The sequence below is a fragment of the Pan troglodytes genome, chromosome 8 (genome assembly GCF_028858775.2).
Source record: "Pan troglodytes isolate AG18354 chromosome 8, NHGRI_mPanTro3-v2.0_pri, whole genome shotgun sequence".
NCBI lineage: Eukaryota > Metazoa > Chordata > Mammalia > Primates > Hominidae > Pan > Pan troglodytes.
Window position 1 is genome coordinate 80,749,156 of NC_072406.2, and position 254,022 is coordinate 81,003,177.

General features: G+C 42.6%; 2 protein-coding genes, 1 non-coding gene and 1 pseudogene across 22 annotated transcripts; all 4 read left to right on the plus strand.

The window, feature by feature from the left end:
- The first annotated feature begins 20,074 nt into the window (after positions 1 to 20,074).
- On the plus strand, positions 20,075 to 153,422 carry TET1 (tet methylcytosine dioxygenase 1). Of its 10 annotated transcripts, XM_016918437.4 has the most exons (13): positions 20,075 to 20,522; positions 32,002 to 34,037; positions 60,678 to 60,731; positions 103,832 to 106,139; positions 110,976 to 111,066; positions 111,631 to 111,724; positions 126,200 to 126,411; positions 132,016 to 132,166; positions 132,522 to 132,608; positions 140,474 to 140,563; positions 141,916 to 142,053; positions 145,283 to 145,634; positions 149,741 to 153,422. In XM_016918437.4, the coding sequence occupies exons 2-13, from the start codon at positions 32,124 to 32,126 to the stop codon at positions 150,745 to 150,747; spliced, it is 6,498 nt and encodes a 2,165-aa protein (XP_016773926.4). In that variant the 5' UTR covers positions 20,075 to 20,522; positions 32,002 to 32,123; the 3' UTR covers positions 150,748 to 153,422. The 10 variants fall into 10 exon arrangements, with proteins under 10 accessions (XP_016773926.4, XP_016773927.4, XP_054516169.1 ...); XM_016918438.4 differs by lacking the exon at positions 132,522 to 132,608; XM_054660194.2 differs by lacking the exons at positions 20,075 to 20,522; positions 32,002 to 34,037 and adding an exon at positions 59,749 to 60,146.
- LOC112204565 (small ribosomal subunit protein eS1-like) lies at positions 133,094 to 135,262 on the plus strand (annotated as a pseudogene).
- Positions 153,423 to 179,338: 25,916 nt separating the features above from the next.
- Positions 179,339 to 253,797, plus strand: CCAR1 (cell division cycle and apoptosis regulator 1). 11 transcript variants are annotated; one of them, XM_001168607.7, is made up of 25 exons: positions 179,396 to 179,558; positions 180,731 to 180,852; positions 195,152 to 195,324; positions 196,115 to 196,159; positions 198,898 to 198,930; positions 200,626 to 200,819; positions 205,504 to 205,618; positions 205,717 to 205,909; positions 210,992 to 211,121; positions 211,375 to 211,536; positions 215,681 to 215,906; positions 216,543 to 216,656; positions 217,199 to 217,365; positions 218,102 to 218,312; positions 219,122 to 219,205; positions 222,927 to 223,112; positions 227,823 to 228,014; positions 233,163 to 233,402; positions 234,944 to 235,055; positions 247,555 to 247,637; positions 247,966 to 248,112; positions 249,344 to 249,464; positions 249,555 to 249,740; positions 251,124 to 251,329; positions 252,624 to 253,797. In XM_001168607.7, exons 2-25 carry the CDS (start codon positions 180,780 to 180,782, stop codon positions 252,681 to 252,683), a joined length of 3,453 nt encoding a protein of 1,150 aa, XP_001168607.2. In that variant the 5' UTR covers positions 179,396 to 179,558; positions 180,731 to 180,779; the 3' UTR covers positions 252,684 to 253,797. The 11 variants fall into 11 exon arrangements, with proteins under 11 accessions (XP_063636777.1, XP_001168607.2, XP_063636775.1 ...); XM_063780705.1 differs by having other exon boundaries at positions 179,396 to 179,432; XM_009458585.5 differs by having other exon boundaries at positions 179,432 to 179,564.
- LOC112204684 (small nucleolar RNA SNORD98) lies at positions 217,001 to 217,067 on the plus strand. Its single transcript, XR_002938352.1, has one exon. It is a non-coding gene; the product is annotated as a small nucleolar RNA SNORD98 (small nucleolar RNA).
- Positions 253,798 to 254,022: the final 225 nt, after the last annotated feature.

Consider the following 254,022-nt stretch of genomic DNA (forward strand, 5'->3'; position numbering starts at 1 on the left):
CCAGGAGGAGAGCCACTGGGAGAAAGAAAGGGTAGAGAAACACACTTCAGAAAGAGGTTCATTTCTCCTTCTGTAGGGCAGAGCACCAGGAGGAACAGAAGACTGTGAGTGGAAATATAAATGTTTAGTAGATACTTGGTGGGGGAGTTCTTCTCCATCAAGTGGAATTACTATGGTAGTTTCATCTCATTAGTGAGGACATAGGCAGCCTAAGGATTATGGGCTGGGGGTGCATACCAAACATGTTGCCCAAGGGACAAAAGTGCCAGTATTATGTGTAAGACTACAGGAGTAGCAAAAGACCATGTCGGATGGCTGACCAAGGTTCCCTTTAAAAGAAGCCTTGTTCCAATGTATTGGCATGTGGAGCATTTTGGCCCAGACTCCAAAAGGATCAATGCAGACCACTTACACTGGCCAGGAAATCCCTTGCTCTTCGGCAAGAAAGGCCCTGTTCAACCCGGGGGAAGTTGCCAGTCCAACCCTCATTCAAGTGTCTCCTCCCGTTGCCGGGCACGGTGGCTCACACCTGTAATCCCAGCACTTTGGGAGGCCGAGGCGGGTGGATCACCTGAGGTTGGGAGTTCAAGACCAGCCTGACCAACATAGAGAAACCCCGTCTCTACTAAGAATACAAAATTAGTCGGGGTGGTGGCGCATACCTGTAATCCCAGCTACTCAGGAGGCTGAGGCAGGAGAATCGTTTGAACCCAGGAGGCAGAGGTTGCAGTGAGCCAAGATCACGCCATTGCACTCTAGCCTGGGCAACAAGAGCAAAACTCCGTCACAAAAAAAAAAAAAAAAAGTGTCTCCTTCCTGGATCAAGGTACTGGGGAGTCCTAAATAGCATTTGCTGTTGGCCTGTTATCAGCACTGGTAGACATGCATCTGGTCAGACTTTTTTTTTTTTTTTTTGAGACAGAGTCTCGCTCTGTCACCCAGGCTGGAGTGCAGTGGCGCAATCTCAGCTCACTGCAACCTCCGCCTCCCGGGTTCAAGCGATTCTCCTGCCTCAGCCTCTCGAGTAGCTGGGACTGCAGGTGTGCACCACCACACCCAGCTAATTTTTCTATTTATAGTACAGACAGGGTTTCACCATGTTGGCCAGGATGGTCTTGATCTCTTGACGTCGTGATCTGCCTGCCTTGGCCTCCCAAAGTGCTGGGATTACAGGGATGAGCCACCACGCCCCACCCAGACTTTCTTTATAAGTGTGATCAATAGACCCTCCCCAGTGGTGGTACTGAGTCCATGGTATGGTGCCAGCACAGAATGTATTTCAACCAAATTAAGATTACTTTGTTTCTTTTTTTTGGAAACAGGGTCTTGTTCTGTGGCCCAGGCTGGAGTGCAGTGGTGCCATCATAGCTAACTGCAGCCTAGACCTCCTGGGTTCAAGTGATGCTCCTGCCTCAGCCTCACAAGTAGCTGGGTCTCCAGTTGCATGCCACCACCATGCCCATCTTGCTCACTCTCTCTCTTTTTTTTTTTTTTTTTTTTTTGGAAGAGACAGCATTGCACTATGTTGCCCGGCAGGCTGGTCTCCAATTCCTGGCTTCAAACAATTTTCCCACCTTGGCCTCCCAAAGCATTGGGATTACAGATATGAACCACCACCCCTGGCCCAAATTAAGGTTTCTTTTATTTTTTTTAAGATGTTGCCTCCCTCTACCGCCCAGGCTGGAGTGCAGTGGCATGATCTCGATTCACTGCAACCTCCACCTCCCAATTTCAAGCAGTTCTCCTGCCTCAGCCTCCTGAGTAGCTGGGATTACAGGCGCACACTACCACGCCCAGGTAATTTTTCTATTTTTTAATAGAGATGGGGTTTCACTATGTTGGCCAGGCTGGTCTCAAACTTCTGACCTCAAGTTATCCGCCTGCCTTGGCCTCCCAAAGTGCTGGGATTACAGGTGTAAGCCACCTTACCTGGCCCTAATTAAGGTTTCTAATTAAGGCCAAATTAAGGTTTGCCTGAAGCAAAACCTCCCACCCATGCAATGTTCTGGATTGCAAAAATATTCACTGTGTGTCTTCAAATTGCCATTTTTTGTTTAAATAAACCTTGCCACTTGGGGATTATATGGCAAATGAAATCTCTGGTCTATATCCCTTTCAAGTGCCCAATCTTGGACATCATGCCCAGTAAAATGTGTGCCTATGTCACTACAAATGCATCAAGAGTATCCATACGCGACACTGAGTTGTTCCAAGCCCTTAATGGTGGCTATTTGGTTTGCCCTTTTACAAGGGAAGGCCTGTAACCATCCTGTGACGGTGTCTTCATGTTAGTATGTACTTTTATCCCAAGCTTACTGGCAGGGGTCCATTGTAGTCTATCTGCCAGCCTCTCACAGGAGTGGCTGTCTCATATATGTGTCTAGATCTATGTGGGATGCAGCCGGGGCACAGGTGGGAGCAAACTGAACAGTGTGTTACTGCTACTGCTAAATCTGCATAGCAGAGGGGCAATCCTGCTCCCTTTCCTGTTCGCCAGCCCACTCATACACTGTGATGCCCACTGTATTTATGTGCCAATCAGCTAGCTCAGAGAATTGCAAGGGAGCCAGGGTTCTAATTTTTGCCAGGGTACCAGCCTCCATGATACAGGGGTGGGGGGTGGGGGTTGAATCTGACCAATGTGCTGAAACATGATACACAATTAGGTTTGCAGTGAGTTCTTATAGCTTTTCCCAAATAACTTTCCACATGGCAGCTCCCCACAGTATGTGCCAGTCATCCCAACCCACTGGGCAAGCCAAGTTATAAGGTCCCTTTTTTTTTTTTTTTTTTTAACTGAGACAGGGTCCTGCTCTGTTGCCCAGGCTAGCGTCCACTGGCACAATAATGTCTCACTGCAGCCTCAACCTCCTGGGCTCAAGCAATCCTCCTGCCTCAGTCTCCCTAGTAGCTGGGACTACAGGTATGCATCACAATACTGAGCCAAATTTTTTTTTTTTTTTTTTTTTGAGACGGAGTCTTGCTCTGTCACCAGGCTGTAGGCTGGAGTACAGTGGCGCCATCTTGGCTCGCTGCAGCCTCCACCTCCCGGGTTCACACCATTCTCCTGCCTCAGCCTCCCGAGTAGCTGGGACTATAGGTGCCTGCCACAATGCCCGGCTGATTTTTATATTTTTAGTAGAGACGGGGTTTCACTATGTTGGTCAGGCTGGTCTCGAACTCCTGACCTGTTGATCCACCTGCCTTAGCCTCCCAAAGTGCTGGAATTACAGGCGTGATCCACCGCACGTGGCCAACACCGAGCCAATTTTTTATTTTTTTGTAGAGACGAGGGCCTCACTATGTTGCCCAGGCTGGTCTCAATCTCCTGAGCTCAAACGATCTTGGCCTCACAAAGTGCTGGGATTATAGACATGAACCACCACTCCTGGCAAAGATCATTGAATACTGCCCAACTATTTGCATGGAGAACTATATATAGGCCATGGCTCATGGGTACAAACCAATTGTGCAGCTCAGAGTTCTGCCTGTTGACTGCTTTGCTGCATTCCCTTCTCAAACCGTAAGGTATCTGCCTGCGTATGGGCAGCTGCAGCTACTATGTGTCCATCCATACAGGTTACCTCTGCTCAACCCATCTGAGTACCAAATGTTTTCAAGAATGAGGGTCATGCCTCCATGTACACACTCTGCAGTAGGGGCAGCACTGGTCTCATAATGTACTGGCCTTAAGATAGCATGCACGGCTGGGCACAGTGGCTCACGCCTGTAATCCCAGCACTTTGGGAGGCCAAGGTGGACGGATCACCTGAGGTTGGGAGTTTGAGACCAGCCTGACCAACATGGTGAAACCCCGTCTCTACCAAAAAAACACAATTAGCTGGCCGTGGTGGCACATGCCTGTAATCCCAGCTACTCGGGAGGCTGAGGCAGGAGAATCACTTGAACCTGGGAGACAGAGGTTGCAGTGAGCCAAGATCTTACCATTGCACTCCAGCCTGGGCAACAAGAGCGAAACTCCATCTCCAAAAAAAAAAAAAGATAGCATGCAATTCATCTCTGAAGAGACTCATGGAGAGGGCACTACGTTATTGCAGGTATGCACGCCACTTTTGTAAAGTGGAGGCCTGGGCAATAGCTGAGGCAGTCCTGGCAAACAACGCTTCCATCCAGCCTCTGAGAAGGAAACCCGTTTTGTTTTTTTGTTTTGTTTTGTTTTGTTTTTTGTTTTGTTTTGTTTTGTTTTTTTGAGACAAGGTCTTGCTCTGTCACCTAGGCTGGAGGGCAGTGGCACCATCAAAGCTCTCTGCAGCCCGGAACTCAGAGCCTCGAGTGATCCTTCCCCTTTGGCCTCCCAAAGTGCTGGTATTACAGGTTTGAGCTGCCATGCCTGGCAAGGAGACTCGGCCTTACTGTTATTGGCAAAGCAGCAGTTTTGAGTTCCACTTGCTATAAGACCTTGTACATCCCCCAGGATCTGTTGTTCAAGTGGGGAATAGTGGGTTTCAGCACTGTTGGTCCAGAGTTGTGACCAAAATCCTAGAGGAACTGCTTTCCCATGTTGGACTTGCCAGAGGGCCCAACTGGTCCCCTCAGCATTTATGGTCACATCTAAAGACATCACTATCCAGGAGAAGGGGAACCTAAGGCTTTTACCTGAACCACTAGCATTTCAGGCTTCTCAAATGTTTCCTCTTGTTTTCTATACCAGCACTAACTAGATCCCTTCTTTACTTGTCAGTATAGGGGATACAAACATTGAGCTAAATGTAGAATGATGCCTGCTAGTATCCCAGAAGACTGAGGAAACTTTGTAACTGTTTACCTGTTTTAGGCATGGAAAATTTTTATATTTTGCCAATGAATGTGCCTGGGATAAGGTGTGTCTTACCCGATCAAGTGACCCTCTAAAAACTTTACAGATGGTCCTGGCCCTTGTATCTTTTGCAAGTTGATGACCCATCCTCTGGATTGGAGAAGGGTGCACAAGTGTCAAGCTGTTGCTGTAACACTGACAAATCTTCAGAGGTTAGCATAATATTACCAACATAACGAAGCCATATGACAGCAAGTGGTGGTGGACATAGAGTCAAACCTCTAACAATCATACCATGACAAATAGTGAGTCTGTGTAAATAACCCTGGGGCAACACTTGGAATGTCCACCTCAGCTATCCCAAGTAAAAGCAAATTGGCCAGACATGGTGGCTCATGCCTGTAATCCCAGCACTTTGGGAGGCCAAAGGCTGGAGGATCACTTGAGGTCAGCATTTTGAGACCAGGCTGGCCAACATGGTGAAACCCTGTCTCTACTACAAATACAAAAATTAGCTGGGCATGGTGGCGCACACCTGTAATCCCAGCTACACAGGAGGCTGAAGCAGGAGAATCACTTGAACACGGGAGGTGGAGCTTACAGGGAGCTGAGATCACGCCACTGCACTTTACCATGGGCCACAAAGGGAGACTCTGTCTCAAAAACCAAAAACAAAAACAGCCAGGCTTCAGTGGTTCACACCTGTAATCCAAGCACTTTGAGAAGCCGAGGCGGGTGGATCAGCTGAGGTCAGGAGTTCCAGAACAGCCTGGCCAGCATGGTGAAACCCCATCTTTAAAAATACAAGCATTAGCTGGGTGTGGTGGCACCTGCGTGTAGTCCCAGCTACTCAGGAGGCTGAGACAGGAAAATTACTTGAACCCGGGAGGTGGAGGTTTCAGTGAGCTAAGATCAAGCCACTGTACTCCAGCCTGGGCGACAGAGTGAGACTCTGTCTCAAAACAAAACAAACAACAACAACAAAAAAAACCCCAGCAAATTGGTCCTGCAAGTCAGGATGCAAAGGGATGCTAAAGAAGACATTAATGGCGGGGTGTGGTGGCTCACGCCTGTAATCCCAGCACTTTGGGAGGCCGAAGTGAGCAGATCACCTGAGGTCAGCAGTTCAAGACCAGCCTGGCCAACATCATGAAACCCTGTCTCTACTAAAAATACAAAAAATTAGCCGGGCATGGTGGCAGCGCCTGTAATCCCAGCTACTCAGGAGGCTGAGGCAGGAGAATTGCTTGAACCCAGGAGGTAGAGGTTGCAGTGAGCCGAGATCGCGCCATTGCACTCCAGGTTGGGCAACAAGAGCGAAACTCTGTCTCACAAAAAAAAAAGAAGAAGAAGAAGAAGATATTAGCAGCTGGACACGCTGGCTCATGCCTGTAATCCCAGCACTTTGGGAAGCCAAGGCAGGCGGATCACCTGAGGTCAGGAGTTTGAAACCAGCCTGACCAACATGGAGAAACCCTGTCTTTACTAAAAATACAAAATTAGCCAGGCGTGGTGGCACATGCCTGTAATCCCAGCTATTCGGGAGGCTGAGGCAGGAGAATCGCTTGAACCCGTGAGGAAGAGGTTGTGGTGAGCCAAGATCATGCCCTTGTACTCCAGCCTGTGCAACAGGAGTGAAACTCCGTCTCAAAGAAAAAAAAAAAAAGACATTAGCGAAATCTAACATGACATAGGTTTAGTTGCATTCTGCACCTGTGTCCACTAAAGTCAAGGTTCTCTATGTGTTTCTTGGCATCTAATAGATTGTGAGCTCCACATGGGACCTATGCCCCCTACTGCTTGTGGGTGAAGGTGACCTTGGCCCCATCCCTGGTCTTCAGGCTGAAGAGGAGTCCACCTTTGGAATCTTTGAAATGCAGAGTTTAGGATTTTCTTTTCTTTCTTTTCTTTTCTTTTTTTTTTTTTTTTTTTTGAGGCGGAGTCTCACTCTGTCGCCCAGGCTGCAGTGCAGTGGCACAATCTTGGCTCACTGCAACCTCTGCCTCCCGGGTTCAAGCGATTCTCCTGGCTCAGCCTCCCAAGTAACTGAGACCACAGGCCCATGCCACCACGCCCGGCTAAATTTTGTATTTTTAGTAGAGACGGGGTTTTACTGTGTTAGCCAAGATGGGCTTTTTTGTTTGTTTGTTTTTGTTTTTGAGACAGAGTCTCACTCTGTTGCCCAGGTTGGAGTGCAGTGGCATGACCTCGGCTCACCGCAGCCTCCACCTCCTAGGTTCAGGCAATTCTCCTGCCTCAGCCTCCCAAGTAGCTGGGACCACACGTGCATGCCACCACGCTGAGTTGATTTTTTTGTATTTATAGTAAAGCCAGGGTTTCATCATGTTGGCCAGGGTGGTCTTGAGCTCCTAACCTCAGGTGATTTGCCCGCCTCGACCTCCCAAAGTGCTGGAATTACAGGCATGAACTACTGTGACCAACCGAGTTTAGGGTTTTTTACATGGAGTTTCTTTTGTTACTTTCCCCTTTCCTGGTGGGGCACTAGGGAGGGGCCTAACTTGTTGGTCAAGAGTCAGGTCTTCCCAAAGGCCCACCAATACTGCATTTGGCTGTGGATCTATTTTCTCTTTTTCTTTTTTCTTTTTTTGTCTTTTCTTTGTCTCACTCTGTGGCCTAGGCTGGAGTGCAGTGGCCTGATCTCAGCTCACTGCAATCTCTGCCGCCCAGTTTCAAGCTATTCTCCTGCCTCAGCCTCCCAAGTAGCTGGGATTACAGGTGCCTGCCACGGTGCCCAGCTAATTTTTGTAATTTTAGTACAGATGGGGTTTCACCATCTTGGCCAGGCTGGTTGAACTCCTGACCTCATGATCCACCTGCTTCGGCCTCCCAAAGTGATGGAATTACAGGCATGCGCCACCGTGCCCAGCCTACTTTCTCTTTTTCTATCTTGGGTGAAATCAGATCATACCACATTTGTTTCCTGGTAATCCTAATTAGGCTTTTTTGGCTTCCCTTTTTGGTCTAGCAGACTTGGTTTTTAAATTTAATTTAATTTTATTTAATTTTATTTTCTAGTAACCAATCTGACTTTCTCTCTTCCTTGTTCTGTCTCTCCAAGATTAGCTATGGTTTATCCCACATTATATATATCTTGTCCCATAAGAGGGCTCAAGAGGAATATGAGAAGGCCATGCTACTCTTGGGAAGCATTCTGTAACAATTTGCTTTTCATACCTGTGGTAAGCACAGTCTTTTCTGGTCCTTCAAATTGTCAGGGCCGGACCCAGTGGCTGACTGGGCAAGGTGGTTCATGCCTGTAATCCCAGCACTTTGGGAAGCAGAGGCAGGCGGATCACTTGAGGTCAGGAGTTTGGGACCAGCCTGGCCAACATGGTGAAACTCCATCTCCACTAAAAGTACAAAAATTAGCGGGGCATGGTGGTGGGCACCTGTAATCCCAGCTACTTGTGAGACTGAGGCAGGAGAATTGCTTGAACCAGGGAGGCAGAGGCTGCAGTGAGATGAGATCGCGCCACTGCACTCCAGCCTGGGTGACAGAGTGAGCCTCCATCTCAAAAAAAACAAAAACAAAACCAAAAAAAACACAGAAAACTGGCCAGGCACGGTGGCTTATGCATGTAATCCCAACACCTTGGAGGCTAAGGTAGGGGCATCCCTTGAGGGCAGGTGTTCAAGACTGACCTAGGCAACATATTGAGATCCCACCTCTGCAAAAAAAAAAAACTTGGGCATGGTGGCGTGTGCTTGTAGTCCCGGCTACTTGGGAGGCTGAGTAGGAGGGGATGGCTTGAGCCCATGAGTTCCAGACTGCCGTGAACTAAGATTGCACCACTGCACTCCAGCTTGGTTGACAGAGCAAGACCCTGCCTCAAATAAAATAAAATGAAATGAAAAAGGGACAAGTTTTGGTCAAGTCTTTTTCTACAACCCACCAAATCTATATATTAAATATCCAACACCACAGATGGGCATGGTGACTCATGCCTTTAATCCCAGCACTTTGGCAGGCTGAGTCAGGAGGGTTGCTTGAGTCCAGGAGTTTGAGACCAATCTGAGCAACATAGTGAGATCCATGACCAGCCTGGCCAAGCTGGTGAAACCCTGTCTCTACTAAAAATACAAAAATTAGCTGGGCGTGATGGCACGTACCTGTATCCCCATTACTGGGGAGGCTGAGGCAGGAGGATCGCTTGAACCTGGGAGGTGGAGGTTACAGTGAGCCAAGATATCGACAGTGAGCCGAGATATCGACATTGCACTCTAGCCTGGGCGACACAGTAAGACTCCATCTCAAAAAGAAAAAAAAAGACAATCCCATGCAAGGTATGCAATTTGGTGAGTAACTGGAGTAGAATGTGTGAGCATTGCAATGAGAGAGATATAGGAATGTTGCAGAAGCAGCTCAGAGATCCATAAGGCTATGGAGCTCCTAATTCTGCCTCAGTAATTATAAAAGGTTTCACAGACTAGGAGCTCTGTGAGCTGGGTTTTGAGGAATAAGGACAAGTTTGCCAGGTTGATAAAAATGAAAATTAGTCTGGGCACCGTGGCTCATGCCTGTAGTGCTAGCAAATTTGGGAGGCTGAGGCTGACAGATTGCCTGAGCTCAGGAGTTCGACCAGCCTGGGCAACATGGTGAAACCATGTCTGTACTAAAAATACAAAAAATAGGCTGGGCGCTGTGGCTCATGCTGTAATCCCAGCTCTTTGGGAAGCCGAGGTGGGTGGATCATGAGGTCAGGAGTTCAAGACCAGCCTGGCCAACATGGTGAAACCTCGTCTCAACTAAAAACACAAAAATTAGCTGGGTACAGTGGTACGTGCCTGTAATCCTAGCTACTCAGGAGGCTGAGGCAGGAGAATCCCGGGAGGTGGAGGTTTCCGTGAGCTGAGATTGCATCACTGCATTCCAGCCTGGGCGACAAAGCAAGACTCTGTCTCAAAAAAGAAGAAGAAGAAGAAGAAGGCTGGGCGTGGTGGCTCACGCCTGTAATCCCAGTGCTTTGGGAGGCCAAGGCAGGTGGATCAAGAGGTCAGGAGTTCGAAATTAGCCTGACCAACATGTTGAAACCCCATCTCTACTAAAAATACAAAAATTAGCCAGGCATGGTGGCGCATGCCTGTAATCCCAGCTACTCAGGAGGATGAGGCAGGAGAATCACTTGAACCTGGGAGGTGGAAGTTGCAGTGAGCCAAGATCGCACCACTGCACTCCAGTGTGGGCAACAGAGCGAGAGTCTGTCTCAAAAAAAAAAAAAAGAAAAGAAAAGAAAAGAAAATTAGATAAGAGAAGAAGAGGCAGGAGGAAGAAGAACATTCTAGGCAGATCTGCATCTGTCCCTCTGTCCCAACATTTCCATCATCTCCATTCACAAAGCCTGAGAAAATGTTAGGAGAAACTCATGAGGTAACTAAGATAGCTTTTATTAAGATAACTAATTTTTTTTTTTTTTTAGACAGGGTCTTGCTCTGTCTCCCAGGCTGGAGTGCGGTACCACGATCTTAGCTCACTGCAACCTCTGCCTCCTGGGTTCAAGCGATTCTCCTGCCTCAGACTACCAAGTAGCTGGGATTACAAGCTCCTGTCACCATACCCAGCTACTTTTGTATTTTTAGTAGAGACAGGGTTTCACCATGTTGGCCAGGCTGGTCTAGAACCCCTGTCCTTATGTGATCCATCCACTTTGACCTCCCAAAGTGCTGGAATTTCAGGTGTGAGCCATTGCTTGTCCACTCATTCAGTCATTTTTAGTGTCTGAATAGGCATGTATGGAGGTTATGACATACAACATAAATGAAGCGTCAGAGGGGAGGAAGTCTCAGCATCACTCAGGTGAAAATGAATGGAAAATAGAGCAGGAACGCAAAACATGGCTTCAGAGGTTAGTGGTAACACCAGAGCTACAAACCAGGGCTGGAAATTCAGCTTCAGAAGTCTTCTGAGACCAGGAGTCTTGAAGGGCTTGCAGTACCAGGAAGTCTCCAAAGGAGGGAGCAGGAAGAGAGAGAAGATGGTGAAGGCAATTTGGACATGTGGGTGGCCTATTAGCTGCCACAGAGATCCAGGGAGGAGGCATTTTTAAACAAAGGAGAATGAAGATGTGTAGTGACTATAGCCTTAGGAGAGTGCATCAGTGAACTCAGGAATAAATGGGTATTGTAGAAAAAAGAAGCAGCAAATAGAAATTCTTGGCCAGTCATAGTGGCTTCATGGCTGTAAATCCCAGCACTTTGGGAGTCTGAGGTGGAAGGATCACTTGGGGCTGGGAGTTCATAACCAGCCTGGGCAACAGAGCAAGATCCCATCTCTAAAAAAAAAAAAATTTCTTTGAGATAGAGTCTGGCTCTGTCTCCCAGGCTAGAGTGCAATAGCGTGATCTCAGCTCATGGCAACCTCTGCCTCCCGGGTTCAGGCGATTCTCCTGCCTCAGCCTTCTGAGTAGCTGGGATTACAGGCATGCGCCACCATGCCTGGCTAATTTTTGTATTTTTAGTAGAGATGGGTTTTTGCCATATTGACTAGGATGGTCTTGAACCCCTGCCCTCAAGTGATCTGCCCACCTAGGCCTTCCAAAGTGCTGGGATTACAGGCATGAGCCACCATGCCCAGCCAAAACAATTTTTTTTTTTTAATTAGCCTTGCCTGGCTCGGCACAGTGGCTCACACCTGTAATCCCAGCTCTTTGGGAGGCCAAGGTGGGCAGAACACGAGGTCAGAAGTTCAAGACCAGCCTGGCCAATATGGTGAAACCCCATCTCTTTTTTTTTCTTTTTTTTGAGAATGATTCTCACTCTTTTTGCCCAGGCTGGAGTGTAGTGGTACAATCTTGGCTCACTACAACCTCCGCCTCCTGGTTTCAAGTGATTCTCCTGCCTCAGCCTCCAGAGTAGCTGGTGGGTGGAGTGGGGGAGCTACAGGCGCCCCCCACCATACCTGGCTAGTTTTTATATTTTTAGTAGAGACGGGGTTTCACCATGTTGGCCAGGCTCGTCTTGAACTCCTGACCTCGTGATCTGCCTGCTTCGGCCTCCCAAAGTGTTGGGATTACAGGTGTGAGCCACCTCGCCGTGCCGAAACCCTGTCTCTACTAAAAAGTACAAACATTAGGCTGGGCATTAGCCTTGCCTGTAGTCCTAGCTACACGGGAAGCTGAGGCAGGGGGATCGCTTGAAACTGGGAGGGAGGCTGAGGCTGCAATAAGCTGTGATCATACCAGTGCACCCCAGCCTGGGCTACAAAAGAGACCCTGTGTCAAAAAGAGAGAAAGGAAGGGGAGGCGTGGGGAGATGAGGGAAAGGGAGAGATTCTCAGGGAAAGAAATAAGAAAGCAAGGCCAAGCAAAGGGACCACCTGGTCATGGTAAACACAAAAGACCTATAAACAGCAGAGGAGAAGGAATTAATGAAGAGGAGACAGTGCTGTTGCTAGAAAGACAGGGGCTCATTAATGGAGTAAGAGGTGCTTAGATAAGTAACATGGAAGCTATGGGCTCAAGGATACAAGCTAAAGGGCAGGCACATAACATAGACAAGAAACTTCAAGTAAGAAAAGAAATTGCACGCTGAGGAAAGGAAAGAAAGGTAAGAAATCTCTGTCGTCTGAGCTACCGTGCCCGGCCACACCCAGCTATTTTTTTGTATTTTTAGTAGAGATGGGGTTTCACTATGTTGGCCAGGCTGGTCTCCAGCTCCTGACCTCATGATCCGCCCGCCTCGGCCTCCCAAAGTGCTGGGATTACAGGCCTGAGCCACCGTGCCCAGCCGAAACTATTGCTTTTTAGCAATTTTTATTTATTTTATTTAAAATTTATTTTATTTTTTAATAAAATAAAATAAGTATTTTAAAACCTATTGCTGGCTGGGCACAATGGTTCACGCCTGTAATCCCAGCACTTTGGGAGGCAGAGGCAGGTGAATCACGAAGTCAGGGGTTTGAGACCAGCCTGTCCAAGATAGTGAAACCCCTTGTCTACTAAAAACTACAAAAAAAAATTAGCCAGGTGTGGTGGCAGGCGCCTGTAATCCCAGCTACTCGGGAGGCTGAAGCAGGAGAACCCTTGAACCAGGGTGGCAGACGTTGCAGTGAGCCGAGATCACGCCACTGCACTCCATCCTGGGCAACAGAGTGAGACTCCATCTCAAAAAACAAAAAAAATTGTTTATTTCTTGAATTTTCCATGGAATCTTATCAGACCACTGACGACCTCTGATAAGGAGTGGACTACTGTGATATGAAATACATTTAGTCTGAGTCCCCAGCTCCTGTCACACAGCTCCTAAAACCGTAGGAATTTCCTGAGTGCTAGGAATGTCTTAGTTATTCACAACAAATCCCTTCATCACGCCAGAGTTTATGCTAAAGAAGTGATTTAGGGTGGGGCCCCAAGGTAGCCTTAGGCTGGGGCTGCTCAACGGGTGATTAGTGGATTGGAAAGGCAGAGGGGGTGGGGGAGGGAGGGGTTCAGGAGATGATGCTCTATAGAAACTTTTGAACAAGGAGTTGCTGAACACTTCGAGTTGCTGGGAGGTCAGTGTGCACAGTCAAGGTACGGAAGCTTTGTGACACCTCCTTCCACAGTCATGCCCTTTGCATATCTTCTTGGAGTGATCATTTGTGTCCTTCATAATACATTGGTTAACATAAGTAGAGCATTTCCCCTGAGTTCTGTGAGCCATCCTAGCAAATTATCACAGCCGAGGAGGGGGGTTGTGGGACCCCCGATTTATAGTCAGTCAGAAGCACAGGTCACTGTCTGGGACATGTAATTGGTGTCTCAAAATGGCGGCAGTCTTGTGGGACTAAGCCCCTATCTGTGGGCTTCAGATAGCGTCAGAATTGAATGGAGTTAGAGGACACCCAGTTGGCATCTGCTGGAGAATTTTGGTGTGTGTGTGTGTGAAAACCCCCATAAATCTGATAAATATTCTGAGCTGCATTCAGTGTGAGTAGGGAGAAAAAACTTTTTTCCCTTAATTTGTGACCAATAAATGCCAATTCTTGAACACCTGCTCAGTGCAAGTTCTCTCCTCTGGTAGTTCTCTGGTCATTCCCTTGGGTCCTTTCTTTTTTTTTTTTTTTTTGAGATGGAGTTTTACTCTGTTGCCCAGGCTGGAGTGCAATGGCGTGATCTCGGCTCACTGCAACCTCCGCCTCCCGGACTCAAGCGATTCTCCTGCCTCAGCCTCCCGAATAGCTAGAATTATAGGCATCCACCACCACGCCTGAGTAATATTTTGTATTTTTAGTAGAGACGGGGTTTCACCATATTGGCCCGGCTGGTCTTGAACTCCTGACCTCAGGTGATCCACCCGCCTCGGCCTCCCAGAGTGCTGGGATTATAGGCATGAGCCGCCACGGCTGGCCTCTTTTTTTCTTTTTTAAGAATTATTTTAATTTATTTTATTTTTTTGGCAGACTCATGCTCTGTCACCCAGTCTGGAGCACACTGATGCAGTCATAGCTCACTGCAGCCTTCACCTCCTGGGCTCAAGCAATCCTCCTGCCTCAGCCTTCTGGGTAGCTGGGACTATAGGTGTAAGCCACAGTGCCCAGCCTCCTTGAGTTTTTTCTACTTGAAATTTTTCTTTCTCCTTTGAATTCCTCGCCCAACTGACAGCATTAGATCTTCACAAATGCTACTGCTGGCTTCTGCTGCTACAAGATGTATCTTGCCCAGCTTCCCCGCTATCCCCCAGGACCATGCAGAGTGTGCTGTCCCAGATCACCAAGGGACAACTGACTCTTTACTACCTGCTATTATATCAACTATCTATCTATTGAACTTACGTTTTATATTTATTTATTTACTTATTTTGAGATGGAGTTTCGCTCTGTCGCCCAGGCGGGAGTGCAGTGGTGTGATCATGGCCCACTTCAACCTTCACCTCCCGGGTTCAAGCAATTCTCCTGCCTCAGCCTCCTGAGTACCTGGGATTACAGGCGCCTGCCACCACGCCCGGCTAATTTTTGTATTTTTGGTAGAGATGGGGTTTCACTTTGTTGGTCAAGCTGGCCTCAAACTCCTGACCTTGTGGCCAGGCGCTGTGGCTCACGCCTGTAATCCTAGCACTTTGGGAGGCTGAGGTGGGCGGATTGCCTGAGCTCCGGGGTTTGAGACCAGCCTCGACAACATGGTGAAACCCCGTCTCTACTAAAATACAAAAAAAATTAGCTGGGCGTGGCGATGTGCGCCTGTAGTCCCAGCTACGCGTGAGGCTGACGCAGGAGAACTGCTTGAACCTGGGAGGCGGAGATTGCAGTGAGCTGAGATCACGCCACTGCACTCAAGCCTGGGCGACTGAGGGAGATTCCATCTCAAAACAAAACAAACTCCTGACCTCATGATCCACCCGCCTCAGCCTCCTAAAGTGCTAGGATTACAGGCGTGAGCCACCGCGCCCAGCCTATTTTATTTTTTATTTTATTATTTATTTACTGAGTTAGGGTCTTGCTATGTTGCTTAGGCTGGTCTCAAACTCCTCACACATCAGCATCCTAAGCAGCTGGTCCCACAGGCATGGGCCACCTAACCCAAATTAATTTATCTATCTATCTATCTATCTATCTATCTATCTATCTAATCAGACCCTGATCTCCATATAGGAAATAATGAGTTTGTCTTCCTTAGTTACTATATAATTTATACTACCAGGATTGTATAAAATTCCTAACACTTAGTATTGCCAAATTTTAAAATTTTGTCCAATGGAGATTATATTCTTTCTTTCTTTCTTTTTTTTTGAGGCGGAGTCTTGCTCTGTCGCCCAGGCTGGAGTGCAGTGACGCGATCTCACCTCACTGCAAGCTCCGCCTCCCGGGTTCACGCCATTCTCCTGCCTCAGCCTTCCGAGCAGCTGGGACTACAAGCGCCCGCCACCACGCCCGGCTACTTTTTTTTTGTATTTTTAGTGGAGACGGGGTTTCACCGTGTTAGCCAGGATGGTCTCGATCTCCTGACATCGTGATCTGCCCACCTGGGCCTCCCAAAGTGCTGGGATTACAGGCGTGAGCCACCGTGCCCGGCCAACCTGGCTAATTTTTGTATTTTTAGTAGAGACAGGGTTTCACCTTCTTGGCCAGGCTTGTCTTGAACTCCTGACCTCATGATCCGCCTTGGCCTCCGAAAGTGCTGGGATTACAGGCGTGAGCCACCATGCCTGGCAGAGTTTATATTCTTTAGGAAAGACTCTCTGTGTGTATATGTGTGTTTGAGGAGGTTATGCTATATTGTATATATAATTTCCACCTCTGCCAGGTCACTAACCAAGATAATTTGGTAAGCAGAGTAGCTAAGATGTTTTAGAGATAGAGCAATAGTAAAATGAGAAATAACTGTAGAGGGAACTTGAGTTAGGTTTGGATGAGTTAGATAAGTGCAGTTCCTATACCCTTATGACATAATTTTCATACCTCTTTTTAAAAGAGGTGACTGGAAAAAAGACATTCTTGCTGTTACTTGGGGAAGAAAATGGGGTAAGTTAGTTATAAGGATAGTGGAAAATTGCCTAAACATTTATTCTTTGTTATTGAGGTCTGGAAAGAATTGCACTTTATTTTCTTCTCCCTGAGTAGTCACCTCATGTTATTGTTTAATTTCCCATGACTTGTTAAACCTTTTAGACTTTATGGAAACATCTGGCCCCTTTCCTGACAGATGAACCCGATCAGGTTGCTGGGTGCCAAGGTGGTTTTTAATATCATCTACATGCTGATGACTCTCAATTTGTTTCTTCAAGATAACTCTCCTTCCCAAACTCGAAATTGTCCCAGACTTGGCCAGTGGGAGGGACCTGTCCTTTTTTGATGGACATTTAGATGGTTTCCAGTTTTTCACCATTGTGAAACATAATGAAAATATTTTATTGACACAGACTCAATTCAGCCCTCAGAGCCTTTGCACTTGCTTTTTCCTAAGCCTGCAATCTTCTTCCAGCTTCCTCCCTTACTTTTTTCAGTCTACTCAATGTGGTCTTCCTTGATTGCTGAATTCAAAATTACAATTCTGGTCAGGGGCAGTGGCTCATGCCTGTAATCACAGCTACTTGGGAGGCTGAGATACAAGAATTGCTTGAACTTGGGAGGAAGGTTGCAGTGGGACAAGATTGCACTACTGCACTCCAGCCTGGGCAACTGAGTGAGACTCCCTCTCAAAAACAAACAGGCCGGGCGCGTTGGCTCTCTGGGAGGCCGAGGCAGGTGGATCACCTGAGGTCAAGAGTTCAAGACCAGCCTGACCAACAAGGTGAAACCCCATCTCTGCTAAAAAAAACACAAATTAGCCACATGTGGTGGTGCATGCCTTTAGTCCCAGCTATTCAGGAGGCTAAAGCAGAATTGCTTGAACCTGGGAGGCGAAGGTTGCAGTGAGCCGAGATCGGGCCACTGCACTCCAGCCTGGGCGACGGAGCAAGACTCCATCTCAAAAAAAAAAAACCCAAAAAACAAAACACACACACACACACAATTATTTTAGAAGCACACATGCACTTAGAATCCTTTTAGAAGCACTCATTGGGTTTTTTGTTTGTTTGTTTGTTTTGAGACAGGGTCTTGATCTTTCCTCCAGGCTGACATGCAAGTCATACAATCTTGGCTCACTGCAACCGCCTCCCAGACTCAGGTGATTCTCCCATCTCAGCTTCCCGAGTAGCTGGGAAAACAGGTATGCACCACCATGCCTGGCTAATTTTTATATTTTTAGTAGAGATTTCACTATGTTGCCCAGGCTGGTCTCGATCTCCTGGGTTCAATGATCCTCCCCCCTCTGCCTCCCTAAGTGATGAAATTACAGGCATGAGCCACTGAGCCCTGTGTATTGTGTGTGTGTGTGTGTGTGTGTGTGTGTTTTTGAGATGGAGTCTTGCTCTGTCACCAGGCTGTAGGCTGGAGTGCAGTGGTGCCATCTCGGCTCACTGCAACCTCTGCCTCCCGGGTTCAAGCGATTCTCCTGCCTCAGCCTCCCGAATAGCTGAGACTGCAGGTGCGCGTCACCACTCCCAGCTAATTTTTGTATTTTTAGTAGAGACTGGGTTTCAACATGTTGGTCAGGATGGTCTTGATCTCTTGACCTTGATCTGCCTGGCTTGGCCTCCCAAAGTGCTGGGATTACAGGTGTAAGCCACTGTGCCCGGCTATTGTTTTTTTTTAATTGCAATCTTCCCCAGCATTTCCCATCCCCTTCCCTGCCTTTTCCCCCCACTTTATCCCGGTGCTATCACTATCTGATACACTATATATTCTGCTCATTTATTTTCTTTATTTTCTGTGCCCCGACTCCTACAACACGATGGAATGCAAGCTCTACAAGGACGGAGGTTTCCTTTTGCTCACTTTTGTTTCCCCAAGTTTGGAACTGTGTCTGGCACTAAGTAGGGACTCAAGGGGAATGAGTGTTACCATGGACATCATTCTATGTAGTTGTATGATTTTCCTATTTCAATACATTTTAAAGTTAATCCAGTTAATTGACAAAAGCCAGGATATTTCTATTTTATGATAGTCCTTTTCCTTTTGTTCTTCATGAAAATTAGATTATGTTGGATTTTTCCTTTTCCTTTTTTTGGGGGCAGGGAGATGGGTCTTGCTGTGGTTGCCCAGGATGGCCTCAAACTCTTGGGCTCAAGCAATCCTCTTGCCTCAGTCTCCCGAGTAGCTGGGATGGTGCGCACTATTATGCCCACCTGAAAGTCAGGATTTTTTTTAAGACAGTGTCTTGCCCTGTCACTCAGGCTGGAGTGCAGTGGCTTTACCAAAGCTCACTGCAACCTGAAACTCCTGGGCTCAAACAGTCCTCCTGCCCCAGCCTCTCAAAGTGTTAGGATTACAGGTGTGTGCCCAGCCTTGAAAATCAAGTTTTATAAGTCAAACTCTCCCTGCATTCCTTTCTTTTTATCTAGGTAGAATGTTTCTAACAAGATTTTAACAAGTAACCTTTTGAAGCATTGACTCAGAAGGGTCAATTTTTGTCCATAAGATTTATTTCACGGAAGGCAGCTATGCTAACCCCTATACCATCAACGGGTCATATAAGATTTATTTCAGGCCTGGTGTGGTGGCTCACATGTATAATCCCAGCACTTTGGGAGGCCAAGGCAGGCAGATCACCTGAGGTCAGGAGTTCGAGACCAGCCTGACCAACAAGGTGAAACCCCATCTCTTCCAAAATAATAATAATAATAATAACATAGCTGGGTGTGGTGGCGCACACCTGTAAGCCGAACTACTCAGGAGGCTGAGGCAGGAGAATTGCTTGAACCCAGGAGCAGAGGTTGCAGTAAGCCGATATCATGCCATTGCACTCCAGCCTGGGCAACAAGAGCGAAACTCCGTCTCAAAAAAAAATTTATTTCAAATGCCACATTTCTGATTTTATTCAGCCAAGGTACTTTGATTGTGCCATTGAAAACACGAGTGCAGTCATCAGTTTGCTCTGCCAGCCTGGAATCTCTGTTCCTTCTGTGTAGGAGGCAAATTTTATTCATCCTTGTATGCCTACATTGTAGTGCAAGAATACATTTGTATGAATCAATCAGTGAGGAAGGTTAAAAGTTTAGGAATCTTTCCCAGAACAGCCCGGTTATGCTTATGTGTATAAGAATAAAATCTAAGTGCAGAATGGGGGTAGAATGGTGTGAAATGCAATGAGGGACTGAATCCTTTCTCTTCACTTGAAGTTTGACCTGGAAGGAATGAAGTTTCCATGAACAGCATTTTCCTTACCACGGTGACCCCATTAAAATCCTGGATTCCCTTGTCTGTGTCATGACTGCTGGAAGAAGCAATAGCTATCAAACATTTAGAGAAAAATTCAGATGCCCTAGTCAGTCTTAATTCTGGCGTAATGCCACTGGTTATTCCTCCTAATTCGGAAAACTTAGCTCTTCCTGCCCTTTCATTTCTTCATTCATAAAGTGAATACGACTGAGGTCCAGGGCCAAATAACTAACAGAAATATTATGATGAACTTTGCAGACATCCAGCCCAGAGTCAGGGAACACAGCCCTCATCTGGTTTCTCTCTTTGGTGTTGAGGGCGGTTTTCCGTTGCTGGCGACCTAGACATTGCTCAATGGTGTCATCTCTGACCTGGCACCTTCTTCATACATTTATAAACATGCAATTTAGAGATCCTAAAAACTTTTTCTAGAGCTCCCCTGGGAAAAAATTTAATGACAAAATCTTGACACCTCTCTACGTCTTCGGAGACAGAGAAGTTGAGAGAGGTGGAGAACGAGGGGGAGGGGGAGGGGGTCGAGAGGGAGTCGAGGAGGGATTCCAGCTCCAGTTTGGGTAAATCCAGCTCGCGTTTTGTCTCTCGCTCAACTGTGCAGGGTCCAGCGAAGGCAGAGCCCCAGCTTCACTCCCTGAGGTCTGTCCTGGGGAGACACTGCTGCTCCGGGGGGCTGACCTGGCGGGGAGTGGCCGCGCAGTCTGCTCGGGCGCCGCTTTGTGCGCGCAGCCGCTGGCCCCTCTACTCCCGGGTCTGCCCCCCGGGACACCCCTCTGCCTCGCCCAAGTCATGCAGCCCTACCTGCCTTTCCACTGTGGACCTTTGGGAACCGACTCCTCACCTCGGGGGCTCGGGCCTTGACTGTGCTGGGAGCCGGTAGGCGTCCTCCGCGACCCGCCCGCGCCCCTCGCGCCCGCCGGGGCCCCGGGCTCCAAAGTTGTGGGGACCGGCGCGAGTTGGAAAGTTTGCCCGAGGGCTGGTGCAGGCTTGGAGCTGGGGGCCGTGCGCTGCCCTGGGAGTGTGACCCGGCCAGCGGTGAGTTGGGGCCGGGGCAGAGGGCAGGGGTGCGGGGATCGAGGACTCCGACGCCGAGGCCCGAGGGGGGTCCGGGAGGCGGCGCTCTGCGCGGGCTGGATGTGGCCGGGGCTCTGCGTCCTTGGCTCTCCCGCGGCCGCAGGGGTGGGCTCGTTCCCCGCCTCGACCCCCCACCCCGGGACGCTCGGGGCGCTTTTGTTGCCGGAGATAAACAATGCCCCCGGCCGGAGGTATCGGCCACCCGCCCCGGAGGCCCCGCCACAGCGCCGGGTTGGGGGCAGCGGGGGCGCCTGGGGCTCTGACCCCGGGCTGCAGTGGAAGCGGGGCTGGGGGAGGGCAAGTGTGGCGTGGGGGAGATGGCTGAATATGCCAGCGGTTGGTTCCCTGGCCGCTTCGGGGAGTTGGAGGTCGGGGCGCCTCGGGGTGAGGAGAGGCTAGAGTCTGTGCAAGTTGTGAGTGGGGAGTCCGGGCTGTCCCGTGCTCAAGCGTACCCCCTAAACAAGTTTTCTCCCTCCCCCCAAATATATATGAGAGACAGGTTGGTAGGGAAACGCTTTGGCGCCTGTCTCCCCGAGAGTTTTGGGACGGCAGCTCCAGGGATGAAACGTTTGGAGTGGAGGCAGTGGTGCAGTCTTGCTAGGAGTTGGCTGGGAGTTGTAAGGATCAGGGAAGAAGGGAATAGGGAGTAGAGTGTGTTCTGTCAAAATGGCATTTAAGAAACTCATTTATGAGTACCACTGGGTCGCTGAACGCGCTGGCCTTGCGATCCCATCAGTCCCCGTCTGGCGGGATCCCGGAGCGGGCCCCGAGGGTGGGAGGTGCGCGGAGCTGGGTGCTGGGGCTGGTCGTGCAGCACGTGAGGGGCCTGGTCCTCGCCCTCGGGCGAGGAGGCGGCCGCACAACCTACCGCCCCCAGAGAAAAAATGCTCTCCTCTCTCTCTGTGCTTCCCTCCCTCCCTCTCCCCCGCTCCGGTCCCCCCTCGCTCGCCCCAGGCTCTTGAATATATATATATATATATTCTACTAGAAGTGGTCTGGAAGGGACTGGCCGACGCTGGTAATCTTTCCACGTGAACGAGAAACCCACGCTGGGCATTTCTGATCCACTAAAAACTAAAGTGTTTCCAAAAGAACACTTAAAGCTTCAGCCTCGGAGTCTTTCCCGCGCCCCCAACTCGTCCCTCTCCCAAATTAACCAACCTTTCTGCATACGTCTCTTAGGGTGCCTCTTCCCCTCCGTCCCGGTTCCACTCCTGGGCACTAAACGAGCTGCACAATAAGTCCTAGTAATGACTGGTTTTTGAAGAAATGTTTGAAAAGTGCTGCAAGACCTTGGAGCGAGAACAGGATTAGGTACACAGCCCTGGGCCGGCCGGGTGAGCCGCGCGCGCCACTGCAAGAGCGGCGCTGTATAGCAGCAGCCCCAGGTCTCCCCTGGACCTGAGTGTGCTCGGCGTCCCCACCCCCAATATAAAGTAAAATAAAAGCAATGGTTTAATTAGGCCTCAGAATACGAAAAATATGGAAAAGGCGCTTCTTAACCAGTAAGGGCAACAGTTATTTGGAGCACACTAGGAATTTACGACTACAATTAAACCAGGGGCAGGGGTACGCGTAGATAGGTACGGAAATAAGGAGATTGGTGTGAGTTAATAATCGAAAGACTTAGGTGAATCAAACCAAGAATCAAAAGACTTAGGTGGCTTTTGGTGTGTTTCCGATTTTATCGGTATTGATCATAAGGGTCCCCCTTTTCCCCAATTAAGGGATTTTAATTAGTTTGTCAGTCTGTCTTTAAAGCTAAGTTGTGGTTTCAATTAAATTTCAGAATCAAGATATACGGGAAATGGCAGACAGTGTCCTTTTCTCTTTGCAAAGATGAGGAGTCCAGGCTTACAACTCTGGGACTGCCACTTTCCATTTTAATAAGAGTTAACTATCGCTCTCCGGGCTGGTCTCCCAGAATGGATGAGTGGGAGGGTTGGGTCTCCACTGTCCCTGCCCTTTGTTTCTCTTCCTTCTCCCATCTGATTTGTCTCCCCTCCCCCACCTTCTGAGCGTCCGTATCTTTCCTGCACACTTGATTTCCCCTATCCCCTTGGTCTTTTAGTTTTCGGCCTTTTGATCCCAGTTGCCTTTTTATGTTCTAGCTTTATTACTATAGATGTCGAACCCCTTCCTCAGTTTTTACTATAAGTAATTTTTGCCCTTCCTCAGTTTTTTACTATAAATTTCTTCCCCTTCTTTCGTTTTTGGCCTTTTTTGTTTTCTTTTTGGGCATTTTCTTCCTTCTCTTGCTTTTTCTTCTACTTCCTCCTGTTGTGTGTTATGTCTTTCTTGTCTTCGGAAGGACAGTTCTATGTCCATTCTAACGTCTCCCTTCCCTTTTCTTGGCCCTTTTTCCCCCTTTTTTCCCCCTTCCTCTCTGCAGGGCAGAGGGGTGTTTTACATATGGAAGGAGCCATTGACTAAATGTGCTGGCATTCTAGTGAGTTTCCCTGAACAGCTTTTACATGTGCCGAGGGCTCTTACACTTCCTGTGGTAGAAAGCTATCTAGGAACAGCAAGCAGTTGCCTGCCTGCTCTTCCTTTCGAGGTAGAAATTAGTTGCTGGAGGAAACTGAGCCAGGTGCTGCCTTTTTAAAAAAATGTTTTAAATCTTGTTTTTCTCTGCCAAGTGCAAGAGCCTTTAAGTTCTGTAGAGCTGAATGGAGGGACTATGAAATCAGTCTCTTGCAACTAGCTCTATGTATGCAAATACCACGTTTTTGGCCACTGCTGGTAGTGGGAAGAATTGAAATATGACTTTAATTTAACATGCAGGCTGGATTGTTACATCAGTTAAGCATTTTTGCCCAGAGGATTTTGGGGGAATCCAGAAAAAGGACGGATATAGTTGGGAAGAGGATCTTTCTGACATGTTGCTGTCAATACTGGCTTTTTTGTTTGTTTTTTGAGACGGAGTCTCGCTCTGTCTCCCAGGCTAGAGTGCAGTGGCATGATCTTGGCTTACTACAACCTCTGCCTCCGGGGTTCAAGCAGTTCTCCTGCCTCAGCCTCCCAAGTAGCTGGGATTACAGGCGTGTGCCACCACACCTGGCTAATTTTTGTATTTTTAGTAGAGATGGGGTTTTACTATGTTGGCCAGGCTGGTCTCAAACTCCTGACCTGAGGTGATCTGCCTGCCTCGGCCTCCCAAAATGCTTAGATTACAAGCAAGAACCACCGCACCAGCCAGTTCTTTGCAGAAAACCCTTACACTTTAAGAAGCCAGCTTTTCATTCTCTAAGCAAGGTAATTATTTTTAAAATTTAGTTGGGTTATTATCTCCTAGCCTATAATTTTGGATTGCATACTCTGTAGTTCCCTTGTCATAAAGACATTTTAGGGGGGAAAATGTTCTATTGTTTTCTTTTTTTTTTTTTTCAGAGTCTCACTCTGTTGCCCAGGCTGGAGTGTAGTGGTGTGATCTCCGCTCACTGCAACCTTCATCTCCTGGGTTCAAGTGATTCTCCTTCCTCAGCTTCCCCAGTAGCTAGGATTACGGGCATGCGCTACCATGCCCGGCTAATTTTTGTATTTTTGGTAGAGATGGGGATTCACCATGTTGGCCAGGCTTGTTTCGAACTCCTGACCTCAAGTGATCCACCTGCCTCAGCTTCCCAAAGTGCTGGGATTATAGGTGTGAGCCACCACGCCTGGCCAAAAATTATTCTGTTGTTGTTTAGGGCGTCTTGGTGCTCTCTGGTGAAAAGATCTGTTGATTGAGTAATGTTTTACATCCCAGAAATGGTTTTTTGTTTTTCCCTTCCATGACAGTAAGAACTCACAGGATGGTGTCCATTAATTGCACATGATTCCCTTCTTGGCCAATGATATATGCTTAATAACAGGGTCTCCAGTCTTATTTTCTTCTCATATCATGTTATCATGTAGCTATCTCTGCAGCACTTTCACTGACTCTTGAAGACATTCCAGGTTAGAATAAAAGTAACTTTCTCATGCCTGTAATCCCAGTGTTTTGGGAGGCTGAGGCAGGAGGATCACTTGAGGCTAGGAGTTCAAGACCAGTCTGGGCAACATAGTGAGATCACCCTTGATCCTCATCTCTACAAAAAATAAAAAGAACTTAGCCAGGCATGGTGGCCTGAGCTTGTAATTCCCGCTACCGGGGTGGCTGAGATGGGAGGATCACTTGAGTCTAGGAGTTTAAGGCTATAGTTAGCGATGATCACAGCACTGCACTCCAGCCTGGGCAACAGAGCAAGACCTGTCTCAAAAAAACAAAACAAACCTGATATTGAGAAACATTGAAATATCAGTTTTTATCAGAAATGAAAAATGGAAGTAGAATTAGGGAAGAGTGTACACGGGAGAGATTTGACTGCTGGAAATATTTTAGTTCATCTGAGTGGTAGGATCTGAGTATTTATTTGAAAATACACATTTTTTCTGGACATGGTGGCCCACACCTGTAGTCCTAGCACTTTAAGAGGCTCAGGAGGGCAGATGACTTGAAGCTAGGAGTTTGAGAGTGGCCTGGGCAGCATAGTGAGACTACCCTGTCTTTACAAAAGAAAGAAAAAATTAGCCTGGTGTGGTGGCACGTGCCTGTAGTGCCAGCTACTTGGGAAGCTGAGGTGGGAGGATCACTTAAGCCCAGGAGGTCAAGGCTACAGTGAGCCTTGATATACCTGAGCGACAGAGCAAGACCCTGTTTAAAAAAAAAAAAATATATATATATATATATATATATGCACACAGACACACACACATTTTTGTATGATTTGAATAATCTATGACAGAAGCACTAAAAATGGAAGCAGAGCATTTAATAATGTTTACAAAAAAGAAATTAATTTCTGGAGGTCTTTGAGGTAATTCCATATTTAAATGTGGACCTATTTAATGGAGTGGACTACATTCTCTTCCCCCTGCCTCCACAAATTTCAGGATAAGCTTACTGCCCCTACTCCGTGAGTTCGGCTCTTGGGACAACTTAGTTTGTCACAAAAGAAGTTTATGTTTCAATAGTGGAGCCATGAGTGATAAAAATCAGGGTCTTGTGGGAGTCCTTATTTTGTTTCTGGTTGTCTCTGTTTCTTTGGCTGGGTGGCACCCAGTGGTTTTCTCCCCTGCAGTTGGGTTTTTCAGGGGTCATTGGCCTCTTTCATGATCTCATAAAAAGGCTGTTACCATTTAAAGAGGCCACATCTTCGCAATCCATGTTGTTCATACCTTTTCTATTTCCTTGACAGGCTGTTTTTTAGGAGATAGGGTTTGAATGATAAAGATTATCTTAATTACAAGTCTGAATTTCTAAAGCACTTCAATTTAAAAATATGAAAGAATATAGGAGAGACAGAAATCAATTTGTAAACCACTTTCAAAGCAGATCCCATGACACCCTCTGGCATACCCAGATTACTTGCCTACATATATGAATTTTAATTTTTGTGGCTGATTTGCAATGACTAGATTATATACTCCTAATAATTTTTTAGCAGTATAATCTTGATAAAAGAGAGAAAGCATGCTTTTAATGATATCGTTGAATTTCAAGAGATTAAAATGAATTGCTTTTTGTAATGAAAATGCATCCTGATGAAGGTATTTGTTGACTTTTTGGAAATTGGAATTGGAATGTCTTGTTTTCTGAAAATCTTGTACAAAAAGCAGTGGTCTTTGGAGAAAATATCTTTCAGTTTCTCACAGCCAAAGACTGAATTACTGCAAGCCAAAACTTTTTTTTTTTTTTGGAAGAAGGGGAAAGCAGTAAGCTTAGATGCCAAGAATTCAAGTGAAGTATTCTCTGGCCTAGTGTTTGTATTTAGTACAGATTTATCAAAATGTTATTTTTTGTGTATTTGATGTTATCACTAATGTCTATTTTAAAAGTCTTAAAGACACATTACATTGACTAAATGTAGTGTGCTCTGGGAATTCTTGTGTGTATAACCTACGTAGTGTGTAAGGTGGGAACAGAACCAAAAGGAGATCTTGTTCTGGAGAATATAGCAAACTCTGGGTTAAACTGGTTCCATAATAATGATAACTACCACTTATTTTCTCTCTCTTTTTTTTTTTTTTTTTTGGATTTTAGAGTTGCAAACAGGCTTTTTTTTTTTTAGCTCCTATTTATGAAACACCTATCATGCGCCAGCCCTGTGCTAAGCCTTTACACATATTATTTCATTTTATTCTCATGATAACCCAATGAGGTCAATACTATTAGGTTTACTTTTGTATTAAACATGAAGAAACATAGGTATAAAGATACCAAGAAACTTGTCACAATCTACTAATATTTATGAACTGAAAACTGAACCCAGGTCAGCCTACTTCCAATGTCCATCTTTTTACTCTGCTACCCATGTCCCCTGACACTCAAACCACAGATACCACAAGATGAAACCAGTGCCACTAGTTTTTTCCTGTGGGAGCCCATTGAAACCTCAAAACTACCTCATTTTAGATGAAGGAACATGGACTCAGTTAAGTAGTTCTCTGAAGGACACAGAGCTGGCGATCACAGATTCAAACCCAGGACTTTTTGGTGTGAGATCATCTATAGACATGAAACTAAACAGTGGGTCCTAGGATTACCTAGGTCAGATCAGTAATTTTTAAACAGATTGAACCCGGGAGGGTTCAAGTGATTCTCCTGCCTCAGCCTCCCAAGTAGCTGGGATTACAGGCATATACCACCACGCCCGGCTAATTTTGTATTTTTAGTAGAGACGGGATTTCTCCATGTTGGTCACGCTGGTCTCGAACTCCCGACCTCAGGTGATCCACCCATCTCCGCCTCCAATAGTGCTGGGATTACAGGCATGAGCCACTGTGCTTGGCCAGGTTTATTTTTTTTTAATCTATTTTTAATTTTTCTCAGACATTGGGAGGCTGAGGCGGGTAGATCACCTGAGGTCAGGAATTGGAGACCAGCCTGCTCAACATGCCAAGATCGTGCCATTGAACTCCAGCCTGGGCAATAAGAGTGAAACTCCATCTTAAAAATTAAAAAAAAAAAATCATAGAATCAAGACTGTGACAACAGAAAATTAAGACTAGTTGTCATTTGAGACCATTCGTGAGAACACATGGTTCTCACAATGAGAACAAATGGTTACCAACAACCATTTTCCTACACCATGAGATGGAGTTCCTACACCATGAGATGGAGGCTGGAGTGCAATGGCGCGATCTTGGCTCACCGCAACTTCCGTCTCCCAGGTTCAAGCGATTCTCCTGCCTCAGCCTCCTGAGTAGGTGGGATTACAGGCATGCACCACCATGCCTGACTAATTTTGTATTTTTAGTAGAGACAGAATTTCTCCATGTTGGTCAAGCTGCTCTCGAACTCCCAACCTCAGGTGATCCACCCACCTTGGCCTCCCAAAGTACTGGGATTACAGGCGTGAGCCACTGCACTGCGCCCAGCCTTTGGGATTACAGGTGTGAGCCACCGCGCCCAGTCTTTTTTTTTTTTTGAGATGGCATTTCACTCTTGTCACCCAGGCTGGAGTGCAATGGTGCGATCTTGGCTCCCTGCAACCTCCACCTCTCTGGTTCAAGCGATTCTCATGCCTCAGCCTCCCGAGTAGCTGGGATTACAGGCGCCCACCACCACGCCCAGCTACTTTTTGTATTTTTAGTAGAGACAGGGTTTCACCATGTTGGCCAGGCTGGTCTCGAACTCCTGACCTCAGGTGATCTGTCCACCTCAGGTGATCTGTGCACCTCAGCCTCCCAAAGTGCTGGGATTACAGGTGTGAGCCACAGTGCCAGGCCGATTCTGTGATCTTGAGAGAGACTGTTGATATCCTACTATAGTGAGCTTTGCTTTTGCTTAGAGCTTCATCTTATTTTGGGTCTGGGTAGGCAATCTGAAAAGACCCGGGTCAAAACCCAGAGTCAAGTGGCGAGACTCCATCTCCACAAAAATTAAATATTTAGACTGGCGTGGTGGCACATGCCTGTGGTCCCAGCTATTCGGGCAGCTGAGGTGGGAGGATTGCTTGAACCCAGGAGGTTGAGGCTGTAGTGAGCTGAGTTAGCACTACTGCACTCCAGTCCAGGTGACAGAGTGAGACCCTGTCTCAAAAAAAAAAGAAAAAGAAAAAGACTTGTGGGATCTTGTAGAAGGGATTTTAGAACCAGCAGTCTTTGGATTGAGTCAGGAGAAAGAAAAGAGGGACATTTCTGGGTTTGGGCAGTGTCCACCACAATGCCTTCCTTAGACATAAGCAGGTACTCAACAGATGTATTGGACCTGTGAGTCTTATTTGTAACCTAATTTGTCAATACTGTCTCCTGAGATTTTATGCTGTTTTGGTGTGCATGTGAAAAGCTCAAAATTTGTGGATTGTTAATTGGAATGTGGTAGGAATACTGTTGGATCTCCAGGCAGGAGAGTTTCTTTTTTTTTTTTTTTTTTTTTTTTTGAGATGGAGTCTAGCTCTGTCACCCACAGGCTGGAGTGCAGTGGTGCAATCTTGGCTCACTGCAAGCTCTGCCTCCCGGGTTCACGCCATTCTCCTGCCTCAGCTTCCCAAGTAGTTGGGACTACAGGTGCCCGCCACCAGGCCCGGCTAATATTTTTTGTATTTTTAGTAGAGATGGGGTTTCAGCGTGTTAGCCAGGATGGTCTCGATCTCCTGACCTCGTGATCCGCCCACCTCGGCCTCCCAAAGTGCTGGGATTACAGGCGTGAATCACCACGCCTGGCCAGTTTCTTACCTTATATGAGCCTCTTCTTCCTCTGATCTAAACAGCTTTACTGTCAAACAGATGATACTTCTCCCAGTATAGGGATATGCTCAGGAAAGAGATAATTTTTAAAGTATCCAAATTTGTAAAGATTGGGATTTAAGCTTTAAAACACATATAATGGCTAGGCATGCTGGTTCACACCCGTAATCTCCGCACTTTGGGAGGCGGGGAGGATTGCTTGGGGCCAGGAGTTCAAGGTTACAGTGAGGTATGATCATGTCACTGCACTGCAGCCTGGGCAACAGGGAGACCTGTTTCAAAAAAATAATAATAATAAATAAATTAATTAAAAATGCATGAAACTACAAGGGGTGTGGTTTCTAATGTAGAGAAAACCCCATGCTTACCTTATTTGAGGAACTTCATCAACTTAAATCATTTGTTGTAGCAATTAAAGAAGCTTTATAGTGAATCTAAGGTTTAAAGGATACTTTAGTATTTTTTCCTTTTTAAAATAATTTCAACTCTTTTAGGTTCAGGGGGTACATGTGCAGGTTTGTTACATGGGAATATTGTGTGGTACTGTGGTTTGGGGTGCAATTGGTCCTGTCACCCAGGTAGTGAACATAGTACCCAAAAGTTTTTCTTTTTTTTTTCTTTTTTTTGAGATGGAGTCTTGCTCTGTCACCTAGGCTGGAGTGCCATGGTGCGATCTTAGCTCACTGCAACCTCTGCCTCCCTGGTTCAAGTGATTCTCCTGCCTCAGCCTCCGGAGTAGCTGGGATTACAGGCACCTGCCACCATGCCCAGCTAATTTTTGTATTTTTGGTAGAGACGGGGTTTCACCATGTTGGCCAGGCTGGTCTCAAACTCCTGACCTCAGGTGATCCACCTGCCTCGGCCTCCCAAAGTGCTGGGATTACAGGCATTAGCCACCACGCCCAGCCAGTACCGGATAGTTTTTCAACCCTTGTCTCCATCCCTCCCTCCTTCTCTAGTAGTCTCCAGTGTCTATTATGGCCATCTTTATGTCCATGAGTACCTGATAAGTGAGAACATCAGATATTTGGTTTTCTGTCCCTGCATTAATTCACTTGGGATACTTTAGTACTTTCTGTGTTGATTATATTTTTCTTTTGCAGTAAACAATTCTCAGTTCCATGATTTTAATTATTTTTAATTTTTTTTTTGAGACGGAGTCTTCCTCTGTCACCCAGGCTGGAGTGCAGTGGCGTGATCTTGGCTCACTTCAAGCTGCGCCTCCTGGGTTCACGCCATTCTCCTGCCTCAGCCTCCTGAGTAGCTGGGACTACGGGCACCCGCCGCCACGCCCAGCTAATTTTTTTTTGTATTTTTAGTAAAGACGGGGTTTCACCGTGTTAGGCAGGATGGTCTCGATCTCCTGACCTCCTGATCTGCCTGCCTCAGGCTTCCAAAGTGCTGGGATTACAGGTGTGAACCACCGCGCCTGGCCTAATTATTTTTAAATTTTTGTCATTTTCTATTTTTGTTATTTTATTTTATTTATTTTATTTTATTATTATTTTTCTGAGATGGAGTCTCACTGTGTCACCCAGGCTGGAGTGCAATGGTGCAATCTCAGCTCACTGCAACCTCCGTCTCCTGGGTTCAAGAGATTCTCCTGCCTTAGCCTCCTGAGTAGGTGGGATTATAGGCGCCTGCCACCACGTCTGGCTAATTCTTGTATTTTCGTAGAGACAGGGTTTTGACACGTTGGCCAGGCTGGTCTCGAACTTCTGATCTCAGGTGACCCACCCACCTCGGCCTCCCAAAGTGCTGGGATTACAGGCATGAGCCACCACGCCCAGCCCTGTTATTTTATTTTATTTCATTTTATTTTTTGAGATGGAGTCTCACTCTGTCACCCAGGCTGGAGTGCAATGGCGCAATCTCGGCTCACCGCAACCTCCGCCTCCTGGGTTCAAGTGATTCTCCTGCTTCAGCCTCCTGAGTAGTTGAGATTATAGGTGTGCACCACCACACTCAGCTAATTTTTTTTTTTTTTTTTTTTTTTTGGCCAGGCTAGTCTGAAACTCCTGACCACCTCAGCCTCCCAAAGTGCTAGGATTACAGGCGTGAGCCACTGCGCCCGGCAATTTTTGTATTTTTAGTAGAGATGGGGTTTCACCATGTTGGCCAGGCTGGTCTCAAACTCCTGACCTCATGATCCACCTGCCTTGGCCTCCCAAAGTGCTGGGATTACAGGCATGAGCCACCGTGCCTGGCCACTGTTTTTATGAGTTGAAGTCTGCCTATGTAGCCCAAGCTGGTCTTGAACTCCTGGCCTCAAGTCATCTTCCTGCCTCAGTCTCCTAAAATGCTGGGATCACAGGCATGAAACACTGCTCCTGGTCCTTACTTTTAACTGGCCAGGCACGCTGGTTCACACCTGTAATCCCAGCACTAGGGGAGGCCAAGGTGGGTGGATGGCTTGAGCCCAGTTAGAGACCAGCCAGGGCAACATGGCAAAAACATGTCTCTACAAAAAATACAAAAATTAGCCAGGTGTGATGGTGTGAGCCTGCAGTCCTAGCTACTTGGGGGGCTGAAGTGGGAAGATTGCTTGAGCCTGGGTAGGTCCAGGCTGTGCTGAGCTGTGATCATGCCTCTGCACTCCAGCCTGGGCAACAGAATGAGACCCTGTCTCAAAAAAATAAAATAAAACAATTAGTAGTGAATATTCTATTTCAAATAGGGGAATGCATAGGAAAAAGACTCACTTCAGTGTATTCTGTTGTTATTTCAGACCAAAACCTTGTGTGACTGAGCTGAAGAGCAGTGCATCCAGATTCTCCTCAGAAGTGAGACTTTCCAAAGGACCAATGACTCTGTTTCCTGTGCCCTTTCATTTTTTCCTACTCTGTAGCTATGTCTCGATCCCGCCATGCAAGGCCTTCCAGATTAGTCAGGAAGGAAGATGTAAACAAAAAAAAGAAAAACAGCCAACTACGAAAGACAACCAAGGGAGCCAACAAAAATGTGGCATCAGTCAAGACTTTAAGCCCTGGAAAATTAAAGCAATTAATTCAAGAAAGAGATGTTAAGAAAAAAACAGAACCTAAACCACCCATGCCAGTCAGAAGCCTTCTGACAAGAGCTGGAGCAGCACGCATGAATTTGGATAGGACTGAGGTTCTTTTTCAGAACCCAGAGTCCTTAACCTGCAATGGGTTTACAATGGCGCTACGAAGCACCTCTCTTAGCAGGCGACTCTCCCAACCCCCACTGGTCGTAGCCAAATCCAAAAAGGTTCCACTTTCTAAGGGTTCAGAAAAGCAACATGATTGTGATTATAAGATACTCCCTGATTTGGGAGTAAAGCACTCAGAAAATGATTCGGTTCCAATGCAAGACACCCAAGTCCTTCCTGATATAGAGACTCTAATTGGTGTACAAAATCCCTCTTTACTTAAAGGTAAGAGCCAAGAGACAACTCAGTTTTGGTCCCAAAGAGTTGAGGATTCCAAGATCAATATCCCTACCCACAGTGGCCCTGCAGCTGAGATCCTTCCTGGGCCACTGGAAGGGACACGCTGTGGTGAAGGACTATTCTCTGAAGAGACATTGAATGATACCAGTGGTTCCCCAAAAATGTTTGCTCAGGACACAGTGTGTGCTCCTTTTCCCCAAAGAGCAACCCCCAAAGTTACCTCTCAAGGAAACCCCAGCATTCAGTTAGAAGAGTTGGGTTCACGAGTAGAATCTCTTAAGTTATCTGATTCTTACCTGGATCCCATTAAAAGTGAACATGATTGCTACCCCACCTCCAGTCTTAATAAGGTTATACCTGACTTGAACCTTAGAAACTGCTTGGCTCTTGGTGGGTCTACGTCTCCTACCTCTGTAATAAAATTCCTCTTGGCAGGCTCAAAACAAGCGACCCTTGGTGCTAAACCAGATCATCAAGAGGCCTTCGAAGCTACTGCAAATCAACAGGAAGTTTCTGATACCACCTCTTTCCTAGGACAGGCCTTTGGTGCTATCCCACATCAATGGGAACTTCCTGGTGCTGACCCAGTTCATGGTGAGGCCCTGGGTGAGACCCCAGATCTACCAGAGATTCCTGGTGCTATTCCAGTCCAAGGAGAGGTCTTTGGTACTATTTTAGACCAACAAGAAACTCTTGGTATGAGTGGGAGTGTTGTCCCAGACTTGCCTGTCGTCCTTCCTGTTCCTCCAAATCCAATTGCTACCTTTAATGCTCCTTCCAAATGGCCTGAGCCCCAAAGCACTGTCTCATATGGACTTGCAGTCCAGGGTGCTATACAGATTTTGCCTTTGGGCTCAGGACACACTCCTCAATCATCATCAAACTCAGAGAAAAATTCATTACCTCCAGTAATGGCTATAAGCAATGTAGAAAATGAGAAGCAGGTTCATATAAGCTTCCTGCCAGCTAACACTCAGGGGTTCCCATTAGCCCCTGAGAGAGGACTCTTCCATGCTTCACTGGGTGTAGCCCAACTCTCTCAGGCTGGTCCTAGCAAATCAGACAGAGGGAGCTCCCAGGTCAGTGTAACCAGCACAGTTCATGTTGTCAACACCACAGTGGTGACTATGCCAGTGCCAATGGTCAGTACCTCCTCTTCTTCCTATACCACTTTGCTACCGACTTTGGAAAAGAAGAAAAGAAAGCGATGTGGGGTCTGTGAACCCTGCCAGCAGAAGACCAACTGTGGTGAATGTACTTACTGCAAGAACAGAAAGAACAGCCATCAGATCTGTAAGAAAAGAAAATGTGAGGAGCTGAAAAAGAAACCATCTGTTGTTGTGCCTCTGGAGGTAAGCAAACAGTCAAGGGGCTGGGAGACAGCTGACACTTGGTATAGTGATCTATATGCAGAGACACTTCTAGTGTCTCTAGTGTCTCTATGTAATAGTGAATTGCTTCACTATTACATATTTTTACTTTGGTACAATGTTACTTTAAGTTACCCATAAAAGAATTCCTGGACCTACCTGAAGTATGTCTTGTGCAGTGATGCCTTAGCTAGCTTATTTTTAGAATTTGTCCCAGAAAACTAGAACATACAGTTTTTTTCTCATTACAGGATTTGATGGAAACGTAGAGAAATTGTATGAAATGTGGTTTTGCAGAGATTTCCCCTATGCCTCTTTTGGCTAGTTGCATGTCTTTTTTGGCAGTCACAGATTTAAAAATTAAGAGTGGAACAAATTCATTAACTCCATAGCAGCCTGAAAAACCAGAGGAATTAAACATCTTTCCTTTTGAAAGAACACAGTTGCATCCCTAATCTTGAAACTTTGTTTTGGAGACATAGCAATAATACAGCTTTTGTCTCAACTTTTGGTGAGTGATTTCTACCTGCTCTACCAACCTCATAGGGTTGTTGGGATTAAAGGAAAATGGCTTGTAAACTCCAAAGTGATACACAAACATTAGTTCTTATTATAGTTTATGAACCTAAGGTAGTTAAAGGATCTGTTGATTTAGAATTTATTTAAAAACTTTTAGGGAGCTTGGTTAAAACCCAGTATTGCTTTTTCGGCCTTTTGAAACACCTGTCAAATATGATGTTTTGTGATTTTTAGATCATGCATTAAAGTTATGTTTATTACATCTACTATGAATGCAGGTATGATAGAATAGATGGACTTAGAAGTATTGTAGGCCTGGTGTGGTGGCTTACGCCTGTAATCCCAACACTTTGAAAGGCCGAGGCGGGCAGATCACCTGAGGTCAGGAGTTTGGGACGAGCCTGGCTGACGTGGTGAAACCCCATCTCTACTAAAAACACAAAAATTAGCTGGGCGTGGTGGCGGGTGCCTGTAATCCCAGCTACTCTGGAGGCTGAGGCAGGAAAATCACTTGAACCCAGGAGGCAGAGGTTACAGTGAGCCAAGATTGCGCCATTGCATTCCAGCCTAGGCCACAAGAGCGAAACTCTGTCTCAAAAATAAATAAATAAATAAATAAATAAATAAAGTATTGTGGTTGGGCATGGTGGTTTACACCTGTAATCCCAGGGCTTTGGGAGGCCAAGGTGGCGGATCACTTGAGGTCAGGAGTTCGAGACCAACATGGGGTGAAACCCCATCTCTACTAAAAATACAAAATTAGCCGGGCATAGTGGGGCACACTGGTAGTCCCAGCTACTCAGGAGGCTGAGGCAGTAGAATCGCTTGAACCCGGGAGGCGGAGGTTTCAGTGAGACGTCATCGTGCCACTGCACTACAGCCTGGACAACAAGAGTGAAACTCCATCTCAAATAAATAAATAAATAAATAAATAAATAAATAGGCCGGGCGCGGTGGCTCACACCTGTAATCCCAGTACTTTGGGAGGCCGAGGCGGGCCGATCACAAGGTCAGGAGATCGAGACCATCCTGGCTAACACGGTGAAACCCCATCTCTACTAAAAATACAAAAATTAGCCGGGCGTGACAGCATGCGCCTGCAGTCCCAGCTGCTGGGGAGGCTGAGGCAGGAGAATGGCGTGAACCCGGGAGGCGGAGCTTGCAGTGAGCCGAGATTGTGCCACTGCACTCCAGCCTGGGTGACAGAGTGAGACTCCATCTCAAAAAAAAAAAAAAAAATTAAATAAATAAATAAATGAATAAATAAAAGTGTTGTGAGGCTGGTCATGGTGGCTCACACCTGTAATCTCAGAACTTTGGGAGGCTGAGGTGGACAGATCACTTGAGGAGTTCGAGACCAGCCTGGCCAACCTGGCAAAACCCCATCTCTACTAACAATACAAAAATTAGCCAGGAGTGGTGGCGCATGCCTGTAGTCCGAGCTACTTTGGAGGCTAAGGCACAAGAATCACTTGAACCTGGGAAGCAGAAGTTGCAGCGAGTGGAGGTTGCGCCACTGCACTCCAGCAAGGGCAACAGAGAGACCCTGTCTCAAAAAAAAAAAAAGGTATTGTGAGGTTTAGGCCAGGCATGGTGGCTCATGTCTGTAATCTCAGCACTTTGGGAGGGCTCAGGCAGGTGGACTGCTTGAGCCTAGGAGGTCGAAATCAGCCTGGGCAACATAGCAAGACCTCATCTCTACTAAAGATACAAAACTAACTGGGTGTGATGGCACGCTCCTGTAGTCCCAACTACTTGGGAGGCTGCAGTGAGAGGATCGCCTGATCCTGGGAAGTCAAGGCTGCAGTGAACAGTGATGGTGCCACTGCATTCCAGCCTGGTTGACAGCAATGAGACCCTGTCTCAACAAAAAAAAAATAAAAATAAAAAGTACTGTGAACTTAAAATTCAGGAAACTGTTTCTATTTCTTTTTTTGTTTTTCATTTTTTTTTCTGAGACAGAGTCTCACTCTGTCACCCAGGCTGAAGTACAGTGGCATGATCTCGGCTCCCAAGTTCAAGCAACTTCTCCCTCCCAAGTTCAAGTGATTCTCTCTTGCTTCAACCTCCCGCATAGCTGGGATTACAGGCACCCACCACCATACCTGGCTAATTTTTGTATTTTTTTTTTGAGAGAGTCTCACTCTGTTGCTCAGGCTGGAGTGCAGTGGCGCGATCTCGGCTCACTGCAAGCTCCGCCTCCTGGGTTCACGCCATTCTCCTGCCTCAGCCTCCTGAGTAGCTGTGACTACAGGCGCCCGCCACCGCGCCCGGCTAATTTTTTTTGTATTTTTAGTAGAGACAGGGTTTCACCGTGTTAGCCAGGATGGTCCCGATCTCCTGACCTCATGATCCACCCGCCTTGGCCTCCCAAAGTGCTGGGATTACAGGTGTGAGCCACCGTGCCCAGCCTTAATTTTTGTATTTTTAATAGAGACAGGGTTTTGCCATGTTTGCCAGGCTGGTCTCCATCTCCTGACCTCAGATGATCTGCCTGAGTTGGCCTCCCAAAGTGCTGGGATTACAGGCGTGAGCCACCGTGCCTGGCCTTCTATTTCATTCTTGACTTAAATTATCAGTTTAAAAATGCTGATTTTGGCTGCTTGTGGCACTTCGAGAGGCTGAGGGGAGAGGATTACTTGAGGCCGGGAGTTTGAGACCAACATAAGCAACATAGCAAGACCTCATCAAAAAACAAAAAGCAAACAAACAAACAAAATCGTAGCTGGGCCGGGTGCATTGGCTCACTCCTAGAATCCCAGAACTTTGGGAGGCCAAGGCAGGCAGATCACCTGAGGTCAGGAGTTTGAGACCAGCCTGGCCAACATGGTGAAACCCTGTCTCTACTAAAAATACAAAAAATAGCAGAGCATGGTGGTGCCCACCTGTTAATCCCAGCTACTCCGGAGGCTAAGGCAGGAGAATCGCTTGAACCTGGAGGGGGGCGTTGCAGTGAGCCAAGATCGCATAATTGCACTCCAGCATGGGCGACAGAGCAAGACACTGTCTCAAAAAACAAGAAACAAAAAAACATAGCTGGGTTTGTTGGCATGCACCTGTATTCCCAGTTACATGAGAGGCTGAGGTGGGAGGATAGCTTGAGCCCAAGAGTTCAAGGCTGCAGTTAGCTATGATGGCACCATTGCATACCAGCTTCAGTGACAGAGCCTGACCCTGTCTCAATAAATAAATAAATAACACTGATTTTTTATTTGTCTGAGCCACTGCAAATGAGAAATCAGACATTTAATAAATCATGTATTGATGGGCATTTAAAGTGTTTCTAAAATACTTTGTTGTTAAAAATCTTACTGAGCCTGTAATCCCAGCACTTTGAGAGAGGCCAAGGTATGCTGGGCGCGGTGGCTGGCAAGAGGATTGCTTGAGCCCAAGACTTTGAGATAAATAAACTGGGCAACATAGCGACATACACCTCTACACCAAAATTTTATTTTATTTTATTTTATTTATTTATTTTTGAGACAAAGTCTCGCTCTGTCACCCAGGCCGGAGTGCAGTAGCGTGATCTCAGCTCACTGCAACCTCCACCTCCCGGGTTCAAGCAATTCTCCTGCCTCAGCCTGCCGAGTAGCTGGAATTACAGGCACCTGCCACCATGCCCGGCTAATTTTTGTATTTTTAGTAGAGACGAGGTTTCACCACGTTGGCCAGCCTGGTCATGAACTCCTGACTCAGGTGATCTGCCTGCCTCGGCCTCACAAAGTGCTGCGATTACTGCGCGTGGCTAATTTTTGATTCTTTATAATATTTTAATTCTTTTTTTAAAGCCCCAACCATGGCAAGGACAGATTTTGAAGTTTTTAACGAGTCCTGATAAGAATTTTTACATTTAGCTGGGATTGGACAAAGCCACCCATTCAGACATTTTTAGGAGCAAAATGGAAAAAGATCTTATTTGATGCTGAGTGACGGATACACATGGGGGACAAAGGGGATGCTTTTGCTTTGAATAGTGTTGCTAATTGCCAATTTCTGGTCTAACTTGGGGTGCTGGGATTGTAGGCATGAGTCACCATGCCCAGCCCCAAAATTTAAAAAAAAGAAAAAATTTGCCGGGCGTGGTGGCTCATGCCTGTGGTCCCAGCTACTTGGGATGCTGAGGTGGGAAGATTGCGTGAACCTGTGAAGCTGAGGTTGCAGTGAGCTATGATCGCGCCACTGCACTCCAGCCTGGGTGACATAGCAAGACCCTGTCTGAAAAAAAATAATAACTACCTTACTGAAATGTATAATCTTTTACTCAATCAAGTCACGTCACACATGTGGGAATAGATAAAATGTGGCCAGTTACTGATGGTTTACAAAGTAACATTTAGCAATATCTCTAGTAGAGAGACCTCCCTTGTAAGTTACTGGTTTGTAGCATTGCCAAATGACATCATTGTAAAAAACACTGTATCTCTAATGGATATGAACACATTTGTTCTATTCTTTCTCAAACCTGCTCTTTCTCTTGCATTACATGTTTGGTTCAGTGCCATAACAAATGATTACCCAAAATAGAATATTCAGTATCCTCGCCTCCTTTGCTCATCCATCCAAATTCTCTTGTTCTACAAGTTCTGAGCGCTACCACCTCTCCATTTTCTTGGCCACTGCTATAGTGAGGCCTTTATTTCTTCATCAGGATAACTTCAGTGCTATCTTTACTATCAACAAGTATTGCACTTCTCCTAGGCTATGCACTGGAAATCCAATCATGAGCATTCTAGCCACCAGGGAAATCAAGAAGCTGAATAACAAGCTCCCCTTAGGGTAGTTCAAGTTTTCCTTCTGAAAAACATGATTCTCCTATCTAACTACATGTAGTGTTCTGTTTATGTGATATATTTCACTCAAAATAAAAGAAATAGAGCAAAACTTTCAGGGCCTTCGAATGATTAGATGAAGCCTAGATTCATTAGCAGGGAATACAGCACCTTTAAGATTTTTGCAAAACCCACTTCTGTCTTGTTTGCCTTCATGTATCTTCACCTTCTACTTGCTGCAGCAGTATACGACTGCATACATTTCCCCAGTGCATACTCTTGCCTCAGTCTCCAGGCCCAAGTGATGCCCTTCTTCCTTTCTCTCTCTTCTTTTTTTGAGACAGACTCTCACTCCTTCCTTCTTCTTTTTTTTTTTTCAGATAGAGTTTCACTCTTGTTGCCCAGGCTGGAGTGCAGTGGTGCAATCTCAGCTCACTGGAACCTCTGCCTCCCAGATTCAAGTCATTCTCCTGCCTCAGCCTACCTAGTAGCTGGGATTACAGGTGCACACCACCACGCCCAGCTAATTTTGTATTTTTAATAGAGATGGGGTTTCTCCATGTTGGTCAGGCTGGTCTCAAACTCCTCTCCTCAGGTGATCCACCCCCCTTGGCCTCCCAAAGTGCTGGGATTATAGGCATGAGCCACTGTGCCCGGCCGAGTCTCACTCTTTCACCTGGCCTATTTTATTATTAATTTTTATCTTATTTTTCAGTATGAACCAATGCATTTTTATTACATTCAATTTTTTTTTTTTTTTTTTTTTTTTTTTTGAGACAGAGTCTTGCTCTGTCACCCAGGTTGGAGTGAGGTGGCATGGTCATGGCTCACTGCAGCCCTGACCTCCGGGCTCAAGTCATTCACCCACCTCAGCCTCCCAGTAGCTGGTACTACAGGCACATGTCTGGCCAACTTAAAAATCTTTTGTAGAAGGCCGGGCACCGTGGCTCATGCCTGTAATCCTAGCACTTCGGGAGGCCAAGGAAGGTAGATCACTTGAGGTCAGGAGTTCAAGACCAGCCTGGCCACATGGTGAAAACCCATCTCTACCAAAAATTCAAAAAAAATTAGGCGGGTGTGGTGGTGCATGCCTATAATCTCAGCTATTTGGGAGGCTGAGGCAGGAGAATGGCGTGAACCCAGGAGACGGAGGTTGGGGTGAGCCAAGATCGCACCATTGCACTCCAGCCTGGGCAACAAGAGCGAAACTCCATCTCAAAAAAAAAAAAAATATATATATATATATGGCGTGATGGTGGCCCACACTTGTAATCCCAACTACTCAGGAGGCTGAGGTGGCAGATTGCTTGAGCCTGGAAGGTTGAGGCTGCAGTGAGCTTTGATCTCTCCACCGCACTCTAGCCTTGGTGGCAGTGAGACTGTGTCTCAGAAAATATGTGTAAATTCTGAAGGAGTCTCTGAATTTATTCTCGTTTGAAGGTTGCCTGTAAGAAATAAAATATATTTAGCCCCTAAAGCCACGTACCATTTCTCAGAATGTTGACTGCTAACTCCTCGGATAAGTGAAAACAACCTTAGACTTTATTAAGTCATAGATTACATTGTAGTCTCCCATTCTTCAATTGTATGACAGTGTGTTATGTAATCTTCTGAGAGGTGTCTTTTGGTCATGGAAAAAAACTTAATTTGTCATCTGTCAAGCCTAATTCAGCTTACTCTTCTTGATGTTCAGAATTACAGATAATTAAAACTGCTAGCTTTGTCACTCTCAGTCATCTAGGAATTTGCTTTCGGTTAGGGGTTTTCCTTCTATGTGTTTGTAATTTTGAAAATACTATAAATAGGGTAGTGCATTTTGAAACATATGCACTACCCTATTTATTGAACAGTGAGAGATTGTTACAAAAAAGGAACGGGGGACTGTAGAGCTATTCGCAGACATTAGAGAGTAGGTGCTTTGGCTAAGCTACACTTTCACAAGTAATTTTTAGTATGTGTGAAAGCCAAAGAAAACAAAATTGGCCACGGGGACTGGCACATGCCTGTAACCCCACCACTTTAGGAGGCCGTGGCAGGCAGATTGCTTGAGCCCTGGCATTGGAGACCAGCCCAGGCAACATGGTGAAACCCCGTTTCTCCAAAAGAATACAAAAATATTAGCTGCGCATGGTGGCATGTGCCTATAGTCCCAGCTTCTCGGGAGGCTGAGGCAGGAGGATAGCTTGAGCTCAGGAGGTGGAGGCTGTAGTGAGCTTAGATCACACTACAGCCTGGGCGACAGAGTGAGACCGTGTCCCAAAAAAAAAAAAAAGGAAAGCAATCTAAAGTCGTGGACTATATCCCTGAAGATAGGGTCTTCATATATCTCTAGCCAGGTGATTTTGGTGTAGTATCATGCATTTAATTAACTTTCATTGAATGACTGGACAATTAGTTTACAAGTTTAGTCAAACTGAAATAATCTCTCATATTTACTCTGGTTAATGTATTTTTTGTCTAAAATATTAAAGGGCTATTATGTACTTGGTTAGTTTAAATAGAAGCATATTAGATGACACTATTTTTTTTTTCTTTTATGGAAATGGAGTTTTGCTCTTGTTGCCCAAGCTGTTGTGCAATGGCATGATCTTGGTCACCACAACCTCCACCTCCTGGATTCAAGCAATTCTCCTGCCTCAGCCTCCCGAGTAGCTGGGATTACAGGCATGCACCACTACGCCTGGCTAATTTTGTATTTTTAGTAGAGACAATGTTTCTCCATGTTGGTCAGGCTGGTCTCGAACTAACCTCAGGTGATCCGCCCACCTCGTCCTCCCAAAGAGCTGGGATTATAGGCATGAGCCACCGCACCTGGCCTTAGATGACACTATTAAGTCAGCTAATGTGCCATGTTCATTACCACGCTAGCCTCTTAATTAATGCAAATTCCACTGGAAAAAAAATTGTAATACCTACATGGGCTGTGTTTCAGGAGCTAAAAAGTTAAGTAGTGTTAATATGATACAAATTGAACCACTGACTGTCCACTATTTTATGTGCAGGCCTTTCCATGTGATAATAGTCTAGTTCCAGGACTGTCATTTCAGAGTTACTTGACACACTCGTATTATTTTATCCCTTTTGGTGGCAGTGGGGGTGGGGCTAGCCTCTCTTGGCCATTGCTTTTCTCAGTTTTCAAACAGCCGTATCTCATTATGGCATATGTTACATATGGCATATGGAACAAATTTTTGCTACCAACTCTTTCAATTGAGGGCAGATGTTATATGTACTTAAATATGCCTTTAAGGAATCTCTTTGTATCACTACTGAGACTTCAGTAGCATACTGCACCACAGAACTGGACTTGGGGAAAAAAACCAAAAAACAAACTTTTGTTGTTTAGTAGATATTCGTGTATAACCTCCAAGTTTGTCAATATAAAGGCATGTAGACTGATTCTGACCCATGGGTGTTAATTTCTGAAATTTTGTCACAGTAGTTCAAATCTTACCCTGTCATTTCGTATGTATTATCTTTTCCAGGAAGAAAAATTTGTAAAACTGGCCAACATCTTCATCTAGTGTCAGCATAATCCAAGTTACACTGTGATGTAATATTGAGCACCCTATTATCGTGCATGTTTATTTTGCTACAGGGCTTAACTTCAGATCTCTTTTTGTTGGTCAACCTTTTGGTTTTTTATTCCAGGGTGGTATTTCAAGAATTGACTATATCAAAGCTGCAAAAGTCCTTTTCAAGTAGCCAGCCACTGTGGGACTATGATGGATAATGGCACAAATGTTACCAGGAGGGATAGGAGAAAGCATCTCCTTTTGCATTATTATCATACTAAAATAAGACACAACTTCCAAATGAATCAGACTAATCTAAACAATTCAGGGCATTACCTTGACAATGAGACCCAGTGCTCAAGACATATCCAGAAGGTGTTGGCTACTTATCATCAGCTTTTCATGTCTGCTATGAGTGCAACAAAAGAGAAATTTTGCTTTTTACTGATTTAATTATGCACCATTAACACGAAGTCACTGTTTCTAAAGAAGGCCCTGATGTTCTCCTGCAGAGAGAGCAGTAGAAGTGAGATGCTTGACCAGACACAGTGGCTCTCGCCTGTAATCCCAGCACTTTGGGAGGCCGAGGCAAGCAGATCATGACGTCAAGAGATCAAGACCATCCTGGCTAACATGGTGAAACCCCATCTCTACTAAAAATACAAAAATTAGCTGGGCATGGTGGCGTGTGTCTGTAGTCCTAGCTACTCAGGAGGCTGAGGCAAGAGGATCGCTTGAACCTGGGAGGCGGAGGTTGCAGTGAGCTGAGATTGAACCACTGCACACCAGTCTGGCGACAGAGACTCTGTCTCCAAAAAAAAAAGACATGCTTATATTAACTTCCAAAGCCCAAGCCCTGGATTAGGGGGTGCTAACAGCACATAACAAGTGCTCAAGAAATATTTGTTGAACAAATGATTGAATTAGTGAATGAATAAAATATCTTTTTTTTTTTTTAATTGTTTTGAGACAGTCTTGCTTTGTCGCCCAGGCTAGAATGCGGTGGCATGATCTCGGCTCACTGCAACCTCCGCCTCCCAGGTTCAAGCGATTCTCCTGTCTCAGCCTCCTGAGTAGCTGGGATTATAGGCACACCCCACCACACCCAGCTATTTTTTTTTTATTTTTATTAGAGACGGGGTTTCACCATGTTGGCCAGGCTGGTCTTGAACTCCTGACCTCAGGTGATCCATCTGCCTCAGCCTCCCAAAGTGCTGGGATTGCAGGAGTGAGCCACTGGGCCCGGCCATGAGTGAATAAAATCTTACAAATACATATGAGTCAGCCTATTTTTCATATGACAATGTCTGTTAAAAGAAAAAAAAAGAAAGTGGGCTGGGTGCAGTGGTTCAGGCCTGTAATCCCAGCACTTTGGGAGTCCAGGGCTGGCAGATCACTTGAGGCCAGGAGTTCGAGACCAGCCTGGCCAACATGGTTAAACCCCGTCTCTACGAAAAATGCAAAAATTAGCCAGGCGTGGTGGCATGCGCCTGTAATCCCAGCTATGAGGGAGGCTGAGGCAGGAGAATTGCTTGAACCCAGGAGGCAAAGGTTGCAGAGAGCTGAGATCGCACCACTGCACTCCAGCCCGGGTGACAGAGTGAGACTCCTTCTCAGGGAACAAACAAAACAAAAAAAGTATACTGTAAACCATACATTTTATTCCATATGTAGTATACTATAGCAGCTAGTACCCCAAAACAACATTGTATTAGTTTATTCTACACATATCTCTCTTTTTTTTTTTTAGGCAAAATCTCGCCCTGTTGCCCAGGCTGGAGTGCAGTGGTGCGATCTAAGCTCACTGCAACCTCCATCTCCCGGGTTCAAGCGATTTTCCTGCCTCAGCCTCCAGAGTAGCTGGGACTACAGGTGCCTGCCACCATGCCCAGCTAATTTTTTTGTGTTTTTGTTTTGTTTTGCTTTGTTCGAGTCAGAGTTTTGCTATTGTTGCCCAGTCTTGAGTGCAATGGCATGATCTTGGCTCACTGAATCCTCTGCCTCCTGGGTTCAATCGATTCTCCTGCCTCAGCCTCCCGAGTAGCTGGGATTAAAGGCATGCGCCACCACACCAGGCTAATTTTGTATTTTTAGTAGAGACAGGGCTTCTCCATGTTGGTCAGGCTGGTCTTGAACTCCTGATCTCAGGTGATCCTCCCGTCTCGGCCTCCCAAAGTGCTGGGATTACAGGCGTGAGGCACTGCGTCCAGTCTTGTGTTTTTAATAGAGACGTGATTTCACCATGTTGACCAGGGTGGTCTTGAACTCCTGACGTCAGGTGATCAGCCTGCCTCAGCTTCCCAACGTGCTGGGATTACAGATGTGAGCCACTGTGCCTGGCCAAGAATTTCTAGAACGAATTTGATCCTAGTTTAAATGATCCCAACATCATACTATCATATGATTTAGAAATCATAAAACTGCAACTTCTACATCAGAGGTTCTTACTCTGGGTAGGCTTCAATGGTCTGTGATCCCACCCCCTCAGAATTATATGCAGCATATTGCATTTATATGCATTTTTTATGGTGAGCTTACCCATAGCTTGTATTGGATTTCAGAGAAAGGAAATCATATGTCCACTCCCTGAAATAAAAACAAATCAAAGAATCAGACCACTTAAAAAAATTTTTTTTGGGCCGGGCACGGTGGCTCACACCTGTAATCTCAGCACTTTGGGAGGCTGAGGCGGGCGATCACAAGGTCAAGAGATTGAGACCATCCTGGCCAACATGGTGAAACCCCGTCTCCACTAAAAGTACAAAAATTAGCCAGGCATGGTGGTGTGCGCCTGTAGTCCCAGCTACTCAGGAGGCTGAGGCAGGAGAATTGCTTGAACCCTGGAGACGGAGGTTGCAGTCAGCTGAGATCGCGCCACTGTACTCCAGTCCGGTGACACAGACTCCATCTCAAAAAAAAAAAAAAAAAATTTTTTTTTTGAGATAGAGTTGTTCTGTCCCAAGGCTAAGCTGCAGTGGCATGGTCATAGCTCACTGTAACCTTGAACCTCTGGGCTCAAGGGATCCTTCTGCCTCAGCCTCCTAACTAGCTAGGACTATACATGTGTGCCACTATGCCTGGTTTATGTTTTTGTTTTTGTGTTTTGAGGAGTCTTGCTCTGTTGCCTAGGCTGGATTGCAGTGGTGCAATCTCGGCTCACTGCAATCAGTACCTCCCAGGTTTAAGTGATTCTCCTGCTTCAGCCTCCCTCATAGCTGGGATTACAGGCGCCAACCACCACTCCCAGCTAATTTTTGTATTTTTAGCAGAGACAGGGTTTCACCATGTTGGTCAGGCTGGTTTCAAACTCCTGACCTCAGGTGATCTGCTTGCCTCGGCCTCCCAGCTTGCTGGGATTACAGGCGTGTGCCATTGCACCCAGCCAGCTAACGTTTTGTTTTTTTTTTAATTTTTATTTTTTGTAGAAATGTGATCTCACTATGTTGCCCAGGCTGGTCTTGAACTCCCGGCCTCAAGTGATCTCTCCTCCAGCTTTCCAAAGTGCTGATATTACAGGCATGAGGCACTGTGCCCAGCCTCACATCAGTTTTTTTTTTTTTTTTTAACAGATTTGAAGGAATGCAATTGAATATTGTTTCTGTGGTTAAGGAAAAAACAGTTTGCTAAGAATTTAGTTATTTCCTATATGGTAAACAGTGTGAGAGTGGACCTACTTGTAACATTGAGATAGTCATACTGCAAAGCAGAGATGCCATGAGGAGCAGAGATGATGTCTGTAAAGTGTCTTGCAGTGTGTCTGCTATACAACAGATACTTAAAAGTGGTGGGTATTATATATGTTTGAAGAGATTTGTGTATTTATTTCATTACTTTCACCTGTTTTCCATCTTGCCATTTTATTCATGTTATGTAGAGGAAAGTAATTAAGTCTTCTAAGTATTCCATATGTACCATTTCTCAGTATCTGCAAAAGCATTTTTCCTGCTGGAGGATTAAGATACTTTATGAATGAATTGGTTTCACTGTTCCCATGTGATGCAGAATTATAGTTGTGGTTTCCAGCGAGATGACTATGCCGCAGTTATTTTCTTGTGCTTGTATAATGAGAGGGTTTTGGTGTTTCTGCTGTGTTCTAGACAGTTACACTATACAGCTCATTTTCATATCATATTTCATACGCAACACCATATTGTGGTGAGTTTTCTGTAAAAGTAGGATCAAGGGACGAGGAAGTGGGAGGACAAGACAGTGGAAGGCCAGAGTTGATCCAAGCCATGGAATTTTGGATGGAGTGGATATAGGTTAGATTTAGAGAAAAAAGCGGGTGTCTGTTGGTTTCTTCTATCCTTGGAGGAGTAAGTAATTTGTACAGGAGTTATTATAGAATTGCAGGGAGATTTGTCTACTGGGCAACACAGAAGTTAAGTTGCTTTCCTTATTTCCCATTTTCTAGAGACTCTGATACTGCATTATGAGTTGGTAAAACAAACAGACTAATAAAACATGAAAATCAAAATAGTGTTCTATTTTCTCTTCCTTTTTAAAGAACCAATAACCTTTATTATTAATTAGGTACATTACTAATTCACATTACTTCATTACTAATTAGGTACACGCAGTTTTAACAAAATTGAAACTTTGCTTGAAACACACACAGGAAGCTGGCAAAGGAAAGGAAGGTGGAAGGAGACTAACATTTTTTTGAGGGCCAGACACAGTGATAAAAGACTTCCTATTACTGTATTCAATGCTGACAGTAACCCTAACCCATGAGGTGTAAGTATTCGGATTCTCATTATGCAGAATGGGAAATAGAAACACGTCTTGTTGTTTTTGTTTTGTTTTGTTTTTTGAGACAGTCTCACTCTATCACCCAGGCTGGAGTGCAGTGGTGCAACCTCCGCCTCCTGGGTGCAAGAGATTCTCGTGCCTCAGCCTCCCAAGTAGCTGGGAGTACAGGTGCGCACCATTACGCCTGGCTAATTTTTGTATTTTTAGTAGAGGCGGGGTTTCACCATGTTGGTCAGGCGGGTCTTGAACTCCTGACCTCACGTGATCCACCCGCCTGGGCCTCCCAAGTGCTGAGATTATAGGCGTCGGCCACCTTGCCTGGCTTTTATTTTTTATATGTAGAAATAGAGATGGGGTTTTATCATGTTACCCTGGACTCAAGCAATCTGCCCGCTGTAGACTCACAAAGTGCAGGGATTACAGGTGTGCATCACTATGCTCAGCCTTATTCAGTATTTATTAAGTGAGCAGTATAGCATTAAGAACTCACATGCTCATTGTCTCATACAATCTTACAACAATCCTATGAAATATACGTTCTGCTTTAATTTATAAAGTAAGACACTGAGGCTTAGAGATGCCAGGTAACTTGCTTAAGAACATAGTTGATCTGGGATTAGAATCCCTGGGTTGAATGGTATGTGTTCATTTTAGTCACCATATCTCTGAGCTAAGGCAATGAGAAAAATGTGAAAGGCCCAAAAGATGGAGAGTAGTGAGACTGAGAGGTGGACTGGTTGAGGAATAAGTCATGTTGAGGTTATTGCTGTCATCTTTTAGACTTGTTAAATTTGGAGAGATGTGAGCATCTTCTAACTTCATTTCACACAAAAAACAAAAATGTTAACATGATTTAAATACTTCAAATCTTTGAGTTTGTCAATTCTACTGCTGCTATATTTTAATATTAAGGTGTTCCTTTAACTGTGTTTAACTCTTTCCATTTTTAATTTTACTTAAAATATTTTTAGTGAGACCCTGTCTCAAAAAAAAAAAAAAAAAGTTGGCTGGGTGTGGTGGCTCACAGCTGTATCCCAGCACTTTGGGAGGCTGAGACAGGAAGATCCCTTGAGCCCTGGTGTTTGAGACAAGCCTGGGTAACAAACTGAGACCCTCATCTCCACAAAAAGTGCAGGAATTAGCTGGGCATGGTGGTGAGTGCCTGTAGTCTCAGCTAGTAGGGACGCTGAGGCGAGAGGATTGCTTGAGCTGGGGAGATGGAGGCTGCAGTGAGCTATGATTGCACCACTGCACAGCAACCTGGGCAGAAGACCCTTTCTCAAAAAAAAGAAAAAACAGAAAAAGTTTTTACACTCCCTGGACCTTATTTCCCTCTGAATGATGGTCTGGTAATTCTTCACTATCATGGTAATGATTCACATTCACTCTCCTATTTCTTCAAGCAGATGACTTTGTATTTTGTCCAGCTTTTCTAATTGTCTTCAGCAGGTTTCTCCCAGATTATCAATTTCATTATCACTAGAAATGAAAGTTTCTTATTCTCTTTTACTTAATAAGTGTAAGGTTATATTATGATGCAATTAGCATGGAGCTAGCCTATCCCAATACTAGTAGCAAACTTGTTTAATACTTAGATGCATATATCTATATGTGTGTATATATATACTTTAAAAAGAAATTTATAAAAAGAGATGGGGTTTCACCGTGTTGCCCAGGCTGGTCTTGAACTCCTGGGCTCAAGTGATCCACCTGCCTCGGCCTCCCAAAGTGCTGGGCTGACAGGAGTGAGCCACCTAGCCCAGCCTTAGTGCTCTGGGAGAGGTTCCAGTGCCCCAAAATACTGTGTTCGGTTAATATCTCCAATTTTTTTTTTTTTTTTTTTGGAGACAAGAGTCTCACTCTGTCACCCAGGCTGGAATACAGTAGTGACATCTCAGCTCACTACAACCTCTGCCTCTTGGGTTCAAGCAATTCTCATGCCTCTACCTCCCAAGTAGCTGGGACTACAGGCATGCACCACCATGCTCACTAATTTTTTGTATTTTTAGCAGAAATGGGGCTTCACTGTGTTGGCCAGGCTGGTCTCGTACTCCTGGCCTCAAGCCTTCTGCCTGCCTTGGCTTTCCAAAGTGCTGAGATTACAAGTGTGAGCCACCATGCCTGGCCTTCCAATTTTTATATTAAATGAATTTTAACTGCTCATTACATGGTTTACGTGTACACTGTTTTCTTAATTAGTGACAGCCATGGTTCTCCATTGCTACAGTTGTACGGACTGAGAGTCAGGTGCCATAACACATGCTTTTCTTTTTTCTTTTTTTGTGTGTGACAGGGTCCTGCTCTGTTGCCCAGTCTGGAGTGCAGTAGTGTGATCATGGCTCACTGCAGCTTCGACCTCCCAGACTCAAGTGATTCTCCCATCTCAGCCTCCTGAGTAGCTGGGACCAGAAGCATGTACCACCATGCCCGGCTAGTGTTTTTGTTTGTTTGTTTGTTTGTTTTTGTTTTTGTTTTAGAGATGGGTCTCATTATGTTGCCCAGGCTGGTCTCAAACTCCTGGGCTCAAGCAATCCTCCTGCCTTGGCTTCCCAAATTGTTGGGATTACAGGCATGAGCCACCACACCCGGCTACTACATGCTTTTCATATCCAATATTGCATATAACTCTAATGTTAGCATTTCCCCCCATTGAGTCTACTGGAGGTTGACTTGCTCATGGTCCCATCATTGGGATTTGGATCTCCCCAAGGATATCCTCGTTTTGTATAAGATCCCAGCACTTTGAGAGGCCAAGGTGGGATGATCACTTGAGGCCAGGAGTTTGAGACCAGCCTGGGCAACATATTGAGACCCTGTCTCTACAAAACATAAAAACAATTGGAGGCTGAGGTGGAAGGATCACTTGAGCCCAGGAGTTCACCGCATGTCTGCCTTGAGCCACGACTGCACTAGTGTACACCACCCTGGGTGACAGAGCAAGGCCCTGTCTCTAAATAAATAAATAAATATTTAAAAAATATATAAAGCTATTTTCTTGTTTTTTTCTTTTTTTCTTCTCTTTTCTCTTTTTTGAGATGGAGTTTTGCTCTTCTTGCCCAGGCTGGAGTGCAATGGCACGATCTCGGCTCATTGCAACCTCCACCTCCCAGGTTCAAGCGATTCTCCTGCCTCAGCCTCCCAAGTAGCTGGGATTACAGGCATGCACCACCACCCTCAGCTAATTTTGTATTTTTAGTAGAGATGGGGTTTCTTCATGTTGGTCAGGCTGGTCTCGAACTCCCGACCTCAGGTGATCCACCTGTCTCAGCCTCCCAAAGTGCTGGGATTACAGGCATGAGCCACCGCATCCCATTTATGCATTTTAAACAAAAAAAGCTAATGTGTCATTGACTAAGTATTTGGATATCAGGAAAATCAAACAGACTTTGGAAAGTTAATTGTAGAAATTCTGTTGTAAATATTATGAGCTCAGTGATAAGTCTTTTTATTTTTTGGTTCCTCTCTTTTTTCTATCTGAGTTATGTTCCATGGAAAAGTGCTTTTCAATAAGAACCACAGCCATTAAGCAGTGCCCTCGAACATAGCTGTTGTTCTGTATTCTATTTCTGGAATGAACAAAGTAAGAGCATCCCCTACTTCCAACATCAGAAGCATCTGTGCAGTACAGGGTCATCCAGCTGAGAGAGTAACTCATTTGTAGGCAGTCAAATCTTGCTTCTCCATAGATTGTGTGAGACTCGAGTAAATGAGTTTAGAAACTAAAGAAATAAGCCCTTTCTGAATAACTGGTCTCATCTCAACAAAAACAGCCTACATAAAGGCCGGGCACAGTGGCTCACACCTGTAATCCCAGCACTTTGGATGGCCGAGGTGGGTGGATCATGAGATCAGGAGATTGAGAACATCCTGGCTAACACGGTGAAACCCCGTCTCCACTAAAAAATACAAAAAATTAGCTGGGCGTGGTGGTGGGCACCTGTAGTCCCAGCTACTGGCTGGAGGCTGAGGCAGGAGAATGGTGTGAACCCAAGAGGCAGAGCTTGCAGTGAGCCGAGATTACACCACTGCACTCCAGCCTGGGTGACAGAGCAAGACTCCCTCTCAAAAACAGACAAACAAACAAACAAAAACAGCCTACATAATATCCATTCTCAAAATAATTGCTTTTCTCTGATTAGGAGACTTAGTTATACAAGGGTGTTTTCTAGCTTAAAAACAAAAGAGTTGACTGGGTGTGGTGGCTCACGCCTGTAATCCCAAAACTTTGGGAGGCCGAGGCGGGTGGATCACCTGAGGTCAGGAGTTTGAGACCAGCCTGACCAACATGGTGAAACCTCGTCTCTACTATTTACAAAAATTAGCTGGGCATGGTGGCGGGCGCCTGTAATCCCAGCTACTCGGGAGGCTGAGGCATGAGAATTGCTTGAACCCAGGAGGCAGGGGTTGCAGTGAGCCGAGATCATGCCACTGCATGCCAGCCTGGGTGACAAGAGACTTTGTCTCAAAAAGAAAAAGAAAAAACAAAAAACAAAACAAGAGTTTCAGGTCTGGAACAAACCAATCACCTCTCTTTAGTTCTCCCCTTGAAAAGGTAACTTATATTTTTGATAATCATCTTAACAGGAGCGTTATTCTTGGCTTTTCAAAGAAACAATTATGGACAATTGAAAGAACAACAAAAATAATTCTAACGGGAACGGTAGAGAAGTAAAGGCTGGCATCTCTTCATATGCATGCTCAGTAACCTTGCTACCCAAGTGGTGGCATATTTATTGATATTTGTATCTCCCCATGGCCCCTTAACAACCACACTGGAATGTTACCTCAGCAACTTAGTGCTCCAGTGTCTTTGTGGGTGCTGTTACCTCCATGTGGGGCACACTCCTTTCTTCTCTCCCTCTATATCTTGCCAACTCCTACCTGCCAACCCTTGGGTTTCAGTGGGAAATACTGCTTCCCCTGGGAAGCCTCCTCTGGGTACTATATACCTCCTGGGCTCATCTCATTCTACATTACATCATGAATATGTGTTTATTTGTTTGTGTCTCTTACAAGATGGTAGTTTCTGGGTGGGTGGCAACAATGACATTTCTCCAGTTATACACTCAGCACTATGTCTGCATGAGAGAGGTGCTCAAGGCCGGGGCACAGTGGCTTATGCCTGTAATCCCAGCACTTTCAGAGGCCAAGGCAGGTGGATCACGAGGTCAAGAGATCGAGACCATCCTGGCCAACATAGTGAAATCTCTACTAAATATACAAAAAAAATTAGCTGGGCGTGGTGGCATGCACTTGTAGTCCTAGCTACTTGGGAGGCTGAGGCAGGAGAATCGCTTGAACCCGAAAGTTGAAGGTCGCAGTGAGCTGAGATTGCGCCACTGCACTCCAGCCTGGTGAGAGAGTGAAACTCTGTCTCAAAAAAAAAAAAAAAAAGAGGTGATCAACATACATTACATTGTTTTAAGGGGTTTTGGTTATTAAATGGGGAAAGTTATTGTGAAAAACAAATTAATACATTTAAAGAAAACATTTTTGGACCTGGGTTCTTTTAAGGTTCTTCAATAATTTTAAGTTCTCTGAAATGGAAGGGAAAAAAATAAAGTTTTTTAAAAAAAATTTTTAATTTTTTCACTTTTTATGATGGAGTCTCACTCTGTTGCCCAGGCTGGAGTGCAGTGGCAGCATTTCGGCTCACTCTCTGCCTCCGGGGTTCAAGGGATTCTCTTGCCTCAGGCTCCTGAGTAGCTGGGACTACAGGCATGCGCCACCATACCTGGCTAATTTTTGTATTATTATTATTATTCTCAGACAGAGTTTTGCTCTTGTTGCACAGGCTGGAGAGCAATGGTGTGATCTCGGCTCACTGCAACCTCCGCCTCTCACGTTCAAGCGATTATCCTGTCTCAGCCTCCCAAGTACCTGGGATTACAGGCACCTGCCACCACGCCCAGCTAATTTTTTGTATTTTTAGTAGAGACAGGGTTTCACTATGCTGGCCTGGCTGGTCTCGAACTCCTGACCTCAGGCGATCCACCTGCCTTGGCCTACCAAAATGCTGGGATTACAGGCGTGAGCCGCTGCACCTGAGCTATTTTTTTTTTTTTTTTTTTTTGAGACAGAGTCTCTCTCTGTTGCCCAGGCTGGAATGCAGTTGCAAGATCCCAGCTCACTGGAACCTGTGCCTACTGGGTTCAAGCGATTCTCCTGCCTCAGCCTCCTGACTAGCTGGGACTACAGGCATGCGCCACCATGCCTGGCTAATTTTTGTATTTTTAGTAAAGACGGGGTTCCACCATGTTGGCCAGGCTGGTCTCAAACTCCTGACCTCAAGTGATCCTCCCGCCTTGGCCTCCCAAAGTGCTGGGATTACAGGCGTGAGGCACCATGCCCAGCCCTGTTACTGGATTTTTCTGTCCAAATTTTGAATCTAGACACTGACACAGGGAGTAGGCCTTCCAGTTTCTAGTTGGTACAAAGAAGAGTTGAGAAATTTGAGAGAGGCAATAATTTCAGCCCCATTCTTACAACAGTTTGTCTCAGTTGGTAACTGTTGAAGATTATTCACCTACTTTTTCCTCAATTCTTGCTTTAGAAGAGCCATCAAGGAACAGCTATTACCAGCAGAACTGCTGGAAGGAATCCAGTAGATCTGGCCCCTTGGGAGAGTGGGGGAAGAGCAAGAGTAGCCTCAGGGAAAGGGGTCAGGGAGAGATCCAGCAGGAAAGGCTCTTCTAGTGGACCAACCACTTACATCCGGACTATTACTCCACCCAGTCTTCCAAGGAGATTCTCCAGTGTTAGCCTTTCAGGTTCCTATGTGTCACAGGAAATAAAACCAAACTAGCTTTTTAAAATCTATGAGAGAGAACGGGCGCGGTGACTCATGTCTGTACTCCCTGCACTTTGGGAGGCTGAGGTAGGCTGACCACTTGAGGTCAGGAGTTTAAGACCAGCCTGGCCAACATAGTGAAACCATAACTGTATTAAAAATACAAAAATTAGCCGGGCGTGGTGGCACGTGCCTGTAATCCCAGGTACTCAGGAGCCTGAGGCAGGAGAATCCCTTGAACCCGGGAGGCGGAGGTTGCAGTGAGCAGAGATCTCGCCATTGCACTCCAGCCTGGGCGACAGTGCTCAAGACACCATCTCAAAAAAAAAAAAAGAAGAAAAGAAAAAAAAATTAGCTTGTTGTGGTAGCACACGCCTATTTGGGACACTGACATGGGAGGATCGCTTGAGCCCAGGAGTTCGAGGTTGCAGTGGGCTATGATTGGAGCACTGCACTCCAGTCTGGGGAAGAGACTGAGACCCTATCAAGAAAAAAAAAAAAAAAAAATCTCTGAAAGGTACAAGACATTCTTTTCTTATTCCTTAAATTTTTAAAAAGTTTTTAATTTTTATGTGTACATAGTACATGTGTACTTATTCTTATTGATTGGAAGTTTATAATAGATGGTACTTGGAATATCTTTAGTTATCACTGCAAAATTGTAGCCCCCAAAATCAGAAGAAAAATAAAGAATTTCTTGGGAGAGGAGAGCGCGGGACATATTGGAAGGAAATTGTGTTTCGGTCTTCAGTCTTGAGGAAAGGTGAATTACTCCTGAGATTAATGTGGAAGAAGATTCCTCGTAGTATGCTGCTGTTGTTTTAATCTAGGTAGTTTGTACTTACAGTTTCTTATCAATCCAGAGGTGCATATACCCAGAAAGAGAAGTGGAGTTTTGGAATTATTCATAATTTTAATCCTGAAGCCCACAACACACACACACACACACAGCTTCTTTTTTTTTTTTTTTTTTTTTTTTGAGGTGTAGTCTCATTCTGTCACCCAGGCTGGAGTGCAGTGGCGTGATCTCAGCTTAACTGCAAACTCCGCCTGCCGGTTTCCAGCAATTCTCTTGCCTCAGCCTCCCAGGTACCTGGGATTACAGGCAAGCGCCACCAGGTCTGGCTAATTTTTGTATATTTAGTAGAGACAGGGTTTCATCATGTTGGTCAGGCTGGTCTTGAGCTCCTAACCTTGTGATCAGCCCGCCATGGCCTCCCAAAGTTTTGGGATTACAGGTGTGAGCCACTGCGCCCAGCCGAAACATATATATATATACACACACACACATATATATACATATATATACACACACACACATATATATATATATATACACATTTTTTTTTGAGACAGTCTTCCTGTTGCCCAGGCTGCAGTGCAGTGGCGCAATCTCAGCTCACTACAAACTCCGCCTCCTGGGTTCAAGCGATTCTTCTGCCTCAGGCTCCTGAGTAGCTTGAGATTACAGGCACGTGCCACCATGCCCAGCGGAAGACATTTCTTTTAAGGTTATTTTAGGATATTTACAAATGTCTTTTGTTAGATACTGAAAATCAAGAGGATTTGTAGAGAGAGCTGTATAGATGGTTAGAAGTGGGATCAACTCAAATTCTATATATTTTCATATTTTTTCTGTATATTAATAAACATCTTATGCTACATGCTCAAGTCAAGTTCTAACCTGCTGTGCAAGCTGAGATATTTTTACTTCTTTGGGCCTCTGAATTATTTCATAGCTAATATTTAATTTTTTTTGTAGAGATGTGTCTCCGCTATGTAGCTTAGGCTAACCTTGAAATCCTGGGCTTAAGTGATCCTTCAACCTTGGCCTCTCAAAGTGCTTGGATTGCAGATGTGAGCCACTGCACCTGGCCTCTGCTCAGAATTTCTGACTATTCTCTCCCATCAAAACTCACCCAGAGCTCAGACCACCAAATCACTTAGTATAGGAATTGAAACACCTGATCTATGCTGTGTTCAAACAAGTATAGATCTTCGTGGTGAAGCATCAATTTGATATTTGGAGTTAATGTTAGTTCTGATCACATTCATTAACTTTCATATATAGCTAGGATGAGCCTTGGCTTTATTTATTATCCAATTTTACAGAAGAGTGCACACACAGGCCTTTGATGTTTGCTTAGGTTGTCAAGTGCAATGTTGTATGGCTTCATGAGTATCCTATACAGTGAAAACACCTGTCTTTGGGCCTTTACAAAACAGACCTCTCAGCAATATAGATATTCTGTACACCTAACCCTCTGAGCCTGATTTCATTTTATTTTATTTTATTTTCGTGATCACACAGCTAATGGATTTTTTTTTTTTTTTTTTTTTTTTTTTGAGACCTAGTCTCATTCTGTTGCCTAGGCTGGAGTGCAGTGGCACAATCTCGGCTCACTGCAACCTCCACCTCCCAGGTTCAAGTGATCCTCCTGCCTCAGTCTCCTGAGTAGTTGGGACTATAGGTGCACGCCACCACTCCTGGCTAATTTTTGTATTTTTAGTAGAGATGAGGTTTCACCATATTGGCCAGGCTGGTCTCGAACTCCTGACCTGAAGTGATCCACCTGCCTCAGCCTTCCAAAGTGCTAGGATTACAGGCGTGAGCTACCACGCCCGGCTGATCGACTTAAATTATACAATTATATCATAATATATCATGGCCACTTTACTAAATATTGAACAATTAACCTGGAAAAAAATGTTCATTTTTTAAAGTTATATTCAAACATTCAAGAGAAGAGGCATAATGTGTAACTGAAATGCAAGGCACTTCAAGAAATGTAGGGCTACCCTTGTGCAAAGCTGATGGGAATGTAAAATGGTGTGGCTGCTATGGTAAACAATTTGGTAGTTCCTCAGAAAGTTAAACATAGCCTTATCATATGATTCAGCAATTCTACTCCGAGGTGTATACTACTTGTATACCTACTTGTACACCTATGTTCATAGCAGTAATATTCATAATCACCAAAAAGTACAAATGTCTAACAACAGAATAAGGGAAAAACAAAATGTGTTATGTACATACAAAGGAATATTGTTCAGCCTTCAAAATGAATGAAATTCTGATACATTCTACAACATGGATGAACCTTATAAATATTATGCTATTAATAAGTGAAGCAAAGAGAAACGAAAAGAAAAATACTATATGAAAAATACTATACGATTCCAATTATAGGAGGTACTTAGAGTAGTCCATTTCATAGACAGAAAGTAGAATGGAAGTCAGTATGGGCTGGGGGAAGGCAAATGAGGAGTTATTGTTTAATGGGTATGGAGTTTCTGTTTACAAGGAAGAAAAAGTTCTGGAAATGGAGAGGTGATAGTTGCATAGCAGTTGTGAATGTACTTAATGTCACTGAACGATACACTTAAATATAGTTAAAATGGGCCGGGCGCAGTGGCTCACTCCTGTAATCCCAGCACTTTGGGAGGCCAAGGTGGGCGGCCCACCTGAGGTCAAGAGTCCGAGACCAGCCTGACCAACATGGTGAAACCCCGTCTCCACCAAAAAATACAAAAAATTAGCCAGGTGTGATGGCGCATGTCTGTAATCCCAGCTACTCGGGAGACTGAGGCAGGAGAATCATTTGAACCCGGAAGGCGGAGGTTGCAGTGAGCTGAGATCGCACCATTGCACCTAGGCGACAAGAGTGAAACTCGATCTCCAAAAAAATAGTTAAAATGATAAATTTTATGTTACGTATATTTCATCATAATTTTTTTTAAAAGTCACCAAAAATGGGATGTACAGCTAAAAGATTTTGTACCTATTTTCAAATCTTACTGTATTTGAGTATTTTTCTGCCTGTTTCAATGCTGCTTTATTCCTCACAGAGAGCTTCTTACAGATAGTGTGGGCTTAGTGTGTTCAAAGTTGCACTGGTGGATGTGCATAATTCAGAGTCCATTGGTTTTGTTACAAGTGTTGAAGGAAGAGTTGAGAACACCATATTCATTAGGTTTTTTTTTTCTTTTTCTTTCTTTTTTTTTTTTTTTTTGGAGACGGAGTCTGGCTCAGCCATCTAGGCTGGAGTGCGGTGGTGCTCACTGCAACTACTGTCTCCTGGGTTCAAGCGATTCTCCTGTCTCAGCCTCCCGAGTAGGTGGGATTACAGGCACCCACCATCATGCCCGGCTAATTTTTGTATTTTAGTGGAGACAGGGTTTCCTGTTGGCCAGGCTGGTCTCAAACGCCTGACCTCAGGTGATCCTCCTGCCTCGGCCTCCCAAAGTGTTAGGATTACAGGCGTGAGCCACGGTGCCCGGCCAGTAGTTTTTTTCTTACATGAATTTGTTAAAAATGTGGGTGAGGGGTGGGTGAGTGAGAGGTAATTTAAAAGTGGAAAAACAACGCATGCCGGACTTCACGTTCCAACACGGAAAGCATGCTTTTGTGGCAAACTGAAAGGCTAGGAATTAAGGGTGATGAAATGCAGGCCTTCCGGCCCTCACTCTGTTCCTGATTTCTGGTTGTGGGAATCTGTTCTGAATCCAACTGCAAGTGGAAAACCCATCTTTGGCTGAGCAGCCGGGGAGGCCCTCCTGCCAATCCCCCAAATGTGCTGCTGAAACTTTGGCCCTGCAAGGCTGGAGCTAGGGCTGTCTTCCCCAGATCTGTGCAGCTGTCAAGGTGGCTGTGATGGGACTGTGACCGCCCTCTGCACTGCATTTTGGCAGTGACCTTGAGACCAGCCAGCTCACCACAGCTGCCCTGCTCTGCTGCCGCTGTTGCAATGCCAGGTGGCTAAGAGGGGTCGTGGGGGGCACGGCTCCCGGTCCAGTCTTTCCCAGTGTCTGGCAGGTGCTAGCTGTGGTGCCAGCTGTCCCACTGCCTACCACCCACTGGGCGTGGGGGCAGTCCAGGTGTGTGTCGGGAGATGGTGGTTTGTTCTACCCCTGGCTCAGGTCCCGATCCCTAGGAAGTGGGTGGTTCCGTCTGACCGCGAGTCTGGTGCGCAGACCGGCCCCACGTGGGGACTTGCTTGGCAGGTCTGCGGATATAGATGCTCAGTGACAGTTGATCTTGGGAGACAGAAGAGCCAAAGGTGTCCTTTTGTCCCAAAGATATGAGTCCGAATTTTCCTTCTCGTAGGGGAGAAATTTTATTTGGAAATGAAGGTCATCAGAAATGCCCAGAGCAAGAGAGAAAATCCTTTCTCTCTAGCCACTCAGAGTGGCAAGTGTATTTTGAAAACTCCTCCCTCTCTTTTTGTCCTCATCCTGTCCTTTTCCTTTTCAGTGCCTTTACTGTTATTTTTTAATTTGCCATTGTCATTGGACATTTATTGACAGAAATCAAATTGCTGTGTTTCTGGGCAAAGCGCCTGCTGCAAAGAGGTGTGGTTCCCGAGGAATGAGACACGCAGCCCAACAGCTGAGCCTACACTGTCCTCACATAACCTCCCTGCCTTAAATATCGCCAATATTTAGCCTTGCCTTATAAAGTAAAAATGCACAATACCTTCCAGAGTTTCAGCAAGCCCAAATGCCCCCCTAGGCTCAGTTATGTCTCCTGTACATTGGAGGCAGAGCAGCGCACCCCTCCCCCATGCAGACCTGCCCTCGGAACCGCCAAGAGGTTACTAATCAGGAAGGCTCTACCATCGATCCAATGGTGGTGACCTGGGGGATTTGTGTGCATTGTTTTTGCTGAAGCCTCCTGTGATTTCGGCGCGACCAGATCCTCTGCAGCGAACTCCATGTCGCAGCTTGTGGCTGCCTGTGTCCTGTGGTGAGAGCCGAGCCGCACAGGAGATCCTTTGTCTAGGAAGGGCTAGGCTGAGAAGATCACTTTGGAGTTGCTAAGCTCTGCATTGCCATTGGCTGCACTCTTTGTGGGGCTGTTTTTGCAAAAGGCATGCCCAGCACGTCTACAGTGCTGGCAGGCCAGGGCTGCCTTTAAACACCATGATAATAATACCAAAAAGCAGTTTGCAGAACTGTTCCACTGTAGAGGCTTCCTCTGCAGAAGCAAGCAAGATGGCTACCTCGTGGGCTTCGCTGTGAAGAATGCAGAGGCTAATTAAGACAGACTTTAAGGGGAAAAAAGGGTATTTCCCTACTTCATCTTTATGCAAGATTTTTTTTAGTGACTTTTAAAGTATACATTTTACATAAGCTCTTTAGGTTCTGCCTAGCAAACATGTTGATGATTTTAAATGGTATAAATAGTTTTACAGAGAAATAGCCAAAAATTTTGGGGATGTGGGAGCTAATTTTATTTCTTAAACAGAGGCTCATTTTGCAATTTGATTTTTTTTAGGTTATAAAGGAAAACAAGAGGCCCCAGAGGGAAAAGAAGCCCAAAGTTTTAAAGGTAATCAGCTGTTGATTAAATAATATTTCATTATTTTTCCATTTCATATAGTATTTTTCTGCACTTGGGTATATTTGGAGTACAGTATATGTGAATTCTCCCAGATTTTCAGTAGATGGATGAATTTCCACTCAACTAAAGTGTTTTCTCTCTCTTTTTTTTGATGTGCTGCATAATGTGCATATTAGCATCCTTTATTTTCAACTCCACACAAGTCTACAGAAAGAAAAGTTTGTATGCAGAGTGTTGTGAATAAAATTTGTTTTTCTTTATAGCTCCCTTTGTAGCATCTGCATTTGTGGTGTTGCACCAGTGTGTAAACTTAAGCCCTTTAGAAGAAAGGCACTATTTGAAGTTGACAGCTATGATCCATTGTGATTTTAATAGACTGTCCATTAAAGGCTATTTTAAAATGTATGATTCTTTTCCAAAGAAAAAGTCCTTAATGTGTAAGTAATGGAGATCTTACAGCCAAATTATAGTTGTTTAATCTCAAATTCTCATAATATCATCTTTAATTTTGGCTTTCATGAAGCCGTAAGAATATGCATGTTTTCTTTATTTTCTATAGTTTGCCTGATGAGTATTTAATAGTAACCTAATTCAGTTATAAGCTCACAGTCTGTGTGATGAGATTTGTACAGTGTTTAGAAGGGTTAATTTAAAAGCATATGGCATCACCAAAAGTTCAAGGCTAGCTTTAGTCTAACGAATAGGTGCTTATGTGTTTAAGATTTCAAGTGGTGTATTACTATTATAAATGTAAGCAACCTTTGCAAGCCACCTTTTAAATTCATGAAGAAATACTAAGCAATAAAATGACTTATCTTTAATTATTTTGTGTACATTTAATTTAAAATAGTTTTACCTAATCCTAGCTTTCCTTTTTTACACATAAAGTTTTAGCACTCAAAGAGGAACAACATGTTGAACTATGAATGTGGCAGAATTTTATTTCATTTGTTGCCCCAGTGTGTAACTCGAAAATGTTGACACAGAGAACCAAACCTTGCCCTGCTTTCAAATTTGCCTGACCACATTGAGTTTCTGCTTCCTGTGTATATACAGCGTTTTCATGTACCTGTTTCATCAACCAACAAGTATTTATTTAATATTTACCACATAGTCAGCAATGTGCTAGGCACTGTGAAATGAATGAAATTGCTTGACACAAATTTTCACTGGGCCTGGACAAATAGAATCATGGTTATTCTCAAGGTAAATTAAACCCTTTTCTGTTTTTCTTCTTTGTGTTGATCCATCAACCCCCATTTATTCCTTTTCCTTCCAACAAAGATAGAAGTTTATCATTAAAAGCTCCTTCTATACTTTCTGTGTTGGCTATATCCATCTCAGGCATTTTGTGAAAAATGGATTTAGTCTTACTCTTAAAAATGGCTCTCATTTGTTGGGGTTGTGGATGGGGATTAGCAGGAGAAAGGGATAGATTATGTGGAGAAACTAATACAGACCAAGCCTAGTATCTGTGTCTTCCCCTGCCTTGGCTAGGAAGTAGAATCGGACTTTGGGAATGCAATTTAATTCTATGTTTATTTTGTTAGATTGTGAGTGTCCTGTCACCTGAAATAAATGTAAAAAGTAAATATGCCATGTGTTGCTTTTTGGAATCACGGTAGTGGACTCTGACTTAAAAGAAAAAGAATAAAAGTGCCTGTGGGTGGCCACATTTCATCTGCAACAGCAAGCAGAACCAAATTGTTGCTCACGTTCCTCTATAGTTAGCAATTACTGTACAAGAGCAGGAAAATATTCTAAAAGGAAAAAAAATTTCTGATGTTGGCATTTAAAAATGGTTTTCCACATTTTCTGTTAGACATAATTTTTTTTCTCATCCAAAGAAAGCTTTGTTTCTCTGCTTCACAGTAGAAATGCTAAAAAAAACTTTCAGATTTTAGCTTGATGTGTATAAAATTCATAGAGCAAATGTAGAATATTATATAATCCTATAGAAGACATAAGAAAATGAAACCTGTGTTTGGGAGGGAGAGTGGGAGAGGAATACAACTGTCAGCTTGAGGTTTTATGAGTGAGGACTTCAACATTCTAGGAGCATGCTACCTGGGGGACCAGTGATGGGAATCTCACAGGTTATGATTTGGTCTTCCATCATTATTTGCTGTCTTTACATTTGGCGTCATTCCAGAAATTTAGTCTGCTTCCTTTGACTTTATCCTTTTAGATGTTGAAATCTCCTGGATCATTTACCCTTTGTCAGGGTGGATGCTGCAGGTATCCTGATTGACTTTTCATTTTCATCATCTATTAGAAAGTAGTCGGATACGTGAAGAAACTGATTCAAGAAGTTGGGTATAGAATTTGAGACTTGTTTCATCCTACACTAACCTGAACCTGATGACTATTGAATCCAGTTGTGGGGCTGAAATTGGCTGGCATGTCTTATATCCCTCTCCTCTTAAAAACATACCTGTTATCTACCAGGTATGATGACTCATATGTGTAATCTCAGAACTTTGGGAGGCCAAGGCGGGAGGATTGCTTGAGGCCAGGAGTTTGAGACCAGCCTGCAAAACCTAGCAAAATCCTGTCTCTATGAAAAATTTAAAAATTAGCTGGGTGCGATGGTGTGCACTTCTAGTCCTAGCTACTCAGGAGGCTGAGGAGGGAGGATTGCTTGAGCCTAGGAGTTGGAGGCTGCAGTGAGCTATAATCACATGAGCTATATGCACTCCAGCCTCAGGAATAGAATGAGACCTTGTCTCCCACCACCAAAAGAACACTATTATACATATTTATACCATATTCATTCTATTGTACTTCAAAATTAAAAACTAAATAGTGATCTAAATCCTGATTAGAGATTCTTCCTGTAGCTGAAATGACAGCTCTGGCCAAAGCACTCTAAAGGCCAGAATGGGTATCAGCTAATGGTGCACCAGTGGTGGGTGGGGGTAGCTCAGCATCAACTTCCTATTCAAGCCTATTGGTGATCACTAGTTATTTTCATATATAGATGACATCTTGTTAGCAATGTTATTATTGGAAACACAAGCATTTCCTTGACTCTTGATCTAGGTAGAGGTGTGGTCTAATTCCAGTCCTTGAATCACGAACTTGGCCTTTTAAGTGACGTGGTTTGGAATTCCTCTTGGAAGAAACATTTGTGTAAATAACTTTTACTTTGTGTGTGTGTGGTGGGGGCAGGTGAGTAGGAGTGTATACTCCCTTTAAGAAAGTCGATTTTAAGATGATAATAGTTTTGTTAGATTGTTAGTCATTGTCCCTGGAGAAAATCAGACAGCACAGTCAATTGGGGGTTTGAACAGAGTTTAATAAAGGAATTACTTTCAATGGTGTGGGAGGGTTAAGGAAAGAACTAAGGATGGTGAAGAAATCCAGATCTAATGAGGGCAGAGCTATTACTAATCCTAGGCCTGAAGGGGGATGGTGAGTGGGAACCAGGTAATGTAGCTACAGCTGAGTAGAGGAAGCATGGGCTGGAGCCTTTGGTAAAGAGATGCTCTTGCAAGGAGTCAAGTGGGGGGTGGGTGTGGGATAAATGCCCTGCTCTCCAGTCTCCTGCTGCTTTGATTGGTTGATCCCAATGGGGAGCCAGAGTGAAAGTGGAGACCTCTGATGTAGTACACGCTGGTCAGCCTTCTGGGATGTGTAAGAGGGTTATGGAAGGTGGAATGTAGGCCTGGAAGGGAAAACAACATACTGGGCATGACTAGTGACCACAGGGGTGGTATGGTAGAGTGAACAATAGTACTAGAACTGTGATTACATAAGATGGTAACATTAGGCAAAGATGGCTGAAGAGTACATAAGAACTCTATACTATTTTTGCAACTCATCTGTAAATCTAAAATTATTTCCCAATAAGCATGAGGATCCTTGAGGGGGATGCATTTATACATTCTGTAATTAGATAGTCTTTTTGGCTGGTAAGGAATATTTTCTAGCTATTTAATTATAAAATATCATCAGAGTAGTATTTGGAAGAGCTGGGTGAACAAATATAAAGAAATGTCAGTGGATATTAAACCAGGAGAGTGTCTCCAGAGGATGATTTTAAAAAGGCAAAATGAAAACTAAGGGATCTTCCTGCAGGGTTCAGCACTGACTTGCTCTTCTCTTTTCCTTCATTCCTTGATGATGCTGATAAAGAACAAGTGGGGCCATGCGAGTGGCTCAGGCCTGTAATCCCAAAACATTGGGAGGCTGAGGCGGGCAGATCACCTGAGGTTGGGTGTTCGAGACCAGCCTGACCAACATAGAGAAACCCCCATCTCTACTAAAAATACAAAATTAGCCAGGGGTGGTGGCGCATGCCTGTAATCCCACCTACTCGGGAGGCTGCGGTAGGAGAATCCCTTGAATCCGGGAGGCGGAGGTTACAGTGAGGAAACAAGCAAAAATTGCCGAGATGATGAAGGAAAACATCATCTAGGGAAAGTTACTTAACATTCCCATCATTTATAAATTGTTTTTATTGAATTTATTTACTTATTTATTTGAGACAGAGTCTCACTCTGTCACTAAGGCTGGAGTGCAATGGTGCAGTCTTGGCTCACTGCAACCTCCGCCACCTGGGTTCAAATGATTCTCCTGCCTCAGCCTACTAAGAACTGGGATTACACACATGTGCCACCACGCCCAGCTAATTTTTTTGTATTTTTAGTAGAGACGAGGTTTTGCCATGCTGGCCAGGCTGGTCTCAAACTCCTGGCCTCAAGTGATCTGCCCACTGCAGCCTCCCAAAATGCTGGGATTACAGGTGTGAGCAACCACGCCTAGCCCATAAATTATTTATATATATACTAGACCAGTGCTGGTTTAAAAGGACTAAATTATACTCTGGTTATGTTTGTTGTTTGTTGTTTGTTTGTTTGTTGAGCTGAGGTCTTGCCGTGCTGCCCAGGCTGGTTTTCAACTCCTGGGCTCAAACTATTTTCCTTTCTCATTCTCCTGAGTAGCTAGGATTACAGCCACCCTCCCCTGCTAAAATTACTAAATTAGATACAATTGAGTTACATTGTTTATTTTAAAATTCTATTAAGCTATAAATAGGCCAGGTTCGGTGGCTCATGTCTGTAATCCCAGCACTTTGAGAGGCCAAGATGAGTGGATCACTTGAGGTCAGGGGTTCAAGACCACCCTGGCCAACATGGTGAAACCCTGTCTCTACTAAAAATACAAATATTCGCCAGGTGTGGTGGCAGGTGCCTGTAATCGCAGCTAATTGGGAGGCTGAGGCAGGAGAATCGCTTGAACCTGGAAGGCGGAGGTGGCAGTCAGCCGAGATTGTGCCTCTGCACTCCAGCCTGGGCGACAGAGGGAGACTCCCTCTCAAACAAACAAACAAAAAACCCTACAAATGAAAGATAACATAGTTGCTAATGATTTTCTTCTGCTTATTTGTCTATAACTTTGTTTCAGTTAGTAAAATAAATCATTGGTAAAGTAATTTCTTTAGAGTTTTTAAACAGACGGTTATAATGCAACATTCTATTACTTGTAGCAACATGTTGCAACTTTAAGTACTAGATCAAATACTAAGCTTGACCATCCTTCAGGGGAAAAACAAAAACAAACAAAAAAAACACATGTCATTTTGATAGGTCCTTATAGTCCCAGGCAACTAATCCCAGACTTCTGGATTTAATGGGCCAGTGAGGAAAAAAATCAGAGTGGGTGTTGAAAATATTCACAAGGGAATACCAGCTTTAATTTTTAAAAATGGGAAGAAGATAATATCAGAACACAGGAAGGTCATAGAAATTTAATAATTTAGTTTTATGACAACACATTGTCTTTATTGAACTTATTTTGTCATAAACTGGCAAAAACTGTTAAGGACGTGTGCTCACCCATCAGTGTTTATTCACACAATCAAAGACACACATGGGCTTCTGGTTTGTATACCCAGAAACTGTAATACAGCATTTTGCCTGGAGATCAGACTGGATTTCAGGGCTGAGTTCTCACTAAACCAGCTCATATACAGGCATTCGTTTATCACTGCAGCATGTATATTTCCAGTGACTCAAGACTCATGTCCATTCTGTGATTTCTAGGAATGATCCCAAACAGAGAATCAAAGTGAATAAAAGCCAAATGGAGTTGGACGGGTTTAAGGAAAATTTCATTCAGGCTATTAAAAAAAAAAAAAAAGACTTGAATTCTTCCTAGTCCACAAAAGAACATATGCCTTGTATCCTGAATACTTAGGCTCATCTGGTACGTGTTTGTGTTTTGATAGTGACGGATTCATACTGTTTCTGAGTTGTACTTTCTTTACTGTATAGCTCTCCATTTACTGACTAGAATATATTCTCACGAGTCAGATGAAAAGAGCCAACTAATAACTTTATTTAAGTTTTGTTTGGATCTTAAGGTTTTTTTTGTTTTTTTTGTTTGTTTGTTTATTTGTTTTTGAGACAGGTCTCACTCTGTTGCCCAGGCTGGTGTGGAGTGGCACAATCTTGGTTCGTTGCAACCTTTGCCTCCCGGGTTCAAGAGATTCTGTAGCCTCAGCCTCCCAAATAGCTGGGATCACAGGCACACACCACCATGCCCAGCTAATTTTTGTATTTTTTGTAGAGACAAGGTTTTGCCAGGCTGGTCTAGAACTCTGAGCTCAAAGCGATCCATTCTCCTCAGGCTCCCAAAGTGCAGGCATGCACCACTGCACCTGGCCTTCTTAATTCATTTTTAAGTGAAATATTTTTAATAATGGAATGTCTTGCAATGTCATTCATATATATATATGAATATATACATTCTCTCTCTCTACAGAATATATAAATATGTTTATATATATAAATATAAATATATATTTCATTTTCAAAGATTTGATGGTAAGGTTTGCCAACCAAAATGGCCTATGCAAGAGAACGTGGGTAACAGAGGTAACAGTGTCTTTTTTTTTTTTGGACAGAGTCTTGCTCTGTCACCAGGCTGGAGCACAGTGGTGCGATCTCGGCTCACTGCAGCCTCCATCTCCCGGGTTCAAGCAGTTCTCCTGCCTCAGCCTCCGGAGTAGCTGGGACTACAGGTGCATACCACCGCACCCAGCTAATTTTTGTATTTTTAGTAGAGACTGGGGTTTCACCATGTTGGCCAGGATGGTCTCAATCTCTTGACCTCATGATCCACCCTCCTTGGCCTCCCAAAGTGCTGGGATTATAGGCATGAGCCACCATGCCCAGCCGACAATGTCCTATTTATTTATTTATTGAGACGGAGTCTTACTCTGTAGCCCAGGCTGGAGTGCAGTGGCATGATCTCAGCTCACTGCAACCTCCATCTCCCAGGTTCAAGCGATTCTCCTACCTCAACCTCCCGAGTAACTGGGATTACAGGCGTCCGCCACCACGCCTGGCTAATTTTCTTTATTTTCAGTAGAGATGGGGTTTCACCATCTTAGCCAGGCTGGTCTCGTACTCCTGACCTCGTGATCCACCCGCCTTGGCCTCCCTAAGTGCTGGGATTATAGGCGTGAGCCACCGCGCCAGGCCTATTATTTATTTATTTTTGAGATGGAGTCTTGGTTTGTCACCCAGGCAAGAGTGCAGTGGTGTGATCTTGGCTCACTGCAACCTCCACCTCCTGGGTTCAAGTGATTCTCTTACCTCAGCCTCCTGAGTAGCTGGGACTAAAAGTGTGTGCCACCAAGCCCAGCTAATTTTTTGTAGTTTTAGTAGAGACAGGGTTTCACCATGTTGGCCAGGCTGGCCGCCAACTCCTGACCTCAGGTGATCCGCCTACCTCAGCCTCCCAATGTGTTGGGATTACAGGCATGAGCCAACATGCCCAGCCATATTTATTTTTTAATTAAAAAAAATTTTTTTTTTAATACAAAAGAGGGGTCTCAAATGTTGCCCAGGGTGGTCTCAACCTCCTGGATTCAAGCGATCTTCCTGCCTTGGCCTCCAAAAGTGTTGGAATTACAGGCATGAGCAACCTTTCCTGGCCCATAGTTTTGTTTGTTTGTTTATATGTTTTTATGACAGGGTCTCACTTTGTCATCTAGGCTGGAGTGCAGTGGCTCTGCTCACTGCAGCCGAAACCTACTGGGCTCACGTGATCTTCCCACCTCAGTCTCCTGAGTACCTAGGTTGACAAGTGTGTGCCACCAAGCCTGACTAATTTTATTTTTTTTTGAGATGGAGTTTCGCTCTTGTTGCCCAGGCTGGAGTGCAATGGCGTGATCTTGGCTCACTGCAACCTCCGCCTCCCAGGTTCAAGTGATTCTCCTGCCTCACCCTCCCTAGTGGTTGGGATTACAGGCATGTGCCACCACGCCTGGCTAATTTTGTATTTTTAGTAGAGACGGGGTTTCTCCATGTTGGTCAGGCTGGTCTCGAACTCCTGACCTCAGGTGATCCACCCTCCTCGGCCTCCCAAAGTGCTGGGATTACAGGCATGAGCCACTGCCCCCGGCCAAGCCTGACTATTTTTTAAATTTTTTGCAGAGACCAGGTTTCCCTGTGTTGCCCAGGGTGATCTTGAACTTCCGGGCTTAAGCAATCATCCTGCCTTAGCCTCCTCAAGTGTTATCCCACAGTTTTAAATAGTAACTCCTTTTCTGTACTTCTGAAGTTTTTGTCATCTATGTGTAAAATTTAGTGATGTCACATGAATTTGATTAAAGCATAGATTATTTTCATAATTCTAGGAAATCAGATATTAAATAATAAACTTATTCTAGGAGTTTGGTTATTTTATATATATATAGCGTGTGAGAGCATTTTAAAATATTTCATTTATTTATTTTTAAATATTTTATATACATATACACCATATCATAGGATTATTTGGGAGTTGGGTGAATTATTTAAAATATGTTAGGCAGGGCACAGTGGCTCATACCTGTAATCCCAGCACTTTGGGAGGCTAAGGCTAGTGGGTTGCCTGAGCTCAGGAGTTTGAGACCAGCCTGGGCAACATGACAAAACTACATCTCTATATATTTATAAAAAATAAGGCAGGGCATGGTGGCTCACCCTTATAATCACAGCACTGTGGGAGGCCGAGACAGGAGGATCATGAGGTCAGGAGATTGAGATCATCCTGGCTAACACAGTGATACCCCATCTCTACTAAAAATACAAAAAATTAGCCAGGCGTGGTGGCGGGCGCCTGTAGTCCCAGCTACTTGGGAGGCTGATGCAAGAGAATGATGTGAACCCGGGAGGTGGCGCTTGCAGTGAGCTGATATTGCGCTACTGCACTCCAGCCTGGGTGACAGTGCGAGACTCTGTCTCAAAAAACAAACAAAAAGGCCAGGCATGGTGACTTATGCCTGTAATCCCAGTACTTTGTGAGGCCGAGGCGGTGGATCACTTGAGGTCAGGAGCTCAACCAGCCTGGCCAGCATGGTGAAACCCCATCTCTACTAAAAAAAAGGAAATAACAAAAATTAGCCAGGCATGGTGGTGGTTGCCTGTAGTCCCAGCTACTCGGGAAGCTGAGGTGGGAGAATTGCTTGAACCCAGGGGGCAGAGGTTGCAGTGAGTTGAGATCACCCACTGCACTCCACCCTGGGTGACAGAGGGAGATTCCTTCTCAAAAGATAAAAAAACACAAAAATAAAAAGTATGTTAAATGTTTAGAACCGCTTGGCATACTGTGGTTTTTTTGTTTTTACTTTTTTTTGACAAGGTCTTCCTCGGTCACCCAGGCTAGAGTGTAGTGGTGTGATCATGGCTCACCGCAGCCTTGACCTCCTGGATCAATTGATCTTTTACTTCAGCCTCCCAAATAGCTGGGACCATAGGTGTGCACCACCAAACCCGCCTAATTTTTATATTTTTTGTAGAGATGAGGTTTTGCCATGTTACTCAGGCTGGTCTCAAACTCCTGGGCTCAAGCAAACCCAAAGTACTAGCACTACAGGCATGAGCTACCTTGCCCAGCTAGTAATTTTTTAATAGTGATTATAATTACAAGTAAAGGTGTAATTTATGTTCATAAGAATATGAAGTGAACTAGGCTGGGCGCAGTGGCTCATGCCTGTAATCCCAGCACTTTGGGAGGCCGAAGGTGGTGGGTCACAAGGCCAGGAGTTCGAGACAGGCCTGGCCAGCATGGTGAAACCCCGTCTCTACTAAACACAAAAATTAGCCAGACATGGTGGCGGGCACCTGTAATCCCAGCTACTCGGGAGGCTGAGGTAGGAGAATCGCTTGACCTCAGGAGGCGGAGGTTGCAGTGAGCTGAGATTGTGCCACTGCACTGTAGCCTGGGCAACAGAGCGAGATTCCTTCTCAAAAAAAAAAGTGACCTTTCCAAAAAATGTGGATTTCAGCCAGGTGCAGTAGCACACTCATGTAGTCCTAGCTACTCAGAAGGCTAAAGCAAGAGGATTGCTTGAACTATGGAGCTCAAGACCGTGGTATGCTATGGGAGCTCCTGTGACAAGCCACTGCACTCCAGCCTGGGCAACATAGCAAGACTCCATCTCTTCAAGAAAAAAATAAGTGGGTTGGGCATAGTGGCTTATGACTGTCATTCCAGTTACTCAGGAGGCTAGAGTGAGAGGATCATTTGAGCTTGGGAGTTCCAGGCTGCAGTGAGTTGTAATCATGCTACTGCACTCCAGCCTAGGCCAATTGTCAGAGACCCTTTCTCTCTTTCTTTTCTTTTCTCTTTTCTTTTCTTTTTTTTTTTTAGAGGGAGTCTCGCTCTGTTGCCCAGGCTGGAGTGTAATGGTGCGATCTCCGCTCACTGCAACCTCTGCCTCCTGGATTCAAGTGATTCTCCTGCCTCAGTCTCCATGAGTAGCTCGGGAGGTGGGGGGCGTGGGGAGAGAGGGAGAGAGAGAGAGAGAGAGGGAGGGAGGGAGGCAGGGAGGGGAGAAAGGAAGGAAGGAAGGAAGAAAGGAAGGGAGGGAGGAAGGGGAAAAGAAAATAATATTATTTCCTCTTGGTATATTCACTTGATAGCCTTATTGAGAAATATAAGCCTATATTCAACAGAGGCTTTTCATTCCTTTTGAAAATGTCACTTCTGTTTTAATTTACTTACAATGGATGAGGCATATCTTGTTGTTGTTTTCTTTTTTTTTTTTTATTTGACAGAGTCTCACTCTGTCACCCAGGCTGAAGTGCAGTGGCTCGATCTTGGCTCACTGCAACCTCCGCCTCCTGGGTTCAAGTGATTCTCCTGTCTCAGCCTCCTGACTAGCTGGGACAACAGGGGCACACCACCACACCCAGCTAATTTTTGTATTTTTGGTATAGACGAGGTTTCACCATGTTGGCCAGGCTGGTCTTGAACTCCTGACCTCAGGTGATCCACCAGCCTCAGCCTCCCAAAGTGGTGAGATTACCAGCATGAGCCACCGGGCCCGGCCAGTCATTTTGTTTTAATGTGAGCAGCAGGTACTAGGACCCAATTCTATAATCCCAGCAGTGTGGGAGGCTAAGTTTGGAGAATCCACTGATCCCCGGAGTTTGAGACCAGCCTGGGCAACATGTTGAGATCCAGTTTGAAAACTAAAAAATAAAATAAAGTCCTTTATAGTCTATTAATTTGCTTAAGTTTTTATTTGCATTTATTATTCTATATGTATGGGGGTTTTCTGTTTTTGTTTTGTTTAGGAGATAGAGTCTCACTTTGTCACCCAGGCCGTAGTGCAGTGGCGAGATCTCGGCTCACTGTAGCCTCACCTCTCAGGCTCAAGCGATCCTCCCACCTCAGTCCCCCAAGTAGCTGGGACTACAGGTACACACCACCACGCCCAGCTAATTTTTGTGTTTTTCACAGAGACGGGTTTACACCATGTTGCCCAGGCTGGTCTCGAACTCTTGAGCTCAACTGATCTGCCCACCTCAGACTCCCAAAGTGCTGGAATTACAGGCATGACCCACCATGCCTGGCTGCTTTTATGAATCATTACAAATCCTTTAAGGGTAGAGTAGTATTCACCTTTTTGTTCTCCACAGTGTCTAACAGAATATCTTGTGTTTACAACTCAATACATTTATCTTTTTAATGAATAATTGAATTCATACACATTATAGCTTAACTTCAGTCAGTTAAGTCAGAACTACAAAATTTGTGTAATTGCATCTTGGTGTAAAGGAAAAACTACTTCCTCAAATCATTGATCCAGCGTTGATAGTCTCTGTAATTAATTGCTATGGCAAATCAAGATACATATTTAATACATTTATTTTAATTTGATTAACTTTTCTCTGACATGTTACATTTAAAAGAACCCAAACCTACAGAAAAGTCTTTCTTTTTGATGATGGTTGCATAGACTACTTGTTCCATTTTGTAAAAAAATCTTTTGATTTGATGGTCAAGTGATTTGGGTAACTGACAGTAAATTTCAGTAAGTTTCAGGTAGGTTGTCCAATCTATGTTTAATTGTTGGAGTCTTTGTTGGAGACTGTCCAAAGTTCCTAATTACAGGAGATTAGCAGATTGGAAAAAATAATGTAATTGGGTAAACTCAGAGATTAAATTGATCTGCTGCATCCACCCCAGTGGTTTCAGGGAATGAAGATAAAAGAATGCCTTAATCATTGGTTCATTGAAAAAACAACATGGGAAAAAAAAGTAATGATATAGTAGAGCAATGGGGAAGCACTCACAAAAACACTACTGGTTGGCCGGACACAGTGGCTCAGCCTGTAATCCCTAGCACTTTGGGAGGCCGAGGCAGGTGGATCACCTGAGGTCAGGAGTTCGAGACCAGCCTAGCCAACATGGTGAAACCCTGTCTCTACCTAAAGTACAGAAAATTAGCTGGGCATGGTGGTACGCACCTGTAATCCCAGCTACTCAGGAGGCTGAGGCAGGAGAATCGCTTGAACCCGGGAGACACTGGTTGCAGTGAGCCGAGATCGTGCCATTGCACTCCAGACTGGAGGACAAGCGCGAGACTTCGTCTCAAAAAAAAAAAAAAAAAAAAAATTGCTGGTTAAAGTATTTTGGTGAACCTTATTTGAAGGTTATTTGCTGATTAAGATAAGTAGAAGCTATTTCAATATGTTAATTTTGTCCCTCCACCCATGAAATCTGGTTTATGCTCTCGCTTAATGGATAGTGTAAAATAGCTGAACTGAAGATTGGAACATTTCATGAGAAATTTAATCCACCTGTCCAGGGTTTATTTAAAGCCTGTGATATTTGATCACTTCACTAAAACAACTTAGGACCATGCTGACCATGCTGATTTAGTTGGGCCACATTTTCTAAGATGCTATGCATTATCACAAATGATACAATTATACTATAAGGTCTAACAGCTAATTTCTGCTCAATAGAATTTCTAGGGGGAAATACTGAAGATTAATTTATGTGCTGTTCATGGTCAGAAATAAAAAACAGTGTAAATACTGTGTTTTCCTTCAAAAGTGGAGAAAGGAAAAAATATATTTTTCTGTCCTGACTTTTCAAAAAACTCAGTCAAATTCACTGCCCAAGAAATGTGATTTGCTAAATTCTGAAATGAAAAAGTATCCTGTCTTCTCACTTCTTAATTTTTTGAGACAAGAGTCTTGCTCTGTTATCCAGGGTGGAGTGTGGTGGCACGATCTCAGCTCACTGCAACCTAACCTTCACCTCTTAGGTTCAAGCGATTCTTGTGCCTCAGCCACCTGAGTAGCTGGGACTACAGGTGTGACTGCATTCTCCACCTCCTGGGTTCAAGCAGTTCTCGTGCCTGAGTCTCTTGAGTAGCTGGGATTACAGGTGTATGCCATCACACCTGGCTAATTTTTGTATATTTTATAGAGACAGGGTTTTTTCATGTTGCCCAGGCTGGTCTCAAACTCCTGAGCTCAAGCAATCCGCCCACCTTGGCCTCCTAAACTCCTGGGCTTACAGGCGTGAGCCATCACACCCAGCCGTTCTCACTTCTTTCTTGTGTGTTTCATAAAAAATTTAAATTTTTTATGGCATTTTTTTTTTTGAGTTTTACTTTTTTGCCCATGTTGGCACTCCAACGTGGTGTGATATTGGCTCACTGCAACCTCCGTCTCCCAGGTTGAAGCAATTCTTTTGCCTGAGCCTCCTGAATAGCTGGGATTACAGGCGTGTGCCACCACACCCGGCTAATTTTTGTATTTTTAGTAGAGATGGTTTCACCATGTTGGCCAGGCTGGTCTCGAACTCCTGACCTCATGATCCACCCGCCTGGGCCTCCTGAAGGGCTGAGATTACAGGCTTGAGCCACCGCTCCCAGCCTGGCATAGTACACAGTATTCCCTTATACCCTACCCTGAGGTTTCTTTTTTTCCCTCTCTCTCTCCACACATAGTTTTTACCCTGAATTCTTTGAGAGTAAGTTTCAGAATGGTGTTTCTTTTCTTTTCTTTTTTTTTTTTTTTGAGATGGAGACTCACTCTTTTGCCCAGGCTGGAGTGCAGTGGCACGATTTCAGCTCACTGCAACCTCCACCTCCCAGGTTCAAGCAATTCTCCTGCCTCAGCTTCCTGAGTAGCTGGGACTGCAGGCAACCACCACTACGCCTGGCCAATTTTTGTATTTTTAGCAGAGATGGGGTTTCTCCATGTTGGCCAGGCTGGTCACGAACTCCTGACCTCAAGTGATCCACCTGCCTCGGCCTCCCAAAGTGCTAGGATTACAGGCATGAGCCACTGCGTCCAGGCAAGAATGGTGTTTTTTATTTTTTATATTTTGAGATGGAGTTTCACTCTTATTGTCCAGGCTGGAGTGCAATGGCGCGATCTCAGCTCACTGTAACCTCTGTCTCCCAGGTTCAAGTGATTCTCCTGCCTCAGCCTCCCAAGTAGCTGGGATTACAGGCATGTGCCACTACGCCTACGCCCGGCTAATTTTGTATTTTTAGTAGAGATGGGGTATCTCCATGTTTGTCAGGCTGGTCTCGAACTCCCGACCTCAGGTGATCCGCCCGCTTTGGCCTCCCAAAGTGCTGGGACTACAGGCATAAGCCACCACGTCCGGCCTAAGAATGGTGTTTTTTAAACTCCTTACTAGAGTATTTCCTATAAATAAGGACATCTTAGCTTACTGTAAATCATCAAATTAAGGAAATGAACATTGATACAATGCTATTATCTAATGTACTAATGTACTGATAAGGAAATTAACATTGATACAATGCTATTATTATTTAATCTACTAATAAGGAAATTAACATTGATACAATGCTATTATCTCATCAGATAATAATTTACTCATCAGTACCTATTCAGATGTCACCAATTGTCCTAATACCTTGTAATTCAGACGCTCATTATGCATTGCATTCAGTTGCTATATCTCTTTAGTCTTTCAATCTGATATTTTCCAAGCGTACAGGTCAGCTATTTTTGAAGGATTTCCCTCAAATTGAGTTTTGCATTTGCTGATGATTACATTCAAGTTATGCATTTTCACAAGAGTATCACAGAAGTGAGTTTGTGATCTCTGCAGCATCGTATCTGGAGACACATGTCAATTTGTGACCTTAACAGATCATTTGGTTAAGGTGTATCTGCCAGGTTTCTCCAGTACTAACTTAGTCTTTCATTTTGTAATTAAGCAATCTTTTGAGAATTTTTTTTTTTAATGAGACATGGTCTCACTCTCACCCTGGCGGGAATGCAGTAGCTCAATCACAGCTCACGGCAGTCTCAAACTTTTGGGCTCACACGATCCTCTCGATTCAGCCTCCCAAATTGCTGGGATTACAGGTGCATGTAAGTATGCCCAGATAATATTTAACCTTTTTTTTTTTTTTTTTTTTTTGAGACGGAGTCTCGCTCTGTCGCCCAGGCTGGAGTGCAGTGGCGCAGTCTCGGCTCACGGCAACCTCTGCCTCCCGGGTTCATGCCATTCTCCTGCCTCAGCCTCCCGAGCAGCTGGGACTACAGGCGCCCACCACGACGCCCAGCTAATTTTTTGTATTTTTAGTAGAGACGGGGTTTCACTGTGTTAGCCAGGATGGTCTCAATCTCCTGACCTCGTGATCCACCCGCCTCGGCCTCCCAAAGTCCTGGGATTACAGGCATGAGCCACCGCGCCCGGCCTTTTTTTTTTTTTTTTTTTTTTGAGAGGGAGTCTTGCTCTATCGCCCAGGCTGGAGTGCAGTGGCGCGATCTCACTGCAAGCTCCTCCTCCCGGGTTCACACTATTCTCCTGCCTCAGCCTCCCGAGTAGCTGGGACTATAGGCGCCTGCCACTGCGCCTGGCTAATTTTTTTTTGTATTTTTAGTAGAGACGGGGTTTCACCATGTTAACCAGGATGGTCTCGATCTCCTGACCTCGTGATCCACCCGCCTCCGCCTCCCAAAGTGCTAGGATTACAGGCGTGAGCCACCACGCCTGGCCAATTTTTAAACCTTTTTACAGACATGGAGTCTTGTTACATTGCCCTGGCTGGTCTTGAACTCCCAGCCTCAAGCGATCCTTCTGCCTCAGCCTCCCAAAATGCTGGGGATACAGGGACACCCTACCAAGCACAGCCTGAGAAGATACATTAAGACTATGTCAATATACTATTAATTCTCTTTGGTTTTTAGCATCCATTGAGGATCTTTGTGTTTTTTTTTTTGTTTGTTTGTTTGTTTGTTTTGAGAGGGAGTCTCACTCTTGTTGCCTAGGCTGGAGTGCAATGGCATGATCTCGGCTCACCACAACCTCCACCTTCTGGGTTCAAGCGATTCTCCTGCTTCAGCCTCCTGAGTAGCTGGGACTTATAGGCATGCGCCACCACGTCTGGCTAATTTTGTATTTTTAGTAGAGGCGGGGTTTCACCATGTTGGTCAGACTGGTCTGGAACTCCCAGCCTCAGGTGATCCACCCGTCTCTACCTCCCAATGTGCTGGGATTACAGGCGTGAGCCACCGCGCCTGGCCAATGGACTCTATTTTTAACCCAAACATTTTATCTTGTACCATGTTACCTTTACGTCATCTTGAATTTCTTTCTTGCTTTCTTTTTCTTTTTCTTTTTTTTAAAGAGACAGTGTCTTGCTCTGTTGTCCATGCTGGAGTGCAGTAGTACAATTATGGCTCATTGTAGCCTGAACCTCCTGGGCTCAAGTGATCCTCCTGAGGCATTGGGATTACAGGTGTTAGTCACCATACCTGGCTTTGAATTTTGGGGGTGGGGAGGGCATAGCAATGGTACCTCTTGAGTTTTTAAGAGTAAAGGAGGAAACCTTTTAAGTAATAGTAAAAAATGCTTATGGCTTCTTGTGTCACTCCACTCATGAAATCTAGTTTATACCCTCACTTAAACTAGATCAATATCCGATTGCACAGTGTAGTTAAAATGGCTAAGTTTGGTTTAAGAAAGTTGGAGTCAGGTTACTGTATGGTAAAATGTGGCTGTAGTAACTGGCATGTTTTTTTAAAAAAATAGGTATTAGGGAATGAGGCTAACTAGGCATAGAATTCCAAGGGAATGTGACATAGACTTCATTCCTTCTTTATCTTGCCCTTCCTGCTCTTATCTTCCACAGAGCTTTATCTTACCAGGACCTTAATACAAACAAAAGAAGCCCAATGCTGAAAGTCAATGGAGATAAAGTAAAATAGAAGATAACCAATTAATCAGTGACAACCTACTCCTCCAATCTGGGACCATCTAGCTGTGAACAAAAGAAAAAAGATTTGTTTATGTACCAGATAGGAAACAAATAGCAGAAAATGCCCTTCAGGGCATGTACAAACACAAAAATTACCTCTGAGTGAAATTTTAGCTTATTATAATAGCATAAGTATAGTACAATCCTATGTACAACTGATGATCCAAGGGCAACATGTCAAAGTGTAGTCAAAATTAATTTGTTATGAAAGAAAATGCAGATTAATCAGTATGATTTAAAAGGAAATCTGGGCCTGGCCTGGTAGCAAACGGTGTCATCTCAGCACTTTGGGAGGTTGAGCTGGGAGGATCACCTGAGCCCAGGATTTCAAGGCTGCAGTGAGTTATGATCTTGCCACGTCACTCCAGCTTGGGTGACAGAATTAGACCCTGTCTCTTAAAAAGCAAATAAATAATTAAGTAAAAAGAAATTCAATGAATTCATTTAATAGTAGTTTTAAATTTTCGAAAGGAATTAAAGGTACAAAGGAAAAGTAAACATTCTCCTGTATACTTGTTCCTCCCTTCTTTCCATCTTAGTCTCATATATCAGAGGTGCAGTCTTGATAGTTTTGTGGGTATCTTTCTAGGTATAGTCTATATACATACAAGTATCTCTATAGTTACATATGTGTAGTATAGACACATGTGTCCACCCCTTCCGTTATTCTCTTTTTTTGAGCCAGAGTCTCTATCACCCAGGCTGGTGTGCAGTGGTAGAAGCTCATCAGCTCACTGTAACCTCCGCCTCCCGGGCTCAAGTGATCCTCCCACCTCAGTCTCCCAAGTAGCTGGGAACACACATGCTCACCACCACACCTGGCTTTTTAAAATATTTTTTGTAGAGACAGAGGGGTCTCACTTTTTTGCCCTGAGCTCAAGTAATCTAGCCCCCTCAGCCTCCCAAAGTGCTGGGGTTACGGGTGTGAGCCAACTGCACCCAACCACGCCCATTCATTTTGAATGGCAGAATTATTTTTAAAGTTTATTTTTATTGTAAATTGACAAACAATAGTTGCATATATTTATGGGGTACAAAACAACATTGCATTTTTATGAATACAATGTGGAAAATTAATCTAATTAACATATTTATCACCTTAAATAACTTATGGTGAGAATATTTGAAATGTACTTTCTCAGCAAATTTGCAGTGCACAGTACACTAATAGCTATATTTAACATGCTGTGCAGGTGTCATTAGTTTTTGAAGTGCATTTTACATATTGTGAAATACTCAGATCACAAATATATTATTCAGCGAGTTTTGATGACTGATTTCCCCAGTCTCATTGAGATATGATTTGTATACCATACAGTTCACTCATTTAAAGTGTACAATTCAGGCTGGGCATGGTGGTTCATTCCTGTAATCCCAGCACTTTGGGAGGCCGAGCTGGGCAGATCACTTGAGTTTAGGAGTTCAAGACCAGCCTGGCCAATATGGTGAAACCCCCGTCTCTACTAAAAATACAAAAATTAGCCAGGCGTGGTGGCAGGGGCCTGTAATCCCAGATACCTGGGAGGCTGAGGCAGAGAGAATTGCTTGAACACAGGAGGCGGAGATTGCAGTGAGCCAGGCACTCCAGCTTGGGCGACAGAGCGAGACTTTGTCTCAAAAATAAATAAATAAATAAAATAAAGTGTACAATTCAGTGGCTTTTAGTACATTCACCAATGTGCATCTATCATGACAATCAATTTTAGAACATTTTCATTACCTAAGAAGTAACCCTGTTCTCCTTAGCTGTCATTCCCCAATCCTTCCATTTACCCCAGCCCTTGGCAACCACTAGTGTACTTCCTGTCTCTGGATTTGCCTATTCCAGACATTTCAAACAACGGCATCATATAGTACGTGATACTTAGTGACTGACTTTCACTTTGCATAATCTTTTCCAAGTTTATCCGTTGTAGCATATATCACTACTTTTCTTGAGTAATGTTTCAACGTATGTATTATGTATATAGCTCATTTTCTTTCTATATCCTCCAGTTGTTGGCCATTTGTACACCACCCCCACCCCCAAACACACACACTTTTTAACTACTATGAAGAATCCTGCTATAGTCATTCATGTGGAACTTTTTGTGTGGACATGTTTTCACTCTTCTTGGGTACATACCAAGAAGTGGAACTACTGGTTCCTATGTTAACTCCATGCTTGACTTTAAGAGCAACTGCCAGACCTTTCCAAAGCAGCTTCATCCTTTTATGTTCCCACTACCAGTGGATGAAAGGTTGAGTTTCTCTACATCCTGGTCAACACTTATTAATGTCCATCTTAAAAATTTTAGCCTCCTAGTGGGTGGCAAACTGGTATCTTGAATAGCTAATGGTATTTAACATCTTTTCATGTGCCTCTTGGCCATTTGTATGTTTTCTTTGGAGAACTATCTATTCATATTTAAATTGAGCCATTTGACTGTTTATTATTGAATTATAATAGTACTTTATGTCCTACACACAAGTCCTTTATCAAATGTATGGTTTGCAGTTATTTTATTCTGTTAGTTATGGTCTCATAATTTTGGTTGTGTTCAGTTTATCTTTTTCTTTGGGTACTTATGGTTTTGGTGTTAAAAACAGTTGGCCAGGCATGGTGGCTCATGCTTGTAATCCCAGCAATTTGGGAAGCTTAGGTGGGAGGATTGCTTGAGCCTAGGTGTTTCTTGTTGTTGTTGTTGTTGTTGTTTTGAGACGGAGTTTCACTCTTGTTGCCCAGGCTGGAGTTCAGTGGCGTGATCTCGGCTCATAGCAACCTACACCTCTTGGGTTCAAGCGGTTCTCCTGCCTCAGCCTCCTGAGCTCAGGAGTTTGAGACTAGCCTGGGCAACGTGGTGAAACCCCGTATTTACTAAAAATACAAAAATTAACTGAGCTTGGTGGCTTGCACCTGTAGTTCCAGCTACTCGAGAGGCTGAGGCAGGAGAATCTCTTGAATCCGGGAGGGGGTTACAGTGAGCTGAGATTGCACCATTGCACTCCAGCCTGGGTGACAGAGTGAGACTCCATCTCAACATAAATAAATAAATAAAATTTAAAAATCTGGCTGATTAAATACTAGTTTCCCCTGAGTAGACGATTTGGGGTGTTTCTTCTGGTTTTCCTTCTCTACATCTGTTGCATTTTCAATTTTTTTCTGTAGTGAGACTTTAATAAAATCAAAGAAATTTCAAATTATAATGAAAAACACAAAGGCTAACCTTAGGATTAAAGAACTGAGTGATCAACATCATGTACATTATGAAATCCATTCCCTATGTCTAAAAGTTCTGTTTAAACCTGAGCCTTGTGGGAGAAAAAGGGTCTTGGGAACAGGAGTATGGGCTCTAAACTGAGATAGTTATATGTTTGTCTTTTTTTTATTTGGATATCATTTGATATTTATAAAATGATTACAAAAGTAGTACAAAGAATTCTCTTATACTCTTTATCCAACATCCCCAAATGTTATCTTACATAGCCTTAGTATCAGTCAAAACTAAGATGTTAACAATAACACAGTGCTATTAACTATGTTAAAGATGTAACTCAAATTTGGCCAATTTTCCCACGAATGTCCTTTTTTGGGTGCAGGATTCCATATAGGATACCTATGCCCTTCCTTCCTTCCTTCCTTCCTTCCTTCCTTCCTTCCTTCCTTCCTTCCCTCCCTCCCTCCTTCCTCCCTTCCCTCCCTCCCTCCCTCCTTCCCTCTCTCCCTCTTCCCTCTTTGGACAAGACCTTGCTCTGTCGCCCAGTCTGGATGGAGTGCAGTGGCATGATCTCGGGTCACTGCAGTCTCTACCTCCCAGGTTCTAACAATTCTCCTGCCTCAGCCTCCAGAGTAGCTGGGATTACAGGTGTCTGACACCAGGCCCAGCTAATTTTTGTATTTTTTTTAGTAGAGACGGTTTCACCATGTTGGCCAGGCTGGTCTGGAACTCCTAATCTCAGGTGATCTGCCTGCCTCGGCCTCCCAAAGTGCTGGGATTACAGGCATGAGCCACCACACCCGGCCCCTCATTGCATTTAGTTGTCATTTCTCCTTGATCTCCAACACAGTTCCACACAGTTCCTCAGTGTTGAACAGTTCCACAGTCCTCTTTCAACATAGTTTCTCAGTGTTTGCCTTTCATGACATTGGCAATTTTAAAGAATCTTGGTCTGTTATTTTGTAGAATGTCCCTGAAATTGGTTTTTAAGAAAATTTTTGTAGAGACAATGTCTCGCCGTGTTGTCCAGATTGATCTCAAACTCTTTCCCTCAAAGGACCCTCCCGCCTTAGCCTCCCAGGGTGCTAGGATTACAGGCGTGAGCTACTGCTCTTGGCTACTCAAATTGGGCTTGTTTGGTACTTCCTCATAATTAAATTTAGGATATGCATTTTTGGCAATAATCCACAGGAGTCAGGTGCCCTGCTGTGTATCATGTCAGAAAATCACATTATCTGGGTTAACTTTGATCTCTTGGCTTAAGGGTTTTACAGAGATCCTTGGCCAGGTTTCACCTCTGTAAAATTACTGTTTCCCTTTGTAATTAACAAATATTAATATATTGTGGGGAGATACTTGGAGACTATGCAAGTCCTTTAATCGTATTTAGCATCTACTTTGCCTCCAATACTTATTAATGTGGTGTTTGCCAAATGGTCATTTTCTGTTTCTACCATTCCTTCTACATCTATTAATGGAAATTCTACTGTAAAAAAAGTGTTGTCCTTTTTCTCCCATTTCTTTGTTCATCAATTATTTGTTATATTAATATAAACTTACAGCTATTTATTTTATTCTATGGGCTATAAACTATTACTGACAAATATATGAAAGGTTAAAATAGGACTGTTGGATAGAAGGGAGGAGGAAACAGCCTACTACATACTGTTTCGAGGTAGTTAGTTTCCTGTTGCTTTGGATACTTGGCAAAGGTTGAGGAATCACTTAATAGAGTTAACAGAGTCCACCCCTGGCATCCGTAGATGGACTCGATGCCCTTGAAGGTCTCTTCTACCTTTGAGATCGTCTCAACGGCTTAAGCAGAAAACACAGATGGCCACTTCATAACTTACTTAACTACTAAGCTTGCATAGTCAGGGTTAGCCTCTGGTATATCTGTCACATAATTAGTAAAATCCAGCAACACCACCAGGCAATGGGTAAAGTGTGTAGAAATTCAGTGTACATCGAAACAGACCATCCCTGATGATTCCACCACACTCATTTAGCTGAGGTCTCACTTGCAAGACTCAATATACTGATGCCTAAGTAGCTCAAAGCGACACTTTTCCTTGGCATGTACAAAGAAGATTATTTCATTTTCTGGTGTTGTTTTCTAGTAACAGCTACACTGCTGTGTGATGTGTTGTCTGCTGCCACCCCAAATCCTTTTCCAGCACTTTTTCCTTTGAATTTCAGCCTTGGATTATTCTCCCCCAGACATTTCCATATTTTTCAGCTGACTTGTGTACATGTTTCCTGCCTCCCCCATTTGTGAAATATTTTCATGAAGCAATATAACATAATAGTTTTAACACACATATTTTCTTTTTTCTTTCTTTCTTTCTTTTTTTTTTTTTTTGAAATGGAGTCTCGATCTGTTGCCCAGGCTGGAGTGCGGTGTCGCAATCTCGGCCCACTGAAACTTCCCCATCCCGGGTTCAAGCAATTCTCCTGCCTCAGCCTCCCAAGTAGCTGGGATTACAGGCGCGTGCCACCATGCCTGGCTAATTCTTGTGTGTGTGTTTTTTGTTTGTTTGTTTGTTTCTTTTTTTAGACGGAGTCTTGCTCTTGTTGCCCAGGCTGGAGTGCAATGGCGCTATCTTGGCTCACCGCAACCTCCGCCTTCCGGGTTCAAGCAATTCTCCTGCCTCAGCCTTCCGAGTAGCTGGGATTACAGGCATGCGCCACCACACCCAGCTAATTTTATATTTTTAGTAGAGGCAGGGTTTCTCCATGTTGGTCAGGCTGGTCTGGAACTCCCGACCTCAGGTGATTTGCCCGCCTCAGCCTCCCAAAGTGCTGGGATTACAGGCGTGAGCCACCGTGCCTGGCCTTATTTTCTTTTTCTCTTTCTTTCTGTCTGTCTGTCTGTCTGTCTTTCTTTCTTTCTTTCTTTCTTTCTTTTCCTTCCTTCTTTCTTTCTTTCTTTTTTTTGAGACGGAGTCTTGCTCTGTCGCCCAGGCTGGAGTGCAGTGGCGCAATCTCAGCTCACTGCAAGCTCCGCCTCCCGGGTTCACCCCATTCTCCTGCCTCAGCCTCCCGAGTAGTTGGGACTACAGGAGTCCGCCATCACGCCCAGCTAATTTTTTTTTGTATTTTTAGTAGAGATGGGGTTTCACCGTATTAGCCAGGGTGGTCTCGATCTCCTGACCTCGTGATCTGCCCGCCTCGGCCTCCCAAAGTGCTGGGATTACAGGCGTGAGCCAGTGCGCCCGGCTTCTTTTTCTTACTGTATGTTCTCTTACAACATCAGTTAAATTTTCTTCCCTTTTAGTAGCCTGTAGTTATTGGTCTCATTTATTATTGGCCCAACACTTGGATTTTACTCATTTTCACTTAATTGTTAAATTTAGAAGGTCTTAGGTTTTATTTGAATTTCTACTAGCCAAGTTTGCCCGCTCCTGGCAAGGGTCCTTTGTTGACTGTATTTGATCCAGTATCTAGTCCCTATGATTGCACTGTCTCAAGCAGATTTGTTTGAATCAGTTTTGCAAAGAAAATGCCAAGAAGCCTCGTAGAAATTGCTTTATTATTAATATTCAGATGTAGAATGCCTGCCAAGGCTTCATCACACAGGAGCCTTGGGGTCTCAAAAGTCCCATTAGTTTTTGCTGCTGTCATCTCATTTGTTAGCAGGCATCAAAGTCGCTTAAAAGCGGGTCACAAAAGGCTACTTGGCAACGTTCCACAGAGGTGTAGATTAAAGATATTTTAGGGTCAGGATGTAACTTTAACAGAAAACCTTCAGTGTTCATATATCAGGAAATCACATGGTTTTCTGGTGTTATTTTTACCTATTTTCATAAAAAGCCTTACACTCAGCTGTGTTGGTCTTTGCAACCTTCCTTAATTGTATGATTTTAAGATTCATTGTTGTTTTTAATTGTGTAACACCAATCTTTTTGGACCTCTGGAATTCATAATATTGAAGTAATGCAGTCCCAGATTTGAATTTATCTGTTTATAACTGTTAGGAAATACTTAGAGTGAGCCAAGTGTAATGGCTCACACCTGTAATCTCAGCACTTCGGGAGGCTGAGGCAGGTGGATCGTTTGAGCCCAGGAGTTTGAGACCAGCCTGGGAAACATGAAGAGACCCAGTGTCTACAAAATACAAAAAAGCCTGGCATGGTGTCTACATGCCTGCAGTCCCATCTACTCAGAAGGCTGAGGTGGGAGAATCACTTCAGCCCACAAGTTCCAGAGTGAGGTGAACCGAGATGGTGCCACTGCACTCCAGCCTGGGCAACAGAGTAAGAACGAGACCCTATCTCAAAAAAAAAAAAGAAAAACAAAAACAAAAAGAAAAAAAGAAAAAGAAAAGAAAAGAAATACTTAAAGGGGGAGGGAAAATACGGTGTCCTTTTCTGTATGGTTGTACTGACTTCTAATGTCTTTTAAAAATGTTTTCTTTTTTACTTTGTCTCTCTCTTTTTCTCTTTACTCGTTTTTTTATTTTTTGTTTTGTTTTGTTTGGACACAAGGTCTCATTCTGTTTCCCAGGCTGGAGTAAGGTGGCATGAGCAGCTGGGACCTAGATACTATTTATTTGCTTGCTTGTTTGTTTGTTTATGTAGATACAGAGCCTCTCTATGTTTCCCAGGCTGGTCTCGAACTCCTGGCCTCAAGGGATCCTCCTGCCTCAGCCTCCGAAAGTGCTGGGGTAACAGGTGTGAGCCACTGCACCTGGCCTAGACATTTATTATTGTCTTTTTCTTTATTTTAAATTTATTTTATTACTTTATTATTATTATTTTGTTTTTGAGACAGTCTCACTCTGTCACCAGGCTGGGGTGCAGTGGCATGATCTCAGCTCACTGCAACCTCTGCCTCCTGGGTTCAAGCAGTTCTCCTGCCTCAGCCTCTCGAGTAGCTGGGATTATAGGTATGCGCCACCACACCCAGCAATTTTTTTATATTTTTGGTAGAGACGGGGCTTCACCATGTTAGTCAGGCTGGTCTCGAACTCCTGACCTCAAGTGATCTGCCCTCAGACTCCCAAAGTGCTGGGATTACAGATGCAAGCTACTATGACTGGCCTCTTGTTATTTTATTATTTATTTATTTATTTTGAGATATTCTCATTCTATCGCCGAGGTTTAAACTTGTGAAATATTCATGCAAGTCTGTCTTTAAGACATTTGTACAGTTAAGAATTATTAGAAAAAGAACACTTGGATGGGCGTATTGGCTCATGCCTGTAATCCCAACACTTTGGGAGGCCGGGGCGGTGGATCACCTGAGGTAAGAAGTTCGAGACCAGCCTGGCCAACATTGTGAAACCCCGTCTGTATTAAAAATACAAGAATTAGCCCGGGCGCAGTGGCTCACGCCTGTAATCCCAGCACTTTGGGAGGCCAAGGCGGGCGGATCACCTGAGGTCAGGAGTTCAAGACCAGCCTGGCCAACACGGTAAAACCCCGTCTCTACTAATAAAATATAAAAATGAGCCAGGTGTGGTGGTCTGTGCCTGTAATCCTAGCTACTCAGGAGGCTGAGACAGGAGAATCACTTGAATCCGGGAGGCAGAGGTTGCAGTGAGCCAAGCTCACGCCACCGTACTCCAGCCTGGGTGACAGCAAGATTCTGTCTCCAAAAAAAATAAATAAATAAATAAAATAAAAATACAAAAATTAGGCGGATGTGGTGCTGGACACCTGTAATCCCAGCTACTCGGGAGGCTGAGTTAGGAGAATCACTTGAACCCGTGAGGCAGAGGCTGCAGTGAGCCGAGATCGTGCTACTGCACTCCGGTCTGGGTGACAGAGCGAGACTCTGTCTCAAAAAAAAGTAAAAAGAAAACTCAATCACCATGCAGTTAAGAAATAAAGTGGCCGGGCGCGGTGGCTCACGCTGTAATCCTAGCACTCTGGGAGGCCGAGACGGGCGGATCACCCGAGGTCAGGAGTTCAAGACCAGCCTGGCCATCATGGTGAAACCCCGTCTCTACTAAAAAAAAAAAAATACAAAAATTAGCCAGGCGTGATGGCGGGTGCCTGTAATCCCAGCGACTTGGGAGGCTGAGATGGGACAATCTCTTGAACCTGAGAGGCAGAGGTTGCAGTGAGCTGAGATCGCACCACTGCACTCCAGCCGGGGCGGCTGAGCGAGACTATGTCTAAAAAAAAAAAGAAGAAAGAAAGCACTGCCGTGCCCGGCCCCCAAATATTTATTATTATTATTACTATTATTATTTTTGGGGGGGACAGAGTCTTACTCTGTTGCTCAGGCTGGAGTGCAGTGGCGTGATCTCGGCTCACTTGGCTGGGATTATAGGCACCCACCAACACACCCAGCTAATTTTTTGTATTTTTAGTAGAGATGGGTTTCGCCATGTTGGCCAGGCTGTTCTCCAACTCCTGATGTTAGGTGATCCGCCCGCCTTGGCCTCCCAAAGTGTTGGGGTTACAGGCATGAGCCACTGCCCCCCAGCCGAAATGACAGTTTTTTAACAAAACAAATTGAGAGAAGAATGCAATAAAGGCCACTATATCTGTTTTCTCAAGAAAACAAGTCTTTTTCTCTGAGTGAATGACTAGAAGGTGTCGTCGTTAAGTTTAAATCTCTTAATAAGAGTTTTCTACATGATTATGCCAGTATTACAATTCCTTTACATTATCGAAGTTCATCCTTAGATTTCTCCAGTTGTTTCCCAAATAAAACAATTTTGAGCCTGGGGGACAAGCACCAAGATCTGTCCTTGAAGTCCAGGAAGGGATAGCATTGCAATCAAATCAGTAAGTACAATCAATGGATTTGATAGAGAGCTGTGTAGGGATAGTAAAGGGAGGGGTGCTTAGTTTTATCTAACTGAAGCTGGTGAAGAAATGTGTAGTTTACTGTCACCTTTGTCCAGTTCTTAGAGATGAATGGGTGATTTTGGGGCTGTTGGACGGGGGAAGGATCGAATAACAAGGGCATTCTAGGACTTGAAGCAAGGCTGCTTGAAATAGCATTTGGCAAGGCCCCAGACCTAAGGAAATCATGCAGAGGCTGTGGTTTTCTAAAACCCCTCCTAGGTGATGTTGATGTTTAGCAGGTGCAGAGTGCAGCCTGAAGGAATGAGAGTTTCATATTAGAAGGAGCCCCTTAAAACTGCAGTCTAATGTTTGAAATTTGGGTAGGGCAGCTAAGAAACTGACTTTGTGATTTCATTTCAATCAATTTAAATTTGAAAACTGAAGCAACAGAAAATATTTTTCTCTAAAATAGAAATTCATCGTTTTGGTATCCCTGCATTTTATTTTAGTCACTAAAAATTTAGCATGTATGCCGGGCGCGGTGGCTCATGCCTGGAATCTCAGCACTTGGGAAGCCTGAGGTGGGGGGGTCACCTGAGGTCAGGAGTTTGAGATCAGCCTGAACCACATGGTGAAACCCTGTCTCTACTAAAAATGTGAAAATTATCCGGGTGTGGTGGTGAGTGCCTGTAACCCCAGCTACTTGGGAGGCTGAGACAGGAGAATCGCTTGAACTTGAGAGACAGAGGTTGCAGTGAGCCGAGATTGTGCCACTGCACTCCAGCCTGGGTGACAGAGAAAGATCTTGTCTCAAAAAATAATAATAATAATTAAATAAAAATTTAGCATCAAATTGAGATGTATTAATTGTAACTTTTACTTTAAAATATATCTATGAAATATAATCAGATATTTAGCTTGTAAGTATTTTTGAAATGTTGAGATATTTTTAATATTGCCTTAAATAAAAGTATATTATTATTTTTAATATATATATTTTTTTTGAGACAAAGTCTCCCTCTGTCACCAGCTTGGAGTGCAGTGGCATGATCTCGGCTCACTGCAACTTCTGCCTCCCGGGTTCAAGTGATTCTTCTGCCTCGGCCTCCCCTCCCAGTAGTTGGGACTACAGGTGCCTGCCACCACACCTGGCCAATTTTTTGTATTTTAGTAGAGACGGAGTTTCACCATGTTGGCCAGGATGGTCTCGATCTCCTGATCTTGTGATCCACCCAATTTGGCCTCCCAAAGTGCTGGGATTACAGGCGTGAGCCACTGCACCCAGCCAAAAGTATATTATTAATATTAATTTCATCTGGTTCTGTTGGTCAGTGCTTACCTAAAACAATATGAACGATTGGAAGTGCTACATACTTAAAGTCACCCTCAATTCTGAGACTAATCCTGTAAGGATGTGAGTTGATAGAAGATTAGGTTCTGAAAATATTTGTCAGAACAACCACTAGAGTGTAATCTCCATAAATCTGGTATCTTTTTTTATTTTCTTAACCATTTCTAGAGCATGTTTTAGGTACTCTATATTTGTTGAGTGAAGACAGTGAGGCAGAAGGAGTATGAGTAGAGGACACGGACTGGATGGAAGAGGTGCTAAGTAGATCGACTCTGCTGAACTTGGTGGCTGAATTTGGGTCTTGAACATAGGGGTATTTTGAGAGGAGCCTTGGGTTATTATTAAGTGGGTACTGGGATTAAAGCAGGTATGGGGAAGAGGTTACTCATAACTTTTAGACATGGTTGAGTTTTGTTGTTGTTGTTGTTGTTTTGACACGGAGTGTCGCTCTGTTGCCCAGGCTGAAGGGCAGTGGTGCTATTTTGGCTCACTGCAACCTCTGCCTCCCATGTTCAAGATATTCTCCTGCCTCAGCCTCCTCCTGAGTAGCTAGGATTTTAGGCGCCTGCCACCACGCCCAGCTCGTTTTTGTATTATTAGTAGAGATGGGGTTTCACCATGTTGGCCAGGTTGGTCTCAAACTGCTGACGTCAGGTGGTCTGTTTGCCTCGGCCTCCCAAAGTGCTGGGATTACAGGCATCAGCCACTGTGCCTGGCCTAGACGTGGTTGACTTTTGTCTGGTGAAGATATCCAGTTGGTGGTTGACTGAGTTTGGAATTCAGAAGAAAGATCTTGTCTTGATAGGGGAGTTATCAGCAAATAAGTGTAGGTTGATGCCAAGTATGTGGACAAGTGGAGAGATTGGACAGAGGGCATAGGGGAACACCATCATTTATAGGTGGACGTGGGAGCCAGCAAAGGTAAGTGAAATAAAGAGTGGAGAATTGAAGTGACGACAATCCTAAAGAAGTGAGTAATACTATCAAAATATATTCTAGTCAGGTGCGGGGGGCACTCAGCCTTTTATCCCAATACTTTGGGAGGCTGAGGCAGGAGGATCCCTAGAGCCCAGGAGTTTGAGACCAGCGTGGGCAACATAATGAGACCTTGTCTCTACAAAAAATTTAAAAATTAGCCAGGCATGATGGTGCGTGCCTGTATTCCCAGCTACTTGGGAGGCTGAGGCAGGAGCAGACTTGAACCCAGGAATTCAAAGGTGCAGTGAGTTGTGATTCTGCCACTGAATTCCAGCCTAGGCAATAGTGCCAAACTTTGTCACAAAAAACAAAACAAAACAAAAGAAATATATTAAAAACAAAGATGATTCTGGCATTCCATTGAATTTGGCAGTGGGGACTACGTTGGTGAATAGTTTCAACATAGTGTTGGGAACAAAAACTTAATTGTAGTAGATTGAAGAGTGCATGTTAGACAGACAGTGATTGCAGACAATTATTTGGAGGACTTTGGTTGTAAAATGGTGCAATGTGGTAGGGTATTAGCTAACTATCCCCAGAAGATTTTGTTTTCTTTCTTCTTTTTTTTTTTTTTTTTTTTTTTGTATTTTTAGTAGAGCTGGGTTTTGCCATGTTAGGCAGGATGATCTCCATCTCCTTATCCGCCCACCTCAGCCTCCCAAAAGTGCTGGGATTACAGGCGTGAGCCACCACCCAGGTTTTGTTTTCTTAAGATACGAAAGACCTGCTTGTTATTGCCTGTGGGGAAAGAGCCAGCAGGGGACGATTTACAGATCTCCAAACTTTGGCTCCAGAAAGCTGATTTTTCTCTTAGGAATGTGTAAACACTTCTGTGCATATTACCACCAGCTAAGTGCTTGATGGTAAATAAATACTCGGTATTCTTGCAGCTTATGTTCTTAGAAAGCTGAGACATAAATAGACATTACTTTTTTCTTTAAGGGGTAACATTTGAGGAACTGACTGGAGACCCACGACCACAGGGGCAATAGTGAAAGAACTAAAAGCCTAAACCTTGATTGGTGGCTTGTCGGATCATGAATTAACTAGTTATCTGATGGCCTTCTGCTTGGAGTTAGGCAAGGTCCCTGAAAGCTATCTTTGATCATGAGGGAGCATTCCACGAAAGATGACTTGATACTGGCTAAACCCTAGTAGAAAACAGGATCTGGCCGGGCGTGGTGGCTCATGCCTGTAATCGCAGCACTTTGGGAGGCCTAGGCGGGCGGATCACGATGTCAGATCGAGACCATCGTGGCTAACATGGTGAAACCCTGTCTCTACTAAAAATACAAAAAAATTAGCGGGGCGTGGTGGCGGGCGCCTGTAGTCCTAGCTACTCAGGAGGCTGAGGCAGGAGAATGGCGTGAACCCGGGAGGCGGAGCTTGCAGTGAGCCGAGATCCCGCCACTGCACTCCAGCCTGGGCGACAGAGCCAGATTCCCTTTCAAAAAAAAAAGAAAACAAAATTGTCTTAAGAAAACCAGATTTGTCATAGGAAGAATCTCCTGAACTCTTAAGGAGCATTTAAATGGTATTTGAATTTAAAAAAAAAAAGGACAGATCACCTGAGGTCAGGAGTTCGAGAGCAGCTTGTCTAACGTGGTGAAACCCCGTCTCTACTAAAAATACAAAAATTAGCTGGGCGTGGTGGTGGGCGCCTGTAATCCCAGCTACTAGTGAGGCTGAGGCAGGACAATCACTTGAACCCAGGAGGTGGAGGTTGCAGTGAGCCAAGATTGCCCCACAGCATTCCACCGTGGGTGACAGAGTGAGACCTCATCTCAAAAAAAACAAAAACAAAAACAAAAAAACAAAGGGTTGTTGAAGTCTGCCTTCTATATTGAGCCTTTACAGTATGAGTGAACATAAACCTTATTTGTAAAACTAGTGTGATTTAATCTTGTCTGATTAATCTATATTTGTATGGTCTTTTAATTTGGTTTTTTAAAAATTAATATGGAAATTTATACTGGGGTTTTTTTTTTTTATTGTCTTGTTTTGTTTTTTGAGAGACGGTCTTCCTCTGTCACCCAGGCTGGAGTACAGTGGTGTGACCACGGTTCACTGCAAACTCTGCCTCCCAGACTCCAGTGATCCCTTCCACTTTAGCCTCCTGAGTAGCTGGGACGGCAGGCATGCACCACTATGCCTGGCTAATTTTTGTATTAGGTTGGTGCAAAAGTAACTGCGGTTTTTGCCATTACTTGTAATATTTTTTGTAGAGATAGGGTTTCACCATATTGAAGGTGAAACCCCACGCTGGTCCTGACCTCAAGTGATCCGCTCACCTTGGCCTTCCAAAGTGCTGGGATTGCAGGCATGAGCCACGGTGCCCAGCCCTGGGGTATTTTTTAATGCTAATAAGTTTTCACTGGATCTTAGTCTCCCAGTTATATGAAAGTATAAAATATGATGAAAAAGGTAAAAATATAGAACATATCAGGATTATAGAGAAATGAGGAGGGTTTGTAGTCCAAGGAATATTTGGAGGGAAAATGGACCATGACCTTAGACCACATCCTCAAGGAATGGATTATTTTTGTGAGAAACAGTCTCACTCTCAGCTCACTGCAGCTTTGACCAGCTGGGCTCAAGCGATTCTCCTGCCTCAGCCTCTTGAGCAGCTAGGACTTCAGGCACGCCACTACACCTGGCTGATTTTTTAATTTTTTGTAGATACGGGGTTTCACCATGTTGCCTAGGCTGTTCTTGATCTCCTGGACTCAAGCAATCCTCTTGTCTAGGCCTCCCAAAGTGCTGGCTGGCATTACAGGCATGAGCCACCGCAACTAGCTAAGGATTGGATTCTAAATTGAGTTCTAAATTTACCCATTTTCCCTAGCAGCTTGCTCTGAACTCAGTGTGTACTGTAAATATTGATTTTGGACATAAGATGGTAATATTTTGAATAGCAATGCTATACTCCTACAACTCACAGTTAACATCCTTTCACACACAAATGAATAAAACAGGCCAGTGGATTTGGAAATTTGATAATCCATACAATCTAAGAAAGTAAACTACCAAAAGAAGTAACTTTAATTCATTGTAACTTTAATTCAGTGCATCTTAGTTAGCATTAGTATCCAGTGGAATTCATTGTGAATGTTAACACTTACTATTTGCTACTGAATTGTTAATTTTAAAACAGTGCCTGGGGGTTAGACACTAGGACCTTGTTGTTAGACCTCTGGTTTGAGGCCTGGCTCTTGATACTGATCTGAATAAGAAATGTTCAGTGAGTGGAAATACTAATATTACTTAGTGGGAGATGCAAATGAGAGAATTCCTATGAAGTACTGTTCATAATGATACCTGGCAAGTAGTAAATTTTCAGTACATAATAATAGGTATTCATAAATGTTCTTTTTTGTTTGTTTGTTTGTTTTGAGATGCAGTCTCACTCTGTCGCCCAGGCTGGAGTGCGGTGCTGTGATAGCTCACTGCATCCTCCGCCTCCCAGATTCAAGCAATTCTCCTGCCTCAGCCTCCTGTGTAGCTGGGATTACAGGTGTGTGCCACCATGCCTGGCTAATTTTTGTATTTTTAGTAGAGACTTGGTTGTATATTTTGTATATTTTAGTAGAGACTGGGTTTCACCATGTTGGCCAGGCTGGTCTGGAACACCTGACCTCGTGATCCGCCCACCTCAGCCTCCCAAAGTGCTGGGATTACAGGCATGAGCCACCATGCCTGGCCCAATATATATATATAATATATATATTTTTTCCAATATTCTTTTATTAATTGTGAGTTTGAGACTGAAATTACTAGGTTTTTCTCAAATGTTGGAGGACAAGTAGAAAAGGAAAGGTTTTTCTCAAATGTTGGAGGACAAGTAGAAAAATGCCTATCTAATAGGCATTTTTCCTTTAAATAAGTCAGTTCATTTCAACATATACTAAAGTCCAGCAATTTGGCTGGGTCTGGTGTCTCACACCTGTAATCCCAGCACTTTGGGAAGCTAAAGTGAGAGGACTGCTTGAGCCCAGGAGTTTGAGACCAGCCTGGGCAACATAGCAAGACCCTGTCTCTTAACAGAAACAACAACCCACAGTTTATAGGAATACATTGATTCATTTAATCCTCACAATGAACTTCTTTAATACATGTTATTACTAGCTCTGCTCCAAAGTTTGTTGTTTGATTCCTGCCAAACCCATGTTCTTAAAAATATATAAAATAGCTAAGATACTGAAAAGAATAATACCCTAATCACCAGAGTTGGTTATTAACCTTAAGCATGGGTGGGGGATTGTTCATGGTAAGTGTGAAGAATGAGAAGGTAGTAGGTTTTGCTTTAGAGTCCTCTAGGGCCTGGGCAAGGTGGCATATGCCTGTAATCCCAGCCTTTTGGGAGGCTGAGGCAGGCGGATCACGTGAGCTCAGAAGTTTACAGACCAGCCTAGGCAACAAACCGAGACTCAGTCTCTACCAAAAACAAAACAACGAAGTGAAAATAAAGTAGAGTCCTCTAGGAGTAGGCTCATCAAGGGGCCAAGAGGTGTGAGAGTGAAGCTTCAAGGAAGATCTACATTTTAGAGAGTTTTAAGTGAAAATTCTCCTTGGAGGTCTACAAACCAGACCATTAAGGGGTCATGGCAAGTTAAGTCTGTGGTATTTAAGAAATGATTGAATCTGACTGATAATTCAATTATAATTTGGTAGAAGTTCAAGATATTTGAATAAGGAGGGAAATTGGTAGAATGACAGTTTGAGGCAGATTGGGTGGTCTTAGAAGGTTTTTCCTCCTTTGGGAATAAATTATACTGGCTCATAGCCCCAAAGAAAAAGGAAGATAGCCAGGAATACTTGTGAACAGAGAGCATTAACTCTTAGGTCCGTCATGATTTTCTACACATTTGGAGCCAATCTTCAATTTGCATGTTAAAAAAAATTAAATAGAGGTTTTTGATCCCTCCCTCAATTAACAACCTGCTCAACTTCCCCTCTGCCCTTCACCCCAGCCCTGATTTGAAAGGATTTCTTGTGAGTTCTAAGAAGCCCTGGACAGATGAGGGTGGAGTTCTCGTTTGGGGTAGGAATGAGAAAATTAGAATATCAAAGTAATCCCAGCACTTTGGGAGGCCAAGGCAGGAGGATATCTTTAGCCCAGGAATTTGACACTACTAGCCTGGGCAACAGAGTGAGACCTTGTCTCTACAAAAGCAAAAGTAGCTGAGCTTCAGGGGATCCCTTGAGCCTGAGAGATCGAGACTGTAGTGAGCTGTGATCCTCTTACTGCACTACAGCCTCGGTGATAAAGTGAAAAGGAAAGAAGCCTGGCTCTAGTGAAGAGATTCTGGAAACTTCTGAAGCCTCTGCTGTGGCTCCCATCCAGCCTAGATATGGAGGAGCCATGAGGCCCTACATCACCAAGGTAAGGAGAGTGGAGTCTAGGGTCACGCAGTTTCTCAGATCCACTTTTGGGGCAGCACTTTCTTTGACCCTGACTTTCTGTGGACTTCGAATCTCTCAGCTGATGGCTGTAGTCAGTAGGGAAACGGATCAGAGGCAAAGCTCCAAGAATATTAGGTATTCGACACTTAGTTTAGCAGCTGACTTTTGTTTTCTCTTATTTTACTCTTGTGTGTGTGTGTGTGTGAGTGTGTGTGACAGAGTCTTGCTCTGTCACCCAGGCTGGAGTGCAGTGGTGCAATCTCGGCTCACTGCAACCTCTGCCTTCCGGGTTCAAGTGATTCTCCTGCCTCAGCCTCCCAAGTAGCTGGGATTACAGGCACGTACCACCATGTTCCGCTAATTTTTGTGTTTTTAGTAGAGATGGGTTTTCACTGTGTTGGTCAGGCTGGTCTCGAACTCCTGACCTCTGGTGATTCGGCCTCCCAAAGTTCTGGGATTATAGGCATGATTCACTGCTCCTGGCCAGCTTTCTTTTTATCCCTAAAAAAAGAAAAATAAATTGATGGCTGAAATTCTGAACTAGTCAAATTAGTTCATTTCACTTCTTTGGGAAAATAAGGTTGTTGGAAAAACTTTGGGAAAAACTGTTGTACAGGTCTTCTTTGAAGAGATTTTTGTTGCTTTTGCCTTAAATGTTCATTTTAGATTTCTCCTTAGGTGAATCTTTGGTGGGTAGCCAGTTGTTTCCTATTCTTTTTTTTTTTTTTAAAGACAGAGCCTCATTCTCTCGCCCTCAGGCTGGAGTGCTGTGGTGCCATCTTGGCTTATTGCAACCTCTGCCTTCCAGGTTCAAGAGATCTCGTGGTCGGGCACAGTGGCTCACACCTTGTAATCCCAGCATTTTGGGAGGCCAACATGGCAAACCCCGTCTCTAGTAAAAATATAAAAATTAGCCCAGTGTGGTAGGGCACACCTGTAATTCTAGCTACTCAGGAGGCTGAGGCAGGAGAATCACTTGAACCTGGGAGATGGTTGCAGTGAGCCAAGATGGCGCCACTACACTCCAGCATGGGTGACAGAGTGAGACTCCGTCTCAAAAAAAAAAAAAGATTCTAGTACCTCAGCCTCCAAAGTAGCTGGGATTACAGGCATGTGCCACCTCGCCTGGCTAATTTTTGTAGTTTTCGTAGAGCCAGGGTTTTGCCATGTTGGCCAGGCTGGTCTTGAACTCCTTACCTCAAGTGACCCACTCACTGTGGCTTCCAAACTGTTGGGATTACAGGCGTGAGCCACCATGACCAGCCAATCTTTTCTTTTTATTTAAATTTGGTTTAATTAAATGGCCAGTGGTACTGGGCACTGTATGGTGGTTGGTTGCAGAACAGGGCCTGACCTCTATACTTCTTAGTAGTGTCAGTGGGAGGAAGTGAATACAGTATCTTAAAGTCAACATTATGAAGGCACCAGTGGTTGTCTCTGAGTTTTTTCCACAAACACTCAGTTTTCAGGCTGACAGCATAGGTCCTGACAGTGTCATTTCTGATTAGACAAATACTTTGTGGTCTGCCCATTGTAGTGTTTCACATAATACTTTGTTAATAATTTGGTCTTTCCTCAACAATTTGATATATTTACTTTATGCATTCTCAAGAGAAATGAAAATTGGATGTTGGTGAGTGGAGGACAATCTGAGACATTACAATTGGGTCACAGTACCCAAATGGTATGTCCGTGGTATTAAAATTTCACGGAGAGGGTTATTAGGGAAAAAAATGTCTAAAAAAGCCTGGAGGGAATGGTTATTGGTGAAGATGAAAAACAGTTGACAAACCCTGAGCTACCTCTAGTAAAGGTCTTACTTGACCATGTCAATGAACAGACTTCGAAAGGCTTTATTTTTCTATATGATTTGAGTAGCTGTTTTTTTATGGGTTGTTGTTGTTTTTGGAGTAGCTGTTTCTTGATACAGGAAATACTGCATGTATGGAGTTTGTGTGTGTGTGTGTGTGTGTGTGTGTGTGTGGTGGAGGGGCTATAGTCAGATTCTGTTCAAATGACTCAGTTATTTCAGAATAAAACACCACATTGCTCCTTTAGACTGGGTATAAGATTATCAAGACAATGGGAATCTGGAAAAATGAGAAAATGGAGAGGGCGTAGGAACTACTAGACCCAGACTTGATCTAAGGAGTTCAACATTATTCTTGCTTCAGGGTGGGTAGGATGGTCCCAGAGCAAGTTCTCGTCTTAGGATAATTTTTAAAAGTGATATGAAATATAACTAATAAAAAAGTTCAAGGGTTCTTAATTAAGCTCATTAATTAATGTGAATGTCTTATGAAGATTTTCTTTTCTTTCTTTCTTTTTTTTTCTTTTAAGACAGAGTTTCACTCTGTTGCTCAGGCTAGAGTGTAGTGAGGTCAGGAGTGCGAGACCAGCCTGGCCAACATGGCAAAACCCAGTCCCTACTAAAAATACAAAATTTAGTTGGGTGTGGTCCTGTGAGCCTGTAATCCCAGCTACTCAGGTGGCTGAGGCGGGAGAATCACTTGAACCTGGGAGGCGGAGGTTGCAGTGAGCTGAGATCTTGCCACTGCACTCCAGCTCGGGTGACAGAGCAAGACTCCGTCTCAAAGATTACTATTACTATTATTATTACTACTATTATTATTATTATTATTATTATTATTATTATTATTTTAGACAGGGTCTCTCGCCCAGGCTGCAGTGCAGTGGTTCACACTGGGCTCACTGGAACCTGCGCCTCCCAGGTTCACGTGATCCTCCCGCTTCAGCCTCCCAAGTAGATGGGACTATAGGCGTGCACCACCACGCTTGGCTAATTTTTTAGTAGAGACCGAGTTTCACTATGTCACCCAGGCTGGTTTCAAACTTCAAGCATGCTGGAGTCAAGTCTGCCTGCCACGGCCTTCCAAAGTGCTGGGAATACAGGCGTGAGCCACCATGCCCCGCCCTTTCTGTACATAAATCTTAGAAGGACCTCAAGATCTTTCCTATAGAGAAATACATACACTGAAATTCTCAGTGTTCTTGGATATGCACATCTGTAAAATTAAAAGTATCAAGTCAAAAAATAAGACTCCTCTTTCTGCAATCCTATTAGTGTTAAACACTAGTAACTTTTTATTTTTTTAAGATGGAGGCTCGCCCTGTCGCCCAGGCTGGAGTGGAGTGGTGCTATCTCGGCTCACTGCAACCTCCTCCTCCCGAGTTCAAGCGATTTTCATGCTTTAGCCATCCGAGTAGCTGGAATTACAGGCATGTGTCACCTCGCCAGGTAATTTTTGTCTTTTTAGTAGAACCGGGGTTTCACCATGTTGATCAGGCTGGTCTTGAACTCCTGACCTCAGGTGATCCGCCTGCCTCGACCTCCCAAAGTGCTGGGATTACAGGCGGAAGCTGACATGCCCTGTCTGTCATTTATTTTATAGCGGAAGACTTTCTCTACCTTAAATTTTTTTTTTTTCTGAGAGGGAGTCTCACTCTGTCGCCCAGGCTGGAGTGCAGTGGCTCAATCTCGGCTCATTGCAACCTCTGCCCGCCAGGTTCAAGTGATTCTCCTGCCTCAGCCTTCCGAGTTGCTGGGATTATAGGCGCCTGCCACCGTGTCCAGCTAATTTTTTTATTTTTAGTAGAGACGGGGTTTCACCATCTTGGCCAGGCTGGTCTTGATCTCCTGAACTCGTGAGCCACTGTGCTTGGCCTAAATATTCTTTTTCTTTCTTTCTTTCTTTCTTTTTTTTTTTTTTTTTGAGATGGAGTCTTGTTCTGTCGCCCAGGCTGGAGTGCAGTGGCGCTATCTAGGCTCACTGCAGGCTCCACTTCCCAGGTTCACACCATTCTCCTGCCTCAGCCTCCCAAGTAGCTGGGACTACAGGCGCCTGCCACCACACCCGGCTAATTTTTTTGTATTTTAGTAGAGATGGGGTTTCACCGTGTTAGCCAGGATGGTCTCTATCTCCTGACCTCGTGATCTGCCCGCCTTGGCCTCCCAAAGTGCTGGGATTACAGGTGTGAGCCACCACCCAGCCTAAATATTATTTTTCTTACATCTCTTGTGTATGTATGTGACATGTAATATTTATACAATATTTATATGATTTTTATGTAAAGATATTATGTAAGTAAAAATATTTATGTAATATTTATATGATATTTATATGATGGTCGCATTTTAGTGTCCATAGTCTTATTGCAATACTACTACACTCATTAGTTTGCATATTATTTTTGAGGCTGCTTACTAGATACAACAGGAGTAATTGTGACAGGTTGTATGGCACATGAAGCCTAAAATATTTACTATCTGACCCTTTACAGAAAAGTTCACCGAACCTTGGTGTAAACAGTGTGTCTTTTGGCAACATGATAATCTGTTTAATCTTAGACATTTTTATTCTTTTTTTTCTTTTTGAGTTGGAGTTTCACTCTTGTTGCCCAGGCTAGAGTGTAATGGCACGATCTCGGCTCACTGCAACCTCCACCTCCTGGGTTCAAGGGATTCTCCTGCCTGAGAGGCAGGGTGTCACTTTGTTGCTCAGGCTGGAGTGCAGTGATTCCACCACTGATCAGTTATAGTTTTGAATTTCTATGTTTGTGACCTAGGCCAGTTCACATCTCCTTAGGCAACCTAGTCTAGTGGTCTCCTATTCCCAGGAGGTTACCATTTATTTATTTATTTATTTATTTTATTTTATTTTATTTATTTATTTTTTTTGAGACAGACTCTCAGGCTAGAGTGCAGTGGCACGATCTCGGCTCACTGCAGTCTCCGCCTCCCGGGTTCAAGCGATTCCCCTGCCTCAGCCTCTCGAGTACCTGGGACTACAGGCGTACGCCATCCTGCCTGGCTAATTTTTTTGTGTGTTTTAGTAGAGACAGGGTTTCACCATATTGGTCAAGATGGTCTCGATCTCCTGACCTCGTGATCCGCTCACGTTTGCCTCCCAAAGTGCTGGGATTACAGTCATGAGCCACCGCACCTGGCCTATTTATTTATTTATTGAGACGATGTCTCATTCTTTTAACCTGGCTGGGGAACAGTGGCATAATAGTATCTCACTGCAGCCTTGAACTCCCAGTCTCAAGGGATCCTCTGGCTTCAGCCTCCCCAGTAGGTAGGACTACAGGTTCATGCCACTGCATGCGGCTCTTTGTTTTTTCATTTATTCTTTTACTAAATTTACAAATAAATATTGTGTATATTTATCATGTACAACATGAAGTTTTCAAATGTGTATACACTGTGTAATTGGAGTTATCATTCTTTTTACAATTGGTATCAATGGGAACACTCCACTGTCTCAATTCCTGTGGTATGTCTGATGAGCTGTTTCAAGGTTTTACAAAATTAGTCTGTAGTCCCAGCTTCTCTAGAGCTGAGGCAGGAGACTTGCTTCAGCCCAGCACTTCAAAATCAGGCTTGGCAACATAGAGAGACCCTGTCTCTACAAAAAATAGGAAAAATATAAATTAACCAGATGTGGTTACAGGCGCCTGTAGACCCAGCTACTCAGAAGGGTGAGATGGAAGGATAACTTGAACCTGGGAGTTCGAGGCTACAGAGTGAGCCGTTATCGTGCCACTGCACTCCAGCCTGGGGAACAGAGTGAGACCTTGTCTCAAAAAAAAAGAAAATAAAGTAGATAAATAAGGATTAGAGGAGGGAATAGGGAGTGATTGCTTAAACAGGGCACAGCATTTCTCTTTGGGGTTTTGAAAATGCTCTGGAAGTAGAGAATGGCTATGTTGTACAACAGTACAAATAAACTAAAAACCACTGAATTGTACATTCTTCTTTTTTTTTTTTTGAGATGGAGTTTCACTCCTATTGCCTAAGGTGGAGTGTAGCAGCACAATCTTGGCTCACTGCAATCTCTGCCTCCCGGGTTCAAGCGATTCTCCTGCCTCAGCCTCCTGAGTAGCTGGGATTACAGGCACCCTCCACCACGCCCAGCTAATTTTTGTATTTTTAGTAGAGAGACGGGGTTTTGCCCTGTTGGGCAGGCTGGTCTTGAACTCCTGATCTCAGGTGATCTGCTTGTCTAGGCCTCCCAAAGTGCTAGGATTACAGGTATGCACTACTGCACCCAGCTGTATTGTACACTTTGCAACTGTAAAGTGATGGATTTCATGTCATGTAAATTCATCTCAATAAGAAAAATTAGGTGGGGTGCAGTGGCTCGTGTCTGTAATCCCAGCACTTTGGGAGGTCAAGGTGAGCAGACCACTTGAATCCAGGAGTTTTGAGACCAGCCTGGGCAACATGGTGATATCCTGTCTCTACAACAAATACAAAAAAATTAGCCAGGCATGGTGGTATGTGCCTGTGGTCCCAGCTACTCGGGAGGCTGAGCTGGGAGGATCATCTAAGCCTGGGAGGTTGAAGCCACGGTGAACTGTGATTGTACCACCGCACTCCAGCCTGGGTGACAGAGTGAGACCCTGTCTCAAAAAAAAAAAAAAAAAAAAAATGAAAGAAAGAAAGAAATTGAAACTATAGCAGTTACTCTAAAGACCCAAACACTAAAAATAACACAATGCCCATGTCCAGCAGAAAAAATAACATTGTTATGTATTTAATCAGTGAACTTACTATACAGTGAGAATGGACTACAAGTATACTTAACAGCTCATTTTGTGAAAACTTAACAAGCTATATACTTATGATTTGTACACCTTTCTATGTGTATGTTCTACTTGAAAACAGTTTGTATCAAAATAATAGGTATGGCTGTGCACGGTGGCTCACACCTGTAATGCCAGCACTTTGGGAGGCTGAGGCGGGCAGATCACCAGAGGTCAGGAGTCCAAGACCAGCCTGGCCAACATTGTGAAACCCCATCTCTATTAAAAATACAAAAATTAGCTGAGTGTGGTGGCTGTAATCCCAGCTACTTGGGAGACTGAGGAGGAAAATTGCTTGAACCCGGGAGGCAGACGTTGCAGTGATCTGAGATCACACAACTGCACTCCAGCCTGGGCAACAGAGCAAGACCCCGTCTGAAAAAAAATTAATTATTTAAAACATAAAATAAAAAATAAATAAAATAGATATTGCCTAACGAACACTACCGATGTAAAAGTAGTTTTTTTTTTATTTTTTATTTTTTTTGAGACAGAGTCTCACTCAGTCACCCAGGCTGGAGTACAGTGGCATGATCTTGGCTCACTGCAACCTCTGCCTCCCAGGTTCAAGCGATTCTTGTGCTTCTGCCTCCCAAGTAGCTGGGACTACAGGTGCGCACCACCACGTCCTGATAATTTTTGTATTTTTAGTAGAGACAGGGTTTCACCATATTGGCCACGCTGGTCTTGAACTCCTGACCTTGTGATCCGCCCACCTTGGCCTCCCAAAGTGCTAGGATTACAGGCATGAGCCACCACCCCTGGCCTTTGATTTTGTTTCTTGGAGAAGAGGTCTCACTTTGTCACCCAGGCTGGAGTATAGTAGCACAGTCCTGGCTCATTGGAACCTCCACCTCCTGTGCTGAAGCGATGCTGTCACCATCAGCCTCCCGGGTAGCTGGGGCCGCAGGTGTGCATCACCACACCTGACTAATTTTTTTTGTATTTTTGGTAGAGACTGGGTTTCACCATCTTGCTCAGGCTGGTCTTGAATTCCTGGGCTCAAGCGATCCTCCCATCTTGTCCTCCCAAAGCGCTGCGATTACAGGTGTGAGTCACTATGCCTAGCCTAGTTGTCTTTTCTTTTTGTATATTATGTCCTTTTGGTATTTTATGACTTCGCTGAATGTGTGAAAAGCAAAAATAATATTTTAGGCTGTATCCACAGGGGCTTTACATTTAGTTGCTATTAAATTTTAATCTTCTATGGCTGTTATTCAGATATTTAAGTAGATGACATAAGTAATTTCTGTATTTTACAGGCAGATTTTGAAAACAAACCAGTAAATGGCCCCAAGTCAGAATCCATGGACTACAGTAGATGTGGTCATGGGGAAGAACAAAAATTGGAATTGAACCCACATACTGTTGAAAATGTAACTAAAAATGAAGACAGCATGACAGGCATCGAGGTGGAGAAGTGGACACAAAACAAGAAATCACAGTTAACTGATCACGTGAAAGGAGATTTTAGTGCTAATGTCCCAGAAGCTGAAAAATCGAAAAACTCTGAAGTTGACAAGAAACGAACCAAATCTCCAAAATTGTTTGTACAAACCGTAAGAAATGGCATTAAACATGTACACTGTTTACCAGCTGAAACAAATGTTTCATTTAAAAAATTCAATATTGAAGAATTCGGCAAGACATTGGAAAACAATTCTTATAAATTCCTAAAAGACACTGCAAACCATAATAACGCTATGAGCTCTGTTGCTACTGATATGAGTTGTGATCATCTCAAGGGGAGAAGTAACGTTTTAGTATTCCAGCAGCCTGGCTTTAACTGCAGTTCCATTCCACATTCTTCACACTCCATCATAAATCATCATGCTAGTATACACAATGAAGGTGATCAACCAAAAACTCCTGATAATATACCAAGTAAAGAACCAAAAGATGGATCTCCCGTTCAACCAAGTCTCTTATCGTTAATGAAAGATAGGAGATTAACATTGGAGCAAGTGGTAGCCATAGAGGCCCTGACTCAACTCTCAGAAGCCCCATCAGAGAATTCCTCCCCATCAAAGTCAGAGAAGGATGAAGAATCAGAGCAGAGAACAGCCAGTTTGCTTAATAGCTGCAAAGCTATCCTCTACACTGTAAGAAAAGACCTCCAAGACCCAAACTTACAGGGAGAGCCACCAAAACTTAATCACTGTCCATCTTTGGAAAAACAAAGTTCATGCAACACGGTGGTTTTCAATGGGCAAACTACTACCCTTTCCAACTCACATATCAACTCAGCTACTAACCAAGCATCCACAAAGTCACATGAATATTCAAAAGTCACAAATTCATTATCTCTTTTTATACCAAAATCAAATTCATCCAAGATTGACACCAATAAAAGTATTGCTCAAGGGATAATTACTCTTGACAATTGTTCCAATGATTTGCATCAGTTGCCACCAAGAAATAATGAAGTGGAGTATTGCAACCAGTTACTGGACAGCAGCAAAAAATTGGACTCAGATGATCTATCATGTCAGGATGCAACCCATACCCAAATTGAGGAAGATGTTGCAACACAGTTGACACAACTTGCTTCGATAATTAAGATCAATTATATAAAACCAGAGGACAAAAAAGTTGAAAGTACACCAACAAGCCTTGTCACATGTAATGTACAGCAAAAATACAATCAGGAGAAGGGCACAATACAACAGAAACCACCTTCAAGTGTACACAATAATCATGGTTCATCATTAACAAAACAAAAGAACCCAACCCAGAAAAAGACAAAATCCACCCCATCAAGAGATCGGCGGAAAAAGAAGCCCACAGTTGTAAGTTATCAAGAAAATGATCGGCAGAAGTGGGAAAAGTTGTCCTATATGTATGGCACAATATGCGACATTTGGATAGCATCGAAATTTCAAAATTTTGGGCAATTTTGTCCACATGATTTTCCTACTGTATTTGGGAAAATTTCTTCCTCGACCAAAATATGGAAACCACTGGCTCAAACGAGGTCCATTATGCAACCCAAAACAGTATTTCCACCACTCACTCAGATAAAATTACAGAGATATCCTGAATCAGCAGAGGAAAAGGTGAAGGTTGAACCATTGGATTCACTCAGCTTATTTCATCTTAAAACGGAATCCAACGGGAAGGCATTCACTGATAAAGCTTATAATTCTCAGGTACAGTTAACGGTGAATGCCAATCAGAAAGCCCATCCTTTGACCCAGCCCTCCTCTCCACCTAACCAGTGTGCTAACGTGATGGCAGGCGATGACCAAATACGGTTTCAGCAGGTTGTTAAGGAGCAACTCATGCATCAGAGACTGCCAACATTGCCTGGTATCTCTCATGAAACACCCTTACCGGAGTCAGCACTAACTCTCAGGAATGTAAATGTAGTGTGTTCAGGTGGAATTACAGTGGTTTCTACCAAAAGTGAAGAGGAAGTCTGTTCATCCAGTTTTGGAACATCAGAGTTTTCCACAGTGGACAGTGCACAGAAAAATTTTAATGATTATGCCATGAACTTCTTTACTAACCCTACAAAAAACCTAGTGTCTATAACTAAAGATTCTGAACTGCCCACCTGCAGCTGTCTTGGTGAGTACTTGTGTGGATGTGTTCTTATTTCACCTGCACAAATTACCTCAATCATGACTGAAGCAAATTCTGATTCATCTTTTTTGTGTGATATTTTTTCCCCATTCTTATTCTAACTAAGATGGATTAAGTAAATCTATAACCATTTTTCTGTGGGAACTTTTGGTTCTGCCACAAGAATGGAAAATTCAACTCATAATTTGGAAAAACAAACTTGGAAAAGGTAAACCCGCTCAAGTGGAAAAATAGGCTGATATATCTCTCAATGTTGAATGTCTGTCAATTTATTGTGTGTAGCGTAAGAATGAATTTCTTAGGCCAGGTGCAATGGCTCCTGCCTGTAATCCCAACATTTTGGGAGGCCGAGTCAGATGGATCACTTGAGGTCAAGAGTTCGATACTAGCCTGGCCAACATGGTGAAACCCTGTATCTACTTAAAATTCAAAAATTAGTTGAGCATGGTGGTGCACACCTGCAATCCCAGCTACTCGGTTGGCTGAGGCAGGAGAATCACTTGAACCTGGGAGGTGGAGGTTACAGTGAGCCAATATTGTGCCACTCCCCTCCAGCTTGGGCAACAGAGCAAGACCCTGTCTTAAAAAAAAAAGAAAGAAAGAAATAACTTAATAGTTTATTACAGTTTGTTTATTCTTCCTATATTCAAAAAAATTTCAACTTACAAGCCTTTCATTATATTTTTGTGTGTGTGAGATAGAAGATACATATAGAGAATGTAAAACATATGTATAAGTTAACAGTTATAAAATATATAGCTGGCAGTTGCCGTCCTACTCTAGAATTGAAGCTGGTTTATGTCTTTTTCAGTGTCTAGTGCTTTTACGCTCTATCCAGTACAAGATCTAATACTGTCTTTTTTTGTCCAAAGAGCACTTGATATTCTGGAATAATATATTTCTATTTCTCTGCAATACAAAGTGTACTTATGTATAAAGAAATTCCATAATCTTGGCCACTTGAAGAATTCATAAGCCTTTCTGAATTTTAACATATTTTAACAAATTTGTTTAATCCTGATTTCCTATTTCAAAAAATCAAAGAATAACCAGTGTGCTAACATGAGTCATGTGCTAATAGCTGACTCATGGACTGATCCCTAACCAATGTATTTCTACATTTTTGTGCCTTAGGAGTCATTGAAAGAGAACATTCTGAACCAATTAGTTTTATTAGTGTGTTAAAAGCCCTGAGAAAATCTTGCTGGGTAAAGATTCTCAGGCAGACCTTATGAGAAATTTCCTCAGTATTTGAAACATGTGAAAGCTTAATTTGAATCCTGTACTGATTAGTTACTGTCTATGGCCAAATTTCAGGTAAGCACTCTTCTAAGAAACCTGTTGACTCTAATATAGCTGTAAAAAAATAGGGAAATTCAATAGATTGTGTCATTAAAGTTCGTTAGGCTGCTTGAAGCCCCATTACTTTGTTTACCATACAACTATGTTAGAATAAATTTTGTGAAAAATCTGTTTTGAACCTCATCCAAATAGGTTTAGTTATTGGAAGTCTTACTTAAAATATGGCTCCAAATCACAAAGACTCAAGATTTGCCTTGACCAAAGGTGATGTTTTTATTAGAAGCAGGTGGTTCCATAGGGAGGCTAGGTATATCACACTGATTTTTTAACAACAGTAGAAAATATAGTGTTGTGTAGTAATAATATTGAATTCTTGTCTTTCCAAAGTACACTTGTTGTTCTGAAATAATATCCTTCCATTTCTCTGCTCATTGTTCAATACACAGTGTTTTTTAGGTTTTTGTTTTGTTTGTGGATATGAGGTCTCACTTTGTTCCTCAGACTGGTCTTGAACTCCTGGGCTCAAGTGATCCTCGTGCCTCAGCTTCCTAAAGTGCTGGGATTACAGACATGAACCACCACACCAGCTAACACACAGTTTTGACAAACTGCAATGTGCCAGTTATCAAGGATAGGCTGTTCTGAGAAGAATCTCACAATTTGGAAAGAGTGACAATGCTGTCTGTGTGGAGTTGAATTGGAAGAAAAAGTTTCTTGAATTAAGGAGAGAAGAAAGTAATCATCATAATGGCTTCCATTCTGGAGATCTTACTACAAGTCTGATATTGTGCTTGCCTTGACTTGTTATTTTCACAGCAGCTCTTCAAAGAGAGGGCTTATTATCCCCATTATACAAATGCAGAAACTGAAGCACAGAGAATTTCATAGCTATCCAGTAACTGAACTGGGACTCAGAGACAGCAGTCTCAACTCCAGAACCTATCCTTATAACGTACACTCTGGTGCTTAATAAAGGTGAATTATAAAAGAGAGAACACTTTTCGGCTGGGCGCAGTGGCTCACGCCTGTAACCCCAGCACTTTGGGAGGCCGAGGCGGGCAGATCACGAGGTCAGGAGATGAGACCATCCTGGCTAACACGGTGAAACCCTGTCTCTACTAAAAAATACAAAAAATTAGCCAGGCATGGTGGCAGGTGCCTGTAGTCCCAGCTACTTGGGAGGCTGAGGCAGGAGAATGGCGTGAACTGGGAGGCAGAGCTTGTAGTGAGCCGAGATCACGCCACTGCACTCCAGCCTGGGTGACAGAGCGAGACTCCGTCTCAAAAAAAAAAAAAAAGGGAGAGAACACTTTTCTAAATATCCTTACAAATGGAAATAAGGCCTGTAGTTCAACAAACACGTGCCTTTAAAGTTTATATACCTGAGCTAGACTACTTTTTCTATGTGCATGGTTCTAAAAGGATGATTGTCTAGTTTGAAGACCCTTTCCTTATGCAAAATAACTAGTCACAGCATATAGGAATAGACAGCCAGGCATTCAAAGTTGAATAAATACCTGCAGGGGACTCAGCTGTTTTATCTACTGTCACTAACATGTCATTAGTAAATCATTACATGTGAGTTTATTGTGCTCATTGTGTAGAAAAAGGCACTTAAAGACAGAGAAACAAAAAGTTACTTACCCAGTCACTTTTTATCAAATCATCCCAAGTAGTACCATCCATATCTGAGGGTAAAGAATTTCCATGGTGGAATTATGTTCTAGCAAAATAATCTCTAGATTAGGATTCCGCAAACTGAGCAGTATTGGTGTTTTATCCTTCATAATTCTTTGTTGTGGGGAGCTGTCCTGTGCATTGTGGGATGTTTAGCAGCATCTCTATCTTCCACCCACTAGATGCCAGTAGTAATGCACACACATAACTGCCGAATTGTCACAACCAAAAATGTCTCCAGGTATTTCCATGAGTCCCCTTAGCGGCAACATTCCCCTGGTTCAGAATCACTGCTGTAGATCACTAAGAATAAGATAAAATCTATCAAGTGTATCTTACTTAAGAAGCCACAGAAGTAGGCTGGGTGCCGTGACTCACACCTGTAATCCCAGCACTTTGGGAGGGGGAGGCGGGTGGGTCACCTGAGGTCAGGAGTTCGAGACCAGCCTGGCCAACATGGTGAAGCTAAAAGTACAAAATTAGCCAGGCACGGTGGTGCATGCCTGTAATCCCAGCTACTTGGGAGGCTGAGACAGGAGAATCGCTTGAACCCAGGAGGCGAAGATTGCAGTGAGCCAAGATCTCATCACTGTGCTCCAGCCTGGGCAACAAGAGTGAAACGCCATCTCAAAAAAATAATAATAAAAAATAAAGGTGAAAAAGGAAGCCACAGAAGTAATTCCCCTAGTATTTGACATCCAGTGAAAATGACTTTTTGGTGTAGGTATACCATGGCTAGAAATTCATGAAACGCAGAAATTCCCCAGTAATTCTTGTTACACATGAGTCTAAGGGGCCAAGTTAAAAATAGCATTTTTTAAGAAACATAAAATTCATGCTCACAAAAATTCAAGTGGTGCAGAAATACGACGCAAACATCTTCCTATACTCCCATTCTATACAAAAGAACATTATTGATTTTAATTTTGTTTCCATTTTTACAAAAATTTAAAACAATCTTTCTACTTGGTTTTTTAATATAATGATATTGTGGATTTTTAAATGTTTTATAAATATTATTGTTTCAATAGATTTATTGTATTCCACTATATAAACATCCCATAATTTATTTAAACCATATGTTATTGACAGATGTTGAGTGTTTTGCTCTCTTTCTGATATTACAAATAATTGTAACAAGGAACATTCTTTTGTAATTGTGCAAATGTATAGTAGAATAAATTGTCTGCAATGAAATTGCTCACTTTTCCCAGCACTTTGGGAGGCACAAGGTCAGGAGATCGAGACCATCCTGGCTAACATGGTGAAACCCTGTCTCTACTAAAAAATACAAAAAAAAATTAGCCGGGCCTGGTGGCGGGTGCCTATAGTCCCAGTTACTTGGGAGGCTGAGGCAGAATGGTGTGAACCCGGGAGGCGGAGCTTGCAGTGAGCCGAGATCGCGCCACTGCACTCCAGCCTGGGCGACAGAGCAAGACTCTGTCTCAAAAAAAAAGGGGGATTGCTCAATTTTAATAGGATTCTAAGGGCAACCTTTAACATTTATTGTTCTTGGATAACTTTTAGTATTACACCTCAATTAATACAGATTTTTTTTTAAGCAGGAGATAGGAGTATAAATATGACCCACATCTTAAAATATTTTTTTTTCTCCTCTGATTTTCAGAGGAAGAAAGAATTCGTTAGGGGCAGGAAGAAAGGAACATTAAAAGTTAAATTCCATGGGCTGTTGTCCTTGCCTTTAATTATCAAATCTTACCAAAACCTTGTCAAGATTCATGGTTCTGAATTGAGGGGGAACAAAAAGTATAAAAATAGCTTCTCCTGTCCCCTATGCAATTCTGTAAAGCTTTGGGTCTAATAATCTTATTCCTTCCACAGATCGAGTTATACAAAAAGACAAAGGCCCATATTATACACACCTTGGGGCAGGACCAAGTGTTGCTGCTGTCAGGGAAATCATGGAGAATAGGTGAGGAAATACGCTTCCCTGTTAAAATCATTCTTACTGTGGATCTGACTCAATGGAGATAAATCATCTCTAAGAACAAACGCCGTGATTGAAAAATGATCAGGAGTATGAGTTGGATGTTTCTTAGGGCCCAACAAAAGAGGGGTGTCCTCGTGTCCCTACTGAGCCACCCATCATATAAGCTGTTGGGCACATAAAAGCACCCATAAAGCAAGACTAGTTGTCTTTGATAAACTCAGAAGTACTTTTTATATATCGCATAATGGTAGAAATAGGTCAAATTACCACCCTTGACACTGCATACCCTACATTCCCATTGCTTGTCTGGCACTCAGCCTATTTTTTAAAGAGTGATCTTTGAGGATAAGTGAGTAGGACTGGTTAACAAATTAAAATACCTGCCACACAAAAGCAAATGTTTAACAAGAGTAAATTACGAAGAGTGTCTGATTTTTGAACTTCTGTACATCTATATCTTATATACATTAAGATGTTCAAAGCCAAAGCCTTCAAGTACAGATTGCAATTAATTAGTACATTCCCTTCACTGTGTTTTATACTCAGGTATGGTCAAAAAGGAAACGCAATAAGGATAGAAATAGTAGTGTACACCGGTAAAGAAGGGAAAAGCTCTCATGGGTGTCCAATTGCTAAGTGGGTAAGTATTTCCTATTTATACCTTTTTTTGAAGCTTGTTATTCCAGAGCTGATATTTATACATTTACAATAGCCAGAGTGATCTTTATTTTATTTATTCATTTATTTATTTAATTTTTGAGACAGGCTTTGTCGCCCTGGCTGGATTGCAGTGGTGCAATCACACCTCACTGCAGCCTTGATCTCCCAGGCTCAAGCAATCTTTCCACTTTAGCCTCCAAGTAGTTAAGACTTGCCACCAAACCCGGCTAATTTTTTTTTTTTTTAGTGGAGAGCTCAAGTGATCCTCCCGCCTCAGTCGCCTAAAGTGCTGGGATTACAGGCGTGAGCTACTGTACTGGGCCAGATTTTTAAATAGATTTTTAAGTAAATTGGCCATTTGTGATGAAAGTTGCAAATATATTTTCTCAGTTTGTTGTGGTTTTACCAGTTAGATTTTTTTTTGACTGTAATCAGCTTTTTCATCTTTTATAGCTTTAGGGTATTTTATCTTAATTAGAAAAATCTTTACCACTAGTAGGTTATAAATCTTTCATTTTCTTTTGTAGTATTTTAATGATTTTATTTTTTTCTATAATGAAGTATTTTATATTTATCCTGGTTTAGAGTATTGGTAGCTATGTACACTTCTCCAGATGGCTACTCAGTTATCCAACACCACTCATTTAATTGTACATCTCTTCATTATTGATGTGTATTTGTTTATATGTGAGAATTCCCTATTGTGTTAAATCACTGTCTTTAATCAGCATGAGATTGCTCTAATTATTTAGATTTTATAATGTTTCCATGTCTGATAGGCTAATTCCTTTTAATTTTTCAAAAGTGGTCTGACTATTCTGGTTTATTTTCTCATATTAGTATATAAACACCACGTTTCATTACAAGAATAAAATCCTACTGGTATTTTTATTGGAATCATATTAACAGAATTTGGAGAATTTACATATATTTCATGTTCAGTCTTCCTATTCTACATATTGCATCTTTACATTTACATATGCCTTCTTTTGTCCTTTAGGACCATTTTAAGGTAGAATTTAAGGGAGAATTTACATGTTTCTTGTTTTTGTACATATTTCTCTTGTGTATCCTCTAATACAGTTAGTCCAACAGACTAACTCTAATTTTATATTGCTTTAGTAACGATGGTCTCCTTACTTTGTTTCTCTCTTCTCATGGGGATCTTTCCAGGGTTTTCCCATTAAGTGTGGGTTGTCGGCCCAGCACGGTGGCTCACGCCTGTAATCCTAACACTTTGGGAGGCCGAGGCGGGCAGATCACCAGAGGTCAGGAGTTCAAAATCAGCCTGGCCAACATGGTGAAACCCCGTCTCTACTAAAAATACATAAATTAGCTGGGCATGGTAATGGGCACCTGTAGTCCCAGCTACTTGGGAGGCTGAGGCAGGAGAATCGCTTGAACCCAGGAGGCGGAGGTTGTAGTGAGCCAAGATCGGGCCACTGCACTCCAGCCTGGGCAACAAGAGCAAAACTGTCTCCAAAAAAAAAAAAAAAAAAAAAAAGCATGGATTGTCAGGGAATGCCTTTTGGGGGAGGGAACATTTAAGCTGAGAAAGGAGTGACAAAAAACAAAAAAGAGCTAAGTAGGCAGAGGATATGCAGGAAGTAGCATTCCTAAGCAGAGAAAACGGCAAGAACAAAGGTCTTGGGTTTAGAAATAAGAGTCCAGTAAAAAAAATCTAAGCAGAGTCAGTTGAAATTAAGGGGATAGGCCGGGCGCAGTGGCTCACGCCTGTAATCCCAGCACTATGGGAGGCCGAGTGGGGCAGATCACCAGAGGTCAGGAGATCGAGCCTATCCTGGCTAACATGGTGAAACCCCGTCTCTACTAAAAATAGAAAAAATTAGCCGGGCGTGGTGGCGCGAGCCTATAGTCCCAGCTACTTGGGAGGCTGAGGCAGGAGAATTGCTTGAACCCCCGAGGTGGAGGTTGCAGTGGGCCTAGATCGTGCCTCTGCACTCTAGCCTGGGAGACAGAGTGAGACTCTGTCTCAAAAAAAACAAAAATGAAAAACGAAATTAAGGAGATAATTAATAGAACCAGGTGGGGGTAAAAAGGTGAATGATTTTGTAGGCCATAGTGAGGAGCTGAGGTTTTAGCCCATGAGTAACATGAAGGCCTTCATGTTTGAATAACAGACAGGTATTATCTCCTGCAGTTTTAGTGGGTTAGGAATCCAAGTGGTGCTTCTGACATAGGCTCCTATGAGGATGCAATCATCTGAAAACTTGACTGGGGGAGAGTGATGCAGCTGGAAGACCCACTTCAAGCTCCCTTACAGGAGGCCTTAGCTCTTCGATGGCTGTTGGCTGGAGGCCTCGGTTCCTCCTCATCTTAAATGTTTTCATAACACAGCAGCTTGGTTTCCCCCAGAGTGAGTGAATCAAAAGAGAGCAGGAAGGAAACTACAGTGTCTTTCTTTTATCACCTCAAGAGGTTGAGGCCAGGAGTTCAAGGTCACAGTGTACTATGGTGGCTCCTGTGAATCCACAGCCAGCCACTGCACTCCAGCCTGAGCAACATAGCAAGACCCCACATCTCTTTTTTTTGTTTGTTTAAAGAAAGAAACAAAGAAAATAAACTAGATTCTCAGAAGCCCCAGTTATAAATCTCCCATCCGGGCTTTGTGGTAATAATTTTCTTGCTTTCCACCTTTCCCTGCTACTTATATATTTCTCAAACAGTATAGTTTTATTTTGTTTTGTTCTTTTGTGTCTGGCCTATCCATAGTACCTTGTGTATTTGAAATAAATCACACAATTGGTTCCCAATATCTGGCGCTGATAGTTGTTACCAATTTATTGAGCTATATCTGTTAGCCATTTCTGAATTGTTCACTCCTTTGTCTATTAAGTGGTAAGGAATGAATATGTCCTCATGTTGTGGCAGCTGGCTTCTCCTACAGTGAGTCCAAAAGAGAGAAATGTAACTAGGCTTATTGGTGGGATTGGGATGATTTCTTTTTCCTCTCTTTAAAACCTTTTCTAATATAATAATAATGACAGTGATATAAAGAATTGTAGTGTATAGTTTTTTTGTTTTTGTTTTTGTTTTCCTTAAGAAGGCAAATATAAATGCTGTAGCTTAAAGATTTCGGTAACAACTTTCTATTAGTATTTTTCCCTAGCTTGTTTTGGATATCTGTCTGTGTTGCCTGGGCTAGAGTGCACTAACCCAGGGGACCCCAACCCCTGAGCCATGGGCCAATAGGAACCTGACTTCATGGCAGAAGGTGAGTGGCAGGAGAGCAAGCGAAGCTTCATCTGTATTTACAGCCACTCCTCATTGCTAGTATTACCACCTGAGCTCTGCCTTCTGTCAGATCAGCAGTGGGATTAGACTCTCATAGGACTGCAAACCCTGTTGTCAACTGTACATTCAAGGGATGTAGGTTGTGCTCTCCTTATGAGAATCTGATGCTTGATGATCTGTCACTGTCCCACCTCACCCCCAGATGGGACCGTCTAGTTTTAGGAAAACAAGCTCAGGGCTCCCACTGATTCTTTATTATGATGAGTTGTATAATTACTTTATTATATATTACAATGTAATAATAATAGAAATAAAGTGCACAATAAATGTAACGTACTCGAATCATCCCAAAACCTCTGCCCCTGGCCCCACCTCTGTGGAAAAATTGTCTTCCATGAAATGACAGACTCTGGCTGTTGCCCAGGCTGGAGTGCAGTGGCTCAATCTCGGCTCACTGCAAGCTCCGCCTCCTGGGTTCACACCATTCTCCTGCCTCAGCCTCCTGAGTAGCTGGGACTACAGGCGCCTGCCACCACACCTGGCTAATTTTTTGTATTTTTAGTAGAGACGTGGTTTCACTGCATTAGCCAGGATGGTCTTGATCTCCTAACCTCATGATCTGCCCACCTCAGCCTCCCAAAGTGCTAAAATAGGTTTTTTAACGGATTATATGTCAGAAAAATCGTAATGTTAGTCAAACTTTATTTTTCCAAACTTTCCAGGTTATCTTACTTAAAATATTCATATCGTTTACTGCTTTTGCATAGAGCAATGCCGAGCCTAGAATTAGCACTCAATAAATTTGTGTTGAGTGAATGAATATGGAGCTTAAATATGGCTATTTAGAAAATGTATTTTAGGGCTGGGTGTGGTGGCTCACGCCTGTAATCCCAGCACTTTGGGAGGTCGAGGCGGGTGGATCACCTGAGCTCAGGAATTTGAGACCATCCTGGACAATACGGTGAAACTCCGTCTCTAGTAAAATACAAAAAATTAGCCAGGCATGGTGGCACGTGCCTATAGTCCCAGCTACTCAGGAGGCTGAGGCACGAGAATCACTTGAACCCAGGAGGCGGAGGTTGCCGTCAGCCAAGATGGTGCCACGGCACTCCAGCCTGTGCAACATCCAGAGTCTATCTCCAAAAAAAAAAAAAAAAAAAAATTTCCCATTTGGGTGCGGTGGCTCATTTCTGTATATCTGTAATCCCAGCACTTTGGGAGGCTGAGGCGGGAGGACCACTGGAGCCCAGTAGTTGGAGACCAGCTTGGACAACATAGTGAGACTCTACAAAAAAAAAATTTTTTTTTTTTTTTTTTTTTGAGACGGAGTCTCGCTCTGTTGCCCAGGCTGGAGTGCAGTGGCGTGATCTCGGCTCACTGCAAGCTCCACCTCCCAAGTTCACGCCATTCTCCTGCCTCAGCCTCCCGAGTAGCTAGGACTACAGGCGCCTGCCACCACAACTGGCTAATTTTTCGTATTTTTAGTAGAGACGGGGTTTCGCCGTGTTAGCCAGGATGGTCTCGATCTCCAGACCTCGTGATCCGCCCACTTCAGCCTCCCAAAGTGCGGGGATTACAGGCGTAAGCCACCACGCCCGGCCAAAAATTTTTTAAATTAGCCAAGTGTGGTGGTGTGCGCCTGTGGTCCCAGCTACTCTGGAGGCTGGACGATTGCTTGAGCATAGGAAGAGGAGGTTGCAGTGAGCCATTATTGGGCCACTACACTCTAGCCTGAGTAACGGAATGAGCCCTGCCTACAGAGAGAAAAGAAAGTTGAGTATCTTGAATTTGAATTGGTATCTTGAAATAGTATGGCTATGGTATTCATTATTAGCTATATTCTGAGGCATGAGAAACTGAGGATTAGAGCTGGGAATCTGCTGGAGTTGTCCACCCCACGCTTAAACTTTAGGTAGAGGTTGAATGAAAATTGGAATTAAAAAATGTCCATGAAGGAAGGTGGGAAAAATTTTAAAACAATTTAAAAAAAGAATTAGATTTGTCTGTATTCTACATAGTTTGTAGAACTTTACCATGAGGTTATTTCGAATGACACTAGTGCAATTGGGTGGACTATACGTGGGTGAGGGAGGAAATGAAGGTCAAAAATTTTGAACTAAGAAATCGAATATACACATACAGCCAGTGAATTACATTGCTCCAAATTTACTTTTCATCTTGGATAGTGTACCTTTTTTGTGTATTTGTTATAAAACATTAATCTATATCAAGCATCATTTCATGATTTCATTTTTTAAAATCTCCATGTATATGCTTAGGTTTGTTAATAGTATTAAAGTTCTGTCCTAAACTGCCCCCTCACCTTTTTTTTAAGTTGTGTTTCTCTTGTCTTCTTTTTTTTGAATCTTGCTCTGTTGCCCAGGCTTGAGTGCAGTGGCACAATCTCGGCTCACTGCAACCTCTGCCTCCCAGATTCAAGTGATTTTCCTGCCTCAGCCTTCACCATGTTGCCCAGGCTGGTCTCAAACTCCTGACGTCAAGTAATCCACCCTCCTCCACCTCCCAAAGTGCTGGGATTACAGGCGTGAGCCACCGCGACAGCCCTCTTGTCTTCTTTGCTTGGAAGAGAGATCTATTGCTTCTCTTTTTAATGATCACACACAAAAAGTCTAACAGCAAATTCTAACTGGCCAGCACCACTTTCTTAGCCATTCTTACGTTGTTTTGCCTATGTTCTCAACACCGTTTTATTCTTCTCTTGAAATGTTTCCTTGCCAGGTGGTCATTAAAACTCTCACATAATTATAGTCTTTGGCAGAGATTTTTGACTCTTTTTCTCTGCTGTCACTTTGGATCTTGTCAGAAACAAGTTATCTTGTTCTTCAGTAGATTTTGAAGAAAAGGGTAATGTAGTTTCTTAGATGCACCTTAGATGTTCAAGGAGAATCACTTGAACCTAGGAGGCAGAGGCTGCAGTGAACTGAGATTGTGCCACTGCCCTCCAGCCTGGGTGATAGCATGAGACCCTGTCTCAAGAAAAAAACAAAAAAAATAGTATTTTAAAAATTAGCTGGATGTCATGAGTAAATCACATTTAAGAATTTCCCAGCTGGCCAGCGTGGTGGCTCATGCCTGTAAACCCAGCACTTTGGGAGGCTGATGCAGGCAGATCACTTGAGACCAGGAGTTCAAGACCAGGCTGGCAAACGTGGTGAAATCCCGTCTTTGCTAAAAATACAAAATTAGCCGGGCGTGGTGGCGTAAGCCTGTAATCCCAGCTACTCAGGAGGCTGAGGCAGGAGTATAACTCTTTGTATACTTCCCCTCTTGAGCTTCTGGGGTAATGGCAGAAGTAGGTAGAAGAAGTCAAACAGTGGATGGCCTTGTTGGCCCCAATGCCTGAGTGCTTCACATTGGGCATCATATGATGAGCTCCCCTCTGTGCGATTGTGTATTAGTCAATAGAGCAGATGTGGCAATGAATACCTACAAGTGATTTTTTTTTCTTTGGAGATGAAGTCTTGCTCTGTTGCCCAGGGTGGAGTACAGTGGTGTGATCTTGGCCCTTTGCCTCCCAGGTTCAAGCCATTCTCCAGCCTCAGCCTCTCGAGTAGCTGGGATTACAGGCATGTGCCACCATGCTCAGCTAATTTTTGTATTTTTAGTAGAGGTGGGGGTTTCACCATGTTACCCAGGCTGGTCTCAAACTCCTGACCTTAAGTGATCCACCCACCTTGGCCTCCCAAAGTGCTGTGATTACAGGCATGAGCCACCACGCCCGGCCAATATTAAACTGACTTACATGTTTTTCTTTACTTAAGCTTATTGTCTACTAAAGTACCATTAGTACTCTTTTTATGTTAGTTTGTTTACTCGCTTATAGAGTTCATTTTTTAAGGAAATTTTAATTCAAGTATAATATACACACAGAAAAGTATACATACCATAAGGTACAGCCCAGTGAAATTGTACAAAGTGGACATACCTATGTGACCAGTGGCCAGATCAAGACATTACCAAAACTTCAGAACCCCGTTGTGTGAACTCAGTCATTAATCCCTTTACAAAGGTTGAATTGTATTGTAAAAGTCTCATTTTCTTGTAATATGTAGATAGCTTTAAATGATGTTAACTGGTGACATTTTGGAGGAGTTGGCCACCATAATTTTGTTTTGAAAAATTTACTTTGTCTCTTACATGATTATTGATAAAACTCAAAATGACCCTTCTTTGGAAAGATACCCGCTACACTTGACATGAATGTTGCTCCCAGATCTGAATCTGATCTGGAATTTGTATGCTGCCCAGATCATTTGTGGCACTGACAAATCACCCTATTCCCTTTGGAAACCTTACAAATAAGATAGTGTTACAGGGACTTATTTTTTGCTTTAAAAAAATAATCTTTTAAAAAAATTATAATTTACAGCTTGGATACTTCCGTTTAGTTTGGTTTTTAATTTAATTTAACTTTTTTTTACTTTTTTCTTTTCTTCTTCTTTTTTTTTTTTTTTTTTTTGAGATGGAATTTCACTCTTGTTGCCCAGGCTGGAGTGCAATGGCACAATCTGGGCTTACTGCGACCACCGTCTCCTGGTTTCAAGCGATTCTCCTGTCTCAGCCTGCTAAGTAGCTGGGATTACAGGTGTCCCCCAACCAAGCCCAGCTAATTTTTGTATTTTTTAGTAGGGATGGAGTTTCACCATGTTGGCCAGGCTAGTCTCAAACTCCTGACCTCAGGTGATCTGCCTGCCTTGGCCTCCCAAAGTGCTGGGATTACAGGTGTGCCTGGCCAATTTTTTTTTTTTTTTTACTTTTTAAAAAACTATTATTACTTTTTTGAGACAGAGTTTCACTCTTGTCGCCCAGGCTGGAGTGCAATGACGCGATCTCAGCCCACTGAAACCTCTGCCTCCCAGGTTCTAGGGATTGTCCTGCCTCAGCCTCCCAAGTAGATGGTATTACAGGTGCCCACCACCAAGCCCGACTAATTTTTTTTGTATTTTTAGTAGAGATGGGGTTTCACCATGTTGGCCATGCTGGTCTGGAATTCCTGACTTCAGGTGATCCACCCGCCTCGGCCTCCCAAAGTGCTGGGATTACATGCGTGTGCCACCGCGCTAGCCGTTTTAAACCTTAAAAATTTTTTAAATTGTGTAATCTTGCTCCTTCTAATATTAGCTGTTCTTTGTTTTTTGTTTTTTGTTTTTTTTTGAGACAGAGTCTTGCTCTGTCGCCCAGGCTGGAGTGCAGTGGTGCGATCTCGGCTCACTGCAAGCTCCGCCTCCCGGGTTGACGCCATTCTCCTGCCTCAGCCTCCCGAGTAGCTGGGACTACAGGCGCCCGCCACCACGCCTAGCTAATTTTTTTGTGTGTGTTTTTAGTAGAGACGGGGTTTCACCGTGTTAGCCAGGATGTTCTCGATCTCCTGACCTCGTGATCCTCCCGCCTTGGCCTCCCAAAGTGCTGGGATTACAGGCATGAGCCACTGCACCCAGCCTCTAATATTAGTTTTTAAATTTAAAAATTATATATACACATTATAGATATATTTCAAATTTTAAAAGCCATTACAATTTTATCCTGTGCTTAGAGATTATAATTTTTAGCAGTTTGGGTATACTCAAACTAAGAGTTAGGCTGTGAAAATTTTCTGTTTTTTGAGACAGGGTCTTGCCCTGTCACCCAGGCTAAAAGTACAGTGGCGCAACTCACTGCAGCCTTGACCCAGGCTCAAGCAATCCTCCTTCCTCAGCCTCCCAAGGAGCTGAAACCATAGGCACTCACCACCACGCCAGCTAGTTTTCTGGGGTTTTTTGTAGAGATGGGGTCTCATTTCATTGCCCAGGCTGGTCTTTAACTCCTGGGCTCAAGAAATCCTCCTACCTTGGCCTCCCAATGTGTTGGGGTTACAGGCATGAGCCACCATGCCCAGCCAGAACTTTTTTCTTTTCTTTTCTTTGTTAAAAACAAACAAACAAACAAACAAACAAAAACAAGTGTTGTGGGTTTTTTAATTAAAAAAAAATTTTTTTTTCTTTTTTTTTTTTTGTGAGACGGAGTTTCACTGTTGTCTCCCAGGCTAGAGTGCAGCAGCACGATTTCAGCTCACTGCAACCTCTGTGGTTCAAGCGATTCTCATGCGTCAGCCTCCCCAGTAGCTGGAACTACAGGTTGCACCACCACACTCGTCTAACTTTTGTATTTTTAATAGAGACAGGGTTTCACCATGTTGGCCATGCTGGTCTCAAACTCTTGACCTCAGGTGGTCTGCCTGCCCTGGCCTCACAAATTGCTGGGATTACAGGCTTGAACCACTGTGCCCTGCCCTAATTTTTGTATTTTTAGTAGAGGCGGGATTTCACCATGTTGGCCAGGCCAGTCTCGAACTCCTGACCTCAAGTGATCCACCTGCCTTGACCTCCCAAATTACTGAGATTACAGGCATGAGCCACCGTACCCAGCCTGTTGTTAATAGTCAAAAAAATAGAAACAAAATACTAAGCTAAGAGTGATAATTTTTGTCATTGTACACCTAAGGTGAAAGTTGACATCATGATTCAATTTGCATTGTAACTAGCAAAGTTGGATGTCTTTACTTATTATTAATTTTTATTAATAATAAATTTTACTTATTATTAATTTTTATTTCTTCCATGAATTCACTCTTCATAGCCTTTTTTTAGGTTACCTTCTATTATACTTTTGTAAATATGTATAATAGACCACATATATATAATATGTGTATGTATAATAGACCATGGCTGGTTTTATCATGGCTGGGCGTGGGGCCTCACACCTGTAATCCCAGCACTTTGGGAGGCTGAAATGCACAGATCGCTTGAGGCCTGGAGTTTGAGACAAACCTGGGCAACATAGCCAGACCTCATCTCTACCAAAAATACAAAGAAGTAGCCAAGCACGGTGGCAAGCACCTGTAGTTCTAGCTACTTGGGAGGGTTAGGCGGAAGGATCGAATGAGCCTGGAGAGCTTTTAAATGATGTTAAAGGCTGCATACAGTGAGCCATGATCGAACCACTGCACTCCAGCCAAGGTGACATAGTGAGACACTGTCTCCAAAAGGAAAAGAAAAGAAAACAAAAAAAGAACAGTTTTAAAAGAACAAACTTCAATTTAGAAGGGCAATTATCTTATTTGTTTAAAAAACGTTTCTCTTGAGGGTTGGAGAATTACCTGTTGGGTACAATGTTCACTATTTTGGAAGTGAGTATACAAAAAGCCCAAGACTTCACCACTGCCCAATATACCCATGTAATAAAACTGCCCTTGTACCCTCTAATTCTTTAAAAACAAATTTTCCTGACATGATGCTCATTTACCCTTCCATGTGAACCTTAGAAACACGCTAAATTTGAATAGATTGGGGGAGAGATTTGAGGCTAGACATTTAGGGTTGGCTTTCTCATTTAGGAACACTATTATGTTCTTCCAACTGAACTTTCTTTTATAACCTTCTCTACATTTTTTATAGTTTTATTCTTAGGTTTTTTTGCATCTTTCTGTTTTTTAACAACCCTACTGAGATATCAGACTTTAAACCAAACTTCTATCTGGTTATTCCTAGTATATAGTAAAGCTATTGCATCCTCAGTATATAAGGATCCAATTATTTTACTCTCTTTAAAAATCAAGTAGATTTTTCTGTGATTCTCTTGAAAAGTATTCTAGAAAGACTATTATAGCTATAATAATTGTGTCCTATTATTTTAATACCAGTCATATATCATATTGTCTATGTTTCAAATAGGACTGTAGAACAATTATGAAGTCTGTATACCAGCAAGAAGTTAGTGAATATAGTAGAAAAATAATTAAATGTCACCATAGTATTCATTGACATTAGGAATAAATAGTATATTTTTGTACACACAGAACAAGAATGTGTATACCTTTAGTGTTCTCCTGGTTTTTGGAAGGAGGGTAATTAAAAAGCTGTTTAAATACTTGGTTTTTCTGTTTCCTATATGCATGTGACATGACTAGAAGCCAAATTTGCCTACTATAACAAAAACCTCTATGGGGTTTTGAGCTGCTTCTGTCCAAGCCTTGAGTATTCAAGAATAATCTTAGCTGCAGTTGCCTCTTGGAAATTTAACAGTATCTTTATCACAACACTCTCTTCTCTCCACCAACATGGGTACCTCCTCTTTTTTTTTGAGATGGAGTCTTGCTCCCATCGCGCAGTCTGTAGTGCAGTGTTGCAGTCTTGGCTCGCTGCAACCTCCACCTCCCAAAGTGCTAGGATAACAGGCATGAGCCATGGTGCCGGCCTGGGTAGCTCCTTTTTACTGTGTTTTACTTTGCTAGGTGACAAATATTGTTGGACATATATTCATATGCTCATCATCTATTTTCATATTCTCTATTGTGAAGTGCCTATTCAATTTTTTTGGCCAATTTTCTATGGGGGCAATTCTCTGTATATGTTGTGTTGTATATATTATGCCAAATATATGTAATGTAAATATATATAATGTGTATATATATATATCATGTCAAATATATGTCATGTAAATATTTCTCCTGCCCTTTTGCTTGCCTTCTTTATTTTATTTTATTTTTTTAATTTTTTTTGAGACGGAGTTTCTGTCGCCCATGCTGGAGTGCAGTGGCGAGATCTGGGCTTACTGCAACCTCGGCTTCCCAGGTTCAAGGGATCCTCCCGCCTCAGCCTCCCAAGTAGCTGGGACTGCAGGCAGGTGTCCACACCCGGCTAATTTTTGTGTTTTATTGAAGAGACAAGGTCTCACCATGTTGCCCAAGCTGGTCTCAAATTCCCGACCTCAAGTGATCTAACCACCTCCCAAAGTGCTGGGATTACACGTGTGAGCTACTGCGCCCAGCCTGCTTTTTTTTTTTTTTTCTCTGTTGCCCAGGCTGAAGTTCATGATGATAGCCTTGAACTCTCCATCTCAAGCGATCCTCCTGCTTGCCTTCTTTGTTTTTTTATTTTATTTTTTGGCGGGGATGGAGTTTCTGTCGCCCATGCTGGAGTGCAGTGGTGCAAGCTGTGCTCACTGCAACCTCGGCTTCCCAGGTTCAAGGCATCCTCCCCTCTCAGCCTTCTGAGCAACTGGGACTACAGGTACATGCCATTATGCCGGGTTTATTTTATTTTTTGTGGAGACTGAGTCTCAGTATGTTGCCCAGGCTGGCCTTGAATTCTTGGCCTCAAGCAATCCTCTCACCTCTACGTTCCGAAATCCTGGCATTACAAGTGTGAGCTGCGGCACCCAGCCTTTTTTATCTTTTCAATTAGCAGATTTGGTGTAAGCCATTTTAAAATGCTTTGCCCACTCCTAGGTCATGAAGATGTTTTCTTCTAAAATTCTTCATTGCTTTATTTTTTGTGTTTAGATACACATTATAATTCAAGTTGATCAGTGTGAGGTAGGGGTCAAGATTCCTTTTCTTTCATAAACTTTGGAACAATTGGTCAATTTACACATACACACACACACACACATACACATGAACCTCTGATAGGGTTTTGATTGGGATTGCATTGAATCTAGAGATCAATTTTGGCAAAATTGACGTAATTATAATAATGTCTATTCCATGAATTTATACTCCTCTGCATATAGTTAGTCCTTTGTTTATTTTAATAATAGTTTTAGTTTCCAGAAGCCTTACGGATTTAATATTTAAGCAGTTTATGGAGCTCAGATTTGAATTTAAAGACTCCTAACCATTGTGCTTAATTTTCTATTGTACACTGATGGTAACTTGGAATATCCAGAAAAGGCACAAATATCATCAGGAAAAAGCTTTTTAGCATTTCCTATACAAAAACTTTATTAATATAAATTCATTGTTAATTTTGACAACTTGAATATTAACCAAAATAGTTTTGGTACTATATATATATATATATATATAATTTTGCATTTGAGATTATTTGCAAGCACTGTGTTATTATTTGGCTGTAAGAGGACGTATAAATATAGAAAAAATTTTAATATAAATAATTGTGTCTAGGGGGAAGGTCCTAAAGCCAACTCTACTCAAGGGATGCCTTGGTAGCAATGATTGTTAACCATCTGGAGTGACAGAAGAAAGTGATATTGGGTAACTAACTTCTTAAGAAGTTTCATCTCAAGTTTTGTAATATTATAGCAACAAAAAATTATGCTATTGGTTGCTCCATTCTGGTCACATGGATGGGCATTTTCATCATGTCCTGGTTATGTACTGATTAATGTGGTCAATCTCTGCACTTTCTAAATTTTTGATACACGGAGGCAGTTTTAAATGGTTGGATGGTTTTATGTGGTGACAACATTTGTATAGAATTTTTTTTTTTGTAGTTAACACTCAGACCACTGAGCAAATTTTAAATACTGCCGAAGCCTTTTTAACATCCCAATAATTGGATGCAGTATTAAATAAACAAATAAATATTTACAATTAATTTTTCTATTTTGCATTCACCAAGTCAACTAGACCACATTAGTCTTATGAATAAAATGCATATAATGCATCTTTCCAATAACATGTAAAAATCATAGAAACCACAGAGGCATTCCTTTGTGTATATTAATTCTTGATAGTAAAATGAGTCACCCAAAGGAAAAGCCATAACATTCCTCAGATGGCCAAAATTAGTTGTCAAGTTTATTTTTAATGTTGAGAGTTCTTGGATATTTCCATCTAACTACATTAGATGGTTTTTTTCCATCATCTACATTTGTTCCCTTGTGACATTTGTGGAATTTCAGTGCAGTTTTCTACCGGGCCCTCTCTTGTCTGTTGTGCAAACTATAACAGCAGTGAAATAAAACACAGACTGCCTTGTACTACTTCTACAAATAATAACCACATGTCACAGATTTTTGTTCTGCCTGTTGTTTGTTAGTCATATAGGTTCAGGTACTCTTGTGATGAGTCTCATGGAGGGAACTGTTGAGGCAGTGGAAAGTCCTACAGGGTTTTATCCCTTGAGAAGTAGTAACTTTAAAAAAACTAAAATATGGCCGGGCATGGAGGCACATGTCTGTAATCCCAGATCTTTGGGAGGCCAAGGAAGGAGGATTGCTTGAAGCTAGGAGTTTGAGACCAGCCTTGGTAACATAGTTAGACCCCATCTGTAGAACAAATTTTATAAATTAAGTAAATAAACTAAAATATAATCATGCAGAACATCAAAAGGAATATCCATTGCATTCAAATTTGGCATACTTGTCTTCCATAGATGAATGTATTCTGTTTTTTCAGGTTTTAAGAAGAAGCAGTGATGAAGAAAAAGTTCTTTGTTTGGTCCGGCAGCGTACAGGCCACCACTGTCCAACTGCTGTGATGGTGGTGCTCATCATGGTATGGGATGGCATCCCTCTTCCAATGGCCGACCGACTATACACAGAGCTCACAGAGAATCTAAAGTCATACAATGGGCACCCTACCGACAGAAGATGCACCCTCAATGAAAAGTAATTAAATCTGTTTTATACTGCCTTACCATTCAGATCTCTATTACATATTGGTAAAATTGTTAATTAGCTACCAACTATGTATATTATATGGGAGAATAGGATTTGAGTATTGTGGAATTAAAAAGAATGAACATTTCTGTAAAGAGAGAGTCTCTATTTTATAGTGAGTTAAGGTTAGTTTAAATCATTCTCCTTTGGAATATTACTTCACTGTGACCGGGTGCAGTGGCTCATGCCTGTAATCCCAGTACTTTGGGAGGCCGAGGCAGGAGGATCATGAGGTCAGAAGATCAAGACTATCCTGGCTAATATGTCTCCACTATAAATACAAAAAATTAGCCGGGCATGGTGGCAGGCGCCTATAGTCCCAGCTACTCAGGAGGCTGAGGCAGGAGAATGGTGTGAACCCGGGAGGCGGAGCTTGCAGTGAGTTGAGATTGTGCCACTGCACTCCAGCCTGGGTGACAGAGCGAGACTCCATCTCAAAAAAAAACAAAAAAGAAAAGAATATTATTTCATTGCTTCCCAAAAAGGGAAGCAATGAAAGAATATTGCTGACCCAACTCACTTCTAGAGTCTGGAGGAAAGGGATTTTGACTTAAAAGAATGGTCTTCCACAGGAGTGTCATATCATTTTGCATTTCCTCTATTCAATGTAAGAGAATATCTGTTTTTCTGTAGTCTTACCAATGATTATGTTGGCAAATGTGAGTTTTTGCCTATTAAGAGAAATGACATCAGTGTAATTTTGACCTGAATTTCTCTTATGAATGGGAGTATTTTTTTCACATGACTAAAAACCATTTGGCTTTTTTTGTTTGTTTGTTTGTTTTAACCACCTGTTAAATAACCTAGCCTATTCTTGCAGAGAATTCCTCCATTTATCTATTTTCTCTCTGATGGTGCTATTAACTCTTATTCTGTGATATAATTTGCAAATATTTTTCTCAGTTTGTCTTTTTCCTTTGGCTATGTTATCTCCCGCAAAAGGTTTTGTTTGTAATGCAATCAAACATACCCATCTTTTTCCTTATTTGGATCTGGATGTTGAGTGGTATTTAGGCATGTTTTTCTGTGACTTTAAGCAAAGCAACATATAATGAAACCAATATTTTTCTCATCAACGTTGTAGCAATATTGAGCGATATTCGGGGAACTGCTCTAGGTGGTTTTACTTATAATCAGTTTCTAACAGCCTGTTGACATCAAGTGAGAAATGACTATACTTGTTTAAAATATAAATTTTTGAAATTTAAATCTCTCATACATTTAATGAATCACTGGTGAATAGTTGTAAGAGGAGATAAGTTTTGTTGTTGTTCTTGTTTTGTTTTTTTGAGACAGAGTCTCGCTCTGTCACCAGGCTGGAGTGTGGTGGCGCAATCTTGGCTCACTGCAATGTCTGCCTCCCGGGTTCAAGCGATTCTCCTGCCTCAGCCTCCTGAGTAGCTGGGACTACAGGCATGCGCTTTGGGAGGCCGACAAGGGAGGATCACTTGAGGCCAAGAGTTCAAAAGCCAGACCAGGCAACATAGTAAGACTCCATCTCTACAAAAATATTTTTTAAAAAAAACTGTTTGGGAATGATGGCGTATGTCTGTAGTCCTAGGTAATTAGGAAGCTGAGATGGAAAGATTGCTGTTGCCCAGGAATTTGAGGCTGCAGTGAACTATGATGATGCCACTGAACTCCAACCTGAGCAACATGGCAAAAGGAGAGAGAGAGAGAGAGAGAACTTCATGGGCCTGATGTAGTGGCTCATGCCTGATCAAAGCAGGAGGATTTCTTGAAACCAAGAGTTTGAGAACCTATCCCTACACAAAATTTTTAAAACCAGGCATAGTGGTGTGTGCCTGTGTTCCTGGCTACTTTGAAAGCTGAGGAGGGAGGATGGCTTGAGGCCAGGAGTTTGCCGTTACAGTGAGCTATGATTTTGCCAGTGCACTTGACAGAGCATGATCAAGTCTTCCCCTCACCACCCCCCGCAAAAAAAACAGTTCACAAATACAGAAAGATGTAAGAATACTTCAGCGGAGTCTTTTTTTCCTTTTTTCTTTTTGAGACAGAGTCTCACTCTGTCGCCCAGGTTGAGTTGCGGTGGCGTGATCTCAGCTCACTGCAAACTCTGCATCCCAGGTTCACGCCATTCTCCTGTCTCAGCCTCCCAAGTAGCTGGGACTACAGGCGCCTGCCACCATGCCCAGCTTTTTTTTTTTTTTCCTGTTTTTTTTTTTTGTATTTTTTGGGGTTTTTTTTTTTTTTTGTATTTTTAGTAGAGACGGGGTTTCACCATGTTAGCCAGGGTGGTCTTGATCTCCTGACCTCATGATTCGCCCACCTCGGCCTCCCAAAGTGCCGAGATTACAGGCGTGAGCCACCACGTCCAGCCCAGTGAACTCTTTTGAGACGGAGTCTCGCACTGTCGCCTGGGCTGGAGTGCAGTGGTGCAATCTTGGCTCACTGCAACCTCCGCTTCCTGGGTTCAAGCAGTTTTCCTGCCTCAACCTCCCAAGTACCTGGGATTACAGGCGCCCGCCACCACGTCCAGCTAATTTTTGTTGTTGTTGTTGTATTTTTAGTAGAGACGAGGTTTCACTATGTTGGCCAGGCTGGTCTCAAACCCGCCTCAGCCTCCCAAAGTGCTGGGATTACAGATGTGAGCCACCGTGCCCGGCCTGGTAAACTCTTATATACCCTTACTTAGATTCCACAATTGTTAACACTATGTTACATTTGTTTATGTACACATACAAACACGTTACTGTTGTAGACTTATTTCTTTCTTGATCATTTGAGAGCTAGATGTAGACTTTGGCTTTTTCCCTAAATAATACTTGAATGTATTTATCCTAAAAATGAGGATTGTTCTCTTGTATATCCCCATATAATGATCAAATTCAGGAAATTTAAGTTTGATAAAATACTGTGATCTCATCTTAGTTCATATTCAAATATCATCCATTTCCGAATAATTTTCCCCTGTCCATGATTCAATGCATTTAGTTATTTTGTCCTTTTGCTCCCTTAATCCTTTTTGTTTTCTCAGTTTTTGTCTGTCATGACATTGAAATTTTTGAAGCGAAAAAGCTAATTCTATAGACTGTTAATCAATTTTGGTTTATCTGTTTCTTCCTGACTTAAGTCAGGCTATGAAATACAACCTATAGCCAAAGATGGCTGAAACAAAAGAAAAAATAATTAAAAAGATGAAATATAACCTGGACTATTACACTCAGTGCAATTTGTCCCACTATTGGTGTTGTTGACTATTTAAAATAATCTGGGGATGCTCTTCTAGATCTCACAACTTATCACATTTCCTCTGTGTTTCATTTTTAAAATAATAGTACATAGTAAGTTAAACAACATTTTTCTCTCCTTCCATGTCTTTTTCAATGATATGAATAAATTTCTTATCTTTCTATTTGTTTGGCAACTTTATTCTATTCAAAATGTTTTAACCATTTTCATTCCATTTGCATCTCATTTAGTGAATTTCATTGTAGTCTTTCTTTTATAAGCAATGCTAAGTTACGTATCAGGCATTTTCCAGGCTTTCACAGTGAAAACATAAAAAATCGTTTTTTTCTAAATTTTTATATTATTTTCACTTTTTCAAAATAATTGGTTTCTTTATTGTTTTCTATTTTAATCGTTATATAAGTACAATATATACTAAGTTGTAAGCATTATGCAATTTTATTTTTTACTTAATTATTCTTTTAATGTTATTTTTGTTCTTTCTTTCTGGTGGAATTTAAAAGCATGCAATCCTTTTTTAACTTTCATTTTAGGTTCAGGAGTGCATTTGCAGGTTTTTTATTTAGGTAAATTCATGTCACAGGGGTTTGTTGTACAGATTATTTCACCAGCCAACTACTAAGCTAGTATCCAATGGTTATTTTTTCTGATCCTCTCTTTCTTCCCACCCTCCATCCTCAAGTAGGCCCCAGTGTCTGTTGTTCCCCTCTTTGGGTCCATGAATTCTCATCACTTAACTCCTACTTATAAGTGAGAACATGCAATATTTCATCTTTTGTTCCTGTGTTAGTTTGCTAAGCATAGTGGCCTTTAGCTTTATTCATGTTCCCACAAAAGACACGATTATGTTCTTTTCTGTGGCTGCATACTATTCTGTGGTGTATGTGTACCACATTTTCTTTATCTAATCTGTCATTGATGGGCAATTAGGTTGATTATATGTCTTTGGTATTGTGAATAGCACTGCAGTGAACATTCACATGCATGTGTCTTTATGGTAGAATGATTTATATTCCTTTGGGTATATACCCAGTAATGGGATTGGAAGAGCATACAGTTTTATAACTGCAAGAAGAATATATGGTACTTTCGTTGTCATTCTTACCATATAGTTTAGTTTAAGGCTTTAGAAATGCCCTAAAAGTTATACACTTAAGATTTAATTAAATGAAACCGGTTTTCTGCTCCATTTTTTTCTATTATGCACTTTTTAAAGTTTTTACAATTCAGAAACCGTTTTGTTTTTGTTTTTGTTTTTGTTTTTCGAGATGGAGTCTTGCTCTGTCACCCAGGCTGGAGTGCCATGGCACGATCTCAGCTCACTGCAACCTCCGCCTCCTGGGTTCAAGCAATTCTCCTGCCACTATGCCAGGCTATTTTTTGTACTTTTAGTAGAGATGGGGTTTCCCCATGTTGGTCAGGGTGGTCTTGAAATCCTGACCTCATGATCCGCCCACCTCAGCCTCCCAAGGGCTGGGATTACAGTCGTGAGCCACCGCACCTGGCCAAGAAACTGTTTTTATATAAAATATATATTGTTTTTCAATCCTTAGAAAATTATATCAGTCTGATTTTAGATATAAAGCAGCTGAATTCCAAAGCAGTAATAAAATGTTCTAATTTTCATTTGTGATATGGAACAAATCCAGGATTTAAAACCCAGATTTAAAAACCAGGTTCTGTCCAGGCTCAGTGCCTCACACCCATAATCCCAGAACTTTGGGAGGGTAGATAACTTGAAGTCAGGAGTTTGAGACCAGCCTGGCCAACCTGGTGAAACCCGTCTCTACTAAAAATAAAAAAATTAGCTGGGCGTGGTGGCGCACACCTGTAATCTCGGCTACTCAGGAGGCTGAAGCCACAGAATCGATTGAACTTGGGAGGCGGAGGTTGCAGTGAGCCGAGATTGTGCCACGGCAATCCACCCTTGGTGACAGGGCTAGACCCCATCTCAAAAAATAAATAAATAAATAAACCAAAAAAAAAAAAAAAAAAGAAAAACCCAAGTTCTTTATTTCCCTATCTCAGACATCTCCAAATCAAACAATACTGTGAGTATTTTAGATCTGTATAGTTTATTCCCACTTATTTGGATTTGCAATCATGACCAAATATTTTTGCTAAAAATTTGGTTATAATAAAGTAGTCAGATTTCTTGAAAAAACAAAAGTTAGCTTTTTATTGTTAACATTAAACTATTTTAAATAAGTAATATAATAGATAAGTGTTATAACCGGTTCTTTAGGCATCCATCCTTCTAAAGCTATAGAAACCTGAAATGTTCTCTCTGAGGTATTGTAATGCTTCATCAATTCACTCTCTTGAATTACAATCTTACAGTCGTACCTGTACATGTCAAGGAATTGATCCAGAGACTTGTGGAGCTTCATTCTCTTTTGGCTGTTCATGGAGTATGTACTTTAATGGCTGTAAGTTTGGTAGAAGCCCAAGCCCCAGAAGATTTAGAATTGATCCGAGCTCTCCCTTACATGTAAGTGTCCTTCGTTATTCAAATAATTTATTTTTGAATTACACATTGAATATGTAAGTGCATTCCTTTAACATTTTTTGAAACACTATAAAAACTAAATATTGAAAAGTAGTAATCAAATAGTAAAATTATATTTCTATTATATAAGTAAATAAATTAATTAAGACTCTAAATAAATTAGGTAAAGACTTTAGCTATCTCCCCAAATTCCAATTGTCCCTGGCTTCCTCCTCCTGCTCTACTACCCCACCCCAGCAAAATCATCATTAAAAGAACCTAGAATTTTATACTCAGCCAAAATAGGAAAAACCCATTTGCCAAAATTTCAAAGACTCAGAAAGTTTACTACCCACAGACCTACTATGAAAGAATTACTAAAGGACGTAATCCAGAAAGAAGATATATGAAACCGGAACGAATCAGTCCGGGACACGAGGCCATGGTGAGCAAAGAAATTAGTCGAACTTGGTGTTAAGTTAAATAAGTTCAATACTTATATATTATATTAAATTAAAATAACCTATAAGTATAACTCCACACCTTTATCAGCTCGTGGGTGGGTAGGCAGTGGGAGGGGGTGGGGCACCAATAGGAACTAAGTATTCTAATGTGTTATGCTTTGTTTGTGTAGTGAGGATTTATATATTGATTAACTATAAGATTGATATCTTTTAATCTTTGAGCAGTGACCAAGAGTAAAAAACATTTTATATTACAAGCCACTATACACATACATAGACATAAGAAAATAATTAGACCTATCTGAAAACAATACTTACCTTTCTTACATGTAACAGCAGTAACATCAAAATATTTAAAAAGTTAATATCAATGTAGTTATTCTAAGAGTCTATGATACATCATTTTTTATCAGATTTCTTTCTTTTTCTTTTTTTTTTTTTTTTTTGAGACAGAGTTTCGCTCTTGTTGCCCAGGCTGGAGTACAAAGGTGTGATCTTGGCTCACTGCAACCTCCACTTCCTAGGTTCAAGCAGTTCTCCTGCCTTAGCCTCCCAAATAGCTGAGATTACAGGCATGCACCACCATCATGCTGAGCTAATTTAGTATTTTTAGTAGAGATGAGGTTTCACTATGTTGGCCAGGCTAATCTCGAACTCCAGATCTCAGGTGAGATCTGTAGTCCCAGCTACTAAGGAGGCTGAGGTGGGAGGTTGGCTTGAGCCAACCAGCTAGGTTTTCTTTCTAAATATTATATGATAAAAGTATCTGTCCCCTTTTGGCTCTCTGAGCAGCACTGTAGTGGTTGGCAAGAATAAGGCAGCACAAAGGGAGCCAAGAAGAAAGTGCTTGATCCATTTTCTAAGAAATATTTGTATTACGTGAAAGCATCTGCCATGTTCAATATAAGAAATATTGGGAAGACACTAGTCACCAGGACCCAAGGAACCATAATTGAATCTGATGGCCTCAAGGGTCGTGTATTTGAAGTGAGTCTTGCTGATATGCAGAATGATAAAGTTGCATTTAGAAAATTCAGCTGATTACTGAAGATGTTCAGGGGAATAATTGCCTGATGAGCTTCCATGGCATGGATCTTACCCATGACAAAATATGTTTCATGGTCAAAAAATGGCAGACAATGGTTGAAGGTCATGTCAATATCAAGACTATCGGTGCTTACTTGCTTCATGTGTTCTGTGTTGGTTTTACTAAAAAATGCAACAATCAGATACGGAAGACCTCTTATGCTTAGCACCAATGGTTCGGCCAAATCTGGAACAAGTTGATGGAAATCATGACCCGAGAGGTGCAGACAAATTACTTGAAAGAAGTAGTCAATAAATTGATTCCAGACAGGATTGGAAAAGACATAGAAAAAATTCTTGCCAATCTATCCTCTCCATGATGTCTTTGTTAGAAAAGTTAAAATGCTGAAGAAGCCTAGCTTTGAATTGGGGAAACTCATGGAGCTTTACGGTGAAGGTAGCAGTTCTGGAAAAGCCACTGAGGACGAAACAGGTGCTAAAGTAGAACGAGCTGATGGATATGAACCACTAGTCCAAGAATCTGTTTAAAGTTCAGACTTATAATAGTGGCAAATAAAAAGTCATATTTGTGGGGGAAAAAAGTGTCTGTTAGTTTATAAATATAAAGGATCTTCAAAACATTCAAGGAAAATGCATATTATGAATAAAGTATGCATGGATTTCATAATATTTTTCACCAAAATAAACTCATACTTACTTGTAACATGCCTGAATGGGGTCTAGTTTGATGCACTAAGAAGGATAAGATGTCAGTTTATAAACTGCCTCTATCAGAGCAACATGAATTGTGCTAAAATTGAAGCAAGAACAAACATCAAATTTCTGGTGAAGCTTGGGCGGAAGAATGATAAAATCGTTGATGCCTTATAAAAAGCTTATGGGCACTGCCCCAAAGAAATCTGCAGTTTACAAATGGATAGCTCATTTTAAGAACGGATGGGACGATTTTGAAGATGAAGGCCAAAGCGTCAAACTAGCCACGTCTTTTTTTTTTTTTTTTTTTTGAGTCTGGGTCTCTCTCTGTCATCCCGGCTGGAGTGCAGTGATGTGATCTCAGCTCACTCACTGGACCTGACCTCAGGTGATCCGCCTAACTCAGCCTTTCAAAGTGCTGGGATTACAGGCATGAGACACTGTGGCCAGGCAGATTTTTAGAAATTAAGATAAAATTGGCCCTCTCTGGCTGTTCAAGGAAAAATATTTGGCCCAAGATTAATGACAGTCCCTACTCCTTGCCAGGTGCCCAATTAATACCTAGGCTCTTTTATAAAGCTATTTTGTTGTTGTTGTCTTGAGATGGAGTTTCGCTCTTATTGCCTAGGCTGACGTGCAATGGCTTGATCTCAGCTCACTGCAACTTCCACCTCCCGGGTTCAAGTGATTCACCTACCCCAGCCTCCTGAGTAGTTGGGATTACAGGCTCCCGCCACCATGCCTGGCTAATTTTTGGTATTTTTAGTAGAGACGGGGTTTCACCATCTTGGCCAGGCTGGTCTTGTACTCCTGACCCTGTGATCCACCCACCTCAGCCTCCCAAAGTGCTGGGATTATAGGTGTGAGCCACAGCACCTGGTCTTTTGTGTGTGTGTGTGTGTGTATACACAAGATACATATGTATATATATACACATATATATGTATGTATGTGTATATATATATATATATATATATATTTTTTTTTTTTTTTTTTCTTCTGAGACGGAGTCTTGCTCTGTCACCCAGGCTGGAGTGCAGTGGCGCGATCTCATCTCACTGCAAGCTCCGCCTCCCAGGTTCACGCCATTCTCCTGCCTCAGCCTCCCAAGTGGCTGGGACTACAAGTGCCCACCACCACACCTGGCTAATTTTCTGTATTTTTAGTAGAGATGGGGTTTCACCAGGATGATCTCAATCTCTTGACCTCGTGATCCGCCTGCCTCAGCCTCCCAAAGTGCTAGGATTACAGGTGTAAGCCACCGTGCCTGACCTGGCCATTTGTATTTTTTTTCATAGAGATGGGATTTCATCATATTGGCCAGGCTGGTCTCGAACTCCTGACCTCAGATGATCTGCCCTCCTCCGCCTCCCAAAGTGCTGGGATTATAGATGTGAGCCACTGTGCCTGGCCCACATCAATTTTTGAGGAAACATTAATCTTGTTTGTTCCCTAACTGAATAGATATATCAACTGGTTCAGCCTACACGATTCTTACTGAAACATTATAGTTGTGCAGACTTCCTACTTGATGGGTTCCAAAACTGTTGTTCCCAGCTCAGCTGCAGAAAAGAATAGAAATTTTAAACAACTGGGATCAAGATCCTGAGGCATTCTTAAAATTATAACAAGAGATGGAGCATGGCTTTACCAGCATAATCCTGAAGACAAAGCATAATCAAAGCAAAGGCCAGCAAGAGGTGTAGGAAGTCCAGTCAAAACCAAAGTGGACCAGTAAAGAGCAAAGTTCATGGCAACAGTTTTTTTGGGATGCTTAAGGCATTTTCCTTGCTCACTTTTTGGAGGGCCAAACAAAAATAACATCTGCTTATTATGAAAGTGTTTTGAGAAAGTTGGAGAAAGCTTTAGCAGAAAATAGCCCAGGAAGTCTCCACCAGAGAGTCCTTCTCCACCACAAGAATGCTCCTGCTCATTCCTCTCATCAAACGGGGGCAGTTTTGCAAAGTGTATCAATGGGAACTCATTAGGCATCCACCCTATAGTCCTGATTTAACTCCTTCTGGTTTCTTTTTGTTTCCTAATCTTAAAAAAATCCGTAAAGGGCACCTATTTTTCTTCACTTAATAATGTAAAGAAACAACAACAACAACAACAAAACTATATTGACATGGTTAAATTCCCAAAGTGCTCCATGCTTTAGAAATGGATTAAATGTCCAATATTGTCACTTACAAAAGTGTCTTGACCTGGATGGAACTTATGTTCAGAAATAATATTATTTTATTTTTTGAGACGGGGCCTCACTATGTTGCTCTGGCTGGACTCCTGGGCTCAAGGGATTCTCCTTTCTCAACTCCAAAGCTGGGATTACAGGCATGTGCCACCCTGCCTGGCAATTTTTTTAGTTGAGACGGAGTTTCGGTCTTGCCCAGGCTGGAGTGCAATGGTGTGATCTCGGCTCACTGCAACTCCTGCCTCAGCCTCCCAAGTAGCTGGGATTACAGGCATGCGCCACCACGCCCAGCTAATTTTGTATTTTTAGTATAGATGGGGTTTCTCCATGTTGGCCAGGCTGGTCTTGAACTCCCCACTTCAGGTGATTCGCCTGCCTTGGCCTCCCAAACTGCTGGGATTACAGGCATGAGCCACAATTGCGGACCAGTATTTTTTATTTTTATTTATTTATTTTATTTTATTTTATTTTATTTTTTGAGAAGGATTCTCACTCTGTCACCCAGGCAAGAGTGAGGAGGGAGGCCACCCACCTCGGCCTTCCAAAGTCCTGGGATTACAGGCGTGAGCCACCACGCCCAGCCAGAATCAGAGTTTTAAGGAGGAGAGTGACATACTTACACTTGCCCTTGAATGAGATCCCTTTAGATGCTGTTTGAACAATAGACTAAATGTAACCAAGAGTGGATTTAGCAAGATGAGCCAGCTATCTATGAGCACAATCCATGGAGGGGATAATGGTCACTTAAATTATATGGGGTGGGGGGTTCATCTTTATCATCCGGCACACTGGAAATAGGACCAGGTTTGTAGAGGGCGGATCAGTAATTCAGTTTAGATATATTGGTATTGAGATTCCTAAGGGAAATCTACATGGGAATGTCAGGTCAATAATAGGAATCTGAAACTTAAGAAATGGTCTAAGTGGTAAGTATAGCTATGGATGAGGATATGATGGTCCTAGAGATTAGATATAGAGTGTGAACAGAGGCCTGGTGTGGTGGCTTACATCTGTAATCCCAGTACTTTGGGAGGCCAAGGCAGGTGGATCACTTGAGGTCAGGAGTTTGAGACCAGCCTGGCTAACATGGTGAAACTCCGTCTCCACTAAAAATAGAAAAATTAGCTGGGCATGGTGGCGGGCACCTGTAATTCCGGCTACTCAAGTGCCTGAGGCAGAATTGCTTGAACCTGAGAGGCAGAGGTTGCAGTGAGCTGAGATCGCACCACTGCACCCCCCCACACACAAAAAAAGAGTGGGAGAAGGAGTTAATCTTGACCACCAATAGGTAAAGATCTGATAAGTAATTCCCTCTGTATCTGACATGCATGTTCATTCTAATGAAATAATTAGAAGGTCAGGATTTTACAATATGAATAATAAGCCTGTAATAGTAAAATAATACTAATAGGGCCGGGCACAGTGGCTCACACCTGTAACGCCAGCACTTTGGAAAGCTGAGGCAGGTGGATCACTTGAGGTCAGGAGTTCAAGACCAGCATGGCCAACATGGTGAAATCCTGTCTCTACTAAAAATGGAAAAAATTATCCGGGCGTGGTGGCTCATGCTTGTAATTCCAGCTACTCAGGAGGCTGAGGCAGGAGAATCGCTTGAACCCGGGAGGTGGAGCATACAGTGAGCCGAGATTGTGCCGCTGCACTCACACTCCGGCCTGGGCAACAGAGTGAAACTCTGTCTCAAAAAATAAAATATGAAAAATAATAAAATAATACCAACAGTGAACTGTACAAACTATGAGTTGCTTCTAGTTGTCTACTTTATTTCAGTGCTTCTACACAATAAATGAGGTAATTTGAGATGACCTGTTCCTCAGTAGGACTTGTGACTCTGTGTGGTCCACAACAGAATAAATATTATTACAAAATAGAATAAAGTAATGTGAGAATATTGAAGAATTTAAACCTGATGCTGCATACAAAAAGTATAGAATTTACATGTGACTTTTCCAGCGTTCATATCAATAGCAGTACACAAGTGTTAACATTTCTCTGCATTGTTCCACTTGTAGTAAAACACGGTTACCCAGCCCACTGGATACTTCCAGTGATTGAAGACATAAATAGAATTGTTTTAATGGGTGTTGATTTAAAAGTTTCTCCCAAATAAACATAATAATTAGTGTATGAGTTTAGCGAGGGCATGTTTTTAAAGTAGGGTCATGACTTTCCTGTTTTGTTTTGTTTTTTTGAGACAGAGTCTGGCTCTGTCTCCCAGGCTGGAGTGCAATGCCATGGTCTCGGCTCACTGCAATCTTCACCTCCCAGATTCAATAGATTCTCCTGCCTCAGCCTCCCAAATATCTGGGGCTACAGGCGCATGCCACCACACCTGGCTAATTTTTGTATTTTTAGTAGAGGCTGGGTTTCACCTTTTTGGCCAGGCTGGTCTCGAACTCCTGACCTCAGGTGATCTGCCCACCTCGGCCTCCCAAAGTGCTGGGATTACAGGCATGAGCCACTGTGCCCAGCTGACTTTCCTGTTTTTTAAACTACAACGGGTAAGATAAAAGTAGCCTGATTAACAGACAAATCTATGAATGGATCCTATGAATTTTTTTGTATAATCAAGTCAATATAAATCAATAGGAAACCAAAATGATTATGAGTCACACTTACGGTTGCTAAGATGGAGGCTTGTCAGAAACCACTAAATAATTGACTTGCTGTGTCTAAATTATTGTGTAGCTTTGGCTTTTATAATAATTTGATGCATACCAAAGGTCAATTGATTCATATAATGGTCTCCTTTCTGTGTTGATGGCATCTCCTTCCACCAAATCTCACATGAGCACATGAGGCAAAAGCCTCACTCACCCTTTCTAGTCCATGTTCTGTATACGTGTTTTTGTTTTTTGAGACAAGATCTGGCTCTGTCACCCAGGCTGGAGTGCAGTGGCGTGGTATCATCTCTTGATCTGCCACTTCTGCCTCCCAGGTTCTAGCAACCTTCCCATCTCAGCCTCCCAAGTAGCTGGGACTGCAAGTATACTCCATCACGGCCAGCTAATTTTTTTTATTTCTTGGAGAGGTGTGGAGTTTCACCAAGTTCCCCAGACTGGTCTCAAATTTGTGAGCTCAAGTGATCTGCCCACCTCGGCCTCCCAAAATGTTGGGATTACAGGCGTTAGCCACCACGCTAATAGAGACTCATGTGATAGTTTTCCTTTGAAAAAATCTGATGTCTCTATCAGTAGCAATCCAGATTTCTTGAGTGTTAATGGTCCTCATAGTCCTTCAAAGTCTTCTTCGATTTGTAGTTATTATGGTGTAGAAAAGAGAACTATAGACAACCACTTGCCCACTTACTTCCTTTGATCTGCAGGCATTTACTAAACCTCTCAGTTATCCTGACCTTGCTCTTTCGTAGAGATCATGCGTAATATTCCTGTTTCATGGGCCATAAGGACATGTGTTTAATTCATAAGGACATATGGATTCCATTTGAAACAGGATCTCACACAGAGTAGGTGTTTTATGTATGTACTCTCTCTTCTCCGTTATAGGAACTTGTTACATTGTAACCAAGTTACTTGCCATTTCCCCTTGCCAGCAGGAACGTTTTCATTTATTCCAAGTGCGCAATACTATTGAATAAATATAAAACATAGCTCTCATTTTTCACAACATGAACAGTATTGTAATTTATCTCTAACACTATTTAAATTTCTAATTAACTTAGAATTTTCATTTCAAAAGACTTCATTAAAGCATAACAATGTCTAATAGTTTAGATGGAGAAAAGAAGCAGTGTGATTTTCTGTGGTAGCTATTTTATCAGGATAAGTATGAATTGTGCATTAACCACCATCAGCCACGATTTATGATTCAGTTGTACCTGAAACACATGAAGGTGCGATTATAAAATAACTAATGGATTCTGTTTTCCTATAGGAAAAAAACCTTGAAGATAACTTACAGAGTTTGGCTACACGATTAGCTCCAATTTATAAGCAGTATGCTCCAGTAGCTTACCAAAATCAGGTATGTATTGGTATGAACTTTTTATTTATTTATTAATTTGAGATGGGGTCTTGCTTTGTTGCCCAGGCAGCAGTACAGTGGCATGATCAAAGCTTACTACAAACTCCTAAGCTCAAGCAATGCTCCTGCCTCACCCTCCAAAAATGCTGGGATTACAGATATGCCAGACTGTTTTATATTTTAAAAAGTCATTGTTGGCCAAGCTCGTTAGCTCACGCCTGTAATCCCAGAACTTTGGGAGGCCAAGGCAGTCGGATGACCTGAGGTCAGGAGTTCGAGAATAGCCTGGCCCACATGGTGAAACCCCGTCTCAACTAAAAATACAAAAATTAGCTGGGCGTGGTGGGTATGCACCTGTAGTCCCAGCTAATCAAGAGGCTGAGGCAGGAGAATCACTTGAACCCAGGAGGTGGAGGTTGCATTGACCTGAGATCATGCCACTGCACTCCAGCCTGGATGACAGAGCAAGACTCTGTCTCAAAAAAAAAAAAAAAAAAAAAAAACAGTCATTGTTAATAGAAAAATTTTCAAATTTGAACAAATATATACATACACAGCATATCTATCTAACATACATTTATGTAATTGGACTTTTTATTGATCTACTCTTTTTTTTTTTTTTTTTTTTTTTTTTAAGGCAGAGTCTTGCTCTTGTTGCCCAGGCTGGAGTGCTGTGGCGCAATCTCAGCCTTTTGGCTCACTGCACCCTCTGCCTCCCGGCAGGTTCAAGCAATTCTCCTGCCTCAGCCTCCCGAGTAGCTGGGACTACAGGCATGCGCCACCACACCCCGCTAATTTTTGTATTTTTAGTAGAGTTGGGGTTTCACCATGTTTCCCAGGCTGCTCTCGAACTCCTGGCCACAAGTGATCTGCCCGCCTCAGCCTCCCAAACTGCTGGGATTACAGGCATTAGCCACCCCGCCCAGCATCCACCTTTTCATTTTAAAAGGAGTTACAAATTGACTTTCAGTAATAGTTCATGAAATGTATGTATATCTTCTTTTTACGGATATTGAAAACTCTGTGTATATGATTAATGCGCTTTTATTGGTCTTTCTTTCTAATGGAATGATTGAGTCTATTTTACTTGCTTATCCATCTCCAACAAGAATTAGTATCCTCACCCTGCCTTCCCTTGTAAATTCAGTGATTTTCCTTTTACTCCATGTATTGTCAAGTGCTTTCTCCTGAATGTTGCTAAGCTATACCTTCATGACAATAATACATTTAGTCTCAGAAATTACAAAGTGTAATTAATTAGAAACTTCATGAGGAAATTATTTTTACTCTTTACTAAAGGTAGGTGATTTCCTTCTCTCTCTTAAGATTGTGCTCCATGCTTTCTTTTCTAGGTGGAATATGAAAATGTTGCCCGAGAATGTCGGCTTGGCAGCAAGGAAGGTCGTCCCTTCTCTGGGGTCACTGCTTGCCTGGACTTCTGTGCTCATCCCCACAGGGACATTCACAACATGAATAATGGAAGCACTGTGGTATGTACCTGTGTGAATTTGTATTCTAAAAGCTCCATCACTATATGCTTAGGCTGCAGTCCTTACGTATACTGTGATGACTATTACTGTGAAAAATCTTAATTTATGTGTTATTAGAAATAAGTGGAAAATAAAGTGAAAAAAATAAGTGTGTAGTGCAGGTCTTCATTAAATGCATTATCTATGCACTTCTCAAAAGTAACAGGGCCAGCTTCAAACAAACATTTTATTGAAAGGCTATGTTACATATTTAATTGTTGTGTGTTTGCTGGGAGGCAGGCAGGAGTACTTTTTTTTTTTTTTTTTTTTGAGACGGAGACGGAGTCTCACTCTGTCGCCCAGGCTAGAGGGTAGTGGCACGATCTCAGCTCACTGCAACCTCTGCCTCCTGGGTTCACGCCATTCTCCTGCCTTAGCCTCCCGAGTAGCTGCGGCTACAGGCGCCCGCCACCACACCCGGACAATTTTTTGTATTTTTAGTAGAGATGGGATTTCACCGTGTTAGCCAGGATGGTCTTGATCTCATGAGCTCGTGATCCGCCCACCTTGGCCTCCCAAAGTGCTGGGATTACAGGTGTGAGCCACCACGCTCGGCCAATTTTTTAAAGTAACAATTCTCTGCTATCAAACTAATAGGTATGAAGTTGAGCATGTTACTTGATATTTGTTTTTGCCATCTGCACTTCAGGGTTTTTGTGAGGCAACTGTGCCAATTATCAGCAATATCTGCGTTCTGGTATGCCTACTATGTTTATAGTTATGTAAATCATCACATGTCCATCGCCTGAAGTCAATTAAGAAATACGTAAATTAGGCAGAAGACCCAGTGGAAAATCTTGAAATAGTATTTTTGTCTGTTTGCTTCACCTAATTGTCTTCCTGTCATCTAGTAAACGAGATCAATAGAGAGCAATTGCTTTTGTTTTTTTGCTGCACCAGTTTATTAGGTTTGCCAGAGAATTCTAAAACCTTCATTAAGTCTTGGCTGCAGGATGAGCATGTTGGCTCATGTCTGTAATCCCACCTACTTAGGGGGCCAAGATAGGAGGATTGCTTGAGCCCCGGGAGTTCTAGACCAGCCTGGGCAATAAGACCCTGTCTCTTTAAAATATACAATTTTTTAAAAATAATTTTTTTTAGGTTTAGCTACAGCCTCTTACAGTGTGATTGAAAGATCTATCAACAGGCAGTCTTTCTTCCTTGCTTGGTCAGCAGAAGAGTATTGGTGATAGATTAAGCCACAACAACTTTTTTTTTTTGCGTATCATTCCTGTATACAAAAATGTTTTGCAGAGTCTTTGAGACCAGTGTTATTTCTAAGTGTTGAAGTTATATAAATCCAGCCTGGTAAATACTAGCCAGGCAGTGGTTCATCACCATCACTTGGCCAGGACATTTTACCTGAATTACAGAGTATCTGTGATCAGGCTGAAGTCAGTTCAGAGTCAAGCTAAGTTTCAGTTTCTCTTCTCTGTGCTCTTTGACTTCCAGGGCCCGGATTACTCACTCAATGAGGGTCTTATCCGGAACTTGACATCACTCCAAATTCCCCCATCTTCAAACATGTGAACTCTTGAAATTCTACCACTACCTCTCCCTTTATCCTGTTTTACCGTAATTTCTATTTTTTTAATTTTTTTTTTTTAATTGGTTTACTCTCTACTCCTTATTGGTTTACTTTCTAATTATGCTCCTCATGTCAACTCCTTATGTCCTTCTTAGTCTCTCTGTGACCAATTAAATTGGTTCCAGTAAACATTTATTGATGTGACATTCTGATTTTCAGCATGACTATTATTAGTTATAAACAGATTACCACCATGACAGTTTAATATTGCAGGCTTTCTCCAGGCACCATGGCTCATGCCTGTAATCCCAGCACTTTGGGATGCTGAGGTGGAAGGATTGCTTGAACCCAGGATCTTGAGTGTAGCCTGGGCAACTTTGTGAGACCCTGTCTCTACAATTAAAAAAAAAAAATTAGCTGTGCGTGATGGTACACAACTGTACTCCCAGCTACTCGAGAGACTGAGGCAGGAGAAACACTCAAACCCAGGGGTCTGAGGCTGAAACATATATTTATATTTTAGACTTTGCTGAAAAATGTGACTATAGATATTGAAAAAAATGAATTTTTTTAACCTTTAACTTTGCTTTACCTTGGTATCTATCAAGTTCTACCATGAATCCAAAAATGCTTTGGAAATCAAATCTGTTTATTTCATTTATCTCCAGTCTTCGCTATCACTGAAAGGGTTTACAGCTCCGGGATATATGTTTTTATTATTAAATAAATAAAACATTTTATAGGTTTCTGTTGGATTTTTAATATTTGAAAATTAATTTGGCTGGGCCCAGTGGCTCACACCTGTAATCCCAGCACTTAGGGAGGCCAAGGTGGGTAGATCACTTGAGGAAAATTAATTACAATTAAAATATTAGTTTTATAATAAAATGTTAGTTTTTAAAGCAGAATATTAATATTAGGTATCAAAAGTCAGGAATCACTATAGTGCCTATAGTTCTGTATTTTCATTTCTCTATAATAAATATAACCTTTAATGTAAGGAGGAGGGCTAAAATAGGTTGCATTTAAGATGAAAAAAGTTGGCTATTAGTATTACATATCCAAAGAAAGGCAAATTTATTGATATTTATTGATATGGCTCCTCACTGGAATAGAGCAATAATAGAACAGAAAGAGAATATTTATCAATATAAAATTTAAAAAAAATTTTTTTAACTGTTAGCATATAAGTCTTTCTGGAAAGAGGAATCAATTATGTCCCTGCTATCCAAGGAATGTGACATTCTTGAAATATCAGAAATATGGTGCTATGTGAGCTAAAATCATATCTTCCTAATAAGTTATACTTAATATGAACACAATAAACATAGTTCAATAGCCATTCCTTAATTTAGGCAATGAAGTAAGATGAAATGTAACAAGAATGTTTAATATCAAAAATAGGTAAGTATTTTATAACATTATATTTACTTAGAAAATTAAATATTATTCTGGTCTGCCTACAAACAACTGGGAAGTTACTATGATTGAACAGAGTTGGGTGGCTTGATATAAAATAATAATATACCATCAGCAACCAGTTGAAAATAAAATGGGAATACAAATCTCTTTCCCAAAGGCAACAACACAAAGGTAGGAATAGCCACAATGAATGTGCACGACCCGTATATCTCTCCCATTTCATGTTTTTCTCCCTATCAGGTTTGTACTTTAACTCGAGAAGATAACCGCTCTTTGGGTGTTATTCCTCAAGATGAGCAGCTCCATGTGCTACCTCTTTATAAGCTTTCAGACACAGATGAGTTTGGCTCCAAGGAAGGAATGGAAGCCAAGATCAAATCTGGGGCCATTGAGGTCCTGGCACCCTGCCGCAAAAAAAGAACGTGTTTCACTCAGCCTGTTCCCCGTTCTGGAAAGAAGAGGGCTGCGATGATGACAGAGGTTCTTGCACATAAGATAAGGGCAGTGGAAAAGAAACCTATTCCCCGAATCAAGCGAAAGAATAACTCAACAACAACAAACAACAGTAAGGCTTCGTCACTGCCAACCTTAGGTGAGCCCTATGGAACCTGCTAATCTCTGCACAACTTTGATGGATAGATGTGTTTGGACTTTGCCTTGCCTTATTTGTTTAGAGTTAAAACTAAGACACTGAATATATTTTTACATATACCAGAACCAAAAGTCAACAAAAAAGTGACCCATCAGTATTTCTTGGTAACTTTTTCGACTTAACTTATCCTTTTTTTTTTTTTTTTTTTTTTTTTTTTTTGAGAGGGAGTCTTGCTTTGTCACCCAGGCTGGAGTGCAGTGGCGCAATCTTGGCTCACTGCAAGCTCTGCCTCCTGGGTTCACGCCATTCTCCTGCCTCAGCCTCCTGCGTAGCTGGGACCACAGGCGCCCGCCACCACGCCCGGCTAATTTTTTGTATTTTTAGTAGAGACGGGGTTTCACCGTGTTAGGCAGGATGGTCTCGATCTCCTGACCTCCTGATCCGCCCCCGCCGCCTCCCGCCTTGGCCTCCCAAAGTGCTGGGATTACAGGCGTGAGCCACTGCGCCCGGCCTACTTATCTTTTTTTATACTTTAACATCTTTTTTTTGTGGCATGGGGAGGGGTCTCACTTTATTGCCCAGGCTGGCTTGGCACGCCTTGGCTTAAGCAATAATCCCACCTCAGCCTCCTTCAGAGTAGCTGGAACTACAGGCACACAGCACTGTGCCCAGCTAATTTTAACATGTTCTTATCATTGTTCCTGTGAATTTCCCCATCTAATTCGAAGCCCTACTCATTGTTGTTGGCATAGATAAGAGACATGACTTTCGGGATGCCTTCCTTGGTCACCTTTACCATCAATTTAAGCAATAATTAAATAAATATTACTAAACACCACTTTCAACAGTGGTATTGTGGGTTGTCGTTGTTGTTTTTGTTTTTTTTTTTGTTATTTTGTTTTTGTTTGTGGAGACAAGATCTAGCTCTCTTGCCCAGGCTGGAGTGCATGCAGTGGCGTGATCATGGCTCACCACAGCCTCAACCTTCCAGGCTCAAGCAGTCCTCCCACCTCAGCCTCCCAAGTAGCTGAGACTGTAGTGTGTGTGCCACTGTGTCTAGCTAATTATTGTATTTTTTATAGAGATAGGGTTTCACCTGTTTGCCAGGCTGATCTGGAACTCCTGGACTCAAATGATCCTCCCAAATTGGTGTGATTATAGGCATGAGCCATCACACCTGGCTTGATTTGTTGATTTTAGAGTCTCGTTAGTTTTGGTTTTGGGGTTTTTTTTAAAAGACAGAGTCTTGCTATGTTGCCAAAGCTGGAGTACAATGGCTGTTCACAGACACAATCATAGCACATTGCTGCCTCAAACTCTGGGATCCCATGGGAACCTCTCTAGCAGCTAGAACTATAGGCGTGCACCACACCTGGCTCTTACCAGCTTTTCGCTTAATATATATTTTGAGTCAGAGTCTCACTCTGTCACCCAGGCTGGAGTACAGTGGCACCATCTTGGCTCACTGTAACCCTCCACCTCCTTGATTCAAGCGATTCTCCTGCCTCAGCCTCCCGAGTAGCTGGGATTACAGGTGCCCGCCACCATGCCCAGCTAATTTTTGTATTTTTAGTTGAGACGGAGTTTCACCATGTTGGCCAAACTGGTCTCAAACTCCTGACCTCAAGTGATCCACCCGCCTCGGCCTCACAAAGTGGTGAGAGCCATCACGCCCGGCTGGCTTCTCAGTTCTTTTGTCACAACCTCAATTGTCTTTTGATAGCTTTTTTTTTTTTTTTTTTTTTTTTTTTTTTTGAGACAGAGTCTCGCTCTGTCTCCCAGGCTGGAGTGCAGTGGCGCAATCTCAGCTCACTGCAAGTTGTGCCTCCCGGGTTCATGCCATTCTCCTGCCTCAACCTCCCAAGTAGCTGGGACTACAGGCACCCGCCACCACGCCTGGCTAATTTTTTATATATATTTTTAGTAGAGATGGGGTTTCACCGTGTTAGCCAGGATGGTCTCGATCTCCTGACCTCGTGATCTGCCCGCCTCAGCCTCCCAAAGTGCTGGGATTACAGGCGTGAACCACCGTGCCCGGCCTACTTTCTTAACTTCTATAACAAGTTATTCCAGGCTTATCTATATAATTCTGCCCCATATTTAAAATCAGCCATTTCTTTGATGAGCCTATAGAAGGAAAAAAAAATCATGAATTCATACATTCAAAATTAACATTATAATGTATTCCTTAGCTTCTTTCATTTTTACATTTATGAGAAGCTGTTTATTTGTTTTTATAACATGAGCAGAGTTGGCAGTGCAGGCATTTATATAATGCTGAAAGAAATTTAATAATACAGAGAAATACTGAGAAGAAATGTATATTCCCAGATATTTGTAAGCATAATGTACAATACTTGGGCCATAATGTCCTTTTGTAATTCTGCCCCTCGGTCATTTAGTCTTTCCTTCCCATCATTTACCTTCTGTGGACAACTTAACCTCTATAATAATAGTGCCACTGATAACAGTAGAGGTTTCCTGATGTACCATTTCTGGGTCTTATGTATGCGTTATCTTTAGAAATGAGAGCTCTCAAGGCTCCAGGTTGTAGCATCTGAGAGGAGAACTGCAGAGCTTCTGAAATTGATCATTATGTATTATATTATCAATTTATTATATTTTTAATTACTTTAAAACATGGCTGCTTTACCTTTTCTTGGTCCTAAGATTTGCTGGTTTTGCACTTCCAAATAGTTTTTTAGAAGTTCACAACAGGGGCTAGGCGTGGTGACTCATGCCTGTAATCCCATCACTTTGGGAGGCAGAGGCGGGCGGATCACGAGGTCAGGAGTTCAAGATCATCCTGGTCAACATGGTGAAACCTCGTCTCTACTAAAATACAAAAAATTAGCCAGGCGTGGTGGAGATTGAGACCATCCTGGCCAACGTGGTGAAACCCCGTCTCTACTAAAATACAAAAAATTAGCTGGGTGTGGTGGTGGTGTGCGCTTGTAGTCCCAGCTACTCGGGAGGCTGAGGCGGGGGAATCGCTTGAACCTGGGAGGCAGAAATTGCAGTGAGCCAGGATCGCACCACTGCACTCCAGCCTGTGCAACAGAGCGAGACTCCATCTCAAAAAAAAAAAAAAGAACTTCATAACAGGGAGAATGTCCTCAAGGAAAATGTTCCCATTGGATGTGAGATTTATGTGGATGTGTCAGAGCAAATAACCCACAGTTGACATCTTGAGAGTAATGATCTCCTTCCTTAATGAGAAGGAAACTAAGCTGAAATACTCTTGCTTTTGAGGGTCACAAAGATTTATGTTCAACTACAATGTTTTGCTTGACTTCCCTCTGCCTAACCTTGGACTTTGCCAGTTAAGATGTTTTGTTACCTAGAAATATTTATAAACTATTACTTGTTTTTACTTTTTAAAATATAGGGTCATACAATGCCTAAAACGTATCTAAATATCTTTGGATAGTTAAATATTGCTGTATGTGATTGTATTACAATACCTGCACAATATTACAACATTTAGTTGTATTACTTACTTCCTACATAATTAGTTCAATTCTAATATTTTACTATTTCAAACAATGAACAGCCATCCTTTTGGCTAGATTTTTGCACTTATTTATGCCTCTTTCCCAAAGGAAGAGTTCTTTAAAGAAAATTATGGCCGGGCGCAGTAGCTCAAGCCTGTAATCCCAGCACTTTGGGAGGCCGAGGCGGGCGGATCATGAGGTCAGGAGATCGAGACCATCCTGGCTAACACAGTGAAACCCTGTCTCTACTAAAAAATACAAAAAGTTAGCCAGGCGTGGTGGCAGGCGCCTGTAGTCCCAGCTACTCGGGAGGTTGAGGCAAGAGAATGGCGTGAGCCGAGATCGTGCCACTGCACTCCAGCCTGGGGTACAGAGCGAGACTCCGTCTCCAAAAAAATAAATAAATAAAAATTATTAGATGAAAAATTATACAAAACTACATAAAATTTTTAATTCGTGTTTGTGATTTGAAATGAACAGAACAAAACCAACCAACACAACATCAGCGTTTTCTCATATAATTCTTTGTATTTGTCTTTGAAAATACTTTTTAAAAGACAACCCCTACCAAAAGTAATTTGTATTTTCTTCACATTTGGTGTCCTTGTTTAGGGAGTAAAACTGAGACCGTGCAACCTGAAGTAAAAAGTGAAACCGAACCCCATTTTATCTTAAAAAGTTCAGACAACACTAAAACTTATTCGCTGATGCCATCCGCTCCTCACCCAGTGAAAGAGGCATCTCCAGGCTTCTCCTGGTCCCCGAAGACTGCTTCAGCCCCACCAGCTCCACTGAAGAATGACGCAACAGCCTCATGTGGGTTTTCAGAAAGAAGCAGCACTCCCCACTGTACGATGCCTTCGGGAAGACTCAGTGGTGCCAATGCAGCTGCTGCCGATGGCCCTGGCATTTCACAGCTTGGCGAAGTGGCTCCTCTCCCCACCCTGTCTGCTCCTGTGATGGAGCCCCTCATTAATTCTGAGCCTTCCACTGGTGTGACTGAGCCGCTAACACCTCATCAGCCAAACCACCAGCCCTCCTTCCTCACCTCTCCTCAAGACCTTGCCTCTTCTCCAATGGAAGAAGATGAGCAGCATTCTGAAGCAGATGAGCCTCCATCAGATGAACCCCTATCTGATGACCCCCTGTCACCTGCTGAGGAGAAATTGCCCCACATTGATGAGTATTGGTCAGACAGTGAGCACATCTTTTTGGATGCAAATATTGGTGGGGTGGCCATCGCACCTGCTCACGGCTCGGTTTTGATTGAGTGTGCCCGGCGAGAGCTGCACGCTACCACTCCTGTTGAGCACCCCAACCGTAATCATCCAACCCGCCTCTCCCTTGTCTTTTACCAGCACAAAAACCTTAATAAGCCCCAACACGGTTTTGAACTAAACAAGATTAAGTTTGAGGCTAAAGAAGCTAAGAATAAGAAAATGAAGGCCTCAGAGCAAAAAGACCAGGCAGCTAATGAAGGTCCAGAACAGTCCTCTGAAGTAAATGAATTGAACCAAATTCCTTCTCATAAAGCATTAACATTAACCCATGACAATGTTGTCACCGTGTCCCCTTATGCTCTCACACACGTTGCGGGGCCCTATAACCATTGGGTCTGAAGGCTTTTCTCCCCCTCTTAATGCCTTTGCTAGTGCAGTGTATTTTTTCAAGGTGCTGTTAAAAGAAAGTCATGTTGTCGTTTACTATCTTCATCTCACCCATTTCAAGTCTGAGGTAAAAAAAATAATAATGATAACAAAACGGGGTGGGTATTCTTAACTGTGACTATATTTTGACAATTGGTAGAAGGTGCACATTTTAAGCAAAAATAAAAGTTTTATAGTTTTAAATACATAAAGAAATGTTTCAGTTAGGCATTAACCTTGATAGAATCACTCAGTTTGGTGCTTTAAATTAAGTCTGTTTACTATGAAACAAGAGTCATTTTTAGAGGATTTTAACAGGTTCATGTTCTATGATGTAAAATCAAGACACACAGTGTTAACTCTACACAGCTTCTGGTGCTTAACCACATCCACACAGTTAAAAATAAGCTGAATTATTATTTCATGGTGCCATTGTTCCAACATCTTCCAATCATTGCTAGAAAATTGGCATATTCCTTTGAAATAAACTGATGAAATGTTTTCTCTCTTAAAATATTTCTCCTGTGTAAAATAAATCATTGTTGTTAGTAATGGTTGGAGGCTGTTCATAAATTGTAAATATATATTTTAAAAGCACTTTCTATTTTTAAAAGTAACTTGAAATAATATAGTATAAGAATCCTATTGTCTATTGTTTGTGCATATTTGCATACAAGAGAAATCATTTATCCTTGCTGTGTAGAGTTCCATCTTGTTAACTGCAGTATGTATTCTAATCATGTATATGGTTTGTGTTCTTTTACTGTGTCCTCTCACATTCAAGTATTAGCAACTTGCAGTATATAAAATAGTTAGATAATGAGAAGTTGTTAATTATCTCTAAAATTGGAATTAGGAAGCATATCACCAATATTGATTAACATTCTCTTTGGAACTAGGTAAGAGTGGTCTCTTCTTATTGAACAACCTCAATTTAGTTTCATCCCACCTTTCTCAGTATAATCCATGAGAGGTGTTTCCAAAAGGAGATGAGGGGACAGGATAGGTTTCAGAAGAGTCAAATGCTTCTAATGTCTCAAGGTGATAAAATACAAAAACTAAGTAGACAGATATTTGTACTGAAGTCTGATACAGAATTAGAAAAAAAAAAATTCTTGTTGAAATATTTTGAAAACAAATTCCCTACTATCATCACATGCCTCCCCAACCCCAAGTCAAAAACAAGAGGAATGGTACTATAAACATGGCTTTGTCCATTAAGAGCTAATTCATTTGTTTATCTTAGCATACTAGATTTGGGAAAATGATAACTCATCTTTTCTGATAATTGCCTATGTTCTAGGTAACAGGAAAATAGGCATTAAGTTTATTTTAGTCTTCCCATTTTCTTCCTATTACTTTATTGACTCATTTTATTGCAAAACAAAAAGGATTACCCAAACAACATGTTTCGAACAAGGAGAATTTTCAATGAAATACTTGATTCTGTTAAAATGCAGAGGTGCTATAACATTCAAAGTGTCAGATTCCTTGGGAGTATGGAAAACCTAATGGTGCTTCTCCCTTGGAAATGCCATAGGAAGCCCACAACCGCTAACACTTACAATTTTGGTGCAAAAGCAAACAGTTCCAGCAGGCTCTCTAAAGAAAAACTCATTGTAACTTATTAAAATAATATCTGGTGCAAAGTATCTGTTTTGAGCTTTTGACTAATCCAAGTAAAGGAATATGAAGGGATTGTAAATAACAAAATGTCTATTGATAGACCATCGTGTACAAGTAGATTTCTGCTTGTTGAATATGTAAAATAGGGTAATTCATTGACTTGTTTTAGTATTTTGTGTGCCTTAGATTTCCGTTTTAAGACATGTATATTTTTGTGAGCCTAAGTTTTCTTATATACATATGAGTATATAAATAAGTGATTGTTTATTGCTTCAGCTGCTTCAACAAGATATCTACTAGTATTAGACTATCAGGAATACACCCTTGCGAGATTATGTTTTAGATTTTAGGCCTTAGCTCCCACTAGAAATTATTTCTTCACCAGATTTAATGGATAAAGTTTTATGGCTCTTTATGCATCCACTCATCTACTCATTCTTCAAGTCTACACTTATTGAATGCCTGCAAAATCTAAGTATCACTTTTATTTTTCTTTGGATCACCACCTATGACATAGTAAACTTGAAGAATAAAAACTACCCTCAGAAATATTTTTAAAAGAAGTAGCAAATTATCTTCAGTATAATCCATGGTAATGTATGCAGTAATTCAAATTGATCTCTCTCTCAATAGGTTTCTTAACAATCTAAACTTGAAACATCAATGTTAATTTTTGGAACTATTGGGATTTGTGACGCTTGTTGCAGTTTACCAAAACAAGTATTCGAAAATATCTAGTATCAACTGAAATGTTTCCATTCCATTGTTGTAGTTAACATCATGAATGGACTTCTTAAGCTGATTACCCCACTGTGGGAACCAAACTGGATTCCTACTTTGTTGGACTCTCTTTCCTGATTTTAACAATTTACCATCCCATTCTCTGCCCTGTGATTTTTTTTAAAAGCTTATTCAATGTTCTGCAGCATTGTGATTGTATGCTGGCTACACTGCTTTTAGAATGCTCTTTCTCATGAAGCAAGGAAATAAATTTGTTTGAAATGACATTTTCTCTCATAAAACTGGTCATCTAACATTATTTCTACCCCTCTATTATGTTTTACTGTAATGATCACCTTTTCTTATACCTCTCTTATAACACTTAAATTGGGTTTTAAATCTGCGTTTGTTCATAGTATGATCATTGAATTCACTGATACATGACCTCCTAATAGCCCACTCAGTTTATAATATGCTACAAACTTACCAATTTTAATGAGAGAATAATTCCTGCCTATTGCAGAATCGTACAAAATATCATGCTGCCCTTGATATTCCATTTCTTTTTTCTTCTTTTTTTTTTTTTTTGTAGAGACTGTCTCACTATGTTGCCCAGGCTGGTCTCAAACTCTTGGCCCCAAGAGATCCTCCTGCTTCAGCCTCCTAAAGTGCAAGGATGATAGGCATGAGCCACTCCACCTGGCCTGAAATTCCATTTCTAATGGCTCTTCAGCCATTGTTGAAATTTCTTTTTTTTCTTGTGCTTGTCTGTCTCACCTACCTCTTGTTTCCAATTCATCTACAAAGTACCAAATAGACCAGGTCATAAACATAATTGAAATACATTCTTATTGGAAAGTGAGGCTATCTGAAAAGGCATAGCTGTAGGCAAATTATTGCAACATGTTTACATCTTAAATAACTTTCCAACATCTTTGTTACTCAGTCTGCATGTTGATAAAGTAATTTCATTTATTAAATATAGAATTTCAACTGGATGAGATCCATAAGTAATTTACTTAAGACATAACCTCAATACATATTTAATTGAATGCATACCCTTGTGTAAATAAGCTACTGATTTAATTCACATGACTAACCTATTTTCTAACATTATTACAGTGGATTTCTACTGATAACATTTCACAATAGCGTGTGTGAAAATAACCCTGAACCAGTTTTTAAAACAAAAATTATATTGACTTTTTATCTGGGACATAGGACTTTATTGCACGAAACTTCCACTGACAGGGGCACAGCATTTCCTTCGCATGTGCCAACTAAATCAGTAGCTGTATGCAAACTTTAATAGATTTATAGCTACTACCTTCAATTTCACACCTTGATGCATGGAAATCTTTTTTATCTAGATTTAATACAACTGTGAGTTTTGATCTTTTATAGAGATTTATGACAAGAGAATTTTGAAATAAGTTCATATAGTAGTGGCCTCTCATAGCAATGGAAGACACCTGAGAAATCACAGAGCTCAATCACTGGGGCCCAGAGAGCAGATCTTAATGCTAGATTGTAATTAGAATTTAAATAGATGAAGGCCACTTTGTGTTGAGAACTGTAGGGAAACTTGATTTTCTTACCCAAAGGGTATTTTATCACTGGGAAATAAACGAGTATCAGATGCTTATACAGTATAGGCTTTCAATTCCCCTGGAACTAGTGTTAAGCATATACAAGGAGTTATAAAGGCATGGATGATTGAAATAATTAAGGAAAGTGTATTTCCACTGTATATACTACCTAGCCATGCCTACAGAGTTCATTCATGCCCTTTGCCTAGTTAGCCTCACAATTAAGCCCCAGCATAGTTTATTTTGATGTAGCTGTCTACATGTATTGGAATACTATTTTATTGCACATAGCTTCTAAACTTGCCCATAAGTATATTGAACACCAGTTGTGTGGCACACTCAACCAAGTGAATGTAATCAATACGTAATTGCTGAAGGAGTCTGGATTTATCCAAATCAAATTATGCTCCATGTTGAGCTACCTTTTAACAGCTTTAGAAAATGATGTCATCCATTGCTCTGGAATGCAATTCAGAAAGTCAGAATCAGTATGTCCATCAGAAATTAAATTTGTGTGTTTTCATAGAATGTATTGAGATTTATTGAAATGTTCTTGCTTTTCCTATATGTATAAAGGGGAAACTGAGTTCCTTTATTACTTCCTGAGATGGTAGAGCTGACTTTTATGCAGGATATCATCACTATGTTTGTCTGCATTGATAGCTACAAATTTTATTATTATTTTTTGGTACAAATTTTAATTCTCTACCTTTCAGTGTCTGGATGACTTTTTAATTCCCTATTTCTTCTGGGCTTCCAATCATATACCATTGTTTGCTTCAAAAGGGATATATTATACTCTCTCTAGTAATCCAAAGGTATTCCTAATTTTGCCACTCCTCATTTTCGCTTCTCTTTAAGGGCCTTATAGTATGTTCTAATTTCTCATTTGGTAGTATGCAACATTCAATATTTCTAGCTCTAAAGTTCCATCATTAATTATTTATTTTTTTCTTTTTTTTTCTTTATTTGAGATGGAGTCTTGCTCGGTCGCCCAGGCTGGAGTGCAGTGGCGTGACCTCAGCTCACTGCAACCTCCACCTCCCGAGTTCAAGCGATTCTCCTACCTCAGCTTCCCAAGTAGCTGGGATTACAGGTGCCCGCCAACACGCCCGGCTAATTTTTGTATTTTAGTAGAGACAGGATCTCACTATGTAGGTCAAGCTGGTCTCAAACTCCTGATCTCAAACGATCTGCCCACCTCGGCCTCTCAAAGTGCTGGGATTACAGGCGTGAGCCACCGCACCCCGCCAATCACTTCTTTATCAGCTATACTTCTTTCCTACCTTTACTGTAATACTTATGATCTTGCTTGGGTCATAAGTTTTCTTCTAGTTTGTTCAGCTATAGATGACCTTTATGTTGGAGCAAAACTAGGTCCAAGGTAGGAATGTCATTATTAGATGTAAAACATGTTAGCTGATTTAACCCATTTATGTTTGAATGCAACTTTGAAAACCCTTGGTTAACAGTGTAAAGCTAGCTTTCCTAAAAATAGAAATTTTGTCCTTGGCAGCTGTTATGTAAGTCATGACCCTTGTCTTGTTCATGAGAAAGAAATTTTGCAGCTGTCAGATTTTCATTTTAGGAGAAACAATATTGGAAATTAATTTGGTTTCTTCTCCATTTGGCAAGGTATGAACCTTGACTAGAAACTCTACTTGTTATTTTTCTTTTTTCTCATTTTACTGAAGCTGCAATATCACTAAGCGCACTTTCATTCTTTTTACAGTATTATTTTTCTTCTCATTTTCTTTAAATTAAAAATCTATTGCTTCCCCTTCTCTGTCCTGTCTGCATTCCTCTGATCCCCTACACAAATACAGATGGTTCATTTAAAAAATAGCAACGATCCTGGTAAAGCTGTCTTTTCCATTGTGTCCTGCAAGTTCTTTTAGGTGTAACATCATAAGAAATCACAAACTTGTATTCAACTCTTTTCAATTTTAGGCAAATTCCATTTTTAGGAATAATAGTTAAGCAGTCACAAGACCACAGGTTAATATTGAGTGCTCTCTCTCACTTTACCAATCCCAACAATGTTTAACTCTTATTTATTAGTGTTTGAGTGTTTTATTTGTGTACAAAGTTAAATATTCTAAGTTCTTCTGTATGGCTTTACTATTTCTAATGTAAATTTACTCCATTGGAATTCTTTGGTTTTTGGCAGTAATAGGAATTATTCTATAATCTGTGTGAGAAATATTAGGAAATGAACTGAAAGTAATTGAAAGAGGAGGCACAAGTAAACCATCAGAAACGCTTTTGACCATAAAAAGGGGAAATTAAGGGACAGAACGGAAGAACTGTGCTCCTATCAGCAATCTGAGGGTTCGCTCTACCTGCTTAAAAGCAAGAAATATTTTTAATATTTCTTCTCTCTACTCTGTACTAATTTTATCTGAAAAATTGCTGCTGAAACTTAGGAGCCATTTTGAAAGCAACGGTAGTAATCAAAGGTATAATCCTCATGCTATATAATGTTTTAGATTACCAACTGCTTTACTATGTGGAGTGTTTTCTGCCCGTTACTGAGGGTTAGATGGAGAACACTGTTCCCATCTTAGAGGTGGGGAACCTACAGATGGCAAGAATAGCATATGGCTGGCTCCAAGTCACACAGCAAGTCAATCAATCGGAGACTAAAATATTTATTACCTGTAGACTGCTAAATTTCTGCATCATGAAAAATGACTTGGAGAGAATGTTCCTGAGCAGAAATTTTGTCACACCTGATCTGAGAATATAAAATTTGTTCATTTGCAAAACATGCTTCTGAAGTATTTTGTTTCCATTATTTATTTAGCCAGCTAGTTTCTTATGGGTACTAAAGAAGGTCTCCCAAATTACCTAAATTCCACAATAGGGCTTAGATTTATGAAGTTTTATATTTTTTCCTCCTTATAAAAAGCTCTTTTTATAAAGAATATCCATGTAATACTAAAACGGGGAAATCTCCTAAATAATATATTTTTTAATATTACTTTTTTAAAAAGCTAGGGCGAGCACCTCACAATCAAAATTTAATGTATTTGTCATATTGAAATGCAGGGTTTTTTGAAGGAAACATGGTAGGTAAACATTTTAGTTCCCAACTCCTGATCGTAAAAATGCAAGATTGGGCCTGGTGTGGTGGCTCACGCCTGTAATCCCAGCACTTTGGGAGACCAAGGCGGGTGGATCACGAGGTCAGGAGTTCAAGACCAGCCTGGCCTAGATGGTGAAACCCCCGTCTCTACTAAAAATACAAAAATTAGCCGGGCATGGTGGCAGACGCCTGTAACCCCAGCTACTTGGTAGGCTGAAGCAGAGAATTGCTTGAACCCAGGAGGTGGAGGTTGCAGTGAGCCAAGATTGTGCCACTGGACTCCAGCCTGGGTGACAGAGTGAGACTCCATCTCAAAAAAAAAAAAAAGCAAAATTGTTGGCATCTCTAAGACAGAGCAAGACTCCCTCTCTAAGAGATAGTAGTGTCTCCCACTTAATTGAATTCGTTTTGTTTTGTTTGCTTTGCTTTGATTCTTGCCACGTAAAATCTGTGGGTCTTGACCCAGAGATTTGCTCAGACAGTTAAGAAAAATAATAAGATGTATTTGTAAATTTTTAAATAATGAAAAATGAGGTGTATTTGTAAAATTTTAAAATAACCTCTTTATAAATATAAATATGTTTATAAATATAAAGAGGTAGGATGTTTTGGCTAATTAGCACATTCTGGGTCATACACACACACACACAAACAGGCCAAACAACTCTAGATAGTCAAATAAATTCCCCTTTTGGTGATTCAGTTCAGTAATGGTGATTCAGTTCAGTAATGGTGATTCAGTTCAGTAACTGCCTATCCTCATCAATGCTTGTTTGTGATGATGAAATAGTTGACAACTGGGACTTTACAAAAATAGCTCCTGAAAAAAATTAAATATTTTATTGCAATGTATGTTCATTTTTTTTTAACTTTTATGAAATAACATTGTGATAGGTGCTTTTAAGAAAAATATTTTTCCAGAAGTGGTTTATAGTATAAACTAAGGGCAGTTTTTACATTGTGATGTGTGGGTGGATGGTCATATTTAGTTAGGTTATTAAGAAATCATGAAGTGTTCCCTAACAAGAAACTTGCAAAGCTATTTGGCAGGAAGAAAATCATTAACTTCTAGTTTATTTATTTTTTTCTCATGCTATACGCTTAATTACCAAGTAAATTCACTTGCATACCATTACCTTAATTCAAAGGAGAAGCCAGAATGTTTATCATTGGTGGGAGTAAAATATACACAGATTCTTTACCATGGTGAAATAGAATAATACTGAATTCCCAATACAGAAATACTAATTTCATAAGCTAATATTCCTATCTTTTAGCTGACTTCTTTCTCTCTTCAGGATATATTTACTATTTATTATTTACCTTTGAATTTTTGATTTGGGGGATTTTTACCTATTGCCATCCTACTATCTTAAGTATCCTGTACAATGAAATATCTTAGCAAGGAAACACTTTTAAAACTTCACAAATATCCGATTTCATTCTTAACATATGGGGGAAGCAGTAAAAGAAAAAGCACTTCACCACGTAGAAGAGAAAGTGATCATTTTAATTAAGATAATTTCAATTCATTATCAACATTTAATCCTCTGCAAACAAGGGAACACTTACTAGCAGTACTTGAAGACTTGTGAGTTGGAATTGCATGTTACTTGAAAGATCTAATTAAGCTAAATTTTGGTGCACAGCAGTTGTACATGATTTCATGTTTATGTAGCAAAATGCATTGAAATTTATTAGTGTTGAAACATACATGTAAAGGTAGTTGTGGAAATTGTTATATTTTCCTTGTGTGTCATTTATTTAGAGCATAAAGGTTTTTTTTATTCAGCCTAACTGAATAAGGCTAAATGAATACTGTAATTGAAAATATATTTTAAATCTTTGTCATGAGTTTTTTTAAAAAAAACTATTGCAAATTGTATCATTCCTGATTACACAGAACTTTGTGGGTGGTTTTAAATAAATTTTATACTTCTATTTTGCACCTGATAGTCTAATTTTTCTTTCCTTCTAAAAATCACATTTAAAAGTTTTAATATTCAATAAAATTCACACATTTTAACTACAAAGGACTATAAGATTTAATATTTGAAGATGACTAAACGTATGCATGTGCTCACCATAAAACCAAAATGGCTAGCATTTATGAAATCCTCATTATGTGCCAGAAACCTTACATTTTATGTAAATTATGTAATTCCCATGGTGATTCTATTAAGGACTCTTATCAACCTAATTACACAGATCTATTCTGAGGCTTGAAGTTATTAAATTCACAGCCCTAGTAATTGGCAGAGCTGTTACTCTACTCATGTCCTTACTTGGCTTTATAATTGTTTCAATAAACTTAATACTTTTCCTTAAGTCTGCTAAATTTAAACTTAATTCTGAATGCAGTTTGCCAATATATTTTACTTTTTTTACTTTTTTTTTGAGACAGTCTCACACTGTCGCCTGGGCTGGAGTACAGTGGCATGATCTCAGCTCACTGCAACCTCCGCCTCCCAGGTTCAAGCAATTTTCCTGCCTCAGCTTCCTGAGTAGCTGGGACTACAGGTGTGCACTACCATGCCCGGCTAACTTTTTTTTTTTTTTTTTTTTTTTGAGATGGAGTCTTGCTCTGTTGCCCAGGCTGGAGTGCAGTGGGCGATCTCGGCTCACTGCAAGCTCTTGTACCTCAGCCTCCCCAGTAGCTGGGACTGCAGGCATGTGCCACCATGCTTGGCTAATTTTTGTATTTTTTATAGAGATGGGGTTTTGCCGTGTTGGCCAGGCTGGGCTCAAACTCCTGGCCTCAAGTGATCCACCTGCCTTGGCCTCCCAAAGTGCTGAGATTATAGGCATAAGCCACTGTGTCTGACCTGTATCAGTGTTTTTTAAACTGTAGTTACAGTATATGATTGTGAATGAATGAGTTTTGACCAGCATTATAGAAAATGAAATAGAACAGAACGACATATTCAAATATTAGGAAAGTCATATTTAAAATTAACTTGTTTTTTAACCTTTGAAATTGTGAAATATAATGCCAACAGAAAAATACAAATATACAGCTTAATGAATTATAACAAATAACCTGCGTAACCTCCACCCAGGTCAAGAAGAGAATATTGCCCATCTTTTTATCACCTTTTCTGTTTCTGTTTGTCTTTAATGTTAATACATTTCTTTTCCTTTTTTTTTTTTTTTTTTTTTTTTTTTTTGAGACGGAGTCTCACTCTGTCGCCCAGGCTAGAGTGCAGTGGTGTGATCTCGGCTCACTACAAGCTCTGCCTCCCGGGTTCACACCATTCTCCTGCCTCAGCCTCCCCAGTAGCTGGGACTACAGACGCCTGCCATCACACCCAGTTAATTTTTTTGTACTTTTTATTTATTTTATTTATTTATTTATTTATTTTTTGAGACGGAGTCTCGCTCTGCCGCCCAGGCTGGAGTGCAGTGGCGTGATCTCGGCTCACTGCAAGCTCCGCCTCCCGGGTTCATGCCATTCTCCTGCCTCAGCCTCCCGAGTAGCTGGGACTACAGGCGCCCGCCACCATGCCCGGCTAATTTTTTTTTTTTTTTTTTTTTTTTTTTTTTTTTTGTATTTTTAGTAAAGACGGGGTTTCACCATGTTAGCCAGGATGGTCCCGATCTCCTGACCTCGTGATCTGCCCTCCTCGGCCTCCCAAAGTGCTGGGATTACAGGCGTGAGCCACCGCGCTCGGCTTTTTGTATTTTTTAGTAGAGACGTGTTTCACCGTGTTAGCCAGGATGGTCTCCATCTCCTGACCTGGTGATCCGCCCGCCTCGGCCTCCCAAAGTGCTGGAATTACAGGTGTGAGCCACTGCGCCCAGCAATTTTTATATTTTTAGTAGAGATGGTATTTCACCATGTTAGCCAGGCTGTTTTCAAACTCCTGACCTCAGGTGAAGCACCTGCCTCGGCCTCCCGAAGTACTGGGATTACAAGCGCGTAATTTTTTTTTTTTTTTTTTTTTTTTTTTTGAGTCAGAGTCTTACTCTGTCACCCAAGCTGGATTGCAATGGCTGATCTCGGCTGACTGCAACCTCCGCCTCCTGTGTTCAAGTGATTCTCATGCCTCAGACTCCCAAGTAGCTGGGATTACAGGCGTGCACCACAAAGCCTGGCTAATTTTTTGCATTTTTAGTAGAGATGGGGTTTCACTACACTGGCCAGGCTGGTCTCGAACTCCTGACCTCATGATCCCCCCGTCTCGGCCTCCCAAAGTGCTAGGATTACAGGCATGATCCATCATGCCCGGCCTGGAAAAAAAAAAAAGTTCTGTTTCATCTCACACATAAAAATAATAAAGTCGGCCAGGTGCAGTGGTTCATGCCTATAATCTCAGCACTTTGGGAGGCCGAGGAGGGCAGATCACGAGGTCAGGAGATCCAGACCATCCTGGCTAACACGGTGAAACCCCGTCTCTACTAAAAATACAAAAAATTAGCCGGGCATGGTGGCGGGCACCTGTAGTCCCAGCTACCTGTGAGGCTGAGGCAGGAGAATGGCGTGAACCCGGGAGGCGGAGCTTGCAGTGAGCCGAAATCTCGCCACTTGCACTCCAGCCTGGGTGAAAGAGCAAGACTCCATCTCAAAAATAATAATAAGAATACAGTCTGTGTAAAATGTTATGTATTTTCTCTTTCCATGGTTATTACACATAAATTATTTCATAAGAATGGACTAGTTTAGGCCTTGCTAGTCCATGCTCACCTAGAGACAGGTTATTGATTCCATATGTTCCTCGGTGAAAAAAGCACAGTCATATGGCATCTGGCCAAGCCTTTCTACCTACTGAGGCTGGGCTATCCAAAGGTCCCATGGCATGCTGACAGAATCCCAACTCTCATAAGAAAAGACAGTCAGCTGGGCGTGGTGGCTCACGCCTGTATTCGAGCACTTTGGGAGGCCGAGTTGGGCAGATCACGAGGTCAGGAGTTCAAGACTAGCCTGACCAACATGGTGATACCCCGTCTCTACTAAAAATATAAAATTAGCCAGGCATGGTGGCATGGACCTGTAATCCCAGCTACTGAGGAGGCTGAGGCAGGACAATCACTTGAACCTGGGAGGCAGAGGTTGCAGTGAGCCAAGATCATGCCACTGCACTCTAGCCTGGGTGACACAATGAGACTCCATCTCAAATAAATAAATAAATAAATACATCTCAAAAAAAAAAATAAATATTTACCTTCAATAAAGTATTTCTAAGGAAAGCTAAAAAGTTATGTCAACATCTTTATTTGTTCTGTAGATTACTTTTTTTTTTTTTTTTTTTGAGGAGTCTTGCTCTGTCACTCAGGCTGGAGTGCAGTGGTGCAATCTCAGTTTACTGCAACCTCTGCCTCCCGAGTTCGAGCAATTCTCCCTGCCTCAGCTTCCAGAGTAGCTGAGATTACAGGTGCCCACCACTGCACCTGGCTAATTTTTGTATTTTTTAGTAGAGATGGGGTTTCACCATATTGGCCAGGCTGGTTATGAACTCCTGACCTCAGGTGATCCACCCACCTAGGCCTCCCAAAGTGCTGGGATTACAGGTGTGAGCCACTGCGCCCGGCCTCTGGTTTACTTTTCTTCTTTTTTTTTTTTTTTTTGAAACAGAGTTTTGCTCTTGTTGCCCAGGCTGGGGTGCAATGGGTCAGTCTCGGCTCACTGCAACCTCTGCCTCCTGGGTTCAAGCAATTCTCCTGCCTCAGCCTCCCGAGTAGCTGGGATTACAGTCTTGCGCCACCATGCCTGGCTGATTTTGTCATTTTAGTAGAGACAGGGTTTCTCCATGTTGATGAGGCTGGTCTCGAACTCCCACCCTCTGGTGATCTGCCTGCCTCGGCCTCCCAAAGTGCTGGGATTACAGGCGAGAGACACCACGCCCGGCCTCTAGTTTACTTTTCATAAAAATTCCATTACAGGCCAGGTGTGGTGGCTCATGCCTCTAATCCTACCAATTTGGGGGGCTGAGGCAGTGGATCACTTGAGCTCAAGAGTTTGAGACCAGCCTGGGCAAGGTAGGCAAACCCCGTCTCTCCAAAATATACAACAAAATTAGCCAGGTGTGATGGCAAGCACATGTGGTCCAAACGACTTGGTATACTGAGGCGAGAGGCTCACTTGAACCCAGCAGGTTGAGGCTGCAGTGAGCTGAGATGGAGCCACTGCACTCCAGCCTGGGTAACAAAGTGAGACCCTGCCTCAAAAACAAAAACAAAAAAATTGGCTGGGTGCGGTGGCTGACACCACACCTGTAATCTCAGCACTCTGGGAAGCCAAGGCAGGTGGATCACCTGAGATCAGGGGTTCAAGACCACCCTGGCCAACATGATGAAACCCCATCTCTATCAAAAAAAAAAACAAAAAATTAGCTGGGCATGATGGCGGGTGCCTATAATCCCAGGTACTCGGGAGGCTGAGGCAGGAGAATCACTTGAATCTGGGAGGCAGAGGTTGCAGTGAGCTGAGATTGCACCACTGCACTCCAGCTTGGGCAACAGAGCGAGAGTGCATCTCAAAAAAAAAAAAATTATATGTTACTGGGCATGAGGGTGCATGCCTGTAGTCTCAGCTACCCAGGAGGCTGATGCAGAAGGACTGCTTTAGCCTAGTAGTTTAAGTCCAGCCAGCCTGGGCAACATAGCAAGATCCCATCTCTAAATAAAAACAAGCAACATAAAAATTGTATAAGAAACAATAGGAACATTTATTTTTTATAATTTCAGAGTGGGAAAAGCATGTTACAAAATTTGAGAGGCATAAAATTAAAAAATTACCAATTTAACTGTATAAAAATAATAGGGCTGGGCATTATAGGTGACTCACACCTATAATCCCAGCACATTGCGAGGCAAGGGGGGAGGACTGCTTGAAGCCAGGAGTTCGAGACCATTTCAGGCAACATAGTGGGATCGCATCTCTACAAAAACTTAAGGCCTGGCGCGGTGGCTCACGCCTGTAATCCTAGCACTTCAGGAGGCCAAGGCGGGCGGATCACAAGGTCGGGAGTTCGAACCAGCCTGGCCAACATAGTGAAACTCCATCTCTACTAAAAATACAAAAAAATTAGCCAGTGTGGTGGTGGGTGCCTGTAATCCCAGCTACTTCAGAGGCTGAGGCAAGGAGAATTGCTTGATCCTGTGAGGTGGAGGTTGCAGTGAGCCAGGACTGTGCCATTGCACTCCAGCCCGGGCAACAGTGTGAGACTCCATCTCAAAATAAAAAATAAAAAATAAAAATGGCTGGGCATGGTAGGCTGAGCTTGTAGTCCCAGCTATTTGGGAGGCTGAGATGGGAGGATCGCTTGAGCCGGAGATGTTGAGACTGCAGTGAGCTGTGATAGTGGCGCTGTACTTCAGCCTGGGTGACAGAGCAAAAATCTGTCTCAAAAAAATTTTTAATTTAAAAAATAAATAATAGGCCGGGCATAGTGGCTCACGCCTGCAATCCCAGCACATTGGGAGGCAGGGGGGAGCGGATCCCTTGAGGTCAGGAGTTCGAGACCAGCCTGGCAAACAATGGCAAAACCCCGTCTCTGTTAAAATAATACAAAAATGCCTGGGCCTGGGCCAGGTGGCTCACGCCTGTAATCCCAGAACTTCGGGAGGCCGAGGCAGGCAGATCACCTGAGGTGAGGAGTTCGAGACCAGCCTGACCAACATGGAGAAACCTTGTCTCTACTAAAAATACAAAATTAGCCAGGTGTGTTGGCCTGTAATCTCAGCTACTCGGGAGGCTGTGGCAGGAGAATCGCTTGAACCCAGGAGGTGGAGGTTGCGGTAAGCTGAGATCATGCCATTGCACTCCAGCCTAGGCAGCAAGAGTGAAACTCTGTCCAGTAAAAAAAACCAAAAAATTGTAAAAATGGAACCTTCTGTACAAAAAATTTTCCCAAAATCAAAGTTGAAAAAAAAAAACAAGACAAAAACTAACAAAATATTTGAAGCTCGGTCAGGCGCGATGGCTCATGGCTGTAATCCCAGCACATTGGGAAGCTGAGGTGGGCGGATCACCGGAGACCAGGAGTTTGAGACCAGCCTGAGCAACATGGAGAAACCCCGTCTCTACTAAAAATACAAAATTAGCCAGGCGTGGTGGCGGATGCCTCTAATCCCAGCTACTAGGGAGGCTAAGGCAGGAGAATCGCTTGAACCTGGGAGGCGAAGGTTGCAGTGAGCCAAGATTGCCCCATTGCACTCCAGGCTGGGCAACAACAGCCAAACTCCGTCTCAAAAAAAAAAAAAAAAATATATATATATATATATATTTGAAGCTCATATAACAGAAGATTAAAATAATGAGCTCTCAATAATGAATAAGGATCAGTGGCCTAATGGAAATAGAACAAAGGATAGGAACAATTGGCTAATAGAAAAGGAAATACAAATGTCTCTTACAAGTACAAAAAGATATCTTCATGCATAGTAAGAAAAATACTATAGCTACATTAAGATGCCAACAATGGCCACCCTCTTTTCCTTTCTCCTCTTTTTGTGCATGACATATCCTTATGGAGTGGTGGCAACTGTTCTTCCACCTTCTGGAATCTGAGTTGACAGTGTTCCCTTCTTCACTTTGGAGCCCTGAGGTATTATGAGTGAAGGCCAGGTTGCTCTGGGGGAAAGAGAACCTGAGAGTAATGGAGTACTGAAGTGCTAGACTGTGACTTAAGAAACAACACTGGGCCGGGCGCGGTGGCTCATGCCTGTAATCCCAGCACTTTGGGAAGCTGAGGTGGGCAGATCACCTGAGGTCAGGAGTTCGAGACCAGCCTGGCCAACAATGCGAAACTCCGTCTCTACTAAAAATACAAAAAAAAAAAAAAAAAAAAAAGAAAGAAACAACATTGGGCATGCTAGAATCAGGTAACTCTAGCCCCAGTTGCCATGTAAATACAAGAATATGAGAGAACTTAAGCAATAGCCAGATAGCTGAGCCCAGTCATTCCACAGAGCCAGCAGATATTATTATTTTAAGCCACTAAATTTTGTGATGGTTTGTTATGCCATAAAGCATGGGATAACATAGGCACGTGCCACCACGCTCAGCTAATTTTTGTATTTTTAGTAGAGACGAGGTTTCATCATGTTGGCCAGGCTGGTCTCAAACTCTACCGACCTCTTGATCTGCCTGCCTTGGCCTCCCAAAGTGTTGGGATTATAGGCATGAACCACCACAGCCAGCCATAAATTGGTATAATTCTTATGGAAGTAGAATTGGCAGTAACTATTAAAATCATAAATGCACGAAATCTGTGACCAAGCAATCCTTTTAAGAAGGTTTTTTTTTTTTTTTTTTAGAGACGGGGAGGGGGGGTCTTGCTATGTTGGTAAGGTTGGTCTCGAACTCTTGGCCTCAAGCAATTCTCCCACCTCGTCCTCCCAAAGTGCTAGGATTGCAGTCATGAGCCACTTCTCCCAGCCTTAAGAAGGTATCCTATTGATATAATTATATACAAGTGAAATCACATAATCACGAAGTTGTTTATTGCAGCACTGCCTATGAAAGTAAAGAAGAATAAGTAGCTCATGCCTGTAATCCCAGCACTTTGGGAGGCCGAAGCAGGCAGATCGCCTGAGGTCAGGAGTTTGAGACGAGCCTGGCCAACATGGTGAAACCCCATCTCTACTAAAAATACAAAAATTAACCAGGCATAGTGGCATGTGCCTGTAATCCCAGCTATTTGGGAGGCTGAGACAGGAGAATTTCTTGAACCCCAGAGCTGGAGGTTGCAGTGAGCTGAGATCAAGATATCAAGATCCCAACACTGCACTAGACTCCATCTCCAAAAAAACAAACAAACAAACAAAAAAAAAGAATAAAAAGGGGCCTAAATACCTATCTATTTTGGATTGAGTAAATATCACATGGTAAATTCACAAAAGAATAAGCACTTCAATGGTTAAAAAAAAAAAGTGGGGGAGGGGAAGCAATTTATATTTGGATATGGAACAATTTCTTTTCTTTTCTTTTCTTTTTTTTTTTTTTTTTTTTTTTGAGACCAGGGTCTTGCTCTGTCACCCAGGCTGGAGTTCAGTGGCGTTATCTCCACTCACTGCAGCAACCTCTGCCTACCAGGATTGAGTGATTCTTGTGCCTCAGCTTCCCAAGTAGCTGGGATTACAGACATGCACCACCACCCCTACTTATTTTTATTTTATTTTATTTTATTTTTTAAGACGGAGTTTCGCTCTGTCGCCCAGGCTGGAGTGCAGTGGCCCAATCTTGGCTCACTGCAGCCTCCGCCTCCTGGGTTAAAGCGATTCTTCTGCCTTAGCCCCCTGAGTAGCTGGGACTACAGGTGCCCCCCACCATGCCTGGCTAAATTTTGTATTTTTAGTAGAGACGGGGTTTCACCATGTTGGACAGACTGTTCTTGAACCCCTGACCTCAGATCATCTGTCTGCCTAGGCCTCCCAAAGTGCCAGGATTACAGACATGAGACACTGCACCCAGCCCTAGCTAATTTTTGTATGTTTAGTAGAGACAGGATTTTGCCATGTACCCCATGCTGGAATATGGAACATTTTCTGAGATATATTATTTAAAAAGCAAGATATAGTACTTGTGTAAAAATGGGGAGAAAAGGATATTTGCCATATTCACTTCATTCTAAGATGCATTTTATAAACCACAGTAAAAAATTGCTGTCACTTTTATCATGTTACAGACTGTGAGATGCATTTCATTTTAAGGAAGAAAGAAGATAAAAATAAACCCAAAATAGGATCAAGAGGTCAGAAAGGAAGCAAATAATGATCAGAGTGGAAATTCATAAAATAGAAGGTAGAAAAACAACAGAGAGAATCAGCAAATCAAAAAGTTGGCTCTTTGAAAAGATCAGACTGGGCATGGTGGCTCACGCCTGAAATTGCAGCACTTTGGGAGGCTAAGACGGGCAAATTGCTTGAGCTCAGGAGTTCAAGACCAGCCTGGGCAACATGACGAAATGTTAGAAATTTGATCTTTTCTAAGTTATCTCATTTATAGCAATACAACTGTTAATAGTATTTTTTTCCCTTTTTATTTCTGTAAGGTCAGTAGTAATGTCCTCACTCATTTCTGATTCTAGTTATTTGGGCGACCTTCTTTTTTTTTTCCCTGATGGTCATTCTAGGTAAAGTACGTGAAGTTCACTGATTTTTTGTTTTCTTCTTCTTTTTTTTCTCCTCCTCCTCCTCCTTCTTCTTTCTTCTTCTTCTTTTTTTTTTTGAGACGGAGTCTCGCTCTGTTGCCCAGGCTGGAGTGCAGTGGCGTGATCTCGGCTCACTGCAAGCTCTGCCTCCCAGGTTCACGCCATTCGCCTGCCTCAGCCTCCCGAGTAGCTGGGACTACAGTCACCCGCCACTACGCCCGGCTAATTTTTTTTTGTATTTTTAGTAGAGACGGGGTTTCACCATGTTAGCCAGGATGGTCTTGATCTCCTGACCTCGTGATCCGCCCACCTCGGCCTCCCAAAGTGCTGGGATTACAGGCGTGAGCCACCGCACCTGGCCCTTTCTTCTTTTTTTTTTTTTTTTGGAATCAGGGTTTGACTGTGCCTCCCAGGCTGGAGTGCAGCAGCATGATCTCAGCTCACTGCAACCTCTGCTTCCTGGGCTCAAGCCATGTCATGGCCTCAGCCTCCCAAGTAGCTGGGACTAAAGGCACCTGCCACTACATTTGGCTGATTTTTTTTTTTTTTTTTTTTTTTTTTTTTTTTTTTTTGAGATGGTGTTTCACTCTTGTTGCCCAGGCTGGAGTGCAATGGTGTGACCTCAGCACACCGCAACCTCTGACTTCCCCAGTTCAAGCGATTCTCCTGCTTCAGCCTCCTGAGCAATTGGGATTACAGGCATGCGCCACCATGCCCGGCTAATTTTGTACTTTTTTTTCTTTTTTTTTTTGAGATAGAGTCTCGCTCTGTCGCCCAGGCTGGAGTGCAGTGGGCGATCTCGGCTCACTGCAAGCTCCGCCTCCCAGGTTCACACCATTCTCCTGCGTCGGCCTCCCGAGTAGCTGGGACTACAGGCGCCCACCACCACGCCCGGCTAATTTTTTGTATTTTTAGTAGAGACGGGGTTTCACCATGTTAAGCCAGGATGGTCTAAATCTCCTGACCTCGTGATCCGTCCGCCTCGGCCTCCCAAAGTGCTGGGATTACAGGCATGAGCCACCACACCCGGCCCTAATTTTGTATTTTTAGTACAGATGGGGTATCTCCATGTTGGTCAGGCTGGTCTCGAACTCCCAACCTCAGGTGATCTACCTGCCTCAGCTTCCCAAAGTGTTGGCACTACAGGTGTGAGCCACCGAGCCTGGCATTTTTGTAGAGACAGGTTTCTCCATGTCACTTAACACTGGTCTCAAACTCCTGGATTCAAGGGATTCACCCACTGCAGCCTCCCAGAGTGCTGGGATTACAGGTGTGAGCCACCCCGCCTAGCTAATTTTCCGGTTTCTTAATTGCCTTTTTTTTTTTTTTTTTTTGAGATGGAGTTTTGCTCTTGTTGCCCAGGCTGGAGTGCAATGGCATGATCTCGGCTCACCGCAACCTCCGCCTCCTGGGTTCAAACAGTTCTCCTGCCTCAGCCTCCCGAGTAGCTGGGATTACAGACATGCACCACGCCTGGCTGATTTTGTATTCTTAATTGGCTTTTTTAAAAAAATTATTGCCGAGCTGGTGGCTCATGCCTGTAGTCCCAGTACTTTGGGAGGCCGAGGTGGGTGGATCACGAGGTCGGGAGTTTGAGACCAGCCTGGCCAACATGGTGAAACCGTCTCTAGTAAAAATACAAAAAATTAGCCAGGCGTCGTGGCACGCGCCTGTAGTCTCAGCTACTCAGGAAGCTAAGGCAGAAGAATCACTTGAACCCGGGAGGTGGAGGTTGCAGTGAGCTGAGAGCTGAGATCGTACCACTGAACTCCAGCCTGGGCGACACAGCGAGAGTCCGTCCCAAAAAGAAAAAGAAAATTATTATTATTGGCCAGGCATGGTGGCTTACACCTGTAATCCCAGCACTGTGGGAGGCCGAAGCGGGTGGATAACCTGAGGACCAGAGTAGGAGACCAGCCTGGCCAACATGGTGAAACCCTGTCTCTACTACAAATACAAAAAATTAGCCGAGCGTGGTCGCACACACCTGTAACGCCAGCTACTTGGGATGCAGAGGCAAGAGAATTACCTGAACCCAGGAGGCAAAGATTGCAGTGTTCTGAGATCACACCATTGCACTCCAGCCTGGGCAACAGGAGTGTAACTCCATCTCAAAAAATATATATATATAATTATTATTTTGGTAATTTTTTTAGTATTAACTTTTTTTTTTGAGACGGAGTCTCATTCTGTTGCCCAGGCTGGAGTGCAGTGGCGTGATCTCAGCTCACTGCAACCTCCGCCTCCTGGGCTCAAGCCATTCTCCTGCCTCAGCCTCCTAAGTAGCTGGGATTACAGGTGTGCGTCACCAAGTCCAGCTAATTTTTGTATTTTTAGTAGAGATGGGTTTTCACCATGTTGGTCAGGCTGGTCTCAAACTCCTGACCTCGTGATCCGCCTGCCTCAGCCTCCCAAAGTGCTGGGATTACCGGTGTGAGCCACGGCGCCTAGGCAGTATTATCTTTTCTACAAGCTATTAATTGCCTTCAGCTCAAAGTAATTGTTATGTCAAAGAGGCATGTTTTGTGATGACATTATTCTAGTTTCCTTCAACTCACAGCAGCATTATGCATACTAGCCCCTAAGTAGAAAAACTTAATAGATGAACTAATGAGTGGATAAGCAAAATGTGGTATATCTATTGTGTTAAAGAAAAGTTTTTTTTATCTGTTTGTAGTCATAATTGTGATGGTTGAGTTTTCATGTGTGAGATGTGTGTCACTCAAGCCTTTTTACAATGTCCGTATATGGCCGGGTGCGGTGGCTCATGCCTGTAATCCCAGCACTTTGGGAGGCCAAGACGTGCGGAACACCTGAGGTTGGGAGTTCGAGACCAGCCTGACCAACATGGAGAAACCACATTTCTACTAAAAATACAAAATTAGCCGTGCTTGGTAGTGCATGCCTGTAATCCCAGCTACTCGTGAGGCTGAGGCAGAGAATCACTTGAACCCAGGAGGCGGAGGTTGCAATGAGCCAAGATTGTGCCATTGCACTCCAGCCTGGGCAACAAGAGCAAATACTCCATCTCAAAAAAAAAAAAAAAAAAAGTCTGTATATTACATAAAAAAAAAAAAAAAAGAGGCCCAACGCAGTGGCTCATGCCTGTAATCCCAACACTTTGGGAGGCCAAGGTGGGCAGATCACGAGGTCAGGGGTTTGAGACCAGCCTGGCCAATATGGTGAAACCCCACCTCTACTAAAAATACAAAAATTAGCCGGGTGTGGTGGCGGGCACCTGTAGTCCCAGCTACTCAGGAGCCTGAGGCAGGAGAATCGCTTGAACCTGGGACGTGGAGGTTGCAGTGAGCCGAGATCACACCACTGCACTCCAGCCTGGGTGACAGAGTGAGATACTATCTCAAAAAAAAAAAAAAAAAATTAAAAGAAAAAGAAGAAAAATCAGTGACATTTGTTAAAGCATGATAAGGAAGACTTTACTTGGGACCATTATGATTATATATAGGGACCACTACAGTGGGATTTTACAGTGGGGAAGAGAGTTGGCCTAAACTCTGAATACAACATGGGCACGGGGGAATTTATAGTCAAGGAGCAGGTTAGGGTCAGTGGATAGAAAATTACTAAGGGCCAGGCTCACATCTGTAATCCTAGCACTTTGGGAGGGTGAGGCAGGAGGATTGCTTGAGGCTAGAGTTCGTGACCAGCCTGAGCAACAAAGTGAGATCCCCATCTCTACAAAAAAATTATTGCAAAAATCAGCCAGGCGTGGTGGCACACGCTTGCAGTCCTAGCCACTTGGGAGGCTGAGGTGGACAGATTTCTCGAATCTAGCAGATCAAGGCCGCAATGAGCCATGATCTTGCCACTGCACTCCAGCACTGCTGCCTGGGTGACAGAGTGAAACTTTGTCTCAAAAAAGAAAAGAAAAGAACATTACTAACAGGTAACATCAGAGTCCGGGGATTCTGACTAAACTCATTCAACAGGATTTTTGCTGAAGACAGGTGGAGGTGATGAGACATCACTCTGGTGGTTGGTGGAGGATGAGGAACTTGACCAGATATTGAGGGTGATTAGATATCAAGTGTGGTGGGTTCTTGGGCTGGGCGCGATGTCTCATGCCTGTAATCCCAGCACTTTGGGAGGCTGAGCCGGGCAGATCACTTGAGGTCATGAGTTCGAAACCAGCCTGGCCAACATGGTGAAACCCTGTCTCTGCTAAAAATGCAAAAATTAGCTGGGAATGGTGGTGCGTGCCTATAATTCCAGCTACTCAGGAAGCTGAGACATGAGAATTGCTTGAAACCAGGAGGCAGAGGTTGCAGTGAGCTGAGATCACGCCCCTGCACTCCGGCCTGGGCTACAGAGTGACACTATGTCTCAAAAAAAAAAAGGGTTGGGGGAGCTCTTGACAAACTTACTTAACAGGGTTCTTTGCTAAAACTAGATTTTAGCTGGGTACGGTGGTGCACACTTTTAGTCCCAGCTACTCAGGAGGCTAAGTCCAGAGGAATGTCTGAGGCCAGGAGTTTGAGGCTACAGTGTGCTATGATTGCACCTGTGAATAGCCACTGCCTACCAGCCTGGGCACCATGCGAAGACCCTATCTTTTGAAAAACGGTAAATACAAGTAGAAGTGGGTTTTAAGTGCACAGGTGGGCCTAGGTCAAGGTCAGGAGCCTGACTAAAGTTTGGTCAAGCAGAGAATGTCTGTCAGTCTCTTATCTTCTCTTTTCTTGCTTTTTTTTTTTTTTTTGAGACAGAGTCTCGCTCTGTCACCCAGGCTGGAGTGCAGTGGCACAATCTCAGCACACTGCAACCTCCACTTCCCGGGTTCAAAGGATTCTCCTGCCTCAGCCTCTGGAGCAGCTGGGACTACAGGTGCATGCCACCATGCCTGGCTTATTTTTGCATTTTTAGTAGAGACGGGGTTTCACCATGTTGGCCAGGCTGGTCTCGAACTCCTGACCTCAGGTGATCCACCTGCCTCGGCCTCCCAATCAACTAACTTTCCTTCCTTCCCTACTCCCTCCCTCTCTCCCTTCCTTCCTTCTTTCCTCTCTCTTTCTTTCCCTCCCTCCCTTTCTCTTTCTTTTTTCTTTCCTTCCTTTTTCTTTTTTTTTTTTTTGAGACAGGGTGTCACTCTGTCCCCCAGACCAGAGTGCAGTGACGCCATCTAGGCTCACTGCAACCTCTGTCTCTCAGGCTCAAGTGATCCTCCTACCTCAGCCTCCATAATAGCTGGTACTACAGGGTGCATGCCACCACGCCCGGCTAATTTTTGTTTTTGTTTTTTTTTGTAGAGATGGGGTCTTGCCATGTTGCCCAGGCTAGTCTCTTCTCTTTTCTTTCCTTTGCACAATTTAAGTCTATTTTTTCATTCAATCACCTTTTATTCTTTAAGGACCAGCTGAATCATCTGTTGGGCCTTGGTAGCAGAGAATATTCACTGGATTGTTAGCGGTCAAGAATTTAACAAGGGGGAATTTCTATGAAAATAAAGAAAAATAACGATTAATAGAAACCCAGTTTCTGAATCTAGAGGGCAGTGAGTCAATTAGATTTTTAGATGTTGGGCTTGAGGATAGCAACCCAGTGGATTTCCTGGTTTATGGTTTGAATGTCTCTGGTAATGACATTTGGTGTTTCTGATGAAGTTTCTGATTGGTCCACCCAGTAGCATGCACAAAGTTGATTTCTTTTAAATTTATATCACATTTTCCAGCTTCGGCTAGCAAGGCGCTGGGAAAATGAGCAGTTTTAATATTTTGTGACTCTAAGCCATAAGGGTGGAAAAAAAATTGGAAATAATAGTTTGGAGAGTCATAGCCAGATACTGAAGGAAACTAGAAGAATTTAGGATCCAGGTCAGTCTGCAGATAGACCTCTAAGACGATGAACAAGCCTAGAATTTTTTTTTTTTTTTTTTTTTTTTTTTATGAGATGGAGTTTCGCTATTGTTGCCCAGGCTGGAGTGCAACGGCACGATCTCAGCTCACTGCAACCTCTGCCTCCTGGGTTCAAGCAATTCTCCAGCCTCAGCCTCCCGAGTAGCTGGGATTACAGGCACCTGCCACCACGCCCAGCTAATTTTGTATTTTTAGTACAGACAGGGTTTCACCGTGTTGGTCAGGCTACTCTTGAACTCCCGACCTCAGGTGATCCGCCCGCCTCGGCCTCCCAAAGTGCTGGGATTACAGGCATGAGCCACTGTGCCTGGCCAAGACTAGAACTTGATAATCACGAGGATGTTCTATAGTTTTCCATTGAAACTATATTGTCTCTAAAATCACCGTTATTTTTATTAAAGATGATTAAAGGCTGAATTGTTTGCAAAGTAAGTCTAGTCATTAAACTTGACCTTATTATTTACATAAGTATAGCAAGAATAGTGATTGATTTTGATCTTAGGCTTTTTATTTTTATTTATTTTTTTTTGAGACAGAGTCTGACTCTGTTACCCAGGCTGAAGTGCAATGGTGTGATCTCGCTTCACTGCAACCTCTGCCTCCCAGGTTTAAGCGATTCCCTTGCCTCAGCCTACCAAGTAGCTGGGATTACATGTGCCCACTACCACACCCGGCTAATTTTTTGTATTTTTTAGTAGAGACGGGGTTTTGCCACGTTGGCCAGGCTGGTCTCGAACTCCTGACTTTAGACGATATGCCCACCTTGGCTTTCCAAAGTGCTGGGGTTACAGGCGTGAGCCACCACCCCTGGCCAGAATCTTAAGAATCTGAGAATCTTAGGACAGCTTTCTTCGGCTCCACAATTCTTCCATCCTCCTTGTGTGACCTTGCATTCATGTTGTATCCACCGTCTCCACAGTGGCATACATGACAAACTGAAAGCCCCTGGACTGTTTGGTGTTTGGATCTCTCATTACTACACAATCTGAGTGCTCCCCATTGTTTAAAATGGTTCCTCAGGCTCTCTCACCAGTTCCCCCTCCCCTTCCCCCTCCCCTCCCCTCCTCTCCCCTCCCCTCCCCTTCTCTCCCCTCTCCTCCCCCTTTTCTTAGAAGGAGTCTTGCTCTGTCGCCCAGGCTGGAGTGCAAGGGTGCGATCTTGGCTCACTGCAACCTCCGCCTCTTGGGTTCAAGTGATTCTCCTGCCTCAGCCTCTGGAGTAGCTGGGATTACAGGTCATGCCATCACACCCAGCTAATTTTATCAGTTGTTTCAAAGCCCAGTCCTCTGCTGAAGAGCTTCCATAGGTGTTCAGGCTCATAATGACAATGAAAAGAGAGAGTTTAATTTTAATTTTTAAAAATAGAGACAAGGGTCTTGCTATGTTGCCTAGGCTGGTCTTGAACTTTCGGCTTCAAGCAATCCTCCCACGTCAGCCTCTCAAAGTGTTGGGATTACAGGTGTGAGCCACTGGGCTTGTCCAGAAGAGAGACTTTCAGGATTCTTCCTCAGTGGGTTCATAGGGAAAGGAATAAACGAAGGAACATATCTCTCAAATTGGACTTTTAAAAGCCCTTTGGCCAAGCGCGGTGGCTCACGCCTGTAATCCCAGCACTTTGGGAGGCCAAGGCGGGGGATCACGAGGTTAGGAGATCGAGACCACCCTGGCTAACACTAAAAACACTGGTTTTTCTTTTAGTAGAGAAACTCTGTCTCTACTAAAAGTACAAAAACTAATTAGCCAGGCATGGTGGCGGGTGCAGTGGCGGGCGCCTGTAGTTCTAGCTATTTGAGAGGATGAGGCCCGAGAATGGCGTGAACCCGGGGGGCGGAGCTTGCAGTGAGCCGAGGTCGCGCCACTGCACTCCAGCCTGGGAGACAGAGTGAGACTCCGTCTCAAAAAATAAATGAATAAATAAATAAAATAAAAAAGCCTTTTAAGGGTATGAAGCCCAGCCAAGGACCTGCCATCAGATTTTGCTTGCAATACGTATGGATTTGGGTGAATTCCTCTTAAGAGGCTAAAGTATCTTAAGCCCCAAAGCATCTTAAGGTTTCTGAGCCTGCCAGAAAGTGACATCCCTTACTCACTTAAAAGCCAGACCTTATTGGCTCCATAAAGTGAAGCTTATTTTTTTTAAGTTGTCTGATAATATTTGAAAATATGACATATGGGTTAAAGTCTTGGCAATAAAACCAATGTCTCTGTGTAGTGCTACAAGGTTATCAAATTCATATTGAATTTATGCGTATTACTATACTGTCATGAAAATAAGAATACTAATAGTTTCTGAATTCTGGAGGGAGCAGATAGGGAGAAAAAAAAAGTTTTATCTTTGTTCACAATGGTATATTTTACCAAATTGCTGTAAGCTATAGATAGCTTAAGAGAAAATAGAAAGATTCCTTAAATTTGGAAAAAATATTAAAGAATGCGCAATGTGGCCGGGCGTGGTGGCTCACGTCTGTAATCCCAACACTTTGGGAGGCCGAGGCGGGTGGATCACGAGGTCAGGAGATCGAGACCATCCTGGCTAACATGGTGAAACCCCGTCTCTACTAAAAGTACAAAAAATTAGCCGGGCGTGGTGGCGGGCGCCTGTAGCCACAGCTACTCCGGAGGCTGAGGCAGGAGAACGGCGTGAACCCGGGAGGCGGAGCTTGCAGTGAGCCGAGATTGCGCCACTGCACTCCAGCCTGGGGGACAGAGCGAGACTCCGTCTCAAAAAGAGAAAGAAGAAAGAAAGGAAAGAAAAAAAAAAGAGAAGAAAGAAAGAAAGAAAGAAAGCAAGAAAGCGCAATGTTAGCCATAAAATGGAATGAGTTCTGATACATGCCACAACATGGATGAACCCTGAAATCAATGTGCTAAAACAAAGAAAACCAACACATAAAAGGCCACATATTGTATGATCCTATTTATAGGAAATGTCTAGGACACAGAAATGTTAGTGGTTGACTGAGACTGGGAAGAGCAGGGATTAGGGGGCTGTTGCTTAACAGGTATGGGTTTCTTTTTCTGGTGATGTAAAGGTTCTTGAAGTAGTGGTAGGGATGGTTGCACAACCTTATGACTATACTAAAAGCCACTGAATTGTACTTTTTTTTTTAGATGGAATGTTGCTTTTGTTGCCCAGGCTGGCGTGCAATGGCGTTATCTCAGCTCACTGCAACCTCCGCCTCCTGGGTTCAAGCAATTCTCCTGCCTCAGCCCCCTGAGTAGCGGGATTATAGGCATGCGCCACCATGCCTGGCTAATTTTTGTATTTTTAGTAGAGGTGGGGTTTCACTATGTTGGCCAGACTGGTCTTGAACTCCTGACCTCAAGTGATCCACCTGCCTCGGCCTCCCAAAGGGCTGGGATTACAGGCGTGAGGCACCGTGCCCAGCCTGAATTGTGCTTTAAGATATTTTAAATAGTGAATTGTATGTTAAGTAAATTTTATGTCAATTTTTAAGACGAGTTAAGAATGTTACAGGGTATAACTAGTTCAACTATTGTGGAAGACAGTGTGGCGATTCCTCAAGGATCTAGAACTAGAAATACCATTTGACCCAGCCATCCCATTACTGGGCATATACCGAAAGGATTATAAATCATGCTGCTATAAAGACACATGCACACGTATGTTTATAGTGGCACTATCCACAATAACAAAGTCTTGGAACTAACCCAAATATCCATCAGTGATAGACTGGATTAAGAAAATGTGGCACATATACACCATGGAATACTATGCAGCCATAAAAAAGGTTGAGTTCTTGTCCTTTGTAGGGACATGGATGAAGCTAGAAACCTTTTTTTTTTTTTGAGTCGGAGTCTCACTCTATTGCCCGGGCTGGAGTGCAGTGGCGTGATCTCGGCTCACTGCAAGCTCCACTTCCCGGGTTCACGCCATTCTCCCACCTCAGCCTCCTGAGTAGCTGGGACTACAGGCACCTGCCACCACACCCGGCTAATTTTTTTGTATTTTTAGGAGAGATGGGGTTTCACCATGTTAGGCAGTATGGTCTCGATCTCCTGACCTCGTGATCCGCCCGCCTCGGCCTCCCAAAGTGCTGGGATTACAGGCGTGAGCCACCGCGCCCGGCGAAACCATCATTCTGAGTAAACTACTCAAGGACAGAAAACCAAACACCGCATGTTCTCTCATAGGTGGGAATTGAACAATGAGAACACTTGGACACAGGGTGGGGAACATCACACACCGGGGCCTGTCGTGGGGTAGGGGGAGTGGGGAGGGATAGCATTAGGAGAGATACGTCATGTAAATGACGACTTAACGGGTGCAGCACACCAACATGGCACATGTATACATATGTAACAAACCTGCACGTTGTGCACATGTACCCTATAACTTAAAGTATAATAATAATTAAAAAAAAGAATGTTACAGGGCATATCCTTTCTCCCAAATAATGGAACGAGGTTAAAAAAAAAAAAGGTTAAACATAAAATGGCGGCGGGCTGGATCGGATCACGTGACCGCCATTTCTTTCCTTCCCACCCAAAGGAAAGCCCTTCCTTCAGAGCAAGCGCAAGACATATAGTCCCGCTCATTGTTAAGCGAGGCCAAGGCAACCCTTAGGCGCGCTCTATTTCCCCTTTCATAGCGAAAGGGCCAGGCGTATTGAGCGCTCAAGGGAGCGCGCACGCAGAACGTCAGCCAGTAAGCGCCGTTCCTCCGGGAGATGTGGAGGAGGGGGGCGGCGTGGAGGAAGAGGGGGAAGTTGGCGCATGCGCCTAAGGCTGACGGGTTTGAAATGGCTTCGATGTTAGCCGGGACCCGACGCAGGTGAAGGTCTGGTCCCCGTAGTTGGAGCAATGGGCGGCCAAGCCGGGTTTCTTAACATCCTGTCGGATCTGTGGAAGGGCCGGGAGCGATCTTTTGGGTAGCCCGGCGGCCCCGGGCGGCGACGGTGGGGCTCTTGTGGGACTGGGACGGGAGGGACGCGGTCCCTTTTGTGCGGGTCGGAGCAGGCCCGGCGCGGCCAGCCCCACCCCCACCGCTCGGCTCTTCAGGTGCCCCCAGCGCCCCTCAGCCTCGGCATGGCTACGCTGCAGTCCGCCGCCCCATTGCTCCCGAGCCGCTGCGGTTTTACCCTCCTGGCCCCCCGGCCCGGGACATCGTGGCTGCTCCCGGCGGCGTGGGTCTTGGGGAATAGGGGCTTTCTCTGTGCGTGGTAAACGAGCCCAGGGCTCTCGGGATCCATCGAGTGTCGTGGGGCGGTGGGTTCCGCCTTCCGTCGCCGGCGGCCGGCACGGAGCTGGGACTGGAGGAAGATGGACGGCCGAGCTCTGGCCCTTGAGGGTCGCGGCGGCCGAGGAGGGGGTGCGCGGGCGGAGAATCTTCGCCTTTTCTGGTTTATCTTGGGGGGAGGGGTTTTCCCAGTGGTTCTTTAAGGGACATCCATTATCTCAACGGCCTTTTCCTTCGAGGTCGGGGATGGAAAAGAAGCCCCCTAGGTTCCTTTTCTACTCTGGAAAGTAGAGATGTTCGTTATTTAAATGATATCCTTAAATACCTGTGATGGGGGTCTTGTCCCAGTATCCGTTATTGGTTTTAACATTACCCTGGCCTCACTCCCCAACCCATTGCCAGAAGAAACACGCAGGCTGTATTTCCTGTGAATATAAAGTTGTGAACTTTTTGTTAACAATTGGGTGGATACAGCAGATGGTCTTCGTTTAAATGTGACAACTTGTAGTCTCAGAAAGGAGTGCTTTTTCTGAGTCTCCCTCTAATGTTATCTTGTAAAATAGGGCATTTTTGGTGATCTACTTGATGTAAAATGTTTTTGCTGCATTTTGGATGTTCATTTGCCCTTTTTCTACTTAACAGTTGTTATTTCTGCTGAAATCTGCGAAGACGTCCTCGACACATTAAACATTTCTTTCTATTGTAATATCCTTTTGTGATATCTGTAGCTTGGTTGGACTTTAAAATGTGGATCCTTTTCTTGATAGATCGATGCTATAGAAGACAAACAAGGGAAGGTTTTTTTCCTTTTACATCATGGCTCAATTTGGAGGACAGAAGAATCCGCCATGGGCTACTCAGTTTACAGCCACTGCGGTATCACAGCCAGGTCAGGCTTCTAAATACATGTACTGTAATTGTTTGTGGGGGACTTGTTAAAACTACGTGAATTAGGGCCGGGGGTGGTGGCTCACGCCTGTTACCCTAGCACTTTGGGAAGCCGAGGAGGTGGATCACGAGGTCAGGAGTTCGTAACCAGCCTGGCCAACATGGTGAAACCCCGTCTCTACTAAAAATACTAAAATTAGCAGGGCCTGGTGCACGCGCCCATAATCCTAGCTACTCAGGAGGCTGAGGCAGGAGAATCCCTTGAACCCGGGAGGTGGAGGTTGCAGTTAGCCGAGATCGCGCCACTGCACTCCAGCCTGGGCGACAGAGAGATACTCCGTCTCAAAAAAACAAAAGAAAACAACATGAATTAGGCTGTTCTGATATTCTGATATTGTAAAGTGTTTGCAAATTGTGAATTCATTAACTTTCTCTATGAAGCTCCTTTAAAAATCCATAGATCAACTAACAAGCTGTTTTACATAGCAGTTGGGACAGTTTTGTAGTTTTTTTTTTTTTCCCAAACATTATTTATTTATTTATTTTTATTTTTATTTATTTATTTTTTTTGAGACGGAGTCTTGCTCTGTCGCCCAGGCTGGAGTGCAGTGGCGCAATCTCAGCTCACCGCAAGCTCCGCCTCCCGGGTTCATGCCATTCTCCTGCCTCGGCCTCCTGAGTAGCTGTGGCTACAGGCACCCGCCACCACGCCCGGCTAATTTTTTTTTTTTTTTGTATTTTTAGTAGAGACGGGTTTCACCGTCTTAGCCAGGATGGTCTCGATCTCCTGACCTTGCGATCTGCCCGCCTCGGCCTCCCAAAGTGCTGGGATTACAGGCGTAAGCCACCGCGCCCTGCAGTTTTGTAGTTTTTTAATACCTTAGATTAACTTTTAATTGATTTAATTCTGTTAGAGTTCAGCTACTCATTCATTAGAATATACTGTATTTGGCATGTTAAGTTGTCAGTATTAATGAATTATGTTTAAAAGTAAATGGGCCGGGCGCGGTGACTCATGCCTGTAATCCCAGCACTTTGGGAGGCCGAGGTGGGCAGATCACAAGGTCAGGAAATCGAGACCATCCTGGCTTACATGGTGTAACCCCGTCTCTACTAAAAATACAAAAAATTAGTCGGGCATGGTGGCGGGCACCTGTAGTCCCAGTTACTCGGGATGCTGAGGCAGGAGAATGGCGTGAACCCAGGAGGTGAAGCTTGCAGTGAGCTGAGATCGCGCCACTGCACTTCAGCCTGGGTGACAGAGCAGGACTCCATCTCAAAAAGAAAAAAAAAAAGTAAATGTAGGCTGGGCGCGGTCGCTTGTACCTGTAATCCCAGCACTTTGGGAGGCTGAGGTGGGTGGATCACCTGAGGTTAGGAGTTCAAGACCAGCCTGGCCAAAATGGAGAAACCCTGTCTCTACTAAAAGTACAAAACTGGCTGGGCATGGTGGTGAATGCCTGTAATCCTAACTACTTGGGAGGCTGAGGCAGGAGAATCGCTTGAACCTGGGAGGCAGAGGTTACAGTGAGCCGGGATCACACCACCACACTCCAGCCTGGGCAACAAGAGCAAAACTCCGTCTCAGAAAAAAAAAAATGTATTTAGGCTAGGTGAGGTGTCTCATGCCTGTAATCCCAGCATTTTGGGAGGCCAAGGTGGGCAGATCACCTGAGGTCAGGAGTTCGGAGACCAGCGTGGCTGACATGGTGAAATCCTATGTCTACCTGAAAAATAGAAAAGTTAGCTTGGTGTGTTTGCGCACGCCTGTAATCCCAGCTACTCACGAGGCTGAGGCAGGAGAAGTGCTTGAACCGGGGAGGCAGAGGTTGAGTGAGCTGATATCGCTACGCTACACTCCAGTCTGGGTGATAAAGGGAGACTCTCCCCAAAAAAATTGAGACGGAGGTCTCACTTTGTTACCCAGGTGGATCTTGAACTTTTGGGCTCACGCGATCCTCCCATCTTGGCCTCCTAAAGTGCTGGGATTACAGGTGTGAACCACCAGGACTAGCCAGTTGTTTGAATTTAAAGTTGAAAAACTACATTAAAAAAAAAAATTACCTGGACCTGGTGTTATGTACCTGTGGTTCTAGCTATTCAGGGAGGTTGAGGTAGAAGGATTGCTTGAGCCAGGGAGGTCAAGGTTGCAGTGAGCCATGATGGTGCCATTGCACTCCAGTCTGAGTGAGACCTGGTCTCAAAAAAGGTAAAGAAAAAGAAAGAAAACCAACTCTAAAGAATTTAGTTACTAGACAAAGGAAAAAAATAGTTGTAAAAGCTGCTGGGTGCAGTGGCTCACTCCTGTAATCCCAGCACTTTGGGAGGCCAAGGCGGGCAGATCACCTGAGGTTGGGAGTTCAAGACCAGCCTGACAAACATGGAGAAACCCCGTCTCTACTAAAAATACAAAATTAGCCTGGCGTGGTGGCACGTGTCTGTAATCCCAACTACTCGGGATGCTGAAGCAGGAAAATCTCTTGAACCCGGCGGAGGTTGCGGTGAGCTCACATGCTCGGATTGCGCCATTGCGCTCTAGCCTGGGCAACAAGAGAGAAACTCCATCTCAAAAAAAAAAAATAGTTGTAAAAGCAGTAAAAGAACATTTACATTTTCAAAATAAAGTCAACAAGGCCCGGTGCAGCACTTTGGGAGGCGGAGGTGGGCATATCACTGAGGTCGGGAGTTCGAGACCAGCTTGACCAACACAGTGAAACCTCCTCTCTACTAAAAATACAAAAATTAGACGGGCGTGGCAGAGGTTGCAGTGAGCCGAGATGGCGCCACTGTACTCCAGCCTGAGCAGCAGAATGAGACTCCAGCTCAAAAAAAATAAATAAAAATAAAGTCAACAAAATGTCATTTTCAAAGTAAATAGAAAATGTTATTGAAGCTTTAAATTCTTCCCAATCTTTTTAGGAAGAATTTTTTTTTTTGGTCATTTTTTGACTTATTTGTTGAATCTTAAAAGCTTTAACTCCTGTAGATTCAGAATTTTTTACTTGAATGAAACCAGTTGTGTTTAGGGATTTCAAATAAGTTTCCCAAGAATTCTACAGAATGAGATTTTGATTGTCTTTTAATTTGAATATATTTTTATTTATTTTATATCTCTTACTCTTTGCTGCATTTTACCTGCTTAAAATATCTGTTTTTTAATTCGAGGTCAGTTTCGGAGACACTGTGATCTTCTAACTTCAGTGTTCCAAAATTTGATGGAAATGATTAGTTATCTTGGTGACCTTTCTCTTTAAAGACGTGGAGACCTGGCACAGTGGCTCATGTATGTAATCCCAGCACTTTGGGAGGCTGAGGCAGGAGGATCAGTTGCATCCAGGAGTCCAAGACCAGCCTGGGCCATATAACGAAACCCCATCCGCAGAAACTCAAAAATTAGCCAGGTGTGGTAGAGCACCCCTGTAGTCCCAGCTATTGGGGAGGCTGAGGCGTGAAGATCGCTTAAACCTTGGGAGGTCTAGGCTACAGTGAGCTGTGATAGTTCCGCCATATTCCAGCCTGGGTGACAGAGTGAGACCCTGTCCCCCCCAAAAAAAAAAAAAAAGAAATGGGTACTTCAGGGTTTTAATTTTTTTTTTTTGAGATTGAGTCTCGCTCTGTTGCCCAGGCTGGAGTGCAGTGGCATGATCTTGGCTCACTGCAAGCTCCGCCTCCCGGGTTCAAGCGATTCTCGTGCCTCAGCCTCCCAAGTAGCTGGGACTATAGGCGTGTGGCAGCACGCCCGGCTAATTTTTTATATTATTAGTAGAGACTGGGTTTCACCCTGTTAGCCAAGATGGTCTTGATCTCCTGACCTCGTGATCTGCCCACCTCGGCCTCCCAAAGTGCTGGGATTACAGGCGTGAGCCACTGCGCCTGGCTCTTGACGTTCTTAAACCTTTGTATCCTAATCCGCAGTGTTTACCATAGATCCTTACTTCCCTAAGGAAGCTTTTCTCCTCCCATCTCTGGCTTGGTGGTGATACTCTATCTTTAGTAGTATTATTTTAAATTCTAACTGCTTGCTTTTATTTGTTTTTCTCTCTTAGTTACTATATGTGATAATTCTTATTTTTCTTCTAGCTCCAGTGCATCCATCAGATCTGATATTCCTAAAACATAGTTTCTGTCAAAATCACAGAATTTTGGCTGGGCGTGGGGGCTCATGCCTGTAATCCCAGCACTTTGGGAGGCCAAGGCAGGCAGATCACGAGGTCAGGAGTCCGAGACTAGCTTGACCAACATGGTGAAACCCCGTCTCCACTAAAAATACAAAAATTAGCCAGACACAGTGGTGTGCACCTGTAATCCCAGCTATTCGGGAGGCTGAGGCAGGAGAATCACTTGAACCTGGAGGCAGAGGTTGCAGTGAGCCCAGATCGTGCCTCTGCACTCCAGCCTGGGCGATGAGCAAGATTTCCTCTCAAAAAAAAAAAAAAAAATTCACAGAATTTTTTTCAAAGCTGGATCAGGCCTATACTAGATTTTTGTTTTTGTTTTTGTTTTTTGACAGAGTCTTGCTCTGTCACCCAGGCTGGAGTGCAGTGGCACGATCTGGGCTCACTGCAATCTCTGCCTCCCGGGTTCAAGTGATTCTTGTGCCTCAGCCTTTGGGACTAGCTGGGACTACAGGCGCGTGCCACCACTCCCGGCTAATTTTGTGGGTTTTATTTTTAGTAAAGATGGGGTTTTGCCATCTTGCCCAGGCTGGTCTTGAATTCCTGAGCTCAGACAATCCGCCCATCGTGGCTTCCCAAAGCTAAGCTAGATTCTATCCCAACTTAATTCTGTAAGAGATGAGGAAATTGAGGCCAAGGACGGTGAAAAAAATTTGTTTAGGTCTCAACAGGAGGTCATAGCAGAGTCAGTGTTAGGACCTCAGAATTGTGGTTCATTTTATCTTCTATTTCTTCATTTTCTCATTCATCTGCAAAAGTATCTTCAAGGAGTTTTAGAATACAGTTCAGATTCTAGGATGGTATTCAAGGTCTTATTTTTGTGGCCCTATTTTTCATTTTTCTCACCCCTTGAAATATATTCTTAATATTTACCGTATTTTTCCATATCCTACCTGAAGTGCTTTGATACGTCTTCAGTGACAGCCATTCTAGGGACCAGAGCTTTTAGTTTTGAAAATTTCTGTTGTGTAAAGAGACGTTGAGAGAAATGGCCAGTGACTCACCAGTCAGTGACCAGTCAATCAAATCTTTAAGTAGCCCTTATATCAATTATCTTATTTTATTTTTTTGAACACGGAGTCTCGCTCTGTCTGCTCAGGCTGGAGTCTGTCTCACTCTGCCTAGGCTGGAGTTCAGTGGCATGATCTCAGCTCACTGTAACTTCTGCCTCCAGGGTTCAAGCAATTCTCCTGCCTCAGCCTCCTGAATATCTGGGGCTATAGGCTTGCTACCATACCCGGCTAATTTTTGTATATTTAGTAGAGACGGGGTTTCACCATGTTGTCCAGGCTGCTCTCGAACTTCTGACCTCAGGTAATCCATCCGCCTTGGCCTCCCAAAATACTGGGATTACAGGTGTGAGCCACTGTGCCCGGCCTTAGATCAATTATGATTATAGAGGTACCTTCAGTATATTTGATGAAAAATATTTACATGTGTATCTGTATTTAAACTATTAAAATATGGAGGTGAATTTACCAGATTCAGACCTATTGTCACCCATTTCATATATTTTTTTAAACATCCATTTCATTTTTTGATTTTTTTTTTTTAATCTTTTTAGCTAAGGGAAAAAGACATCCAAAAATAATCCTGGAGGTTTTTTTTTCGTTGTTTTTGTTTGTTTGTTTTTTGAGGCAGGGTCTCACTTTGTTGCCTAGGCTGGTCTCAAATTTCTGCCTTCAAGGGATCATTCAGCCTATGAATGGTGTCTTCAACTGCCTAAGGGGATTGGCCAACAGTTATTTGAATTGTAGTAAGAAGAGGCTATCGCCAGGAGCACTAGTCATCTCTTCCAAAGGACTTCTGTCTGAGAGCGGAAGAGCTGTCATCTGTTAGGACATTATAGAGAGTATAAGAACCTCATATAACAATAAGGCTTTTCCTTTTCCTTATAGAATAGCACTGTCCAGGCTGGGCGCGAGTGGCTCTCGCCTGTAATCCCAGCACTTTGAGAGGCCAGACAGGTGGATTGCCTGAGGTCAGGAGTTTGAGACCCACCCAGCTAACCTGGTGAAACGCTGTCTCTACTAAAAATACAAAAATAAGCTGGGCGTGGTGGTGGGTGTCTGTAATCCCAGCTACTCGGGAGGTTGAGGCAGGAGAATCACTTTAACCCGGAGACAGGTTGCAGTGAGCCGAGATCGTGCCATTGCATTCCAACCTGGGCGATAGAGCTGGACTCCGTCCCAAAAAAAAAAAAAAAAGCCGTGTCCAATAAGTAGAACTTTCTATGGTAATGAGCATGTGCTACATCTGCTTTGTATAATATGATACCCACTATGTGTGACTATTAAGCCCCTGAAATATACTTAGTGTGACTGAGGAACTGAATTTGTAATTTTATGTTAATTGTTATTAATTTAAATGAAATAACCACATGTGTTTGGTGGGTAGTGAATTGGACAATACAGTTATATAAGATCATAACACTTGTAATAGGTTATATTTAAAATATTATTTTGTAGCCAGGCATGGTGACTTACTCTTTTTTGTTTTTTTGGGTTTTTTTGTTTTTTTTTTTTTTTTTGAGACAGAGTCTTGCTCTGTCGCCCATGCTGGAGTGCAGTGGCGCTATCTCGGCTCACTGCAAGCTCCGCTTCCTGGGTTCATGCCATTCTCCTGCCTCAGCCTCCCGAGTAGCTGGGACTACAGGCGCCTGCCACCACGCCTGGCTAATTTTTTGTATTTTTAGTAGAGTCAGGGTTTCACTGTGTTAGCCAGGATGGTCTCGATCTTCTGACCTTGTGATCCACCCGCCTCAGCCTCCCAAAGTGCTGGGATTACAGGCGTGAGCCACCGCGCCCAGCTTGTGGTGATTTACTCTTGTAATCCTAGCGCTTTGAGACGGTCGCTTGATTCCAGGAGTTTAAGACCAATGTGGTGGCACATGCCAGTAGTCCCTCAGGAGGCTGAGTCAGGAGGATTGAGCAAAACTCCGTCTAAAAAAAAAAAAAAAAAGATACAAAAACATTTCTTGGGTCAGTTTGAAATTTTGAATTTTAAGTCTTTAAAAATTTATTTTTTAGAGTGGGGTCTTGCTATGTTGCCTAGGCTGGATTTGAACTCTTGGATGGAAGCAGTCCTCCTGCCTTAGGCTCCTGTGTGCACCAACATGTTCTGCCAGGTTTTGAATTTTATTCATTATTTCAGAAAGATGACTCACTTTTTTTTTTTATTGAGATGGAGTTTCGCTCTTGTCGCCCAGGCTGGAGTGCAGTGGTACAGTCTCGGCTCACTGCAACCTCCGCCTCCCATGTTCAAGCGATTCTTCTGCCTCAGCCTCCTGAGTAGCTGGGATTATAGGCACACGTGCCACCACACTCGGCTAATTTTTGTATTTTTAGTAGAGACGGGGTTTCACCATGTTGGTCAGGCTGGTCTCAAACTCCTAACCCCCTCATCCACCCGTATCGCCTTCCCTAAGTGCTGGGATTACAGGCGTGAGCCGCTGCGCCCAGCCCCTCTTTTGTGTTTTAATGATAGCTCGTGGTCAATAAATTATGTTAATAGTATATTATAACATGACTGTTTTAGTCATATGAAACTGATTGTAGTTTTTAAAAAAGAATATACATATATATATATATATATATTTTTTTTTTTTGAGATGGAGTCTAGCTCTGTTGCCCAGGCTGGAGTGCAATGGCAGGGTCTCGGCTCACTGTAACCTCCACCTCCCGGGTTCAAGTGATTCTCCTGCCTCAGCCTTCTGAGTAGCTGGGACTACAGGCGCGTGCCACCATGCCCCACTAATTTTTGTATTTTTAGTAGAGACAGGGTTTCACCATTTTGGCCAGGATGGTTTCGATCTCTTCACCTTGTGATCCACCTGCCTCAGCCTCCCAAAGTGCTGGGATTACAGGCGTGAGCCACCGCACCCGGCCAAAAAAGAATATATTTTTATCCTTAAAGGTGGTTTCAGAAAACTTAGCCCTTAATTTTTTTAATTTAATTTTTTGAGACAGGGCCTCACTTTGTCACACAGGCCGGAGTACAGTGGTGCAATCACGCTCGCTGTAGCCTTGATATCCTGGGCTCAGGTGATCCACCCACCTCAGCCTCCTGGGTAGCTGGGACTACAGGTATGCGTCACCATGTACTACCAAATTTTTTATATTTTTCGTAGAGACAGGGTTTTGTCTTGTTGCCAAGGCTGCCCTCAGATTCCTGGGCTCAAGCAGTCTGCTCACCGTGGCCTCCCAAATTGCTGGGATTACAAATATGAGCCACTGTGCCTGGCCTAAATTTTATTTAGTAGATAGCCTGTGGTCATTTAGGTTTCATTTCATTTAGTTATTTGTGATATAAATACATAGTCATAAGTATCTATTGTGATTGTGGTATGGGACCTTTGACAATCATATTGAATGAGGTAAAAGTGAAGGAAGGATAAAGTGCTTCAATATGTATAATTGGAAAAGATCTTCAAATGACACGTGTTTAGCTATTTATGTGTGTGAGGGAGATTAAATCAGAGACTAATACCTTTGTACTTTGCAGATTACAGAACTACTTGCAGAATGTTGATTCTAATAATTCACATTGAGTGCAGAATGCACATATAAAAATATTCAAGGATAGCTTCTCAAATGTCCACAAAGGGGAGCATTAATAAATATTTAATGAAATACACTTCATTGAAATGAAAGTCTCAAGTATAAGTGATTTAGAAAAGAACTGTTATATATGTATAAAAGATATAATCACATTCACAGTGATTTCACAAAATTTGAATAAGTACCTAGTAGTGCGAAGCAGCTACTCTACTGCAGTGTAAATTATCTTCCTATCAATTTTTCCTAGCAGTCAAAATCTTCATTACCTGTTAAATTGTCTTGTTTCTGTGTTTTTTTTTTTTTTTTTTTGGTAGAATCTTGCTCTGTCACCCAGGCTGGAGTGCAGTGGCACAATCTCAGCTCACTGCAACCTCTACCTCCTGGGTTCAAACAAGTGCCTCAGCCTCAGAAGAAGCTGGGATTACAGGCATGGGCCATCACGCCTGGCTAATTTTTGTATTTTGAGTAGAGATCGGGTTTCGCCATGTTTGCCAGGCTGGTCTCAAACTCCTGACCTCAAGCAATTCACCCACCTTGGTCTCCCAAAGTGCTGGGATTACAGGCGTGAGCCGCAGTACCTAGCTGAAATTGTCTTGTTTCTAACTCATCACATGGACTGTCAGGTGTAGAAAAGAGAAGTGTGGGTATTGGATGTCATCTTACCTACTTGGTGCTGGACTGTTGTATGCTGCCAGAATACAGAACACCCAGAAAAATTATAAGAAAAAATGGACATTCTGCGATTTTGGCTCTCAGCACTTCTGCTGTGGCAACTGTCAATACTTCCCAGGGTTGTGGGAGTTGGTACCAGCAGAGTGAAACAGCAAATCTAAGGCCGTGGTTCAGGTGGATGAAAGTGATGTTATGATACTTATACTTGAATCACTGATTTAAAATGTCAAATGCAGAACATGCCGATCTTAATTTATTAACATGCCAATTTAGATTATTAGAATTTAAAGTACTAATACTTTTTCATAGCGTCTTGTTCCTATTTACATGATAATTTTTTTTCTATTACCAGAACAGTTTTTTTTGTTTGTTTGTTTGAGACAGAGTCTTGCTCTGTCACCCAGGCTGTAGTGCAGTGGCGCCATCTCAGCTCACCGCAATCTCTGCCTCCCTAGTTCAGGCTGTTCTCCTGCCTCAGCCTCCTGAGTAGCTGGTACTACAGGTGTGCACCACCATGCCCAGCTAACTTTTGTATTTTAATAGAGATGGGGTTTCACCATGTTGGCCAGGCTGGTCTCAAACTCCTGTCCTCAGGTGATCTGCCCGCCTCAACCTCCCAGAGTGCTGGGATTACAGGTGTGAGCCACCATGCCCAGCCAGAACAGTTGTTCTTAACCTTTCTAGGGTCTGTATATAATCCTTTTGAAAATCGGATGACAGCTATGGATTTATCTTCCATTTTGCATACGGTTTCAGGAAATTATCCCACCTTTTAGAACCTATGCCCTATCCAGGCATGGTGGCATGCGACTGTAGTCCCAGTTGCCAGGGATGCTGAGGCGAGAGGATTGCTTGAACCCAGGAGTTCAAGACTGCAGTGAGCTAAGATTGCATCACCACATTCCAGCCTGGGTAACAGTGTGACTACATCTCTGAAAAAATAATAATAGAACCTGTGCCCTACATTTTGATGAACTATTTTTTCTGTATTCTCATTGCAGTTAACCTCATTTTGAATTAATAGTGGTGTTAAGATATTCCCCACGTCTATTTAAATTCACTTTATTGGTCCTTGTTTTATCCTTTCTCCCTACCTATGACATCTGACTTATCTTAAAAATAGTTAAAAGAGAAAATAGGCCAGGCACAGTGGCTCATACCTATAATCCCAGCACTTTGGGAGGCCGAGGTGGATGGATTGCTTGAGCCCAGGAATTCGACACCAGCCTGGGCAACATAGTGGGACCCTGTCTTTACAGAAACTATCAAAAATTAGTCAGGCATGGTGGAATGTGCCTGTAGTCCTAGCTACTCTGGAGGCTGAGGGAGGAGGATCACCTGAGTTCGGGAGGTTGAGGTTGCAGTGAGCCAAGATTCTGCCACTGCACTTGAGCCTGTGTGACAGAGTGAGACCCTGTCTCAAAAAAAGAAAAAAGAGAAAATGAAAAACTTGGTGTTGTAATGATTAGCACTGTGTATTTAGGACATTTGTAAAGTTTTCTTTTCACTGTAGATTGTTCTCTTTCTTTAAATTTTAAAAATCTGGTTTTGGCCTGAAATCCCAGCACTTTGGGAGGCACAGGCAAAAGGATCTCTTGAGTCCAGGACACTTGAGACCAGCCTGGGCAATATAGCAAGACCCCATCTCTATTATAATAAGAATTTTTAAAATTTATTTTATTTATTGTTTATTTTTGTTGAGATCAAGTCCCGCTTTGTCACTCAGGCTGGAGTGCAGTGGCGCGACCTTGGCTTACTATACCTCCCGGGTTCAAGTGATTCTCCTGCCTTAGCCTCCCGAATAGCTGGGATGACAGGCTCACACCACCACACCTGGCTAATTTTTATATTTTTGGTAGAGACAAGGTTTCACCATGTTGGCCATGCTGGTCTCAAACTCCTGACCTCAGGTGATCTACCTTGCTCAGCCTCCCAAAGTGCTGGGATTACAGGCGTGAGCTACCATGCCGAGGTTTTTTTAAAAACATTTTTTAAAATTATTGTTTTTGCAGAGGATAATTTTGAATTTTTAAAAATTCTAAACATGATTTCTGGGATTTTGTTTCTTATTTTGTTCTTTTTTTTTTATTTTAAATGAAATTAGACTTTTTAAATAGTTGATGGTAAACCTCAAACTTTGAATGAATTTTTGTGATGTTCAAGAGTAGGGTACCTGCCTTTGGTCGGTTCATTAAAGCTCTTTATTCTGTTTTTATAAAGCACAAATTGTTCTTTCTATAGAGTTAATAACTAATAGTTATAAGGCAGCATTTTTTTTTTCAGATTGTTCCCAGATACAAGCAAGATAGTTTGGGGAAGGGAGTGTTCCATGAGCAAATACTGGTTTTTACGGCCTCTTGGTTTTGTCCCCCTAGATACCATTGAGAAAATTGGGCTGATGCCTGTAATCCTAACACTTTGGGAGCCTAAGGAAGGAGGATCGCTTGAACCCAGGAGTTCAAGACCAGCCTGGGCAACATTAATGAGATTCCATTTCCTTTTTTTTTTTCTTTTTTCTTTTTTTTTTTTTTTTTTTTTGACACAGAGTCTGACTGTGTCACCCAGGCTAGAGTGCAGTGGTACAATCTTGGCTCACTGCAACCTCTGCCCCCCCGGGTTGAAGTGATTCTCGTGCCTCAGCCTCCTGAGGTATAATTCAGTTGAATTCAACTGAATTACTTAACGCAGTTACGTAAAGCGTAAATGCATTTAATTCCTGCGTTTAATTCAGTTTCCTGAACTTAGCCTTAGATCCCATTTTTTTCAAAATTTATTGCCCCAGGGAGCTAGTGGTCATTTTTCTAGGAGATGCATTTTTGGGAAGTGCAGTGCTAGACCATAATTTTTACCTAAAGTTTCTGCATTTAATGGAATTGGGTAAAAGGATCAAGTAAAACCTTTATCATATTCTCCTCAGTGTGTAGCTATCTCTGAGCATACATTAAACGTTTAAGTGCCAAAGTCTATCATTTTGAGCCCCTCTCCCCAATTATTTGGTCTTAGCAAATTATCATTTTAAGTCACTACATGGTGAATTGTTTTTTAATTTCTCAGTACAGTAGTGTACACTAACTAAAACCTCTTTGTGGCCAGTTGTGGCTCACACCTGTAATCCCAGTACTTTGGGATCCCGAAGCAGGTGGATTGCTTGAGCCTAGAAGTTCGAGACCAGCCTGGGAAACATAAGGTGATCCCTTTTCTACCAAAAATTTAAAAATTAGCAGGATGTGGTGGCTTGCGCCTGTAGTCCTACCTACTCGGAAGGCTGAGGTGGGAGGATCACTTGAACCTGGGGAGGTCGAGGCTTCCATAAGCTGTGATTGCACAACTGCACTTCAGTCTTAGTGACAAAGTGAGACTCTGTCTCAAAAACACAAACCGTTTTTGTGCTTTTTTTTTTTTTTTCAATATTGAGAGGTAGAGTTTTACTCTGTGAAAATCCCTCATAGGATTATGGCTCACTGCAGCCTGGAATGTCTGGGCTCAAGTGATCCTCTCATCTCAGCATCCTGAGTAGAATGATCCTCCTATCTCAGCCCCCTGAGTAGGTGGGACTACAGGTACCTGCCTCCATGTGTGGCTCATTTTTTTTAATCTTTGTAGAGATGAGATCTCACTTTGTTGCCCAGGTTGGTCTCAAACTCCTGGGCCCAAGTGATCCTCCCACTTCAGCCTCCCAAAGGGTTGGAATTACAGACATGAGCCGCCTCGTCCAGCCTACATTTTTTTCTTCAAAGACTAGACAAGCATTGTAATCACAAGGGGAAAAGAGTAGAACAAGGAGTTCAGTCAGTAACTGAACAACCACTTTAGATAACTCATTACCTTTGGACCAGGCTTTTTGTGCTTAAGTGTTGTTTTTGTCTGTTTTCTTTTTTTTTTTTTTTTGAGATGGAGTCTCACTCTGTTGCCCAGGCTGGAGTGCAGTGGTGATCTCAGCTCACTGCAACCTCCTGCTCCCAGGTTTAAACGATTCTCCTGCCTCAGCCTCCTGAGTTGCTGGTACTACAGGCGTGTGTCACCATGCCCAGTTAATTTTTGTATTTTTAGTAGAGACGGGGTTTCACTATGTTGGCCAGCCTGGTCTCGAACTCCTGACCTCAGATGATCCTCCCGCCTCGGTTTCCCAGAGTTCTGGGATTGCAAGCATAAGCCACCACCCCCAGCCAGTTTTAGTCTTTTTTAAAATTAGAAATTTTTCTTGACATGTAAAAATCCTATGTATTTATGGTATACATACACAATTACTTAATACCAAAGTTTTATAGATAATATATATAAAGTCTTGATGTATATATATGTCATGGAATGGCTAAATCAAGCTATTTAACGTGCATTACTTCACATACTTATCATCTTTTGTGGTGAGAAGACTTAAAAGTCTGCTCTCTTCTCAATGTTTACATATATAATGTATTGTTATTAACTGTAGTCAACGTGATGTACAGTGGGTATCTTGAACATTCCTCCTAACTGAAACCTTTGACCGATGTCTGCCCAATCCTGCCCTGGGCCCCACAGCCTCTTGTAGCCACCATTTTACTCTGTTTCTCTTAGTTTGACTTTCTTACACTCCAGATTTGAGATCATGCAATACTCTTGTTTCTGTGCCTGGCTTATTTCACTTAACATAGTGTCCTTCAGGGTTCATACGTAGTGCAAATTACCGGATATTCTTCTTAAGGCTGAATAGTATTCCCTTGTGCATATATACCACATTGTCTTTATCCAGTTGTTCATTGATGGACACTTAGGTTGATTCCATATCTTGACTATTGTGAATAGTGCTGGAGTGAACATGGGGGTGCGAGTATCTCTTCTATGTACTGTTTTCATATTTTTTATATTCTTCATAATCTTGATTTTTATTTTTTCCTTTTTGATTTCATTTTAGCTGCACTGGGTGTTCAACAGCCATCACTCCTTGGAGCATCTCCTACCATTTACACACAGCAAACTGCATTGGCGGCAGCAGGCCTTACCACACAAACTCCAGCAAACTATCAGTTAACACAAACTGCTGCATTGCAGCAACAAGCCGCAGCTGCAGCAGCTGCATTACAACAGGTAAATCTTTAATATGTCTTATTATTTGATGTAGAAAACTTTATGAAATCTGAGTAGCTAGCATTGCTACCTTCATTTTATAGGTAGTGAAGAATTATGTGTTTTTATTATGCTGATTTCTTTTTCTGGTGATGAATATTATATCTGACCAGCATATATAGGGAAGAATAGTTGGGCCAGGCATGGTGGCTCATGCCTGTAATGCCAGCATTTTAGGAGGCTGAGGTGGGAGGATCGTCTGAGCCCAGGAATTTGAGACCAGCCTGGGCAACATGGTGAGACAGCGTCTGCAGAAAACACGAGAATTAGCCAGCATAGTGAAGGATGTATGTGGTCCCAGCTGCTTGGGAGGTTGAGGTGGGAGGATTGCTTGAGCATTGGGAGGTTGAGGTTGCAGTGAACTGAGATTGCACCGCTGCACTCTGGGAGGCAGAGCAAAACCCTGTGTCCAAAAAAAAAAAAAAGTAGTTGAATAGTCAAAATTTTTAAGTCCTTAAATTGGGCAGTTCTCATACCTTAATTACATGAATAAAATTTACTTCTTTTTGGATCCTGGAGTATAAGTAATCACAACTTGATTTACTTTAGATGAAGTTTCACTGTTCCAGAAAATTTATCTTTATTATTATTATTTTTATTTTTTTTGTTTTTTTCTTTGAATCAATGCCATGCCAGAACAGAAAGTTTATGTTTAGTGTAATTGTATGTATTTCTATGTATATCACTTTATGAGAATGAATAAATTTAGTGTCTGTATTTTTCTTTGAAAAATTTTTTTTTAATCTTTCAGCAATATTCACAACCTCAGCAGGCCCTGTATAGTGTGCAACAACAGGTTAGTTTATATTTTCCATGTTAAAAACTGATTTTAAAATAGCCATTTGCTCCAAAGTTCAACTGATAGAGAGTTTTATTTCTATCAGCTACCTTAACATGTGATACAAATATTTTGGGAGGGGCTAGAGTAAATAGGTAGGAAAAAAGGAATGTCTCCAAGGGTGAGGGAGATAGGAGGGTGGTTCTAACAACCCAAATCCTTAGCCAGTCTTTGTCGCATGTTTCTAAGAAAGTATGAGGAGGCTGGGCGCGGTGGCTCACACCTGTAATCCCAGCATACTGGGAAGCCGAGGCGGGCGGATCACTTGAGGTCGGGAGTTTGAGACCAGCCTGACCAACATGGAGAAACCCCATCTCTACTAAAAATACAAAATTAGCCGGGTGTGGTGGCGCAGGCCTGTAATCCCAGCTACGTGGGAGGCTGAGACAGGGAGGCTGAGGCAGGAGAATCGCTTGAACTCAGGAGGCGGAGGTTATGGTGAGCCGAGATTGCACCATTGTACTCCAGCCTGGGCAACAAGAGCGAAACTCTGTCTCAAAAAAAAAAAAAAAGTATGCAGAGAATAATCTAGAAAGAACCACCCTTTGGACTGTTATGCTCCTGTCTGGAACCTTTGGGCCAGCTCTGCTGAACTAGACCACATGTGAAAATGAAAGCTCCTTTTGCTGATTGAAGCCTAAACCTTATAGGCTTTCAGCCTTTATTTTTTTTTCTTTATTTTTTATTTTAAAAAATTTTTGTTACATTAACTAACACCTACTACAGCCTTTATTTCTTTCAAGGAGTAGGACTCCTAGTCCCCTTCTTACTAATCAAATTGTGTATGGAAATCAAAATATTAAAATAGAACTGTTCAAAATGGGAGAAAGTTGGTGAGGCACAGTGGTTCACGCCTGTAATCCAAGCACTTTGGGAGACCGAGGCGGGCGGATCACTCGAGGTCAGGAGTTTGATACCAACTTGGCCAACATGGTAAAACCCTGCCTCTACTAAAAATAGAAAAATTAGTTGGGCCTGGTGGTGCACACCTGTAAAAAAATAAATAAAATGTGGGAGAAAGTCACACTTTATAGTTCACACTTCTATTCCCTAGGCATGTTTAAACAATACGGAAACTCCTGATTTAGACTAAAAGCAAGTTTCATTGGCCCCTTTTCCTTAGACAGATTCTCTAGGAACTGTCAAGGAAAGAGAGTTTGCCTTGCTGAAATACAGATATGCTTTAGTCTAAGCATGTCCCTGGAAAGGATCTGGTCTCATTCTTTTTTGAGACTGAGTTTCATTTTTGTTGCCCAGGGTAGAGTGCAATGGTGCGATCTTGGCTCGCTGCAACCTCTGCCTCCCAGATTAAAGCGATTCTTCTGCCTCATCCTCCTGAGTAGCTAGGATTACAGGTGCATGCCACCAGGCCCGTCTAATTTTTTCTATTTTTAGTAGAGACAGGGTTTCACCATGTTGGCCAAGCTGGTCTCGAACTCCTGACTTTGTGATCCACCCACCTTGGCCTCCCAAAGTGCTGGGATTACAGGCGTGAGGCACTGTGCCCAGCCTCATTCTTTTTTTTATGGCTGCAGAGGCTTCTCAATTCATAACTTCTTTGTCCCTAGATCCATGGCCCAGTTTAATCCTCGACTTAAGCCCCTTGAGGCTTCAGAAGCATTGCATTTTCCCAGAAGACCTCAGTATTTCACTAGTAATTGCTTTAAACTTCTTAAAAACTGACAAGAGATTGGTCTCAAATCAGATGTCTTGTTTTCAGAGTACCTTCCAACTTATTTTAGTGCTCTTATTAAATACATTATTAAAGATGATAATGAGTGAGGCTGAACCTTGCAAAAATTGCGATACTCATTCTGCCTTTAAAAAATGGCACTACTCAACTGTTCTTAACTTACAAAAAATAGTATTTTGATATGATCTAATCTCTAATACATGGTGACTCCAGGTAAACTGAGTGTTTTGAATTACAACCTCATACAGATTATTTTACCTTAGCCTAAGTCAAATTTATATTTCAGAATTTTAAAATTTCTCCTTTCATACTAATTCCTTTTACTTTCTGGTAATAGTACACTTTGCTATTACAGAAAAACCATACATCAGAGTATGTGGTCCTTCATGGTCTCTGTGCCTATGGCAAATTGTCCATCAACAGTGCTTCTCATTTTATTTAGGGATATATGTACGAATTGGATCGATGACCAGTGATATTTTTTGATACAAGTAGCATATTGATGATATTGAGTCATTTCTGTAGCACGGTAATCTTCGCTTTTAGAGATTTGTGGGGTTTTACTGTGGATGCTATTCCTGGAAAATAATAACAATAACAAAAAAATCAGGTTCTGTATTTTTATTAATTAAAGTAGTTAAGTGCCTATCATTGAATGAGTTACTTACATATGAGGTCTGCAGTTTTTAGAAACAGTTGTAGGAAACTTTATACCTAGTTATCTCTGTTACTTTTCACATTTTTCTTAAATTAAGATAACTGGGCTGGGTGCAGTGGCTCATGTCTGCAATCCTGTCACTTTGGGAGGCCAAGGCAAGAGGATTGCTTGAGCTCAGGAGTTCAAGACTACCCTGGGCAACATAGTGAGACCTCGTTTCTGTTTAAATACATAAATAAAAATAAGTAGAATAACTTTTATAGGAATTATTTCTTTTATGAAGCATCTATGAAGCAACAATTCTGATTGACCCTTTTCTGTGTGTGTTTATTTTTCTGTTTTCAGTTACAGCAACCCCAGCAAACCCTCTTAACACAGGTTAGTTGGTATTACTTTATTTGTTTTGGATGTCTGAATGAACAGTAGACTAAAGCTTTATTAGTATTCTACTTTTTCTTTCAGGGTTTAGTTACTTGTTAGATTCACCTAATAATTTAGGAATATAATGCTAAATAAAGGTAGTAGTACGCTAGTTTATTTTTGATGGTTTCTCATTGTAGGTTCAGCTGTGATACAGTTTGAATAAATATGAGGTTTTATTTTATTTATTTATTTATTTATTTATTTTGAGGCAGAATCTCCCTCTGTTGCCCAGGCTAGAGTGCAATGGCGCAGTCTCGGCTCACTGCAATCTCTGCCTCCTGGGTTCAAGCGATTCTCCTCTCTCAGCCTCCCGAGTAGCTGGGATTACAGGCGCCTGCCACCACGCCTGGCTAATTTTTGTATTTTTAGTAGAGATGGGGTTTCACCGTGCTAGCCAAGCTGGTCTCGCCTAAGGTCCTGACCTTAGGTCATCTACCCGCCTTGGCCTCCTAAAGTGCTGGGATTACAGGTGCGAGCCACCATGCCTGGCTGAGGTTTTATTTTAAACTTAATACTGATTTTTCATTGATACTGATTTTTGTAGTCTTTTTCTTTTGGAAGATTTCTGCACGTTTTTTTCCACTTTAGCAGGGAAAGTTATTGTGTGACATTATCTGCTTAATTTTTCAGCAACATTAAAAAGTTTTGAACTTTTCATACGTAGTGCTACCTTAGGCTTTGCAGACTATTTATTATATCTTTCACATACTCTTTTTCTATTTTTACAACCTTTTGAAAGTGTAAAAAGCATTCTTAGCTTATAAACTACGTAAAAAGAGTCTATAGGCTGTCTTTGGCCCATGGGTCATAGTTTGCTGATCACTGGTTAATATGTAGAGTGAAATACTATGCAGCTGTTAAAGCAAAACCTCTTTGTGTACTGATATGGAATGATATTCCAGATAATCTGAGGTAGAAGTAAAGGTACAGTCTAGTATGTATTATATGCTTCCATTTATCTATATGCATATTTGAATAAAACATCTCTAGGAGGCTTTACACTAATAATTAGGACAGTGATTGCTTAATGTTTAGGGAACTGCATAGCTGAGGAGCAGGGATAGGAGAGAGGCTTTTCACAGTATAACCTTTTGTACCGTATTTTTAGTCTTGAATCTCTTCCTTGTCTTTTAAAAATATACTTGAATTGAGAAATCAACCTGTTTTTATTAAAGAACTACAGTTGGTTAACACGTAACTCATAACTCCTGTTTTCAATAATCAACAAAGTAGAATTTCCAAATTAAGTAGAAAAACAATAGAAGTTCTTTTGTTCAAATGCTATTTCCCTAAGTGTACCCATAACACATTACTAGTATCTTAAGATATTAAAGAAATTTCATGAGAAAATAGTTTTGTGGTCAAAGTTTGAGGAGTGCTGAGTTCCTTTACTATACTTAGGACTTTCCTACGCCTTTATTATGCCAGTATGGATATTGTATTAGTAAGAACACTCATCTAAGGGATCTTGATGAAATAGGCTAAAAATAATTTATAGTTTAATTTTAGACCTGACTCTCAAGATGTACATGTATATCTTCTAACATAATATGAAATTTTTAACATTCTGGGTTAGTTTTAAGTAGTCATATTCAGTTTTTAGATGATTTCAAATCATTACCTTAATTTGATGTTGATTTTGTTTTATAGCCAGCTGTTGCACTGCCTACAAGCCTTAGCCTGTCTACTCCTCAGCCAACAGCACAAATAACTGTATCATATCCAACACCAAGGTCCAGTCAACAGCAAACCCAGCCTCAGAAGCAGCGTGTTTTCACAGGGGTGGTTACAAAACTACATGATACATTTGGATTTGTGGATGAAGATGTATTCTTTCAGCTTAGGTAAACTTAATGAGGTCTTATCACATGGCTTCTTGCATTTACCACAAAACACCTGTTTAGTTGTGGCAGAAATTGTATGTAGCCCAGGCTGGACACAGTCGTGCAATCTCAAGTCGACTCACTGCAGCCTCTGCCTCCTGGGTTCAAGCAATTCTCTTGCCTCAGCCTTCGGAGTAGCTGGGATGACAGGCGTGCACCACCACACTTGGCTAATTTTTGTATCTTTATTAGAGAATGGGATTTCACCATGTCGGCCAGATTGCACCACCACACTTGGCTAATTTTTGTATTTTTATTAGAGAATGGGATTTCACCATGTCGGCCAGATTGGTCTTTAAACTCCTGACCTCAAGTGAGCCACCCGCCTCAGCTTCCCAAGGTGCTGGGATTACAGGTGTGAGACACTGCGCCTGGCCAGTGTAGCTATGATTTTCTTTCCTTTTTTATTTGAGACAGAGCCTCACTCGGTTGCCAAGGCTGGAGTGCAGTGGCGTGATCTCGGCTCATCACAACCTCTGCCTCCTGGGTTCAAGCGATTCTCCTGCCTCAGCCTCCCGAGTAGCTAGGACAACAGGCATGCGCCAGCACGCCTGGCTCATTTTTGTATTTTTAGTATGAGACAGAGTGTCACCATGTTGGGCAGGCTGGTCTTGATAGGATAATCATTCCCTTACTCTTCTTTCTTTCTTTTTCTTTTTCTTTTTTTTTTTTTTTGAGACAGCGCCTCACTCTGTAACTCAGGCTGGAGTGCAGTGGTTCGATCTCAGCTCACGGCAACCTCCGCCTCCCAGGTTCAAGCAATTCTCATGCCTCAGCCACCATGCCTGGCTAATTTTTGTATTTTTAGTAGAGACGGGGTTTCACTATATTGGCCAGGCTGGTCTCGAACTCCTGACCTCACGATCCACGTGCCTCGGCCTCTCAGGAAGTGCTGGGATTACAGGTGTGAGCCACCGTGTCTGGCCTTAGCTGTAATATTCTATTTTTATTTTTTTCTGAGGAAACTCAAGTGTGGAATTTTGTTTCTTTTTCTTTCCTACTTTCTTCTCTTTTTTCTTTTTTCAGACAGTCTCATTCTGTCACCCAGGCTAGAGTGCAGTGGCGTGATCTCACCTCACTGCAACCTCCACCTCCCGGGTTTAAGTGATTCTCTTGCCTCAGCCTCCCAAGTAGCAGGGACAACAGACGTGTGCCACCACACCCGGCTGATTTTTGTATTATTTATTTGTTTGTTTATTTATTTATTTATTTATTTATTTACTTTGAGACAGAGTCTCGCTCTGTCACCCAGGCTGGAGTGCAGTGGCGCAATCTCAGTTCACTGCAGCCTCCGCCTCCCAAGTTCAAGTAGTTCCCTGCCTCAGGCTCCTAAGTAGCTAGGATTATAGGCGCCTGCCACCACGCCTGGGTAATTTTTGTATTTTTAGTAGAGATGGGGTTTTACCATCTTGGCTAGGCTGGTTTTAAACTCCTGACCTCGTCATCCACCTGCCTCGGCCTCCTAAAGTGCTGGGATTACAGGCGTAAGCCACTATACCTGGCCAGTTTTTGTATTTTTTAGTAGAGACAGGGTTTCACCATGTTGGCCAGGCTGGTCTTGAACTCCTGACCTCAGGTGATCCGCACACCTCAGCCCCGCAAAGTGCTGGAATTATAGGCGTGAGCCACTGCGCCTGGCCAGTTTAGCTATAATTTTGTATTTTTTCCTGAAGAAAGGCGGTTCTAACAATATTCCTGGGTAAACATAACTGTGAGTGGGGTGTTGAAATCTAATTTTGAAATCTAATCTTTGTTTGACGTGTCTAATGACGTAGCATAGATTTTAAAATTGTTTTTTAGCCAAGCGCGGTGGCTTGTCCTTGTAATCTCAGTTTCTTGGGAGTCCAAAGTAGGTGGATGGCTTGAGGCTAGGAGTTCCAGACCAGCCTGGGCAACATAATGGCAAGACCCCATCTCTAAGACGCAAAAATATTAACATTGAAAAAGTCAATAGGATCAAATGATTGATGGACTCACATTCAAAATAATTATTTTTATTTTTTAAAAGTTCCTTTTCCATATTTAAATTAGTACTTTTATAGTTTTGTAGTGTTTGTAGGAAATACTGTACAACATTTTTCTGTAAAAGGGATTCCTGTTTTTTATCTTTTTTGCATTCATCATTTGAAAGCCCAAAGCAAATCTTAGTCTTGGGTTATAAAAGTAAAAAATGGAGCAGGAGAGATAATATCAGGGAAATATGGGGTGGTAAATTATTAATTTCACTGCAAACTCATGTTTATATTATAAGGGCGAAACACCCATTTTAAAATGAGTCTAGGAGTTATATCTACTTAACTCTTTTTTTTTTTTTCTTTTTCTTTGAGACAGGGTTTTTGCTTTATCACCCAGGCTGGAGTGCAGTGTTGCGATCATAGTGAACTGCAAAGTTGAACACCTGGACCCAGCTATCTCATGTAGCTGGGCCATCAGGCGTGTACCACCACTTCTGGCTATTTAATTAAATTAATTAATTAATTATTTTTGAGACAGAGTTTCTCTCTTGTTGCCCAGGCAAGAGTGCAGTGGTGCAATCTCGGCTCACTGTAACCTCTGCCTTCTGGTTTCAAGTGATTCTCCTGCCTCAGTCTCTCAAGTAGCTGGGATTACAGGCGCCTGCCACCACACCCGGCTAATTTTTTTGTATTTTTAGTAGAGATGGGGTTTCACCATGTTGGTCAGGCTGGTCTTGAACTGCTGACTTCGTGATCCACCCATCTCAGCCTCCCAAAGTCCTGGGATTACAGGCGTTAGCCACCACGCCTGGCCCTTTTTGTTTTATTTTTTGAGATGGGGTCTCTTTTGCCCAGGCTGGGGTCCAGAAATGCAGTCATAGCTCACTGCAGCCTCAAATTCCCAGGTTCAAGGGATCTTCCTGCTTCAGCCTCTGAAGTAGCTGGGACTCTAGGCCCGTGCTACCACGTCCAGCTTTTTTTTTTTTTTTTTTTTTTTTGGAGACCAAGTTTCGCTCTTGTTGCCCAGGTTGAAGCGCAATGGCATCATCTCGGCTCACTGCAGCCTCTGCCTCCCGGGTTCAAACAATTCTCCTGCCTCAGCCTCCTGAGTAGCTGGGATTACAGGTGCCTGCCACCACGCCCGGCTAATTTTTGTATATTTAGTAAAGACGGGGTTTCACCATGTTGACCAGTCTGGTCTTGAATCTCTGACCTCAGGTGATCCACTTGCCTCAGCCTCCCAAAGTGCTGGGATTACAGGCGTGAGCCACAACAACGCCCGGCAACTATTTTTTTTTCCAGTTTCTTCAGATCTAGACATAAAGACTAATTTTTAAATTTTTTGTAGAAATGTGATCTCACAATGTTGCCCAAGCTGGTCTTGAACTGACCTCAAGTGATCCATTTGATTTTTAAAGTTATGGCGTTAGAGGCATGAACCACTGTACCTGGCCATCTACTTTTTCTTATTTTTTTATTTTTAAATTATTTATTTATTTATTTATTTTGAGATGGAGTCTCACTCTGTCGCCCAGGCTGGAGTGCAGTGGTGCAATATTGGCTCACCGCAACCTCTGCCTCCTGGGTTCATGCGATTCTCCTGCCTCAGCCACCCAAGTAGCTGGGATCACAGGCTCCTGCCACCACGCCTGGCTAATTTTTGTATTTTTAGTAGGGATGGGGTTTCGCCATCTTGACCAGACTAGTCTTGAACTCCTGACCTCATGATCCACCCGCCTCGGCCTCCCAAAGTGTTGGGATTACAGGCGTGAGCCACCGCGCCCGGCCTCTTTTTTTATTACTTTTTTTGAGATGGAGTCTCACTCTAATGCCCAGGCTGGAGTGTGGTGGTGCGATCTTGGCTCACTGCAACCTCCGCCTCTCAGGTACAGGCGATTTGCACCTGGCTAATTTTTGTATTTTTAGTAGAGATGGGGTTTCACCGCATTGGTCAGGCTGGTCTTGAACTCCTGACCATGTTAGCCAGGCTGGTGTTGAACTCCTTAAGTGATCTGCCCACCTTGGCCACCCAAAGTGCTGAGATTACAGGCGTGAGCGACTGCTGCCATCCCCCAACTACTTTTTATTGTTATTTTATTTTATTTATTTATTTTTGTTTGAGACCGAGTCTCGTCTGTCACCCAGGCCAGGGCACCATCTCAGCTCACTGGAACCTCCACCACCTGGGTTCAAGCAATTCTCCTGCCTCAGCTTCCTGAGTATTTGGGATTACAGGTGTGCGCCACCACGCTGGGCTAATTTTTGTATTATTACTAGAGACAGGGTTTCTCCATGTTGACCAGGCTGGTCTTGAACTCCTGACCTCAAGTGATTCGCCTGTCTCGGCCTCCCAAAGTGCTAGGATTACAGGCATGAGCCACCACACCCGGCCCCATCTACCTTTTTTTTTTATTAATATTATTTTTTTACTATTATTATACTTTAAGTTTTAGGGTACGTGTGCACAGTGTGCAGGTTAGTTACATACGTATACATGTGCCATGCTGGTGTGCTGCACACCCATCTACTTTTTAAAGAGCTTTCCAGGCTTCCATTTCTGATATAGTTTGCTGTTTATTTTTTTTTTGAGATATGGTTTACTTTAAAGTACTAACTATGTAAATCATTTTGGGGAGAAATCTATTTTAATTGTATTTATATTTAACTTTTTTTTTCTTTTTTTTTTACAGTGCTGTCAAAGGGAAAACCCCCCAAGTAGGTGACAGAGTATTGGTTGAAGCTACTTATAATCCTAATATGCCTTTTAAATGGAATGCACAGAGAATTCAAACACTACCAAATCAGGTACAGAAAATATTGAGTTAAGTATTATAGAAGCTTTGTAAATGAGTCTTCTAATTCACAAAGATTTTTTTTCTTATTCTTTCATTTTTTAATTGAAGAATCAGTCGCAAACCCAGCCATTACTGAAGACTCCTCCTGCTGTACTTCAGCCAATTGCACCACAGACAACATTTGGTGTTCAGACTCAGCCCCAGCCCCAGTCACTGCTGCAGGCACAGATTTCAGCAGCTTCTATTACACCACTATTGCAGACTCAACCACAGCCCTTATTACAGCAGCCTCAGCAAAAAGGTATCTTTGCTTTTGTTTCAGGCGAATGTATAACATTTTAGTTATAATGTAACTATGCTTTTAATTACAAAAAAAGGCAGGGATTTCAAGAAAACTTGAAGCCTAAAAATCCTGAATAGGACGCATCTACTTCCATAGCTATGTGGAAGTATTTTTTTTTTTTCTCTTAGTGATAAGAAATTAAAATATACACCTTTGTGGACTTAAATATCAAAACTATTAAATTACTTATTAAACCATACCACATCAAATGAATTTGCTGGGTTTTAAGTTTTTTTGCAAATTGATTGTTTGAAACTCCAGATGTGTTGTTTTTCGCTCTGTCGCCCAGGCTGGAGTGCAGTGGTGCAATCTGGGCTCACTGCAACCTCAGCCTCCCCGGTTCAAGCTCTTCTCCTGCCTCAGCCTCCCAAGTAGCTGGGACTACAGTCATGTGCCACCATGCCCGGCAAATTTTTGTATTTTTAGTAGATACAGGGTTTCACCACTTTGGCCAGGCTGGTCTCGAACTCCTGACTTCAAGTTATCCGCCCACTTTGGCCTCCCAAAGTGCTGGGATTACAGGTGTGAGCCGCTGCACCCGGTCCAGACGTGTTCTTATAAAAACACTGTTTAAAATGATGCATAGGGCCAGGCTTGGTGGCTCACACCGTAATCCCAGCACTTTTGGAAAAATAATAAAAAAACTGGGTCATGGTGGCAGGCGCCTGTAATCTCAGCTACTCTGGAGGCTGAGACAGGAGAATCGCTTGAACCCAGGAGGCAGAGGTTGCAGTTAGCCCAGATCACGCCATTGCACTCCAGTCTGGGCGATAAGAGCAAAACTCTGTCTCAAAAAAAAGAGAAAAAGATGACAGGTAGCCTTAGCTTACAGAAGCCTACTTAATTGGCATTAAAAAATGTAATTGTGACATGTTCTTCTTTTTTTTTTTTTTTTTTTTTTTTGAGGCAGAGTTTCTCTCTGTCGCCAAGGCTAGAGTGCAGTGGTGTAATCTTGGCTCACTGCAACCTCTGCCTCCCCGGCTCAAGTGATCCTACTGCCTCAGCTCCCCTGAGTAGCTGGGACTACAGGTGCGCGCCACCCCGCCAGCCTAATTTTTGTATCTTTTGTAGAGACAGGGTTTCACCATGATGCCCAGGCTGCATTTTCTTTTTTTCTTTCTTTTTTTGGAGACAAGGTATTGGTCTGTCACTCAGGCATAGGTGCAGTGGTATGATCTCAGCTCACTGCAGCCTCAACTTCCTGGCCTTAAGGAATCCTCCCTTCTCAGCCCCCCTCTAATTTTTGCACCTTTTTGTAGAGACAGGGTTTTGCCATGTTGCCCGAGCTGGTCTTGAACTCCTGGACTCAAGTAATCTGCCTATTTCGGCCTCCCAAAGTGCCGAGATTACAGGTGTGAGACACTGCTCCCAGCCTGCATTTTCTTTGTTATTGTAAATGATGACACATAGCAAAATGATGACAGATTACAGTGTAATGAGTTATTTAATGAACACCTGTGTAATCACTACTCGGGTCAAAAAAATACAACGTGTCTGGTAGCAGGGCGGTGGCTCACGCCTGTAATCCCAGTGCTTTGGGAGGCTGAGGTGGGCAGATTGCTTGAGCTCAGGAGTTGGAGATCAGCCTGGGTAACATGGTGAGACCCCGTCTCTACTAAAAATCCAAAAAAATAGCCAGGCGTGGTGGTGTGCACAGGCTGATGTGCGAGGATCACTTGAGCCCAGGGGGCGGAGGTTGCAGTGAGGCAGGATTGCACAACTGCTCTCCAGCCTGGGTGACAGAGCAAGACCCTGTCTCACAAAAAACACAACAACCATTTGTAACTTGTTTTCTTTGATAATAGTTTTATTCTGTAAGTACGCATCCTTGTTTGGTTTTGAACATAATGCGTGATTCCACTTTTATGACATTTTGCGTGTGAGACTTTTTTTTTTTTTTTTTTTTTGAGACGGAGTTTTGCTCTTGTTGCCCAGGCTGGAGTGCAATGACGCTCTCTCGGCTCACCACAGCCTCCGCCTCCTGAGTAGCTGGGATTACAGGTGTCCGCCATCATGCCCAGCTAATTTTTTGTATTTTTAGTACAGGTGGTTTCCCCATGTTGGCCAGGCTGGTCTTGAACTCCTGACCTTAGGTGATCTGCCCACCTTGACCTCCCAAAGTGCTGGGATTGCAGGCGTGAGACACCGTGCCTGGCCCGAGAGTTTTTTTTTTTTGAGACGGAGTCTCGGCTCTGTCACATAGGCCAGAGTGCAATGGCCCGATCTCAGCTAATTGCAACCTCCGCCTCCCAAATTGAAGCGATTCTCCTGCCTCAGCCTCCCAAATAGCTGGGATTACTGGCATGCACCACCACTCCTGGCTAATTTTTTTGTATTTTTAGTAGAGATGGGGTTTCACTATGTGCCAGGCTGGTCTCAAACTCCTGACCTCAGGTGATCCACCCGCCTTGGCCTCCCGAAGTGCTGGGATTACAAATGTGATCCACTGCGCCCGGCCCAGCCAAGAATTTCTAAATGGTGCTTTTTATATTCATCCTTCTTTTTTTGTTGTTTTTTTTGAGATGAAGTTTTGCTCTTGTCACCCAGGCTGGAGTGCAATGGCAAGATCTCGGCTCACTGCAACCTCCGCTCCTGGCTTCAAGTGATTCTCCTGCCTCAACCTCCTGAGTAGCTGGGATTATAGGCGCCCACCATCACGCCCAGCTAATTTTTTGTATTTTTAGTAGAGATGGGGTTTCACCATGTTTGCCAAGCTGGTCTTGAACTCCTGACTTTTCAGGTGATCCACTCCCCTCAGGTTCCCAAAGTGCTGGGATTACAAACGTGAGCCACCATGCCTGGCTTATTCGTCCTTCTTACCACATCTTATTCTTGCCTTATGTTATGTTAGCTCTTTTCTTTTTTTACTGTGGCCTCATGGGCTTTCATTTATCCATTGTTTTATATTCAGTTGTTTTCTTTTTGATCCTTTTTATGTATAGTTAGTAAAAATTTTTTCAAGCTGACTCCTGTGTCTTTTTTTTTTTTGAGATGGAGTCTTGCTCTGTCACCAAGGCTGGAGTGCAGTGGCGCGATCTTGGCTTGCTGCAAGCTCCGCCTCCCAGGTTCACACCATTCTCCTGCCTCAGCCTCCCCAGCAGCTGGGACTACAGGCGCCCGCCACCACGCCCGGCTAATTTTTGTTTAGTTTTTTTATTAGAGACGAGGTTTCACCGTGTTAGCCAGGATGGTCTCGCTCTCCTGACCTCGTGATCCGCCCACCTCCGCCTCCCAAAGTGCTGAGATTACAGGCGTGAGCCACCGCGCCCGGCCTCTCCTGTGTCATTTTTACAGTCCCCCACTGAGTATTTCTTAAAGGAGATGTCGCAGTGAGGGTGTTCCAAAATTGAAAGCTCCCTATATGTTTCAAGGCTGACAGGGACATGAAAAGGGAGATGAGCATAACAATGCTTCGGAATCCTGCTGACATACATATTTTTCCATTCATAATAAAAATCAGACCATATTGAAGTAATTTTTTAGGAAAATAGTAGTGGAGAGATTTTTTTTCCTGCTACAAACTGCAGAGGAATAATTCAGATGATCACCATACTAGGCTTTCTACCAGGAATTAATATCATTATCATAGACCAGCGTCAGAAAACTGTTCTAGTGGAGAGATGTGAGATCTCATATATCATGTTATCAGTCGGGAAGAATGAATTTATTTGTGCTTGTGTTTATTTTCTGTGATGTGTAATAGTTCTGTCTACTTTAGAGACGTTTAATGTGAATCATTCTACTGAGGTTGAGCAAATTTTAAAGAAAAACACATTTTTTAGTCCTTATGGTGTGATCAGATGTTGAAAGGGGGAATGAGTATTTTAATCTATGTTGTAAAGGACTTAGTTACTTATTCTAGTTACTCTGTCTAAAATACTTAACAACTTTGCATATATTATACATCTTTCCATAAATTAAGTGTGCATTGTAGTAAAGAAGGTAAATTTGCACTATTCCTACCTTGAAATATTTATACTATTTCAAAATGAAATTGTTGATTTTCAATATTGGGAAGAATTCATCAAGATAGTGCCCCACCTGGGCAACATAGGGAGACCCCATCTCCTCAAAAAATTAACAAAAAAAATTAGCTGGGTTTAGTGGTGCATGCCTATGTCAGCTGCTTTGGACACTGAGATGGGAGGATTGTTTGAGCCTGGGAGGTCGAGGCTGCAGTAAGCCATGATTGCACTACTGCACTCCAACTGGGGCAACAGAGTGAGACTCTGTCTTGAAAAAAAGGTACCTGTTTTTTTTGTTTTTGTTTTTTTTCATTTTTTGACACGGTGTCTCGCCCTGTCGCCCAGGCTGGAATGCAGTAGCATGATCTCGGCTCACTGCAGCCTCCGCCTTTCGGGTTCAAGTGATTCTCCTGCCTCAGCCTCCTGAGTAACTGGGATTACAGGAACGTGCCACCACGCCTGGCTAATTTTTTTGTGTTTTTAGTAGAGACAGGATTTCACCATACTGGCCAGGCTGGTCTCGAACTCCTGACCTCATGATCTGCCCGCGTCTGCCTCCCAAAGTGCTGGACTTACAGGTGTGAGCCACCGCGCCTGACCTGACAGTACCTATTCTTTTTTTTTTTTTTTTTTTTGAGACGGAGTTTTGCTTCTGCTGCCCAGGCTGGAGTGCAATGGTACAATCTCAACTCACTGCAACCTCGTCTCTTGGGTTCAAATGATTCTCCTGCCTCAGGCTCCTGATTAGCTGAGATTACAGGCGCCCACCACCACTCCCAGCTAATTTTTGCATTTTTAGTAGAGACGGGGTTTCACCATGTTGGCCAGGCTGGTCTTGAACTCCTGACCTCAGGTGATCCACCCACCTCGGCCTCCCAAAGTGCTGGGATTACAGGTGTGAGCCACCGCAGCCGGCCAGTACCTGTTCTTTAAAAATATATATAAATTAGGCCAACTTTGAAAAAACAATTTTAGTCACTCTCAGTTACTTAACTTTGTTCCTCTAATTTTATCAGGTAATGCCTTCGAACTTTGTTTAGACATGCTAAACGTTTTTTTCTTTTATCTTTTAAAGCTGGTTTATTGCAGCCTCCTGTTCGTATAGTTTCACAGCCACAACCGGCACGACGATTAGATCCCCCATCCCGATTTTCAGGAAGAAATGACAGAGGGGATCAAGTGCCTAACAGAAAAGATGATCGAAGGTATATTTTCTAAAGTGTACTGTGGATGGTGGCAATGGTTGTATAACAATGTAAACATAGTTAATGCCACTGAACTATGCTTATAATATAAAATTTTAAAATGGTAAATTTTATGTTATGTCTATTTTACTACAGTTTTTAAAAAGTTAAACAAATATACTGTGGAATCTTGCTTATATTACCTACTCTATTCATTGAAGAGCTTTTACATAATATTAGAAATATTAGTAATTTTAGAAAAATTTGCTTTCAGTCGTGAGAGAGAGAGAGAAAGACGTAGATCGAGAGAAAGATCACCTCAGAGGAAACGTTCCCGGGAAAGATCTCCACGAAGAGAGCGAGAGCGATCACCTCGGAGAGTTCGACGTGTTGTTCCACGTTACACAGTTCAGTTTTCAAAGTTTTCTTTAGATTGGTAGGTTATTCCCCACCCATTGTTTTCTTGAGTTACTAATTTCATATAATTTGATAGAATATGTTACAGAGGTATTTTTCTTGCAACATTGATTTCCTGACAGTTAGTGTTCTTCATATAAGGGCAGAAATGCAATTTGAAATATCTACAATGCTGCATTATTTTTATATCCCCATGAAGGATATCGACTGGTATTGAAAAAGGCAGCCCCTCAAGGAAATTCCTCTGTCATAACGTTATTCCCCTAAAGTTAGAATCAGTTAAGACCTAGACTTATTGATAACTTGAAGATCATGTATAGTCCATTGTGTATGATAAAGCAATAATACAGTAGTAAACCGATTAATTTCAAGTTTAGCCCTGGTAGTGTAGTATAATAGAAACATTGATATGCATATATACTCACATACATAATGTATTCACATGTATAGTGTGTGTGTATGTATATACATAAATATATTATTCACCCTTTGAATCAGAAGTCATGACAAATTACCAGGAATTTCTTTTTTTCTTTTTTTTTTTTTGAGATAGGGTCTTACTCTTTAACCCAGGTTGGAGTGCAGTGGCATGATCTTAGCTCACTGCAGCCACTGCCTCTGCCTCCTGGGTTCAAGCTATTCTCCTGCCTCAGCCTCCCTAGTAGCTGGGATTACAGGTGCTCAGCACCACACCCAGATAATTTTTGTATTTTTAGTAGGGACGGGGTTTCACCATGTTGGCCAGGTTTGTTTCGAACTCCTAACCTCAAGTGATCCACCTGCCTGGCCCTCCCAAAGGGCTGGGATTACAGGTGTGAGCCACTGCGCCTGGCCAAGTTACCAGGAATTTCTGAGGTTCACCTGCAAAACAAAGGTAATATTAACTAGCAAAATTATTGTGAGGTTTAGTTCATGTATCCAAAGGACTTAACCCAGTGTGTGGCCGTTGTATAGTCTCAGTAATTAATGGTGGGTTATGGTCGCAACTTAGGTAATAGATTAATAGATGGAAAAATAACAAATTGACAGTAAAATAAGAAAATCATTAAAAGCAGTGTTCAGGGCTGTTTAGCCTAAAAGCAAATAGCTGTATGCGATGCAGTGGCCTAAGAGGATATTATTACGTTTAAACAGAGTGGTAATTACCGTTCATAATACTTGCCTATCAGAGGTTAAAATTTCCAGATATTCAGTTCTAGATTTAGTAACCCAGTGAATTTTAGTCAAGCTACTTAATGCCAAGAAAATTTTGCTTGGTGACTTTGCTTAATTATGTTACATAGTTGGCGTTCATTTACTCTTACTTATGGTCAAATCAGCACCTACTTTTTTTTTTGTTTTTGTTTTTGTTTTTGAGATGGAGTTTCGCTCTTGTTGCCCAGGCTGGAGAGCAATGGCGCGATCTTGGCTCACTGCAACCTCTGCCTCCCAGGTTCAAGCAATTCTCCTGCCTCAGCCTCCCGAGTAGCTGGGATTACAGGAATGCGCCACCACACCTGGCTAATTTTGTATTTTTAGTAGAAACAGGGTTTCACCATGTTGGCCAGGCTAATCTCAAACTCCTTACCTCAGGTGATCCAGTCGCTTCAGCCTCCCGAAGTGCTGGGATTACAGGTGTGAGCCACCACGCCTGGCCCAGCAACTACTCTTAACTTTACACTAGTTTTCTTCTTATAGCTGCTTACTCTTATACTTAAAAATCTGTAGTCTGCATATTTCTGAGAAACCAGTCAAAACCAAAACCACTTTTCCCAGCCTCAAAGATATTAAATAGAGAAACTCTGATTTTAACCCATCTGTTCTCAATATTGAATGCTCTTTTGGGAAGAGTTGATGCATAGGATATGAAATTGAACAGCTATTTAGCTTGTTCTCAGTTAGACCTTCAGGGGCCAGGTGCAGTGGCTGACGCCTGTAATCCCAGCACTTCGGGAGGCTGAGGCAGACAGATCATTTGAGGTCAGGAGTTCAAGACCAGCCTGGCCAACATGGTGAAACTCCATCTCTACTAAAAAATAAAAAAATTAGCTGGGCGTGGTAGCGTGTGCCTGTAATCCCAGTTTCTTGGGAGGCTGAGGCAGGAGAATCGCTTGAACCCGGGAGGCAGAGATTGCAGTGTGCCGAGATTGCACCACTGCACTCCAGCCTGGGTGACAGAGGGAGACTGTCTCAAAAAATAAAAAACTAATAATAATAAATTAGACCTTCACAGTTTAGTTTTTTTTTGTTGGTTTTTTTTTTTTTTTTGAGATGGAGTCTCGCTCTGTTGCCCAGGCTGGAGTGCAGTGGCTTGATCTTGGCTCACTGCAAGCTTCGCCTCCCGGGTTCACGCCATTCTCCTGCCTCAGCCTCCCGAGTAGCTGGGACTACAGGCGCCCGCTACCACGCCCAGCTAATTTTTTTTGTATTTTTAGTAGAGACAGGGTTTCGTCGTGTTAGCCAGGATGGTCTCCATCTCCTGACCTCATGATCCGCCCACCTCGGCCTCCCAAAGTGCTGGGACTACAGGCGTGAGCTACCGCGCCCGGCCTCACAGTTTAGTTTTACCACTTTGAAGTAAATTCCGAGAACATTAAATGGATCTCTTGCAAGTAAAAATGATTTTAAAGTTTCCACACTTCTCATTTGTAGTTGTGTAAATCAAGATTTTCTTATACTAATATGATTATAAGAAACTTTGTGCCCATGAAATGATTTATTTGTACTTATATCTTTTGTTTTATTATAAATTTTACTCCTGTGGGGTAAAACATGACTTCAAAAATTCTGGTGATACGGAATTGGGAAACAATTATACATACTTGCTTTTTGTAACACTTCCTTAAAAACAAAACTCAGATACTTGTTTCATGTTTTTATTATTTTGACAGCAGAATCATATCCAAATAAAGTATAATTATAGGCCTGGCACTGGTGGCTCACACCTGTAATCCAGCACTTTAAGAGGCTGAGGTGGAAGGATCACTTGAGGCCAGGAGTTTGAGACCAGCCTAGGCATATAGTGAGACCTCACCTCTACAAAAAGTAGAAGTTAGCCACATGTGGTAGTGCACCCGTAGTCCTAGCTATAATACTTGGAGGCTGACATGGAAGGATTGCTTGAGCCTAGGAATTCAGGTTACAGCAAGCTGTGAGTATGTCACACTGCACTCTGGCCTGGGCGACAGAGCAAGATTCTGCCTGTAGATAGGATAGAATAGATAGATAGATAGATAGATAGATAGATAGATAGATAGATAGATAGTTGGATAGATTCTGTCTGTAGATAGAATAGATAGATAAATAGATGAATAGGTAGGCAGGTAATAGTCTGTTAACTGACAGGTTTATTACTCTGTATTTATTTTTATACTTCAAATAAAGACATCTCTGCATGTAGATTACTTCATCTTTCATACTTCTGCCTTTAGTTGTCTTTTCATCTTACATTATACTTTTAACAGACATCTCTTAACCTTTTGCCAGATTGACCTTTCAGTTCCTCTCTTTTAAAAGCTCTACTTCTTAGGAAAAAGGAAATGATCCTTTAAAAAATCAGTGCGAGATTTAAAAGGCAAGAAATTTATCCCCTCTATACATAATAATCAGGTATGGATCTTAATCATTCACAGAGAAAGGGGTGTGGAGGTGCAGATAATCCAAGGAACATAGGAATTTTGCTTTTTGTGGATTTTTGTATTTAATTTTGAATGTAAGTATGCTTGATCTAGGAACTTACTATAGTAAAATAAAAGTTATAGTTTTTCTACACTCAAAAACCTGATTGAGGGGCATACAGAAATACTAATACTCTCATTGCTGTTTTGTATCTATACAACATGAACCATAATTTTCAAGTAATCCACAGTTCCAACTGAGGAAAACCTGCTTTTGTACAGATCTTTTCTGGAGCTGAGATTCAAGTTATTTCAAAGCGTCTTCTGTAACAAAAAGTAACAAAATAAGGATAACACTGAGAATACTATTTATTCAAAGCTTTGCGTATATAAATTTGAAAGTAATATTTTCATATGTCTCTATGCAAATCTATAGCTCATTAGTAACTGACTTTGTCTTTTTTCAGCTTACTTTTTACTATATCCAGTTATATTTGCTACAGAATTAAATGTTTGTGTAACCTTTTTATTAAGGCTATTTATTCACTACTTATGTCTGTTTTTCAGTCCCAGTTGTGACATGATGGAACTAAGGCGCCGTTATCAAAATTTGTATATACCTAGTGACTTTTTTGATGCTCAGTTTACATGGGTGGATGCTTTCCCTTTGTCAAGACCATTTCAGCTGGGAAATTACTGCAATTTTTATGTAATGCACAGAGAAGTAGAGTCCTTAGAAAAAAATATGGCCATTCTTGATCCACCAGATGCCGACCACTTATACAGTGCAAAGGTTTGTATTCAACTGTGATATGCAGCTTAAATTTCTTAGCAGTTATTCATAATAAAAGGGTATGTAGAATTATCCTTCAGAAAGTGTTTGTTAGGTAGACCCGAATACCTGTTTTCTTCTTAACTGCTTGATCCTATTTTGGTTACATAATTTAATTTAAGCTCTCTTTGCCTCATCTCTTGAGCTATAAAACTAGTTATTCTAACATTTTAAACCTTATTAAAAATGTGAAGATAAAGTTGATATTAATGAGATATTTGGAATGTTGTATGACTTCTGGTAGCCTCAGATAAAACTTAATGTTAGATGAATGCACTAAATGTCAATCTTAAGGGAAACATTCAGTATATTGTGTATAGTCTATAATTTTGTTTAAAGCATTGTTTGACTGAAAAAGCATCCCTTCAGAAGTTAAAACTAAGTAATTATACGGTATCTAGGCCTGGCGTGGTGGCTCACGCCTGTAATCCCAGCACGTTGGGAGGCTGAGGTATCTAATACTGTTTCTGCTATAGTATTACTTCCTATTTTTATTTAAATTTCAGACATCTTATATTTAAAGATAATTAGTAGTGCTTCTCATTTTTTCACATTACTTTAGACTTTTGACAGGATTGAATTATTTGACTATAATAGGTAATGCTGATGGCTAGCCCTAGTATGGAAGATTTATATCATAAGTCATGTGCTCTTGCTGAAGACCCACAAGAACTTCAAGATGGATTCCAACATCCTGCTAGACTTGTTAAGGTAAAAGGACACATTTGTTTTAACTTTAGATGTATTCACTTTGCTTAGCTGTAACTTTGTACACATAAAATCTAAAGCCCTACATTTTAATATTTGTTGATTAATGACTAATTTTAGTATTAAGCCACCCAGAATTTAATGATGTAGATGTTTTTCTCATTGCAGATTACAACTATATCTTATTTGTACGCTACTAGTTCAACAGTCATTTTGATGTTTTATATTTGTAACATAGTAGAATATTAGTGGTAATAGGATTCAGAGTGTCTTTGGATGTTGTTGAAGTTTGAATTATAGCTTGTTTCTTTAAAAGAACTCTATCTGAAGAAATATTTTAAAAGGATGAGTTATGATGTGTGTAAATCCTATTCCATTGCTGAAATGCAGTGTGGAACACAATGAACTGAACTCTTCCTTGACTGACAGATACCAGAGGTAGTAAAAATGATATTGGAAAGGTTTGTACCTTTCCTTCTCAAGTATCTTATTTGTAATTTGACAGGGTGCGTAATATATGTAAATGATTCTTTGTTTTGAATTAGTTTTTAGTGGGCATGAAAGGCAAGGATGAAGCTATGGCCATTGGAGGCCACTGGTCTCCTTCGTTGGATGGACCAGACCCAGAAAAAGATCCCTCTGTGTTGATTAAGACTGCTATTCGTTGTTGTAAGGCTCTGACAGGCATTGATCTAAGTGTGTGCACACAATGGTAAGTACTAATTCATTTCTTGATTAGAAGTGTTTTACTGATAGTTTATGTAGTTGTTCTTATCGATCAGCCTTTTCCCCCCGGCTTATTTTAGCAACCCTGGTCAATGCAGGTAATCTCAAAGGAAAATCCCCATTTGTAGCTAAAGTTTATTTGGTGCCAAAATGTTTTGGGGGAAAAAGGATTAAGAACTAATCAAAATAAACTGAAAATTTAAATGTTTTGTTATGTTGTACTTTGGAAGTTGGATGTATGTTGAAAATACTTTTCATTTCATGCATAGCTGGAGAAGATCGTCAAGAGAGAACTTCATTTCATTATAATTCTTTTGTTATAAAATGATGTAGTTGCGATTATTTTTGTTCAGCCATATTTTCTCTTGAGGCTTATTTGTCCTGTGTATTTTAGTGTATCTCTTGTGACTTAATTTGAGAATATTCTTTTTTAGCACATGAAATCTGAACAGCTATCCAGCTTCTTCAGGTATTCTCTAAAATGCGGGTAGCTCTGTAATCAAACTTGAAAATGCCTTGGGGGAACATATTCTTCCTTTAACTTATTAAATATTGTACAAATGTACCAAAAGAGGAACTATGGCTTCTATAATTTTTTTTTCTTTAGACCAACCTCAAGTTCTTGCAGCAAAATTTCTTTACTTGATGTGCTACAAGTGAACTAGGGTCTTTAAAATGTATTTTAGAATTTTTTTTCCAACATGCTTCTTCCCTTGCAACAGGTACCGTTTTGCAGAGATTCGCTACCATCGCCCTGAGGAGACCCACAAGGGGCGTACAGTTCCAGCTCATGTGGAGACAGTGGTTTTATTTTTCCCGGATGTTTGGCATTGCCTTCCCACCCGCTCAGAGTGGGAAACCCTCTCCCGAGGATACAAGCAGCAGCTGGTCGAGAAGCTTCAGGGTGAACGCAAGGAGGCTGATGGAGAACAGGCACTGAACGCTAATCCCTTTTTCTATTTCCGCTTCTCACAGGCACAGGAACACAGGCACAAATGCACACCACACACTACATAACAAACACACATGGAGGAACATAACTGGTAACAGCGACTGGTAATCCAGCTTTCAGCAGTATAGTTGTATGTTCTTTTCTCTTAAAATTTCTGTCTTATTATCCTAACTTTAAGAGTGCTGAGACCTCAAAGGAAAATAAGTTGTGCTTAAATTGCACAGAATTTTGTTTTTATCATAGGTCTAGTTGCTGGAATCTGGGACCAGTTGTTGAACAAGATTCAGTATTAAGCCATTTTAAACATTTTGCCATTTTCTAAAATTTAAAAAATTTTCTTTTTCATGGTCATCAGTTCTAGTCATGGATATTTGAAATTGGACAACCACAAGTCTGAGAGATTTGAAATTTCAGGCTATGTGGCAACGTCTTTGGTACATTTCAAAGGTCTGACTAAATCAGTCTTTGGGTGGCTTGAAAATTGGGGCAAGATCACACACTGTGTGGTTTGTGGAGACCGGCAGTGTTTGTGCATCCCTGATATCCTTTGTGTTGTAATTTATCACCCTTTTGTGTTTCACAGATCTGGCTTTGATTGGCTGATGAGTGTCTTTGTGATCAGTTAAAAGTGGTAGAATGTATGTACGTGGACTTGCTTAAATAATAACTTTAGGAGAAGACAATCTGAAACATTGTGACCTTGCACAGATCAGCAACAGACTTTTAAAAATAAATTATTTTTATTTTAAGGTTTCATAATAGTAATTACATTCTTAACTTTGTATGTCAGGATGAAGAAGAGAAGGATGATGGTGAAGCAAAAGAAATTTCTACACCTACCCATTGGTCTAAACTTGATCCAAAGACAATGAAGGTAACTTTGATAAGGATGGATTTTATTTTTTTTTTCAATTAAAAAGTTCTTTCTGAGATGGAGTCTCGCTCTTTCGCCCAGGCTGGAGTGTAGTGGCGCGATCTCGGCTCACTTCAGCCTCTGCCTCCTGGGTTCAGTAGATTCTCTTGCCTCAGCCTCCTGAGTAGCTGGAATTACAGGCACCCTGCCACCATGCCTGGCTAATTTTTCTAGTTTTGGTAGAGACGAGGTTTCAGAATGTTGGCCAGTTTGGTCTCGAACTCCTGACATCAGGTGATCCACCTGCCTCAGTCTCCCAAAGTGCTGGGATTACAGGTGTGAGCTGCCGTGCCTGGCCAATTGTATTTATATACATATAAATTAAAAGGCAATTTTATAAATCAGTACAGCCAATATCTATTGAACGCCTATAATATATGAGGGTCTATAGTGTAACTATAGTAACTTTGAGAACTAAGAAGGTAGGATTTCTGCACTAAGTAACTTCAAGGGGATGGGAAGAAACATGAAAAATGTAATTTTTTTTTTTTTTTTTTTTTTAAAAACAGAGTCTCACTCTGTCGCCCCGGCTGGAGTGCAGTGGCGCGATCTCGGCTCACTGCAAGCTCTGTCTCCTGGGTTCATGCCATTCTCCTGCCTCAGCCTCCCAAGTAGCTGGGACTACAGGCGCCTGCCACCACGCCTCGCGAATTTTTTTGTATTTTTAGTAGAGATGGGGTTTCACCGTGTTAGCCATTATGGTCTCAATCTCCTGACCTCGTGATTCACCCGCCTTGGACTCCCAAAGTGCTGGGATTACAGGTGTGAGCCACCGTGCCTGGCCGTAATTTGGTTTTTAAAATAGAATATTTTTTTGAGACAGAGTCTTGCTGTGTTTCCCAGACTGGAGTGCAGTGGAATGATCTTGGCTCACTGCAGCTTTGGCCTCCTGGGTTCAAGTGATTCTTGTGCCTCAGCCTCTCAAATAGCTTGGATTACAGGCACGTACAACCATGCCAGGCTAATTTCTGTATTTTTAGTAGAGATGGGATTTTGCCATATTGGTCAGGCCGGTCTCACACTCCTGGCCTCAAGCAATCTATCCACCCCCGCCTCCCAGAGTGTTAGGATTACGGGGGTGAGCTACTGCGCCCAGCCTAAAATATATTTAAAATTAAAACATAGATTGATACACATCTAAACTGGGAAGAGGCCAGAAGCGGTGGCTCACTCCTGTAATCGCAGCACTTTGAGAGGCATAGATGGGCAGATCGCTTGAGTCCAGGAGTTTGAGACCATCCTGGGCAGTGTGTGCGTGTGTGTGTGTGTGTGTGTGTGTGTATGTGTGTGTGTATACAGTGTATACATATATATATGTACACACACACATATATATACATGTATATATATATACGTGTATATAGATTTTTTTTTTTTTTTTTTTTTGAGACAGAGTCTTGCTTTGTCGCCCAGACTGGAGTGCAGTGGCACGATCTTAACCTATGCCTCCCGGGTTCAAGAGATTCTCGTGCCTCAGCCTCCTGAGTAGCTGGGACTACAGGCCTGTGCCACCATGCCTGACTAATTTTTGTATTTTTAGTAGAGATGGGGTTTCACCATATTGGCCAGGCTGGTCTGAACTCCTGACCTCAATTGATCCACCCACCTCAGCCTCCCAAAGTGCTGGGATTACAGATGTGATCTCCTCGCCTGGCCCGCTATCATTCATAACATTCTTATGTGTTTTATTCCATTTGTATTTTTCTGGGTACAAGTTTTGTGATTGGTTGATTGCTTATTGTATATAAAAGTTACGATCACTTCAACCCGAGGATACTGAATAGAAAAAAAAAACCAACAACCATAAAGTAATAAGCCAGGCAAGGTAGCTCATGCCTGTGATCCCAGCACTTCTGGAGGCTGAAGCAGGAGGATTGCTTCAGTCTAGGAGTTTGAGATCAGCTTCTGCAACATAGTGAGGCCCTGTCTCTACAAAAAGTTTAAAAAATTATTTGGGCATAGTGGCACACGCCTGTAGTCCCAGCTACTTGGGAAGCTGAGGTGGGAGGATTGCTTGAGCCTGGAAGCTGGAGCCTGCAGTGAACTATCATTGTGCCACTGTATTCCAGCCTAGGCAACAAAATGAAATCCTGTCTAAAAATACATATGTGTGTGTAAGGTTGCAGCCGGGCACAGTGCTTTATGCCTGTAATCCTAGCACTTTTGGAGGCCCAGATGGGCAGATTGCTATAGCCCAGTAGTTCAAGATCAGCCCTGGCAACATACTGAGACTGTCTCTACCAAAAAAAAAAAATTAGCTGAGCATGGTGATGCATGCCTATAGTCCTAGCTACTCAGGAGCCTGAGGTGGGAGGATCACTTGAACTTGGAAGGTCAGTGCTGCCGCCGTGAGCCGTGAGCCGTGAGCCATGGTTGTGCCACTCCAGCCTGGGTGACAGAGCAAGACCCTGCCTCAAAAAAAAAAAAGAAAAATGACTCATCCTGTTGAGTTAACATTAATTTTGTCCATGTAATTATTTTTAAATATTTTATACTATTCAATTAAATTGATATACAGATTTTTCTTAGGTGGTAGTATTATTATTTTTAAAGGGACAGAGTGCAATGGTGTGATGAGAGTTCACTGTAGCTTCAAACTCCTAGGCTCAAGTGGTCCTCTGACCTAAGCCTCTCAAGTAGCTTGGGCTAAAGACATGTTCCACGACGCCTGGCTAATTTTTTTTTCTAAAGAGATGGGGTTTTGCTATGTTCCCCATGCTGATTTTAAACTCATGGCCTCAAGCGGTCCTTCCACCTTGGACTCCAAAGGTGCTAGGATTACAGGCACGAGCCACCATTCCCTGCTGGTGTTACTCCTCTGTTGGACATTTGTTTATTTACTTAACTTTTAGAGACAAGGTCTCTGTCGCCGTGGCTGGAGTGCAGTGCATAGTTCACTGGAACCTTAAACTCCTGGGCTCAAGCAGTCTTCCCATCTCAGCCTCCCAAGTGGTTAGGACTACAGGCATTCACCACCACACCTGGCTAATTTATGAGACATTTAGACTCTTCCCTTTTTTGGAGGGAGGAAATAAGTAAATCTATAGTTTTGTGGGTTTTTTTTCCCCTTCTATTTAGGATGTTTCCTTAGGGTAGACAGCCAGAAATTAGAACTTCTGGGTCAAAGAACATTTAAAAACATTTTTACGCATGTTAAAATGTTTTATTTTCCAAAAATATTCTATCATTTTGCATTTTCACAAGTGTTTTGTGAGCTGTACAAATGTTCTTTTCACCACATTTTTAAAAAGTCACACGAAAGGCTGGGCGTGGTGGCTCACGCCTGTAATCCCAGCACTTTGGGAGGCCAAGGCAGGCTGATCACGAGGTCAGGAGTTCAAGACCAGCCTGACCAACATGGTGAAACCCCATCTCTACTAAAAGTACAAAAATTAGTTGGATGTGATTGTGCGCATCTGTAATCCCAGCTACTTGGGGGGCTGAGACAGGAGAATTGATTGAACCTGGGAGGCAGAGCTTGCAGTGAGCCGAGATCACGCCACTGCACTCCAGCCTGGGCGACAAGAGTTTGGCTCTGTTTCAAAAAAAACAAAAACAAAACAAAAACCACACAAAAGATAATTGTTAATTGTAGCTAGTTTGTTTCCTATTTCAATATCTGCCGCCCCCCGCCCCCCGCCACCTTTTTTTTTCCCTGTGTTTTTCTGCTCCATATATTCAGGTAAATGACCTCCGAAAAGAATTAGAAAGTCGAGCTCTTAGTTCCAAAGGATTAAAATCCCAGTTAATAGCCCGATTGACAAAACAGCTTAAAGTAGAGGAACAAAAAGAAGAACAGAAGGAGTTAGAGAAATCTGAAAAAGAAGAGGATGAGGATGATGATAGGAAATCTGAAGACGATAAAGAGGTATGTACTCAATCTATTATTATACTCTATGGTATTAATATTCATGTATAGGGTGTTCTTGGAATACGTGAGTTAAGATTATGTGTGTGTATGCTTTTATTTATTTAATTTAATTAATTTATTTATTTATTTGAGACTGAGTCTCGTTCTGTTGCCCAGACTGGAGTGCAGTGGAATGATCTCAGCTCACTGCAACCTCCGCATCCCAGGTTCAAGCTATTCTCCTGCCTCAGCCTCCCGAATAGCTGAGATTACAGGCGCCCGCCACTACGCCTGGCTAATTTTTTGTATTTTTAGTAGAGACGGGGTTTCACCATGTTGGCCAGGCTAGTCTCGAATTCCTGACCTTGTGATTCGCCTGCCTCAGCCTCCCAAAGTGCTGGGATTACAGGCGTGAGCCACCGTGCCCAGCTATTTATTTATTTTTTGAGATGGAGTTTCGCTCTTGTTGCCTAGGAGGGAGTGCAATGGCACGATCTTGGCTCACCACAACCTCCACCTCCCAGGTTCAAGCAATTCTCCTGCCTTGGCCTCCCAAGTAGCTGGGATTACAGGCATGCACCACCACGCCTGGCTAATTTTGTGTTTTTAGTAGAGATGGTGTTTTTCCATGTTGGTCAGGCTGGTCTCGAACTCCTGACCTCAGGTGATCCGCCTACCTCAGCCTCTCAAAGTGCTGAGGTTACAGGCGTGAGCCACTGTGCCCGGCCGTGTGTATGCATTTATTAAGGTGCAATTTACTTGTTATAAAATTCAACCTTTTTTGTGAACAGTTCTGTGAGTTTTTACAAATACATATAGTTATATAACCACCACCAACACCACAATGAAGATACAAAACAGTTCTAGGTAAAAAGGCCGGGCGCGGTGGCTCATGCCTGTAATCCCAGCACTTTGGGAGGCCGAGGTGGGCGCATCACGAGGTCAGGAGATCGAGACCGTCCTGGCTAACGTGGTAAAACCCTGTCTTTACTAAAATTACAAAAAATTAGCTGGGCGTGGTTGCAGGCGCCTGTAGTCCCAGCTACTGGGGAGACTGAGGCAGGACAATGGCCTGAACCCAGGAGGCGGAGCTTGCAGTGAGCCCAGATTGCGCCACTGCACTCCAGCCTGGGCGACAGAGTGAGACTCTGTCTAAAAAAAAACAAAACAAAAAACAACCAAAAAAAACAGTTCTAGGTAAATGGCTCAGAAATTGAGTTCTGGTGAAGTGCTTATTCCAGAATCTGTCTACTTCTAAAACAGTATGTTTGATTGAGTCAAACCTTGAGACTCAGACTATTTATTCAAGCTGTTTTATGCTTCAGTTTTATGTCCAATAGAATAACTCCTGGATGCATAAGCCTGTTACTTCTTTTCTGAATTTGAAATACAGGGATCTCAGAAGTGTGTTTTAGCACCAGTAATTGGATAAGCCACATAATCAGTTTCTAAATCTTATACATTGTAAAGTACACATCATTATTTATGAAGAATTCCTTCCAGAAATGTTTGCTCTAAATCTGATTGTGAGAAAACAGATAAATCTATAGAATGTGAAATTTTCTTTTTTAAATTTTTTATTTTTTATTTTTTTAGAATGTGAAAAATTCTCGAAGCTTTCCTAAGCTTTTCAACAAATGGTCCATATAATGAAAGATAAAAGAAAGAAGTGGTTAAAGGGATCTCTTAGATTAAAGGAGGCTAATGAGATATAACAACCACATGAACTAAGTGAAACCTGACTAGATCCTGGATAGGCAAAAATAAAAGTCATAGAGAGTATTTTTGGGACAGTTGGAGAAATTTGATTATGGATATGGATGTGACATTAGATAATATTAAAGCAGTGTTAAATTGCTTGAATGTGATAATGGTTTTGTAATTGTGTAAGATAATTACCTTGTTCTTAGGTGATGCATGGACTTGTGATTTCTTATTTTTTTATGTATTTTATTTTTTAACTTTATTTATTTATTTATTTATTTATTTATTTTGAGACGGAGTCTCGCCCTGTTGCCAGGTTGGAGTGCAGTGGTGCGATCTCAGCTCACTGCAACCTCTGCCTCCTGGGTTCAAGCTATTCTTCTGCCTCAGCCTCCTGAGGAGCTGGGACTACAGGCACGCACCACCATGCCCAGCTAATTTTTGTATTTTTAGTAGAGACGGGGTTTTGTCGTGTTGGCCAGGATGGTCTCAATCTCTTGACCTCGTGATCCACCCGCCTCAGCCTCCCAAAGTGCTGGTATTACAGGCTGGTATTACACTGCGCCCAGCCTTATTTTTATTTTTTGAGACGGAGTCTCTCTCTGTTGCCCAGGCTGCAGTGGAGTGGCACGATCTCAGCTCAGTGCAACTTCTGCCTCCTGGGTTCAAGCGATTCTTGTACCTCAGCTTCCCAAGTAGCTGGGATTACAGGCGCCTGCCACCATGCCTGGCTAATTTTTGTATTTTTAGTAGAGATGGGGTTTCGCCATGTTAGCCAGGCTGGTCTCAAACTCCTGATCTCAGGTGATCTACCCGCCTTGGCCTCCCAAAGTGCTGGGATTACAGGTGTGAGCCACTGTGCTCGGCCCTCAATGAGTTATTTTCATGATGAAATTGTCCCAGAGTTGGACGGTGGGAGTTCTTTCAAGTTATGTGCCCTTTTGACATATCTTCATCACTTTTTGAGGACTTCTTTACTTACTAGCATTTTAAAGCATTTCAGTTTTATTTTGTGCTATCCTTGTCCTAGTTCAGGAATCAGTCATTTCCCCAGGAAGCCCTGGTTCCTTTTTAGTGAAGAATGGTATTTAGAAGCCAAGATATGCTCATTGCAATTAGGTTGCTGCTCCCAACCCCTTTCAGTGAACAGAGATATGGAAGATAGATATATAGATAAGTAGATAGCTAACACTTACAAATATTTAAATCTATATTTATTTCTATATCTTACGCATATTGAAAGCTGTGAATTTACACAGGTGCCTCCAGTTCTTCCAATGATCTGACTCTACCCTGTGCTATCTCTGCATGGATTATTGTCCTTGCTCCATCTGGGTTTCAATATTTAGTAATGAAGCAGCTCATCATCACTGGGCAGTTGTGGCTCCACCACCCTGCCAGCCTCTGTCTCCTGTGTAGACATCAACCTTCCTTGAAAAGAGTGCTTTAGAACTGAATTGTTCAGGATAGATGGAGACAACTTCGTGAGACCCCATCTCTAAAAAAAAAAAAAAAAAAAAAAAAAATTTAGCCGAGCATGGTCACATGTGGCTGTGGTCTCAGCTACTGGGGAGGATTGCTTGAACCCAGGAGGTCAACGCTATTTGTGAGCTATGATCACACCACTACTCTCTGGCCAGGGAGACAGAGTGAGACCCTGTCTCAAAAAAAAAAAAAAAAAAAAAAAAGTTGCATGTAATGAAATGCACAAACGCTTACCAAGTTGCAGATCTTTTCCATCTTCCATCCAGTCTCTTTTTGGATTGGCTTTTAGCAGGCCTGATTCTCCTTTCCCACGGCCACTTCTATTAGAGAAGCTGAAGAATTGCTACAGATAGGGTCAGATACATGATCTGTCTACCAATCAGATACTCACTTTCTGAATTTTGAATATTAAGATCATGATGCAGAATTCCTGTGTCTCTTGTAACATTTTCTTTTAGCACACTTTAAAAATAGTAATTTAAAATTTTCATCTGCCTTGTGGTGGTGTCTTTCTGGCCCACTTTCATCATCTACAGGGATGTAATTCTGCTGCTGCTTCTCACTCTCTTTTTTAAAACATACTAAATTTGTATGGGATTTGACCTCAATACTTGAATCATTTTTGTGTGAATTTAGATTGTCTGAATTTTATAAACGTAGTTTCTTTCAGATAGCTTTTCTAAATTCATAGAGTTCTGCTCTTACGTTTTGTTGTTTTCTTGTTTTGTCAGAAACATATGTTGGCTTGCTTTCTGAAGTTTTCTGTTTCTTTTGCCTTTCATCACTTTTTATCTGGGCATTCTCCTATGTCTTTGTTGTCCCTCTCCTAGTCCCAGCAGTTTCTCCTCAGTATAGGGCCCTGGTAAATGAGCTTTGCAAGTTTGTAAGGCTAGAGTGGCCTAGGCCTCTTCAGATCTTAAAATAAATTCTCCACTCACTCTCTTGTAAGGGGTAAAATTTTGCCTAGTTTCAGCTGCTGCACTTTCCAGTAAATACCTACTGGCTGTTTTTTGGTTTTCTTGTTCTCCCATTGCTTCCTTCTGCTTTCTTTGGACACATTCATCAGTAACACATGGGTCTTTTGGCCTTTTCCCACCCATTTGTATATTGGTTTGTGGGGATACCTTGTCACTTAGTTTTGTTATGAATGCTATCAGTTTTTGATTTTTATATCTATATTGCTTTGTCTTTTTAGTGTGAGGTTTCAGGAAGATCTAAAACCTATGCTACCACTACTATTTTCCGAGAACTTTCTAATTTATATAATCTCAATATAGATAATTTTTCCCCCTCTTTACAAGGCAGTTTCTTATGCTGGGAAATCCAAAAGAGAGTTAGGAGCCATCAAAACTTACTACTCTTAGTGAATTTGAACTTTCCTTCCTTCTCAACCCTTATGGTTTGTGTAAGTACCATGAAGAGTCATGGGAATTCTGTTCCCTTTCTTTATGAGATATATATTCAATATATATTCATCTTGCACGTGTATATACATCCTACTTGCAGATTTAACCTTGACTTGAAATTTGAAATATTTAGGAAGAAGAAAGGAAACGTCAAGAGGAAATAGAACGCCAGCGTCGAGAAAGAAGATATATTTTGCCTGATGAACCGGCCATCATTGTACATCCAAATTGGGCTGCAAAAAGTGGCAAGTTTGATTGTAGCATCATGTCTTTGAGTGTCCTACTGGACTACAGATTAGAGGATAATAAAGAACATTCATTTGAGGTAATGTTTTAAGTTTGAAATAAGATCCATATAAGGTCCACACATTATGACTAGTTAATATATCTCTATCTCTGAAATCTTTTTGCTTTTCATGGTTTTTTTTGTTTGTTTTTTTTTTTTTTTTGGTTTTTTTTTTTTTTTTTGAGACAGAGTTTCGCTCTGTTACCCATGCTGGAGTGCATTGGCATGATGGTGGCTCACTGCAACTTCTGTCTCCCGGGTTCAAGCAGTTCTCCTACCTCAGCCTCCTGAGTAGCTGGGATTACAGGCACCTGCCACCACGCCCAGCTAATTTTTGCATTTTTAGTAGAGACGGGGTTTCACCATGTTGGCCAGCCTGGTCTCGAACTCCTGACCTCAGGTGATCTGCCCGCCTCAGCCTCCCAAAGTGTTGAGATTACAGGTGTGAGCCACCATGCCCGTATCTCTGAAATCTCTTTGAATGCCTCTTTCATTCTTTCTTTTTTGATACGGAGTTTCACTCTTATTGTCCAGGCTGGAGTGCAGTGATACGATATCTGCTCACTGCAACCTCTGCCTCCTGGGTTCAAGCAATTCTCCTGCCTCAGCCTCCCGAGTAGCTGAGATTACAGGCATGAGCCACCATGCCCAGCTAATTTTGTATTTTTAGTAGAGACGGGATTTCTCCATGTTGGTCAGGCTGGTCTCGAACTCCCAACCTCAGGTGATCTGCCCGCCTCAGCCTCCCAAAGTGCTGGGATTACAGGCATGAGCCACCGTGTCTGGCCCTGAATGCCTTTTCATTGCTTGTTTTTTTGAGTTTTTGTTGTTTTTTTCTTGTAATCTACTTATTGGGAAAAAATACATGATTTGTCCTCTAACATTTCCTTACAGACTCACTTTTGCTGATTGCATTTCTGTGGTATGGTTTGTGTGTTCCTCTGTCCTCTGTATTTCATGTAAATTGATTGTTGGATCTAAATTTTTAATCAAGTTCAGTCCTGTTTTTTCCCTAAGACGCTTTCATAAGTAGTGTGGTATGTTCTTTCTTCAGGATATCCATAATGTCTAGTTGTCTCTTTTGGGGATGAGGTAATGCTTTATTATTTTCTCTAGAATTAAAATAGCATTTAATACCATTTAAAGAGATTAAAATTTTAACTTGCGTTTGAGTTGTAAGAGAAAATAATTGTTTAACTTTTCATTATTAATCTATTTTTTGTATCATTATTTTATGTATTTATTTATTTTTGGAACAGTCTCACTTTGTTGCCCAAAATGGAATATGATGGCACAATCTGAGCTCACTGCAACCTCTGCCTCCCAGGCTCAAGCGATTCTCCTGCCTCAGCCTCCCGGGTAGCTGGGATTATAGGCATCTGCCACAACGCCTGGCTAATTTTTTGTATTTTTAGTAGAGACAGGGTATCACCATGTTGGCCAGGCTGGTCTCAAACTCCCGACCTCAAGTGATCCACCTGCCTCAGCTTTTCAAATTGCTGAGATTACGGGCATGAGCCAACTGCACCCGGCCTATTTATTTATTTATTGAGACAGAGTCTCCCTCTGTCACCCAGGCTGGAGTGCAGTGGCTCGATGTTGGCTCACTGCAACCTCCACCTCCCAGGTTTGAGCAGTTCCCCTCCCTCAGCCTCCCAAGTAGCCGGAATTACAGTTGCGCACCGCCAGCCCCGGCTAATTTTTGCATGTTGGCCAGTCTGATCTTGAACTCTTGACCTCAGGTGATCCACTCACCTTGGCTTCCCAAAGTGCTGGGATTATAGGCATGAGCCATTTCACCTAGCCTGTATCATTATTTTAGAGCAGCTTTACAACATGTAGTTTAGTTTACTTTACAACATGTTTGTTTTCAAAACAATTGAAAACTTTTATCTTTAAGTGTAATTGCTTCACTCCTTAAAAATAGAATTTCCAACATATTAATTTTGTAGTGTCCTGTATAAAATCATATCTAAAATTATTATCGTGTTTAATTATTGTATCTTATCAACATATCTTATGTTCTTTTATTTTCTAAATTATATTGGAAAAATCAATCATGCTTCTTTGAACCAGAAGGTCATTGTTTACCAACTGGTAAGATGAAAATCAAGGATGACTAGAGACCTTTGAGGATTACTGAGGCAATTATGAAACATAAAGTCCATGCTTATTGGTGTTTAAAACATGTTATAAATATTAAAATATGTCCAAGTTGTGGGATTTTTTTTTTCCAATGTTAATTATTCCAATAAGCAGATGTCCTTAAAATTAGATGCTATATGATGTTATCTTTTTTTTTTAAAGCAGTTGCCTGGCTGGGTGCAGTGGCTCATGCCTGTAATCACAGCACTTTGGGAGGCTGAGGCAGGTGGATCACCTGAGGTCAGGAGTTTGAGACCAGCCTGGCCAACATCGTGAAACCCCATCTCTACTAAAAATACAAAAAATTAGCCAGGCTAGGTGATAGGCGCCTGTAATCCCAGCTACTCAGGACGCTGAGGCAGGAGGATCTCTTGAACCCAGCGGGCAGAGGTTGTCGTGACCCAAGATTGTGCCACTGCACTGCAGCCTGGGCAACAGAGCGAGACTCTGTCTCAAAAAATAAAAAAAGTAAGCAGTTGCCATAAATTGAAGTAATTCCTAATAGTGCCATCCCTGTAATAATCACTTAATAAATAAATACGTAGGCTGGGCACAGTCCCTATGGCACTTTGAGGGGCTGAGGTGGGAGGATTGCGTGAGCCCAGGAGTCTGAGGCCAGCCTGGGCCAACATAGTGAGACTCCCATCTCAATTTGAAATAAAAAAGATTGGGCAACTAATGAAAAACAGGCTAAAATAAATTATAGTTATAATAAATTGCATTATCCTTTATAATCAGAAAATGATCTGATTAACATATTTTAGCAAATATATCAGATTTGCAAAGATGACACATTTAAGGGCTGTGGTCAGCCATTTCAAGTTTTAACCCTTTTTTTGAGACAGTCTCACCCTGTCGCCCAGGCTGTAGTGCAATGGCATGATCTTGGCTCACTGCAACGTCCATGTCCCAGATTCAAGCGATTCTCCCGCCTCGACGTCCCGAGTAGCCCTGGGATTACAGGCGTGTGCCTCCACGCCCAGCTAATTTTTGTATTTTTAGTAGAGACAAGTTTCACCATGTTGACCAGGCTGGTCTCGAAGTCCCGACCTCGTGATCCACCCATCTCAGCCTCCTGAAGTGCTGGGATTACAGGCATGAACCACCATGCGCGGCCCGTTTTAGCCCTTTTTAAGAGTCTGTTGAAAGCAATGGACTTTAGCCTTAGAAATTGGTACATAAGGCTGGGCGCAGTGGCTCACGCCTGTAATCCCAGCACTTCGGCAATCTGAGGCAGGCGGATCACCTGAGTTCAGGAGTTCAAGACCAGCCTGACCAACATGGAGAAACCCCATCTCTACTAAAAATACTAAATTAGCTGGGCGTGATGGCGCATACGTGTAATCCCAGCTACTTGGGAGGCTGAGGCGGGAGAATCGCTTGAACCTGGGAGGCGGAGGTTGCGGTGAGCCAAGATAGTGCCATTGCACTCCAGCCTGAGCAACAAGAGTGAAACTCCATCTCAAAGAAAAAATAAATAGGTACATAAAAATTTATAATATAGGCCAGGCGTGGTGGCTCATGCCTTTAATCCTAGCACTTTGAGAGGCCGAGGCGGGGGGATCATGAGGCCAGGAGATCAAGACCATCCTGGCTAACACGGTGAAACCTCATCTCTACTAAAAAGAAAAAAAATTAGCCAGGCGTGGTGGCAGGCGCTTGTAGGCCCAGCTACTGGGGAGGCTGAGGCAGGAGAATGGTGTGAATCGGGGAGGCGGAGCTTGCAGTGAGCCGAAATTCCGCCACTGCACTCCAGCCTTGGTGACAGAGCAAGACTCTGTCTCAAAAAAAAAAAAAAAAATTATATAGTTTTATGTTTATGCGTATGCTATAGCCCATTATCTGTGGATGCTTGCATAGTAATAGATGCTCCCTATTCAGGGTTTAAAATTGTTTCCCTAATCCAAAATTTTCTTCTAGATACCAATATGGCTTATTTCCTTATTGCCTTCTGGTTACTTTTTAAATGTCACCTTATCAGAGAGGCCTTGTCTTACTATTCTCTCTTGTTATACTCTAGGTGTTTATCCTGCTTGTTTTTCATATAATTTGATGTTGATTTGGTTGTTCCTTTTCTTAAAAACCAGGCAGCCCCAGAACCAGAATAGGTTAACAGAGACTTCATGATTTGGTTATTTATTCTCTCCACTAGCTGGATGATAGGAGGGGTTTTTATCAGCTTTCTTCAGTGCTGTATCCCTAATGCCTAAAACAGGCCCTGGTACATACCAGGCATTTGACTTAAAACTTATTGAATAAATGAATAAGGTACACTTATCATGAAGATTAACGGTTGGTTGGCTTTGTGGGGTGGCTCACACCTGTAATCGCAGCACTTTGGGAGACCAAGGCGGGCGGATCACCTGAGGTCAGGAGTTCAAGACCAGCCTGGCCAACGTGGTGAAACTCCATCTCTACTGAAAATACAAAAATTAGCTGGGCTTGGTGGCACAAGCCTGTAATCTCAGCCACCCGGGAGACTGAGGCAGGTGAATGGCTTGAACTCGGGAAGCAGAGATTGCAGTGAGCCCACATCATGCCACTGCACTCCAGTTTGGGTGACAGAGCAAGACTCTGTCTAGAAAAAAATAAAAATAAAAAAGATTAATGGTTGTGTTAAAATGTTTGGTAAGTGGCTAGGCGCGGTGGCTTACGCCTGTAATCCCAGCACTTTGGGAGGCCGAGGCGGGCAGATCACAAGGTCAGGAGATCGAGACCATCCTGGCTAACATGGTGAAACCCCGTCTCTACTAAAAATACAAAAAAACTAGCTGGGCGTGGTGGCGGGCGCCTGTAGTCCCAGCTACTTGTCAGCTGAGGCAGGAGAATGGCGTGAACCCGGGAGGTGGAGCTTGCTGTGAGCCAAGATCGTGCCGCTACATTCCAGCCTGGGCAACAGAGCGAGACTCCATCTCAAAAAAAAAAAGTTTGATAAGTTTACATAATCATTATATGTGGCAAGTTTTTATTTGCTAAATTACTCTGTTAGCTTTATTATTTCTGTTGAAATTTGGCTAGGTTCATGTTGATATCTTTTTATAGGTTTCATTGTTTGCGGAACTTTTCAACGAAATGCTTCAAAGAGATTTTGGTGTCCGTATATACAAATCATTACTGTCTCTTCCTGAGAAAGAGGACAAAAAAGAAAAGGATAAAAAAAGCAAAAAAGATGAGAGAAAAGATAAAAAAGAAGAAAGAGATGATGAAACTGATGAGCCAAAACCCAAACGGAGAAAATCAGGCGATGATAAAGATAAAAAAGAAGATAGAGATGAAAGGAAGGTCTGTAATAACAACCTGCTTTAGAAGCTTTCAGTTACTCTTCTAGGTTATAAAGGTTGATGTTGATTTCCATCAGAATATTAGATGTAAAAGCCAAACTGAAAGATTTTACTATATTAGAAAATCAAGTCTTTGAGACCATCACAGCTAACACAGTGAAACCTCATCTCCACTAAAGATACAAAAAATTAGCCTGATATGATGGCACATGCCTATAGTCCTAGCTATTGGGGAGGCAGAGGCAGGAGAATTGCTTAAACCTGGGAGGTGGAGATTGCAGTGAGCCAAGATTGCACCACTGCACTCCAGCCTGGGTGACATAGCGAGACTCCATCTCAAAAAAAAAGATAAATTCAGATCTTCAAATTAAGCCAATATGAGCATCTACAGCTAGTTTTCTAATACTTTATTCTTAAAATTTTTTTTTCCTTTTTCTGAGACGGAGTCTTGCTCTGTTGACCAGGCTTGCTGAAGTGCAGTGGCGTAATCTTGGCTCACTGCAACCTCTCCCTCCCAGGTTCAAGCAATTCTCCTGCCTCAGTCTCCCAAGTAGCTGAGACTACAGGTGCACACCACCTTGCCCAGCTAATTTTTTTTTTTTTTTTTTGAGGCAGGTTTTCACCATGTTGGCCAGGCTTGAACTCCTGACCTCAAGCGCTCTGCCCACCTCAGCCTCCCAAAGTGCTGGTATTACAGATGTGAGCCACCGCACCCAGCCTAATTATTATTATACATTTATAGTATGGGCATAGTGGCTCGCTGCTATAATCCCAGCACATTGGGAGTCCGAGGTGGACAGATTGCTTGACTCCAGTAGTTCAAGACCATCCCGGACAACATGGTGAAACCCCCTCTCTACAAAAATTAGAAAAATTAGCTGGACATGGTGGCATGTGCCTGTGGTCCCAGCTACTTGGGAGGGTGAGGCAGGAGGATTGCCTGAACCCAGGAGTTGGAGGCTGCAGTAAGCCCAGATTGTGCCACTGCACTCCAGCCTGAGCAACAAAGTGAGACTGTGTCTCAAAAAAAACAAAACAAAAAAATAGTAATTTGCAATGTAAAATTTTTAAATAACTTCAGTGGATTTACTATTTTTCAGTTTTAGTAATTTAATGTTTGGTGAGATTTCTTGCTTAATTTAAAACCATTTGAAGCCAGGCACAGTGGCTCACACCTGTAATCCCAGCACTTTGGGAAGCTGAGGTGGGTGGATCACTTGAACCCGGGAGGTGGAGGTTGCAGTGAAGGGAAATTGTGCCACTGCACTCCAGTCTGGGCGACAGAGCCAGACTCCATCTCAAAAAAAAAAAAAAATATATATATATATATATATATGTAATAATATATAATAATTGTTATGATAATATAATAATAATATAACTACTGGCTGTGGTGGCTCACGCCTATAATCCTAGCCCTTCAGAAGACCCAGGCCAGTGGATCGCTAGAGCCCAGGGATTGGAGACCAGCGTGGGCAATATGGCAAAACCCTGTCTTCTAAAAAATAAGTAAATAAATAATAAAGGCATTTTAAATTATAGAAAGAAGATAAAAGAAAAGATGATTCTAAAGATGATGATGAAACTGAAGAAGATAACAATCAAGATGAATATGACCCTATGGAAGCAGAAGAAGCTGAGGATGAAGAAGATGGTATGATTGAAATTTATTATTTCTTAGAGTTAAGAATACATTTTTTGTTTGGTGACATTGTATCACTGAAATCTATACTTTTAACATTTTTTTCTTTAGAAAGAGTAATATACTCTTCAGTGAGAAAGTTTTTCTGATTTTTAGGTGAGAAGATTGTTTTAAGACATGTTTATTACTGATTATCCTGTGTCTCATATATAATTAATACTCAATTTGACGGAACAAATTTCCCTGAACATGGTGCCTAAGCTGTGCCATAAAAGCTATAATAGGACAGGCACGGGGGCTCACACCTGTAATCCCAGCACTTTGGGAGGCCAAGGCAGGTGGATCATTTGAGGTCAGGAGTTCAAGTCCAGCCTTGCCAACATGGTGAAACCCCATTTCTACTAAAAATACAAAAATTAGCCAGGCGGTAGTGGCGCGTGCCTATAATCCCAGGTATACTCTGGAGGCTGAGGCAGGAGAATCACTTGAGCATGGGAGGCGGAGGTTGTAGTGAGCCAAGATCGTGCCATTGCACTCCAGTCTGGGCAATAGAGTGAGACCCTGTCTCAAAAAAAAAAAAAAAATGTATAATAGTCCCTGATGTTTCATATACTAATTTTTTATGTTTTTAATTGAGACAGGGTTCTCACTGTATTACCCAGGCTGGAGTACTGTGGCATGCTTACAGCTCACTGCAGCCTCAGCCTGCCAGGCTCAGTATGATCCTCTCACCTCAGTCCCTGGAGTAACTGGGACTACAGGTGCTTGCCACCATTCCTGGCTAATTTTTAAATTTTTTTTTTTTTTTTCAGACGGAGTCTCGCTTTGTTGCCCAGGCTGGAGTGCAATGGCATTATCTCGGCTCACCGCAACCTCCGCCTCCCGGGTTCAAGCGATTCTCCTGCCTCAGCCTCCCAAGTAGCTGGGATTACAGGCATGCGCCACCACACCCGGCTAATTTTGTATTTTTGGTAGAGATGGGCTTTCTCCATGTTGGTCAGGCTGGTCTCAAACTCCCCACATCAGGTGATCCACCTACCTCGGCCTCCCAAAGTGCTGGGATTACAGGCCTGAGCCACTGTGCCCGGCCTAATTTTTAAATTTTTTATAGGCACGGGGTCTCACTCTGTTGCCCAGGCTGGTCTTGAACTACTGAGTTCAAGGAATCTGCCCACATCAGCTTCCCAAAATGCAGGGATTATAGGCGTGAGCTACATACGTGTTCTAAATATATTCTTTAGAAAACTAATTTGGGGCTGGGCGTGCTGGCTCATGCCTGTAATCTCAGCACTTTGGGAGGTCAAGGCGGGTGGATCACCTGAGGTCAGGGGTTCAAGTCCAGCCTGGTCAACATGGTGAAACTCCATCTCTACTAAAAATACAAAAAATTAGCCGGGCCCGCGCCTGTAATCCCAGCTTCTGGGGAGGCTGAGGCAGGAGAATGGCTTGAACTCGGGAGGCAGAGGTTGCAGCAAGCCCAGATTGTGCCATTGCACTCTAGCCATGGCAACTGAGGGAAACTCCATCTCAAAAAAAAAAAAAACTAATTTGGGCATTTTGTTTAACAAAGACTATCATAATGCAAAAGAGTACATATAGAGTTTAAAGGCTAATAGTAATAAACACCCATATACCTTTCGCCTAAGTTTTATAAGACAGACTTTGTTACCATGTGGTGACATTTAAAATACTGTACAGTAGATGCTCTGACCATAGACATCAACGATCAAATACCTCAAAAGTGCCTCTGAATACCTTACCTGTTCTTTTCTAGGTAGATTTGTGGCTTTTTAAAAAATTATAGTTTTCTGATATAGAAAATTATAAGTTCTTTTTGGTTTTTTTTACAGTTTGTGTCTCTGGCAATTACTTTTACTTACGGTATTTTTTGTTTGCCTCTACATTTTCTTCTCTCTACCATATCAGTTTTTAATATTGTTTAATGAAAAAATTGAAAAGATCAAAAAGTGGATAGTGCAGTGAACACCTGTGTATCCATCAACTTTGATTCAATAATTGTTAATATTTGTCTTGTTTTGTTTTTGTAACCCAATTTAACATATGAATTCTTCATTTTGCCTAAGGAAAAAACATGCTCTGAAATAACCACAAATCCATAATCACACCTAAGAAAATAAGGTCGTAATAGCATCTATTAATACTATGTAATATCTCCTCTTATTTGCTTTAATATAGTAACTCATTAGCAGTGACATAATATTCATACAGCAGTGTTTATCTTCATTACTTGCTTTACTTAATGAAGACTTAAGCCCTTTTTACAGCCCCATTTTCTCTCCCTTGTACGCAGAGTATTATTTTACTGCTGCTTTAGTTGAATCATTAAATAGTATTCTCATTATTTTGTTAGTGTTCCAGCCGTCAGCCTCATTTTCTTTTTTTTGTTTTTTGTTTTTTGAGACAGAGTGTGGCTCTGTCACCAGGCGGGAGTGCGGTGGCACAATCTCGGCTCACTGCAACCTCTGCCTCCCGGGTTCAAGCGATTTTCCTGCCTCAGCCTTCCGAGTAGCTGGGACTACAGACATGTGCCACCACGCCCAGCTAATTTTTCTTTTCTTTTTTTTTTTTTTTTTTTTTGAGATGGAGTCTCACTCTGTTGCCCAGGCTGGAGTGCAGTGGCGCAATCTCAGCTCACTGCAACCTCCATCTCCCAGTTTCAAGCAATTCTCCTGCCTCAGCCTCCCAAGTAGCTGGGATTACAGGCCTGTGGCACCACACCCTACTAATTTTTGTATTTATAGTAGATACGGGGTTTTACCATGTTGGCCAGACTGGTCTCGAACTCCTGACCAGGTGGTCCTCCCGTCTTGGCCTCCCAAAGTGCTAGAGTTACAGACATGGGCCACTGCACCCAGCCTAATTTTTGTATTTTTAGTAGAGATGGGGTTTCACCATGTTGGCCAGGATGGTCTTGATCTCCTGACCTCATGATTTACCCGCCTCAGCCTCCCAAAGTGCTGGGTTTATAGGCGTGAGCCACTGACCCCAGCCCAGCCTTAGTTTATTTTTTCCTTTCACTCCTTTAATGTTGGTTTCATCCATTCTCCTAGCTTTAAATGCTGTCTATATACTGTTAATTCTCAAATTTCTAATTTTCTTTTTCTTTTTTTCTTTTTAAGAGATAGGGTTGGACTGGGCACAGTGGCTCACACCTGTAATCCCAGCACTTTGGGAGGCCAAGGTGGGTGGATCACCTGAGGTCAGGAGTTCGAGACCAGCCTAGCCAACATATTGAAAACCCCATCTCTAGTAAAAATACAAAAAATTAGCTGGGCGTGGTGGCGGATGCCTGTAATCCCAGCTACTTGGGAGGCGGAGGTTGCAGTGAACCGAGATCACGCCATTGCTCTCCAGCCTGGGCAGCAATAGCAAAACTCCATCTGTAAAAAGAAAAAGATAAGGTCTGTCACCCAGGCTGGAGTGGTATGGTCATAGCTCACTGCAGCCTGAAGCTTCTAGGCTTAAGCAGTCCTCCTCCTCAGCTTCCTGAGTGGCTGGGACTACAGGTGCATACCATTGCACCCAGCTGTTTAATTTTTTGTAGAGATGGGGTCTCAGTATGTTGCCCAGGCTGGTCTTGACCTCCTTGGCTTCAAGCAGTCCTCTGCCTTGGCCTCCCAAAAGTGCTGGGATTACAAGGATGTGCCAAGCCTCAAATTTCTATCTCATATCAGACTTCTCTCCCAGTCTCTCATATTGAACTGTCTACTTGACACCTCCACTTAGTTATCTGGCATTTCAAAATCAATATATCTGAAACTAAATTCCTGCTAACCCCTTCACCAGAAAGAAAACATACACAAATCCTACAACCTTAGCCTTTGCCAACCATCTCATTTAATGACAATTCCATCTTTCCAGTTGTTGAGACTAAAACCCAGGAGTCATCCTTGACTCCTTTCTTCCTGCAGTACCCTACTTCCGATCTATCAGGAAGTTATATTTGCTCTGTTTTCATAACTTATCCAGAATCAGTCCACTTCTTACGAATTCCACTAATTTGACTATAATCCAAGCCACATTATCTCTTGCCTAGATTATATTAATAGACCCCTAACCTGTTTGCGTGTTTCCTCCCCTCTACAATAAAGTTTCTCAATACAATTGCCAGAATGATCTTCGCAAAATTTAGAATTTATTTCATTTGTTCAAATTCTTCCAGTGTATCCCCATCATTTTTACTTCATAGAAGAAGCCACTCTTCAGGCTGGGCATGGTGGCTCACGCCTGTAATCTCAGCACTTTGTGGGAGGCCGAGGCGGGTGGATAATTTGAGGCCAGGAGTCCCAGACTAGACTGGCCAATATGGTGAAACCCTGTCTTTACTAAAAATACAAAAAATTAGCTGGGCATGGTGGCGTGCACCTGTAATCCCAGCTGCTCAAGAGGCTGAGGCGTGAGAATCACTTGAACACAGAAGGTGGAGGTTGCAGTGAGCTGAGATTGCACCACTGCACTCCAGCCTGAGTGACAGAGCAAGACTCCGTCTCAAAAAAAAAAAAAGCCACTGTTCAGATCACTTGAGCTCAGGAGTTCAAGACCAATCTGAGCAACATGACGACACCCTGTCTCTACAGAAAATAAAAAATGTATCCGGGCTTGGTGGTGCATGCCTGTAATCCCAGCTACTCAGGAGTCTGAGCTGGTAGGATCACTTGAGCCCAGGAGGCAGAGGTTGCAGTGAGCGATGATCACACCACTGCACTCCAGCCTTGACAATAAAGCAAGACCCTGTCTCAAAAGAAGGCCGGGTGCGGTGGCTCGTGCCTGTAATCCCAGTACTTTGGGAGGCCAAGGCAGGCGGATCACAAGGTCAGGAGTTCGAGACTAGCCTGACCAACATGGTGAAACCTCTTCTGCTAAAAATACAAAATTAGCTGGGCGTGGTGGTACATGCCTGTTATCCCAGATACTCAGGAGGCTGAGGCAGGAGAATCACTTGAACCTGGGTGGCAGAGGTTGCAGTGAGCCGAGATTGTGCCACTACGTTCCAGCCTGGGTGACAAAGCAAGACTCCATCTCAAAAGAAAAGAAAAAGCTAGTGCTCACAATGACTTACAAGACTCTACCACGTCATGTCTCCAGTTACATCTCTTAACCCCTCTTATTGAGAAGAGTGGACCCGTCACATATGCTTCTATGTTAGGAGATTTACATTGGCAGTTCTTTCTGCTAGCAGGGTCTTTCCTGGAGATCCACCTTCCTTAATTTCTCATATATGAAGTCTGTTCAAGTATCACTTTGTCAGTGAAGCCTGCTGTGCACCCTGCTTTATTTAAAATTGCAATCCCCTGCCCTCCCTTACTGCACATTTCTGGTCTCTTATCCTCTCCTATTTTTTTTTCCATAGAATTTATGACCTATTTTATTACATACTCTTTATTTTGCTCATTGCCTGTCTCCCTCTACCCCTACACTTGAATAAAAGCTGTTATGTAAGAAAAAGAGATTTTTATCTGTGTTCTTTGTTAATATATATTCCAAGTTCCTGGAACAGTCTAAATAATTAAATAGGCTCCAAATATATGTTGATAGGATTATAGTTGTTTTTTGTTTGTTTCCCTGGAGTTTCCAATTGCTGCTTGCTTCTGTTTTACCACTTTTTTTTCATATTTTATATCTCATGATCCTGTTAAGTTTCCTGGAGACTACTCTTTTTTTGTTTGTTTTTTGAGACGGAGTCTCGCTCTGTCGCCAGGCTGGAGTGCGCTGGTGCGATCTCAGCTCACTCCAACCTCCGCCTCCCGGATTCAAGCAATTCTTCTGTCTCAGCCTCCTGAGTAGCTGGGATCACAGGCCCATGCCTGGCTAATTTTTTTGTATTTTTATTAGAGATGGGGTTTCATCATATTGACCAGGCTGGTTTTGAACTTCTGACCTTGTGATCCGCCTGCCTCGGCCTCTCAGAGTGCTGGGATTACAGGCGTGAGCCACTGCGCCTGGCTGAGACTACACTTCTTACAATACAAAAGCAGAATTATAACATGAAAATACAGTATCAGTAAATGTATTAAATGGTGTTGAATTTTGTTAGTAATTAGGAGAGCAGATAACAATAAGATACTTTTTTCTTTTTTGAGACAGAGTTTTGCTCTGTCGCCCAGCCTGGAGTGTCGTCACGTGATCTTGGCTCACTACAACCCCTGTCTCCCAGGTTCAAGCGATTCTAGTGCCCTCAGCTTCCTGAGTAGCTTAGTACACACATGCACCACCATGCCCGGTTAATTTTTGTATTTTTAGTAGAGACAGGGTTTCATTATGTTGGCCAGGCTGGTCTCGAACTCCTGACCTCAGGTGATCTGCCCACCTCAGCCTCCCAAAGTGCTGGGATTACGGGCGTGAGCCACCGCATCCGGCCTATCTTTTTCTTATCAAGTTAATGAAAATTAAATTTTTAAATGAAAGGTAACACAGTTTAACAAGGGTAAAAGGAGTTACACTTTCATCACTCTTCTTTGGGACTATACATTGTTATACCTTTTCTGAACAGAAATTTGGAAATGTGAATTAGCCATATCCTTTAAAATATCAACATGAGTGATCATTCCATAATTTATTATAAAACAAAACTATGGAATCAATCTGAATAGGAATAGAGAATTATTAAATTGTACTTTGGTAATATAGTCATGCAGTTAAAATTCTGTGCACCCATTGAAGAAAACTTGGAGAAGTGTAGTGACATGGAAAAAGATTTTTAAAGGGTTTTTGTAGATAGCATGTTCTATAAATAAATCTAATGTTGATAAGTGTGTATATATGGGGAAAAAATAGGACATGATCACTACTCTCATTTTGTGTGGTGGGATTTATTTTCTGTGATGAATACATACTACTTGAATATTTCAAAAGTTATTTCAAAAATACAAGTTTCGGATGAGACAGTTTTGAAAGTGACAGCTCTCAATATAAATACCCAAATAATGTGGATTATATTGTATTTTTCGATCATCAAAAATAAGTAAATGACTAGGTTCCAAGGAGAAGTTCCCTCTCATTCTTTCTTTTTCAAGACAGAGTCTTACTCTGTTGCCCAGGCTGGGCAGTAGCACGCTCATGGCTCACTGCTGTGTTGAACTCCTGGCTCATGTGATTCTCTCACTTTAGCTCATGTGATTCTCTCACTTTAGTTCCCTGAGTAGCTAGGACTACAGGTGTGCACCACCACACCTGGCTAATTTTTAAAATTTTTATAGAGATGTGGTTCTCACTATGATGCCCAAGCTGATCTCAAACTCCTGGCCTTAAGCCATCTTCCTGCTTCCCTCCCAAAGTGATGTGATGACAGGTATGAACCACCACACCCAGCCATTAGAACATTTGCTTAATTTTTTATTTAATAACACCTTTATTGAAATGTAATTCACATACCATAGAAGTAGACACTTTATAGGCATGCTTTTTTTTTTTTTGCACTGCACTTTATTGTGCGCCAAAGATAGTGCCTTATGCCAAGCAAGCCTGTCAGCACCGCTTTTCCAACAGCATGTGCCACTTTGACTTTCTTTCACATTTTGGTAATTCTTACAGTATTTCCAGCTTTTTCATTATTACTATGTCTGTTTTGGTGATCTGTGATCAGTGATCTTTGATAATACTATTATACATGTTTTGGTGCACCTTGAATTGTGCCCATAGAAGATGACGAGCTTAATTATAAATATTGTTTGTGTTCTGATCACTCTATCAACCTGCCATTCCCCTATCTCTGTCCCTCTTATTGGGCCTCCCTATTCCCTGAGACAAAATATTGAAATTAGGCCAATTGTGCCAGGCACGGTGGCTCATGCTTGTAATCCCAGCACTTTGGGAGGCTGAGGCGGGTGGATCATTTGAGGTCAGGAGTTTGAAACCAGCCTGGCCAACATGGCGAAACCCTGTCTCTACTAAAAATACACAAAATAGCCAGGTGTGGTGGTGTACACTTGTAATAGCAGCTACTCGGGAGGCTGGGGGCATGAGAATCGTTTGAACCAGAGAGGCAGAGGTTGCAATGACCTGAGATCACGCCACTGCACTCCAGCCTGGGTGACAGAGTGAGACTCTGTCTCCAAAAAAAAAGAAAAGAAATTAGACCAATTACAGGTGCGGTGGCTCATACCTGTAATCCCGGCACTTTGGGAGGCCGAGGTGGGCAGATCACCTGAGATCAGGAGTTTGAAACCAGCATTGCCAACATGGTAAAACTCTGTCTCTACTAAAAATACAAAAATTAGCCGGGCGTGGTGGCGGGCACCTGTAATCCCAGCTACTCGGGTGGCTGAGGCAGGAGAATCGCTTGAACCCAGGATGTAGGTTGCGGTGAGCTGAGATCATGCCACTACACTCCAGCCTGGGCGACAGAGCAAGACTCCGTCTCCAAAGAAAAAAGAAATTAGGCCAATTAATAATTAGGCTGGGCTCAGTGGTTCATGACTTGTAATACCAGTACTTTGGGAGGATAAAGAGGTGGGATCACTTGAGGCTAGGAGGAAAGACCAGCATCTGCAACATAGTGATACCCCATCTCTACAAAAAAAAATAAAATTGGTGTGGTTACATGCCCCTGTGGTCCCAGATACTTTTAGAGGCTGAGGTAGGAGGATCTGTTGAGCCCAAGAGGTTGAGGTTGCAGTGAGTCATGATTGTGCCACTGTACTCCAGCCTGGGCTACGGGGCAACACTCTGTCTCAAAAATAGTAATCATAATAACAAAGAAAAAACCCAAAATGGCCTTGGAGCGTTCAAGTGAAACCTAAAAATTGTTAAAGTGAGTGAAGAAGGCATGTTGAAAGTTGAGATAGGCCAAAAGCTAGTTTTTTTTTTTTGCATCAGTTAGCCATGTTGTGAATGCAAAGGAAAAGTTATTGAAGGAAATTAAAAGTGCTACTCCAATGAACATGCAAATGGTAAGGAAATGAAACAGCTTTATTGCTATAAGGAGAGAGTTTTAGGGGTCAGAATAGAAGGTCACACCAGCCACAACATTCCCTTAAGGCAAAACCTAATTCTGAACAAGGCCCTAACTCTCTTCAATTCTATAAAGGCTAAGAAAGATGAAGAAGCTATAGAAAAAAGTTTGAGGCTGTCAGTGGTGGATTCATGAGGTTTAAGGAAAGCAACCATCTCCATAAGGTAAAAGTACAAGGTAGTTGCTGAGGTGGGAGGATTGCTTGAGCCCAGGCATTTAAGGCTGCAGTGAGCTATGATTACGCCACTGCACTCAAGCCTGGTTAACAGAGCAAGACCCTGCCTCTTGGGGGCGGGTAAAAAAAAAAGGCACATTCAAACAGCAAGTGCTTATGTAGAAGCTAAGATAATTGATGAAAATGGCTATGCTAAGTAAATTTTCAATGGAGACAAAACAGCCTTCTTCCATCGGCTGAAGATGCCATCTTAAGACTTTCACAGCTAGAGAAGAGCAGTCAGTGCCTGGCTTCAAAGGACAAGTTGACTCTCTTGTTAGGGCTAATGCAGCTTGTGACTTTAAGCTGAAGCCAGTACTCATTTACCATTCCAAAAATCTTAAGCCCCTTAAAAATTATGCTAAACCTACCATACCTGTGCCCTAGAAATTGAACAACAAAGTGAGAATGACAATTGTTTACAGCAATGCTTTACTGAATTTTTTTTTACTCCTTTATCATGTAACCGATGTTTTTACTAAATATTTTAAGCCCACTGTTGAGATCTGCTCAGAAAAAAAGATTCTTTTCAAAATATTACTTCTCACTGACACTACACCTAGTCACCCAGAGCTCTGATGGAGATGTACAAGGAGATTAATGTTTCATGGCTGCAACATCTATTCTGCAGCCCTTGGATCAAAGAGTAATTTCACTTTACTCTTTTTTTTTTTGAGACAGGGTTTCACTCTGTCATGCAGGCTGGAATGCAGTGGCGTGATCATGGCTTAATCCAGCCTTGGACCTCCTGGCCTCAAGTTATCTCCCACCTCATCCTCCCAAGTAGCTGGGATTACAGGCATGAGCCACCATGCCCAGCTAAATATTTTTTACTTATTTATTTTTATTTTTTATTTTTTGAGACGGAGTCTTGCTCTGTTGCCCAGGCTGGAATGCAGTGGCACGATCTTGGCTCACTGCAAGCTCCGCCTCCCAGGTTCATGCCATTCTCCTGTCTCAGCCTCCCGAGTAGCCGCCACCACGCCTGGCTAATTTTTTGTGTTTTTAGTAGAGACAGGATTTCACCACGTTAGCCAGGATGGTCTCGATCTCCTGACCTCGTGATCTGCCTGCCTTGGCCTCCCAAAGTGCTGGGATTACAGGCGTGAGCCACCACGCCTGGCCTCATCCATGACTTTCTGAAGTTCTAGGATCTGGTCCAGCCCTGGGGATATCCCATACTCTTGAGTGCTGAGGAAGGCATGAGGTCAGGAGTTCGAGACCAGCCTGGCCAACACGGTGAAACCCCAACTCTACTAAAAATTCTCATGGATGACTTTGAAGGGTTCAATAATTCAGTAGAGGGAATAACTGCAGGTATGATAGAAAGAGCAAGAGAACTAAAATTAGAAATGCAGCCTGAAGATGGGATGGAACTGCTGCAATATCAGGATAAACAAAACTGATGATTGTTTGCTGCTTTTTTTTTTGAAGATGGAGTCTTGCTCTGTTGCCCAGGCTAGAGTGCAGTGGCGCGATCTCGGCTCACTGCAAGCTCCGCCTGCTGGGTTCACGCCATTCTCCTGCCTCAGCCTCCTGAGTAGCTGGGACTACAGGCACACGCCACCACACCCCACTTATTTTTGTGTTTTTAGAGATGGGGTTTCACCATGTTGGCCAGGCTGGTCTCAAACTCCTGACCTTAAGTGATCCACCTGCCTCGGGCTGCCAAAGTGCTAGGATTACAGGCATGACCCACCATGCCCGGCGATTGACTATAATTTTAAAAGAGGTTATTCTGTGGGTCAGATGCTATCAAACAGCATCACATAGGGTCTCACTTTTCACCCAGGCTGAGTGCAGAGGTGCAGTCACGTCTCATTGCAGCCTCAAGCTCTGGGACCCAAGTGATCCTCCCACATCTGCCTCCCAAGTAGCTGGAACCACAGGCATGCGCTACTTAGTCTGACTCATTTTTTAAATTATTTTTATAGAGACCAGGTCTCATCATGTTGCCCAGGCTAAGGCAAGATCCTTTACCAGCAAAAGGATTACTGCTTGCCAAAGGCTCAGGTGATTGTTAGTGTTTTTAGAAATAAAGTATCTTTTAATATATGTACTTTTTTTTAGGCATAATGCTATTGCACACTTGATTATAGTGTGAACATAACTTTTTTTTTTTTTTTTGAGATGGAGTCTCGCTCTGTCACCCCGGCTGGAGTGCAGTGTCACAATCTCGGCTCACTGCAAGCTCCACCTCCCGGGTTCACGCCATTCTCCTGTCTCAGCCTCCCGAGTAGCTGGGACTACAGACGCCGGCCACCATGCCAGGCTAATTTTTTGTATTTTTAGTAGAGACGGGATTTCACCGTGTTAGCCAGGATGGTCTCGATCTCCTGACCTCGTGATCCGCCCGCCTCGGCCTCCCAAAGTGCTGGGATTACAGGCGTGAGCCACCGCGCTCGGCCCTATAACTTTTTTCTTTTTTTGAGACAGGGTCTCGCTTTGTTATCCAGGCCGGAGTGCAGTAGCATGAACATGGATCACTGAAGCTTCACCATCCCAGGCTCAAGTGATTCTCCCATCTCAGCCCTCTGCGCAACTGGGACTACAGGCGTGTGCTACCATGCCTGGCTAATTTTTGTATTTTTTTGTAGAGATGGAGTTTTGCCATGTTGCACTGGCTGGTTTAAAACTCCTGAGCTCAAGCGATCCACCTGCCTCAGCCTCCCAAAGTGCTGGGATTACAGGCATGAGCCACTGTACCTGGCTGTAAACATAACTTATCTACTGGAAAACCAAAAAATTTGTTTGACTAGCTTTATTGCAGTACTTGCTTTATTGGGGTGGTCTGGAACCAGAGCCTTCAGTAACTCCCAAGTTGTGCCTGTATGCAAGTCGGTGGTTTTTAATATATTCAGAGTTGTACAACCATCACCACAATTAACTTTAGAACATTTATATCACCCTCATACCAAGAACCCAAAAGAGATTGATTAGCAGCCATTCCCCATCTTCCCTGAACCTCTTCAGTCCTAGGCAACCATTAGTCTGCTTTTTGTTTCTGTAGATACTCTGGACATTTCTTATAAATGGAATAACATGATAAGTGATTTTTTTGTGACTGGCTTCTTTTACTTAGCCTGTTATCAAGGTTCATGTATGTTTTAGCATAAGGTTTTCTCTTTATGTTTTTGTTGTTGTTGTTTAAAAGACAGGGTCTTGATCTGTCACCCAGACTGGGGTGCAGTGGTATAGTCATAGCTCACTACACCCTCGAACGCCTGGCCCTCCTGAGTAGCTGGGATAACAGTCATGTGCCACTGTGCCCACTTGAAAGTATGTGTATTAATGACTTTTTTGCCACTGTTATATTTATTTTACAGATAGGGATGAGGAAGAAATGACCAAACGAGATGACAAAAGAGATATCAACAGATACTGCAAGGAGAGGCCCTCTAAAGATAAGGTGTTTATTGAATATGGTATTCTTTATAATATGGTGATATCTTACATCATCTAAACATAACACAGTTGTGAAGTTTATTAGTCCTTATACATCTATATTACCATTAAGTCAAATTCTGTCAGTTGTTTTTTTATGGCTATGTCAGATATACTAGTATGTCTGATTCCTTTCTCTCATATTCGTATACCAGATAAACTCATTTTAGCTAGGATGAGGCAAATATCTTATTAGATTATTGCTATCTTATGCACAGTCTCTGTTTCTCACTTTTTGGGGGTAAAAAATTTGAAATTTGAATACTATGTTTTCTACTTCTCCATTTTCTTAGGAAAAAGAAAAGACTCAAATGATCACAATTAACAGAGATCTGTTAATGGCTTTTGTTTATTTTGATCAAAGTCATTGTGGTTACCTTCTTGAAAAGGATTTGGAAGAAATACTTTATACTCTTGGACTACATCTTTCTCGGGCTCAGGTAATCTATCTTGTGAATATTTAAAAGGAAAACATTTTTTAAAAGTTACCTTTTCCAGTGAAAAGTTAATAGAACCTCTGTTGACTTTTTGATATATTAAAGCAATATAAGGGCCAGGCGTGGTGGCTCATGCCTATAATCCCAGCAGGTTGGGAGGCTGAGGCGGGCAGATCAGTTGAGGCCAGGAGTTTAAGACCAGCTTGGCCAACATGGCGTAGCTCCGTCTCTACTAAAAATGCAAAAATTAGCTGGGTGTGGTGGCACACACCTGTAATCCCAGCTACTCGGGAAGCTGAGACAGGAGAATCTCTTGAACCCAGGAGGCGGAAGTTGCAATGAGCCAAGATCACGCCACTGCACTCCAGCCTGGGTGACAGAGTGAGACTCCGTCTCAAAAAATAAAAATAAAGCAATATAACACAAGCCAGTTGTAAAACACTTCCCTTCTCCCTCTCCCTCTGTTTCTACTCCTTAGGACTACAATATATAAAATTCTAGATCTTTTTGTAAGCAGCTCAGTTCCATTTTTATAAACAAAACGTGGAATTATTCTGTACGTTTTGACTGGCTTTTTTTTTTCATTCCACAGTATTCTATAGATACATTCACCATGAAAATAGAGACCTGCCTCATTCTTTTTATAGCTGCACAGTACCCATTATACAGATGTACCATAATTTACCTACCTAGTCTCCATTGCTGGTGGTTTTCATTTATTGGATTTACCAACTATGCTGTAATAAATCATCCCTGTGCATAAATTTTTATCAATGTTATACTTTTTAACAGTGAAGTTTTTTTTTTTCAAAAGTAACTTGGATCTTACTCAATTCCATGGATTTCTATCATAAGTGAAAATTACAGCTGGGCATAGTGGCTCACACCTGTAATCCCAGCACTTTGGGAGGCGGAGGAGGGTGGATCACCTGAGGTCAGGAGTTCAAGACCAGCCTGGCTAACATGGTGAAACCCCGTCTCTCCAAAAATACAAAAATTGGCCAGGCATGATGGCGGGTGCCTGTAATACCAGCTACTCTGGAGGCTGAGGTAGGAGAATCGCTTGAACCTGGGAAGTGGAGGTTGTAGTGAGTCAAGATCACACCACTGCACTCCAGTTTGGGCGACAAGAGCAAGACTCTCAAAAGAAAGTGAAAATTATATCATAGTTTTTCTAAGAGAATCAGGAAATGTATTTTCATCTCTGTATTTTGTTTACTTGCATGCATAACAGGTAAAGAAGCTTCTTAATAAAGTAGTGCTCCGTGAATCTTGCTTTTACCGGAAATTAACAGACACCTCAAAAGATGAAGAGAACCATGAAGAGTCTGAGTCATTGCAGGAAGATATGCTAGGTCTGAGCAATATTAAGATTTTGCTTTTTAATAAATATACTAGTAATTAAAGAAGAAAAATAACTTACTAAAATATGGTGTATTTTATAGGAAACAGATTATTACTTCCAACACCAACAGTAAAGCAGGAATCAAAGGATGTGGAAGAAAATGTTGGCCTCATTGTGTACAATGGTGCAATGGTAGATGTAGGAAGCCTCTTGCAAAAATTGGAAAAGAGCGAAAAAGTAAGAGCTGAGGTAGAACAGAAGCTGCAGTTACTAGAAGAAAAAACAGGTAAGGGTCAGCATTGAATATGTTAATACTTTCAGCACCCTGCTGGGACACGTATATGTGTATGTGTGTACATACACATATACGTACCTGTGTACACATTTGCATATGCATACCAGATATTTTCGTCGAAGTACATAAGGAACTTTTTAAAATTTTTTTATTATTTATTTGTTTTTAAGACAGGGTCTCACTCCGTTACCCAGGTGGAGTGCAGTGGCACAATCTCAACTTACTGCAACCACTGCCTCCCGCATCCAAGTGATTCTCCCACCACAGTCTCCCAAGTAGCTGGGATTACAGGCATGCGCCACCATGCCCAGCTATTTTTTGTATTTTTAGTAGAAACGGGGTTTCACCATGTTGGCCAGGATGGTCTCAAACTCCTGACCTCAAGGGATCACCCACCTCAGCCTCCTATAGTGTTGGGATTACAGGCATGAGCCACCACGCTCTGCAAGGACCTTTACTTTTTATTATTTCTGGTTCAGGTTATAACATTGCTTAGCTTTATCTGAATCTTAGGTCTTCCTGTGTATTCTCAGGTTCATTGTTACCTGTTGCATCCTTTTAATCATCTTCTAGTTCCACTTTTTTTTTTTTTGAGACAGAGTTTTGCCCTGTCACCCAGGCTGGAGTGCAGTGGGGCTATCTCGGCTCATTGCAACCTCCACCTCCCAAGTTCAAGCGATTCTCCTGCCTCAGCCTCCCATGTAGCTGGGACTACAGGTGCGTGTCACCACGCCTGGCTAATTTTTTGTATTTTTAGTAGAGACAGGGTTTCACCATGTTAGCTAGGATGGTCTCGATCTCCTGACCTCGTGATCCGCCCACCTCAGCCTCCCAAAGTGCTGGGTTTACAGGCATGAGCCACTGCACCTGGCCTCTACTTAGTTTTTACCAGTCTGTGTTCTCTAATCTATACAGTCATCTAAAAATAGAACATAGGTTTTGAAATAATACAAGTTAAAAATTTAAATGAAACAGGCCAGGCACGGTGGCTCCCGCCTGTAATCCTAGCACTTTGGGAGGCCGAGGCAGGCAGATTGTCTGAGGTCAGGAGTTCGAGACCAGCCTGACCAACATGGTGAAACCCCGTCTCTAAAAATACAAAAATTAGCTGGGTGTGGTGGTACGCGCCTGTAATCCCAGCCAAGATCGTGCCACTTCGCTCAAGCTGGCGCAACAGAGTGAGACTCAGTCTCAAAAGTAAATACATAAATAAATGAATATTGCAGTGTGCTTTATGACTAATGAAATTGACAGACATTGCCATTTTATGGAATTCTATCAGCTTTTTATTTTCACAGCTTAAATATTTTAACCTCAAAGTTAAATTTGAAATTTTAGGAAGTAAAATGTTAATTTTTGGATTTTTTTAAACAGATGAAGATGAAAAAACCATATTAAATTTGGAGAATTCCAACAAAAGCCTCTCTGGTGAACTCAGAGAAGTTAAAAAGGACCTTAGTCAGTTACAAGAAAACTTAAAGATTTCGGAAAACATGAATTTACAATTTGAAAACCAACTGAATAAGACAATCAGAAACTTATCTACGGTAATGGATGAAATCCACACTGTTCTCAAGAAGGTGAGAAATTTTGTACTTTTAACATTTTCATAGTTTTTAAAATCTAACTCTGGTGTTTTTAATGTATTTTAATGTTATTAAGCTCTTAGTGATTATTCTAAAAGCAAATAATGATAGCATTCTGACCTTCCTGAGATTAGTAAAAAGTGATTCACAGGCTGGGCACAGTGGCTCACACCTGTAATCCCAACACTTTGGGAGGCCAACGCGGGCGGATCACCTGAGGTCAGGAGTTCAAGTCCAGCCTCGCCAACATGGTGAAACCCCATGTCTACTAAAAATACAAAAAAAATTAGCCAGACATGGTGGCGGGCACCTGTAATCCTAGCTACCCAGAAGGCTGAGACGGGAATCACTTGAACCTGGGAAGCAGAGGTTTCAGTGAGTCTAGATTGCACCATTGCACTCTAGCCTGGGCAACAGAACTAGACCCCATCTTGAAAAAAAAAAAAAAAAAAAGTGATTCCCAAAAGATGTTGTTTTTCTAAAACTTAGTTGGAATGTCAACATGATTTAAGTATACAGACTTCTTGAAGCAAATTTCATTTTTATTTCTTTTTAATCCAGAGTATAAATTTGAATTAAACCATTCACTTCACTTCTCTGTGTTTTTTTTGTTTTGTTTTGTTTTTTTGAGACAGGGTCTTGCACTTTTGCCCAGGCTGGATTGTTAGTGGTGCTATCTTGGCTCACTGCAGCCTCTGCCTCCTAGGCTCACGTGATCCTCCCACCTCAGCCTCCTGATTAGCTGGTACTACAGGTGTGCTCCAGCACACCCAGCTAATTTTTATATTTTTTTTAGAGACAGGGTTTCAGACCGGGTGCGGTGGCTCATGCCTGTAATCTCAGCACTTTCGGAGGCCGAGGTGGGCAGATCACGAAGTCAGGAGATCGAGACCACGGTAAAACCCCGTCTCTACTAAAAATATAAAAAAACTGCGAGACTCTGTCTCAAAAAAAAAAAAAAATAGAGACGTGGTTTCACCATCTTTCCCAGGCTGGTTTCCAACTCCTGGGCTAAGCAGCCCACCTATCTTGGCCTCTCAGAGTGCTGAGATTACAGTCATGAGCCACCACACCTGCCCCATTCACTGCATTTTTAGTCCCCATTTATTCTTGGGCAGAATTGAGGTAAATGCTTCGTCACCATTAATTTTAAGATACTAAAATTAATTTATTGTTCTTTATCACTAGAAAAAAGTATACCAAACTGAATACCATTGTACTCTAAAATCAAAGTAACATTTAAGATAATCTAATAAAATGTATTTTTTCCTTCTCTATTGTCTTATAGGATAATGTAAAGAATGAGGACAAAGATCAAAAATCCAAGGAGAATGGTGCAAGTGTATGATAAAATCCATGTAGTGATGAGGAATGGTGTTAAATAATGTAATATATAAAAATCATGATATAAGAATGTTTGAAGGTGATGCATGTTTGATTTTAGTAGTATAAATGTCTTTTAGTTCAAATGATGTATAAAGTTTTATGAATGTGAGTTTCTGCTTTTGAAAATTGCTTGTAATTCCTAGCCTTCAAATTATTAAACACTCCTTGAGTGAAATAATTTTGCATTGCAAAGTGTTTTAGGATGAACTTTGTTATAGTTTTAACTCCAATAAAGTTCATCAGTTTAATTGACTGTAGTATTTAATTACCAAATTTCTTTTATTAAAATGCCTAGAAATTTTTAATTTATAGAATTATTAGGTTTTAAAATTTTTAGTTCATCTGTTAAAATTTCAGTCAAAATCATAAAATAGCATGATGCTTAATTTTTGCAAGTTTTTTGAAACTTTTTGTTTTTTTTACTCATCACCAAAAAATCCCCTCTTGATCAGTCTCCAAAAGCATTCATTAAAAATTCAGTTCAGGCCGGGCACGGTGGCTCATGCCTGTAATCCCAACACTTTGGGAGGCCGAGGCAGGTGGATCACCTGAGGTTAGGAGTTCGAGACCAGCCTGGCCAACGTGGTGAAACCCGGTCTCTACTAAAAATATAAAAGTTAGCTGGGCATGGTGGTGGGTGCCTGTAATCCCAGCTACTTGGGAGGCTGAGGCAGGAGAATCGCTTGAACCCAGGAGGCGGAGGTTGCAGTCACTCAGGATCATGCAACTACACTCCAGCCTGGGCGACAAGAGTGAAACTCCATCTCAAAAAAAAAAAAAAAAAAAAAATCAGTTTATCCGAAAGACAGTATATCAGAAAGAAAGAAGCAATAGAGAACTAGTATTGTTCTTTATGGGTTAGACTTTACATAATATTAGTTGTCCTGATGTCAGTGTTACTGCTTTCAATTAATTTTTCTACTTTCCCAGAATAGCATCTATATTGCTTTTAATTTTGAGGGTTTAAAAAAAAAATGCAGTGTATGTCAAATGTACAGTTTAGTACCAAGCCAGTAGATGTCAGTATGATGCCTTAAATTAAGTCTTCTTTAATTAAAGATATTTTTTTAAATTAACCTGTGTACTTCCTTCAGAATTTTAGTGGATACCTGAGGTGACTTAACTGTAGAATGAAAACGGTAGTAAATATGAGTGGTTCTCAACAGAGGGTGAATTTATCCCTTAGGACATTTGGCAGTGTCTAATGAGGTTTTTTTGGTGTCACAACTGGGTGGGTGATGCTGGCATCTAGTTGGTAGAGGCCAAAGATATCACTAAACATCCTTTGTTGCAGAGGATAG

What these genes read in the sequence shown, in the direction of transcription:
- TET1 (XM_016918437.4), top strand. Translation starts at nt 32,124, where the DNA reads ATGTCTCGATCCCGCCATGCAAGGCCTTCCAGATTAGTCAGGAAGGAA. An exon ending in AGATGCACCCTCAATGAAAA is followed by an intron (nt 126,412 to 132,015) that starts GTAATTAAATCT and finishes ACAATCTTACAG; the next exon opens with TCGTACCTGTACATGTCAAG. An exon ending in ATCCGAGCTCTCCCTTACAT is followed by an intron (nt 132,167 to 132,521) that starts GTAAGTGTCCTT and finishes TACTACCCACAG; the next exon opens with ACCTACTATGAAAGAATTAC.
- CCAR1 (XM_001168607.7), top strand. Translation starts at nt 180,780, where the DNA reads ATGGCTCAATTTGGAGGACAGAAGAATCCGCCATGGGCTACTCAGTTT. An exon ending in GATGTATTCTTTCAGCTTAG is followed by an intron (nt 200,820 to 205,503) that starts GTAAACTTAATG and finishes TTTTTTTTACAG; the next exon opens with TGCTGTCAAAGGGAAAACCC. An exon ending in ATTGCAGGAAGATATGCTAG is followed by an intron (nt 249,465 to 249,554) that starts GTCTGAGCAATA and finishes TGTATTTTATAG; the next exon opens with GAAACAGATTATTACTTCCA.